General features: G+C 36.8%; 3 protein-coding genes and 3 long non-coding RNA genes across 11 annotated transcripts; 3 read left to right on the forward strand and 3 right to left on the reverse strand.

Annotated features, from left to right (window-relative positions):
- Positions 1-250: 250 nt before the first annotated feature.
- LOC126821059 (sodium-dependent phosphate transporter 1) lies at positions 251-37436 on the forward strand. Its single transcript, XM_056099239.1, has 14 exons — positions 251-373; positions 18156-18469; positions 20297-20496; positions 22564-22665; positions 27484-27624; positions 28334-28419; positions 28724-28820; positions 29882-30001; positions 31057-31140; positions 31574-31614; positions 32093-32189; positions 32843-33065; positions 34041-34226; positions 34822-37436. The coding sequence occupies exons 3-14, from the start codon at positions 20307-20309 to the stop codon at positions 35057-35059; spliced, it is 1605 nt and encodes a 534-aa protein (XP_055955214.1). The 5' UTR covers positions 251-373; positions 18156-18469; positions 20297-20306; the 3' UTR covers positions 35060-37436.
- Positions 37437-42071: 4635 nt separating this feature from the next.
- Positions 42072-55513, reverse strand: LOC126821181 (uncharacterized). Of its 2 annotated transcripts, none has more exons than XR_007680287.1 (3): positions 55421-55513; positions 50042-50446; positions 42072-49035 (listed from the first exon to the last, which is right to left on the reverse strand). It is a non-coding gene; the product is annotated as an uncharacterized LOC126821181 (long non-coding RNA). The 2 variants fall into 2 exon arrangements; XR_007680285.1 differs by having other exon boundaries at positions 55311-55507.
- A 13731-nt stretch (positions 55514-69244) lies between these two features.
- Positions 69245-72319, forward strand: LOC130011596 (uncharacterized). Its single transcript, XR_008786947.1, has 4 exons — positions 69245-69263; positions 70033-70252; positions 71054-71102; positions 72138-72319. It is a non-coding gene; the product is annotated as an uncharacterized LOC130011596 (long non-coding RNA).
- Positions 72320-81151: 8832 nt separating this feature from the next.
- LOC126821028 (myopalladin) lies at positions 81152-215093 on the reverse strand. 2 transcript variants are annotated; one of them, XM_050549285.1, is made up of 5 exons: positions 214910-215093; positions 184768-185052; positions 133326-133565; positions 89224-93945; positions 81152-86288 (listed from the first exon to the last, which is right to left on the reverse strand). In XM_050549285.1, the coding sequence occupies exons 1-4, from the start codon at positions 215025-215027 to the stop codon at positions 89243-89245; spliced, it is 5346 nt and encodes a 1781-aa protein (XP_050405242.1). In that variant the 5' UTR covers positions 215028-215093; the 3' UTR covers positions 81152-86288; positions 89224-89242. The 2 variants fall into 2 exon arrangements, with proteins under 2 accessions (XP_050405242.1, XP_050405253.1); XM_050549296.2 differs by lacking the exons at positions 81152-86288; positions 89224-93945 and adding an exon at positions 109808-110595.
- A 9732-nt stretch (positions 215094-224825) lies between these two features.
- LOC126821177 (uncharacterized) lies at positions 224826-235697 on the reverse strand. 2 transcript variants are annotated; one of them, XR_007680284.2, is made up of 6 exons: positions 235285-235395; positions 232681-232810; positions 231614-231780; positions 229567-229757; positions 226418-226534; positions 224826-225382 (listed from the first exon to the last, which is right to left on the reverse strand). It is a non-coding gene; the product is annotated as an uncharacterized LOC126821177 (long non-coding RNA). The 2 variants fall into 2 exon arrangements; XR_007680282.2 differs by lacking the exon at positions 235285-235395 and adding an exon at positions 235532-235697 and having other exon boundaries at positions 224827-225382.
- A 9875-nt stretch (positions 235698-245572) lies between these two features.
- LOC126821155 (failed axon connections homolog) lies at positions 245573-274249 on the forward strand. Of its 3 annotated transcripts, none has more exons than XR_007680276.2 (6): positions 245573-245795; positions 246890-247019; positions 248388-248584; positions 249359-249549; positions 270819-270935; positions 271468-274249. XR_007680276.2 is itself a non-coding variant. In XM_050549507.2 (6 exons), the coding sequence occupies exons 1-6, from the start codon at positions 264351-264353 to the stop codon at positions 271572-271574; spliced, it is 882 nt and encodes a 293-aa protein (XP_050405464.1). In that variant the 5' UTR covers positions 263840-264350; the 3' UTR covers positions 271575-274249. The 3 variants fall into 3 exon arrangements, 1 of the variants encoding a protein (XP_050405464.1); XR_007680273.2 differs by lacking the exons at positions 270819-270935; positions 271468-274249 and adding exons at positions 251843-251959; positions 253779-257425 and having other exon boundaries at positions 245579-245795; XM_050549507.2 differs by lacking the exons at positions 245573-245795; positions 246890-247019; positions 248388-248584; positions 249359-249549 and adding exons at positions 263840-264484; positions 266218-266347; positions 267074-267270; positions 269459-269655.
- Positions 274250-278661: the final 4412 nt, after the last annotated feature.

A 278661-nucleotide genomic window follows, 5' to 3' on the forward strand; every position in this document is an offset into this window, starting at 1 on the left:
AATCATAGATTTCAAAATAAATGTAGTCGAATAATGTATCATTAAAAATGTCAATGAAACAGCACTAGCCGGTGTTCACAACCGCATGCCTAGAATATGACCGATTTGTACTCTATATTACTAGGCCTACTAGTTTAATATTAAGGCTGAACAATATTGTTTGTTTATCATTAGTTAATAATTTATCTCAATCCATATCCACAATTTGTTTAGCATTTCTCGAACTTTCTATTAAAAACTAATTATTTACAGACTTCCAGCAGCAGACGACGAGAAACCAAAAGATTTGGAAGACACGCATGCGTGAATTGAAAATCACCCGGCAACTGTCTGTATCACGGCTGTACAATTATATGGCGCTCTGCCCGAATAGGTAAGTGCATGCTTATTTTCTGACTGGCAATCTCGCTTTGGTCATTGAAGCTATTATAATATAAGACTATTGAAATATTTAGCGTTTATTTTTAATACATGGATAAATTAGGCTACTCAATGGGTATAACTATAACCGTTTTCTTTTTTCCCGTTATTGCACGTGGGTTATCGGGTATACTATACAATGTATTCAGTTGTACACGAGTGTGAGCACGAGTGATATTGTGGGTTTTGCATGTGTTGTGTGCTTTAATGCGAACCACACGTTTGGATTTCAGCCACGCTATATTTAGACAATAGCGCTGACCGGTATCTCGTGTTCTGTACATTTACATCAGGATAAATTAATTTCTTGTAAAATAAATTTCTGTTCTTTCCGAAAGTTGCCGTGAATGATAATATAATTGTCGCTAGACTATGCCGGATTTGAGCGCAACCGGCGTTCATTGAACTTGCATTTGTCTCGAAAGGGCGATGATGTAACAAAGCGCACATGTGCATATAGAAGAAAGATCGGCTAAATCGCTAATAATTAGTTTGGAAATCTCAACTCTTAGATGTAATTATTTTCAATCTGACGGTTAAAGGTTATTGCTTACGAGAATACCATTCTCAACATTATTATATAATAATGAAATATGGCAGCGGAACTGTTTTGTGTACTACTACTAGTAAATAACAGTAATATTATATAAACAATCTAATGACGTATAGTTACTATTAATAGGTTTCAATAATAACGAACGAGTGCAAGTTTTGAAATGTCGTTCACTGTACATCGTAAAACTATATATGGATCTGATAATCTGTGGTTAAACGCTTTTAATAATGCGATATTTACAATATATTGACCAACCTGTTTATCACCGCAATATTTATCATTTTTTAACATAATTAAAAATATACCGGTCGTTAACCGTATTAAAATGCAAGGTACGACATTTCGTAGAACATAATGACACCAATGTATTATTTACATTATTATCTGATTTATTTATTACCTAGTTACCTAGATCTATTTTAATAATTTTATACCCTGGGTTGAGAGAAAGAGGGAGGAATGGAGAAATAGAGTATTTTTTTTGTAATTTTATGTGTTTTTTTACTCATGAAGGGTGAGTGAGAGAGAGAGCATATTTTTTCAATTTCATAGATATATGTATTTGTTACTTATGAATGGAGAGAGAGAGAGAGAGAGAGAGAGATTACCTAGTCACCTAGATCTGTTTTATAATATATACCCTGGGTTGAGAGAAAGAGAGAGGAATGTAGAGAAAGAATACTTTTTTCAATTTTATAAATAAAATGTGTTTTTTACTCATAAACCCTGTGTGAGAGAGAGAATATTTTTTTTCATTTTCATAGAGAGGGTAATGGGGAAATAGAGTACTTTTTAAAATTTTATAGATAATATTTTTTACTCATGAATGGAGAGAGAGAGAGAGCATATGTTTATAATTTCATAGATAAATGTATTTGTTACTTATGAATGGTTTGTGTGTGTGTGTGTGTGTGTGTGTGAGAGAGAGAGAGAGAGAGAGAGAGAGAGAGAGAGAGAGAGCATATGTTTATAATTTCATAGATAAATGTATTTGTTACTTATGAATGGTGTGTGTGTGTGTGAGAGAGAGAGAGAGAGAGAGAGAGAGAGAGAGAGAATGAATGAGAGTGTGTGAGTTTAGCAGTAAGATGAAGCCTGTATTTTTCAGTTTTATAAATATATTTTCTACATATGAATGATGTTTTAATAAACAACAAAGAGAGATTATGCATTTTTCAATTTTATATGTAGATGTGTGTTTTTTGGGGTTTTTTTTTACTTATTCATGGTGTTTGAAAAAAACACAAATATATATATTTTTAATAAGTTCAGAATTTTAGAAAATAAATGTGTTAATGTTATTTTCCTGTTAGATTTACGAAAAACAAAGTCCTGTGTATACACTGGTGTACATGTAAAATAACCCTTGGCAGTTGGAATTGGATATAAAAGTAGGCTGTGGCCCGCTGTACCGACAAAATTTAGCTCAAAATAAATTTTTGGGCCAACCATAAATATTTTTGGGCAGTGACCAAATAATGAAACATTTTGTACATAGACCGGTTTCGAAATGAAATGAAATGGGTTTAACATCCTGCTGTTCTGCTCCTATACTGGGCTAATGTAGACGGGCATACGCCATCCAATTCCAACTGCCCGAGGATCTTTTACGTGCATTCCAATATATACACGGGACCTCGGTTTTTCGTCTCATCCGAAGGACTAGACAGCTGTCCATGTCAGGCCCTCCGTCCTGCATCACTGACAAGGGGAAACCGTGCTGGAAAATCTGGATGAACTTTCTCGGCCAATGCAGGGATCGAACGCCCGACCTCCAGGCAAGCGAGCCAGCGTCTTACCCACTTAGCCAGATGATCCCCAGACCGGTTTCGAATCCGATTGTTGTGGTAATACATTATGTTTAATTTCACATTTATATAATAATTATTAATTAGGTGTGATGATGAATCAATCCGATTAAAACACAGATCCTAATTCATTTCGTTCTTTATAGTTTAAAATTTCATTTTACTTGACTTTTACTACACTAGAATCTGGAAGAGTTGTTATACATGAATAACCTGCGTTCTGGTTAATGTGAGGGATTAGCCAATGAGACAGTCTGTTGCAGCGAGTTCTTGGTGTGCGATGCACAGAACTGTGGGTATCCCCTTAGAAACTTCAATACTGATTGGTTAACCGAATGTCTGACATCATGGGGTCCAAAGCCGCTTGTATGACCTCTGGTGCGACCTTCCACTACAACTGGTCAGATGTTCATGTAGTAAAGGCCATCTAAAGTATAAAAAAATGAAACTAAATATAGATGTGTATTTTAAACAGATTGGCGATTATAAAGCGCTAAAATGATGCCTCAAAAATTTAATTGCCAACAAATAACAATAATTTCGTCAATTTAAAGATACATTATGTAAGATTTAAACAAAGAGCTAGCCATTCTTGCTGTAATAGTTCAAAAATATATAATGCAATATTAATATATTGAAAATTTCATTCAAATTACTCTTATTGCGAGCAAAGATATAAGCGTTTGATTTGAACGTTTGACAAGATGTGTGCATTAATTGTTACCAAAGTACCGGTTGTTCGAAGCTTAGCCTCACTGCTCCATTTTTAAATTAAATCAAGATATGACTGAACCGTTCTAATCTATTTAATATCAGAGATATCCGATGGCATCGAGAGTTGATTATGGTCTTGTCAGGTTAATAAATTTTAAAATAGTTTATATAGCATTTAAGGCCTAAAGAAAGACCTGTAATAGGCAGATTTAGCTCTTGCTATAATGTATGTTTAAAGGCTCAATACCACTCTTGTTGTAACTGAATAATATGTCCTAATCTTTATTCTGGTCAACAAATTGTACTATTTTACAATATTCCAATTAATTGATGATACAAATTTCATCTTAACACACCTAATTTAAAAAATTGGAAAAATTCAACTAAATGATTTGAAAAGCCTGGCGTAAACCTTTTCAAATGTGACTTGGATTTAAAAATATTTTTGAACCCTTTGGACAAGTAAAATAGGATTTAATGGATAATTTACAAAACAGGTAGGACACTAACACATCTAGTACTTAGAATAAGGCTATTTTTATTTTCTGGAGCTGTCAAGCCAGCAAGAGTGTTATTGTCCCTTTAAGTACATGTATTTACCACATGAAATATATACATCTCCTCAATATTTAAATACATATTTATAACATATTTTGTGACTACGGAGCGCCTTAAGTGCATGATTCCACTCTTATATAATATTTTCGTACATGATTGCACACTATTTCGTTTAATTAAAGGATTTAATATTTCGAAACAAAACAATTATATAAGAGTGCAATTATATAAGAGTGGAAAAGTCCCCTTAAGGGGCTGCATAGTCACAAGTGACTTTGGGAGGTCAAAAAAATTTTGTGTGGGTGGGTTAAATGACACCACAGCTAGAAAATGATTTGATAAAATCAGGACTTGAATTGATATGCACTGAAATTCTGTATAAAAAAGACGTAATAAAAATACACTATTATTAAAAAAAAACTACATGATGACATGTATATATTTACTGTATATACACCAGTTAATGAAATGAAATGAGGTTAAACCTCCTACTGTTCTGCTCCGAACTGGGCTAATGAAGATTGGCACGAGGGAAATTTTGTCCGGACAGCGGCACTACGGCCTACTCTTATATCGAATTTCAACTGCCAAGGGTTCTTTTACGTGCACCCCAATGTGTACACGGGACCTCAGTTTTCTGTCCCATCTGAACAACTAAGCTTGTTTAGTGCGGAAAAGCAAGCTGCTACACCCCAATTTATTTCAGTGCTACTGTTACATTACAGTAGCTTACTGTCACTTTAAGGGACTATCCCGATTTGAACAGAGTCTCAAAAACAAAAATCTGAGTATGTATGAAATTTAAGCACCAAAATATAGAGGAATGGCGTATTTACCTTGTCTCAGAATTTCAGCTCAAAATAATGAGTGGTTTGGACGTGAACGTCAAAACTGCTTCTGCGGACATTTAACCCTTTTAAGATTTCGGGTCAATATTTTTTGGGGGTGACCTGATAATCATTTCCTGTTCCTTGAGTGGTCTATACAATGAATGACCCATGTGTTGTACTTGATAACTAAAGGTAAATTTCACCTACACATTATTTATATAAGATAAAACTCTGGTTTTATCCAGACACCGCATAATACAGCTTGGAACACCGGTCTCCATTTCCAAATGAAGACGGACAGGCTTAAATTGAAAGACGTATTGTTGAGCTAGTTGCCTGGCCATAACGTAGAGGATTTTAAGGGATTTTAACACAAAATTAAGCAGTTTTATTCTCCAAAATATTATCAGGATTGGCCCATTAAGTCATTCTAAAAAAATAATCACAAGTTGTCAATGTCATTGTGCTTGATATCGATAAGAGGATACTTGTCGAAACGTGGTCCTTTTAGAATAAAACCAGTGATTGTTTCTGATAAAAATTGTGCCCTGGGGCCTTCTTGTCAGTGGTGCTGGATGGAGGACCTGGCTAGGCAAGACATTTTGTTGTTCAGATCAGACGGGGAAAAAAAACTGTCTAGTCGCTCTGATGAAACGAAATTTTAACTAAAGATAAAAATCCAAATTTTAGTAGATACTTCAATTTTGATTGGCTAAGCACTAAAATCAATCTAATATTATCCAATAAAATTACTAAAATTTGGATTTTATCTTCGTTAAAATTCCGTGAAACTGGCCCCAGAAATCAAAGTAGCTGCAGGGTGTTAAAACAAATTCTGATGGCCTTCATAACTCAGTTACTTCAAAGCATTTTACACGAACCTTGGCTTTTGACATCATTGAATTTGGTAAGATTATATAAAAGAAGTTTGTTCAAAAGGTTCTTGACCCACCAAATTAAATTAAATTTTCACAACTTGTGTGTTATTGCTTGAAGATTATGTAACCTACAATTTGACAGTTTTGACAGACAAAAAAAAAACTCTTGAAAAATTTGCTTCGAGGGAGATTATTGGTTTTGTTAGCTTTAAGACACCTTAGTATTCGACCATTAAATCTGAAGGTCAACTAGTGTTAAATTAAGTTTTTGTTTATGTTAGATTAACGATGATGCGGCAGACATCTCCAGTAGTTTATGTCATCTTTATTCTCTCGTTTAATGAAACAATTACTGTCGTGACCCTGACACTGTTTATATTAGTCTTTGTAATTTGTGTGTGACAAGGGAATCCAAGGACATTGCTTTGTCCGGAATTTTGTGTCTTTCACTGTTATTAATGTATTGTTATGGTTTAATTAAGATATTGAGGGGGTTACGAGTGCGATTTAGATCATAAAATCTGTCATTGAGTCAAATGGCACGGTTTCAATTCCTTGCATACTGGGCCAAGACAATCCAAGGACATTGTTTTGTCTGGATGCTTGTGTCTTTCACCGTTATTAGTGTATTGTTATTGTTTAATTAAGATATTGAGGAGGTTACGTGTACGCTTTAGATGATAAGGTCTGTCATAAAGTCAAATGGGGCGGTTTCAATTCCCTGCTTATATGTTTAGTAAATCACTGGGCCAAGACAATCCAAGGACATTGCTTTGTCCCGATGCTTATGTTTTTCATGGTTATTAGTATATTCTACTATTGTTTAATTAAGATTTAATTAAGGGGATAAGTGACCAAATGGTTTAACATGTGCGCGATAGATCATAAGGTCTGTCATCGAGTCAGGTGACATTGTTTTACACTCCCCGCTTGTACATGACAAAGATTACTGGTTGCCTGTCTCAATCTCTCTTTGTTATTGTTTTATTAAGATATTAGATGTTGATGTAATCATTAAGATATTACTTGTTGATGTAATCAACCATATGTGATAGATTGGGTTTGAAAGGCAGTATGTTTGTAAGAAGAATCAGCTGACATTCTCATCAGTAGATGCAATACAAACAGTGCATTCCATAATTCATTCTTTAAATACTTGCTAGGTATGTGTAAGACTTTACTGTACACAGATTTCCTGAGAACAGTGATACACATGTATACTGGTGTAGTTCATACCAGTTCTTGTACATGTGGGGGTGGTACCTTATTGTCTTGTACCCTTTCGGTGATTGGTACCCCATAATCTTGTACCCCTTCGATGATAGGTACCTATAATCTTGTACCCCTTTGGGGATGGGTACCCTATATCTTGTACCCCTTTGGTGATGGGAACCCTATCAACTTGTACATGTGGGGGGGTACCCTATAATCTTGTACCCTTTCAGTAATGGGTACCCTGTGGTACCCTACAATCTTGTGCCCCTTTGGTGATCGGAACCCTATCAACTCATTAATGCACATGTGGGGGTGGTACCCTATAATCTTGTGCCCCTTTGGTGATTGGTACCCTATCAACTCATACATGCACACGTGGGCGCGGTACCCTATAATCTTGTGCCCTTTGGTGTTGGGTACCCTATCAACTTAACATGTAAATGTGGGGGTGGTACTCTATAATCTTGTACCCCTTTGTTGATAGGTACCCCATAATATTGTACCCCTTTGGTGATGGGTACCCTATTATCTTGGTACCCTATCATATTGTACCCCATTGGTGATGTATCTTTCTTTTTCAACTTAGGGAGCCAATGTGGCTAAGTGGCTAAGATGCTGGCTCGCTAGTCAGGATGTCGGGGGTTCGATCCATGCATCAGCCGAGGATTTTCCAACGTGGTTTCCCCTTGTCAATGGTACAGGACGGAGGGCCTGACAAGGATAGATGTCTAGTCATTCGGATGAGACAAAAAAAAACTGAGGTCCCGTGTATGTACATTGGCAGGCACCTAAAAGATCCCTTGGGAGTTGAAATTCGATATAAGAGTAGGCCGTAGTGCAGCTGTCCAGGGCAAAATTTCCCTCATAGCACACTGTCTGGTGTATGCCCGTCTTCATTAGCCTAGTCGAAGCAGAACAGTAGGACGTTAATCCCCATTTCATTTCAACTTCCAGTTTATGTCCCTTCAACCTTCTTCAGTGCACATAAATCTTTTTCTAATCTATGTTATATGCATTCTTAATATGATAATAAAAAAAAAGTTATGTTTTGAATTTGATTTATGGCAGAAGTCTGTCTCGGTTGTTGGCCCATGTTGGTAGAATGTTAAAACCCATTTCATTTATTTTATAGGGTTTTCGTCAGTTTATGACGCAGATGAAACAGATAAGAACAGGTGTTTCTCTAACTGAATACATTCCATGACATTAGTAATGGCATAACTCTTGTTTCAATATATTTATTTGTTATGTCATCACTTGTGACACTCCGTTTTCAGTAACTTCTTCACTGATGGTGGACTGATGGAGCTGTACTGTTAGAGGGAATGAGAACACCCCAATTTGATTTATAGTTCTTTGGGAACACTTGTTAAAGAGAGAGAGAAATGGGGTTTAACGTCCGTTCAGCACAAACTAGGTCATATGGGGACTAACATAGGTTCAGTTTTATTTCAATAACTCACTTGAGGTTGGACAGGCGACCCTACTCCTTGTCATGTATAACTGGGGAATCGAAAACACGCCAGTTGACCATTTGGCCATCCACCCCCCCCCCCCCCAACACTTGTTAAAAATTTTCGTCTTATTCCTTGGGGAAAAAATAAATGAAATAAATGAGATTTAACTTCCTACTTTTCTGCTTCGACTGGGCTAATGAAGACGGGCATATGCCATACAGTGTGCTATGAGGGAAATTTTACCTGTGCAGCGGCACTATGGCCTACTCTTATATCGAATTCCAACTGTCCAGTGATCTTTTACGTGCACGCCAAGACCCTGAAGAACCAAAAATCAAATTAATATGGCCTAACTACAGGTATAATGAAAGAGCTACTGTTATGTTATTCAAGTTACCAAGACCCAAATGAACTGAATGAAAATCAAAATGGTTTGTCTTACAGAGCAAAGCATGTAACAGTAGTGATAGTGCAGCTCAAATGTCAGACTTCAAGGTTGTTTCCTGAATATATGGGAGATCGGGTGGCCGAATGGTTAGGACTAGATATTAAGGCCACCTGCAGATTTCGTCACGGTCACAGGACGTAAACAAGGCTAGCTCTAACCCTAATCCTAGACCTAGCCCTTAACCAAACTCTCAAATCTTGTCAACAATCACGTATTAAAGATACTTTCCCAGAAAAGTATTTATCAGGTGGTTATTTCCAATAAAAGTATGTCAAATTTGGTATATATGGAAAGTATAGACACCCAATCTTACTAGAAAAATACTGGATTACCCGAAAAACGTCGATGGGGCAAGCACTGGGCAAAAATGTCAGGGTATCACTAACTGGCAACTCGACTGTTATCTGCAGCTTATTGTGTGCCAGCTTAAGTGAGGGGGCGGTTGTTATTTCTTGATCAAATGGTTAGGCGGTTTTGGAAACATTGAGGGGTGTCATACAAAAGATTCTGCAATTACACGTCGGAAAAAGAAGTTGACAGAAATAATTAAGAATTTACTTAGGCCTCAATATGTATGGTAAATGTACAGTGAGTAATGATAAATACATTCTGAAAAATGGTCCCTCCCACAATGAAGCTAAGTTGACAGACATTGCGTCTAAAAACAGCTTACTTATAGCTATAGGTTTCCCCGGCGAATACAAATTTTTCAGAGGGAATTGAAGCAAATTTTTGATAGATTGGTTACTTTGAATGTTTTTAGTCCAAATATATCATCAAATCACAAAGTTTGTACGCGGGAATGTATCTTTAAGAAAGTAATATTGTTACACACATTTTTTCCTTCTGTTCTTCATATTTTATCGATGAGTTTGACTGTCACATCTCCATATTGGTATCAGATAAATAATGATATACCTCAGCTAACTGTAGGAATTTACATGTTCATGTATTGATTGTCACATTCATTTATTACATGTTAATTTAACCATAACTCTTTTTAAAGTTGTGAGAGAGAGCACAAACTTGGTCATTTCAGACTAACTATGGTTCAATTTTATTTCAATAATTCACTTACGCGTATTTTTAGAAGTGGGAAGAAACCTGAGGACCCGGAGAAAACGCTTGGGGTTAGACAGGCGACTGATCTCCTTGTCACATACAAGCAGGGTTTAATGTACAGTCGACACAAACTAGGTAATTTTGGGACTAACAAGGTGGGGTTAAAGGGACTATCCCGATTAGAACAGAGTCTCAAAAATTAAAGTCCGAGTAAGTATGAAATTTAAGCACCAAAATATATAGGAATGGTGTATTGACCTTGTCTCAAAATTTCAGCTCAAAATATTGAGTGGTTTGGACGTGAACGTCAAAATTGCTTATCCGGACACGTAACCCTTTTAAGATTTCAGGTCAATTTTTTCTTTGCGTGACCTGATAATTGATTCCCGTTTCTTGAGAGGTCTATACAATGAATGACCCATGTGCTGTACTTGATAACGGATGGTAAATTTCACCTACACATTATTTTTATAGAAAAAGGTCTGGTTTTATCCAGACACCATATAATACAGTTTGGGACACCGGTCTCCATTTCTAGATGAAGACTGACAGGTTTAAGTTGTTTGCAAACGTATCACAAATATTGAGTTAGTTACTCGGCCCATAGGTAGAGGGTTTTAAGACATTTTAACACAAAATTAAGCAGTTTTATTCTCAAAAAAATTATCGGGATTGGCCCTTTAAAGTCAACTAAACATTTTGGGACTAACATGGCAGGAGGAAACCATAAGACCCAGAGAAAACCCATGAAGTTAGGAAGGTAACTCTACTCCCTGTCACATACAAGTGTGGTATTGACACCATGCAACTTGATCACATGTTCCCGAAGAACAGAAAATCAGATTGTACAGTCTGGCGTTGATGTGAACATTTTTCAATTTTCATTTTACTGACACATGCACACAAGTTACAATTTTATGGATACACGATTACTGAGTTTAATACTAAGCAACGTTTCTACGAGGATACTCTCATCTTTATCAAGCAAATGATACAGGTATGGGAATAGTAGGCAAATATATACAGAATATGCAACAAAAATAACAATCAAATTAAACACACATATGCAAGAGCTAAATCTGCCTATTGCAGGTCTTTCTTTAGGCCCGAAATGTTATCTAAATTATTAATTAGACATTAATTAACTTATCCAGACCATATTCAACTCTTGATGTCATCACTAGCCTGCGATATTTACTGGATTAGGATCCGATTTGATGCTCAACTTTAATTCATGAATAAATCATGAAATGAATAATTGAGACTATGTTTTATATCGTACCGACTTTAGTAATGATGATCTAGGCTAGTCAGAAAATTCCATCGGTAAATTCTGGGTTCAGAGTGGATCAATTTGACTGAAATTTTCAGCAATTCCCTTTACATTATCTAGTTTTTAACTATTATAGTGAAAACTGCCAGCTCTTTATCTAATCTTCCATAATGTATATTTAAAAAGTCAAATTATTGCAGACTGGTTTATTTAGTCTGGTAACCACATCTCCATCTCCAGTAAAGTTATTAACATGCAGTACACCTGTTGACACAATAACAACTTATGCAACCAATAAAGTTATTGGCATGCCGTACACCTGGTGATGACAAACTGTGCTACCTTATTTTTATAACATTATAATATTTGGGGGGTGGGGAGGTGGATGCTGAAATTCAGAGCAAACATCAAAACGTATTCTATCCGTACTGATGTATGAATGATCACACATTTCCTGAAGAACTGATGGCACTATTAAAACATATATAGAAGTCTACCAGAGGAGTTTAAGCCTAGTCAAAATTACCCACAAGGAAAAGCCAGAATTTTTAATTTGGGCTCCTGTTTGTGGACCGAATGCGGACCTAGAGAATGACCATCATATTTTTCAAATCTGAATTATAATCTCTTTCAGCCCATGGAACTTTGATCTTGTACAAACCAAAACTATGGGGGACCCAGGACATTTGCCCCACATTTCCCATGTACACATTGTGTTTTAATCAGATTGCTTACATCACTGTTCTGATTCATTAAGGGAGAGAGAGAACTGGGTTTTAACGTCCACTCGACACAAACTTGGTCATTTCGGGACTAACATATGGTTTAATTTTATTTCAATAATTCGCTTGCGCGTAAGGGTCTTTAGCAGTGAGAGGAAACCGGAGGACCCGGAGAAAACCCACAAGGTTGGACAGGGGACCCTACTCCTTGTCACGTACAACCGGGGATTCGAAACCACGCCAGTTTACTCAATGACAGGCTTTATGATACAGCATGCACATGCTAACCATTCGGCCATCCAACCCCCCAATTCATTAAGGACTATGAATTAAGAAATAAGGACTAAGAACATTGAATAAACAGCTGTTTGGTCTTCCATAGCTTAGATCACTGGCCTGATTCACACAATTCTGATCTGTACAATCGTCACTGATGTAAACTATTGAATGAAAACTTTATACCAGGATCCAACGGTCAAGTGTAAAAGATAAACAGATTGTTTGATGTAGATACTTGAGCAATTTGACTTGAATGATTTTTAAAATCCTTCACTAAAAATGAATTGATGACTGGCCTGATTCACACGTCGACTCACTGATGATGTTGTTGTTCGTCACTGGTGTTCATTGATAAAAACAATGTCTGAATAAGCCTGTATGTAAACATTGATCACAACAAACTGTGAAATGTTCAAGATTTTTAAAGAGGCACGCATATGAAATTTGCGTTGTGTACAATTAGCTTGATTGATTATATGTATGTACTAGTGAATTATTGAAATAAGATTGAACCATGTGGTAGTCCTGAAATGGCCTAGTTTGTGTGGAGTGAAGTTAAACCTCTCTCTCTCTCTCAATAGTATATTTACAGAGCATGTACCTTTAAAATAGCGTTATTTCTAATAAAATTTCAATATTTACATGGCATGTACCTTTAAAATAACATTATTTCTAATAAAATTTCAATGTTATATTTACATGGCATGTACCATTAAAATAGCGTTATTTCTAATAACATTTCAATGTTATATTTACATGGCATGTACCATTAAACTGGTGTTATTTCTAATAATATTTCAATTTTTCAATGTTATATTTACAGAGCATGTACCTTTAAAATAGCGTTATTTCGATTAATATTTTAATAGTATATTTACATGGCATGTATGTATCTTTAAAATAGCGTTATATTTACATGGCATGTACCTTTAAGATAGCGTTATTTCTAATAACATCTTAATACTATATTTACATAGCATGTACTATTCGTCATGTGGTATCTTCTAATTTTTTTATCTTTGTCAAGTTTTAGTTAATAATTCAGGTTTAAGTATATATATGTGTAACCAGCTCCTGTTAATGCATGGCTCACTAGTGCCTATATTCACCTTTGTTTTGTTTTAGTTAACAACCCTATATACCTAGATCAATATATCAACTTTTCATTATAAATTCTGATTCCATAAGTGATAGAGTTTTAAAGTTAAAAAGGACATCGTCGTTAACGTGGACATTTTGATAATCCGGTATTTGTGCATTGTGTTGTAACAATAAATTTAATATCTTCCAATTTTAAAGTAAGGTAAGTTCTTAAGAAAATGTTTTAGGAAATTAAATTTGATGTTATTATTTTTGGGGGATAAAAGCAAGTTGTTAGTGCATTGTGTTGTAACAATAAATATGAAATCTTTTCTATTCTATTTGAAGTCTTTTTTTTTTTATTTTTAAGAAAATGTATTGAAGGATTAAATTTAAAAATAGATATTTTTTTTTTTATATGAAAGCAAGAGAGAAAATTAAGTTGTTTAGGTGGACATTTCAGTAATTTATGTATTGTCTTGTAAAACTAAATTTGAAATCATTCAATTTTAATTTAAGGCACATTTTTATTTTTTTTATTTATTTATTATTTTTTTTATTTATTTATTATTTTTTTTATTTATTTATTATTATTTTTTTTTTTTTTTTTAAGAAAAAGGGAAATTGAATTTAAAAATAGATTATTTTTATTTTAGCAAGGGAAAATCGTGTTTATTTAAAAATGGATAATACACTCTTAGTCATAAAGTTACAAAAAAAATTTGGTCTTTGACATGAAAATTGATATTCTAGTCATTTGTATGTTGTCTAGGTCTTTTTGTAAAAATTAATAGATCATTTCAAATCTTACACAGTTAAAGATAGGTAAAAAATTTTAGTTATGTCTTTTTGTTTTGAATTAAATTTAAAGCCATTTAAAATTAAAAAATGTTTAAGATAGTAAAGTGCCGTAATTTTTATCCAGATGTATTAATAGATCACATTAAATTGATTTTTGTAGAATCATTTGTGTGACAATTAATTTATAACTTCACATTGATCAATTTAAAAAGATGTTGCAAAGATCATTCAGTGATCTCTTTTTATTTTGAATTGATGGTTTTTACGAGATGTTACATCTGTGGTTAATGCTACAATGTAAATACCAGTACTGGAGACAAAAGCTGATATTGTCAGCTGTCATTCTCTCAAATGTGGCAAGTTAAAACATTTAATTTGGCAGGGTTTTGTACTTGTTTTGATTGGATCCCCATTCCTCAAGAGTGATTTATCTATGCGTAATCTTATATCAGTGTTGAATTAGCAATGTTCCCCTAAAACTTCTTACTTTAATGATATTGTTGTTACCTCACAAAATCTATTATAGTGGTTGATATTTCCCAATAGAATTTATTAAAAGTGTCTAATATTGTTAAGCCAAAATATTATTAAAGTTACTAATATTAACCACAAAATTTATTAAAAGTAGAAGATTGAAATTACTACATAATTTATTAAAAGTAGCTGATATTATTACTGAGATGATTTATTAAAAGTTGCTAATAATTTATTAAAAGTAGCTGATACTATTACCGATATAATTTATTAAAACTTGCTAATATTATTACTGATATAATTTATTAAAAGTAGCTGATATTATTACCAATATAATTTATTCAAAGTTGCTAATAATATTACCGATATAATTTATTAAAAGTTGCTAATAGTATTACTGATATAATTTATTAAAAGTTGCTGATATTATTCCCAATATAATTTATTAAAAGTAGCTGATATTATTACCAATATAATTTATTAAAAGTAGCTGATATTATTCCCGATATAATTTATTAAAAGTAGCTGATATTATTGCTAATAAGTTGCTAATTTTATTCCCGATATAATTTATTAAAAGTTGCTGATATTATTACCGATATAATTCATTAAAAAGTTGCTAATAATTTATTAAAAGTAGCTGATATTATTTCTGATGTAATTTATTAAAAGTAGCTGATATTATTACCGATATAATTTATTAAAACTAGCTGATATTATTCCGGATATAATTTATTAAAAGTTGCTGATAATGTTAAACCAAAAATTTTATTAACCACATAATTTATACTTATATTTTGTCACGTAATTATAATGTACCTTCAATATGTTTTAAAATATTTCTAGTGGAGAAGGTTATACCGCAGAATCTATACTATCTCAATACATGGACAAGTACTGTACCTACTGGAAAAATATGTTGTACCGTAATAAATATTGTTATCCTTACACTAATGCATTTCATTTAGTTTTAATGCTGCCTGACAACTCTGGTTTTTAAAACAGATATTTATTGTATAAATACAGTTAGTGATTGTAATTTTATGTAGGATTCAGAACACCTCTTCTTATTGATAAAATATAATACATACTTATGAAAAAAAACAGCTATAGACTAATAAATAACTGGATAGAGCAATAAACTTTAACATGCTTAAGGAGAAAAGCTACTAATTTATTTTGGGCGACATTTGGAAGAGGAGTATCTCAACGTTATCAAGCTAATAAATAGCTGTTTATTGCTTATTGCTCTATCCAGTTACTTAATGCCTTTAAAATATTATCTTCTTAATAAGTTTTATGGTGAAATGTATGTACAGAATAGGAAACATTCAGGTAATTAACTGGTTTTTGATGTTGCCTGGCAGCACTGATTTTTTTAAGAAGAAATGAAATGAAATAGGGTTTAACATCCTACTGTTCTGCTCCTAAACTGTGCTAATGAAGAAAGGCATTATGCCACACAGTGTGCTATGAGGGAAATTTTGCCTATGGCCTACTCTTATATCAAATTACAACTGCCAAGGGATCTTTTACATGCACGCCAATGTATACACGGGACCTTGGTTTTTCGTTTCATCTGAATGACCAGCTGTCCTTGTCTGGACCTCTGTCCTGCACCACTGACAAGGGGAAACCACATCGGAAAATCCTGATGAACTTTCTCGGCCAATGCAGGGATGATTTTTAAAATGATAAACGTATTAAACACATGTACATGTAGTAACTGCTTTAAATACTCAAGTACAATTCAACAGGATGTAATGCAGGAAGAAACTCTAAATAAATTTAAAGCCTGTAAAGAATAGTATTTGATGCATACATGTGGTGTACACATCGTCAACAAACATGGCTTTAATACCATTAAATATCAAATCTATCAAGTTCTCTTACAAACAAAAGATGTTGGCAGAGATTACTCAAACTTCGCAGAAAATTAGCCATGAGTCGTTGATTTTTTTCAAGATCTGGTGTAGAAAAGTTATTATTATGGCATTAATCAGTTGGTTAAAAGTTGTTTCTGTTGTTATAGCTCTTACGTTAATGGCATTGGACTTTGGATGTTTAGCTCAAGGTCTGGCACTATTACATATAACTGTCTGATGATATTGTAATCAGCTTCAGTCTTTATTGCTGTTGACAGTTCATTATACTGGTGTCTTCTTATTCATAACTTGTAACACTTGATTCAGCTGATTATAGAACCGTATGTACTAGATACAGTAAATAATAATAACTGACAAAATTCAGAACTGTATACTAACTACAGAATTGTGATCAACTATAGAAGTATAAAATCAAAGTCTTGATTATCCATTTTGACATTAAATCATCCATCACAAAATGTATTCAAATCCAGTAAATATCGCAGGCTAGCAATGGCATCAAGATTTGATTATGGTTTGGATAAGTTAATAAATGTCTGATTAATAATTAAGATACCATTTCAGGCCTAAAGAAAGACCTGCAATAGGCAGATTTTAGCTCTTGCATAATGTATGTTTAATTCGTATTAGACTACTTATTATAATTATTAATTAAAAGGACCATAATCCAATATATCATATCAATATTATGATAACCCGTAATTAATTAAACCACAGAAAGATAATTATATGGTCTTGACAGACCATAGTGACAATATTAATTATTTGTTAGAAAATTGTGCATGTGTGGGACTTGCGATGTTCAGTTTTTCATTTAACTGCTTCTAAACCACGGGGGATTGATATGGTACATGGTTGTTGATTATACAGTTTTGTTCAAATAAATTAAACCAATCCCATAAAGACAGTTTCGGGGCACCTTTTTCTCTCAATTCGGTATGTCATAGAACTTTGTGGATATGAATTATTATGGGATTGGTGCTTTCTGTACACAAAAATCCATGTACTTCATACTTCAAGAATAGATCTCTACCCTAAATGACCGCCATATCCAAAAATTAGTATACTATTTTGTAATGCGGTTCTACTCCGTTTTACATCTGTCAAACACACAGATATCAAGTAATCCTTTTCAATTTCATTAAATGGAAACAGAATCAATATTTCCCAAAATTCTCAAAGTATGATTAATGTTTTCGACTAAAATCATCGATTTAGGACTTAAAATGTCGATCAACTAGCTTAGTGTCTGTTCTCAGGCGGAGCTAAGTGTAGACAGACAGACCAAATTTAATATGGGGATTGGTTGCCATTTTAGTCCATTTGGGACTCCAAATGTCAGTCAACTAGCTTAGTGCCTGTTCTCAGGCGGAGCGAACTGTAGACAGACAGCCTAAATTTAGTATGGGGATTGGTTGCCATTTTAGTCCATTTGGGACTCAAAATGTCAGTCAACTAGCTTAGTGCCTGTTCTCCAGCTACGTTTAGTATGGAGATTGGTGGCCAATTTAGTTCATTAGTACTATTGGTAAAGTCTAATTCTGTAGTGCATATGTACGAAAGAAATCATCCAATCTGAATAAACTGATAATATCCTAGCCAATGTTCTATCACTAGAGGTGTGTTCTTGTGCCAGATTCATTACTTATACTAGACGTTATTATTAGCTATATATAGTGTTTGTTTTATTTCAGATAATGAACTAATGTGAAGTGGCATTTGTTACTACAGACAGATAGATTCACACTCAGATTCCTTGTCATCACAACGCAAACCAAGACGAGATTTGTGACTACAGACAGGTTCACACTCAGGGTCCTTGTCAACACAACGCAAACCAAGAAGAGACTTGTTACTACAGATTCACACTCAGGGTCTTTGTCATCACAACGCAAACCAAGAAGAGATTTGTTACTCCGGACAGATAGATTCACACTCAGAGTCCTTGTCAACACAACGCAAACCAAGAAGAGATTTGATTAATTTCAGCGAGAATCAAATTATATAGGTAAGTTTAATTTTTTTTTTTTTTCAAGGTAAATTTAAAACAGTTCAATGGTTATTGAATAAATTTCATGAAATACTGGCTGGTTTAAGTGGGTGCACATTAGACCATTTAGATTATAATGTTATTTTTTTTTTCAATGTAAATTTAAAACATTTTTTAAATTTCTGACTAATGGATCCAATTTTTTGTTTCCATTTGGCCTTATCTGAAATAGTTGCTTGTTGTATACAAAAAACAAAACAAATGGTTTTGAAAAAGGGTAAATTTTAAAAAAAATAATGCAAGTAATTATGTCAACATATCCTTTCCATAAAGTATAACACATCTCTCTCTCTCTCTCTCTCTCTCTCTCTCTCTGTCTCTCTCTCCACCCCACATAATGCGGCTTAAAGCTTGTAGGTGAAAAGGAGTAGAGTTGCCTTGAAATACGACCTTGAATGTTTGGCGCTTATACTTTTTTTTATAGTTTTTTGGAAACAGAATCTTGTTATTATGATACATGTAAATATGCACTTTTGTTAAATGAATAAAATTTTTAAAAAAATGTAAACTTTGGAAACAAGATCTTTTTACTTTAATAATATTAAAGGGACAATAACACTCTTGCTGGCTTGACAGCTCAAGTAAATAAAGAATAGCCTTATTCTAAGTACTAGATGTGTTAGTGTCCTACCTGTTGTGTAAATTATCCATTAAATCCTATTTTACTTGTCCAGAGGGTTCAAAAATATTTTTAAATCCAAGTAACATTTAAAAAGCTTTACGTCAGGCTTTTCAAATCATTTTGTTGATTTTTTCCAATTTTTTAAATTGGGTGTGTTAAGATGAAATTTGTATCATCAATTAATCGGAATATTGTATAATAGTACAATTTGTTGACCAGAATAAAGATTGGGACATATTATTCAGTTACAACAAGAGTGGTATTGAGCCTTTAACATACATTATGCAAGAGTTAAATCTGCCTAGCAGATCTTTCTTTAGACCTGAAATGTTATCTAAATTATTAATTAGACATTAATTAACCTATACAGACCATATCAACTCTCGATGTCATTGCTAGTCTGCAATGTTTATTGGTTTAGGATCCGATCTGCAGTTCAACGCTCATTCATGATTAAATCAAGAAATGGATAATCAAGACTATGTATTGTATTGTACCAACTTTAGTAATGATGATCGAGGCTAGGTCCAAAATTCAATCACTAAATTCTCGGTTCAGAGTGGATCAATTTGACTGAAATTTTTAGAAAATTCCCTTCACACTGTCTAGTTTTTAACTATTATAGTGAGAACTGCCAGCTCTTTATCTAATCTTCCATAATGTATCTTTAATTTAATTCCTTTAATAATGAAACTAATAGCCAACTACACTTATGATGGAATCCTGCATTTTTCAAATGGCTGTTATAAAAAATAGATGTTGAATTTGAACTACTTTTTTGATTTATTTTTATTTTCTACATTGAGGATTTAAATGTACATGTACATCTGAAAATGTGTCTTTATCAATCAAGCTACCTTTCTGATATTTGGGCAGTTATTCACATAATTGACGACACTGATGATTTAAATCTACATGTACTTTGATTAATTTCAGATTTAAACATACATTATGCAAGAGCTAAAATTGGCTATTGCAGGTCTTTCTTTAGGCGTAAAATGTTATCTCAACTATTAGACATAAATTAACTTATCCAGACCATAATCAACTCTTGATGCCATCAGATGCTCCAGAGTTTGACTAGATTAGACCGGTTCGGCCATTTAATGATTTAATTTTAAAATGTACTTTGATAAATGTACATGTATTTTAATTAATTTCAGATTTATAAAAATGTCGATTCCTGAAGAATGGCTGTGGCCAGTTATAGTTGGATTCATCATTGCCTTTGTCCTGGCTTTTGGTATTGGTGCCAATGATGTAGCTAATTCATTCGGTACTAGTGTTGGGTCGAAAGTATTAACATTGTTCCAGGCCTGTGTTTTGGCGACGATATTTGAAATTTTAGGTGCAATTCTAATAGGTAAGTTACATTTACAGATTTTTGTAGAATTGATTTCTGATAGAATATTTAATACCTAATTCAAATTAGGTCTCGGGGGCCCTTCGGAACAAATTTTCATATTTAAGGGTGATGTAGGCGGTGGAGGCAGCAAGTGTAGGGGTTCTTTGGGCTTGCACCCAGGAAACTTTTCAAACTAAGAAACAAATATTTGCAAATTATTGGTGGGTGAGGAGGAGGAGGAGGGGAAGCTGGGGATTTTAAATACGGTACTTGAAGTTTTACTTAATCATTCAGGGCAGTTTTACGTTAAAGACCTACAAACTTTTAATACTTCTTCACTTGTAAGACATGCTTTGACATTTTGGTAAATGGAAATGGGGATTAATGTCCTACTGTTCTGCTCTGACTGGGATAATGGAGACGGCATATTTGTCGAAAAAAGGAAATAAACTGAGCTTACCATCTAGAATCTAATACTCGTAACCAGTTAATAGATTGCCATCCAGAAAGTGTTAAATGCCGTCGTCAAGATTCATCAAAAAACGTCCAGTTTGTGCTACCTGTAGTTTAAGAAACACTGTTTAGTTTTGACATCGGTCGTCTGGTTTATGACCATTTAGTTTCATAAACTAGACGACCAATATCAAAACTAAACTAAATGGTCATAAACTAGACAACCAATGTCAAAACTAAACAGTGTTTCTTAAACTACTTGGTAGCAGAAACTAGGCGGTTTTTTTTTGATGAATCTTTATGGCATTTAATACTTTCTGGATGGCAATCTATTGGATACGTGTATTAGATTCTAGATGGTAGGCTCAGTTTCTTTCCTTTTTTCATCAAATCTGAATGATACCCGGTCCCTAGTGCATTGAGTCAACAGGCGTGATTTTCGATTCCTTGCTTGTATGTGACAAGGAGTAGGATCGCTTGTCAAATATCGTAGGTTTCTTCTGGATCCTCTGGTTTTCTCCCATAGCTAAAGACCCCAAGCAAATTATTAAAATAAAACTGAACAATGTGTTAGTCCCAAAATGACCTGGATTGTGTCAAATGGAGGTTAAACCCCATTTCTCTCTCTCTTGTAATCTTTGGATACTGTGTAAGTTAGTGAATCCAAGGTTCTCCACACCTAGCACCAACTACCTTGAGCCATTATTTGGAGAAAGAAAAAGAAAAAAAAATCTCTTTTTCTCACTTTCTCCAAATGGAATAACTGGCTCAATGGATGCAATTTATATTGACTGCAGCTTTCGTCTGAGAATTGGTCTGGATTAACTTTTAATGAGATAGTGTCAAAATTATTGATTTCTTCGTGAAGCACACCAGGATAAACCACCCTGACATTTATTAATGTCAGAACGACTCAAAACGGATTTAATAAATAACCTGTAGAATATTATAACAGATGGAATATGATGACCTATATAGTTAAAATAGTGGGATGAAACTCATGAAAGCAACATAAGGGAATTTACAGAAATTTTTTCGTGTGGAGGGTTGGGGGGGGGGGGGGAGGTGAGAAGACGTGGTTTCAGTCCAACCTCATGGTTTTTCTCTTGGTCCTCTGGTTTCCTCCCACTGTTAAAAGACCTGTAGTGACTGTAGGTGCAAGCAGATATTGAAATAAAATTGTATCATGTTTGTCCTGATATGACCTTGTTGATTGGACATTAAACTCTACTCTGTTGGATGGCCGATTGGTTAGCACGTGCGCGCTGTATCATACAGTCTGTCATTGAGTCAACTGGCGGGGTTTCGATTCCCCAGCTGTACGTGACAAGGAGTAGGGTCGCCTGTCCCACCTTGTGGGTTTTCCCCTGGTCCTCCGGTTTCCTCCCACTGCTAAAGACCCCTACATGCAAGCGAATTATTGAAATAAAATTAAACCATTTGTTAGTGTCGAAATGACCTTGTTTGTGTCGAGTGGACGTTAAACCCCATTTCTCTCTGTCTTGTTAGATTTGATTGGACATTAAACTCCCCTCTATCCTTCTCTCACTTTCTCTACTCTCTTTAAACAAAGGCAGTAGACAGACAGTCTGGATGATCTTTATTAATTCTTTGTGTATATCTCGTTATTAGGTTCTCGAGTGTCAGACACGATACGGAAGGGAATTATAGATGTTAGTCCATACAATGGTTCTGAGTCGTCGCTTATTATGGGAAATGTAGCAGCATTAGGAGGTAAGTAATGCATGTGTTGTCAGTTTCATCATTTCCTTTATTACAAATCTAATGTGTCTCTTAATTTAAAAGGGAGCAATGATGGCTGGCTGACCAGGAGGTCTATGCTCCCAGTGTTGTCAGTGTAAATTCCTTTTATCTTTAATACAGTCCTAGGACTAACTAGAAATATTAGATACTAGATTGATTTTAATGCTTAGCCAATCAAAATTGAAGTATCTACTAAAATTTGAATTTTATCTTTAGTTAAAATTTTGTGAAATGGCCCAGATTTCTTCAAGTTTAGGAATGTGATCTCAAAGATAATACAAATTTGTTGAAGAGAATCCTGTCATCAACTTCTCAAAGACAATTATTATCTGATTTAGAAGACTGTGGTGTATAAGTGTTATGTCTCTAATGCACATGTACGACTATGGAATGACTTACCTGACAAAATAAAGTGTTCAGAAACAGTTGCTCAATTTCGATCTAGACTTAAGACGCATATATTCACGATGTATTATCCACAGGAGCTATTAACTTACAGTCCTTAGAGCTTGCTCATGGATGGATTAAGCGCTATATAAATGTACATTATTATTATTATTATTAATGGAACTAATATAAACCTCTTTGATTTAGCATTTTAAACATTAAAGATCAATTTATTACTATTGCCAGTTGTAACAATATCTATTTGCCCAACCAGGTTTATGTTGTACTTTTTAAACGAGACAGGTTTTTATAATTAATATGTATTGTATATATATATGGTATATAATATCAATGTGATTAAAACACAGATCCTATTTCCTTTTGTTTATGTCTTTACTACATCAGGATCCGGTAGAGTTTTTATATTACAAGTGTCCTGGTTAAAGTGAGGAATTAGCCAATGAAACAGTCTGTTACTGTGGGTTCTTGGCGTGCGATGCATCGAACTGTGGGTAAACAACTAGAAACGTCAACGCTGATTGATTAATCAATGCCTGACGTAATAGGGTCAAAAGATGCTCGTATGACCCCCCTGACGCGACCTTCCAGTACAACTGGTCAGATCTTCATGTAGTAGAGGCCATTGAAAGTATAAAAAAACGAATCAAAATATAGATCTGTATTTTAATCAGATTGAATATAATATGTATCTTATCATTCTTATATTTTAGAGCATAATTGCAAATATTAAGTTATTTGATACAAATTCAATATTTAGTATAATAAAAGGCTTACCGGGTACTGGCTTTAATAATATTTTATTTCGCATACGATATGAGTATATAATACTGATATAATTTGAAAACAGTATATGAAAAGATCAATCATCACAATGTAATTTATACATTTCAATACAATTAGTACAAATTTAGAGAGAAATGGTGTTTAAAGTCCACTTGATACAACAAACCAGGTCATTTCGGGACTAACATATGGTTCTATTTTATTTCCTTAATTCGCTAGCGCACTCGGGTCTTTAGCAGTGGGTGGAAACCGGAGGACCTGGAGAAAACCCACGAGGTTGGACAGGTGACCCTACTCCTTTCATCTCCATAGTAATGTATACATTTGAATACAATTAGTAAACTGTTTCAATGGCATTTAGTAATTGAACTAGAGTATACAGGTCACAATTCTATGGAATACAATTACTGCTTTTTACTGAGCGAGGCTTCTCTAGTCATTATCAAGCTATGATAAAAAATGAAAATATGACAGGACAATATATACATGTACACCACAATGCTAAGTTAATGATGACAAACCAGGGATGTAACTTAATTACGTGTACCTAATGGTAATCTGATTTAATTGTACGCTAATAAGTAATAATACCAATTAACCTAAAAAATTGACTAATTGATTAATGGATAAGTTGTTGTGGAGTATACACAATGATTAGTGGGTTTTAATAATACAAACGTTGCAAGAAAATGAAAATTGATGAAATGTTATCAACGACCCCTTTCACTGAAATAAATACAAATGGTAAAAGGATAGATTGTTGTGGAGTATTTACAACGATTTGATGAGGTTTTGATAATGACAACATCCCACGAAGATGAGATTTGATTGGTGTTATGACCAAAATAATTGATATGTGGATGTTGATGCGAGTGATTACACTGATATACGAAAAACCCTTAGAACAATGACTGCACAAATGATCAATAGTCCCCTGAAGGCTGACAATTTAAAATATTGAGTGGTACTTCACTGGATGTTATGGTGATGTAGAAAAGCAGGGTTAGAAATATTGAGTGCATTAAATTACAATAACCGCAGGCCTGAAAAGCAGAAATGCCTGAAAAGCAAAAATAGTTGGGAATTATTAGTTGTCATTTTTGCATATTATGATGGTTATTACAAACTTCAAGTTGTTACTGGAATATTGATAAGTATTAAATATGATAAAAAGAAAAAAGTAGAATTATGCTTAGCCTTGATTATGTGATAAGAATATCATACGCCCTGGGAAGGAACAATCCTTGATCTCTGTTCATCGTTGGTTTGTGTCGTCGTATATGAATGGCTTCATGTAATCGGCGCGCTCTCTTGTTGCTTATATTCTTGCATAGTGGTTTTACGTTGGACCATTGGACTCTGTGGCGAGGGTTGGAGTTCAAATGTTCAGCTACAGCTGAGTTGTTGGTTGCTGCTTTCGACTTGTGGTCATCTATCCTTTTATTTAATGGTCGCTTTGTCTCCCCAATGTATGCAATCCCACAATTGCATACTATTTGATAAACACATCCCTTTGGTAGTCGAAACGTCGCTCAGTAAAAAGCAGTAATTGTATTCCATAGAATTGTGACCTGTATACAATTAGTAATATGTACAAATTTCAAAACTATAACTTACAAATTGACATTGACAAATAAATAAATATTTCAATACAATTAGTAATATGGACTTACAAATTTCAAAAGTATTGATCAATCGATCAGTCAATGTTCATTGATAACAACCAATTATTCTGGCTTTAAGAGACTCATACTACTACCCTTTTAAAGCAAAAGTTGGTTTGTTTATAATCTAATTAAAATATAGATCTATATTTCGTTTTGTTTTTTATACTTTTGATGGCCTACACTGCATGTAGATCTAACAAGTTATAGTGGGAGTTCACGTTCTATGACGTCTGGTACCAAGCAAGCGACATTTGACCCGATTACGTCAGTCATTCGATTAACCAATTAGCGACCGCCATGTATTTTTTATCTACTTTTGCTTTGTTTTGATTTCTATTGCCGCTAATGTCTACCCACAGTTCCGCGCAAAAAAGGTCAAACGCTCGATTCGACAGACCATTTGATTGGCTGACCCCTCATTTCAAGCAGAACACGAGTTAAATAACAACGCTTCCAGATCCAAGTGTAGTAAAGAGAAGTAAAATCAAAATTTTGAACTATAAAAACGAAACGAAATTGGATCTGTGTTTTAATCAGATTGGTTTGTTCATAATTGCTAATTGGCTTATGTTAGTTGACAATGGAATACAAAATCGGTTGTTTATCTGTAGTCATAAAATTTTTAACGAAGCCAGATTGTCCTGCTACAAAACAAATCGGTATATAGAATCCAATAAAATCTACAATTCCACTCTTGACTCAAATTAAAAATAAAATATAATCCAATAAATTCAACAATTTTACTTTTGACCCAAATTAACTAATAGAATCCTAGAAAATCAACAATTCTATTTTTGACCCAAATTAACTTATAAAATTCAATAAAACAGACAATGTAAAAAGGTGTAGTTATTTTAATCATACCAGCATGTTACCCTGTCTAATATGTAAGGATTACTAAATATTGATCAGTTGTTAAACACAGCAAATATTGAACCAGGAACTCTCTCCATACACTTTGCATTCTATTTTTGTTAGGTGTGTTGGATGGCCAAATGATTAGCATGTGCCCGTTGTATCACAAAGTCTGTCATTGAGTCAACTGGCGTGGTTTTGATTCCCCAGTTATACATGGCAAGGAGTAGGGTTGCCTGTCCAACCTCGTGGGTTTTCTCTGGGTCTCCCGGTTTTCTCCCACTGCTAAAGACCCCTACATGCAACCGAATTATTGAAATAAAATTGAACCATATGTTAGTCCTGAAATGACCTAATGGAGGTTAAACTCACTCTCTCTCTCTCTCTCTCTCCCCTTATCTCTCTCTCTCTCTCTCTCTCTCTGCTTTTCTGGGGGGCGGGGCAGTTTGAGTACAATGAAGATGAGACTTGGCATACTATGTCCTTTGGACAACTGAACGGTAACTGATGGACTTTGATTTTTTATATGTCAAAATTCCAATGAGACACCAATAAGGTCACAAGACAGAAGTTACTAACTCATGTACAGTGTAGTACGGTTGTATTTCTTATTTTTAGCAGCCCTATCTGGTATTATTATTATTATTATTCGTAATTATTATTTTTACTGACATACGTTTTTGTTTTGATTTTATTATCATTATTAAACATTTATATAGCGCTAGTTTCACCAACAGTGCTCAGAAGCGCTTTACAAAACAATGAACACAATCATATACCTGGTACATGTATATATTATGTATATGGTTGTATAGACAGCTATGCTTATATTTTAGGTACATGTATATGGCTATAGAAAGCTATGATAGCTATGGTTATTTTTGGTTACATGTATATGGCTATAGCTAACTATGGTTATATTTTAGGTACATGTATATGGCTATAGACACTTCAGCTATGGTTATATTTTAGGTACCTGTATATGGCTGTAGGCAGCTATGGTTATATTTAGGGTATATAGTTATATTTTAGGTACATGTGTATGGTTGTGTTGATAACTATTGTTATATTTTAGGTACCTGTATATGGTTATTGACAGCTACAGCTTTACGATTACCTGTATCTGCTACACACAGTATAGTTGGTGCTACTATAGGATTTAGTTTAGTAGCTCAAGGTGTTAGAGGTATTGGTTGGATGAAACTAGGAATGATCAGTAAGTCTTAATCCTCTTATTATCTTCTCTGGGTGGGATGGCCGAATAGTCTAATGCATGCGACCTTGGATCAGAAGGTCTGTTATTGAGCCAAGTGGCGTGGTTTCCATTCCTCGTCTGTCCAACTTCGTAGGTTTTTTCCTGGTCCTCTAATTTCCCCTATGACCTAGTTTGTGTAGAGTGGATCTTAAACCCCATTGTTATATTGTTAGGTCAATAACATCTTTTCTGTCTGATCTTTAACGCGTTTGCAGGGTTGGAAAAACGTGACAGGTACCAATGCAATAAAATATTGATTGACAAAGTCATTTATTGCTGCCTCATTTTCAGGCTTGTTTTAGTCATTCTAGTCATAAAAGATTTCTTGACTTGTGCAAAATTCCCCATGTCACATTGCACTAACCTATAGAAATAAAGGGCTGGGCAAGGACATTGTATAGTCTTTCAGATCGTATAAAAAACAAGGACCCATGTACACGTTGGCATGCATGTAAAAGAACCCTTAGCACTTGGAATTAGATATAAGAGTTTGCTGTAGCACCGCTGTCCAGGCAAAATTTCCCTCTTAGCACACTGAATGGCGTATGCCTCTCTTTATTAGCCCAGTCGGATCAGTGGACGTTAAACCCCCATTTCATTTCATTTTATAAACATAAAATTATGGTATGTTAGTCTCAAGATGAACTAAGTTATTATTTTATGTTTCCAGTTGGTTCATGGTTTATTTCACCATTAATGTCTGGTGTTGTGTCTATGTTAGTATTTATGTTACTCAGGAAATTAGTTCTTAGTAAGGTAAGTACAACTTTCACTTTATACCACTATTTGTATTGTACCAGGAGGGTTTGGGTGGCCAAATGGTTTAATGCATGCGCTATAGATCATAAGGTCTGTCATTGAGTCAAGTGGTGTGGTTTCGATGCCCAGCTTGTACGTGACAATTAAGTAGGCCAGTTTGTACTCCAAAGTTACGAGCGTGCCTATTCACTGTTAGCAGGCCTATTTACTGTGAGCAGGCCTATGCACTTAGAGCAGGCCTAGTCACTGTGAGCATTTTATTTTATGAAGATGTTGTCAATATGTTTATTTATGATTGTAGGAGAAACCTTTAGAACCTGGTTTACGGACATTACCTATATTCTATGGTGTAACGGTTGTTATTAATGCTTTCTCTGTTTTTTACGATGGATCTCAACGTAAGTAACTTTAAATCACCATCATATAATAATGTGAAAGTTTAATCTCTAACTCTAATAAGGGAGGGGGTTGGATGGCCGAAAGTTAGGATGTGCGCGCTGTATCGTAAGGCCTGTTATTGAGTTAACTGGTGTGGTTTCGAATCCCTGGTTGTACGTGACAAGAAATAGGGTCGCCTGTCCAACCTCGTGGGTTTTCTCTGGGTCCTCCGGTTTCCTCCCACTGCTGAAGACCCCTACGCGCAAGCAAATGCATCTAGCGGACGTTAAGCCCCATTTGGAATATCAGTCCAAAAATGGTTGAATTCCGTTCCGTATTTGCAAAGATATGACAAATTGAAAAAATTCATTAGATCTATGCTGCACCTATAAGTATCAAGCTTGTCGCCATCTTTATTTGCCAAGAACCAAATTGATAGGCCTTTTTTTAAAACTCAGATTTTTTTTTAAGCCGGGAGATTATCTAGCTTGGTATTACGATTTTGTTGTCTTGATTGTTAAATGTTAATCAATCTGAGTACATATTGGCGTGGATTAGGCTGGGAAAAATTTGATATTTTCTGAAATATACAAATCATGCTTAGTTACTTTAATTAAAACACTAATTATTTCAACTTCACTTCATGAGTACATTAGAAAACTATAATTCACCTCCAGGTGGATGAAACCACAACAGTTGATTCATGTGGCAGTAGTTTCGATTCCCCCATGGGTTTTCTCCGGGTCAAAGTTAAACCCCATCTCTCTCTCTCTCTCTCTAGTCTCTCTCTCTCTCTCTCTCTCTCTAGTCTCTAGTCTCTCTCTCTCTCTCTCTCTAGTCTCTCTCACTCTAGTCTCTCTCTCTCTAGTCTCTAGTCTCTCTCTCTCTCTCTCTCTCTCTCTCTCTCTCTCCTCTCTCTCTCTCTCTTTCTCTCTCTCTCTAGTCTCTCTCTCTCTCTCTCTAGTCTCCCTCTCTCTCTCCCTAGTCTCTCTCTCTCTCTCTAGTCTCTCTCTCTCTCTCTCTCTAGTCTCTCTCTCTCTCCCTGGAATGTATATACATGATTATGTAATTCTACTTTCAGTTCTGCATTTTCATAAAATTCCCTTATATGGAGTGATGATATTATCATTTGGTCTGGGTATACTTATATGTATACTTGTTAGATTTGTTGTTGTACCATGGCAACGAAAGAGAATTCTCGGTAAGTTGAATGGTTTCTCTAAACCTCAGAGTAAACCAAAATGTTCTCGAGTTCCTTGGGATTTTCCGGAGTGGTTTCTCCTTGTCAGTGGTTCAGGACAGCAGAGGTCCTGGCAAGGTACAAAAAACCTGGTCATGTGTACATGTTGGTGTGCATGTAAAAGAACTCTTGCATTGACCTGGCAACTGAAATAGGAGTACGCTGTGTACATGTTGGCCTGCATGTAAAAGAACATATGCATAGACTTGGCTATCGAAATAGATGTAGGCTGTAGCGCCGCTGTCCAGGAAAAATTTCCCTCATAGCCCGCTGTATGGCATATGCCCGTCTTCATTGGGCCATTGCGCGCAGAAAAGTAGGCCTTTGAACGTCATTTGATTTCAGATTGGATTAAATGCTGTTGACAAATAAATATTTACCTGGTAATACGATGAAAGTTTTCTGGGGGTTTTTTTTACACCTGATATTCTGTAGGCCACAACAATTAGATTTTCTGTTCTTCGGGAAAAAAGGTAAAATAAATTTTGGTTGTTGTGCAGTTCAAAAGATTTTAGTTTCAAATTTTGAAGTTTTGAAATTTTAAACGAAGCATATTTCATTTGATTCAAGTTGCTATTTATTTATCAAGTCCATGAAGAACAGAAAATCACATTGGTTTGGCCTAAATACAGGTATAATGATAGAGCTACTGTTATCAATTAACATGGTTTGGCCTAGATATTAAAATGTATTTACACACAAGAGAAATCATCATAATTGTCTGCGATATCACCTCGGTGGAAGCAGACATTAAATAAAGCTATTTCACAATTATCAGATGTAAAGAGTACTAATAATATTCGACGTTTTTAAAGAGACACTGGCACATTTCTTTAAATAGCTTAAGTCAGAATATCTTTCACATGATACAAGTTATTTATTTATCAAAACCTAAAAAAAAATAAAAAACAGAAAAGAATTTGGGGTGGCCTTAAAAATATGAATTTTGGAATGTAGGTTTTGTTTGCTAAAGGATTAAAATTTGATTTCTTTTGTGTTATTTGGTTAATCAACAGCTGATCTGAAGGTAGTTGATAATCCTGAATCAATAGAAAATGGCTATGTAGCAGCAGAAAATGTAGATATGAATATTGAATCAGGTTTGTATATGATTTAATTCTATCTGGAGACTCTGTTGAATCTTCCAGAATTGAATTCTTCCAATCCCACCAGAATTAAATTCTCCCAATCCAACCAACTATGAACATTCCAGAATTGAATTCTTCCAATCCCACCAAAGTTGAACTTTCCAGAATTGAATTCTTCCCATCCCACCAAAGTTGAACTTTCCAGAATTAAATTCTTCCAATCCCACCAAACATGAACTTTTCGGAATTGAATTATCCCAATCAGTAATGGTCTCCAAAATGACAGATTTTGTGGAAAAGTGGGAAGTACGTTGTTTTTAAAATTATGTTTGGTTGTTTATGGTTATTTTTGTAGTAAATTTCTGTGCATTGTTTTGGTAAGAGGAACTTCTTTTGAGAGTTTAGAATTAAAAATATCTGATTATCATTTTGAACTCTTTTTCAGGTTTATTAAAAAATGATCGTAATCAAAATGAAGATAAAAATGTAAGTAAATATATAATAACTTCTCATTAAGGGACCCCTTATATATGTATGTATAAGCAAACATTTGGACCATGGTTAGCATTTGTCATCACAGCAATTGACCATAATGTCATGTTTTCAATTCCTGCAATTGTTCAGCATTGATGAATAATACATGTTTTCTAGAAGGATACCAGGCTCCGTCTGGGGCCCAGAGCCTGGCAGTCATAACACCAAAACCGGAGGTGGTAGTCCATCGCCACCAGGCCTATGTTACTCGCCGGTCCGAGCTACCTCTATATACCAAATTTCAGCCTCAGGACAGCTGTAGTGTAGCCGCCAAACCCTTAACAGACAGGCAGAGAAACAACAGTCACAAATATTAGTATAGATTTCAGAACATTGACTTTGTACAGAGACATTTTGTGAACCTTATAATTTGAGTCAACTTTAGTATTTATTGTAATTAGATTATAATGTATACTTATATTTTATTTAGGCCAAAAATCAATTAGATACACCCATAGTTAAAAATCAAGGCAGAAGAAAAATTCCTAATCCATTTAAAAAGAAAGTCAAAATCCCAGAAAAGGAAGGTAAGCTAATAAGATATATTTTTAACCAATAATACCTATCATTTGGCCCAAAGGATGGCACGAAAAAACTTTTGATAAACCTAAAGTCTTTACCTTCATTTAGTCGGAAAGCTAAATATGGAGTAGAATAATACCAGGTGAATTGAATCATTACACAATATTCGTACCCAGACGTAGACTTGTCCCTGCTCACTTACGTCTTGCCAATTGTTGAACAAGGCATTCACTGGACCTGGCAAACAGTTAATAAGTCAGTTAGAAAACCATTGTTCTTTTCAGACCATCACCCTAATGTAATAATAAGAATAGTAAGTGCAGGGTGACTGCACCACACACAATACACAAGACAAAGCTACAGACAGGACACAATATACATACAGACATCACAAACAACACACGCACATATCATATAGTGGGAGAACGCTAGATCGGAGACGGTCCTGCACATATGACGTCGTATGTGGATTGTGCGTTAGGGTTGTTTAGGGTAAGACTTGGTCCAGGGTTAGGGATAGGGTTAGTGCTAGCCCTGTTTACATCTCCAGACATTGAGACATCACAAATAACACACGCACATATCAGATCAAGTAGATGTATGCGGGGCCTAGCCTCTGGTTCTGCACATTTTTTAAAAATATTTTCATTTGTTACAGAAACAACAGTCGCAACCATTGTCACAGACATAGATGCAGAAAGTGCACCACTAAAAATAAAAGATATTGAGGCTGATTCACCTGATGTTACTATATCAAATCAAAGCTTGACCCGAGGTCGCGATGAGGTCAAGGACAAACCAGAAGCCGCTAGATTATTTTCATTCCTACAGATTTTAACGGCTATTTTTGGTTCTTTTGCTCATGGTGGAAATGATGTCAGGTAAAATTCTCTTCCGTAAACTTGTAGGCGTGACCACAAATAGTCTCAGTCAAAATGGCTATATGTGGCCGAATGATTAACACATGCTCGCTGGATCAGAATGTCTGTCATTGAGTCATGTGACAAGGAGTAGGGTTGCCTGTCCAACCTTCTGGGTTTTCTCTGGGTCCTCCAGTTTCCTCCCATTGCTAAAGACCCTTGTGTTCAACCACTAAGTTGGCAGAGAAAGTTCATCAGGATTTTCCCGTGCGGTTCCCCCTTGTCAGTGGTGTAGAATGGAGGGTATAGTGAGGGATAATTTGTAGTTGTTCAGATGGGATGGAAAATCAAGGTCACATGTACACGAGACTGAATGTATAAAAAAACATTTGCTTAATGCTGACCAACCAGAGACACCCTTCTCGTCGAAATGTCTGTATTCCACAGAATTGTGACACAGTAACCCAGGTATCATTTAATCTTGTGTATCTAGCACTAATTTCTTTCTCATTTGTTTAATATCAGATCTTTGTTTAAAAATTCGTAAAAATCGTTTAAAATCACCAAAAATCATCTAATTTGTACTTGTGTCCAGTTTAAAGCTGACTGATTAATTTTGATAATGAGTGTCCAATTTACAAGTATTTAATTTCCTGACCACTGTCCAAACATTAATCATTATACATCATTAATCAAATGGGTTGTTTATTTTTCAACAGTGATTGAGAAATTAAACACTTGTAAATTGAACACTCATTATCAAAATTGAATGGTCAGCTTTAAACTGGACACTAGTACAAATTAGAAGATTTATGGTGATTTTAAACGTTTTTTACGAATTTTTAAACAAAAATTTGATATTGAACATATGTGAAAGAAATTAGTGCTAGATACGCAAGATTAAATGTTACCTTGGTTACAGTGTGACCTGTGTAATAGAGTTCTATTACTAAGTGGCATTGAAACAATTTGAAATATTGTTTGTTTTTATTTCAGTAATGCTATTGGTCCAGTAGTAGCTTTATGGATGATCTCTAATGAAGGTACTGTGATGCAGAAAGCTCCCACACCTATCTGGATTCTATTATTTGGAGGTGTTGGTATATCTATTGGTCTGTGTGTATGGGGAAGGAGGGTGATGAAAACTATGGGCGAAGATTTATCTAAAATAACACCATCTAGGTAAGTTTCAGACTTAACCTTTAGCCGGGGGGTAGTGGTTGGGTGCTGAATGGTTTAACGTGTGCTCGTTAGAGCATGAGGTTTGTCATTGAGTCGGGGGGTTGGATGGCCGAATGGTTAGCACGCGCGCGCTGTATCATACGATCTGTCATTGAGTCAACTGCCGTGGTTTCGATTCCCCGGTTGTACGTGGCAAGGAGTAAGGTCGCCTGTCCAACCTCGTGGGTTTTCTCCGGGTCCTCCGGTTTCCTCCCACTGCTAAAGACCCCTACGCGCAAGCGAATTATTGAAACAAAATTGAACCATGTGTTAGTCCGGAGTTATTGAGTCAATTGGTGTGGTTTCGATTCCCCGCTTTCACATGACAAGGAGTAGGGTCTAACCTTCTGGAAATTATTGATATAAAATTGAACCAAATGTAAGTCCCGAAATGACCCTGTTTGTGTCGAGTGGACGCTAAACCCTGGTTTGTGATTTTAAAGAGCTTGGGAGTCAAGTCACGTTGAGTTGTCATAACTCTTATTTACCTAAATGGCTCTATAAGATTACGTAATATGTTGTTCACCTATTATGAGTTCTCATTTTTATCTTTCAGTGGTTTTTGTATTGAGATTGGATCAGCTTTAACTGTTTTGATTGCATCCAATGTCGGCATTCCAATATCCACGACCCATTGCAAAGTTGGATCCATTGTATTTGTTGGACGAGCTCGCTCAAATGAAAATGTTGATTGGTCGTTGTTCAGAAATATCATCGTAGCTTGGCTGGTAACGCTGCCGATCTCGGGAGGATTGAGTGCAGCCATATTTGCTGGATTGCAATTAACTATTTAAATGTAGATCCATTGTTTTGGCTGTTTGTTTTGAAGACATGTATGCTGTTTTGGTTGTTTGTTTTGAAGACATGTATGCTGTTTTGGCTGTTTGTTTTGAAAATATATACAATGTTTTTGGCTGTTTCTTTTGAAAACATGTGTGATGTTTTGGCAGTTGCCTTTGAAAACATATATGCTGTTTTGGCCGCTGCCGTTGACAACGAAGTTTAGTAGACAAACATTAATGAGTAAATGAAATTTCCATGTCAAAAGATGTCAAACAGCCATACAGGAAGTGAAATGAAATGTGATACCAGTGCAGTAAATAATTTACTGCGGTCCTGTGCTTTAAATAAAAACAAAATTCCTTCCATAGAAATGTTCAAGAGTGAAGATAACTGCTTGTGTTTATAAAAATTTTGTTTGTTAGCCGCACAGTGTCCAGCCGCACAGTGTCACGTAAGCTTGAAGAGTTCGCATAAAAACGAAACTAGTAGCTTCGTGAGAGAAATCGGTGACGGCTACTCGCCACTTATAGATTTCCAATTTTGTTTTTGATATAGATAATGGTTGTCAATCAAGCATAATATAATGACATCTGCTTTTGTGGCCATTTTGAATACGATGTACACATAAAATAATTAACCATGAAACTAATGCAGATGGTGGCCTAGAAGTTCATGAGAATCTTAATAAAGCAAAGATTTTTGTATTGTTAAACATCATAATCCTTTGAGATTTTTTAGCTAAATATTTGTCAAAATTGATCAATTTCACTGCCATTTGTTAGATGTAAAATTCTGCCCTAATTAGGATCATGAACTCTATTTATTTCAATAACAAAATTGACAACGATAAATCAAAGAAGTTAACTAAAAAAGAAAAACCCAATAATCTGTGCTAAATATTAATTAATTAACATTAATTAAAATATGAAACTGCTGATCGGGTAAGATAGCCGAAGTGCCTTATTTATTTTTGTTATATAACAAAATAAAAGAATTATATGTATATTAACTGATTTGAGTAAATTTAAATATGTATATAATATATTCAACCATATATCAGCCTTGCTCATGTATTTAAATGATATGAGAGAGAAAGAAACAGGGTTTAACGTCCACTCAACACAAACTAGGTCATTTCGGGACTAATATATGGTTCAATTTTATTTCAATAATTCAGTTGAGCGTAGGGGTCTTTAGCAGTGGGGGGAAACCGGAGAACCCAAAGAAAACTCACCAGGTTGGACAGGCGAGCCTACTCTTTGTCATGTACAACCAGGGAATCGAAACCACGCTAGTTGACTCAATGTCAGACCATATGATACAGCACGCACGTGCTAACCATTCGGCCATCCATCATGTGTTAAGTGGACGCTTATAACTTAAACCCTGGATCCTTTCACTTGATTTGATATCTGTTGTTTATATCTTGAAATGTGTATATATTCTGTCTTGTCCGCAGGCTTATCTTGTATTTAAATGATATTTGTTAAGTGGACGCGTACAACTGGTCCCCCGGATCCATTCACTTGACTTGATATTAGATGTTTATTTTTTGCAATGTCTATATAATTCTGTCTTGTCCGCAGGTTTATCTTGTCGGTTTTGGTTTGTGTGTAGTGCGGTCCTCCTGCACTTACTGTTTAAATTATGCTTAAAGTCGTTTAGAATTGATCTTTCATTATTTTTTTTACACCATTGTTTGTATACATGTATTTAAGTACTGTAATTATACGCAATTCATTTTTCCAGAATAATTCGGTCGTGTTTATCTGTTTGTCTGTCTGTTTGTTCAGGTTCCCACTGTCGTGCGATGCATTACGATAGGATTGTCCACGATCTGGTACATGCAGATACTTTCGGATACGTTTCGATACGATCAACATGATTGCTATGACTGACCTTAATAAGACCTGATGGGATCTTCACGATGAAAATCGTGATAGTGGGAACCTAGCATAGTATTATACTTTTACCCAAAAGTATAATTTTTTTTCAATTATTTGGAGTTATAGAAGTAGATATGTATGGTTATAATGTAGACAAGTTGTTTAGATTGTAGTATACTGGCAGATATTTTATTAGTAATTTAGAATTATTGATTGTTTTGAAATTTTACTAGCAATGAAGTAAAGTAGATTGTTTTGAAATTTTATTAGTATTTCAGTAGGCCTATTATTTCTTGTTTTGAAATTGTACTGGCAATTTGGTAGGCCTATTATTTCTTGTTTTGAAATTGTACTGGCAATTCGATAGGCCTATTATTGATTGTTTAGATATTTTATTAGTAATTCAGTATTGCTTGATTTAAAACTTTACTAGCAAGTCAGTACAACTATAGATTGTTTTGAAATTTTACTAGTAATTAAGTATTAATGATGGAATTGAAATTTTACTAGAAATTAATTATTATTGTTTGTTTTGAAATTTTTACTAGCATTTCAGTATTGTTACAACTTCAGTTTTAATTATTGTTTTGAAATTTATCTAGTAATTCAGTTCAATAGATTAGTTTAAAATTTTACTAGTCATTAAGTATTAATGATGGAATTGAAATTTCACTAGAAATTAATTATTATTGTTTGTTTTGAAATTTTACTAGCATTTCAGTATTGTTACAACTTCAGTTTTAATTATTGTTTTGAAATTTAACTAGTAATTCATTCACTAGATTAGTTTAAAATTTTACTAGTAATTCAGTAGGCCTAATATTGATTGTTTTGAAATGTTAAATATATTTGCCAAACAGATTATTTAATAACCTTGGAACACATGAAAAAACAGCGGCCCACCTGGCTAAATAATATATGAAAAATATTTGAATTTTGCAAAATAAAAACATGGCAAGTCATAGACGCCATACAACCGTAGACATACTAGTCATATACACATTTAGAATGATTCAAACTTAATAAAGAAAAAACAATGTTTTGAACTTACCAGTAGACACCAGTGAATACTTAATTGGAATTGCATGTTTTTTCGCATTTTCTTGGTGTGTCGTTCAAAATTTCGCGGCACACCTAGGAAGATCTCGCGGCACACTGGTTGAGAATCACTGTGCTAGACCATAAGATGGCAGAGATTTAAAAGGATTAAAAATTCTCTCAAGATTTAAAAATTACCTTTTCCGCGATAATAAACAATCTACGCTACATCTTCAAACAGTCATAACTTTCATGATCTATTTTTGAACTATCAGAAATTAATCTAAATCTTACATACTTAGACAACTTGAGATTACTGTAATATGACTTATATATTTCATGTTTTTAAGTTATATTTATATATATATCTTGCCAAAATATCCTTACAAACAGTATTTAATGGGTGAATGAGATTTTTTCCCTAGTAATAATATCATTACTTGAACTAGAAATTCATAGGACATAATTTTATAAAACAAAACAGAGAGAGACAGAGAGAGTTTAACTCCACTCCACACAAACTAGGTCATTTCGAGACTAACACATGGTACAATTTTATTTCAATAATTTGCTTGCGCGTAGGGGTCTTTAGCAGTGGGAGGAAACCAGAGGACCTGGAGAAAATTCATGTGATTGGACTGGCGACCCTACTCCTTGTCACGTACAACCGGGGAATTGAAACCTCGCCGGTTGACTCAATGATAGACCTTATGATACAGCGCGTACATGCTAACCATTCAGCCATCCAACCACCAGCTGGACTAGTCGGTACAGAATAACAATAAGTATTTCATGGTAGGTGCGTATGAAATACAGATCCTGCCATGGCAAAATCAGTCCTAAACACTATATACTCTAGTCTGTATTTTGCTATCCTAAAAATATTCAAGTTAAAATGCTGCCTCGACAGGTTAAAGTTAAACTGCTGCCTTGGCAAAATCAGCCCTAAGCTATATACTCTAGTCTGTATTTTGCTGGCATAAAACATTGAAATTAAAATGCTGCCTTGACAAAATCAGCCTTAAATTCTATACTCTAAAACTACCAGGGCCCTGTTTCTCGAAATCTTAACTAAAGATAAAATCCAAATTTTAGTAGATACTTCAATTTTGATTGGCTAAGCACTAAAATCAATCTAATATTATCCAATCAAATTACTAAAATTTGGATTTTATCTTATTTAAAATTTCGTGAAACAGGCCCCTGGGTATATTAAATAGATTGAAACATATTAAATCACCTGTTGTAGTTTACAGTTTCCAACCATAATATAAATTTTTGCTCAAAATAAGAATTGACACAAAACCCATTACTGTAAAAAAACATATCAAATTCTGATGCAAAAGAAAAAAAGAATTGTCAATGCATAATATTATTTTCATATCATTTAATATTCATTTACAGTTGCTAGATATTATTATACATTTATAGATTATTTCTAGACCCAAGAACCAGTGTCACAAAACATTCTCTGACTTTAAAGATGGGTTCCCGCGTACAAACTGGGTGATTAAGTGGTATATATGGACTAAAAACATATTCAAACTAATTAATTTGTCATAATTATGCTTCAAATCCTTCTCAAACATTGTAATTGCGAAGGAATGCCCAGCTATTAAAATTTGATCAAACCAGGTCATGTTTACGTCACGTCTTGGGAGTCAGAGGAGAATTCATTGCATACATAAGACGATGTTGTCTTTAATCGCTTACTATTTATAACAAATATCGAATCCTAATTAAATTCTCGGATTATCCACTACCCGCGTCTTTTTCCGTCATTTTTATCTCAGAAAATATTGTACGTCTAACTCTTCATAAAGTTTATCAACTTGTACATCATGCGCTCAATGTTCGCTTGTGACCTTTGACATCGTGCGTGCAGAAGTTGCTAATCGTCGGGCTGTTGATTAGGGGAACCCTTACATTTTTGTCCTGTATACGCTCCATGAGTGTTTTTCGGGGAATCCAGTATTTTTCTAGTAAGATTGGATATCTCTACTTTCCATATATACCAAAATTGCCATACTTTTATTGGAAATAACCACCTGATAAATACTTTTCTGGGAACCCATCTTTAAGTTAAGAATTTACTCAACTTTCAATCTCTGTTAATGAGAAATGTCATTGTCTAGAGAAAATCGTGCCAAGACCGATTTATACGGCCTGGGAAAGGTTTAAGAGTCAGATATTTTGACTCCAAAAAATTGGGTCGGTTTGTGTACCCATAAACACAGGTATTTTTATTTTTTTGGCCTTATGGAGTTGATGACATACTATAGTATACATGTAAATTTCAATGATTTGAAAACTAAGGACTTAATATTTGTGAAGTATTCTTATGTTAGGATTTACGTGTATTTATTTTGTATGTTTGGATGTATTTATGAATGTTTTGTAATAAACCCAGCGTATACCATATATAACTATCTAATCATGAATTCTGTACATTCTGATTGCTGCATTATACAAATTTCGGATTTGTTCATTTTATATTATTATTGCTGCATTATACAAATTTGAATTCTGTACATTATGATTGCTGCATTATACAAAATGGAATTTTGTACATTATGATTGTTGCATTATACAAATTTGAAATTTGTACATTTAATGATTGCTGCATTATACAATTTGAATTTTGTACATTTTATGATCCCTGCATACTGCATAATACAAATTTTATGTAGACTGCATTATGATATACAATTTTTAATTTTGTACATTTTATGATTGCTGTATAATACAAATTTTATGTAGACTGCATTATAATTATGATATACAATTTTTAATTTTGTACATTTTATGATATACAAATTTAAATCATGTTAATTTTACGGATACTGCATTGTTAATACCAACTAGAATTCTATGCATTTTATATATACTGCATTATGTTGTATAAATTAGAATACTGTCCTTTTCTGTGTAGTTTATGAATACTGCTTTATGGTATACAAATTTTATGAAAATTACATTAAATAATTTTGAATATTGTACATTTGATTAATTGTGGAATGAATAAATGTGTAATAATGTTTTACTGTATTGTATAAAATGAATAATTGTACATATTCAACCCTATCATTCTTAATAAAATAGATTCCATTCCTTATTTTAATACCATTGTAATTTCTTTTTAGCTTGGTGTTGGCCGAGATATAGTTCCTCAGGATTTCCCAGCGTCGTTTCCCCCTTATCAGTGGTGCAGCTACATGAAGGGCCTGACAAATGCCATTGTTTGGCTCATTTTACCAATTTCCTCAGATCAGCTCACCAACTTAACAATATTCCAGGCAATCTGGCAGCAGGGCCCAGTCTGTGCAGAAAAGTAGGACCTTAAATCTCATGTCATTGTCATTTTAATGAATAAATCTTGCAAGTTCAAATCCCTGTGTAATGGTAAGAGGGGGGGTGGGGGGTGTCGCTCTGGCCGAATAGTCTAATATGTGCGATCATAAGGTCTGTCATTAAGTCAAATGGTTTTTCAATTCTCAGACCCCTCCTGGTGTGGGGTTGGCTGATTGATCTCATTAGATCATAAGGTCTGTCATTAAAGTCAAGTGATGTGATTTCGATCACAGGCATCTACTTGACAATAGGACACAGCTCACCAAATATTCCTGGGCTGTCACCCCGGTTCTCTTTTTCCCTCTTTTGCATGGCAATCTTTGTTGACTTTTTGGTGTAGAATTGAAGAAAAAGGTTTGAATATACATTTTCTGCCAGGTTTTACTGAATATTCATGATTTTGAGGCGGAAGGATACAAGAGTTAAAGAGTTTGGTTAGTTTAAGATGTAGGGTGGAAAATTGCATGTATGTTTGTCTCTACTTTCAGCTTATGTATCTCAAGTTTTTCATGATGAACCTCCTACGTGCTTATGGGCAAGAGAGGTTGCCACATGTTGCTCCATCTGTGGTAGAAAGCGTTCTACCCAACGAAAATTTGGGAAAAAGTTAGAGCTGATCTAAGAGACGAGAATTAACATTAAATCCAAAGGGGAAATCATTGGTGATCTGTGGCCAATAGATCCATGGATCTATACTGACAATAGGCAGAGATATGGGGCTTCATCTGGGTACTCAACTAAAAATAGATTCAATGAAATAATTTTTATTTCATAACAAATAATAATCAAGAAAAAACAAACATAATTACTTTTTTTTTTATAAATTAATACAATAATTTTATACTTGGTAAAATATTCCAATTGTTTTTATTCGTGGACATGTGGTGGTGGATAAAATATATATACACAAATTGCAATTAAATATACATGTATCATGTAACCTCTGACAGAAAATTATGTCGGAAATTGCATGAAATGAAATGGAGTTTAACACCCTACTGTTCTGCTCTGACTGGGCTATGAAGACGAGCCCAGTTCGGAGCAGAACATTAGGACGTTAAACCCCATTTCATTATCCTTATAAATATATACTTAGCCTATTTTAATATTTTTGTTCATACCGTAATTTAGCTCTTGCATAATCTATATTTAAGAACAGAACTAGAAAGACCTATTTGCTATAATATCCAAATTCATGAGTATAATATCGGACTGGTTCCACTGTCTAATTACTAAGAGATGCATTATGTAAGATTTTGATAGAAAGAACTTACAGTTTTCACTAAAATAGTTTAAAAAAAATTATAATGAAAAGGAAATATATTGAAAATTTCAGTCAAATTACTTCATTCTGAGTTGAGTTAACAGTGTAATCTTGTTTGTCATTGCTACATTTGTTACGATAACAAAGTCTCAATTATCTATTTTTGAATTAAATCATTAACTGCCAATCGTATTTAAATCTGTTGAAAATCAAAACCATCCAAAGTACTAGAGAGTTGATTATGGGTCTGGCATGTAAATAAATGTCTAATTAATAATTTATATAACATTTGAGGCCAAATGAAAGATCTGCTATAGGCAGATTTCGCCCTTACATAATGCATCTTTAATGGTTCAACACATTGCGAAATGTGAACCATGTTAATTTCACAAAAATTTTCTATGAAACGTTTAGATTGAAATATTTAAACAGGTACTGCAGGAAAACTGTCCTAAGGAACACAGAAAGAATAAACAGTTCAGGAATGCAGACAAACAGATTAAATATAGAATCTGGGAGAAAAAATGATTAAAGCTTTTAAAGAAGAATGGATTTAAAAGCATGGAATTTTACAAGTAAAGCGATATTCATTGTAGCGATAATTTTATTAAAGCAATATTTTTATAGAAGCGATATTTTTATCAAAGTGATATTTTTATTAAACCGATATTTTTTTAATCAAAATGATATTTTTATCGAGGCGATATTTATAAGCATATTTATGCTTGTTTTCGTATCCTTGTTATAAAATTGTAAACATTGCAAATAAATATGGTTAAACCATTAGTAAACATGAAAAATTACCATACACCTTCACTAATAAAAACTAACTAATAAAAACCACACTACATATTGTAAAACAAGAAATTAAAGGGGATAGTCCACCCATTGCTACATTTTAATAAGTAATCAAAGGACAGGGTCCACCTATTGGTTCATTTTAACAATGATAACATCTACTAGAATCAATTAATAAAAACTGTCTAGATGTATTCATGATGGTATGTGACATATACACGGAAAGTAGAGTTTGGCCTTATTATGAAAACCAACAGACAAAACAATTCGTAGTTGTAGCCACATCTACAAAATTAACACACTTATATATGGATATACTATTTCTGAATTTTATTAAACATTTTTGTTATATATCATCATTTGCTTGATAACGATATCTGTACAGTGGACTCTGTCACATCCGACATCGTACGGGATCGTTACAATATTTCGGATCACACAGCGTGTCGGAATACCAAGCTTTCTCCAAAACCGGAAATACTGTAACTTCGAAAACCGGAAGTATTTTTATATTGTAGCTTCGAATCACCAGAATGCTATTCCCTTTAAAAATGATAAACCTTTCTCTACTTTCAAAATTTTATAACATTAAATAATTAACAATAACAATGCAATTTTGAGTTGGTGTAAAATCGTTTCTTACTGCAGTTTAAATTATCGGCAAACTTCTGTTTAAATTCATCTTTACGCTTTAATATGTCTGACACTGTAGCTCGGCCAATTGAATACTTAACGGCTAATTCCTTCTGCGCAGGTCGTGGAACTTTCTCGAAATCTGTTATAAGTTGCCACTTTACATCTAATGTCAAATCTGTTCAGGCAATCGCGGCAATTTTTATATAATGTCGCGGTATTTGACATGAGTAGCTAAAATCAAATACCAAGCGCACTCTTACAAGAGATTATAAATTGTAAAATAATCAACAAAGAATTTATAACATTATCAAAGTAATCAACACAGATCGGCGCTTGCGAGTTTTAATCTAATCGATAATTGATTGGTGATTGCTTGTTAATCTTTTCTGGCTTCACACCCATTGAGTTTTATTCTCACCGATAATTGGATGCTTCACACCCACTGTTTGAAGTACGGATTATATGGTGTCGATTCAATGGAAATTATGTGACGGGACGGCTGATTGATGTCGGAATCCGGAACATACAGAATCCTAATTTACCAGCGATTTTTTGGCTGAAGTAATAAGGAATTAAATCGGGACATGAAAATAATGTCGGATGTCACAGCAATCCGGAGTGATCAGATATCGGATGTGACAGAGTCCACTGTATGTGTATTGAAATATGGCATGTTAATAAAATTCAAAAGTAGTATATCCATATTAGTGTGTTAATTTTAGTGAAATCTTATAAGGATTACATCTACAAAGATACACCAAATCCATTTCAACACATAAAAAACACATTTTGTTTCCCTTTCCCTTTCAAAGTTACATGTTTTCAAAACACATTTTTAAATAAAACAATTATTTTTATAATCTTATTATTAAGACACATAAAGCTAAATCCATAACTTTTAACTAAAAATGAAATGGGGTTTAACGTCCTACTGTTCTGCTCCAAACTGGGCTAATGAAGACGGACATACGCCATACAGTGTGCTATTAGGGAAATTTTGCCCAAACAGCGACACTATGGCCTACTCTTATATCGAATTCCAACTGCCAAGGGATCTTTTACGTGCACGCCAATGTGTACACAGGACCTCAGTTTTTCATACCATCCGAACGACTAGACAGCTGTCCTTGTCAGGCCCTCAGTCTTGCACCACTGACAAGAGGAAACCACGCCAGAAAATCTGGATGAACTTTCTCGGCCAATGCAGGGATCGAACATGTGACCTCCAGGCTAGTGAGCCAGCGCCACAACTTTAACCACTCTTACCATAATAACACCAATTTCATTTTAAATCAAAAACACAATTTGTGTCCCTTTCAATCTTTTTCAAAACACATTTTTGAATAAACAGTTTTTCTCTTAATAACAACATCAATTTGATCTTGTTTTCAATTAATTTTGTTACTTTATGCACTACAAAAATATATACATTAGTACAAAATATACAATAATAATAAAACCAAAACTGTCAAAAAGAAAACACATTAGCCTATATTGTGGTTTAAGTATTTATCACATCGCATGTGACAGTTTCATGACAGTTTCTTATTTTAACAGAAAAACAGTCCACAAAAACTGTCAAAAAAAAAAAAAAAAAATTATTAATAACAAAGAAAATACATTCTATTGCAAATAAATCAAATTGATAATTTCTTAAATTTTAGTTTAATTGTCAACAATTAATAATTCCTTCTATTTAATATTTACATCTTCTCTTTAAACATATATTATGTATGATTTAGATTAAGAGCTGGTCGTTCGAGCTATAATAGTTCAAAAATAGATAATGTAAAATGAATACATAGAAAATTTCATTCCCTTAATTTATTATTTTTTTTTTACATTTTGTGTGTACTTACATAGTTGTCTTAAAGTTGTTTCTTAATCTTATTCTAACAGAAAGAATAGATGCTAAAAGACCCCCCCCCTACTCGAAATAAAAATTAGTCCCGAAATTATCTAGTTCGTGGACGTTTACAAGAAATATGATTCGAACGATAGACCGATGGTGAAAATTGAAAGAAAGGGGTGATGACAATATACAACCACAATAAAACCTAAGTTTCATAATTGAATGAACGCAAATTAAGTAAGCTTATATAATATAATAGGCATGAATTTTGCGAAAAATATTTTGAAAATAAACTTTGATAACAATACAAACAACAAAAAACAACAAACATATAATTCTATAACTTGAAAATAATACAACAAAATATTAAACTTTTTGAAAAAAAAACATACAATGGACCAACCACAGAATCCTTTCTATCTGGTTTACTCCTTTTAACATTCACTCAAGTTTTATTTACTTCTCGTTAACATTATAAGGCCTCGAAATTCAGATAGAGAGAGAGAAAAATGGGGTTTAACATCCACTCGACACAAACCATGTCATATTGGGACCAATATATAGTTTAATTTTAATTCAATAATTCGCTTATGCATAGGGGTCTTTGGTAGTGATAGGAAGTTAGCCAATGGGAATACTTCATTAAAAAATCTCCATCTCATTCATATGCATTCACGGACCATTCGGATTTGTATTTTTTCCCATAAAGCATCAGGGCTGGGGCCATTATATGGCCAATATAATTAATTACATTAACATTACTTTTTAAATGTAATCATTACAGTTACTTTCTCATTTTTAGCAATGTAATTCATTACCATTACCTATTACACTGAAAGTACATGTACCATAATTAATTACCATTATCCATTTCATTGATAGTAATTAATTACCATTATCCATTTCATTGAGAGTAATTAATTACCATTATCCATTTCATTGATAGTAATTAATTACCATTATCCATTCCATTGATAGTAATTAATTACCATTATCCATTTCATTGATAGTAATTAATTACTATTATCCATTTCATTGATAGTAATTAATTACCATATTACCATTACTTTATGACTATATAAATAAAACCATTTTTTATGTACATTAAGAAGACAACCTTATTTTACTGTCGTGGAGCTAAGGTTGAGCGCTTTTTGTATCAGACTTATTTAAAAATATTGAAAAACTGGTATATTGTGATAAACAAAATTATTGTGTCCCAATATTGATGATAATACATATTCTATATCATCACCTATGACATTCAATTGATAGAATTAAATTCATCAGTAAAAATAACATTATGAAGTACCAGCTGGTCTAGGGTAAATATCCATCATGGCAACTACTGACATTAGCAACAATAATTTGACATCAAGCTGGCGATTTTCGGCCCACCTATTCCAAATTTGCCTTCTTAAGACACACGTATAAATTATCACGTTAATTTCATTTATCCTGATACTTGATAAATTATTATCACAATCTTTTTTTTTTCATTATCACCCAACCCTACGTGAAACACATACAAAATCCTGCTCTAAGAATCTTTCTTCCGTTTATGATCGGAGAGAAATCTTGTTAAAGCATTCATGGTTACAAAGCATATCACAATTTATGTTGCTCAAGAATTTTTCCATAAGGCATTACACAGAGTTGATAATGATTCAGACCTATATGTTTTTAACCCAAGAGAAATCGTATCAAATCATCCCGGGTTATAAACTCGTTTCCGATATCACCCTTTGTGAAAGTGGATGTAAAACTCCAGGAACGAATGAACAACAAATCAAACAAAATAGTTCTATGGAAAACAATTACTTTATCTTTAATCCGAGCTACCATGATTCTCTTGTCGTTTTTCAAGCACAATACTGATATAAAAGAGAGAGCGATAAATTGTGTTTAATGTCCACTCGACACAAACAAGGTCATTTCGGGACTAACATATGGTTCAATTTTATTTCAATAATTCGCTTGCGCGTAGAAGTCTTTAGCAGTGGGAGGAAACCGGAGGACCCCGAGAAAACCTACGAGGTTGGACAGTCGACCCTACTCCTTGTCAAGTACAACTGACAGACCTTATTATGCAGCACTATTCGGCCATCCACCCCCCCCCCTCCCCCAAGTCAGAAAGAAAGTAATGAAATGAAATGGGTTTTATTATCCTAGTGTTCTGCTCTTACTTGGATAATAAAGATGGGCATACGTCACACAGTGTACTTTAATGTAAAATTTGCTCGGGCAGTGGCACTATGTCCGACTCTTATATATCAAATTCCAACTGCCAAGGGATCTTTTGTGTGCACGCCAATGTATACATGGGTCCTCTGTTTCTTGTCCCATCCGTACGACTAGACAGCTGTCTTTGTCAGACTCTTCGTCCTACATCACTGACAAGGGAAACCACCCCGGAAAATCCCAATGAACATTCTTAGCCAATGCAGGGATCGAACACGCAACCTTCTGGTTAGCGTACCGGCATTTTACCCAATTAGCCACCGTGGCTCCCGAGTCAGAAAGAAAGAAATAGATACTATGCACTAAAAATACAGCCATTGTTTTCCACAGAACTCTTGCGTTTATTTTAAGGCATTCAATTACTCAAATTTAATGTGGTTTAAACAGTATAAAGCTCAGATATTCATATCACAATTTACATCTTGGCTTCAACGTCCACAGCTTCTGACTTGACAATAGCTTCTGACTTGACAATAGCTTCTGATTTGACATGAAATTCAAGATGTTTCTTAAGAGCGATACGTTGTTTGAAGCCTTTATTACACTGCTCACACACGAAAGGACGTTCGTCTGTATGAGTCCGAATATGGTCGTCGAGGTGACACTTTTGAGAAAATACTTTATCACAAAAATTGCAATGGTGATTTAGCGCAATTTCGCCATACGACCTGTTCTTGTGTCGTAAAAAATTGTGTTTCTCCCGAAACCGTTTTCCGCAGACTTGGCATTCATAAGGCATGACATCTGTGTGTAGTTTTTGGTGCCGTTTAAAACTAGTGTTAAATTTGAAGGTCTTTTTGCAGATATCACATTCAAAAGGTTTCACATCAACTTCCGTCTCGTGAATTCGGAGATGAGACTTAAGATGGCTGTTTGATTTAAATCCTTTTCCGCAGATTTCACAGGAATAAAGTTTCTCGTCTGAAAAAAAAGATTAAAGGGGCATTAAGTAAAATTACAATGTGATTAAAACACAGATCTTATTTTGTTTCATTTTTGTAGTTCAAAATTTCATTTGACTTGTCTTTACAACACTGGATCTGGAAGAGTTGTTGTATAACCCGCGTTCTAGATAATGTGAGGGATTAGCCAATGAAACGGTCTGTTACGGCGAGTTTTTGGCATGAGGTGCACGGAACTGTGGGTAACCCACTAGAAACCTCAATGCTGATTGGTTAATCAAGTGTCTGATGTCATAGGGTCAAAAGCGCTTGTATAATGCCTGACACAACATTCCACTACAACCGATCAGATCTTCATGTAGTAGAGCTCATCAAAAGTATAAAAAAAACGAAACGAAATATAGATCTGTATTTTAATCAGAGTGGTAAGAAAAGAGTTATATTACATGACTGAACCCCTGTTGCACACTCAGCGTAACTAAAAAACATGGCTGTAGGTCAGGCTGACTGATTGGATTTGTCTATTTTTTTAAATAGTCTTAAAGTGTCATAAGGTAACATTAGATAAAGAGCTGACATTCCTGTTGTAATAGTTAAAAAATAGATAATGTAAAGAGAATATGCCGAAAATTTTGGTCAAGTTGCTTCACTCTGAACCTAGATATCAGCGCTTCAGTTTTAGTCTAGCCTCGACTTTAATTACTACCATTGTTACGATAATAGACAAAGTCTTGATTATCCATTTTTACGGTCATTTCGTCCACCACAAAATGTATTCAAATCGAAGCACACCATGGCATTGAGAATTGACTATGGTCTTGGTAAATTAATTAATGTCTAATCAATAATTTAAGTTATATTTATATAAATGACTTGTAATGACACCTACTCAACATGCTTGTTATTATTGCACAGAAAACCCACCCCACTTGGCCACTTAGCCCCGCCTAAAACACGAGATCAAGCCTTCTATGGAAGATGATATGTTCCCAATTACTAAATACCACTCAAAAGAAAATACATACCTGAATGGACGTGTACTTGATGGACTTGAAGCTGCGATTTGGTTTTAAAACTTTTGTCACATTTATCACAATGAAAGACTTTAACACCAGTATGGACCAATAGATGTTGGTTTAAAGCTGATTGTTGGGCAAACTTCTTCCCACACGCATCGCAGGAATATGGCTTCTCTCCGGTATGCGTTCGGATGTGGCGTGTTAGATCCGATGGACGTAGACAGGCTTTCGGACAATATGGACATCCATACGGCTTCTCCCCACTATGCATTTTCAGGTGAATCTCAAGCTGACTGAAGTAGGGAAATTCCTTTTCACAGATTTTACATTTGGGTTTGAAATCAGCCATTTCTTATTGATATGATATCATAACAAGAAGTTTAGAATAAGGGTCTGCATGTCACAGATGCTCTGAAATAGAAAGAATATTATGTATGTTATCAAATTAAACGTGTCTAAGCCAGGCCCAAAAGATATGTTGCCAGGCAACGAAACATACGCCCACAGCAGCTAAATCGTCTGGGCAGTCAACAAGTGTTGTCTCATATTTTTTACTTTTTTCAGTTATCAAACATTTATAATACACTAAAATCTGATTAAGAGTAACAACTCATGAAGTAATTATCAGAAAACCATTAGAATTTGTTTGTTTTTTATAAAGTTCTGCCCCATGCTAATATTTAGTATACAAAACTTTTAATATCATGGATTTAGCTGTTCAAGTCTTAAACTCTGTGATCAATCTGAAGTCAATCGGATGATAACTTTAGCCTCTAGAGCGTCACAAGATTTTTCAAAGTGATCAAGGGCCATAACTTTGACAGTAATTATCGGAAATCGTTGAAAATCAATAGGATTCTTTGTCTCATGACCTCAGACACTGTGTATAAATTTAAAGTCAATCAGATATTAACTTTAGCCTCTAGAGCATCCACAAGATTTTTTGAAGTGATCAAGGGCCATAACTCTGGCAGTAATTATCTGAAATCACTGAAAATCAATAGGCTTCTTCGTCTCATGACCTTAAACACTGTGTATAAATTTAAAGTCAATCGGATATTAACTTTGGCCTCTAGAGCGTCCACAAGACTTTTTTGAAGTGATCAAGGGCCATAACTCTGGCAGTAATTATCGAAAAACGTTGAAAATCAATAGGATTCTTCATCTCATGACCATAAACACTGTGTATAAATTTAAAGTCAATCGGATATTAACTTTAGCCTCTAGAGCGTCCACAAGATTTTTTGAAGTGATCAAGGGCCATAACCCTGGAGCTTCTTCACCTCATGACCTTAAACACTGTGTATAAATTTAAAGTCAATCGGATATTAACATTAGCTTCTAGAGCGTCCACAAGATTTTTTGAAGTGATCAAGGGCCATAACTTTGGCAGTAATTATCGAAAATCGCTGAAAATCAATAGGCCTTTCGTCTCATGGCCTTAAACACTGTATATCAATTTAAAGTCAATCGGATATTAACTTTAGCCTCTAGAGCTTCCACAAGATTTTTTGAAATGGTCAAAGGCCATTACTTTGGCAGTAATTATCGAAAATCACTGAAAATCAATAGGATTCTTTGTCTCGTCGCTTTAAACACTGTATATAAATTTAAAGTCAATCGGATATTAACTTTAGCCTCTAGAGCGTCCACAGGCAATTGTGGAGGCCGGCCGGCCGGACGGGGGTGACGACAATATACAACCACATTTCAATGCGGGCATATAAAAAGAGAGAGAGAGAGAGAAGTGGGGTTTAACGTCCACTCGACACAAACTAGGTCATTTCGGGACTAACATGTGGTTTAATTTTATTTCAATAATTCGCTTGCGCGTAGGGGAGGAAACCGGAGGACCCGGAGAAAATCCACGAGGTTGGACAGGCGACCCTACTCCTTGTCACGTCAACCGGGGATTCGAAACCACACCAGTTTACTCAATGACAGGCCGTATGATACAGCACGCACGTGCTAACCATTCGGCTATCCAACCCCCCAAAAAGAGAGAGAGAGAGGGTTTAACGTCCATCCGACACAAACTAGGTCATTTCGGGACTAACACATGGTTCAATTTTATTTCAATAATTCGCTTGCGCATAGGGGTCTTTAGCAGTGGGAGTAAACCGGAGGACCTGGAGAAAACCCACGAGGTTGGAGCATATAAAAAGGGTAAATGTCAAATATATCTGTAATGTGTGTGTGTGTCAACCCGAAAAGGTTTAATTAGTCTTTTTGTGTATTACAGATGTAATTAAAGTTTTGGTATTTTAGAGAACCGATTAATCCAGTCAGCTGAGTACGTCCGGTGCAACACAAGTAATCCCCCCCCCCCCCCGAGTTTGATGCACGCAAATCTTCTTTAGATTTGCACGTCAGTTGTGACACAACATTTTTTATCTTACATGCAGTGTCTTTAACCTGTACTGATTGTCATGTCTTCTGTTGTTGATCGGTAACAGATAATATGATAATACCTGGCATGCAAGGTGTTGGCGGTAACAGATAATATGATAATACCTGGCATGCAAGGTGTTGGCGGTAACAGAACAATTTCAAATTTAAAATCAACCTTTTCTATCATTGGGGACAACTACCCAAATGTTAAGTAATGACTCAGTGAACAAGTCAAATTGAGTCATTTATTGACCCAATTGAGATTTTGTGTATGGCTAATGTGTACAGTTGTTGCTACAATTTCGAATTTCAGTGATACTTTTTTTTTAGGGAGAGAGAGAGACAGAGAGATGGGGTTTTAACTCGACACAAACTAGGTCGCATTTTGGGAATATGAATAACATATGATTCAATTTTATTTCAATAATTCGCTTGCGCGAAGGGTCTTTAGTAGTGGGAGGAGGACCTGGAGAAAACCTACGAGGGTGGACAGGAAGCCTTACTACTCCTCACGTATAACTGACGAATCGCAAAACCACGCCAGTTGACTCAATGACAGACCTTATGATGCAGCGCGCACATGCTAACCATTCGGCCATCCAAACCCCCCTGTTCTTTTTTTTAAATTGCATGACAGGCAAAGTATATGTAGCTTTTTTTATCATGGATGGAATTATTACGTTCACACTTGAAGTTGTACACTGGAATTTAGTAAGAATTTTCATTGCACGCGCATGATTGCATCGAAATCGGACATGCCGGTGCTCTGCAGACTGGATTCTATCTAGTAATTAATTAAGTTTTGGTATTTTAGAGAACTGATCAATTATCCCACATGTTATTGTAGTGATAATGTTATAACCTTGCTACATACATGTACAGAATGGCTAGATTACAGTTTATCTCTCAAATGAAAATTACAATCTTCCATTTATAAAAATGGTACGTTTTCATTGTGTGTCAGTGTGCCGCGGCACACCTCCTAAATGTGCTGCGAAATTTTGAATGGCACACTAAGAAAATGTGAAAAACCATGTGATCCCAATTGAGTATCCATTGGTGTCTACTGATAAGCTGTGTTTTTCTTTAATGTAGTTTGGGCTATTCTATACATGTGTCTATAGGAGCTTTTACGCGTGACGTACTTCCGGTGTCTATTTTTAGCCTGGCCTTTTTCTATCCGTATCTTAACATGGTAAATGCTAGGGAAAGCGGGGTTTTCCCTCTTTTTCTCTTTATAGAAAACGTATTCTTTAATGCCACTCTTGTTTTAAGTTGCATGTAGCATTCGTAATAAATTACCGATTTCAAATCATGTCTAAGTTATTATTTTTTTGTTTTAATGACGATATACTGCGTTGTAGCAGACGATATATGTCAAGCTCGCACACGGCCCAGTTGACCGCAGTACGCAAAAGCATTACAAAGATGCACTGCTGTATGAAGCCGATTTATATGTTTTGTTTTAATTTCACTGCAAACAATTAATAGATAACATCTGTTTGGTTGTAAAATGCCATGAAATAGAGCATAAGAGTAAATTATAGAATGGGTAATTAGAGATGGTGACCTGCGGTTCCACAAAAGAATTATTCAAGACGATATTAAAATTTAAGCACGACCGTAGCACATCTAAAAAAAAAAGAGAACAAATAATAATCACGCTGTATAGAATGCACCGAGTCCAGTTACATATTTTCATTCAACAGTTGTTCTCTGAACCAAATACTGAATTAGAAATTGATAAAATGGACACAAATGTATCGTTCTTCTTGGTTGCGGCAAGATAAACTGATCCAATTAAAATTTCAATGAGTGCCAAAAGCTAAGCCAAGACGATTTATGTGACTACAATTAACAGAAAAAAACAGTTTTAAAAAATATTCACAGATTCAACTTGTTCGTCGTTTTCTTCTTTCTGTTATTCATATCCCATCAATCAAGAGGAAAATTTATAAAAATGGCTGAAGTTTTACCCTGTGCACCAAACAACTATTTTATCATTGGTAAGAGCCGTCTAAACGCGGGGAAATTTACAATAGCTATTGGCTAACAGCACGCATGCATAAACAATCTTATTTGCATATTGCATACTATTTATAGTATTATTAGCTGGAATTATTTTCAAGTCGACAGCCTCAAACAAAGACCAACGTAGTACCGTGTTTTGTGTCGAGTACGTAGGGTCGTAGCATGCAGTGCTATCGCAGACGATATATCAACCTCGCAAAGAACTGTCCAGTTGGCAGTTGAATGTAAATAGGATAGACCATTTAAATCTTTTGTGTTAATATGTCCCATAATTAATATATAACATCTATTTGACCGTAAAATGCGTAATAAACTTCACTTAATTCTAGTTCGGGCTATTGAGCACGGATCAGTCATCCACTTGTTTCAATTGCAAACGGCCAATTACGGGTCTGGTAAACTTGCCGTATCTTTCCTATATCGCTTTCTGCCATCGGTCGGTAAACTTTATGCGTATATAGAAATGGCATTCAGTTCCATTTTATGTAAAAGAAGCTTACTGTACGACAGTATTTTCACAAAAAAACACACACTGGCCTATGGGTTTCAGTCTAAGAATAAGGCCAATGTCTGCGCATGACCGAAAATGACGTCAAAATGAAACCCGTAAAAGCTCCTATGAGTATGACTAGTCTCTGTCTATGCCTACGGTTGCATGCCGTCTGACTTACCATGTTTTTATTTTGCAAAATTCAAATATTTTTCATATACATTAAGCCAGGTGTGCCGCTATTTTTTCATGTGTTCCATGGTGTGCCGTGGTGTTGGCAAAAAACGGTAGCATATATATGGCCTTGCTCTTGCCACATGACATGCGCTTTCAGCAATGCAGTTTTGTTTCACTTTCACTTACCCACGTTTATATCGACGTAACAGAACACGGTAAAGCAAAGCTCGGTGCATATTAACTGGTTACGTAGACTAAATAAACAAATGGCAGTTTTTCAACAAACAATTATTTACCCTATAATATATTATTGCGTAGCAATATTGACTGCATGCCACAAATTTGTTTGTGTTTTTAAGTTCAAGGAAGTTAATAGGGGGCAGCCATCGTGTCAACAGTTAACTTCCGGTTGGGTCTGCTTAGATTATGAACGTGGATCATACAAAAGCCTAAAGGGAGACTCACATTTATTTATGCCTAATATTATATTCTAAACGGGTATCAAGAGAGAAATGAGGTTTATCGTCCACTTGACAAAAAACTATTTAGGAACTAACTTGTGTTTCAAATTTATTTCAATAATTCGCTTGTGCGTAGGAGGGGTCTTTAGCAATAGGAAGGAACCGGAGAACCCTACTCCCCGTCACGTAAGGCCTACAAGCGATGAATCGAAGTGACTGACTTCCCCCCCTTTTTTTCTAATTAACCAGATAGCACTGATCTTCTTACCTTTGCAGTTCATGAATTTGTGTAGGCCCCTTTTTGTTTTCAATTTTTTTTTAAAAGTAGCCTATTTAACCCGAACAGTACTCCGATGTTGTTACAACTATAATTAACACTCGTTAAAAGTTGTTATTCATGTGGCGTGACACGGATTAATTAATTATAATTGATCGAACCACTAACCTCAATGACAGACCTTACGATCTAAAGCCCACGCGTTCAACCATTCACGTTTACACCGCGGAGAAAAGGTTTACATCGCGAAGAAAACTTTACACCGCGGAGAAAAGGTTTACATCGCGGAGAAAACTTTATACCGCGGAGAAAAGGTTTACATCGCGAAGAAAACTTTACACCGCGGAGAAGAGGCGGAGGAAAGGGTTTACACCATCATTAAATACAAACATTTTGTCGGGAATTTCATGGTGAATTGTATAAGGAAAACGATGGAGGTAGCGGACCCTGCGGCGATATTTATAATGGATGAAATGAAATGAAATGGGGATTTAAGGTTCCACTATTCTGCCCCGAATGGGCTAATGAAAACGGGCAAATACCATACAGTGTGCTAGGACGGAAATTTTGCCCTGACAGCGGTGTGATAGTTTGAGTTGACTCCTGGTGTGTGTTTTCTCCTGGGCACTTGCGCATGTCCGAAACTGATGTTTGCCTTAACAACTATATCTGCAGTGTGAGTTGGTTCCTGACCACTGGTCAGTACAGGAAAAAATATATCATGTACTTGATTAGAGTTTTGTCATTAATAAAATACTGGTTGACTCGATTAGCTGTTGTTTTAGCGATCAGTAGTTACACGATCAACGGATCTAAGTTGATTGGCTTGAAATTGATACTTCGTTCGTTTTTTTTAGTGATTAGTCGTTCTACACACGTACGATCAGTGGAAACCATACAAATTGATGATTGGCTTGAAATTATCAATTAATTCACCTCCAAAGGAAGATTAAGGCCTTTGATATTTCGTGGGTTCATTTAACACAAATATAAAAGTATGGAATTTCTTATTCCGATTTCTTTAACATAAATATAGATTTATTACACCTGTATTCAAACATGCATGTAGACAGCCCAAATACTAGAGAGAATGTTCGCATTGTGGACGGGTATATATACTAAATAATAATAATAAAGATCGTCAATTTGCATCCTCTCTTAGTGGTAATATTGTAAATATATAATAGTCTATAATATATTGATTTGACCTTAAGAACATCTTAGGGGAAATCCTATCACGAGGAGTCAATGCACACCGCGTCTGTAACGGTGTGAGGTGACTCCTACAACTGCGCATGCGCCAAACGGTAATCACACACCAGGGACCATCTGAAACTGCCACACCGGCGCCACGTTCTACTCTTATACTGCGAATTCTAACTGCCAAGGGATTTTTACGCGCACACCAATGGTCTAAAACAAAACATCAATGTAATGTTAGCGCATATAAAGTGATTTACGTTAAATTCTTAAATTATAATACACTAGGCTTATGTTCGATGGGATATGCGAACAGTCCAAATTGAATGGCAGTCGCTTGCCTTGTCCATTCTACATAGATTGTTTTAATTGTTATTTTGTCGTTTCTGAATCAGCCATTTTGAATTACTACCGCAATGTCTTCTTGAATGTTTTTCTTTGTTCATTACAAATGGTGTTGATAACCTTTATGCTCACACAGTACACGACCTCGTGTACTGGTTTTATATTAACTGCCCATTTTAAATTATTTTGTCGTTTCTGAATCAGCCATTTTGAATTACTTCTACATTGTCTTCTTGGATATGTTTTTCTTTGTTCATTACAAATGGTGTTCATAACCCTTATTCTTACACAGTACACGACATCGTGTTCTAAGTTTAAACTGCCCATTAATTACTCGTTTAATTTCTGTTGTTTATTTTTAGCAATGCACGTGTAGTTTTGTCTTATCGGTTTTGTTTTGTGTTTAGTTGCCGTTCTCCACGTGTACTGGTTTTGAAGGACAATATTGGTGCCAGTCATTATCACATATGTGATAGAGCTGGTTAAACACATTCCAAATATAATTTTAACACAGAGATCATTGCTACGATAGCTGAGTAATACAGGTTTTCTGAATCGGAAGTGACGAACGCCAAAGGAAAACACGAGTCATCTCTCTATATAACTGACTGATGTGACGAGTGATAACAGATACACGGCCGGATTTCTGCTCATATCTAATGTCATTAGATAAGAGAACACGAGAAAATAGAAATAGTCCGTACATTCCCTTGTTTATATTCATTCTATACCTTATAAAAACATGGTAATGCACGGACTTTTCTTTTTTTTTCTTTCGTGTTCACTTATCTAGTGGCAGTCAATTCTTTTTATGAATTGTCAGATATCCTCTCACAATCTCACACAACAACTTTTGGTCTTCGAAGGAGTTATTAGTGAGCAGAAATTCGCCCGTATATCCATTATCACTCGCCACATCAGTCAGTTATATAGAGAGATGACTCGTGTTTTCCTTTGGCGTTCGTCACTTCCGATTCAGGAAACCTGTATTACTCGGCTATCGTAGCAATGATCTCTGTGTTAAAATTATATTTGGAATGTGTTTAACCAGCTCTATCACAAATGTGATAATGACTGGCACCAATATTGTCCTTTAAACTGCCCATTAAATACCATACTCCCCGCAGTGTTTCGTTTGATTAGAGCTAATTCCACTTCTCACTGCTGTAAAGGAGCCAAATTCTTGTTCTAAATTATGACTGGTCAATAGGCCGATTAACAACCAATAGCTAACTGCGTAACAATACCAAACAGAGGTCCCAAAAAGGTTTACATAACGTTAAAGATGGGTTCCCGCGTACAAACAGGGTGATTTAATGGTATATATGGACTAGAATAACATATTCAAACTATTAAATTTGTTATAATTTTGCTTCAAATCCTTCTCAAACATTGTAATTGCGAAGGAATGTCCTGCTATAAAAATTCGATCAAACCAGGTCATGTTTACGTCACGTGACTTACCTCTCTTGGAAGTCAGAGGAGAATTCATTGCATACATAAGACGATATTGTCTTTTATCGCTTACTATTTATTACAAATATCGAATCCTAATTAAATTCTCGGATTATCCACTACCCGCATCTTTTTCCGTCATCTTTATCTCAGAAAGTGTTGTACGTCTTACTCTTCATAAAGTTTATCAAATTGTACATCATGCGCTCAATGTTCGCGTGTGACCTTTGACATCATGCGTGCAGAAATTCCAAATCGTCGGACTGTTGATTAGGGGAACCCTTACATTTTTGTCCTGTATACGCTCCACGAGTGTTTTTTGGGGAATCCAGTATTTTTCTAGTAAAATTGGATATCTCTACTTTCCATATATACCAAAATTACCATACTTTTATTGGAAATAACCACCCGATAAATACTTTTCTGGGAACCTATCTTTAAGTCATGACTCACGATTTTTTATGCCCAATTAACCAGTGCATAGTAGAATATTGCAGAAAAACTAATTGTGTGACAAACGAGGCTATCAGCACAGATATAATGTAAACAATACAGTTTTGAATCGAACAACACTTTCGCCGTTTTTAATACCTTAAATTGCTGTCCAAAGTTTTAGGGAAAGTCCCTGATTAAAAGAAGGGCTGTCATGTTGCCGTGCTTGGGGATAGATTTGATTGAACGGGAAGAATAGACACACTCCCTTAAAAGCGCAAGTATCAGAAGCTAATCCAGCAATGGCCAGAGAGTGATTTCTCGGGCCATTGCTTCAGGAATATGATTAAATACTGGATTTGATAATTTGTTGTTTATTTCTTGCAATGCATGTGTAATTTTGTTTATCTTATCGGTTTTGTTTTGTGTGTAACTTTCCTCCTGCACTTACTATTATATATAGTGCCCCCCTCCCCCACCATGAGACCAAGTAAGCGCCCCCGTGTGACAAAGTCCCCTCAGATCCAGTCCCAAATTGTAAGCTTTTGCTGACTTTTTAGTCTAAAATGGAATAATAAGATTTGAATTTACATTTTCTGTGAGGTTTTGTTAAATTATAGTCGTTCTTTTGAGGAGAGAGGATCAGGAATCAAATAGACTTGAAGTAGGGAAATCACCATGACACCAATAGATTCCTTTGACCAGATCTAGGTAAAAATCGAAACGGTCAATATTTTATCTTCGAAATGTCCAGAAAAATGTTATAGACCAAGAAATGTCATGGATTTAACATGGGTGTCAATGATGAGAAAACAACTAGTCTGATACCAGACAATATAAACCCGAGTTACCTCCCATTAAGCACATTGGAAAACGTTTTAGATCCGTTCACATACTCAGTAGCCGGCTGCCGAACCAGATTAAGATTTTTTAGTCCCATGTGCCAAAGGTTCTTTTAAATAACCTGTACACTGAACCTCGGTTCTTCGTCACACCTAAACGACCAGATGCTGTTATTTCCCAGGCCATGCACCCCTGACAAGGAGAAATCACCCATTTGTGCTTTCAGTATGAGCATTCATCTTGATCTATCAAATTTGTCTAAATTAATATTTGCTTTCAAAAAGTTGTACCGAACTGTCAAAATTGTCGATTTTGGTAAAATTACGTTGCCGACAGGATACTTTATCGGTAATAAATAAAAGACATTTTAAACAAATCAAACAATAAATAATTAATCTAGGACCGAAAAACTGAATTCATTAGCCAATGGCGGCTAACACAAAGTACTGACACAAATAATTTGTTCACATTTTTGCTCAAGTCAGATGACCCTTTAATACTGTGTACAATACCATCAAAATATGTTCACAAATAAAAAAGTGTTTGTCAAAACTTAAATTTTCAAAATTTGGCGCATAATACTTTTGAAGATTAGTCGAAAATCAAAAATAAAAAGTAAGGCAGCTATATGCCTAGCTGTCTCCGGCTATGTCAAAATGAATCATATGTTAAAATCCGATGATTATTGTAAATATTACGACAAAATTTCAAAAAACGACAACTTCGGTGATTTCGGACTGTCAAAGAATGCTCGAAGTAACTTTAATCTCTAAGTCACACCCACTTTCACTTTGAAACCGAAGACATTGTATCGATCCGACAAGTAGTTTCTGAGATACAATCAAATTGAAAAAAAAAGAGATAATAATAACTAGACCTGCAAGCAGCACTGAACTGGCTTTCAGGAAACAAACAGGAAGAGTGTCCTACGATAGCCCATGCATCAAGCTATCCAACGATACATAAATTGTTTTGATCCGGAGACACCCGACGAACAAATCGCGTTTTTCGCAAAAAGTGCCCATTTTATTACGAGTTTTTGTTTCGAAATATCGTATATTTTTTCAATAACTTTGGGTTTACAGATCATTGTCAAGATACTTTCAACATGTGGACTGGATACTTAACTTCCTGTTTCAGAATCATTCATTGAGCAGCTCTTTAAAAAAAAGAGAGAGAAGATTAGAAAAGCATTTTCACAATTTAACGATTTTTCGACCCTTTATATCATTTCGAGGCTTTAACATTTGGATTCACACTCTAGACAACCGAAAGAACCGATAAGTAACAGAAGTTTAAGAAAAGAAATAAAAGTAGTTTTCGAGATAAAAGCGTCAGAATAGATTCCAGAAATGAAAATACCAGATTGAGGCCCCTTTTAAACCACTTATACTATTTCAGTGCTTTTATTTGTGGATGCACACGCTAGACCACCGATAGCACTCTGAATAAGAAAAGTTTAAGAAAAATTGTAGGAGTCGTTTTCGAGAAAAAGGCGTCTCAAAAGGCACCAAAACAAAAGATACTAGATTTTCGGCGTACCATAATTTATTTCGTAGCAATCGAATTCGTATTAATGGGACTATCTAACGACACTTTGGTTGTTTTGGTCCGCTGAAGGAGAAATCAAGGTTTTCGCAAGAGCACCAACTTTTTTACTTTATTTCTTTTTCATTTTTGGGAATTACTTCCGCTATACAAATCATTGTTGGGATAGTTTTAACAACCGGTTTTGTCACTTTAATCCCTTTTTGTTCTTATTCCATTTATTTCAAAGTCAAAGGGCTCTCGATATAGAAAGTTTTAGAAAATTCGCTGCAGCAGTTTTTGAGATAAAGGCGCCCAAAAAGACTAAAAATCAGAAAATACTTGATTTTCGCCGTGACATATTTTGCTTCCTTGTCATCGAATATGTATCAAATATGCATCATACGGTAGTCCACTCATCGGGCCACCCAACGAAACTTTAGTTGGTTTGATCCGGTGATACCCGACGGAGCAATCGTGTTTTTCTCAAAAGCATCCTTTTTTGGCGTTTTTTTTCTTCAAAATATAGGACATTATTTCGATTACTTCCTTTTACGGATCATTGTCGGGATAGTTTTATTTAAAGGCTTTGGCACGTGACTTCATGTTTCAGAAACAACGATTTGGCCGTTTCTTTAAAAAAGATGGACAGAAAAGTTTTAAAAATTCGAAAAATAAAGGGCGATATCTCTGAAATTTATATTACTGGAACCCGGCTGGCTTTAGGTATCCAAAAATGTAGGTCAAGTTTGAAAGTTTTGAATAATAACAAAAATTGTTTCGTTTTGGACGTAAATAGACAGCGACGGAATTTCGAAATTGTCAACTGCTATTTATTAGACCCTGCCGCAAGCTATCCAACCTACGCAATGTGAAACCTTAATAATAATCTTAAAAAAGACAATAGTGTTGCACTGAAGCTACGCAGTTATGCCCTAATCGAGCTATCGAAGATAGGCATACGCTATGCAAAGTGCTATGACAGAAATTGTCTATGGGTAGTGGCATTTCTTCACTGATTTCCAACTGTGAATAGTTATTTTATCTGCACGCCAATGTGTACACAAAAGACTGTGTTTTTGTGCCACCTACACAACTAGACCAGCACTATCGACAGGAAAAAAGCCAATCTGTTTCACAGGCTTCCAATATCTCTGTAAAGATAACTGCTTTCAACATATGACGTCATATCACGCGGCGTCAATGATTGGCTCAATGGCGCGTGCATTGTTTACTTCAGACGTTACTGACTCGAGCAGAATGACGCCTTTTACTCATTTACACTAACTTCAAACGTCTTTATTTATTTTAGAATTTAATTTGTCGGAGGAAAAAATATAATATTTTTGGCTCATTAAGTCGCATCGATGTCATCCTTATCAGTGATTGTAGAGGCCTAGCGAGATTGTGTTTGAAGTCCACTCAAGCCAGACTAGGTCATTTCGGGACTAACATATGGTTCAATTTTATTTCCATAATTCGCTTGCGCGTAGGGGTCTTTAGCAGTGGATGGAAACCGGAGGACCCGGAGAAAACCCACGAGGTTGGACAGGCGACCCTACTCCTTGTCACGTACAACCGGGAAATCGAAATCACGACAGTTGACTCAATGATACAGCGCGCACGTGCTAATCATTCAGCCATCCAACCCCCCGAATAACAAAAAAAAAAACCAAACCAAAAAAACCCAGATCGTTTGTCAACAATTTAATTTCTAGACGCCAAATGACATTTTTGTTTATTTCCAACACATACTAATTAAAACGGAAATAAAAGAATGAGATTTGAATTACGAATAGATATATCCAACCAAATTCATAATTAAACTGTTTATGATTTAAAATGTTCTATAATCAGAATTTAATGAAGTAAACTTTATCAAAAACATCAGGGTATAAGCACAAATTAATAAAATTGCCAATAATACATTCTACAGTAGATATCGCTTGTGTGATAAATTTCATGAATTTGATTGGTCAGTTGAAAGGAATTACTTTTTATTATTTTCAAAGAACATTCATTTTTTTTTTTTATTAAAAGTAACTATTTTTATTTAATTGACCTTGATGGAAACACTGGGTCAATATAAAGGACTTTACAATGGTTGAATTGCTGTCAAAAAAATGTGTATCACTACGGCGTAATGTAATCAGGTTCAGTAAAAGTGAAATCTACAGCAAAGAATTATATTTATTAATTTGTGCACGTAAGAAAGGATTGGGTGGTAAATAAAATAAAATCTCCTACGAGTCTTTTTTGAATCAAGAAATATCAACACTCGTCCATAAAGTAAAAAAAAACTCGGCAGAGCCTCGCATTTTTAACTTTATCGACTTGTGTTGATATTTTTTGATATCCAAAAAAGACTCGTAGAAGATTCTCATCGGCACTTGAAGGGATTAAAATGAAACTTCTTACTACTGCTTGACTATATTTATGTATGGAGATTCTCTATTTAACAAAAAATTCATAAGACAAAACCTGGGGGTTAGATGGCTTAGTGGTTAGCACGTGCGTGCTGTATCATTAAGCCTGTCATTGAATCAACTGGCGTGGTTTCGAATCCCCTGTTGTACGTGACAAGGAGTAGGGTCGCCTGTCCAACCTCGTGGGTTTTCTCCGGGTCCTCCCACTGCTAAAGACCCCTAAGCGCAAGCGAATTATGGAAATAAACTTGACTCAATGACAGATCGTATGATACAGCGCGCGCGTGCTAACCATTCGGCCATCCCCCGCACACCGAAAGGATGTTTGGAAATGAAAAATGAAATTATATGTCTGAAAATAGAATTAATTATACCAGTAAAATGATAGGCTGTGACACGGGTCTCATATGATTATTACTTATTTAAATGGAAATTAAAAACTACTGTCAGATTCTAATCATTAATAATAATACATAAAGTTAATATGAAGTATTTATGTTCTCTGTCCAGAGGCGCAGGAACAGGACAAATACCCCCAAAAATGTTTTTTTTCGCGCAACGTCAAAAATGAAAAAAAAGGAAACGTTTTACTTAAATTTATTTCGTTGGTACTCTGTCAATCCAGAAACCTAGACATCAGGGCCCTGTTTCACGAAATTTTAACTAAAGATAAAATCCAAATTTTAGTAGATACTTCAATTTTGATATGCTAAGCACTTAAATCAATCTAATATTATCCAATCAAATTATTAAAATTTGGATTTTATCTTAGTTAAAATTTCGTGAAACAGGCCCCAGGTTCGGGATGTTTTGTTTCTTAATGGTCGACGTAGGGTTTGTAGCACAAGTCTTCTCTGGAAAGATTTAACATTTTATTCTATCCAGTTGACCCAATCCGCTGCTTTAGAGTAGGAATTTAGGACCAACAGGTATCTAATTTACAGATGTATTGGAAAGAAGCACCTTCTCAACGGCTAAGAACGACCAAGGCCGATTGATCAGAGTGGGCCAATCCTTTCTCCCGTCTAGGTGAATCGTGGGCGAAGCGAAGCAATGACTTGCCTATTGATATAAAAGAAGTTTCATATATACACTTCGAAACATCAAGTGAATTCATAAAATTATACATACCTGTGGTATGATGGCTGTTGTGTTGAACCGATTTTATTTCTCTGTAAACTCATAAAATTTTTATGTCTGAAATTGGTCTCTAGACAGTCTGCCAGTCTATCTGTATCGGATGTCATTAATATAATAAGCCACAGTTAATAAATAAATATGAAACCTATAAATCCAGTAGTGTTCTATTTCAATTCTAGGCACAAGTTAAGTCAAACGGTAACAGAATAAGGGTTAGATCTCAATCTAATTAAAATATAGATCTATATTTCGTTTCGTTTTTTATACTTTCGATGGCCTACACTACATGTAGATCTAACAAGTTATAGTGGGAGTTCACGTTCTATGACGTCAGGTACCAAGCAAGCGACATTTGACCCGATCATGTCAGTCATTCGCTTAACCAATTTTTTATCTACTTTTGCTTTGTTTTCATTTCTATTGCCGCTAATGTCTACCCACATTTCCGCGCAAAAAAGGTCAAACGCTCGATTCGACAGACCATTTGATTGGCTGACCCCTCATTTCAAGCAGAACACGAGTTAAATAACAACGCTTCCAGATCCAAGTGTAGTAAAGACAAGTAAAATCGAAATTTTGAACTATAAAAACGAAACGAAATTGGATCTGTGTTTTAATCAGATTGGGTTAGATCTATTTCATAAGGCCGACTTTAATATTAATCCGTTTGAACGAATTAATATCTCGTTTGAAACGAATTAGTATCTCGTTTGAAACGAATTAGTATCTCGTTTGAACGAATTAGTATCTCGTTTGAACGAATTAATTAATACATTCAAACGAGATCTAATTCGTTCAAACGAGATGATTAATTCGTTAAAACGAGATAATTAATTCGTTCAAACGAGATACTAATTCTTTCAAACGAGACAATTAATTCGTTCAAACGAGATAATTAATGCATTCAAACGAGATACTAATTCGTTCAAACGAGATACTAATTCGTTCAAACGAGATACTAACTCGTTCAAACGAGATACTAACTGGTTCAAACGAGATACTAACTCGTTCAAACGGATTAAAATATTTTTTTTGGCACTAATGGGCCTTCGTAATAAAGTCCATAGTCAGGCATTTTAATTAATATTTGTTGGAAATGAAAAAAGAGTGTCATTTGCTGTCTAGAAATGGAGTTGTTCATAAGGCTTCTGGTTTCTTGTATCTTTAATGCAATGCTAGTAACAGGTAGGAACAAATATATATATTTTTTTCTTCTAAAATTTAATATTGCAAGCTGAGTAATGTATTATCTGCAATATCGTACCCCGCTACAATTAATACACTCTTCGAGGCTTTGTGCAAGCCAACATAACCCCAAATTATCAACAGAAATTACAATTAAAATTTTCAAGCTGAGCAATGTATTTTCTGCAATATTGTGGCGCCGCTACAATAATTGACACTCTACGAGGCTTTGTGCACGCCCACATAGCTCCAAACGCAAAATTATCAACACAAATTAAAATGAGTAATTATGTGACAAATAATGAGGAGTTTGTCACTAAATATTTACCGAGCAGTTTGTCTTGATGGTAGGCGAAATTTCTAATGATGTAGCGGACTCCAGACGATATCTTGCCCCATATCGCGTTGCATTAGCCCCGCCCATCGCTTTCCTTATAAGTATATGCTTACTATAAACACATACGATTAGCATATACATATGGGAATGGACGGCATATATGCAAATTGACGTTTGATCACGTGCGGCGTGATTGTTTCTTGTTTTGACGGCCATTTAGAGAGAGGAAGGACAGTTAAAATGGATATTAAGGTCCGTAACATTATTGATGACAAAACTTACTAACATGAAACCCTTAGAAAAATGACGTAGGTATTGCGACTCCCCTGCGGCAAATGTAAGCCAGTAAACCACGAATACGCACCTTGCGCTACCCAGGCAAATACCTACGATAGATGACGCAAGAGGTTACACGGAATTGTGACTGATGCGTATGTAACAGCTTAAAGTAGCTAAGTCCGTAACCCAATATCATCTACATTGAAAACACGAATTTTTTGGCAATTTTTAAATCAGCATTGGTGTGGTGATTTTAACTGGAAACGATGGGCTTCTGATATCTAATATTTCAGACAAAATAAACATTTTACCATTGGTACACGAATCGTGTACCATAATGCGTTTCAGCGCAATTTGTAACAAGGTGCTCAAAGAATGATGCTAGACATATATTCCACATGTCATATCAAACAGTAATGCCATATTCTTATTTGTAGAGCATGCACAATAAATACTATCGATGTTGACTGGAATAACCAGACGCTAGAAATTGACTTTCGGTTGAGACTTCTGGCGTATATCGCCGAACATAACTGATGACAATATACAGTAAAACAGAAACGATTGAATTATATAAATTGAGTTTATATAAATTCCTATTATATTATTATATGTGTTGCGACCCATGGGTGCCAATTTCTAGCTCCAAAATATTACCGATTTTGCCCCTTTAACATTACATTTTAGGAGAAGAACTACTTTTGTTAACTTACGAAGATAATATCTATAGGCATAACATGATCAACAACACGACGAATAAAATTGCCGAGAAAGGTAAATTGTTCGTTTTATTTTAATAAAGAAAAGAATAATTCTGATTATGATCTGGAATTCAAATCACAATAAAGGGTCAACGAAACTATTGAAAAATAATCTCGATAATCTAAAAGCATGGGTCGTGCTCTTTATTTTATTAAAGTTACAATTTCATATTTTCTAAGAAAGTCAAAACATAATTATTTCTATGTCTTTTGCTCAATAGGTTGTCAACTCCTTCGTCACCAGGTTGTCTATCTTCAGCATCTGGTTGCTGCATGGCGTATGCCTGTTTACATCACCAGGTTGCTGCATGGCGTATGCCTGTCTACATCACCAGGTTGCTGCATGGCGTATGTCTGTCTTCATCACCCGGTTGCTGCAGAATAGAAGGACGTTAAACACCATTTATTCCCCTTACACAGTCATTATATATAATCACTTGTATTAGCATGCTGCGCAGTAGGATAAAAATAAAGTGTGTGATGGTTTATCTTAGGCCTACTAATACTTCCATTTTTATTATCGGTTTGGAAAGTCACCATTTTTAAAATCATTTAAAAAGAACATTGACCTAGTCTGATTTGTTTGCTCATGAAGATTAACGATACATTATGTAAGATTTTAGATAAACAGCTGACTATTCTTGCTATAAAATGTGGGGGGGGGGGTAATGGCTGAATGGTTAGCACGTGCGCGCTGTATCATAAAGTCTGTCATTGAGTCAACTGGTGTGGTTTCGATTCCCCGCTTGTACATTACAAGGAGTAGGGTCGCCTGCCAAACATCGTGGGTTTTCTCCAGGTCCTCCGCCCCCCCCCCCCCACTGCTCTGCTAAAGTTCCCTACGCGCAAGCGAATTATGAAAATAGAATTGAACCATATGTTAGTCCCGAAATGACCTAGTTTGTGTCGAGTGGACGTTAAACCCCATTTCTCTCACTCTCTTGCTATAAAATGGCTGAAAACTAGATAATGTAAAACGAAAATATTCAAACTTTCATTCAAATTATTCATTCTGAACCTATTTGTAGTTTTGCAAGATGTGTGCATAGTAGTAACCAGCGCATTGGTATATTCGAGACTTAGCCTCGCTTTCCCATTTTTAAATTAAGTTTTTAAATGGCCAATCGTTTTAGTTAAAATCTCTAGTATGCGGTGTCATCGAGAGTTGATTATGGTCTTGTTGTATAAATAAATGTCTAATTAATAGTTTATATAACATTTCAGACCCAAAGAAAGACGGGCAAAAGGCAGATTTAACTCTTGCATAATGCATGTTTAGTTTAACATTTGCTCGAAACATGTCAAAATTGGGTCCAGATAAAAAATTGTATGACAAGATAAGAGATACCCTCCATAATCAGAATCTATCTTTAGAAAACAATATCAGGAACATGCATGATTATCTCCACGGAAGAGTATAAAAGCCAACTGGAATTGAAGGCTTACCTCATTGCCTAACAACAGACAATCAGTAAGTATTTCTTATATTATTATTATTATTATTATTACAGCATATTTATAGTGCGCCCTTTCATATAACATGTTCAGGGGCACTTTACAAAGTGACAATGTAATCATAAATAAACAACAAGATTATGGACATGTTAACGATTGTATACAGAGTCAGTTAAAAGCCTGATTAAATAAATGTGTTTTAAGTTGTTTTTTAAAAGAATATAGAGATGTACAACATCTTAAACTAAATTGTATATTAGTCCATAAAACAGGTGCTTGATAACTAAAAGAGCGCTGACAATAAGAGACTATTCCCTCTAATATTATAAAATTTTGTTTAGTTAAAGATACATTATGTAAGATTTAGATAAAGAGCTAGCCATTCTCGCTATAATAATTCGAAAATAGATAATGTAAAATGAATAATTTGAAAATTTCATTCAAATTACTCTATTGCGAGCGAAGATATTAGCCTTTGAAGGTTTGACAAGACGTGTGCAATAATTTCAACCACCGTACTCGTTGTTCGAAGCTAAGTCTCGCTCCTCCATTATTAGCTTAAATCAGAATATTGCTGAACTGTTATAATCTATTCCAATTTTCGAAATTTACTCATCGTAAAATACATACAAAAAAAAAGTGCAAACGATTTTACCCCGCCGTCGTCTAAAACAGCCCAAATATAATCCACATTGACACATTGATCTTTTCAAACTCGAAACCAAACTTCTATAATTTAGAATGGTTATAAATGAATTGAACCACATTAATTATTTTTGTTGTAGAAAGCAACAATGAAAGTTTTTGCTATTCTAACCATTACTCTTGTCTTAACTGGAGCCCACGCGGGCTTCTTGGATGAATTCAAAGCCACTCTTCAGTCCATTGGTGATAACATCAAAAACGTATACGCTGGAGTTAAGCCCCTGCTCAGCAGTGCTGTTGGTAAACTTGTCGGAGAATTAAAAACAACTGGATCTCAGATCTTAGCACAGGGTGCACAAGGTAATTACCTAAAGTCTTCTAATATCTCTGTAAAAGATGACTACTTCAACACGTGACGTCTCATCATGCGGCGTCAATCATTGGCTCAATGGCGCGTGATTTGTTTACATAAGACGTTACTGGTTCGGGCGGAATGGAGTCCTTTACTCATTTTAATACCTGTTTACACTAAATAGGAAATAATTTTTACCTACAAAAACGTCAAACGTCTTTATTTATTTTTCTAATACATCAAAAAAATGTTTTAGAATTTAATTTGTCGGAGGAAAAAAGTTAATATTTCTGGCTCATTAAGTCGCATCGATGTCATCCTTATCAGTGATAGTCGCGGCCTAGCGAATATTCATTGCTGATCAGTGTGAAAACGGATATCATTTCAGCTCATTACAATGTGACACAAGGTTAAATTAAATTTTCCGTTATTACTAATGCGAAATGTCTCTGAACTGAAATAAAATCACATACGTATGTAGGCTTCAATACACAACTAAGGCACCATAAGATTTTCGGGTTAATTCTTATTTTCAGGTTAGTGATGCAGGACAGAGGGCCTGACAAGGACAGCTGTATAGTCCTTCGGATGAGACGAAAAACCGAGGTCCCGTGTATACATTGGAATGCACGTAAAAGATCCCTTGGCAGTTGGAATTCGATATAAGAGTAGGCGACAGTGCCGCTGCCCGGGCAAAATTTCCCTCATAGCACACTGTATGGCGTATGCCCGTCTTCATTAGCCCAGTATAGGATCAGAACAGTAGGACGTTAAACCCCATTTGATTTGATTTCATGTCTTATTTTCAGCTCTTCTCGCTAGTCTTAATGGAGGCAATACCACCACACGTGATGTTGAGTAAGTATGACGAACAACACTATAATTATCATATTCTTCAAGCAATGGCCAGAAAAATCCCTCTCTGGCCATTGCTGGATTGGCTTCTGATACTTGAGCTTTTGAGGGAATTTGTCTATTTTTCCCGTTCAATCAAATCTGTCCCAAGTACAGCAACATGACAACCCTTCGGTTAATCTAGGGTCTTCCCTAAAACTTTGGACAGTGATTTAAGGTATTAAAATGGTGAAAGTATATTTATTGTTCGTCTCCAAACAGTATTGTTTATATTGCATTTGTGTTGTATTTGTCAGGCAATTAGTTTTTTTGCAATATTCTGCTATGCACTGGTTAATTGGGCATAATAACATCGTGAGTCATGACGTAACCTTATATATTTGGTCCAATTTGGAGCTCTGTTTAAAGCGTAATGATATTGTTACGCAGTTAGCTATTCATTGTTAATCGAACTATTGACCAGTCATAATTTGGAATAGAAATTTGCTTCTTTTACATCAGTGTTACGTGGGATAAGCTTTAATCAAACGAAACACTGCGAGGAGTATGCACTATTTATATCTAAAACTAATTCTGCCATCTGAAATGTTACTTGTTTTTAAACACAGTATTGACTGATAAGTTATCGCTAAGGTCAACCTGTTTCTGCAAATTGTCGGGTTGAATTTAACACACATTTAAAACTAATTGCCAAGATATTTTTCGAGCTAGAACACTGATTTCAATTTGCTGCTGTTAGGGTTTTATAATTTTTATGTCAACAGAACACAGTTTTTATGGGATACAATCACTAGTTTTATTCTAAAAGCACGACGTTTCGACAAGTATTCTCTTATCGTTATCGTTATCATTGTGCTTGATAACGATAAGTGGATATTTGTCGAAACGTCGTGCTTTTAGAATAAAAACCGTGTTCTGTTAATGTGTTTACCGATAGCTAAATGCCACTTAAAGATTAATTTTTATGTCCACACAATATAAATTTACTCGACTTTAATGGATTTAGTATTCACCACAGTAGGTTTATATTACTTACAGTCTTTTGGATAAAGTCGGCCAATTCATCAAGAATGGTGAAAGTAGTATTGCAACTCTCTCCCACACCATTGGAAATCTTTTCAACGCTGCCGTTGCCAAGCTCACCGAGTTAGCTGGAAAGCTTGAAAACGCACGACTCTACGGACAACCCGTTAGCAAATACATCAGTGAAATCGAAGAGGTTGTCTGTAAGTAATGACAGAGAATTTTCTTTGTAGCCTTATTGGTTTGTAAATAGCTCTGCATCCATAGAATTGTATCATTGCAACTCTCCAATACTATTGGAAATCTTTTCAACGGTGTCTGTTGCCAAGGTCACCGATTTAGCTGGAAATCTCGGCAACGCACAACTCTTCGGACAATCCATCGGCAAATACATCAGTGAAATCGAAGAAGTTATCTAAAAGTAGGGGGGGGGGGGTCACGGTGGCTAAGTGGGTAAGACGCTGGCTTGCTAGCCTGGAGGTCGGGTGTTCGATCCCTGCATTGGCCGAGAAAGTTCATCCAGATTTTCCGGCGGGGTTCTCCCTTGTCAGTGATGCAGGACGGAGGGCCTGATAAGGACAGCTGTCTAGTCGTTCGGATGGGACGAAAAACCGTTCTCCCGTGTACACATTGACGTGCACGTAAAAGATCCCTTGACAGTTGGAAGTCGATGTAAGAGTAGGCCATAGTGCCGCTGTCCGGGCAAAATTTCCCTCATAGCACACTGTATGGCGTATGCCCGCCTTCATTAGCCCAGTTCGGAGCAGAACAGTAGGACATTAAACCCCATTTCATTTCATTTCATTGATCTGTAAGTAATAAAAGAGTGTTTTCTTTGTAGCCTTGTTGGTGTTTGTGAATAGCTCAGCATCCATAAAGTTTCAGATTTGTATTTTTAATATGATATCAAAACAAAATGTTAAAGATACATTATGGGAGATTAGATAAAGAGCTGGTAGTTCTCACTATAATAGTTAAAAACTAAATAATGTAAAGGGGAATTTGCTAAAAATTTCAGTCAAATTGATCCAACCTGACCGAGTATTTAGCGATTTAATTTTGGGCCTAGCCTCGATCATCATTACTAAAGTCGGTACGCATTAAAACATAGTCTCGATTATCCATTTTTGTAATTAGCGATTGAATTTTAGGCCTAGCCTCAATCATCATTACGGAAGTCGGTACGATAAAAAACATAGTCTCGATTATCCATATTTTGATTTAATCAGAAGCAGCAGATCGGGTTCTAATCCAGTAAACCCCTTCCTAATAACCCGTGCAGTTTGAAATTTGCCTGAATGAATGATTGACACAGACGGACACTTGGTATCGTTGCAACGCGCGTGAACAAAACAAAGCGACTCATGCTGGCGCGGCTCATTCAGATATCATCAGCACAGCGGCTTACCTTATTCGCGGATTTCTTGATTATCCTTACACAATCATTTATTGAATATAATAATCTTCAAGTATATAATCCAATTACGATATCCGGATGTAAGCGATAATCCAAAATAGAAGACATGAATTTAAAACAATGGGGTGGATTGCAGTAACACTGGGTTTCTCGGAGGCAGGAGCGCTCGAATTGTCGACCGCAGTGACGGTAAGACTGCCAGATTTTAGATGCTCTTTTCCTGCCTAAACCTCGCTACAACTTTACTGATCCGATGATCATATATAGTTTTCAGAAATGTCCGAGTCTGGTCCCAATTAGTTTCTCGGCTTCAGGAGGTGAGATGTTTGTTTGTGGACCGTATAATAACTTGACAGTCTAATCTGTTGCAGGCTTGCCGCGCCTTTACATCTCCTAGATGACTAAAATATACTTTGACAGCTTGAAAATTATGTGGACAGACCAGCCGGGGTACCGACAAAAGGCATAGTAACACATTTTGTATAACTAGGAGTCTAATAAACCAGCAAATAGCAAGCGAAAACAGCGTGAGACCTATTGTTTAGATCACCAGTCATCGCCAATTGCATTTTGTCTCGCCAGTGACGCAGTTAGGCACTATAGCTGCCTGGCGAATGGTGAAGTGACTCCACGGGCTTGCTCGCCGCCAACTCCTGCAGATTATCAGCCGATTAGTCTGGCGTGCCGCGGTACCGCGCGTTACGCCTTTAAACCAATAGTCGCCGATTTGTTCGCCTGAACTCTTCCATTAAATCTGTTGTTGACAGAGATGCTGTGCCATCTTTCTCAAATGCCAAGTAGGCGAGGTCGCATTTTCGACTGTGGCCCATACACCTCCTGTATGGTGTCAACAGTCGAGAAAGTGGCCTCGCATGTGGCAGAAGATGCACCAATTGTCAGTGCGGCACATAGAAGAGTATGTACACTGGGGAATGGTGTTTGGAAGTTCATCTCACGGAACCATTCAAGAAACTTGCCGATATTGTTTCGACTTTCCTGGTTTTCATCTGGCATTGATTTCGCCACCATTGCCTTTACAAACTCCACTTCATGACGCAGAAGTGATTGATCAAAGCTTCTGATCAATAGGCAGAGTGCGTACAACTGACCGAGGTCAAGGAAATTCTCGGAGCACGGCAACAGCGCACATACCGACTGAACTAACTTAGTGTTGCTCTCGGAAAAATGCCTTTCAAACTCGTTTGTGAGTGAATCCAGCAGTTGATAATAAACAGAAATGAGTGGCTGCTTTTCTCGGCCGGTAGGACCTATTACGACGAAGGACTCCAAATGTTTTGGGGCTTACCGCATCGTATGTGCTGTCCAATTTATGCCCACATTTTTCGACGAGTTCAACGAATTTCTCATGAGTTCTCATTGTGCGCACATTTTGTATGGTTTCGTTGATAATCTGATACCCTGTCACAATCGAGCACGTCCTGGATTGCAGCATTTTGTCCGCTGGCTTCAGTGCACCGAGAACTTCGTACATGACCAGTCATTCGAATATGAATCGTTCCTAGTTTGTAGTGGTCTAAAATCCAATTGCAGAAACCGACAGATCTGGATGAGTTTTCAATGACGGCCTTCGTCGTTTTGAAATGGCCACTCCAGCGCTGTTCCATTAAACGGGCTAGTGCCGTTCCACCATATTTTTTATACTCAACACGAACTTTCGGTTTAGCGAAACAGTCGTTCAGTAGTTGGCAGACATCGAAAAACTCTTTTACAATGGCGACTTTCTCGCACACATGTACAACCACGAGATGGAGCCGATAATTGTAGCAATGCATATATGGTACGTCATGTTGTACTGCATCCGCTATTCTGCGCTGGACACCGGAATGTTTCCCGGACATAACGGCCGCGCCGTCATGGCATTATGCCAGTATAAACATCAAGTCCAAATCTTTCATTGCCCGCAGAATTTCGCCAGATATGTATTCCGCATCGAATCGCTCCAGTTCAAAAAATCCTAAAAGTTTTTTTGTTGGAAGCCCTTCACCGTCAACGAAATGATCACTACAGTGAGCAGCTCTAACCCAGACGAGTCTCGCGTTTCATCGCACTTTACAGTGAGTTTCACCATCTCTGCCATCATGCTTATGACCTCATTTTGAAATTGAGGCGATGTATATTTTGTGTTTTCAGGAATAGTTTTGCTGATTTCTGCGAATTTCTGATCTGTCAGTAGTGCATTCTACCATTTTCAAGAAGTGTCCTGAATGAAGTCCGCCTTTTTTCTCTTCAGTTCCTCTAAATGGTAGCTCATTTATAGTCAGAAATTTTATTATCTCAAATTGTTTAGTGAGATAATAACGGTTGCGTTCAATTTGATCGGTACATAAGGATTCAAGTGCACCCCACCCCCTCTTTCTCGTATATCTTACGTCCGGTCCACATTGCCAAAGCATGCATGTGGGATTTCGATCCAATATGTTTTGCAAAACCTTTACCAATGTCAGTGGCGATTTCCAATTTCTGAACCCATCATGCGTAAAAACATGATCTTTTTCATTACTAGAAAGATATTTCCGGCACGGACAACAGAAACACGCGTCTTTTTGGACCGAGTAGTCGAGCCAAGAACGATCGGTGTACCACTTACTTTGAAATGAACGAGTCTGTTTCCCAAACGTAGTTTTCGATGGGTTCACTACACGGGACTCGGCTGGCACATCATCGTCAAGATCAGATGGACAAGCCACTTTCGTCTTGGACTGGACATCAGGCGGTGAATCGTTGGAATGAGGTGCTGCTGATCCTGGTGCCGGTGTGGTAGACGACGTAGTCACGTCATCAGAAGACGATGGTCTCTTTCTAATCACAAATGTATCCGTCATCTTGTCTTCGTCGCTATCGAATTCTCAATCTCAAAACGTTCAAAAATGTTCCGCCAGATCTGCCAGTGCAAATGGACATGAGTCGGATGCTAGGCCGGTAGGAGTACGCGAAACGAGAAGAGCCGTGAGTACGTGAGTGTGATGAGCAAGTCCACGTGTTCAGTGACAGTAGACCAACACGCCTCACAGTAGCTATATACAACGCACGTATGGTATCAGGTGATGATGACAGTCAGGCCTCGGTGGGCCATGCTACGAGCCTACGGGTCGCCTACCAATTTGAACACTCCTAAAAAATCATTATTGTCGGCGAAAAATTGGGGGGGGGGGCTAATTCGATTTCTTTTGTGGGGGGGGGGGGTAGCCACCCCTAGGCTAATGGCCCGAGGTTAGTGATGCCATCGAGAGTTGATTATGGTCTGGATAAGTTAGTGAATGTCTAATTAATAATTTAGATAACATTTCAGGTCTAAAGAAAGACCTGCAATTGACAGATTTAGCTTTATGTATGTTTAATTGTGAATGTTTATCTCTTGTAGCAAGCCACAACTTTCTGCAGAGCTCCATCCTTAAACAATTGATAGAACAACCAACTAAATTGTTGTCAAGTGCTGCCCAACATCTAATGGGACACAAAAGAAGTGGAATCAGTGATCTTTTATCCTCTATCGGACAACAATTGGCCTCCACCTTCAAACCAACCATTGATACCCTCAAACTGGTAATCAGATATTATATAATAAAATATAATTTGAGATTCTGTAACAAATCTATCAAAATGCGGACATGCCTTTGTGGAAATATGGTGAAAACAGACCTATAGTCTGGATTCGAGTGCAGTCAAACATGTTGTTACATACGGCAGGGGTCTAAAATGTTGGTATATTTCTAGATGTGAATATAATGCATGTTAATTAAGTAGGTAAAGGATCTTCAATATATGTAACGGATTAAGGAGGTTTAAAGTCTTACTTTTCGGAACCGACCGGGCTATTTTCAATATTACAGCCCATAGAAAAGTTGCTGTAAAAATTTGTTAACTATTTGAACACACAGAATTGGATACATTCGAGACTAAACCTTGCTACAATTTTATTTTTGTCTTGTAGAACATTACCGATTTTGGAACTGCATTGAAAGATTATGGATTAATCACCTTGCCAACCACCACCTTCAAGCCATCATTGATAGATACTGGACTACACTTGCACAACCCATTTCCCACCTTAGGGCCACCCATCTTCATACCACCACTTGAACAAGTGTTTAAAGAACCATTGAAATACACACCATTCACCTTGCCAACCATCACCTTCAAGCCATCATTGATAGATACTGGACTACACTTGCACAACCCATTTCCCACCTTAGGGCCACCCATCTTCATACCACCACAAGTGTTTAAAGAACCATTGAAATACACACCATTCACCTTGCCAACCATCACCTTCAAGCCATCATTGATAGATACTGGACTACACTTGCACAACCCATTTCCCACCTTAGGGCCACCCATCTTCATACCACCACAAGTGTTTAAAGAACCATTGAAATACACACCATTCACCTTGCCAACCATCACCTTCAAGCCATCATTGATAGATACTGGACTACACTTGCACAACCCATTTCCCACCTTAGGGCCACCCATCTTCATACCACCACTTGAACAAGTGTTTAAAGAACCATTGGAAATACTTACGACGCAGTAATGACGGCTTTCACCGGTGCCGTGTTACCATTGAATTTACTTTACTTCCGGTGCCAATGAAACCATTAAATAGATTTCCACAAAAGCATTGCGCATGTGTTTTAAAACGGAAGCAGAATCAACCAAATCTAGCTATATCAATTCCATTTATACACTTGTCACCATGTGTTACATTTGTCAAATAGTGATGGTAACAAAATTAGTTACTAACTTACCGATAAAACACTCGGCAAACCTCAGCAGATTCCAGTACCCTATATCTAGCCTCGGCTGTATGACGAAGTCCGCCATTGGAACTACTTTCAAGTTCCCGGATTACCAATGGCGCTGCCCATGGCGACGCCTTTGTAGAATGATTTAGCATGCAAATATTTCAAAGTCTGAAGCTGTTTTTCTTTTAAGTTTATCCGATTTTTTTCAAACATGAACAACTTTGCACTGAAAATTCTACACACGCATCGAATGACGCAATTTTGATAACTTCTTTTTAAAAGCGGCAAGTTTTCCTAATAAGTAAACCGGTCCCGCCTCGCAATTGTATAGGCCTAGGTACATATCACTTACCGTCATTACAGCCGAGGCTAGATAGAGAGTAACGGAATCAGCCGAGGTTTGCCGAATGACCGAAAACGAAAAAGAAATTAAAAATAAACAACCGAGCCCGATGTTTTGTGCGCCTTTACGGGGCACGCCCTTTCAGTTATATCAGATTTGAAAAAAAAATAATATTTGCTTTCTACAAGTGGTACCGAACTGTCAAAATTGTATTTTTTGCTAAATTTACAGATCTCATTGATCATAAGCTTATTATTGAAAAACTACATCTTTATCGATTTGATAATAATTCACAAATTTTGATTGAATCATATCTTGACTCACGGAAGCAAAAAGTATGTTTAGGATCAATTACCTCCTCAATTACTACAGTCAAATGCGGGGTTCCACAAGGTTCGATCCTGGGTCCTCTCCTATTCCTAATTTTTATAAATGATCTCCCACTCAATATTGAATCAAGTCAGATAGATTTGTTTGCTGATGACAGTACCCTGCATTGTTCACACAAAGATATTTTATCCATCGCCAAAAATCTCCAAAATGATCTCTATTTGGTTGCTGAATGGTGTGAAAACAATGGGATGGTAATCAATCCTTCGAAAACAAAATCAATGCTGATTTCAACAAAACACAAAAGAAATCAGAAAAACCTAACTTTATCTCTCCATGGTGAGAAAATTGAGACGGTTACTACCGCAAAATTACTTGGAATTCAAATTGACCAAGACCTTAATTGGGAAGCACAGATAGCAGATATGTCTAAAAAACTTGCATCAAAAATATTTCTCCTAAATAAGATAAAAGATCATTTACCTTACGAGACAAGAATTTTGTTTTATAACAGTTACATACTACCAATATTTGATTATTGCTCTATTATTTGGGGAAATGCTACCAAAAGTAGATTAGACATTCTTTTAAAATTACAAAAGAGGGCAGCAAGAGCTATTCTTGATGCACCGATTGAAACTCCGTCCACCACTTTATTTACTAAACTCGGTTGGCTTACCCTTACACAGAGGATTCTTTACAATAAAATTGTCTTATCATTCAAAATTATTACATTTAATACTCCACTTTATCTAAATTTCCATTTTATTGAAAAATCTCTTGTTTCCAAAACGGATATCTTGCTCCGTTCACAGACCAGTAAATCTCTTTTTCTTCAAAAATGCAAAACGGAATCCATGAAACGTACTTTTCATTATTCTGCATGTCTTTTATGGAACAATCTGCCTTTTGACATAAAGATGTGTAAAAATGTTGAAAATTTTAAGATTAAACTGAAAACTCATCTATTTTGCACACTGTAGGAACCATAATATTCAACTGATGACATACTTATTATTTTTAACTTGCAACTGCATTCTATTTTATTTTGTGTGTAATTATAGTGTTCTTCCTATATTCTACTTGTATAATGTATATGTTTTGTAGTTTGGGAGTGACTTATCAAACTTCCCACTTTAAAATGCTATTGCATTTCTAATGATTTTAAATTTATCCTGATATTACATGTATATATGTCTTTGTAGTTTAGGAGGGACCTATGGAAGATTAGTTTTTTTTTTTGCAAACTAAATATGTTGCCTCATTAAATAAAGTTTTTATTATTATTATTATTATTATACTTCCCTTGCCGACAGCAAACTTTATCGTTAACAAAACTAGAGCATCGCTAACGGTGAAATATACGTCCACATTCCTGCTTTCATTGAAATATGAAATGGCTGTTATGACAAGAGGCAAAGAAGGCTAGGCGTTGAGTTTGTTTTGCCAAATTTAGAGACTAAATATTAACAAAAACGTGGGTGTAACACCGTCCCAGGGGGAGGGGCATGCACCCAAATAAATTTGAACAAAATCTGTTAATTATAGAGACCTGTAGAGTACTTACAGACAAAAAAGTGGGTGTGGTACCACACCCCTGGGGGTCTGAAAATAAATAGTTGCTATCCTTACAGGAATAAATATGCCTTTTTCCAAGATGACCCAGTCTGAATTCCAGTCAGTAAAAAAAAACACATGGACATGGACCAATGTCAATAGGTACAACCCTATCTGTTAATAATTGCAGCCCATATATCATTTACAGACAGAATATTAACAAAAAAAAAGTAAAAGTGAGTGTGGCACTGCCCAAGGGGGGGGGGAGCAAGCTCTGCCCCTATGGGTCGGGACATGCACTAAAATCAATAGCTGCCTGCCTTAGGCTATAAGGAATATATATGCCATGTTCCAAGACGACCCATTACTAATTGTGACCTGTAGGCAACACACAGACACACAAAGAAAATATGGGCGTGGCTCTGTCCCTGGGGAGGGGGGCGGGCATTCACCAAAAACAATAGGGATCATCCTTAGGGTATAAGGAATTTGCCAGGGCAGCGGCGCTATGGCCTACTCTTACATCGAATTCGAACTGCCAAGGGATCTTTCACGTTTGCTGCTTTATACGGCAGTGGCTCATACATTAATTTATAAAATAAAACAGAAACCCGGATTAAATAGCCCCATTATGTTTTATTTACAAAACGATAGAAGAAAAAAAACGAAATAAAAAAAAGTAACAATGACAAAGGCATGTAATATTACAATAATAATAATATAGCAGACATTAAAGAGACATTTCACCTATAAAACTTGCGAAAATTACAAATGATATTATTGCTTCATACCTTGCGATAAGGCCCACACAAATTTTGGCCCATACCAGAGGCATCAAAGCAATGAAGTTAACAATTTCTGTGGATGGAATCATGCTTTTAAAGGTCTTTAAATATCAGGTAATCTGGTTATATAGACGGCATTACAGAAGGGTTCATGATACCTTTGACGAAGTCCAACTGTCTGCAGGGACAGATAACTTTACTTGGGGGCCCTAGGCCAAACACAACATTGGGCCCGTAAATTATTTAAATGTTGGCATGTTTCAGGCCAAATTTTTATTCACCAGATAGCCAATGGCCTTTCTATGCCCATGGATAAATGCGGCTCTACCAGAATGTATGTTGTATGCATATTATCGAAGCTATCGTTTCATCTTTATGGTTCAAACTAATATAATCCGAAAGAAAACGAAAAACGAATTGAAAACAAATCTAACTTCAATCCGACTGATATTGCATAAGCCATAATTCTGCACAATGAACGATACTATTGGATGAGAGAGAGAGAGAGAGAGAGAGAGAGAGAGAGATGGGGTTTAAAATCCACCCGACACAAGCTAGGTCATTTCGGGACTAACAATGGTTTAATTTTTTATTTCAATAATTCGTTTGCGCGTAGGGTCTTTAACAGTGGGAGGAAACAACCGGAGGACCCGGAGAAAACCCACGAGGTATGGACATCCGACCCTACTCCTTGTCACGTCGTTTCGAGAAGGAAAATACAAAGAGCCACATGGCATTGTCGAACCATGTGCTTCAAAAAGAAAACAATTGGTAACGTAACGGCATTTCCTATTTAACATTCTAAACAAAATGTCCCTTTTAACGTCACTCGGCAAACCTCAGCCGACTCCAGTACCCTACATCTAGCCTCGGCTGTATGACGAAGTCTGCCATTGGAACTACTTTCAAGTGCCTGGGTTACCAACGGTGTTGCCCATGACGACACCTTTAAAGAATGTTTTATCATACAAATATTTCAAAGTCTGGAGCTATTTTTCTTTAAAGTTTATCGGATTTTCTTCAAACAAGGAAAACTTTGCACTGAAAATTCTACACACGCTTCGAACGACGCAATTGCATAGGCGTAAGTACATATCATTTACCGTCATACAGCCTAGGCTAGATGTAGAGTAAAGGAATCTGCCGAGGTTTACCGGATGTTTTAACGTAAAGCCAGTTTGTAGCAAAAGAGATCAGAGAATCATAAAAAAATATATTGATAGAAATAACAACGGTAATTAATTTAACTGCACTCAACTCCTAATCTACAAATTGATCAAATTTGTTTCGATCCATCCGGCGTGATGATTATATTTTTACTGTACGCACTAAAAACAAGAAAATTGTCCTCTGACAAGTGTAGCAGTAGGCTATATATTGGACGATTGCCATTGTCATTTTTGTTTATTTTATTTATTATCTATTATTAAGATAGGTTCAAAATTGCACAACCAGAAATACAAATCAAGAGAACATTTGCTTGATAAAGACCATCCTCCGTAGGTCAGATCTAAATATTAAGGCCACCAGCAGATTCCGTCAAGGTCACGAGATGTAAACAGGATTCGGGCACATGATTGTTGCCAGTGCCGGACTGGGCCCACCTGTCCACCTGTCCGTGACAGGTGGGCCGAAGCTCATTAAAAAAAGTGGACCTAAGCCCATAAAGAAAAAAGAAGAAAAGAGAAGAAAGGAGAGGGGGAGGACAAAAAAGAAAGAACGAAGGAGAGGACAGGATACTTGTGTGGGCCTTGGTCAATGACCTGACAGGTGGGCCTTCGGCACACCAGTCCGGCACTGATTGTTGCCGAGGATTGATTGATATAACGACTATAGAAGCCTAGTCGAAATGTCGCTCAGTAATAAACAGTAACTGTATTCTATAGAATTGTCACCTGTTGTTAAAATAACGAATCTAGAACGAGCGAATTGGTTTGGTGACAAATTGTGACTAACATTTACACTGACGGTGGCGCAGTCGGCGCTTTGATTTGTTCATTACAGTCGAAATGATTTTGATTTGGGGTTGCGTACTTTTGAAACTACTTTAATATTAAATAATTAATAAAATGTAAAGAATCTGCAATGGGTGCAGTTCTCCTTAGAATTTGACAGGGTCCGAGAGTCTTTCGACGCGGGGATCCAGATACAACATATTTTTCAAGGTGTGCACCATCCTCGGTATCTCCAGCGGTGTCGTTCCATTATACTCCACTATACCCTAGGTTTATCCATGGGGATTTTAAAGAATTCAAATTAACAGCCCTTGATCGTAGGTTGATTCTACGAACCAATCAAAATTAAACGTTGCTTGCCAGTAGACAAACAGCAGACCCGTTATTTTAATTAATATATTTACAAGCATGTAACAAAACAAAAAAACATTTTCATAATTTAATCTTAGGCCACAACAATTTGAATATCTAGCCCCAGTTTCACAAAACATTCTCAGACTTAAACATACATTATGCAAGAGCCAAATCTGCCTATTGCAGGCCTTTCTTTAGGCCTGAAATGTTATATAAAACTATTAATTAGGCATAATTTATTAACATGAAAAGACCTTAATCAACTCGCGATGCCATCTTATGTGTCGGATTGTCACGGGATATGAATCCGATCTGCTGCTGAAATCTCATTGATGATTAAATCCAAAAAGTGATTGATAGTAGAGTAAATTTTTAACTGAAGTCTGAGAATGTTTTGTGAACTCGGGGCCAGTTCTTCGGTAATACCTATCAAGGTTTTAGCTATAAAATTCCTTCAGGATTAGTACTAATTTAAAAAAACAACCACTTAGTTGTTCGTCTCAAAAGTTTTTAGTTCCAAATATGTATGTTAAGAAAACATAGTACAGGTGCGTTTGTTCGTTCCTGGAGTTGTACGTCCACTACCAACTAGGGTGATATCGTAGACAAGTGTTTCCTAAGAAACTTGTCAGAGGAAGCCAGAAAATAGGCTTGATCCAGCTTTTTTGGGTAAGACATAATGTCTTTGCAGGGAAGTGCCCAAGGTGAATTTCATCTAAAGGAGAAGCTCGTACACGGGAATTGACTGGGTTATTTATGGATCATGTACCCAAAAAAACTAAGAATTAAATTTATGTGGCCTGAGAGCGAATTTGCACAAACTTAACAGAATATAGTGCAATTATAGGGTTGTCTTCCCTTGCGTGAAGAAATTCTTTTAAATATAATTCTATTTACAAAGACACAAAATATACTTTATACATAACTTACTATTTATGACACAAAATATACTTTATACATAACTTACTATTTAATGATGATAACATTATAGAGTATATTAATATTTTTCAAACCGAAGGAAAATGCAGTAATGTTAAGAAACTCAATCATATTCTTACCCAGTGGTTTTACCAACAGATGGGGTCTAACCGCCATTCGCCTTCTTGCCTCGCTTCCCGCTTTTCTGTTCCTGTGGGCAGTTCGTTTGTTACCGGAATCATCTGATGATGACCGCAACTTAACGATTCTCATTGGAAATAGACGGGGTTCATCCCCCCCCCCTACTCTCTTCCTATCGACATTTTCTTTTTGACCGTAATCATTCGTTGATGACGGCAACTTGGCGAGGCTTGCTGGAAACCACGACAAAAGGGGCATAACCCTGGTACTGAAGGTCGCAGAACAATGTATATAATGAAACCACGGTGTAATTGTTCTAGACGTAGTCGAACCTTTTTTTTAAAAAGCTAATACATCTCTATTTGTTATCATATAATACAGACCTATCTAAATCTGATATTTTTACAATTATCTGTTTAGATTCGTACTCTTCAAAGTTCCATTTACTTAAATAGAGAAATAAAGATGCTTGAGTCCATTTGAGTTATCTCCCCATTTATTCCCAATATCATGAATACGCATGTATGCACAGGCACTTGCAGGGATTAAAATAAAACTTGTTGTAGTATATATAGTCAAGCAGTGGTAAGAATCTTTATTTTAATGCTTGTGTATGTAAGAGAGCAAACTCGATTGTCATGCCATCAGTTAATGCGCAAATTCTTATATATAGGGCCTAACACATATTATTCTTCCATCTCTCAAACAGAGTTGTCTTCCCTTGCAGTCCACACCGCGAGACTTGTGTGGAGAATGATTATTCTTATTAACTTCTTGACTACAATATCAACGCCTTTAAAATTCTAAGGGGAGATAACTCGTAATTAAGACAGTTTGCAATAAATAATTAAATATACAAGCTATTATCATGCCGCTATGAAAGACTATAGGCACTTACGTCTCACTCAAAAATATCATTATTACAAAATATGTACAAAACTTTATAAATAAGCTTAATAAATATGTCACACAAGCTATCACCTTAAATAATGTATCTAGATTTTGTTGTCTACGATACCATATATCAAACAAAAAAATATGCTACTTTTCTATTTTACATGTAGGGCGACCTCTGTCGGGGAATAAATATGTAGGAATTTGCTCTTTAAAATTCGAATATTTGTGTGTTTGTAGCTGTAAAGGAGTTGGCCGCCTACCTGTAGCAGCAATTCCTTCCGGACAGATCCCCGTGGCGCCATTTTGGGCATATGTAAATTCAACAGTCTTAACACTGAATCTAGCCAGCTCACTCACAGCAACATGATCACATCATTGAAGTGCGGTGTGCCAATTTTAAGGATTAGACGATATGGTTTTCTTACACAGAATTTATTCTCCCAAAAATAAAGTTTCCGACACATGTTCCTCAATTGCCAGAACTGAGTAACAGACGAAAAGTGAATAATTGCAATCTGGGACAACAGAGAGACGTGAATGATGCTGATACAATGACGTCAGCCAAAGAAACTATGACATAATATACAGCAACTGATGACAAAACAAAACCAACAAAAATCGAAAGTAGCGAAATTCTTGTTAGCCTGAGCGGGCCGTAAGGTGATGACAATAAAAAGCAGGATCTCTCGTCTTATGTTGCAAACTGAAATACAAAAACGGCACCACATTAAAAAAAAATAAATAATACACAACAATCAATTAAAATATATCCAAACCGGGGAAATATATCTGGTGTCAAAAAACCTTATATATCTCTCGAGATACTTCAAACTCTTTGATAAATCTCAAGTTTAAACGTAGCCGCCATTGTCAGTCAGTTCAATATAGAGATCTGCAATTTCTGGACCCCTCCTGCTGCAAATGATGGCTCCGCAACTGATTGTGCACTTAGACGACAAATGGGCAAGTGGAAAAGTGTAGGCGTTACTAGGGGACTATCCAAAATCGTGATCGAAGATCAGTTGTTGTTCTTAGTGTTTAACGCACGTTCTAACGATGGCGATATCGCAGACAAGTTGTCTAAATGCCCGGAGTGAACCCACGGGGTTGAGAAGGCGCAACTATCTCCAAGCCACATACGCAAACACCAGGGATCAAAACCACGACTGCAAGTCAGAGGTGACCGGCCAGCTAGAGCTCGAAGCGCGATACTCTAGACCACGCGGCCATCACAACCCCCCATTTAATTTGAAGTTTTATAATAAGTAAGATATTTAAATGGCAGTGCGCCTTTGACCCTGTACATTTCAATCAATAAATAATTTGAACAGGTAGGTGACCCATGTCTACGATATCACCAACGAACATATGATCCAATCGTACTCGGCAGGGGCGTGGTGACCCATGGTTTTGCATTAGGAGCGCGATCCCGTCCCTGTCCCCCAAAAAACAATATTTAAATGTGGGGGAGGGGGCCCTCCCTAGTGCCTGGTAATACTGGGCTGTGTGGAACATGCTTGAGTCGATTTGTAGCATATCTGATCCACGGTACACGGTATATGTTTGACACTGGTTAAGCATTATGATTATGATTATATATAATGTTAAAAACCGCATTGAAACCGCTTGATGTTTTGCCATTTGCAAGGGGGTACAAAAACTCAAAGGTGCGCAAAAACCCCAAACCATGACGCAAAGCGCGTCACTGCGTCCCTTTCACTTAACCCCTGGAGGAATATATCAGTTTCTACACTCCTGCAACTGAAAGTTATCGAAAGTGACAATACAATAGTTTTGAAGACAACTGCCATTAAGTGGAGTTGCCACCTTGAAAACTTTTTCAGATAGCAGTCCCCAGACGATAATATTATAATCATATACAGGTCAGAATTCTATGGAATACCTGTTTATTACCCTGGATGGTCAGCATTAACCAAGTATTGTTATTTAAATGTATATATTGTCTTGTTATATTTCATATTACTACTTAATACTCTGGATGGTCAGCATTAACCAAGTGTTGTTATTTAAATGTATATATTGTCTTGTTATATTTCATATTACTACTACTCTAGTTGGTCAGCATGAACCAAGTATTGTTGTGTACATGTATATATTGTCTTGTTATATTTTCATATTTATCAATGCCTGATAACGACTAGAGAAGCCTAGTCGAAACGTCGCTCAGTAATAAGCAGTAATTTTACTCCATAGAATTGTGAACTGTATATTCCAGTTCAATTAATACATTGTGAACTGTATATTCCAGTTCAATTAATACAGGCTTTTGTAACAAAATATATAATCAATATAATAATATGGTCTATATTATTATTGTCTAAGTCAAGACAAGAAGAATGAATTAACCAAGGTGACAATATATAAAGAATCGTTATAGCAGCTAAGGCTATTTATTACATATACATTATGGTATATTAGATAAAGAGCTGGCAGTTCTCACTATAATAGTTAAAAACTAGATAATGTAAAGGGAATTTGCTGAAAATTTCACTCAAACTGCTACACTCTAAGCCAAGAAAACCTTGTTTTAAAATCACTGTAAAATCAGACACGTAAGATGGCACCGAGAGTTGATTATTCTTTTTTCATGTTAATAAATGTCTATTTAATAGTTTATATAACATTTAAGGCGATAGGCAGATTTACCTCTTGCATAAAGCATGTTTAAGTATTCTGGAGCATAGAAGGGTTTCAGAGTTTTTCAATCTTATTAAAATAAAGATCTATATTTCGTTTCGTTTTTTTATACTTTCGATGGCCTACACTATATGAAGATCTGACAAGATATAGCGATAGGTCACGTCAGGGGTCAAAAGACCGACTTATGACCCTATGATGTCAGACATTTGATTAACCAATCAGCATTGATGTTACTAGTGGATTACCCACAGTTCCGTGCAAAACACGCCTAAAGCTCGCCGTGACAGACCATTTCATTGGCTTATCCCTGACACCATTTAGAACACGAGTTAAATAACAACTCTTCCGGATCCAAGTGTAGTAAAGACAAGTAAAACGAAATTTTGAACTATAAAAACGAAACGAAATAGGATCTGTGTTTTAACCAGATTGAGAGTTTTTCTATCCCCGAACTCGAGAAAACTGTTGTATTTCTGTATCCCTTAGAGCAGTTTGTTACAAGTGGGATGTTTACACCAAAATATGCTAATTTCATTTTCACAAAATAGTACATTATCGATATTTGCCTCACTCTTCACTGTACTGAAAAGGTCTTGTATTATAGCCTAAGTCAAGTCAAGAAGGCGGATGGCGAAACAGAGAGAGAGAGAGCGAGAGCGAGAAATGGGGTTTAACGTCCACTCGACACAAACTAGGTCATTTCGGGACTAACATGGTTAATTTTATTTCATTAATTCGCTTGCGCGTAGGGGTATTTAGCAGTGGGAGGAAACCGGAGGACCCGGAGAAAACCCACGAGGATGGACAGGCGACCCTACTCCTTGTCACGTACAACCGGGGATTCGAAACCACACCAGTTGACTCATTGACAGGCCGTATGATACAGCACGCACGTGCTAACCATCCAACACCCCCCCCCCCCCGGGCGGAACAGAGGTGAGAATATACAAATAATGGTATACAAAGTGATGACTTACCTTATAGCAGCAAGCAATATCACTTAAATTTAGCTAAAAACTTCTGAGCTTTCCCAGCAATGTTCAGCCCACCACTGCGACGCGGGGCGACGGGTTCTTTCACTGTTATCTGGTCAAACAGACGTGCTGCTTCCCCAACTGACAGTCTTTTGTAGGATTTTTCATCTTCTTCTCCGTTGTTGCTCCGCGAAGCTTGTTGCTGATTTTTGCCACTAGAGGGCCGTCTAATTTCGCTCATTGATCTACGAAGTACTGGCTTTTGGGAAACGGATTGCGGTTCAGGGGAGGCCGATTTTGCTGGGATATTCCTGAGGTTGAGGGAACAGGCAGCCGCTCTGGATCTACCTGCTTGCTGACCAGGAGGATTTGTGACCGAAGTTTGAATACTTCGTAAACTGCGTGGTTTTAGTTTCACTGGGTTGCTATTGTTTGATGCTATATGAGGTTGAGAAGCTGATAATCTGGAAGACAGTGGATGTTGCAGGTGCGCTACGTTTTGCTGCTGTTGATCTGGGGGGATATTTCTAGTTTGATTTCCATTTCTATTATCTTTAAAGGGGCGAACCACATTAACAGGTGCCTGAACTGTTGATCCCCCTTGGGCAGAAAATGGAGTAATGATCGAATCATCATCTTTCGGAATCACAGGAATACCTTGATCAAATAATTTGGCAATATGTTCAACAGAATTCCTCCGTTTGAGCCTTGGACCCCTGGAATCCTTTCCTCTGGGCAAAGTGGCAGACCCCTCCTCAAATTGGTGATTTTCATTTCCAAGAGACTGTATCTGTGTTAGAAGCTTTTGACCCATGTCTGGATATTGCAGGGCAGCGTCGATATCTTTTGCTGTTTGCTCGTCATCCCGTGGCAGTGGTATTCCAGAATCAAACATCTTGGTCATAAGTTCCACAGAGTTTCGGCGTCTTCTTCTTCGGGGCAGAGTAGCTGCGCCGTCTGGTGACATTTGGTGCTCGACGGGTATTTCTCTGTATGAGGGGGAACTTTGATTTGTCTCAAATAAACTAGGAACGACATCAACTGACACACTTCTATGTAATGATGGTGGATTGTAGTACTGAGGTTGAGCGTGATAAACCATCTGCTGTTGTGCAGGAGAGGACCCTTGAGATGGATAATAGGTAGAGGGGAGTCTATCAACAGATTGGCAGCGCCGAGAACGATCTACTTGAGCTCGGACTCCTTGATCTAAGTATTGATTAATATTTACTGGGCCTCTAACAGAAGACCGAGCAAAGAAAGGTGTGAATGACATGGATGTCTTCCGTCGGTCCTGGGGACTCTCACCTATAGGGGATGTTGGACAAGATGAGTACTGTGTCATCATTCGTTCCACAGAACTAGATCTCTTCGGGGGTGCAGGTGGCTGTCTTCTATTCCAATCGTTACCGCCCGATAAATTTAAAAGGCTCTGAGTTGTATTGACAGGACTGAAAGGTGTGTAAGGTGTCCGATCTGTGTCCACTTGGTTGAAGTTTAAAGACAGGGATGTTTTAGCCCTGGATTGCTTTGGTGGTTCAGCATGGTGTATGGACTGACTTTGAACATAGTCCAACGGGCTTCTTCTGACTGGCGATGGACTTCTGGATGAATTCCTGGACGCAACCAATGATGAAGGAGAGCCCAATGGACTGTTGGATCCCGAAGAACTGTATCGTGAGGCAAACGACTCTGAGTTACTTCTACTTCTACCAGAGGGCGATGGATCTAGAGCTATGGTATTTGTAGAAATCATGGCATGAGAGCCTGGTTTATCGACCATTATGGTACCCTTTGGAAAGTTTGGTTTACCGACTTCCATAACAGACTGTTTCACGTTCTCTTTTGTCAAAATCTCCCTCTGAGTTGCACTGACTGGTATTTGACCAGGTTGAACTTTCTGAGACGGAATAGCAGGTTGTTCCGTAACCAGATGAGTTCTGGTAACATCTGTACCAATTATTTCAGATCTAGCTCCCAAGGGTCCACTCTTATCACTTGTTACTACATCAGTGTTTGTCTCAATCATATGTAGTTTTTCTGTACTAATGGACCTTTTAATTCCAACTTTTGGGTCATGGCTGTGACTTTCGTCCACATGCGACTGTATTTTCTGCTCACTAAACGTTTGTTTCATGCCTTGCATTGGGTCCTTTCCAGAACCAAATGGTTTATGGAATTCTACCGGTTGGGAACTGACAGCTTGTTTTATTAAAACTACAGAATCATCTGGTGGCACAGCAGTTTTAGCCGGTCCTAAACCTCTTAGATCAATTACTGAAGATGGGATGGGTTGCTGAACGATTACCTTTTCAGATGGTCTACTTTTCACAGAGATAATAGGTAAATATCTGACTGGGGAAGGTGTTCCCAATTCTTGCTTCTTAGGAGATTTAGGGCTTGGATCTGTGGGAAGAAGCTGCATGATTGGACTTTTGCCCCTCTCTCTGGGTCTGACTCTTGTATCAGGAGAAACGTCTCTGGAGCGAACTCTGTGAATGGTTACTGGACTTTGATCTCGTCTTCTAGGGGAACCCGATGGTTGTGTATTTCTCGGGTCAATGACCAATTTATTAACAACTGTTAATTCTACAGATTGTTGCCTTTCTATTCGTGGACTTGCAGACCGTGGTACATTGGTATTAGTTACTACTTGGGATGTACTTGCTGCAGGACTCGTGACACCTGAGACACTTGCCGGAACAGGGCTTTGCTGTGTTGTTTTAATAACAGTTGAAACCTTATATTTGGGTCCTGTTGATTCTGGCTCTGATTTTCCTGGAAGTGCCATATTGTGTACTGGTATAATCTTTGGAGACACAGGACTCTCAATAACCGCTGCAGATGTGGCACACGGTGCAGATTGTAGTTTGCTAGATGGTGATGATGGAGATTTAGCTGGCGAAAGAACTTGTTTTTGGCTATCATTAGATATTGATGCTGTGAGCAATGCAGGAGCTTTTGCAGTAACTGGAGATGCTAGCTTCTGATTTGGAGCAACATCAGCTGTTGGTGATGCTTTTGCAGTAACAGGAGAAGCTGCTTTTAAGGATGAGGCTGTTGTTGAGGTTGTAGTCTCTGGCTGTGGGAGCTTTTGATTGGGTATAGCATTGGATGTTGGTGATGTTTTTGTATTTGTACCATGTGGCGATATTTTCAGACTCGTTGGTGCTACAGGAGTTTGTTTAGTCTCGCTTGTTGTTGTAGTTTTGTCAGGCACAACAGTCTTTTGTACTGTTTGCTGCAATTGAGATTGTTTTGTTAGTTTAGTACTGGATGTTTGTTGTTGTGTTTGTTTTGTTTTAGAATCCTTTAATGCTGTTGTTGAAGTTGGGGCAGCAGGGGTATCGGCCTTATATCCATTTTGAGAGTCATTTGTTTGGACAGGCGCCCCTGTGGCATTGATTGTGTTTATTTTTGAAGCTGGAGACGTTTTTGAGTCTTTTGAAGCAGTTGTAGATGTATTTGCAGTAGAACCAGAAGAAGTATTCGATGTAAGGTTCAGCTGACCTGGTTTTGTAGTCACCGTTGATACCGTAGAAGTTATCTTCTGGGATAATGATGACTCAATTTTCTCAGATTTCATTGTTTTGGAGGTTACTGAAGAAGTGGTATTCGGTGTTCCTGCCTGAGTAGTTGGTTCAATTTTGGATTTTTGAACAGTAGATCCATTATTCTCATCTTTACGAACTTCTTTAGTTGGGCTGACTTTGGGTGACAGAGAGATTTCTCGTACTGGAGAACTGCCCGTTAACTTTTCAGAAAGTTTCGAAACACCAAGGGACAGGGACCCTGTAGAAATCTTTTTGCTAGAGGAGTTGCTAGTCTTTGTTGTTTGCTTGATCAACTTCTCCTGAAGGCTCTGAGTTTTGCTTGACACAGATTTTTTGCCATTTTCTTCCTTGGGTGATGGTTCTCGATTATTCAGATTTACTTTATCTGTCAATGTTTTGTTTTCAGTATTGTTATTTTCTTCAGACTTTCCATTCTTGGGTAAATTATTCTGGGTAGTTTGTACTGTGTTTGTGACTGTAGATGCCGTTTTTGTTTCTTGATGACCGTCTGTTTTACCTTGTGGTTTCGTCAATGATTGCTTTGACTCTTCTATTCTGTGAGCTGTTAAAGATCGAGTATTGCTCTTACTGGTGGTTGTAGTAGTGGAACTATTTGTTGTTGTGGTCGACTTCAACTTTGACCCATTTGTGGCTGTTTTGGATTCAGAGGTTTTAAGAATTTTTGAATCGGCAATGGTCGAATTTGTTGTTTTGGTTTCTGTTTTCTCAGACACTGTTGTTGAGGGTTGGGTGGTTTTAATAACAGTCTTCCCATTGTCTGTGTTTGTTGGTATTGCACCATTTAATTTAGTAGTTCTTGTAGTTGTTTTTGTGGTTGTTGCTGTAGTGGTGGTGGTTGTGGTTGTTTTCTTGGATTCTGTTCGATTTGTACTACTTTTTGTTTCAATTTTCTTGGTTGAAGTGGCTGGATTTTTGTTGTTGTTTTGAGATGATGGGCTGGCTGGAGGCTTACCAGGATCTGTTTTTGATGATGAAGCTGATGATTTATTTCCATTTGTATTTTTGGGTTCCTCTCCAAATTTCCCAGTCTTCAGAATGGACTTAACTGGCTTGGATACCTTCTCGTTAACTTTCACTTTCACCTTGATCTTTCCAATCACATTTGGGTCTTCACCATCAGGGCTTGAGGGTGGGCTTTCTGTTGTTTCATCTAAAACAAAAAAAAAAAAAAAAATATGATTAAAGAGAAATAGTGTTTAACATCCACTCAAAAGAAAATAAGTTATTTTGGGACAAACATATGGTTCAATTTTATTTCAATAATCGCTTGTGCATAGAGGTCTTTAGCAGTGGGAAGAAACTTGAGGACCCAGAGAAAATCCACGAGGTTGGACAGGCGACCCTACTTCTTGTCACGTACAACCATGGAATCGAAACCAAGCCAGTTGACTCAGTGACAAACCTTATAATACAACGCGCACGCGGTAATCATTCAGCAATCTACCCTTCACCCCCACCCACAACTTTATGGAATGGACTTCTCTCTGTGGAGAACCTGGGCCCTTATTCACGAAAACTTAAACTAAGTTACAACCCAAATTTTAAGAAATACTGCAACTTCATTGGATATATGCAAATTGATTTTACTGATCAGCCAATCGAATTGCAGTATTTCTTTAAATTTTGATTGTATCTTAGTTTAAGTTTTCGTGAATAAGGGCCCTGTTTAATGACAAAGCCTGGATTTGTTCCTGACACTGAGAATGTCTGTCAAAGGTGCCTGATTTACAGGATTTACAGGCTTGCTGCTGGTAATAGAAATTCAGGTGCCCGATTTACAGGCTTGCTGCTTGTAATAGAAATGCATATGTTAAGACCACTGTATGTTAGTTAAAACTATTATTAAAATTATCTGAACTATCAAAGACATCAAAACATGATATCAGCACACACACAAGGCATGGAATCAGTATGCACATGCAGTTTCATTTTTCAATACCTCTGGTTGTTTTTTTTCATATAAATATTTTTATATTTGGACTCACCTCGATCCTATATGAAATTTTTTCACCATATTGTAGGGTTTTAGCTGAACAAACAACATCAACAACATGATCATCAATGAGAAAGTATATTATATTAATACCAAGCATCTGTCTAACAGATCACCAGTTATCAACAACATGATCATCAATGACAATCTGATTAAAACACAGATTCGATTTCATTTCGTTTTTATAGTTCAAAATTTCATTTTACTTGTCTTTACTACACTAGGATCTGGAAGAGTTGTTATCATTATCGTGTTCTGAATGGTGTGAGGTATTAGCCAATGAAACGGTCTGTTATGGCGAGCTTTAGGCGTGTTTTGCACAGAACTGTGGGTAATCCACTAGTAACATCAATGTGGATTGGTTAATCAAATTTCTGACGTCATAGATCAAACATCGTTTGTATGACCTCTAATGTGACCTATCGCAACAACCGACCACATCTTCATGTAGTGTAGGCCATTGAAAGTATAAAGAAACGAAACGAAATATAGATCTGTATTTTAATCAAATTGCATCAATAATAATAATAATCATCTTATATAGCGCTGGAATTCCAACCAAAAGGCTGCTCATTGGCGCAAATTACAGCGTCATTAAAGTCATTAACAAAATGACTGTCGGAATAGTTCTGTTTTTAAGTTCCTTTTAAAAGATTCTAAAATATTTATAATACAATCCATCTGACAAACAGATTACCAGTTGTCAAAAGTTCATGACACACATGATATGTATGATAAAGGCCGACAAATGGCGACAGACCACAAAGGCTAAATCTATCTGTTAATGCCAGCAGAATTTTTTTCAAGGTCACTGAGATGTAAATAAGGTTTTGGCACTGATTGTTGACGAGATTGTAGGTTAGGGTTAGGGCAAGCATTGGGGCTAGGTCCAGGGTAAGGGTTATGGTTGGGATTAGTGCTGATGTGGGCTCTGTCAAATAGAAGATTATTCTTCGCCCATGAGTACAATGGACCAGGGACTAATTCAAATGAACTATTTTCATTCCATTGTGTGCTTCGTGGACAGATTTCTCTCTGCGATTTTATATATGTTCATAACTGAAATGAAATAAATTTAAATGAAATAAAATGAAATTTAACTTCCTGCTTTTTGCACCGACAATAATTCATTCGCATGTAGGAGTTTGGACAGGTAACCCCATTCCTTGTCACGTACAAGATGGGAGTCAGAACCACACCAATTGACTGAATGCCAGACCTTATGATTCTGCCACCCAACCCTCCCCAACAATAGTGCTGGTGAAGTTATTTGAATGACCTCCCCAGTACAACTAACAATTTTGACTAAATGATGGTACCTTAACTAAGGGAGAGAGAGAGCTCTACTTTTACTTTGTTTGTAACTGTCTGGGGAATCTTTAATATGCCTACAGCATATCTCACGGATTAACATAAAACACCCCACTAAACTGTGATTGACTTGATTTATTACTCCACAAAAAAAATCTCAATATGACAAATCATTCCAATAAAATCACCACTAAAATTATAAAACATTAATCATTGTGATGACATTTCATTTTATGTTACATTAGCACTAGTTTTAACATTATGTTACATACTTTAACACTTTGTCACATATTTTAACAATATTTTACAGGATTTGTCATTATATTACATAATCTAACATAATGTTACAGAAGTTAACATTAACTTAATACTGCCACCGAATTTAACAATATGCTGCATAACTGAACATTCACTGTATTTAACATTATGCTACATATTTTAACATTGTGTGACTGTGTCATTTGATATTGTGTCAAATATTTCAACATTATGTCACATATATTCTAACATTATGTTACATACTCTAACATTATGTTACATACTTTAACATTATGTTACATACTTTAACATTATGTTACTACTTTAACATTATGTTACATACTTTAACATTATGTTACATACTTTAACATTATGTTACATACTTTAACATTATGTTACATAATTTAACATTGTATCACATACTGTAACACAAGTTAACATTTTCTTGCATCTGTTAACCTTATGTTACATAATTCAAAATTGTGTTAATAATCTATCTTTATGTTACATAATCTATCTTTATGTTACATGATTAAACAGTATGTTATCGGGGTTATGGATCCAAAAATGGTCAGAAATGGCAACTACCCCTGGTACACAGTTTTATGCATTAACATAATATTATGTCTGTATGACCATTATTAGGAACAATAACTGATTTGATTACAGATGAGTTGTTGAGGGTAAGCATTATACATCATTTTGTTGTATTGATTTAGCAAGGGTTTCTATATTTAATAGTTAGCTTCAAACCATTGTTGAGAATTGTAGAAAACCATTGTGTTTCTACTGTTGTGTAGTTTAAATGGTCTGTCTAGATTAAATGATGAGTGTTGGGTTTATAACTGAGAGAGAGAAACAGGGCTTAAAGTCCACTCAACACAAACTAGGTCATTTCAGGACTAATAATTTAATTTTTATAAATCGCTGGTTTTAAAGGGGTCCTTAAAGTTACAATTTCATATTTTCTAAGAAAGTCAAAACATAATTATTTCTATGTCTTTTGCTCAATAGGTTGTCAATTCACTATTATACGATCATAGGTGTCATTCTCACACTTAAAACTCATTTACACCAGAAATAATAACACAATTACCTCCCTTGTTTTCTATTCTCCACCATGGAGTAGTTATCTGCAAACGTTTGAATTTGAAGATGAAAATGATATTTTTGCCAATTTCTCAACTGGCAATAGTGAATTATAGGATTAATAGGATTATTCTTTAACAAGGTAGGACTGTTTATAGATATCATCTATTTTAAGGCTTTATTTTAATAAATTTTAAAAATATAACTTAAAAATATGAAATTGCAACTTTAACAGTGGGAGGAAACCGGAGGACCCGCAGAAAACATAAGCATAATCTTATAAAATCTTCTGCATTTTTAAAATGTTATGCATTGTCTCGCTGAACAACATTGTTATGTACAATAACAAATCAGATTATATATTATACATAATTACACAGTATATGTATTTACATATTATAATATACATAAACATAAACAAGAAAAAACTGCATAACTTGTATATAATTAACATAAATTATTCATTATGTACATAATCATATTTGACTTAATCTGAATTATAATCCCTGTTATATATTATTTAATCGGGCTTTTATCTGACTCTGTATACAATCGTTTAAATGTCCATAATCTTGTTGTTTATTTATGATTATATTGTCACTTTGTAAAGTACCCCTGAACATGTTATATGAAAGGGCGCACTATAAATATGTTGTAATATAATGAACTTGGATACAGACCACTTTGTCTAAAAATTGAAATACTCGTGAATTATGGCACACTTTTAATCAAATTATAATATTTATGTTAATATATTTGTTTTATGTTTCAGGAATATATCTAATATGAAAACATTCCATTCAAAGATATTTGCGATCGTGTCTGCCCCCTCCCCTTACCCACACATGGAAATAAAAAGCACGAAAATATCAAATGACTAAAGCCAGACAAATTTCAAATTTCAACCTTAAAACACCACTCAACTCATAACAACATCATTGACTCTCTGATATAATATGCTCCAATAAGTCGACACATACTAAACTTAGGCTGGCTGTCTACAGTTAGCTCTGCTTGAGAACAGACACTAAGCTAGTTGGCCGACATTTAAAGTCCTAGATCAACGATTTTAGTCGAAAACACTAAGTATTTTGAGAAGTATTTATTTTTCTTCCATTTAATGGAATTGAATAGGTTTATTTAGTCTTTGTGTGTATGACAGATGTGAAACAAAGCAGAATCGCATTACAAAACAATATACATGTACTAAGTTTTGGATATGGCGACCATTTAGGGCAGAGATATATTCTCAAAGTATGAAGTTGATGGACATCTGTGAGCAGAATGAAGTCAACACACCAATAATTGTTATAACAAATCGCTTTATAAGTCGACATACGCCTGCCATAATAATTTAAAGCTATGATACATCGTTATAACAAATCGCTTTATTAGGCGACATACCCCAGCCATAATATTTTAAAGCTATGATACATGGAATGATATATATATATGCAAAATAATTTAAAAGCAAGGAAAGGAATGGAGTTAAAAATCATAGGTCATTTTGAGGGTAACTTAAGACACATTTTTACCTAGTAGACACCATAGGTCATTTTGAGGTTAACTTAAACACATTTTTACCTAGTAGACACTGCATGTCATTTCAAGGGTAACAAACACATTTTTACCTAGTAGACACCATAGGTCATTTTGAAGGTAACTTAAACACATTTTTACCTAGTAGACACCATACTGTAATATATAGTCAAGCAGTAGTAAGAACTTTTATTCTAATCCCTTAAGGGACTTGAAGACAGCCCATATCTTATAAGTTTCAGGACCAAATACACCCAAAATCGAAAAATTCTGAACCGAATACAACCCAGTATTAACAGTAATATATAGTCAAGAAGTTGTAAGAACCTTTATTTTTATCCCTTCAAGTGCCTGTGCCAAATACAGCCCATCTTATATGATTCAGAACCAAATACAATCAAAATCTAAAAAATTCCAAACCGAATACAACCCAAATCTTAAAAATTAAGAAACAAATACAGCAGGAAATCTAAAAAAAGTTTCAACTGCATACAGCCCAAATTTAAAAAGTATCAATCGAATACAATCTTATTAAAGCTATAAATAAAAGGAATGACATATAAAATAAACAATTATAACTTTAAATATAAACTTCTAAGATCATTAATAATTCACCATGTGGAAACTCTTAGCATTTCTTTTTATCAAAGAGATTTTTTATTAACGAATGTCAGCCTACTCATTGTATATTGAGGAATTATTATGACGTTAGTATCAATCAATTGTGTTTTGTCCTTGGAGTTAAATTCAATAAAAGCTATTCCATTATCGTACTTTATATCCATCGATAAAAAAAGCACCACGTACAAGTTCGTTATTGGAATGAAATGTGGTTGAACAACCTACTGTTCTGCACCGACTGGGATAATGAAGACGTGCATAGTTTAGAATCTATTTAGAACTTGGGCAATTTCTTTGATATAAAACAAAATAAAATGGGGTTTAACGTCCTACTGTTCTGTACTAACTGGGCTAATGAAGACGGGTATTATACAGTGTGCTATGAGGGAAATTTTGCCCGGACAGCGTCACTACAAGTCTATTCTTATATCGAATTCCAACTGCCAAGGGAGAGAGAGAGAGAAATGGGGTTTAACGTCCACTCGACACAACATAGGTCATTTATGGACTAACCTATGGTTTAATTTTATTTCAATAATTTGCTTGTGCATAGGGGTCTTTAGCAGTGGGAGGAAACCGGAGGACCCGGAGAAAACCCACAAGGTTGGACAGGCGACCCTACTCCTTGTCACGTACAACCGGGGATTCGAAACCACGCCAGTCGACTCAATGACAGACTTTATAATACAGCGTGCGCATGCTAACCATTCAGCCATCCAACCCCCCCAACTGCCAAGGTTTTTTTTACTTGCACCCCAACGTGTACACAGGACCTCTATTTTTCATCCCATCCAAACAACTAGACAGCTGTCATTGTCCTGCACCAGTGACAAGGAAATTTCTCAGCCAACACCTGCAGCAAACCCGAGACCTCCAAGTTAACGAACCAATGTCTTACTCACTGAGCCACTGTGGCTTCCTATATTTTATTGAGGAATGTTAAATCCAGCCAAGGAAATTAACAAGAAAACATATTTTTTTAAAGATATGAAATGTTCAAATAAGGGTATTGATTTTAATTAAATTTGTTGTGTTGATTTAATTTTTTTCTGAGCAAATTTACTACTCTTATATCTAATTCCGACTGCCAAGGGATATCTTACATGCACCTCGGTTTTCCGTCCCATCCGAACAACTAGACAGACTTCCGTCCTGCACCACTGCCAAGGGGATACCATGCAACCTCCAGGCTAGCAAGCCAGCATCTTACCCACTGTAGCTCCATCTTCATTAGCAGTGGGAGGAAACTGGAGAATCAACAGAAAATCCATATTTAACTTATGCTGTCTATCTACAGTAGCTGACCTTCATTTTAAGTGCTATATCAGCGATTTTAGTCGAAAACAATCATTATACCTCAAGTATTTATTCTGCTTCCATTTAATATAATTGAAAATGTTTTAGTCTTTGTGTGTATGGCAGATGTGAAATGGAGTAGAAACACATTACACAACAATTTACTCATTTTTCGATATGGCGGGCATTTATTGCAGAGATCTATTATCAAGGAATGAAGTGGATGGATCTCTGTGTCCAGAACGGAGAAAACCTACAAGACGACCCTACTCCAGATTAGGTACAAGCCTTGGATTGAAACCGTAACATTTTACTCAATGACAGACTTGATGATCTAAAGCAAACCTCAAATTATTTTGGCTCAAAGAGAGAGAAATGGGATTTAACGTCCATTTGTCACAGCCTAGGTCATTTCAGGACTAACAGTTCAATTTTATTTCAATAATTTAGTTGTGCTTTGGGAGTTTTTAGCAGTGGGAGGAAACCAGAGTACCCTGAGAAATCCTACATGGTTAGACAGATGATCCTACTCCTTGTCACATACAAGCAGGGGATTTGAAACCACGCCACTTGACTCAATGACAGACCTTAGGACCCAATAGCTCCAGCTCAAATCAAATTTGTTATTTTTATACAAAAATAATAAATAAATTGTTATTTTTACATCAGTTTCTTTGGTAGCTTGTTTAATATTGTAAATATATATTCCATAATGTTTTACTGAATAAAACAATAAATAAAATACTTTAGAGCTTAACAATAAATAAACATTAATATATATCTAACTAAAATAACCAATCAAATATATCTGATATATAATCAATAACCAATCAAATATAGCTAACTGATATATAATCAATAATCAATCAAATTTAGCTAACTGATCTATAATTAATCAAATATATCTAACTGATATATAATCAATCAAATATATCTAACTGATATAAAATCAATAATCAATCAAATATAGTTAACTAATATATAATCAATAATAAATCAAATATATCTAACTGATATAAAATCAATAATCAATCAAATATAGTTAGCTAATATATAATCAATAATAAATTAAATATAGCTAACTGATATATAATCAATAATCAATCAAATATAGCTAACTGATATATAATCAATCAAATACATAACCAATCAATATGTCTAACCAATCCAGTTTCCTCCCACTGCTAATGACCCCTACCTGCAAGCGAATTATTTAAATAATATTGAACCATATTTTGTGTGGAGTGGACATTAAATCTCTCTTTCTCTCTCTCTCTCAAATTGGTTTAGCCTAAGCTGAACTTTTGCTATGTAACCAAAAATGTTTCAGCAATATAGAGTTCTTGACAAATTGATGAAATTTTCTTTTACAAGAGAAAAACGTCTAGAATGCCCGATGGATGTAAACAGGCTTAATGTAAATGTACAATTCATTGATTATTTAGTTCAGTTGCTGGAGGAGAAGTGACATGTGAAGGCTACCTCTTGGACTAGTTGTCAAACATGTCACAATTCAAATCTCAATTCGAATCTTCAAGTGTCAATAAGTTTTATCAACCGAGATTAATCTGTTGGGTCTTGATTCCTACTAATTGTTAAATGTGCAGAAAAATTTAGAAATTGTATAATAGTTGAAGCCCCCAGTACCTGCAGTATTGTGGTATAATAAACCCATTGTTTATTTTCCATGATATCAATTACTGTAACGAAACATGATTATGGTATATAACATACCCATTGCTTATTTCTATAACATCAATTATATTAATTATACCCATTGTTTATTTGTATAAAAACAATTATATCTTTTGTTACTTCTATAATATCAATTATGCCCATTGTTTATTTCTATAATATTAATTATACCCATTGTTTATTTCTATAAAAACAATTATATCTTTTGTTACTTCTATAATATCAATTATGCCCATTGTTTATTTGTATAATATCAATTATAGCCATTGTTTATTTGTATAATATCAATTATACCCATTGTTTATGTGTATAATATTAATTATACCCATTGTTTATTTCTAGAATATCATTTAAACCTATTGTTTATTTCTATGATATCAATTATACCCATTGTTTATTTGTATAATATTAATTATACCTATTGTTTATTTCTATAAAAACAATTATATCTTTTGTTCCTTCTATAATATCAATTATGCCCATTGTTTATTTGTATAATATCAATTATAGCCATTGTCTATTTGTATAATATCAAATATACCCATTATTTATTTCTATAATATTAATTATACCCATTGTTTATGTCTATAAAAACAATTATATCTTTTGTTACTTCTATAATATCAATTATGCCCATTGTTTATTTGTATAATATTAATTATACCCATTGTTTATTTCTATAATATTAATTATACCCATTGTTTATTTCTAGAATATCATTTAAACCTATTGTTTATTTCTATGATATCAATTATACCCGTTGTTTACTTCTATAATATCAATTATACAATTATACCCATTGTTTACTTCTATAATATCAATTATACCCATTGTTTACTTCTATAATATCAATTATACCCATTGTTTACTTCTATAATATCAATTATACCCATTGTTTATTTCTATGATATCAATTATACCCATTTTTTATTTCTGTGATATCAATTATACCCATTGTTTATTTGTATAATATTAATTATACCCATTGTTTATTTCTATAATATTAATTATACCCATTGTTTATTTCTAGAATATCAATTAAACCTATTGTTTATTTCTATGATATCAATTATACCCGTTGTTTACTTCTATAATATCAATTATACCCATTGTTTACTTCTATAATATCAATTATACCCATTGTTTATTTCTATGATATCAATTATACCCATTGTTTATTTGTATAATATTAATTATACCCATTGTTTATTTCTATAATAACAATTACTGTAAAGAAACATTATTTTTATAGCCAGCTAATTTAAGTTTAGAGTTTTCAAATGTTCCATTTGAGAAATATTGATGTTTGTAATATTCAAAATGTTCTTAAATGACCAAATGATATTACATGTATATGTTGTTAGCATCATACAAAGATTGGATATGGTCTGTTTTTTTTTTTAAAATGAATAATATTAATACCAATATTGTTACTTCAAATAATCCTTCTCCAATTGTCACATGTCCCTTGACTTTCAGTGATGCGAGAAATGGGGTTTAATGTCCACTCGACACAAACTAAGTCATTTTGGGACTACCATACGGTTTAGTTTTATCTCAATAATTTGCTTGTGTGTTGGGGTCTCTAGCAGTGGGAGGAAACCAGAGGAACCGGAGAAAATAAATAATATTAATAACAATTGTCAATATTGGTTTTGAAAGGAATCTTTCTCCAACCTTATAACTGTCAGATGTAAACAGTACTAAAATCTTATCTCCCTTGACTTTCTCAGACAACAATGGATATTAGAGAATGGTTAACATTATTGTTTGTTTATCTTGAAACTAACATATCATCGCTTTCATTGACATTTGAATGGCTAATTGTGGTCCCTGGTCCCTTCATATTACGAAATGAAAATCTGAGTCAACATTTGAATAGCTAATTGTGTAACACAAGGGGGAGAACTATATATAGGGTCCCTATAGTCCCTTCAAACTACGAAACGAAAACTGAACTGAAACAAAGCTAAATTAAAGCCAAACTCAATCGATGGAATATTTTAGCCGAACATCTATGAAAACATTGTTCCAATCAATTTGCTAACCGTCTGCTTTTTCATGCAGCACCAATCAGCGATCAGATACATATCACATGACATTTGTATGTCCTTTTGAAATCTCATGATTTTATGTGACGGTAACAATGACATATGTTAATATATAATACGTCATTGGACGGTAGTGTATTGTTTGAGCTAAAAACATTTGTTCATCTGCGGGACCATTTATGTCGTCTGCTGTGACTTTATGTAGTGCTAGACTTATCGATCGACCTAAAGCATTTGTTTGTCTGTGGGACCATGTTCGGCGTCTGCGGGCACCAAAAACAAAAAAATTTTTTTGATGTTTTTGTTCATCAACATAAATGTTCCATTGTCTACGCTAGGCTTAAGCAAAATGAAACAAAACAAATGAAATGGAAAGAAACCGTAGAAAAAACTACCATAAAAACTTTACCACTAAAAGTTCCTCATTTTAAGGATGAAGGAATAATTATTCGAAATATACAAAGGTAAAGTGAAAAATATGGCTTTGTGGAAAAATGAGTTTCCAGCTTTTTTGGGTGTTTTTATATTTCATACATTTACACAGGTCACAATTCTATGGAATACAATTACTGTTTAGTACTGAGCAACCATTTGACTACCCTTCTCTAGTTTTTATCAAGTAATTATCCAGTAATTCTATAGGATACAATTACTACTTGTTACTGAGCAACCTTTTGACTAGGCTTCTCTAGTATTCATCAAGCAATTCTATAGAATACAATTACTGAGTGAGGTTTGGATTAGGCTTCTCTAGTCATTATCAAGCAATTCTATAGAATACAATTACTGAGTGAGGTTTGGATTAGGCTTCTCTAGTCATTATCAAGTAATTCTATGGAATACAATTACTGAGCGAGGTTTGGATTAGGCTTCTCTAGTCATTATCAAGTAATTCTATGGAATACAATTACTGAGTGAGGTTTGGATTAGGCTTCTCTAGTCATTATCAAGTAATTCTATGGAATACAATTACTGAGTGAGGTTTGGATTAGGCTTCTCTAGTCATTATCAAGCAATTCTATAGAATACAATAAATACTTGTTACTGAGCAAGGTTTGGACTAGGCTTCTCTAGTATTCATCAAGCAATTCTATAGAATACAATTACTGAGCGAGGTTTTGACTAGGCTTCTCTAGTATTCATCAAGCAATTCTATAGAATACAATTACTGAGCGAGGTTTGGATTAGGCTTCTCTAGTCATTATCAAGTAATTCTATGGAATACAATTACTGAGTGAGGTTTGGACTAGGCTTCTCAAGTATTAATCAAGTAATTCTATGCAATACAATTACTATCTATTACTGAGCAAGGTTTGGACTAGGCTTCTCAAGTATTAATCAAGTAATTCTATGGAATACAATTACTACTTATTATTACTGAGCAAGGTTTGGACTAGGCTTCTCAAGTATTAATCAAGTAATTCTATGGAATACAATTACTATCTATTACTGAGCAAGGTTTGGACTAGGCTTCTCAAGTATTAATCAAGTAATTCTATGGAATACAATTACTATCTATTACTGAGCAAGGTTTGGACTAGGCTTCTCAAGTATTAATCAAGTAATTCTATGGAATACAATTACTATCTATTACTGAGCAAGGTTTGGACTAGGCTTCTCAAGTATTAATCAAGTAATTCTATAGAATACAATTACTGCTTATTATTACTGAGTGATGTTTCGACTAGGCTTCTCTAGTTTAAATCAAGCATTGATAAAATATAATGGGATATATGTCCATTATTAACTACAGTAAGTATTGCTTCTCTGGTCTTTATCAAGTAATTCTGTGGAATACTCCAAATACATACACACTGTAATCCGGATATTATTTAAAGGCTCAATACCACTCTTGTTGTAACTGAATAATATGTCCTAATCTTTATTCTGGTCAACAAATTGTACTATTTTACAATATACCAATTAATTGATGATATAAATTTCATCTTAACACACCTAATTTAAAAAATTGGAAAAATAGGATTTAATGGATAATTTACACAACATGTAGGACAATATAACACATCTAGTACTTAGAATAAGGCTATTTTTTATTTTCTGGAGCTGTCAAGCCAGCAAGAGTGTTATTGTCCCTTTAATCTTATATATTTAGCACTAGTTTTTTTTTCACATTCATACAAATTTCGATATCAAATTTTTGTTTGAAATTTCGTAAAAATCATTTAAAATCACCAAAAATCATCTAATTTGTACTTGTGTCCTGTCTTTATCAAGTAATTCTATGTAATACAATTACTGTTTATTGTCTATATCAAACGTTAATAAAACATAATGGATATGCCCATTATTACCTATATCTACCGTAAGTAATGTTTTTATATGTGTATAATTCCCTATCATATTTCTGTCTTCATTAGCCAAGTCGGAGCAGAACAGTAGGACGTTAAACCACCATATCATTTGATTTCTCTATCATATTTGATATGTTATATATCCAGAAGCCTAGTAAAAACATCACTCGGTAAGAAAACCGTCAGTAATTGTATTCCATAGAATTACTGATAAAGACCAAAGAAGCAATACTTACTGTACAGTCAGTAATTGTGTTTTAGGGAACTGTCACCTGTATATTACCAGTTTAATTAATGAAGGCTATTGAAACAATTAAGGATGCTAGTATAATAAGGTGGACAAGTGCCATTTCCCACAATCTGCCAAAAATAGTATTTTTGTATATTTTTAGACCACTAGAACACTAAAACTGACATATTGTGATATGTGGAATCAGAATAATAAAAATGAACAAGATGTTGAGAAAATCTGCACAAAATGGATTTATTTGAAAAAAATCAAATAATCTTATTTAAAAACTATGACACCTGTCCACCTTATTGCAATAGCACCCTCAATTTCAACATTTGTTTTGATCCATTTAATTTTGCTTTGTTTTTCCGAAGTTCAAAGGAACTCAATTGACAATGTTTTAAGTGACTTTAAACTATTTAAAGAAATGTGCCAGTGTCTCTTTAAAAAAGTCAAGGGTATATATTATTAGTACTCTTTACATCTGACAATTGTGATGATTTCTCTTGTGTGTAAATATATTTTTATATCTAGGCCAAACCAATTTAATTTTAAGTTCTTCAGTCTTGATAAACAGAGAGAGAGAGAGAGAAATGGGGTTTAACGTCCACTCGACACAAACTAGGTCATTTCGGGACTAACATATGGTTTAATTTTATTTCAATAATTCGCTTGCGCGTAGGGGTCTTTAGCAGTGGGAGGAAACCAGAGGAACTGGAGAAAACCCACGAGGTTGGACAGGCGACCCTACTCCTTGTCACGTACAACCAGGGATTCGAAACCACGCCAGTCGACTCAATGACAGACTTTATGCATTGAATCACATGAAAAATGTTCTGTTTCAATTTTCTTAATTTGGAAACGAGAACCAAAAGCTTTGGAACAGTTCAACCAAGTACTTTTGGTTTCTAGACTTTTTTCCTGAACAAATAACAAATTAAATCCCAAAGAACAGAAAATTAAGTTGGTGAGGCCTTTGATATTTTCTAGATACATACATTGTATACATATAGCTGTAAATTGTATAATTCTATTATTACAAGTACACAGGAACAAGCCCTGGTTTCACAAAACATTCTCAGACCTAAATTAAGAGTTTATTCAAAATTGTTGGCCTTATTTTAACCAAAATATAGCCCTTTATAACACTTATGTTGTTTTAATGTATCAAATACATCCATACGAAACTATGTACAAAGTTTTCTGTTTCTGGATCAAAGATATTTCTTGTAAACAGTGAATGGGGGCTATACTATATACCGGAAAACACCGAAAAACACCGGACGGAAAACAACCGGAAAACTGCCGGAAAAAAACATTTTATACTGAATACCGGAAAACACCCTAAATAGGTAACCTGGAGAAGGCATATACTATAAACCGGAAACTAACCCTAACCCTAACCCTAACCCAGAGGACCAGGCTCCGGGTTACCTATTTAGTGTGCCAGTCTCCGGGTTACCTATTTAGGGTATTTTCCGGTATTTAGTGTGTTTTCTGGTATTTAGTATTTTTGCGGTATTCAGTATAAAATGGTGTTTTCCGGTAGTTTTCTGGTGTTTTCCGGTAGTTTTCCGGTATATAGTATTGCCGCAGTGAATGATAGTTTCGTAAATTCTTAACTTCAGTTTGAGAAGGCTTTGTGAACTTGGGGCCTGGATGTAGGATCAATATATCATTAAAATATTTTATTTTAAAGATTTTTCTCTTGTCTTCTTTCATATTTCCGTTCAAGTTCCGGCCATTTCAAGAACAAAAACAAACTAGTATGGTTGACCTACTCTGACTGGAACCACATATGTAATATCCAAATACAGCTGTAAGCCATTTATGAGAAAGAAAATACTGTTTGACTGAAATGGTTATTGTGCTTGATAACGATAAGAGGATACTTGTCGAAACGTCGTGCTTTTAGAATAAACCAGTGATTGTTTCCCATAAAAATTGTGTTCTATTAAATTACTGACTAGTTTACGTCCAGTACCTGATTTGTCATTGGCTGGCAAGTTGAATCTCAGAGTTTTAATCCAATCAGAGAGCTTGTTTTAAACATATGCAGTTTTCTTTGGAAAACAGACAAAAAACCCACGACGAAATTTACCACGTCTGGGCAATCTAAAAGAACAGAAAGTCACAAACACATAACGATTGGATGACATCTTAATTACACGTTAGGGTCATTTCCACGTGACCTCTTTCTGATGGCAGAACATGACAATACTCCGTTTAATGACAAAAGGGTCATTTCAATGTGACTTAAATTGTTTCTGACTGTTGTAGAACTCTCCGGATGGCGTGATATGACCATACTCTCTTTAATGTCACAAACACTGAAAACATTTGTATAAAGTATTGTTGCAGGTGTAGCGTATTTAAATATTTAAAACGATGAAGTCTTTGACGGTGATGTGACAATATAGGGCCTAGGCCTACTGATCCACATAATTTAAAACAATGACGTCTTTGATGGTAATGTAGGCCTATACTCTGCGTAATTTCACACACTTAAAACATTTGTAGCCTAGGCCTATTGTAGGCCTATTGCGTAGCATATTTAAATATTTGAAATGACAGTCTCTGAGAAATAAGTATATGGATTCGGCGGCCATTTAGTTGCTGCTTAAATGCACAAACACTGAAACCAGTTGCAAAATGTAATGCGGAGCTATTTCACAAAAAGTCTTGTCCACATAAAATGGCTACTTCTCTATTAGATTTTTAGAAACTGCATAAATAATATGAAGTCCAAAAACTGTTATCACAAATCGTCCACACGACATTCCGAAACACAATGACAGAAATGTAAACACAATTAGCACAAGAACACACTCCCGAAAATGTATTTTCAGAGTTCCCTCTCCAAACATTCTCCCATGCAGAGGACGTCTCCTAGCAACCACTGCTAAATTGGCATTCGTTGTCAAGGTGCATTGTTGAGTGTTGCCATGCGAATGCGTGTCAGTTAATGCTGTACTAGTAGTAGTAGTAGTAGAATTTGCATGCACAATTATTCCGTTACGACATTTTGAAACCAAGTTTGGCACCGAACGGGAAGAATTAATAATCAGAGGTCCGTTGTTAGGGGTCAATGAAAGGTTATTTGGTTTGGTTAATGTTTTAGTAGGGCTAGTCGGTTGATTGTTATTCGGTTCCTCCGCCTTTGATGCATTTATCTCATTTTTCGACTCGGCAGACACGTTACTGCCGTTATTGTTTTTGACAACACTGCTTCGTGGAGTAATTTTTATTTCTTCGTTGTCTTCAATTTCTCCCAGATAAAACTGATTAGTAGAACTACACAATAAGTGCTCCCCAGAGCCTTGGTGAAAAACATCGTCAGGCTGTTGGCCCTCGATAAATCTACCATCACCAAGGTCATCACCCTCCTCACTCAAGCTACAATCTGTAACAAGACGGACAATGGATGAGGCCTTAACTACGTAAATTTGTTAAAGAGATTAACCTAAATGTTATATATATTTTAGCCTAAAAGGCAAAAAGCACACTCTTTCACCTGATGAAGCCTATACTTTCAGCCAAGAAGTGGGATAAATTAGAAGCAGCTCACCCCACCCAACCCCCACACTGATTACAAAATGCAATTTTTGTGTTCCTTATATTTACCATATCCTACTATCGTCAAAGACAAATAAAAAAAAAATGAAATGAAAGAGGTTCAGGGTTTTAATCAAACTGGTTTAAAAAAATAAAAGTATGAAATCAACCTGGAAAGAGTGTATGATTGAGAGGAAAAAAGAAATTGGATTTAATATCCCGATCTGAGTGGGTTAATGAAGATGGGCATACAACATATACTGTTGAAAGAATTAAAAGTATGAAATCATGATTGTGAAATGAAATGGGATGTAACGTCCTGATCCGACTGGGCTAATGAAGACGGGCATACGACATACTGTGTGCACTATGAGGGAAATTTTGCCTGGACAGGGATCTGTTGAGTGCACTCCAATGTGTACACAGGACCTTTGTATGATTGAGATGGGAAATGAAATGAAATGGGGTTCAACGTCAAACTGTACTGCTCCTATTGGGCTAATGAAGATGAGCATATGTCATACAGTGTGCTATGTGGGAAATTTGGCCTGGACATCAGCGTTACAGCCTACTCTTTTATCGAATTCCAATGCCCACAGGATCTGTTACGTGCAACCAATTTGTAGGACCTCAGATTTTGTTTAATTTCTTTCAAAATGAAAAGGGGTTTAACGATCTACATATCTGTACCAACCGGCCTAATGAAGGCAGGCACACATCATACAGAGAGAGAGAGAGAAATGGGGTTTAACGTCCACTCGACACAGACTAGGTCATTTCGGGACTAACATATGGTTTTTAATTTGATTTCAATAATTTGCTTGCGCGTAGGGGTCTTTAGCAGTGGGAGGAAACCGGAGGACCCGGAGAAAACCTATGAGATTGGATAGGCGACCCTACTCCTTGTCACGTACAACCGGGGATTCGAAACCACGCCAGTCGACTCAATGACAGACTTTATGATACAGCGCGCGCACGCTAATCATTCAGCCATCCACCCCCCCCCCCCACACACATCATACAGAATGTTTTGCCCAGACAGTGGGGCTACGGCCTATTCTTCATCAAGTTCCAACGGTTCAGAGTTCTTTTACGTGCACGCCTACATATTTTTGGCCCCATCTAATGGAAACTCTTGAGGAACTTTATTGCCTTTTCTCACTTAGCCACTGTGGGTTAAATCTTGTCAACAATCACGTGCCCTAACCCTATTTACATCTCACGAGCTTGATGAAATCAGCAGGTAGCCTTAATATTAAAACCTTACTGCCAGCATTGCACGCTTCTTTAAAGGTATAAATTTTTAAAAATCAATCCATCATGGTAGAAGAGTTTATTTAGTAATCTTTAATCAATCATTACCATAAATATTTCAAAATCAGTCGTTTCTATCAGACCTAGGAAGCTTTCATCATAATGATGCAGGACGGGTGGCCTGACAAGTACAGCTGTCTAGTCGTTTGAATGGGACAAAAAGCCGAGGTCTTGTGTATACATTGGCGTGCACGTAAAAGATCCCTTGACAGTTGGAATTCGATATAAGAGTAGGCCGTAATGCCACTGCCTGGGCAAAATTTCCCTCATAGCACACTGGATGGCGTATGCCCGTCTTCATTTGCTTATTTCGGAGCAGAACAGTTGGACGTTAAACCCCATTTCATTTCATTTACTTTCATTATAAAATATACATTCTGGTATAATAGATTCTAAATTTGGCTTTATAAATCCTTCGCATAATTTATATCAAAAAGTCATATCTCGTAATCTGAAATATCTGGATGTTTCAAATTCATGTGAGAGTCAAATTCATTATTTGGTGAAAAACAAATTCATCATTAATTGGTGACACTAAAATTCATTAATTGGTGAAACTACAATTCATTAATTGGTGAAACTAAAATTCATTAATTGGTGAAGATCAAATCCATCATTATTTGGAGTAGGTCAAATTTATCATTAGAACATGAAATTCATTATTTGGTGAAAGTCAAATTCATTATTTGGTGCAAGTCAAATTCATTATTTGGTGAAAAGTCAAATTCATTATTTGGTGAAAAGTCAAATTTGGTGAAAGTCAAATTCATTATTGGAGTAGGTTAAATTTATTATAATCATTATAATCGGGTGGATGTCAAATTAATTATTTGGTGAAAAGTCAAATTTGGTGAAAGTCAAATTTGGTGAAAGTCAAATTCATTATTTGGTAGCCACATTTATCATATGAAAAAATAAAATTCATTATTTGGTGAAAGTCAAATTCATTCTTTTTGAGAAAATCAAATTCATTATTTGGTGAAAATCAAATTCATTATTCGGTGAAAATCAACTTATTATTTTGTGAAAATCAAATGTATTATTTAATGGAAATAAATTGTATTATCTGGTGAAAATCAAACTTATTATTGGGTGAAAGTCAAAACTAGAAACTCATCAAAGGGCGAGAGGAACTTTCCATCTGTTCATTGTCCCTGCAGGGCAGATGAAATCTCAAGAATAGACAGACCATAGAAATGAAAATGGTCATGTAAGTCTCAAATTGGTCGACCTATTAGATTAATGAGCACAACCTAAATATTTGATGCTTTAAACATTTAATAATTATAATCTCTCCCGTCGAAGTCAAAACCTAGTAACTCACTTTTTTTATCAAAATTGAGTTAGGACCATATTTGTAGTTACTAGGGTATGTGCTTTCTGTTGTTGTACTAGATATTCTAATCTTTTGATTTTGTAAGCAGTTACACCCATGACACAACCTAGCAACTTCCTTCATTTATCTAGTATGCCACAGAAAAACCTAGTAACTCAATAGCTAAATCAATGGATAAGCTGGGGTTTGATATTCATTCATTACGTTTTCTTTTGTTTTCTCAAAATAAGAAAAACGTGAGTTACTAGGTGTTGCCTTTTGACGGGAGATTTATACTCATATCATGTATTAAACAGGCATTATGGGAGATTAGATAAAGAGTTGACAGTTCTCGCTATAATAGTTAAAACATAGATAACGTAAATAGAATATGCTGAAAATTTCAGTCAATTAGCTTTTGAATTTTAGGCTAGCCTTGATCATCATTACTAAAGCCGGTACGATAAAAAACATAGTCTGGATTATCCATTTTTACGTTTAATTATTTTTCAGAAAATGTATTTGAATCCGCTAAATATCGCCGGCTAGCGATAGCATCAAGAGTTGATTATGGCCTGGATAAGTTAATCAATGTCTAATTAATAATTTAGAAAACATTTCAGACCTAAAGAAAGACCTGCAATAGGCAGATTTAGCTCTTACATAATGCATGTTTGACAATTCTAAATTTCAGCCACAATAATCTATTTTACTGAACATATAATCAATAATTCTAAATTTCTATAGATCATCTCTCCAGTATCAATAATTCTAAATAAAATCTCAAACTTGTTTATTTTTTTTCTAAAAAAAAAAATGTCACGTGATCTGCACAAAACAAAAGAAAAACTGAATCTTATAAAAAAAAAAAGAAAAAAATTGAGTTTTAAATAAAGATGTGTTGTGACAACCGTACAAATTGCAATTTTCTTTATTTCTCGCAGTGTGAAGCGTTTTTGATATCTCGAAGCGAATGTCAAATGGAAACAAAAAAAAAGTAGAAGTCTTTAAATTGTCATAGCTGAATGTCATTCAGTTTCTATTCCTACGTTTTTTTCATGGAGTGATTGTTGTTATTTGAAAAGAGATCATTAAAGTATTTCGATGGAACATAAATCTGTTCTTTCTCAGAGTAAAATGTTTGGTTTAAAAATTCCGAAGAAGTCAAAGTCTTTAAATTGTCTTGGCTGAATGCCATTCAGTTTCTAGGTCTATGTTTTTTCATGGAGTGATAGTTGTAATTTGAAAAGACATCATTTAAGTATTTCGATCGAGTAAACTGTGTTTGGTTTAAAATTTCCGAAGATTTTACTTTTTCTCCATAACTGATGCACAGATCATTGTTTAAGAGATAATTTTCAGTTCAAATTTCTAGTAACATTTTACACTTTTTCTGAAGAAAATCATTAAAGATGAATAATTTCCCTCATAGCACACTGTATGGCGTATACCCGTCTTCATTAGCACAGATCCGAGCAGAAAAGTAGGACATTAAACCTTATTTCATTCATTACGTTTTCCTTTCTTTTCTCAAAATAAGAAAAACGGGAGTTACTAGGTGTTGCCTTTTGACGGGAGATCTATACTCATATCGTGCATTAAAGGGCCCCGGTAACAAATTCGCAAACCCCGCCAAGGGGCCAACCCCGGTAACCCCGCCAATTAGTAACCATAGAAACCCCACCAGGGTTTTGGAATAGTATAAATAAAAACGCCCAACACATGAGTCCAATCAGTCTGAAGAGTTCAATACGAACGAAACTAGTCACATACATTCAGGATAACCAGGTCTCCATAGCCACCTTATCTCTTATCTTATTTCATTCATTCATGATCCACAGCCAAATGAATTCAAAAACCTGTGTCTGATGCATATGGATAAAAGCAAAAATTATCTCACCACCTCTACTCCCAAATTATTTATAAGGAAGAGACAGGCCTATAACATTAGGTATATCCATTAATCTTTCTGTAAAAATATCATTTTTTCTTCCAGAGAGAGTTTAACCGCCACTCGACAAAAACTAGGTCATTTAGGGACTAACATGTGGTTCAATTTTATTTCAATAATTCGCTAGCACGTAGGGGTCTTTATAGCAATTGGAGGAAACCAGAGGACCCAGAGAAAACCCACGAGGTTGGACAGGCGACCCTACGCCTTGTCACGTACAAGCGGGGATTCGAAACCACACCACTTGACTCAATGACAGACCTTGTGATCAAACATTAACCATTCAGCCATCCACCCCCACCCCCCACTATTTCCTCTATAATGTTATTAACCCGTTAAGCGTGACGTTTTTAAAACGTTAACTACCCCCTATTGTGTAATTAATTTGATGAAGTGACGAAGAACTATGTACTATGTTCTAAGAATAGGTTGGAGAAGATACCCCCAAGGCGTTATATTACGCCCTACACACAGTGAGTGGCAGTTGTCCAGGACGTTATATAACGACCTACGCACTTTTATTGAATATAATATAGTTTTAAAAAACTGTGGCCAAAGTTGGCATCTTTCTAAAGTTTTATATTGACTGGGAGAAGGGTGATATAAGCCATTTCCTGTTTCCCAACCCTATTCTTATCGAAGTTGCAATTTCATATTTTTAAGTTATATTTTTAAAATGTATTAAAATAAAGCCCTTAAATAGATGGTATCTATAAACAGTCCTACCTTGTTAAAGAATAATCCTATTAATCCTATAATTCACTATTGCCAGTTGAGAAATTGGCAAAAATATCATTTTCAACTTCAAATTCAAACGTTTAAAGATAGCTATTCCATGGTGGGGAATAAGAAAACAAGGGAGGTAATTGTGTTATTATTTCCGGTGTGAAGATTTTTAAGTGTGAGAAAGATAACCTATGATCGTAAAATAATGAGTTGACAACCTATTGAGCAAAAGATATAGAAATAATTATGTTTTGACTTTCTTAGAAAATATGAAATTGTAACTTGAAATAAAATCTAATTTAAAAAAAAACAATGTTGGTATCTTTAATATATTTCATATTGACTGGGAGAGTCTATTGAATATAAAATAGCTGGCCAAAGTTGGCATCTTTAATAAGTTTTATATTGGCAGGACTGTTTCTGTAATAAATACCGGTATTACACAATCTACGAATCAATAATTGATTACGACAATCTGTCTCATTATCGAGGTATATTAAGTAACAATATTATTTACGATTTAGCTGATTATCCATATTGAACCATTGAAAAGAAATGAAATTGGGTTTCACATCATACTGTTCTGCTCCTACTGGGTTTATGAGGACAGGGCCCAGTTAAACAATGAAATAAAATCGAGTTTTAACGTCAAATTGTTCTGCTCCGACTGGGTTAATAAAGACGGTAAATACATGTATTAACAACCTGTGAATTATTTTTTAGACTGAAATGGGTTTTAACGTACAATTGTTCTGAATCGACCAGCCTAATGAAGACGGCCATATCAATCACTGAAATGGGCTCATTATCCGTAATAAGCTTGATTTAGTTTGAAACATGCTGCCAGATCAACCTATCCATATACAGTAGGGTTCACTGAATATAGGTTTTAACTTAAAGGAGTGGTCCCAGATGGAGCCCTGGATTAAGGGTTAAGGGGGGGCGTAGGGTGGATGGGGGTTTTGGGGGTGATGGGGGGGGGGCTTTCGCTACATCCAGAGACCCCATTATCAAAAGGTTCCCTAAACTGGTTTTAAACAAATTTTTGTACGATAAATAAATATGTCAAATCACCTTTGGTTATTATTACGAATCTAAAATCTTCATAAGTTAATTATTACGGTTGAAAGTAATGAAGGGCCTAACAAGGATGTCTGTCTAGTCGTTTGGATGGGACAAAAAATAGAGGTCCCATGTACACATTGGTGTGCACATAAAAGATCCCTTGGCAGATGGAATTCGATATAAAAATAGGCCTTAGCGTCGCTGTCCGGGCAAAATTTCCCTCATAGCACACTGTATGTGCCCATCTTCTATAGCCCATTCAGAGCAGAACAGAAGGATGTCAAACCTCATTTCATTTCAGCTCACTTCATTTATTTTTGGAAGTGAGGAACCAAAAATAAGGTACATTGTGACAGACCAATTATTTTGTATTCCAGTTTTAAGGATCATCAAAAACTATGAACATTTATAGCCGAACAAATAACCCACATATCTAGGAGGGTGGGATGAACAACATTGTGATTGAAAATGATAATTAAATGTTGTTTTTTTAATATTGAATCATGAATGGAAATATGTCAACATGTTCTGACACTGTTGGTATGGGTGGGTGGGTGGGTGGCATTCGCATGGATGTAAGTGTTGAAATGCTGCAACAATCCCTTATTTGTTGGGTCTTAATAACGCTGCAAAGATACCTAATATCTCCCTCTGTTGTTTTTATATCTTAATCAAAGATACCTAATATCTCCCTCTGTTATTGTTACTTAATCAAAGTAAGAATTTATTTATAAACATCATTTTTCAAACCTCATTAGCAGCCTACCAACTCCACTTATTTTACCTACCAATGACCTTATTATTATGATTTCTGCTAATCTTAGAAACATTATGTCAAAACCTAATAAGACAGTAAATATTATGCTCCTCTTAATAGTCTCAATCAGCCCAGAACAAATTATCTCTGCTTGGACTACAATGAATGTAGTCTCAATCAGCCCAGAACAAATTATCTCTGCTTGGACTACAATGAATGTAGTCTCAATCAGTCCAGAACAAATTATCTCTGCTTGGACTACAATAAATGTTAGTCACTGAGTATACAGTGTCAAAGGTCATAGGTCAAGAGTATAAATGGCCTTCATCTGGAATTTGAAGTTGGGGGGGGGGGGGGGGGTGAATGGCCTAGTGGTCTAGAGTGCTATGCCTTGGCCTCTAGCTGGCCAGTCACCTCTGACTTGCGGCTGTGGTTTCGATCCCTGGTGTGAGTGTATGTGGCTTGGAGATAGGGGTGCCTTCTCAATCTCATGGGTTTACTCCGGATACTCCGGTTTCCTTCCACAGGAAAGACCCCTGCTAAGTTAATAAAAACGAAAAATAAGACTTGTCGGCGCTATCACCTTCGGTGGAAGCGGACGTTAAATAATAAGAACAACAACAACATTTGAAGTTGCATTATATACGTTGTGTAATAATGTGTGTCTAACAAAAGTCTGTGAGAGAAATGGGGTTTAACGTCCACTCAACACAAACTAGGTCATTTCGGGACTAACGTATGGTTTAATTTTATTTCAATATATCACTTGTGCGTAAGCTTCTTTAGCAGTGGGAGGAAACCAGAGGACTCAGAGAAAACCCACAAGGTCGCATAGGTGACCCTACTCCTTGTCACGTATAACCGGGGAATAGACACCACGCCAGTTGACTCAATGACAGATTTTATGATATAGCGTGCACATGCTAACCATTCAGCCACCCAACCCCAGCAAAAGTCTGTGACAGGTGCAGTATGTCCAGGTTTTGAAATAATTAATTCTTCGATCGTTTTCAGTCAGTATATTTACAGTATCTATAAATTGTGAATCTCTCAAATCCAATATAATTCCTTTATCTCTCTATTTAGTTATTTTTTATTATCCGTTGATTGAATTGAACCTATATTATTATTGTTATTATTATTTGTGAATCTCTCAAATCCAATATATTCATTATCTAGTTATCTTTCAATATACGTTAATTGTATAGAATCTATATTATTATTGTTATTATTATTTCCTATAGGATATGAAAACACTGATAAAATTTCATAAATTTTAGTTAATTACTGAGACAACACCAAATACATAGTTAAAATACAGTTAAATAATACTTCGTGATAAGAAATAATACCTGTTGATTGCATTGAGTCTATATTATTATTGTTATTATTATTTCCTATAGGATATGAAAACACTGATAAGATTTCATAAGGTTTAATTAAGTACTAAGATAACCAAATACATAGTTAAAATACAGTTAAATAATACTTCATGATACGAAATAAGTTTCTAAACTTACAAAATTTCAATCTGATTAAGACACAGATCCTATTTCGTTTCGTGTTTATAGTTCAAAATTTCATTTTACTTGTCTTTACTACACTAGGATCTTGAACTGTTGTTGTTAATGTTATTGACGTGTTGTGGATGGTGTGAAGGATTAGCCAATGAAACAGTCTGTTACAGTGAGCTTTATACATGTTTTGCACGGAACTGTGGGTAATCAACCAGTACGTAATATCAATTCTGATTGGTTAATCAAATGTCTGACTTCATAGGGTCAAAAGCCGCTTGTATGACCTCTGACCCGACCTATCGCTACAACATGTAGTGTAGGCCATCGAAAGTATAAAAAAACGAAACAAAATGTAGATTTGTATTTTAATCAGATTGAAAAAATTTGGATCTAGCAACCAAGTACTTTTGATTTTTAAAATGTTAAAGGTCACTGGAAAAGTATCACAAACGGTTCGGGCTATTCTTCGTTTGTAATGTATATTTAACTGTATATAAAGGAATATTGAAATGGATTTCTAATTGGACTTTCAATGTACAGTGACCACCTTCACCAGAATACTTCCCCACAAATGAGCTATATACACCCCCAATCCTAGCTCATCCATATGTATGAAATATTACATGTATCACCTAGGTGCGTATTCAAACGAAGAATAGCCCCGAACTGTTGGTGATAAAAGCTTCATAAATTTTTTAAATAATTTTAATAATGCAAGTCCTTATGTCTTTTCCATAAGGACTAAAATAACGTCACAGATTGTTTATTGTCGGAAAGTTATGACTACTCAAAGAGAATGGCGGAAATTACTAACATTGAAATTCACCTGTTACAGGTAATATTGACATTCAGATTTGTGTTATACTTATAGAAAGGATATGTTGACATAATTACTTTCATTATTTAAAAAAATTTTTAAGCTTTTCCGGTGACCTTTAAGATGTTTCATCTTATTTCTTCAGGAAAAAGACTAATTCAAGAGACTATTTATTTATCAGAAGAACAGAAAATTCAATTAGTTTGGCCTAAGAGTAAAAAAATTTAGCAATTTCTATTAGTTTTAATTAAAATCACAAATACTAAAAAATCTAATCGAATAGCTTTGAAAATGTATTTTAATTTTCATATTTGTTTGGGCAATATCGAAACAAGACCCTGGGGTCCCATGATACCTTTCCTAGCTTAGATATAGTACATAAAGGTTGTGTTCGAGTCAATTTTAAATGTCTGCAACTGCGTCATCAATTTTGTGTTCATTTAAATGAAGTGGTCCGAGACATGTTTTCATCTCTTCTAATTACCGGTAGTCTGAATTGTCTTCAACAGATAAATGTCCATTAAAAACCTTACTGCAAGTCACAAATGAAATGAAATGGTGTTGAACTTTCTACTTTTCAGCACCGAATAGGCTAATGAAATGAAATGAAATGAAATGAAATGGGGTTTAACGTCCTATTGTTCTGCTCCAAACAGGGCTAATGAAGGTGGGCATATGCCATACAGTGTGCTATGAAGGAAATTTTGCCTGGACAGCAGTACTACAGTCTACTCTTATACCGAATTTCAACTGTCAAGGGATCTTTTACATGCATGCCAATGTGTACACAGAACCTCGGTTTTCCGTGCCATCCGAATGATGTCCTGCATCACTGACAAGGGGGAACCATGCATAGCCTAATGAAGATCGGCATACAGGAATTAAATATGAAAAATAATGAGTTGAAGTTATTTTTTATTACGTACAAATTTGAATATTTTATTGACACATTATTTTTAATTGTGGTCTGAAACCGCCTGCTTAAATAACAATTAGAGTTATGCCCCTTTATTTTCAGTAAAAAATGTCAAACAAGAAAAGTTTTGGAATCCCAACACTGCCACACACCATACAGTGTGCTATGAGGGTAATTTTGCCCTGACAGCTCATAAGTGGTATAATATTGTTGAGCGGGTAGGGTGAAAGTTGAAGTCACTGAAATTAGTAGTAAATTTAAGATAAAAATTCCCCCCCTTTTTGGAGACCAGGTGCTATTTATTTTTTTGAGGGAGCAAGGACAAGGGGCTGCACACAAACGGTTAGTATCAAAATAAATAAAATTCATGTGTCACTCCCATTAAATGCACTTTGGAAAATAAGGAGAGTGGATTAAAATGAAAGGAAGGAAATGATGAAGGGAAGGAGGGAGGGAAGGGAGGAAGGAAGGAAGATGAATTAAACAAATAAAGGAGACAAAAAATAAATTCAGAAGAATGAATAGAAATAGAATTAAAAAAAACAAGTTAATAGAATAGTTTACTTATGCAACAACATGCATTATCTTTAATCAAATTAAACAAAGTTTGTTTTCTCTTAATATCAATAAAATATATCATGCTAAAAAAAAAAAGGGAACATTTTGTTTTATTTTTGGTGCCTAGAAGATTAATACAGGCCAAATTACAATAATGCAACAAGTTTCTGGACGATGCACGTTATACAATTATTAAATATACAAATACATAACCAAAATATACATTAATATAAGCTTTTACCAGAAACATTAAAGTTTAAAGTATTAATGTATATTTCAATTTATACCTAAACATTCATTAATATAATGTTTTACAAGAAACATAACAGTTAAAAGTTATATTAATGAATATAATCTTTTAACAGAAACATTATAGTAAAAGTTTATATTAACTTATATTTCAATTTACAAAAAAAATATTCATTAATACAATTTTTCACTAGAAACATTCAAGTTAAAAGTTGTATTAATGTATATTTTAATTTACACAAAAACATTTTCATAATTGCTGAAAGATTCTTTAAAATTTCTTTTAAATAATAATCAATCGGAGACTTAGCTATATCTCAACTGGGGGAGGTGGAGGGGGTCAATTATAACTGTTCTTTAAAGCGGCATTATGGAAGATTAAACAGAGCTATAATAGTTAAAGAATAGATATGGTAATGTAAAGAGAATATGCTGAAAATTTCAGTCAAATTACTTTACTCTGAGCCAAGAAATCCCCCTTTAACACTGTAGCCTTGATTGTCATTGTTACCTTCGTTACGATAATAAACAAAGTCTTGATCATCCGTTTTTACGGTTAATGATGAACAGCCGTTGAATCTTAGATCTGGGTGGGTGGGGGGAGGTCTGGGGCAGAGTATATATATATTTTTCTCCGCCATTCATTGAAATAACGAAATAACGTTGAAACAAACAAATAGGTAACGCATTGACACCGTTTTGGCTCACTCCACTATATACTTATACATGTATCAACCTAAATGAAAAGAAATATTGTCTCAAAGCTTCAGATTTGATCAAATTCTTGTTAATCTCAAAGGCCACCAGTTCTCAAAGCATTCTCAGACTTATGATACAACACGTACGCACTTACCATTCGGCCATCCAACCCCTCCCAAGTTACGAACATGCCCGCGTGTTGTAATTAAGGTATATAACAATAAGGATACATCATAATTTGTAAAACACACCTCAAAAAATATATTAATAGCTGTATAAAACAATAATTCTAGGAATACATTGCGAGGGTGTCTTTTGTTTTGTCATTCTAAATTACATCTATTATACGTGGCTTGTGACTAATATATTATTCCGGAACAGCTCTACGCACAATCCACCATGTTTTTGCAAAATTTAGCCTGATAAGGACTATCTATATAGGTTAATTATGAATTGTCATCAACAGTCATTAACGGAAACAACTATTTAACATGGTATATAGATATTTTATAACCATTTCCTCTACTTTCATTTTCATGGATTTCAATTGTTTAACATGGTATATATAGATATTTTATAACCATTTCCCCTACTTTCGTTTTCAAGTATTTCAACTTTCTGACATACCGGTAGTTAACGAAAGTCTGAGGTTGATAGTGGTCTTTAACCATGTATTATATCATAACCTTGGGAGAATAGGAGCAACAACCACCCTATTATAATGCCTGAGATCTTTCAGATTTTGATATAACCATGTGTGATATAACAAGGTAATGAGAATGGGAACGACAGCAACCAGATTATAATGTCTGAGAGAGAGAGAGAGAGAGAGAGAGAGAGAAATGGGGTTTAACTCCACTCGACACAAACTAGGTCATTTCGGGACTAACATATGGTTTAATTTTATTTCAATAATTTGCTTGCGCGTAGGGGTCTTTAGCAGTGGGAGGAAACCGGAGGACCAGGAGAAAACCCACGAGGTTGGACAGGCGATCCTACTCCTTGTCACGTACAACCGGGGATTCGATACCACGCCAGTTGACTCAATGACAGGCCTTATGATACAGCACGCACGTGCTTATTCGGCCATCCAACCCCCCATAATTTCTGAGATCTTTCTGATTTTGATATTAGTCTATATAACAATATGTGATATAACAACCTAACGAGAATGAGTTGACATCAACCAGATAATAATACCTGAGATCTTTCTGAAATTCAGCTTGAATCAGAGGGATGAGTAACATTTCTGCATGCCTCATACAAACTGTCACCTTTGACCTTTTTGCTCCAGCATGTTTACAGGGCTCACGGTGGCTAAGTGGGTAAGATGCTGGCTCGCTAGCCTGGAGGTCGGATGTTCGATTACTGCATTGGCCGAGAATGTTCATCCATGCAGGACGCAGGGCCTGACAAATACAGCTGTCTAGTCGTTTGGTTGGAACAGAAAACCGAGGTTCCGTGTACACATTGGCGTGGGGGGGTTGGATGGCTGAATGGTTAGCGTGCGCGCGCTGTATCATAAAGTCTGTCATTGAGTCGACTGGCGTGGTTTCGAATCCCCGGTTGTACGTGGCAAGGAGTAGGGTCGCCTGTCCAACCTCGTGGGTTTTCTCCGGGGTCTCCGGTTTCCTCCCACTGCTAAAGACCCCTACGTGCAAGCGAATTATGTAAATAAAAATTAAACCATGTTAGTCCCGAAATGACCTAGTTTGTGTCGAGTGGACGTTAAACCCCATTTCTCTCTCTCTCTCTCACACATTGGCGTGCAAGTAAAAGATCCATTGACAGTTGGATTTCGATATAAGAGTAGGCTGTAGTGCCGCTTTCCAGGCAAAAATAGGCCTCATAGCACAATGTATTGCATATGCTATTCTTTATTAGCCCAGTTCGGAGCCGGGCCCTGTTTCACAAAAACTTAAACTAAAATCATTAAAATAGATTTTAACTAAAATCAAAATGAAATTTTAAATTTTAAGCGTTTCATGAAGATCGATTGTAACTTAAAATGAAATTTTAGTAGATTTTAGTTAAAATTGCTTGCGCTCGCGCATTGCACAATTCCGGTGAGGGAACATAGGGTGTGAGCGTACACGCTTCGGAACTGAAAACTGTTGCCAGGTTGAACTAACCGTTAAAATACCAATGAGGGGGGTTTCATACGTTGTAACAATGTCTGCACATGGTCAGTCAATCGTAGAGAGATGAAATAAATAAGTTTATTGCATGTTTTTTGTTTTGAAATGCATCAGTTGGTTGGCCTTGAACTTGCATGTCGCTTTCGTGACCTTGGCATTTGATTTACTCGCAGGCTTCAATGGAAATAATGCGTATCGATAAACTAAATCACTTGAATTTAGTAGTTTTATGGTATTTTAGATAACAGAAACTACTGAGAAATTGTCACAAACATATGATATTTCTGACTCAAACGATTAATCTAGACTAAAGTATTGTCGATTTTTAAAAGTATTTAATAACTTTTAAATTAATACACGAAATAACCAATGTTCCGGCGATGCCTAGATTTGAAATGTCAGTCCCATGGACCCTTTCAATAATAATTTGAAAATGTCAAAGTGCCACACTCCTTATTGGATAATGCCTATCTATTCCCAATATAAAATGCCCTTGGCTCCTATATAAATCATCATAACCCCAAAGCCATAAATACTTTGCATATGTTTCCGGCGTGGTTCCCCCTTGTCAGTGATGCAGGACGGAGGGCCTGACAAGGACAGCTGTCTAGTCCTTCCAATGAGACGAAAAATCAAGGTCCCGTGTATATATTGGAATGCACGTAAAAGATCCCCTGGCAGTTTGAATTCGATATAAGAGTAGGTGATAGTGCCGATGCCCGGGCAAAATTTCCCTCATAGCACACTGTATGTCATATGCCCGTCTTCATCAGCCCAGTATAGGAGCAGAACAGTAGGACGTTAAACCCCATTTCATTTCATTTTCATTTCATTTACTTTGCATATGGCGTATCTAGTATTATAGGACTGACGGGGTTTCGATTCCCCGGTTGTACGTCCAACCTCTTGGGTTTTCTCCGGGACCTCCGGTGTCCTCCCACTACTAAAGACCCCTACGCCCAAGCGAATTATTCAAATAAAATTGAACTATGTGTTAGTCCCGAAAAGCCCCTCTCTCTCTCTCTCTCTCTCTCTCTCTCTCTCTCTCTCTCATTTTAAACAATTGTAGGCCTACAAAAATATTTTTTTAGACATTAGATATGAAGTGTGTTTAGATTTTTTTAGGGTTTTTTTTTTTTTTTTTGGTGGGGGGGGTGGGGTCTATTAGTTATTTGAATATAATACAATTTATACTTGAATCATGGTAATAGATAAAATAGTATCAAAGAGTTTTGAGGTTTTTTTTGTTCTTGGGGTTTTAATTTGGGGCGTAATCTAATTGCTTCTATTGCCTTACAATAAAATAAACGGGTGGGCCGCAGCTATATTTCCCATGCAATGAAAAAAGGGGGGGAGGTCTATTAGTTATTTGAATATAATACAATTTATACTTGAATCATGGTAATACATAAAATAGTATCAAAGAGTTTTGAGGTTTTTTTTGTTCTTGGGGTTTTAATTTGGGGCGTAATCTAATTGCTTCTATTGCCTTACAATAAAATAAACGGGTGGGCCGCAGCTATATTTCCCATGCAATGAAAAAAAAAATTAATGAAAATTATTTTTGTGAATGATAGTATGTTTAAATTATACAACCCGGGCCATTGGCAATATTATCATTATTCCAAAAATCCATATGTCGCAATAGATCCCACAACATAGCTCTGATCAATGTTTTTTAATGTCGTGATTTTAAGTTTTAGTAAATTTCTAAGTTTAGTAATATATAAGAAATTCTATATCAATACTTTCATCTAAAATCAATTTCAGTCTCTAAGTTTAATTTTCCCAACCTTAAAACATATTAATACTTTCATCTAAAATCAATTCCAATTTCTAAGTTTAGTTTTCCCGGCCATATGAAATATCAATACTTTCATCTAAAATCACTTTTAGACTCTAATTTTAATTTCCCCAGTGATAAGAAATATCAATACTATCATCTAACATCAATTTCAGTTCATGTTTTAATAGTCTTATGAGCGATATAAGTTTAATTTTGTGTTATTGTACAGTAAAATTCATTTTTGAAAAAGAAAAATTGATTTGAAAAGGTAAATGACCCCCCATGGCCCAATCGTAGCTTAACACAATCACCAACTTTATTGTTAGCAAGTCTCAAGCACCACATCCGAAAGACAAAAGTTTTTTTTTACAAAGTCTTCGAAGCTACACAACTGAATGTTTATTTTTATACATTGATTGATAAAATGATACAAATATATCTCGTTAGCCATCGATCAATCAAATCAACCAGTTAATTAATTAATTAATCAATGAAAGTGTCAATAAATGATGAATAGACAAGATCAGTATTGATTTTAATATAAATAGACCTTTAGGCCAGACCAATTCAATTTTCTGTTTGTCAGTTTCTTGATAAATAAATAGCCACTAGTATCACATGAAAGATGTTTTGTTTGAAATATTAAAACTTATAAATTTGGAACCATTTTTGATCAGGCTGCACAGAATCTTATAGTTATAGGAGTTATAGGCCAAACCTGTCTAATTTTTAGTTCTTTCAGGACTTGATGAATAAAGATCCATTTGAGAGAGAGTAAGAAAGAGAGAATGAGAGAAATGGGGTTTAACCTTCCCTCGAAACAAACTAGGTCATTTTGAGACTAACATATGGTTCAATATTATTTCAATAATTCGCTTGCGCATACGGACCTTTAGCAGTGGGCGTAAACCGGAGGACCCAAAGAACACCCACGAGGCGATCCTACTCCTTGTCACGTACAACCAGGGAATCGAAACCACGCCAGTTGACTCATTGACGAACATTATGATAAAGCGCACACATGCTAACCATTCAGCCATCCAACCACCCCAGATCCATATGAATCACGTGAAAGATGTTTTTTAGGAACTTAAAGTTTTTGAACAGCACCATCTTTAACATGATTCAAGAGGCTATTTATTTACCAAGTCAAGAACACAGAGAGAGAGAGAGAGAGAGAAATGGCGTTTAACGTCCACTCAACAAAAAGTAGGTCATTTCGGGACTAACATATGGTTTAATTTTATTTCAATAATCTTTAGCAGTGGGAGGAAACCGAAGGACCCGAAGAAAATCCATGCGGTTGGACAGGCGACCCTACTCCTTGTCACGTACAACCGGGGAATCCAAACCACGCCAGTTGACTCATTGACGGACCTTATGATACAGCGCACACATGCTAACCATTCGGACATCCAACCACCCCAGATCCATTTGAATCACGTGAAAGATGTTTTTAGGAACTAAAAGATTTTGAACAGCACAACTAATTAAGTACTTTCGGTTTTTAAAAAAGTTTTTTTTCCCAAAGAAATAAGAAAAACAATTTTTTACAGGTGTTTTTGAAGAACAGAAGAACAGAAAAAAATCAAGTTGGTATGGCCGAATTGCTGGCTAATTAAGTAATTTGATTTTTAACAAAACATCTTTCATGTGATTCAAGTGGCTATTTATTTATCCTTAAAGAACAGAAAATAAAATTGGTTTGGCCTTGCTGTCTAATTAAGTAAAATAAACACACAGTAATTAGAATTTAATGACGAGCAATTATTATCTAATCAAATTAACCAAAATGTTATTTTCAGGTTGAAAGGGCAGACTGATGACTTTAAGGGGACACTGTTGAAAGTAAAATAAACACACGTTAATTAAAATTTAATGACCAGCAATAATTATCTAATTAAATTAACCAAAACGTTATTTTCAGGTTGAAAGAGCAGACTGATGACTGTAAGGGGACATTGTTGAAAGGGCAGACTGACGACTTTAAGGGGACATTGTTGAAAGGGCAGACTGTTGACCTTAATGGGACTGTTGACTTTAAGGGGACATTGTTGAAAGGGCAGACTGATGACTTTAAGGGAACATTGTTGAAAGGGCAGACTGATGACTTTAAGGGGACATGTTATTAATATTCACTATTATGGACAAACGTTGTGTTAGAGATTTAACTCCTTTAAAAATGTCTGACCTAAGTAAGGCCAACAGTCTGGAAGTATTGATTAATTAAAGAAATATTTTTAAAACTTTATGTGAATGAAATACTATCAGTGAACTGCAGACCGTAAACACGTCAATTATTGATTCCTGGCAAATGCAAGAATCAATAAAATTCCGAAAAACAAATCTATTTCAGACCATCTTAAGCATGAATATTTTACTCATGGAACTAAAAATAAGAACTCAGTAGACAGATGTTTGTCAAAGCGATACAACTGAGTGCTGTTATGTCGAAAACAAAACAATAAGAAATCTAAATAGCATTAAAAATCTATTCTGAGATTCAAGTCATCACTCTTGTAAATAGCTATCAAAACAATGGCTGGGTCTCTTAATAACAGATTTTAAAGATCTACTGAGATGCAGTAAATTAAAGGAGGGGAGTGAGAGAGAGAGAGAGAGAGAGAGAGATAGAGAAAGAGAGAGAGAGAGAGAGAGAGCAACAACCTTATTTCTGGATTAACAGACATGGTTCAATTTTATTCCAATAATTCGCTTGTGTGTAGAGGTCTTTAGCAGTGAGAGGGAACCGGAGTACTCAGAGAAAACCCCACGAGGCTGTAAGAGGCTGTACCTTACTCCTTGTCACATGCCTGTCCTCATGGGATTCGTCCAGGTTTCCTCCCAATGCTAAAGACCACTATATGCTTGCCAATTAGCTAAATTAGATTGTACCATAATAAGTTATACCAAATTAAATTGAATTGATGAGTGAATGTTAAAATCTCTCTCTCTCAGAAACCAGAAACATGAAGGAAATTATTGTATAAATTAAGAGCCACTAGAAGATAATATAATGTTTACACTATATCTATATATGGTAATAAACCCATCCATAAACAATGTCAATATCCCATGACAACCTCAAGGCTATTGAACTCAGGGTAAACTGATTTCATGTTGACAGCCATCAATCAGTTTGTTTACTGTTTAATGATAAGAGATGAGATTGTGATGATCCACATTACTGTGATGTTCTGTTATATTGACATGACTTAATTACACACTCTGACTTTAATAGTTAACTTATTTAATAGTTACTGTAGCTAGCCATAATACACAACAGGGCACCATTTTATAAAACATGCTGGCAAAAATACGCAACAGGGGACTGTTTTATAAAGGCAGTGGCTATTGTTACGAGTCGTAAAAATAGTCCTCAGACTATTGTTACGACGATGCTTTCACAGCCCTCCATCGGTGAAGTTAAAAACTGAATAGTCGTAAATAATAGTACTAACCCTAACCCTTCCCATCTCTTAATTGCTGCCTTCAGTTCTGAAAACGTTGAAAATACTGCTCCTTTTTCAAAGCTGGTGTAGGGGAGATTGGCAGCCATTTTGGAATTCGTTCTAAACTTGGCTCAAACTCGTTGTAACAATAGCCACTTTGTTTTATAAAACCTGCTGGCCAAAATACAGAGTGAGAGGGAGAAATGGGGTTTAACTTCCACTCGACACAAATTAGGTCATTTCGGGACTAACATATGGTTTAATTTTATTTAAATAATTTGCTTGCGCGTAGGGGTCTTTAGCAGTGGGAGGAAACAGGAGGACCTGGAGAAAACCCATGAGGTTGGACAGGTGACCCGACCCTACTCCTTGTCACCTACAACCAGAGATTCAAAACCACGCCAGTTGACTCAATGACAGGCCTTATATGATACAGCGCGCACATGCTAACCATACGGCCATCCAACCCCCCGGCCAAAATACATAACAGAGGACCGTTTTATAAACCTACCTATAGTTAAAACATAAAAGATGGGAGTCGAAACCACGCCACTTGACTCAATGACAGACAGAAAGAGAGATTAATGGGGGTTTAACATCCACTCAACACAAACTAGGTCATTTCAATTTTATTTCAATAATTCACTGGCGCGAAGGAGTCTTTAGTAGTGGGAGAAAACCGGAGGACTCAGAGAAACCCCACAGGTTGGACAGGCGACCCTGCTCATTGTCACTTTGAAACAATGACAGACCTTATGATACAGTGCACATGTCCTAACCATTCGCCCATTCACCCCCCCCCCACCCCCGCATCAATGACAGTCCTTTAATCATCAAATAAATTAATAAAGGCACAACAAGCCAGATCATTCATGAAACTCAAAAGTACAAAATACAAACTATTCTTTTTTATACAATATTTTTGTTTCAGGATATCTGAATGTGATCAGGAAACAGGCTGACATTTTGTACCTTGTGGCAGACATGTTTGTTAAAATATTAATAAAAATAAAATGAAATGAAATGGGGTTTTACGTCCTACTGTTCTGCTCTGACAGGGCAATCGCCATACTGTGTGCTATTAGGGAAATTTTGCATTACGACCTACTCTTACATCGAATTCCCACTGCCAAGGGATCTTTTATGTGCACTCCAATGTGCACAAATGCACCACCGACGAGGTTGAACCACGTCGGAAAATCATGATGAACTTTCTCAGCCAACGAAAGGATCGAACTACGGTTAACGAGCTATCATCTTATCCACTGAACCACTGTGGCTCCCCTCACTTTAAAAGCCTGAAGACTTCATGAAAGTGATCTGTGTATGACAGGCGACATATGAATTGTATAGCTAACATTGACAGTGACAGCTTGCTTAGCTCTAATAAACATATATCAGCCGATTGCCTTCTTGTTAGGTTGATAATGATAATAATAAACACTCAGACTCCCCCAGGTCCCTTCATTTGATCTGATATTTGTTGTTTATTTCTTGCAATGTCTTGTCCATAGGGTCTTGTCTTGTCGGTTTTGTTTTGCATACAGTGCTGTTTTCTTGCAACTGCTAATATATTCTTAAAGATAACTACCAGAAAAGCTGGTTCATTTATTTCTTATGAACATGACAATTAAGGTGACTTATGGCTAAAACAGATCAGTAAACCAGAGAATGTTACCTAATCATAAACTAATTTTATATGTACGTTAATAAGAACAACAGCATTTAAAAAATCACAATTAGTCAGTCATTATAGAGAGAGAGAGAGAGAGAGAGAGAGAGAGAGAGAGAGAGATTTAACCTCCACTCAGCACAAACTAGGTCATTTTGGGACCAATATATGGTTCAATTTTATTTCAATAATTTGTTTGCACGTAAGGGCCTTCAGCAGTGGGAGGAAACCGGAGGACCCGGAGAAAACTCACAAGGTTGGACAGGTGACCCTACTCCTTGTCATGTACAAGCGGTGAATCGAAACCGCGCGACTTGACTCAATGATAGACCTTCTGATCCAATGTGGACATGTTAACAATTCGACCACCCAACCCCCACCCCCCATTAGAATATGAAGATGTATAGGCAGCCACTGGTTTATTCACAGGTCTAAAGTAGTGGGCTATTGGAAATAGAAAATTCATATTGAGTAAAACGTTGTATGTAATCCTGCATTGACTAACACCAATCAGTTCTGTTCGTAGATTCTAGAGCTCCCTCCCCCACCACTAATTAAATTATCCACACTATTTACTATTTTAATCTAAGTAATACATAAATCAATTTTAATCTTCAGGATTTCGAAACCGAACAAATTTAAAGAATCTTTCAACAATTACAACTGTGAAAGAGTCATTGTCATACTCTGAACTAAACCTGACAGACCACCACTTGGTACATGAACCTAATCAGTGGACTGTCTGCTGATGTTTTGGAAACAATCCCATCAGACTAAAATTGTTTCTACAAACATTTAGGACTGGAATAGAATGTAATGAAATACAAATTTTGCTCAGACAGTGGCATCTTTCTTCCAACTCATCTTCGGAAATGAAATGGGGGTTTAATTAACGCCCAACTGTTCTGCTCTGACTGAGCTAAATGAAGACAGGCATACGCCATACAGTGTGCCTTGAGGGAAATTTTGCCTGGACAGCGGCACTACAGCCTACATTTTTATCAAATTCCAACTGCCAGGGGATCTTTTATGTGCACACTAATGTGTACACGGGACCTCAGTTTTTCCCCTCTAATGATTAGACAACTATCCTTGTCAGGCCTTCCGTCCTGCATCACTGACAAGGGGAACTTTCTCTGCCAACATCGGGATCAAAATCTTGACCTCCAGGCTAGCGTCGCCAGCGTCTTACTCACTTAGTCACTGAGGCTTCACTTATCTTCCGAATTCAGGCACCAAGGGATTTTTCAATTTGTGCACAGCATCTTGGTTTATCATTCTATTCTAATGATACACAGGCACTACGCCTAAGTGGATACATTCATAGTTCAAGTGGAGACAATGACCCTTTAAGTAATAACATCCTAATTAATTACATAATTAATAACATAATTAATTACATAATTAATAACATAATTAATATCATAATTAATCACATAATTAATATCATAATTAATTACATAATTAATATCATATTTAATTACATAATTAACATCACAATCATAATTAATTACATCATTAATTACATAATTAACACCACAATTAATTACATAATTAACATCACAATCATAATTAATTACATTATTAATTACATAATTACATATACAGACAAAAACATATATAAACAAAATAAAATAAAGGCTTACCAGAACAACTTCTGACAGCATCTTCAGCAAACGCCCACTCTCCCAAAAACTTTGGCCACGTGTGCCTGGATTTCAGAGTTATTCCAACGTAAAGTTCTGATAAGGGTGAGGGAGGCGCATATCGTGCCTCCTTGGCAGCTCTCTCCTCCTCTTCCACCTTTTCAACTATGGTGGCAAACATCGGTGGGTACGATACTCGACGGCGTTTTTTACCCCTTGATCCTCCTTTCTTGGGTTTTTCTGAAAATGAAAAGAAAATTCAATAAGCGGGGTGTAAGAGAGATAAATGGGGTCATTTCAGGAGTACGATTCTCGACAGCATTTTTTACTCCTTGATCCTCCTTAAAAGGGTTGGTCATGCAGCTGACAGGGGTTTGGGTGGCCCAAATGGTTTAATGTGCTCAGGTTTTCTATTATTAAAGCGAGTAGATGACAGACAATATTGGTTTAACCTGTGATATTGGATGTCGTCCATGACTGACAAGATGGTCACTCCAGGTTTCCATATGTCTGATCCTTGCTTAAAAGACAGGGGTTTGGGGTGCTGAATGGTTTAATGGGTTCAGGTTTCCTTGCATAAATTCTATTAGATGACAGACAGTATTGGTTTAATCTTTGATATTGGATTTCGTCCATGACTGACAGGATGGTCCTTTAGAATAACTCCAGGTTTCCGAATGTCTGATCCTAGCTTAAATTGATGTTTATATCCAACTGATTTGATTTAAAGAGATTCAGTTATTTGTCATTCAGTCAATGACATTTGACCCCAAAACATCACTTGATGACATTGTTGTTCTTGCTGTATAAATCTTGAGTGGCATTTAGTGATTGCGCACATTAAAAAACACAACACAATTTATATGGAAAACAATCACTGGTTTATACACACATATAGCACGACGTTTCGACAAGTATTCTCTTATTGTTATCAAGTTATCAATACTTGTCGAAACGTCGTGGTATATGGAAAACAATTGTCTTTTTTTTTTATGTTCTTGCGTAGTTTCTGTCTTTTGGTCTTTTACTTGAATCGATGTCAAATCAGTAAAGGAAATGAAATGAAATAGGATTTAACGTCCTACTGTTCTGCTCATATACTGGGCTAATGAAGACGGGCATATGCCATACAGTGCGCTATGAGGGAAATTTTGCCCAGGCAGCGGCACTATCGCCTACTCTTATATCGAATTCCAACTGCCAAGGGATCTTTTACGGGCATTCCAATGTATACTACTTACACAGAAATTTCTTTCACAAGATTAAATAATACCTAGGTTACAGTGTTGATTAAATCAGTTTAAGTCAGGTGTGTTTGTTTATTAGTTCAAAAAAATGCAAAATGAATATATTGAAAATTTCATTCAAATTATGGGAGGCATGGCGGCTTAGTTGGTAAGACGCTGGCTCGCTAGCCTGGAGGTCATGTGTTCGATCCCTGCATTGGCCGAGAAAGTTCATCCAGAATTTCCAATGTGGTTTCTATTTTCAGTGGTGCAGAACGGAGGGTCTGACAAGGACAGCTGTCTAGTCGTTGGGATGGGACAAAAAAAAAAACGAGGTCCCGTGTATACATTGGCATTCACATAAAAAATCGATTGGCTGTTGGAATTCGATATAAGAGTAGGCCATAGTGCCGCTGCCCGGGCAAAATTTCACTCATGGCACACTATATGGCATATGTCCATCTTCAATTCATTACCCCAGTATAGGATCAGAACAGTAGGACAGTAAACCCCTTTTCATTTCATTTCATTCAAATTACTTTATTCTGAGTCAAGTTATCACTGTTTTTTAGTTTTGATAAGATGTGTGCACTGATTGTAACAACCATACTGGATGTTTAAAATCATGTAGAGAAAATGAGCAGAACGTCACAGTAAGTGACAGAGAGAGAAAAATGGGGTTTAACGTCCTCTCAACACAAACCAGGTCATTTCGGGACTAACATATGGTTTAATTTTATTTCAATTATTCGCTTGTGCATAGGGGTCTTTAGCAGTGGGAGGAATCAGGAGGACCCGGAGAAAACCCTACTCCTTGTCACGTACAACCGGGGATCGAAACCACGATTGTTGACTCAATGACAGGCCGTATGATACAGCGCGCACATGCTAACCATTCGGCCATCCAACCCCCCTCACAGTAACGTGGATCATCACATGTACAATCTCTACAATGGAAAGTTTGACAATGAAAAGTGTCTAGTTGCTTGGATGGGAGAAAAACCAACATTTTATACACAGTTTTTATAAAACGGTCCTGTGTTGTGTATTATGGCCAGGGCCGTATGTAGGATTTTAAAAGTGTGGGTGCAGCAGAGTGGTGGGGGACGCCAATATAATGTGTGTGTGTGTGTGTCCTTCCCCCCCCCCCCCGAAAATTTTGAAAATTAGGCTGCCACAAACGCGTGGCACCCCATAGCCTTCACATAAGTGATATAAGAAAGTTTGGATCAGGGCAAACGAATCAGGTACCTATTGGCGTGTGGGTGCCATTAAAACAGGCCAACTCATCAGTACCTTAAGAGCAGGGGGGTTGGATGGCTGAAGGGTAAGCGTGCGCGCGCTGTATCATAAAGTCTGCCATTGAGTCGACTGGCGTGGTTTCGAATCACTGGTTGTACGTGACAAGGAGTAGGGTCGCCTGTCCAACCTCGTGGGTTTTCTCCGGGTCCTCCCACTGCTAAAGACCCCTACGCGCAAGCGAATTATTGAAATAAAATTAAACCATATGTTAGTCCCGAAATGACCTAGTTTGTGTCGAGTGGACGTTAAACCCCATTTCTCTCTCTCTCTCTCACCTTAAGAGCATTACTGTGTGATCATAATCAAGTGTATTATTTTATAATTGAAAGGTTGTCAATTATTTTGAGGGGGCACAATTTCTCGGGGCGCCTTATTTTTCTGGGGGTGCAATGTGCCCCCTGCACCCCATCTAGATACGGCCCTGATTATGGCCAGCTACAGTAAGTATTAAATAAGTTAACTATTAAAGTCAGAGTGTGTAATTAAGTCATGTCAATATAACAGAACATCACAGTAATGTGGATCATCACAATCTCATCTCTTGTCATTAAACAGTAAACAAACTGATTGATGGCTGTCAACATGAAATCAGTTTACCCTGAGTTCAATAGCCTTGAGGTTGTCATGGGATATTGACATTGTTTATAGATGGGTTTATTACCATATATAGATATAGTGTAAACATTATATTATCCTCTAGTGGCTCTTAGTTTATACAATAATTTCCTTCATGTTTCTGGTTTCTGAGAGAGAGAGAGAGAGAATTTTAATAATTCGCTTGTGCGTAGGAGTCTTTAGCAGTGGGAGGAAACCAGAGGACCCTGAGAAAACCATGATGGTTGGCCAGGCAACCCTACTCTGTGTCATGTACAAGCGGTGAATCGAAACCATGCGACTTGACTCAATGACAGACCTTTAGATCCAACTTACACATGTTAACCATTCGGCCACCCAAACCCCCTCATTAGAGAGAGAGAGAGATTAGGTCTAACTCCATTCAATTTGGGACTAAGATATTTCAATTTTATTTCAATAATTTATTTGTGCATAGGGGTCTTTAGCAGTGGGAGGATACCAGAGAACCTGGAGAAAACCCACGAGGTTAGACAGGCGACTCTATTCCTTGTCACTTACAAGAAGTTTAAAATCCACTCATCATTGGGACTAACATATTATAGTACAATCTAAGTTAAATAACTGGCAAGCACATAGTGGTCTTTAGCAATGGGAGGAAACCGGGATGAATCCCACGAGGGCAGTAACGTGACAAGGAGTAGGGTCACCTGTCTAACCTTGTGAGTTTTCTCTGGGTTCTCCAGTTTCCTCCCGCTGCTAAAGACCCGTACCCGCAAGCGAATTAATGAAATAAAATTGAACCATATGTTAGTCCCGAAATGACCTAGTTTGTGTTGAATGGACCTTAAACCCCATTTCTCTCCATTTAATATTTGGGAGCTCTATATTTCTGACTACAAAATTCTGCTAGCCAATTCCAAGATGTAAATGACTGTCTGGAGGCCTTCCATTATAATGGCTGAAATTGACAGATTTTGTCGATTAGATTGTTTATTTTGCTAAAAAAAACTGGAATACGTTCAATTTCTGATGAATTAATTGAGTTTGATAGTGGTCCTCACTATGCTCAATAATTTGACAGCGTGTGGTGTCTGCTCTTGTGACCAGCACAAACTTGGCATCCTTTGGAATTACCCAGTTTCAACTTTTCTCCATTTAATTTCTCCATTAATATTTATTCGTCTGACACTCTACACCTTTATCATGATTGTGGGGAGAGAGAGAGGGATGGAGAGAGAAGAAGAGGGAGGGAGAGAGGCAGGGGAGAGAGAGAGAGGGAGGAAGGGAGGGAGAGGAGGGAGAGGGAGGGAGGGGAGAGAAACGAAGAAATTATTCATCTGACACTCTACACATTTTATCATGTGGAGAGAGAGAGAGAGAGAAAGAGAGAGAGGGAGATAGAGAGGAAGGGGAGGAAGAGAGAAAGAAGAAATTATTCATCTGACACTCTACACATTTTATCATGTAGAGAGAGGGAGGGAATGAGAGGAGAGAGGGAGAAAGAGAGAGGTGGAGAGAGAGGGAGGTATTTTGCCTGACAATCTACACCTCTTATCATGATGTGGAGGGGGGAGCGAGTGAGAGAAGGAGAGAAAGAAAGAGAGAGAGGGAGGTATTTTACCTGACAATCTACACCTCTTATCATGATGTGGAGGGGGAAGCGAGTGAGAGAAGGAGAGAAAGAAAGAGAGAGAGGGAGGTATTTTGTCTGACACTCTACACCTTTTATCATAATGTGGGGGGAGGGAGGGAGAGAGAGAAGGAGGAAGCAAGAGAGAGAGAGGGGGAAGGGAGAGAGAATTGAAGAAATTATTGGTCTACACCTTTTATCATGTGAAACACCATGGGCCAGTCATTCGGATGAGTCCAACATCGTAGGTTTTCTCTGAGTCCTTCGGTTTCCTTCCACAAAGACCCCTACACGCAAGCAAAACGTTGAAATAACATTGACCCGTATCTCAAACCTACACACAAGCGAATTGTTGAAATAAAATTGAACCATCTCTCTCTCTCTTTCTCTCTCTCTCAAAGCTCAGTACTATCCCCTTAAATTTGTTTACAGTAAAACTCAAAGCTTTAATAACCATTTGGAAGACATTATTTGTTTTCTGAATCCGATAGCATTCCCAATGTTATCAATCTGTGGCCTCTCATATTAGTAATCAGACATTTGGCTCCAATGTCCCACCTACATCATAATTTCGTTTAGTGGAGAGCAAAATTGATGAACAGTCAATAACACCAAGATCAAAGATCACAGGAATCGCTGAGGTCTATTTTCGTTGGCAGGAATCAATAACGTTTGTCCGTTTTGTTTGTTCCTTCATGTGATTTATAGATTGGACAGGGACGTACATCAATTCTCCATGATTCACACGGTACATTGGCAAGATTTAATAACAGTTTCGAGGAAAATAGAAAAAAATCAAATGGCCGAACTGAAATTATCTCACGGAATCATTGATTAAAATGTGTGTAAAGACGTCTCGGGTTAATTTTAAAATGATCAAATGATTTCGGGTTAATTTGAAATCGCTTACGCTGATTGAATTCAAAACAGGTGTTTTTAAAACAAATTGAAATAAAATCTAGCTTTGCAGAATGCCTAAGAATTCAATATTAAATAATAGCACAAACTGGGGGATGAGTGCCAAAGACTTTTACGTGCAACCTAATTATTGAAATTACCTAGTTTGTGTCAGTGAACCTTAAACCCCATCTCTCTCTCTCTCTCTCTCTCTCTCTCTCTCTCTCTCTGTCTCTCTCTCTCTCTCTCTCTCTCTGTCTCTCCCTCTATCTCTCCACCAATAGGCTAATGAAGACCGGGCCCAATAAAATGGGGTTTTATCTTTAATGTCCTACATTCCCAGGCCAGGAATGTGTATACAGGACCTATTTTTTTGTCTCATCCATCCTTCACAACTCATAAGAGGAAAGTAGCTGCAAGATCCAGAGGAATTTCTGGGCTGACACTGAAAGGGAATCTGAGACCTGGTTAGCGAGCCAGCGCCTTGTTCAATGAGCCACCAAGGTTCCCAGTGTCCTACACACCTAACACCATGGCTACTGTGGACCTAAAGTTCACCGAACCTATAATTACCTCTTTTGGTTTTTCCAACAGCTATAAATATCAGAGTTTATAATTTTCCCACTGCTAACCATCTGAGTTTAAAATATTCCCACAGCAATATCCAAGTTAAAAATATTCCAACAGCTAAATATCTGAGTTTAATTCCCACAGCTAAAAATATTCCAACAGCTAAATATCTGAGTTTAAAATATTCCCACAGCTAAATATCTGAGTTTAATTTAAAATATTCCAACAGCTAAATATCTGAGTTTAATTCCCACAGAAATATCTGAGTTTAATTTAAAATATTTCCACAGCTAAATATCTAAGTTTAAAATATTCCAACAGCTAAATATCTCAGTTTATAATATTCCCACAGCTAAATATTCCCACAGCTAAATATCACAGTTTATAAAATATTCCCACAGCAAAATATCTAAGTTAATACAATACTCCCACAGCGAAAATATCTAAGTTTTATAAAATTTTCCCACAGCTAATTATCTGAATTTATTAGGTACCTGAAATTTGTATCAGGTGTTCTAGAAAAAACAAGAATGCCCTGCCTCATGTAAGACACTCATCACGACTAATAGCTAACTGGAGGAGTAATGGTTTTAATCCTACCTAAGAACAACCCCTGTTTCTGCCTCACTACAGTTTATCTAATCTTATAGTGTATCGTATTTGAATCTGATTAATATTTTTTTATAGATCGGAGGCCATGTTTCTTAGGCCAAATCAATTTAATTTTTAGTTCTTTAGGGTCTTGATAATTAATAGGCGGTGTTAGGTGGCCGAACGGTTAATGCATGCGTGATGGATCATAAGGTCTGTCATTGAATCAAGATCGGTGGCCATGTTTTTTTTTTTTAGGACATATCAATTTAATTTTCAGTTCTTTGGGGGTCTTGATAATTAATAGGGGGGGTGGAGGCCGAATAGTTAAGCAAGAGAGAGAAATGGGGTTTAACGTCCACTCGACACAAACTAGGTCATTTCGGGACTAACATATGGTTTAATTTATTTCAATAATTCGCTTGCGCGTAGGAGTCTTTAGCAGTGGGAGGAAACCGGAGGACCCGAAGAAAACCCACAAGGTTGACCAGGCGACCCTACTCCTTGTCACGTACAACCAGGCATTCGAAACCACGCCAGATGACTCAATGACAGGCTCTCTCTGATTACTAATATCCATTAAATCACGTGAAAGATGTTTCATTTAAAATTTGAAATTTAAAAATTTGGAACTTAAAGTTCTTCAAAAGTGCAGACAAGTACCTTTTGTTTATAAATTAGTTGTTGTCATTTTGGGACAAACATATGATTCAATTTTATTTCAATAATTTGCTTGCGCGTAGAGGTGTTAACATCCACTTGACACAAACTAGGTTCAATTTTATTTTAATAATTCACTTGCGCGTAGGGGTCTTTAGCAGTGGGAGGAAACCGGAGGACCCGAAGCAACCCCACAAGGTTGGACAGGTGAACCACACCTTGTCACGTACAACCAGAAAATTAATCTAATGTGGCCTTCAGGAAATAATGACACTCAATGATTTGTCAAATTTATAATATCTTATCTCGAACAGGCGTCTGAACGAACCATCAGTCATTCAATTAGGGTTATTCTATGTTCGAGCAGTTGGTTCCAAGATTTCCTGAAAGCGCCAGCAAGATAAAAGCCCTGATAATTGAGATTAATTGAGAACGAATGTCCATGTAGTTCCAATCTAATTCTGATATCTTTATCACTATTTAGTTTAATTTGAACTATTAGGTGCAACATGAGATAAACCATGATTATAGTAAGTCATAACATTTGGTCATTTATCAAAAACACTATCAATACCTACTGTGTCTGAGCCACACAGTTTGGGATTCCAAATTTACCAAAACACTATCAAAGAGAAAGAGAGAGAGAGAGAGAGAGAGAGAGAGAGAGAGAGAGAGAGAGAGAGGAATGGGGTTTAACGTCCACTCGATATAAACTAGGTGATTTCGGGACTAACATACGATTTAATTGTATTTCAATAATTCGCTTGCGCGTATGAGTCTTTAGCAGTGGGAGGAAACCGGAGGACTCAGAGAAAACCCACGAGGTTGGACAGGCGACCCTACTCCTTGTCATGTACAACCAGGGATTCAAAACCACGCCAGTTGACTCAATGACAGGCCTTATGATACAGCGTGCACATGCTAACCATTCGGACATCCAACCCCCCCAAAACACTATCGATACCTACGGTATTTGACCTGTGCTTCCAAATTATAAATTTGGCAATCTTTGTTTGGTACAAAAAATTCAAAAGGTTGAACTTATAATGTCATTTGCCAAAAAACACTATCAATATCTATACTGTGTCTGATTCAATCAGTTTGAGGAATCCAAATTTAACCTGTGCTTCCAAAATATAAATTTGGCAGTCATATCTATATATAGAGAGAAAATTTGTTTGATTGTTTGGTATAGAAAACTCAAAAAATTGAACTTATTTACTAATTTACAAAAACACTATCAATACCTATATTGTGTCTGCGATAAATATTTCAGAAATCAAAATTTAACCTGGACCCCAAACTAAAATTTTCCAGTCATCTATAGTTAAATAGAATCATAATACAGTAGAACTTGTATTAAGCAAGCACCCAAGGAAAATTTTAAAATACTTGCTTAATGGAGGTGCTCTTTGACTATAGGTATCTAATATTGCCCCAATCCCTACCACAAAAAATAAAGATACAGATTGCATATATTTTTTTATTCATGTAGTATAACAATAACAATACATCTAGTTGTGAATTCAAAGTAGTCGCGTATACATGTTTGTTTAGTAATACTGGATCTCTGGCCCCCCAATATTTCTTTTACTTTCATCATACTGAATCATAGCGTCTAAAAGCGTTTCAAAATGCCGTGAATTTGAGTATTTCCCACCCCAACTATTTTAGCGATTACGCGACCACTTAATAAAATCTCAGTGCTTTTTGTGCTGACATAAATTAATTACGCTTGGGTGCATTAGGAGCGAACATCAATACTTGCATCGATAAATTTGACCGTCGCTGAATCTTATGCCGAACGAAAATTCTTTACTCAAATCTCGAACATAACTTCTGTAAACTTGTCATTTTGTAGCAACCTTCGATACTACTTTCTACCATTGTGATGCATTCGATAATATTTATCCATTTTTGAGAAGAAAATCGATGAATTAATTTTATTTTATCAAAAAAAAGCACATGAACAAAAAAACATCGTTGATTTTATCGCTGATTTTATCGCTGATTTACAGAGGATGTAACTCTGTATGTAATATTATAGGTGGCACTAAAACGTCTGTTTAACAACAGTGGCAATGGAAAAGAGATACTAGAGTGTCGTTACGCATAAAAACAATGATCAGATTAGTCGTTTAATAAAACAAAAGATTAATAAACAGATAATCCCGGGTTGATTGTTATTTTTACATTTCTTTTTACCTGATCAGTGGGGGTCCAGTTAATTAACTACTACTCACGGGATTAGCGGGAGTGTTAAAAAGAAAGAACGGCAAGATAGTATCATTCAAGAATGGCCGTTGAATGGGCGATGTTTTGTTGATTTTATTAGTAAAATAGTGACTGCTGGCCGCGTTAAGAGGAGTGACCGTTGAAACAGTAGAATTTTTACGGGGGGAATTAATTGTGATGCCCGTTGCACGCGTTGAACAGGTGCATGTTTAGTTGAGGTTAAATTACTTAAAAATCGCTTGGGGGGGAATTTTTGGTGCTCGTTGAAGCAAGTGTTCACTGATTAGGAGTGCACGCCAAAGCAAGTTCTACTGTAGAATGTATAGGAAAAAAACAGTTGAACACATTAACAACAACTACAGTGTCTGAGCCACACAGATTGGAAATCCAAATTCAACTTGTGCCTCTATACTATAAATTTGACTGTCATATACAATCAAACTCAATTACAATCAAAGATATTCTACCTCAATTACAATCAAACTCAATTACAATCAAAGATATTCTACCTCAATTACAAGCAAACATATTCTACCTCAGTTACAAACAATGATATTCTACCTCAATTACAAGCAAAAATATTCTACCTAAATTATAAACAAACATATTCTACCTCAGTTACAAACAATGATATTCTACCTCAGTTACAATCAATCAAAAATACCATGGACCTTATAAGGTCCATGAAAATACTATGTCCCAATATGTCGAACAGTCGATCAGACACCAATTTTAATAGTCCCCTGATTTCTTCGAAACATCCCTGTCAGTGATGCAGGACGGAGGGCCTGACAAGGACAGCTGTCTAGTCCTTCGGATGAGACGAAAAACCGAGGTCCCGTGTATACATTGGAATGCACGTAAAAGATCCCTTGGCAGTTGGAATTCGATATAAGAGTAGGCGATATTTAGTGCCGCTGCCCGGGCAAAATTTCCCTCATAGCACACTGTATGGCATATGCCCGTCTTCATTAGCCCAGGTTAGGAGCAGAACAGTAGGACGTTAAACCCCATTTCATTTCATTTCATTTCATTTCTTCGAAACATATCTGGGACTTTTTCTTTAAGGTATTTTTAAAATTATATCAGATAACAATGAACCTATTTTTTCAGACAATTCCCACAAGATAAATTTATACATTGACACATGATTTAAACAAAGCATTTAATGTCAGAATAGAGATGACAATAAATACATATTGGCTAAAGAAAGAAAAATATAATTCAAGATTTATTTCAGAGCACAATTAAATTGAACTTCAATCCCCAAATGGTGCAACCCAGATAGCATAAAAAGCATTTTAGGATTTTTAAACGTTTAATTTTAAATAAAGGACGAAATAATTTAAGATCAAAATCAATACAATGTACAACCCACAATTGCTAGTCATAAAACAATAAATGGTATCAATTGTTCTAGAAAAAGCATGCATGTCCTGCCTCACACACAACACCAACACCAATAAGTGATATCAGAGGTTCTAGAATCAGTATGCACATTACTTACTTCTACAGCTGGCAAAAATTTAAGCCAAATCTAATAAGTCACTCAGTAGAAGTTATCTCAGGGCAAAGGGTCACCAAAGTATCCCCATTAATTAATAGGAAGGGCATCTTTAATTGATCAAAATTAATTGCTAAAATACATAATCCACTGAACAGCAATAACAAAGATGTTACATTTGAAACCATATGGTGGTGATCTTTAAACCTGTTGGTTATATAACAATGTCCTTGTATCAGCACATGAACAAACAAACTAGATTAGAATTCTGTCTACATCAAGTTGTTGCTAATGTGTCTGGACATTTAGACTTGTATTGACAATCTGTGATATAGATTTTATATAAATGAACTTCTCTTAAAGTCTGATATATGGCTGAAAAGGGCACAAAATAATAGAGAGAGAGAGAGAGAGAGTTTAACATGCACTAGACACAAACTTGATGATTTTGGAACTAACATATGGTCCAGTTGTATTTCTGGTGCATAGGTTTCTAGTTTAATTTCACTTCATGGGAGGTGGCACGAAATGAAGAGAGAGAGAGAGAGAGAGAGAGAGAGAGAAAGAGAGAGAGAGAAAGAGAGTTTAACATCCACTAGACACAAAATATTTTATTTTGGAACTAACATATGGTCCAGTTGTATTTCAGTAACTCTTGTGTGAATGGGTCTAGTTTAGCTTCACTTTAAGTAATGTACATGGCTGAAAAGGCGGGTGGCATAAAATCCAAAGAAGAGAGAGAGAGAGAGAGAGAGAGAGAGAGAGAGAGAGAGAGTTTAACATCCACTAGACACACAATATTTTATTTTGGAACTAACATATGGTCCAGTTGTATTTCAGTAACTCTTGTGTGAAGAGGTCTAGTTTAGCTTCTTTTTAAGTAATGTACATGGCTGAAAAGGGGGAGAGAGAGAGAGAGAGACCTGGTTTTTAATTCCCCCCCCCCCCCCCGCTTCTACATTCCAAGGAATAGGGTTGCCTGTCCAATCTCATGGGTTTTCCACAGGTCCTCCAGTTTCCCCCCCCCCACCCTCCACCTCCACCCCGCTCACACTGCTAAAGACCCCTACCAGCAAGCATATTATTGAAATAAAATTAAACGATTTATTAGATCAGAGATGACGTTTATTATTATAATGTTTATTTCTCTCTCTCTCCATCTTGAAAGTTGTTAATGGCTATAAATAAATCATTGGTACCTCCTACATTAAGATGATCACAATACATTATAATTAGACAGTTCAAATCAATATAAAGTATGTCAATGAAGACAGATCTAAGATCCATGGCTATATAATAGACTATAATCATACTAACGCTGGCTAGTATGTCTATATATATATAAGATCCATGGCGGTATAATAAACCAATACTATAGCAAGAAGTGTCAAGGCTTTATCTAATCTTCCATAACGTATCATTAACTACTGCTTTTAATCAGTATGACAAAGGTCTCAATCTTTGAAATAAGCAATAATCTACAATTTTCTTTCTGGTCTTCCAATTTGGTTTTTTTTGGTGGTTGAATGCACGAATGGTTAGCACCTGCGTGCTAATATGGTCTGTCATTGAGTCAACTTGTGTGGTTTCAATTCCCCGATTGTACATGACAAGGAGTAGGGTTGCCTGTCCAACCTCGTGGGTTTTCTCCGGGTCCTCCTGTTTCCTCCCACTGCGAAAGACCCTATGTGCAAGCGAATTATAGAAATATAATTGAACCATGTGTTAGTCCCAAAATGACCTAGAGAAAACCTATGAGGTTTGACAGGCGACCCTACTCCTTGTCACGTACAACCGGGGATTCGAAACGACGCCAGTTGACTCAATGACAGGCCTTATGATACAGTGTGCACATGCTAACCATTCGGCCATCCAACCTCCCTATATACAACAAGGTTACACGAAGACCTGGGGCTTCTAACGATACTTTGTTCTTGTTTTCCAAGACCCTTGGCCATGGCTGACCTGATGTTACAGGTAAATATAAATAACACAAATTAAAAGAAAGAATAATTAGCTGTAGATAACAATAACATCTGACAGGGCACATAAAGGTTTAATAGCCCTTAGCTTTACTAATGACTGGTTAATCACTAATTATATTATGTCTACCATGGCAAGTCAGACCAGGAACTAATCAGAAGATTATTTATTATTCATACCAAGTCACGATGGCTCAAAGTTGTTTGATCCCAGAGGGTTGTCACGTAAAGGTGTGGGATTGAAGCCAAGCCATTTGACTCAATGACAGAGAGAGAGAGAAAGTGGGAGGAAAACGAAGGACCCTGAGAAAACCCACGAGGTTGGACAGGCGACCCTACTCCTTGTCACGTACAACCGGGGATTCGAAACCACGCCAGTTGACTCAATAACAGGCCTTATGATACAGCGCACACATGCTAACCATCCAGCCATCCAACACCCCAATCAATGACAGACCTTAGGATCTAAAGTATATGTGTTAGACCATACACCGACCTAACACTCCCTCACAAGTTTAAGACTGTATGTGACACTGATTAGGGTAGTCTGCCTGCCTGACTTCATGGGTTTTCTCTGAGTACTCAGATTTCCTACCATTTTTAAAAAATGCAAGCAAATATTTTTAAAATACTTTCCCGCGTACAAACTGTGTGATTTGATGATATATTTGAAATAAAAACATATTCAAGCTAATTATAATCTATTACAAATTTGCTTCAAATCCCTCTTAAAACTTTGTATTTGCGGGGAGATACCTCAAGCTATAAAAAATTTGTTTTTAGAAACCATATTTGTCACTTAACTTGATTGAGTGAGGGATCAATTTTCAGCATGTATTTGTCATTACTTACTGTCTATTTACCATACATATTGAGGCCTAAGTAAATTCTTGCATTATTTTCTGTCAACTTCTTTTTCCGTCATTTAATTGCAGAGTCTGTTATACGTTTACACCCCTGAATATTCCCAAAACTGCCTAACCATTCAATCAAGAAAGAACAACTGCTCCCTTGGTCAAGCTAACATAAAATAAGCCGTCGGACAAGCCGTCAGGTTGCCAGTTAGTAATACCTTGACCTTTTTGCCCAGTAATTTCCCCATGGGTGATTCGGGTAATCCAGTATTTTTCTAGTGAACTTACGTGTCGGGAAGAGCTACAAGATTGCAATTTAGATTACTCCACGACAAATAGTCACAATATATGTATTGATGGACCTTTACCAAAGAGGTCAAATCAATTTGAATAGGGTGGTATATTTATTGATTGTACGTGCAAAGTTTGATCGTCCACAATGATAAAAATAATCCTCTTCTTCTCTACATAACAATAAATGTAAATGAACGGATACAATAGGCGTAATGATACCATCAAAGTCAATCTGGTAATCAACATCAAAATATAGTCCCTCAATCGATTTTCTCTTTTCATCTTTCTAGTTCTTCATGAAAACAAAATGAAACTCCATGGATATGATCTATGAATTGTCTGTAACGAAATTGTTCAGAATGAAATGAAATAGGGTTTACTGTTCAGCTCCGACTGGGCTAATGAAGGCAGGCATATGCCCAGGCAGCGGTGCTATGGCCTACTTTTATCGAATTCCTACTGCCAAGGGATCTTTTACGTGCACGCCAATGTGTACACAAAACCTCTTGTTTTGTTCCATTCGAACGACTAGACAGCAGTCCTTGCCAGGCCCTCCATCCTGCATCACCGACAGAGGGAAACCATGCTGGAAAATCTTGATGAACCTTCTTGGCCAACACTGGGAGCGAACCCGCGACCTCCAGGCCAACACTGGGAGCTAACCCGCGACCTCCAGGTTATCGAGCCAGCGTCTTACTCACTTAGCCACCATGGCTTTAATGAGAACTGACTGAAAATTATATTCTTGCCCATAAACAGCAAAGTACAAGTCTGTTTCAAAAATCCCTGAAGAATGAAAATTTGGAATTTCCAAACATCAATCCAGAAAGAGCAGTCCGAGAGGCACAGCGAGTGAGGCATTGATTGACTCAGGTACAAGAGGTGGTCTGAGGTCCGAAGCTCTAAACTTTGGGAGGGGGGTTGGGGAGGGGAATAATCTAAAGACATAAAAATACTTGATTGCTCTTCACAAAAGCTTTCAGTTCATTTTTATATTTTAAACACAGGACTGGAGTGACTACTAATTTATCAAATTGTATTATGCTTGATGTGCCTCACTGATTGATATCCTGTAAGAATGCAAGTAATCAAATGAAATGAAATGAAATGAAATGGGGTTTAACGTCCTACTGTTCTGCTCCTATGCTGGGCTAATGAAGACGGGCATACGCCATACAGTGTGCTATGAGGGAAATTTTGCCCGGGCAGCGGCACTATCACCTACTCTTATATCGAATTCCAACTGCCAAGGGATCTTTTACGTGCATTCTAATGTATACACGGGACCTCAGTTTTTCGTATCATCCGAAGGACTAGACAGCTGTCCTTGTCAGGCCCTCCGTCCAAGTAATCAAATAATACACTATTTACGGAATAACAACAATTACTATGGTTTATATCACTGCGACCTTTCAGCAAGATTTCACCATGCAGCCGTTATCAAGCATAATAACAAAAGTCGTTATCAAGCATTTAACACAAAAAAAAAAAAAAAAAAAAAAGAAAATGTGAAATCTTGTATCATAGTAATTGTTATTCAATAAAAGTGTGTTATTTGATTATGTTCCAATTACTAAATGCCAATCAAACAATAATTTGCTAGTATTAACAACCATTCCTTTAAGCTTATAACCTAGTTGAAATGTCACAGCGAAATAAACCATAGCAATTGTTATCCATAAATAGCGTGTCACTAAATGCCATTCAAAGAATAAGAATGCAAGTAACTTTTTAAAAAAAATTTGTTAGTATTAACAACGATTCCTTTAAGCTTATAACCTTCAAATACATTAAAGATGGGTTCACAGAAAAGTATTTATCGGGTGGTTATTTCCAATAAAAGTATGGTAATTTTGGTATATATGGAAAGTAGAGATATCCAATCTTACTAGAAAAATACCGGATTCCCGAAAAACACTCATGGAGGGTATACAGGACAAAAATGTAAGGGTTCCCCTAATCAACAGCCCGACGATTAGGAATTTCTGCATGCGTGATGTCAAAGGTCACACGCGAATATTGAGCGCTTGATGTACAAGTTGATAAACTTTATGAAGAGTTAGACGTACAACACTTTCTGAGATAAAAATGGCGGAAAAAGACGCGGGTATTGGATAATCCGAGAATTTAATTAGGGTTCGATATTTGAAATTAATAGTAAGCAATTAAAGACAACATCGTCTTGTGTATACAATGAATTCTCCTCTGACTTCCAAGAGAGGTAAGTCACATGACGTAAACATGACCTGGTTTGATCGAATTTTTATAGCAGGACATTCCTTTGCAATTACAATGTTTGAGAAGGATTTGAAGCAGGGTTATGACAAATTAATTAGTTTGAATATGTTTTTAGTCCATATGTACCATTAAATCACCCAGTTTAGACGCGGGAACCCATCTTTAATAATATCAGCCTGAAGGCCTACAATAAAACCATATATAATCAAATCACTAGACTGTATGAGTTAAATTAATCCAATCAAAATAAAACCTAAATGATAAATCCTTAAATAACACATGTTTAATTGAGCAGAATAATCACATTTCCTTTCATGTCTCAATATAGTGGCTGCACTAAAGGAAGGGAAACTTAAAGGAGCCAAATCACTAATACTTGGGATATAAAAATTGACACAAATGGATTGCAAAGTATATAATAATGTGATATGAATGTATATAAACTGATCTACGTCCAATCGTTTCCGTTTTTACTCTTAATTTCAAATCAGTTATGTTTGACGCAATACGCTAGAAGTCTCAATCAAATGGCAATCTCTAGCATCTGGTTATTCCAGTCTACATCAATAGTATTTATTGCGCATGCTCTCCAAATAAGAATATGACGTCACTGTTCGACATGACTTGTGGAATAATGTCTAGCCTCATTCTTCAAGTCCCTTGTTACAAATGGCACTGAAACGCATTATGGAACACGATTCACATACCAATGGTAAGATGTTTATTTTGTCTTAATTATCGGATATCAGAAGCCCATCTTTTTCCGGTAAGATCACAACATCGATGTTGATTTAAATTGACAAATAATTTGAGTTTTCAATGTCGAAGACTTTAAATGATATTGAGTTAGAGACTTACATGTAGCTACTTTAAAGCGAAGGTGGGAGACTTCTAAGAAAATTAAAACCTCATTATCTCTATATCGGTTGCCTTATAGGTTGTCAGACACTATTATACAATCATAGGAATCATGTCACCACTTAAAATATTAATAATAATTGCTTATCATGCAGATTAACCCTTTAACCGTCAAGATTGTTTTGGGGGTTTCGACTAGGAAAAGCATATAGTTAAGAGAGTGAGAGAGAGAAATGGTGTTAAACGTCCACTTGTCACAGACTAGGTCATTTCAGGACTAACATACGGTTTAATTTTATTTCAATAATTCGCTTACGCGTAGGGGAGTTTAGCAGTGGGAGGAAACCGGAGAACCCGGAGAAAACCCACGAGGTTGGACAGGAAACCCTACTCCTTGTCACGTAAAACCAGGGATTCGAAACCACGCCAGTTGACTCAATGGCAGGCCGTATGATAAAGCGCGCACGTGCTAACCATTTGGCCATCCAACCCCACATATAGTTAAGAATATATGGTGTAACTCTTTAAATTTGATAATAAATCATACAAATGTATATATTTTTGGAATAGCCTCGGCTGTATGAGGAAGTCCGCCACTGGAACTACTTTCAAGCTCCCTGATTACCAATGGCATTGCCCATGACGACGCCTTTGAAAAATGTTTTATCATACAAATATTTCAAAGTCTGAAGCTGTTTTTCTTTCAAGTTTATCCGATTTTCTTCAAACAAGGACAACTTTGCACTGAAAAAGTTTTACACACGCATCGAATGACGCAATTTTGATACCTTCTTTTTAAAAGCGGCGCGTTTTTATAATAAATAAACCAGTGCCACATCGCAATTGTATAGGCGTAGGTACATATCACTTACTGTCATACAGCTGAGGCTAGATGTAGAGTAACGGAATCTGCCAAGGTTTGCCGAGTGTTACTGCAAAATGGCCTCCTGATAAATGTTCCATACGGAATGTCTAACAGTTAAAGGGTTAAAGTGATAGTTTTATATTTTCTAAGAAAGTCAAAACATAATTAGGCTTCAATCAGTATTATAGATATTTGGAAATATTTATTTATGGTGGAGCACCCTATCAAGTCTCAATATAGTGGAATCACTAGAGGAAGGAAAACATAAAACAATAGTTGCATATTTTCTAAGGAAGTCAAATCATAATTAAAGGGACAATAACACTCTTGCTGGCTTGACAGCTCCAGAAAATAAAAAAAATAGCCTTATTCTAAGTACTAGATGTGTTAGTGTCTTACCTGTTGTGTAAATTATCCATTAAATCCTATTTTACTTGTTCAGAGGGTTCAAAAATATTTTAAAATCCATGTCACATTTGAATAGCTTTACGTCAGGCTTTTCAAATCATTTAGTTGAATTTTGCCAATTTTTTAAATTAGGTGTTTTAAGATGAAATTTGTATCGTCAATTAATTGGAATATTGTAAAATAGTACAATTTGTTGACCAGAATAAAGATTGGGACATATTATTCAGTTACAACAAGAGTGGTATTGAGCCTTTAAATTAATAGGTTGTCAAATCATTATTATACAATCATAGGAATCATTCTAGCACTTAAAATTATAATAACAGTAGAAATAATAGGAAAATTATCTCCGCTGTTTACCATATGCTCCATGGAACTGGCAAAGAGAGACAGATGGGGTTTAATCTCCACTCAACACAAACTAGGTCATTTCAGTTCAATTTTAGCAGTGGGAGGAAACCAGAGAAAACCCACGAGGTCGGACCCTACTCCTTGTCATGTACCACTGGGGAATCGAAATCATGCCAGCTGTCATGCGCTAACCATTCGCCCATCTAACGCCCACCTATAAATAGGATTATTACATGTGTTTTAAGGCTTTTTTAAAAACAAATTACCAGTAAACATCCTGACTTTAAAGGAACTAAATCGCTAATATTATGGACCTAGAAATTTACACAAATGGGTCGCACCGCATATAATAATGTAATCTGATTGTATATAAACTGATTTACATTCAATCGTTTCTGTTTTTACTGTAATTTCTAATCAGTTATTTTCGGCAAAATACGTCAGGAGTCTCAATCGATTCGCAATCTCTGGCGTCTGGTTATTCCAGTCTACACCGATAGTATTTATTGGGCATGCTCTCCAGAAAAGAATATGACGTCACCGTTTGACATGACTTCTGAAATATGTCTAGCACGTTCTTCGAGTCCCTTGTTACAAATGGCACTGCAACTCATTATGATACGATTCGTGTACCAATGGTAAAATGTTTATTTTGTCTTAAATATTGGATATCAGAAGACCATCTTTTCCCGGTAAGATCACAACATCAATGTTGATTTAAATTGGCAAACAATTGGTGTTTTCAATTTGGATGATATTGAGTTAGAGACTTAGCTACTTTAAAGAATGCAACCTATCGTTTTAATGTACATACTTGCCAGTCGTAGCTAGTCATCAAGTCCCATGAGTCAATTTTCTCACTTTCTGATCGATGCTAACATTCAATGGGCATCCTCGCTGAAGGAATTCCCACCAGGCATTGCTAGTAAAAACTCAGTTCCATAAGTCCTTATTGATGGAAAGCGAACCGTATTTCAACGTGTTGGGATTAAATTCCATTTCAACGACAAAAACTAACATTTGTCAACACACAAGAACGTAATGAATGTACAGGAAAAAAATACTGTCACATTATTATTATTATTATTTAATACATTTATATAGCGCATCTTTCACCAAAGTGTCCAGATGCACTTAACAATAACAAAGTAAAATACAATTTATAATAAAAAAGAAGTTCCTAAAAAATAAAAAAGTAAAAAGAGAGAGACAATGTAAAAATGATATAAATATTTTTAAAACTACCCATAAAACAATCAAATGTGTAAAATCAGTAAAAAGCGTATTTGAATAAATGAGCTTTCAAGTGCGATTTGAATGTAATGATGGAAGATGATTTCCGAATAAAATAAGGTAATTTATTCCAAAGTAACGGTGCATAGGATGCTAGTCTGGCTCGAGGTTGTACTAACAGTAAATCATCACTACAAGACCTTGTGTTTCTCAACGAAGTGCGGATTTGTATCAATTCGGATAAGTATGGAGGTGCGAAACCATTGAGACATTTGTATGTGATTAACAATATTTTAAAATCAATTCTGAATGATACAGGAAGCCAATGAAGGGTGTAAAGAAATGGAGTTATGTGCTCATGATAACCCACACCAGTAACAAGACGTGCTGCGGAATTTTGCAATTTTTGTAGTTTTGAAAGTAGCTTAACCGGTAGACCAGTTAACAGGGAGTTCAGAAAATCAAGACGTGAAATAACAAGAGATTGAATTTAAGTTCTAGTAGCTTCAACAGATAAATATACTATTCAAAAAAAGTAGGGGATATTTGATTTTGGGGGCATAATATTAAAATATGCAAATGACTACGAAAAAAGTCACTATAGAACCAAAGATTTGCACGACTCTGACTTTGAATGTTACAGTCATTGTGGCATTGAATTCCAGGGTGGAAACATCAGTTTAATTGTTTTAGTGACCAGAAAACAAATTTTGATATGCGTCGGCTTACCCAAAATGAAAGGTTACGTGCCCTTTGCATGCTACAGATCGGCACAACACAGGCGGTTGTGGCGCGGACGATGAATGTTTCTCAGTCTGTCATAAGCAGGCTATGGTCCAGATACCATGATACACAATCTGTACAGGACAGACCACGCTCAGGTCGACCAAGGGCGACAACTCAAGCCCAGGATCGATTTATCCGTACCTTGGCCTTGAGAAATCGTGTCATCACAGCAAATCAGATCAGCGCTCGTCTTCAAACAGACACTGGTGTGAGAGTGAGTGGCCAGACGATTCGGAATCGACTGCATAGGGGTCACCTTCGCGCCCGACGTCCTCGCGTGATCCCTTGTTTGAGAGATCATCACATTCAGGCAAGACGTCGTTGGTGTAGGGATCGTCAACACTGGGATAATCGACGCTGGAGCAATGTGATGTTTTCAGATAAGTCAAGGTTCACTGTTGATTTTTTGGACAGACGTAGGAGGGTGTGGCGTCGTCGAAACGAGCGCTGCCAAGACGTTAACGTCATCAAACATGATCGATTTGGGGGTGGTTCTGTTATGGTGTGGGGAGGCATCACTGTTGCTGGAAGAACGGCTTTACATGTTGTTGCAGGGCGTGTTACAGGCCAGTACTACCGGGACAACATTTTGGCAGTCCATGTTGTGCCGTTCGCACGACGTCATGGCCGCCGTTTCATCTTCCAGGATGACAACGCAAGATGTCACAGGGCCAGGATCGTTACAGGTTACCTCCAACAACAGAACATCACCACATTACCTTGGCCAGCACTGAGTCCCGACCTCTCCCCCATCGAGCATGTCTGGGACATGCTTGGACAGAGGTTACGTCAACGTCAACAACGTCCTGCCAATATCCAAGAACTTGCTGCTGCGTTGCAACAGGAATGGGACAATCTGGACCAAAATGACCTTAGACGTCTCATTAGGAGTATGCCACGTCGGATCAATGCTTGTTTGGCAAACAGAGGAGGATTTACCTGTTACTGACTTGGTTGTGATGCTGTGGTAACTTTGCTGTTTGACCCCAGGTATCATTTTACCCTTATAATGGTCAGTCTGTGCCTTACTTAGTCTAACGATCATTTGGAATAAATCGATGAATGTGAACTTCATTTCATTTTGTCATTTGTTTCTTCGTCAGTTTCATTAGGTGACTTTAATAATAATATCCCCTACTTTTTTTGAATAGTATATATACGTATTCTACTGATATTGCGCAGATTATAAAAGCCATTCTTACAAATATTATTAACATGATTTTCCATTGTAAAAGTGAGTCAAAGATGGCTAATATGTTTCTTGCAGTTAGTGATGGGGATATAACTGTTTTACACACACGAATTGAAGGATCTAATGTATGGTGTCACCTATAAATTATCCCCCCTTATTGCGTCCTTACTGTTGGTAAGTGAACCATACTTCGACGTATCAGGATTAAATTCCATTTCATCGACACAAACCAACATTTGTCAACACACTGGAACGTAATGAATATACAGGAAAACAATGCTGTCCAGTGCAACCTCGTGATCTATAGTGTCACCTATAAATTGTCTCAACTTATCTCTAGCGAGGACGCCTATTAAATGTGATTCTTATTGAGTACAATCTCCAAATCACATTTTAGCAAGGAATTGTTCAATTTGAATTCAATCAATTTCAAACTGGGTAAGAATTTAATAAATTTCACGCAAGATAAATTGTAATTTACATCAATCGGAAGAGAGCCATTCTGGAAATAATTGTGTGGGGAAGTAGTGTCTGAAATGAAATAAGTTGTGATTACCTCCCAATTTCACAAAGAAAATAACTTTACATTTAATAGTTTCTGAGCCACATCTGATTATAATACAGATCTATTTTTCGTTTCGTTTTTTTATACTTTTGATGGCCTACAATACATGAAGATCTGACAAGTTATAGCGATAGGTCATGTCAGAGGTAATACGAGTGCCTTTTGAGCCTATGATGTCAGACATTTGATTAACCAATCAGTATTGATGTTTCTAGTGGATTACTTACAGTTCCATGCAAAACATGCCTAAAGCTCACCGTAACAGACTGTGTCATTGGCTAATCCTTCACATTATCCAGAGCATGTCAATGACAACAACTCTTCCAGATCTGTGTTATATTAATCAGATTGTTTCTGAGTCACATCTTTTTTAAAAAAAAATAATATTTTAATCAATATATTTGTATGAGATTGGGGAACAGACTTAGCCTATGTAACTCTTCTCTCCTCACATTAACATTGACATGGGTTTTAACGTCCTACTGTTCTGCTCCAACTGGGCTAATGAAGATGGAAGATGGAAGACATCAATAGTGGAGCCATTTCTACCCTGCATGGTGTTTATATCAAATTTTAATGTAGCTATCCAAATAATCATTAACTGTCAGATAGTTTTATAGAAGCTAGGAATCTTTCTAATCAATAAATTTCCTCTTATCAGCTGATTTAGTTTTAGATATTTGAAGTTTTCATTGCATTAATATTGACAAATATTTTATTCGATAAGATACAAAAACTGATCAAATACCATTAGTTTTAATATGACATTGAATAATAACGATCAACAAAAACCACTCAGATAACTGCAGGACCGTATACTAGTCAATTGTGATATTGATGTGTAGAGAGAGAAAGAAATGGGGTTTAACGTCCACTCGACACAAACTAGGTCATTTCGGGACTAACATATGGTTTTAATTTTATTTCAATAATTCGCTTGTGCGTAGGGGTCTTTAGCAGTGGGAGGAAACCGGAGGACCCGGAGAAAACCCACGAGGTTGGACAGGCGACCCTACTCCTTGTCACGTACAACCGGGGATTAGAAACCACGCCAGTCGACTCAGAGACAGACTTTATGGTATAGCGCGCGCAGATATTGATGTGTAAGCACTACATTTTTAAAACAATGATTTTTCTTGTGCAATTTTAAATGGGGGGGTTGGATGGCCGAATGGTTAGCATGTGCGCACTGTATCATAAGTTCTGTCAGTGAGCCAATTGGTGTAGTTTCGATTCCCCGGTTGTACGTGTCAAGGAGTAGGGTGGCCTGTCAAACCTCGTGGGTTTTCTCCGGATCCTCCGGTCTCCTCCCACTGCTAAAGACCCCTATGCCCAAGCGAATTACTGAAATAAAATTGAATCGTGTGTTTGTCCCGAAATGACATAGTTTTTGTTGAGTGGACGTTAAGCCCCATTTCTCTCTCTCTTTCTCTATTTTAAATCCTCTGTCAAATATTTATTTAATGGGGGCCTCTCGAAAAAAACAAAGTGTGTAAGATTCATATGCTATTAAACTAAATGGAATATTATGCAAAAACATTAAACATGCATTATGCAAGAGCTAAATCTGCCTATTGTAAGTCTTTCTTTAGGCCTGAAATGTTATATAAGTTATTAATTTGACATAAATTAACTCATCCAAACCATAATCAACAATCAATGTCAACGCTAGCCTGCGATGTATTCAGCGGATTGGAATACATTTTTTGAAAAATAATTGTACGTAAAAATGGATAATCAAGACTTTGTTTATTATCGTACAAACAGTAGTAATGACGTTCAAGGCTAGCGAGAACTGTCAGTTCTTTATTTAATCTTACCTAATGCTCCTTTAAATGGATTTGAATAATTCTCTACATCACTAACAACACCTACTTTCACATTCTATTTTAAATCCTCAGTTAAATTAAAGTAGCTAAGTCTCTAACTCAATATCATCCAAAATCGTCAACAATGAAAACACAAATTATTTGTGAATTTAAATCTACATTGATGTTGTGATCTTACCGGGAAACGATGGGCTTCTGATATCCAATATTTAAGACAAAATAAACATTTTACCATTGGTACACGAATCGTGTACCATAATGAGTTGCAGTACCATTTGTAACAAGGGACTCGAAGAATGAGGCTAGACATATTCCACAAGTCATGTCAAAAGGTGACTTCATATTCTTATCTGGAGAGCATGCACAATAAATACTATCAGTGTAGACTGAAATAACCAGATGTTAGAGATTGTCATTCGATTGAGACGTCTGGCGTATTTCGCCGAAAATAACTGATTTGAAATTAGAGTAAAAACGGAAACGATTGAATGTAAATCAGTTTATATACATTCATACTACATTATTATATGCATTGTGATCCATTTGTGTCTCCCTGCATTGACCGAGAAAGTTCATCCAGATTTTCCGGCGTGGTTCTTCCTTGTCAGTGATGCAGGACGGAGGGCCTGACAAGGAAAGCTGTCTAGTCGTTCGGATGGGACGAAAAACCGAGGTCCTGTGTACACATTGGCGTGCACGTAAAAGATCCCTTGGCAGTTGGAATTCGATATAAGAGTAGGCTGTAGTGCCGCTGTCCGGGCAAAATTTCCCTCATAGCACACTGTATGGCATATGCCCGTCTTCATTAGCCCAGGTTAGGAGCAGAACAGTAGGACGTTAAACCCCATTTCATTTGATTTCATTTCCATTTGTGTCAATTTCTAGGTCCAAAATATTAGCGATTTAGCTCCTTTAATATTTAAATTTAGGCTTGAAATAAAAACTCCTTCAGGGATCAAAGCAAGTAAGTATGCAATTAAATGGAATATTATATAAAAACATTAAATCTCTGACTTAATACAACACTTACTTTCATTTTTTATTTTAATTCGTTTGTTAAAGGAGCTAAATCTCTATTCTTTGGCACCTAGAAATGGACACAAAATGTGTCGCAAGTATATAATAATTTAACTGTAATTTCTAATCAGTTATGTTCCGCGAAGTATTCAAAGAGTCCAAAGTGAATGGCAGTCTTTGGTGTCTGGTTATTCCAGTCTTCACCAGTAGTATTCTCCTGTGGGTTATGTTAAGCATTGTTCATCGAGTCGCTTCATTACAAATGGCACTCAAAAACATTCTGACACGTGATTCGTGTGCTAATTTTATAATGTTCATTTTGTCTTAAATATTGGATATCAGAAGCCCATCTTTTCATGGTAAGATAACATTATCAATGTTGATTTAAATGGGCTATACTATATACCGGAAAACTACCAGAAAACACCATGTTATACTGAATACCGGAAAAACACAAAATACCGGAAAACACACTAAATACCAGAAAACACCCTAAATAGGTTATCTGGGTTACCTATTTAGGGTGTTTTCCGGTATTTAGGGTGTTTTCCGGTATTTAGGGTGTTTTCTGGTATTTAGTGTTTTTCCAGTGTTTTCAGGTATTCAGTATAACATGGTGTTTTCCGGTAGTTTTCCAGTGTTTTCCGATTGTTTTCCTGTGTTTTCTGGTATATAGTATTGCCAATTTAAATTGACCAATAAGTCAAGCTTGCAATGTTGAAGACTGTGGATGATACTGAGTTACTAAGCTCTTTTAAATATTTATATAATGGCTTGCAATATCAATAAACCCTTGAGACACACAAAATAACTAAATATGCAATTAAACGGACTATTATACAAAAAAACATTAAATGGACTGATATGATTCTCGACATACAAATGCCACAGATCGAAGTTAATTTTATATTCCATGTTAATTCCTTCGTTGAATATTCTCGATATAGAAATACCACAGATCTAACTTAATTTTATATTCCATGTTAATTCCATCGTTGAATATTTATACTGGAGGTTTGCAATAATAAATTCTTGAGTTCAAGATGCATTATTGCAGAGTAGATAAAGAGCCTGCAGTTCTCACTATAATAGTTAAAAACTAGAGAATGCAAAGGGAATAATATGCTGAAAATTTCAGTCAAATTGTTCCACTCTCAACCAAGATATTATCGATTGAATTTTAGGCCTAGCCTTGATCATCATTACTAAAGTTGGTACGATAAAAAACATAGTCTCGATTATCCATTTTTGGACTTAATCATCAATGGGTGCTGAGCAGCAGATTGGATTCAAATCCAGTGAAAATCAGACACATAAGATGGCATCTAGAGTTGCTTAAGGTCTTTTCATGTTAATAAATGTCTAATTTATAGTTTATATAACATTTTAGGCCTAAAAAAAGACCTGCAACTTTCATTCGTGTTATATTTGAATTCATATGTTGAAATTTTTAAATTAAGGCTTACAATAAATAACTCCTGAGGTAAATATGCAATAACATGATATATTATACCAAAATATACATAATAGCAGATTTCTCCTTACGACAACACTTTTATTCACGTTCTATTTGAATTCCTACCTCGAATCTTTAAATTTATAAATCAGAAATTGCAAATAAAAAACTCTTGAGGTAAGCAAAAAGTAAAAAAATATGCAATTACATGGCATATTATATCAAAATATACATAAGAATAGCAGAGATCTCGTAAGAAAACATTTTTAGTCATATTCTATTTGAATTCCTACATGGAATTTTTAAATTAGAACTTGCAATAAAATGCTCTTGAGGTAAGCAAAAAAAAAATGCAATTAATATTCACGTTCTATTTGAATTCCTATGTTGAATTTATAACATAGAGCTTGCAATAAAAAAAAACTCTTGAGGTAAGCAAAAAAGTAAATGTAATTACATGGCATTTTATTATATTAAAACAAACATTAAAAGGTTCTTCAAATATAAATGGCACCCACCTACCTGACTGACAACAACATTTTTATTCATATTCTATTTGAAATTAGAGCTTGCAATAAAAAAAAAAACTCTTTGAGGTAAGCAAAAAAGTAAATGTAATTATATTGCATTTTATTATATTAAAACAAACAATAAAAGGTTCTTCACATATAAATGGCACTGACCTACCAGCTGACTGACAACAACATTTTTATTCATATTCTATTTGAAATTAGAGATTGCAATAAAAAAAAACTGTTGAGGTAAGCAGAATAAATATGCAATTACATGGCATATTATTAAACTAAAACAAACATTAAAAGGTTCTTCACATACAAATAGCACTGACCTACTAGCTGACTGAAAACAACATTTTTTATTCATATTCTATTTGAAATTAGAGCTTGCAATAAAAAAAAAAACTCTTGATGTAAGCAAAAAAGTAAATATGCAATAACATGGCATATCAAACCAAAACAAACCTTTAAAGGTTTTTCGTATATATAAATGGCACTGACCTACCTGACAACAACCACTGACAAATCCTTCTACACAAAATATTCACAGTCTAATAATCTTATTTATTTCCATTACTGAGGCATTAGTTGAACACACACACACATACACACATAAATATAACACAAGTAGTCTCACTGTCTTGCTCCGCTCTCTTGGAGGAATTTCAGGCACCAATGGAATCGGTCAATAAAGAAAGAAAGAAAACCTGTGGCAATCCTTCAGATCCTGTGGTTCAATACAATATGTGTTCTATCCAAGCTGTTCAGTATAAGAGTAACTGGGTAATCAAGTTAAAAGCAATCAATCATCCAGTCTTAATTTGATTGCTTGGATCATGCCATGTGAAGAAAGTACACATATTACATGTCCCGAAATAAAAAAGGGATGTGATATTGAATTAGTGAAACTTAATTATGTTTAATTAGATTTCACCGACACCTGTAGACTGCATGTTTTATAATTACTGATGATATGCTTACATGTAAATCATTTAAAGGGACAAATTGCTAAAATTATATTTTATCTCTAAAAATGAAATGAAATGGGGTTTAATGTCTTACTTTTCTGCTCCAACTGGGCTAATGAAATGAAATGAAATGAAATGTGTTTTTATGGCACGTCAGCTCCAACCGGGCTATATTGCGCCAAACATATGCTGGGCTAATGAAGATGGGCTTACGCCGTACAGTGTGCTATGAGTGTAATTTTGCTTGAACAGTGGCGCTACAGCCTCTTATATAGAATTCCAACTGCCAAGGGATCTTTTATGTGTGCGCCAATGTGTACACAGGACCTCGGTTTTGGTCCCATCCGAACGACTAGACAGCTGTACTAGTCAGGCCCTCCGACCTGCACCCTTAACAGAGGGAAACCATGCTGAAGTTAACTCTAGAAATTATGCAAAAATTAAAAAAGTTTAAAACTAAATATGAAAAAAATATAAATTAAAAACTAAAAATAAATATAATCTAAAACTAACGGGACAAAAATGCCGAAACTAATGTATATTTTATATCTCAAAATTATACTAAATGTATATATATCATTTAAACGACCAAAATGCAAAGCGGACACTGTATAACAGACAATTGTTTATAACAGACGATTTTCACCGGTCCCTAATCGACAAATCAAATAGAAAGTCCATTTTTATAACGGACTCTCGAATAAGCAGAACAAAATGATGATATTACTGACTTTCTTCGTGTTTCTGGCGGATTCAAGCAGACCTGCATTACAGACTTTTTCAAATAAGCTCGTTTATTTTGAACATCCATAATATGTGAATACATGTACATACATGACTTTTATTTAAATACATGTATGTTCTGTAGATTCTGCATATGATAAATGTTGTTTTTTCATGGGATGGTGTTTCTTTCTGGTCGGTAATTCAGGGTCGATAACAGATTTTTTGTATAAAGAATATAGGCATACGGGCTCGATGACAGTTAGGGGGGCAGAACCCGAAATGCCCCCCCCCCCCCCCCAGTGTAAAATGGTTTTGAAACTAAAAAACCCCTCTGAATTCCACCCATCCAATCAGACTGTTGCAGCTGCATTCACAAATAATAATCGATACCCAAAAAATGACGCACAAAGTACAGTGGCTCCAGACAAAATGTTTTAATCCATAGTCATCTCAGTACAAAATCGTGGTATTCAATAAAAAGAAAAGTAAAAATATTAGCGCTCGATGACAATTTCAGGGGGAAGAACCCGAAATGCCCGAAAAAATTTCGGGTTTACCGACACCGACGCCGGTCTTCTTCGAGAGGCGAAGCAGCGGAGCTGACCTTATATGGCCCCCCAAGAAAATTTTGGAATATTTGACGGCCGCAACTGCGTTTACCTGCTATTCCAGCACGTAAAATTAGTGTTTTATTAGTTTTCGGACACTTTATTTTGCCATGTAGATGAAATAATTTTTTTTTATCACTTTACCCCCTGCCCGAAAACTCAAATTGCCCCCCTGGCTCGTACGCCTATGATAACGGACAGCGTTTTTAACGGACGATTTCGTTCGGTCACGAGGTGTCCGTTATATGCGAAGTCTACTGTAGACATGTAACATTTTCAGATAATCTTCCACTGACAACATTAAATGGTTTTCCATTAGTTATATAAGATCTCTGTTGGTCTCATAACCAGAGATATACGACAGTCAGACAGTCAAACGTGAAATTAGAATGCTTTGATCAACCACATCAAAGGCAGTCGACAAGTCCATTAATACTAGAAGTACACCATTATACTTGTCAAATGCATTGAGAATGTCATTTTGAACTCTGACGTGTGTGGTCTCTATGCTGTGATACTTGCAATAAACAAAATAAAATGTAATGGAGTTTAATTTAAAGTTCTACTGTTCTGCTCCGACTGGACTAATGAAGACGGGCATACAGAAAACAAGTGTGCTATGAGAGAAATTTTAATCTGACAGCAGCACTACAATCTAATATTATTTCAAATTCCAAATGTCAAGGGATCTTTTATGTGCACGTCAACATGCTAATGTGAAGAAATGAAATGAAATGGGGTTTAATGTCCTACTGTTCTGCTCCGACTGGGCTAATGAAGACGGGCATATGTCATACAGTGTACTATGAGGGAATTTCTGCTTTGGCACTGGCATTATGGACTATTATATTGGATTCCAACTACCAAGGGATCATTTACGTGCTTGCCAATATACACATGGGACCTTGGATTTTCATCCCATCCGAATGACTAGACAGCTGTCTTTGTCAGGCCCTCTGTCCTGTACCACTGACAAGGGGAAACCAGGTTGGAAAATCCTGATGAACTTTCTCGGCCAATGCAGGGATCGAACACCCGACCTCAAGCCTAACGAGCCAGCGTCTTACCCACTTAGCCACTGTGGTTCCATGTTAATGGGAAGAAGAAGAAGACCTATGGACAGCAGCACTACGGTCTACTTTTATTTCAAATTCCAACTGTCAGCAAGGGTCCCTTTATGTGCGAGAGAGAGAGAGAGAAATGGGGTTTAACTTCCACTCGACACAAACTAGGTCATTTCGGGACTAACATACGGTTTATTTTTTTTATTTCAATAATTCGCTTGCGCGTAGGGGTCTTTAGCAGTGGGAGTAAACCGGAGGACCCAGAGAAAACCCACGAGATTGGACAGGTGACCCTACTCCTTGTCACGTACAACCAGGGATTCAAAACCACGCCAGTTGACTCAATGACAGGCTTTCTGATACAGCACGCACGTGCTAACCATTCAGCCATCCAACCCCCTGCCCTTTATGTGCATGCCAATGTGTACACAGAAACTCAATTTTTCATCCCCGTTTTCTCTTATCTAGTGTTCCGTCGTGGTTCCCCCTTGTCAGTGATGCAGGACGGAGGGCCTGACAAGGACAGGTGTCTTGTCCTTCGGACGAGACGAAAAACTGAGGTCCCGTGTATACATTGGAATGCACGTAAAAGATCCCTTGGCAGTTGGAATTCGATATAAGAGTAGGCGATAGTGCCGCTGCCCAGGCAAAATTTCCCTCATAGCACACTGTATGGCGTATGCCCGTCTTCATTAGCCCAGGTTAGGAGCAGAACAGTAGGACGTTAAACCCCATTTCATTTCATTTCTTTTCTCTTATCTAGTGACAGTCAATTATTTTTTTGAATTGTATAATATCCTCCCACAGTCTCATATAAACAACTTTTGGTCATCAAAGGAATTGATCAGTGAGAAAAAATTTGGATGTATCTGTCATCACTGGTCATTTCAGTCAGTTATATAGAAGGATAACTTATGTTTTCCTTTTGCATTTGTCACTTCCGTTTCTTGAAATGTTCATTACGTCGTAGCAATGATCTCTGTGTTAAAATTATATTTGGAACGTGTTTAACCAGCTCTATCACATGTGTGATAATGACTGACACCAATATTGTCCTTCAAACGGGTAATATAGTGTACTAAATGCATTAATTCCTCATTAGGCCAAACCAATTCGATTTTCTGTTTTTCGGGAGCACCTGTTAAAATTCTGCTTCTTATTTCTACAGGAAAAAGACTAATTTAAAACCAAATATTTAAAGATACGTATGGGAGATTAGATAAAGTGCTGGCAGTTCTCACTAGAATAGTTAAAAACTAGATATTGTAAAGGGAATTTGCTGAAAATTTCAGTCAAATTGATCCACTCTGAACCAAGAATTTAGCAATGGAGTTTTCGGCCTAGCCTCGATCATCATTACTAAAGATGGAACGATAAAAAACATAGTCCCGATTATCCATTTCATGATTAAATCATGAATGAAAGTTGAGCAGCAAATCGGATCCTAATCCATTAAATATCACAGACTAGCAATGACATCGAAATTTGATTATGGTCTGGATAAGTTAATTAATATCTAATTAATAATTTAGATAACATTTCAGGCCTAAAGAAAGACCTGAAATAGGCAGATTTAGCTCTTGCATAATGTCTGTTTAAGATTTGAAATTTACAGGTGATTTAAGTGGATATTTATTTATCTAGACCCAAAAAAACTGAAAATAAAATTGATGTGGCGTTATTTTTATATTTCACCACGCAGAAATGCTTCTCGAAATGCTCTTCATTAATCCACCGTTCTTAATGAGATTTTATTGGACAATCATCAAGTACGTAATGGAAAAACTCTAAAACTGTAATTTAGTGCACTTAAATGCAGTGATTTGACATGGAACATCAAAGAAGCATGACATTAATTCCAGATTCCTGTAAATCACCTGATGGATTTCATTTGAATATATTTTGCTAAGAGGAAAGCATGATTTACACCAATCTAATAACATTAAATTTAAAACTTGTTTTTTAAGATGGATATGTGATATGCAGTTTTGCACCATATAAGCTAATGAAATATTGAGAGAGAGAGAGAGAGAGAGAGAGAGAGAGAGAGATGGTTTAACATCCACTGGACACAAACTAGGTCATTTCGGGACTAACATATGATTCAATTTTATTTCAATAATTCATTTGTGCATAGAGGTCTTTAGTAGCGAGAGGAAACCAGAGGACCCGGAGAAAACCCACGAGGTTGGACAGGTGACTGTGCTCCTTGTCGCGTAACCCCAGGGAATCGAAACCACGCCAGTTGATTCAATGATAGACCTTATGATACAACACACACACACTAACCATTCGGCCATCCAACTCCCCCAAAACACTTTTAAAGAATGAAATGTAATTTGCACTATACTGATGACCATGTACATTCTGGTTATTTCAGGTCATGGGAGCCACGGTGGGTCAGTGAGTAAGCTGCTGACTTGTTAATGATGAGGTTTAGGGTTTGCTCCCTGTGTTGGGTGAGAAAGTCCTCAAATGGTCAGTCAGATGAAGGGATTGGAAGACAGACAAGTTGACAGTTGAAAAGGCAGTAGCACTGCTGGTCTAGCAAAATTCATCTCATATGACACTCATGACGGGGTCACGGTGGCTAAGTGAGTAAGACACTGGCTTTCTAGCCTGGAGGTCAGGTGTTCAATCCTTACATTGGCCGAGAAAGTTCATCAAGATTTTCCGGCGTGGTTCCCCCTTGTCAGTAATGCAGGTCGGAGTGCCTGACAAGGACAGCTAGCTAGTCATTTGGATGAGACGAAAAACCGAGGTCCCGTGTACACATTGGCGTGCACGTAAAAGATCCCTTGACATTTAGAATTTGAAATAAGAGTAGGCCATAGTGCCGCTGCCCAGGCAAAATTTCCCTCATAGCACACTGTATGGCGTAAGCCCGTTTTCATTAGCCCAGTTCGGAGCAGAACAGTAGGACATTAAACCCCATTTCATTTCATTTTATATCACACTTATGGCGTAAGTTGGTCTTCATTAGCACAGTGCGTGTTAATAAGTAGGATATTAAAATCTCATTTTGTAGGTTATTGGTGTTATTAGTGTTTGGTGTTATTGTAAAAGGTCTATTAACCTACAACAATTAGTCTGATTAATAATCATTGTTTTCTCTCATCTGTAAACATATTAAATACATTTGTCACAGATATATCAACTTTCACAAATCCTATCACAATATATTATTGTTACAAGACTACAAAATATGTAGAGAGAGAGAGAATCTGCTTAACTTCAACTCATCGAAAATAGCTGCAGTGTTCGGAAGACTATTGCGGCATGAAACTTTTGTCGACCAGCTGTAAAAACTTCTTTTTGAACACCAACTCTGACGATTTTTTAGTTTATATTTAATTCATTCGTTTAACATCCACTCGACACAAACTAGGTCATTTCGAGACTAACATATGGTTCATCTTTATTTCAATAATTTGCTTGCATCTTGGCTATTTTTGCTGTTTCATTATAAGTTTGTGGTCTATTTTGTTTTCCATTTTGAGTGAGGGTGGGTTGAATGGCTGAATAGTTAGCATGTGCGCGCTGTATCATAAAGTCTGTCATTGAGTCAACTGCGGTGGTTTCAATTCCTTAAGTGTACGTGACAAGGAGTAGAGTCACCTGTTCAACCTTGCATGGGTTTTCTCTGGGTCTTCCGGTTTCCTCCCACTGCTAAAGATCCCTATGCGCAAGCGAATTATTGAAATAAAATAAAACCATATGTTAGTCCCGAAATGACCTAGTTTGTGTCGAGTCAAACTTAAACCCCATTTCTCTCTCTCACATGCCCACTTTAAACATCATGGCCATTTTGAAAAATCAATTGCACTCAATTCAATCTTTACTTGTCAATTTTCAACAGCTTGGGTGTAGATGCGTAGGTTTATCAGAAAATGAAAGGTACGTAAAAAGTTGATGACTTAAGGATGAAAATAGACATGTGATGTTAAATGATCTGAATCACATGTGGATTAAAGATTTGGATGGTTGGGCTGGAGCCAAAGATAAAATGTCTGCAGGGGGACCATGAGAAGAAGGTACAATGTGTGTGTGTGAGAGAGAGAGAGAGAGAGAGAGAGAGAGAGAGAGAGGGGGGGGGGTTATATGTACACCATAACAAAAGAGATTCTTGTAGGTGACTAGTCGTACGGATGAGATGAAAAACAGAGGTCCTGTGTATACATTGGCATGCACGTAAAAGATCCCTTGGCAGTTGAGATTCGATATAAGATTAGGCCATAGTGCTGCTGTCTGGGCAAAATTTTCCTCAAAGCCCAGTTGGAGCAGAACAATAGGATGTTAAACCCCATTTCATTTCAGTTTATTTTCAAGATTCTTGTAAACTATATACAATGATGTGAAAACCATTCCACCATTATTGTCAGCTCAACAATATAAGTGACCTGTTAGAATTCATGAATGCATTGAATTGATGGCAAGAACAAAATCTATATTTTATCTAAATTCCACATACAATTGTCTCAACTCTTAGCTTATATGATTTACATACAACAATAAAAACATGGCTGATATTTCTAGCTGGACGTATTTTTATCTTTTTTATGTATTTATTAATACATAAATTCTCAAACTGTTTTTTCTTAGCCATATATGATTTATGTTCTTCAGAATGAAGAAAGAAAAGTGTTTGATATTTTTAGACATTTTTTAAAAAAGATATGTATTTATCAACAATATACTTTAAGTTTAATATATTTAGAAATTTAAAAAAATGTATGTATTTATCTATACAATATACTTTACGAATGTTTAAACTGTTTTTTCTCGGATATATTATGATTTGATGTTCATCAGAATGGAGAAAGAAAAGTGTTTAATTAGACATTTTTTTTTTAAAAAAATGGATGTATTTATCTAAAATATACTTTACGATTTTTTTAAACTGTTTTGTTTCTTGTGATATATGATTTGATTATCTAGACAATTTTTTAACAAAATGTATGTATTTATCTAAAATATACTTTAAGATTTATATTTTTAAACTGTTTTTTTCTGGAGATAAAGGATTTGATGTTTCTCAGAATGAAGAAAGAAAAGTGTTGATTTTTTTACATGAATGTATTTTTTTCTATTATTGACTTAAAGATACATTATGTAAGAGCTAAATACACTCTCTAGACCATCGGATGGCCGAGATTCGACAAATGAATAAAAACTTTTGCAACTCGTGGGTTTTCTCCGGGTCCTCCGGTTTCCTCCCACTGCTAAAGACCCCTACACGCAAGCGAATTATTGAAATAAAATTAAACCATATGTTAGTCCCGAAATGACCTAGTTTGTGTCAAGTGGACGTTAAACCCCATCTCTCTCTCTCTCTCTTTCTCTCTCTCCGGTTATGTGTTAGACACAAAAAAGCTTATTTTGGCTACAGCATTTTCTGATACTGGCAATAGTAGAGAAATGCTAGTATTTTAGATCATCGAGCGGAGAATCATGAACGTTTCATCGTATAAACGAAGACAGTAATTTATTCAGGAACATTACTCACATGAACTCCAAGCCTGTACATGAATTTAATATGGAAAATGTTCAAAAGGTGTACCTATTTGTCGTTATTTTTGTGGTGATCACATACATTAGGATACGACTTTCTCCATAATAAATTATGAAGAATTATTTTTGTTGAAGGCTGGTTATATTAAAGGGAATGGAAGCTTAAAACTGATCTATTTCCTACGGACCCAATTTGACCCAATTCTGGCCGGGTTCAATTCAAAATGGATTTAGAAACGGCTACAAGATTTTAAAATTTAACGATAAAATGAATATCAATCTAAGACCTAGCCTTGGTTGTCAAGTACCGTTGCACGATCATAGACAATATATGCTTCAAATAGTAATAACTTCACTTAGAATAAAGGAATTTGAATGAACATTTATATAGCAAGAACGGATGGCTCTTTATCTAAATCTTACATAATGTATCTTCAACCGATTTTTCTTGAGGAGGATTGGATGGCCGAATGGTTACCACATGCGTGCTGTATCATAAGGTCTGTCATTGAGTCAACTGGCATGGTTTCGATTCCCCGGTTTTACGTGGCAAGGAGTAGGGTCGCCTGTCCAACCTCGTGGGTTTTCTCCAGGTCCTCTGGTTTCCTTCCACTGCTAAAAACCCCTACGCGCAAGCGAATTATTGAAATAAAATTGAACCATATGTTAATCCCAAAATGACCTAGTTTGTGTCGAGTGGATGTTAAACCCTCCCTCTTTCTCTATCTCTGTCTCTCTCTCTCTGTTTTTTTTTGGGACATGTATGATTTGATGTACATGAAAATGAACAAAGAAAAGTGGGCGATATCTTCTTTATCTTTCTATTAACACAGAAGGCCATCATTCACTTTAACATTTATATTTTTCAAACCTTTTTTTTCTTAGCATACACAGTTTCACAATAAAAACATAATAGGTGCTTGATTTTTTTTTTAACTCAATGTATTTCTATTTTTTTTTTTTTTGTAGTTATCTGCCATGAATATAAATATTCCATAACAGAATATATAAAAGACAGGTTGCCAGGCAACGAAACATACGCCCACAGCAGCTATATTGTCTGGGCAGTTAACAAGAGTTGTCACATTTTTTACTTTTTTCGGTAATGAATCATTTATAATACATTAAAATCTGATTAAGAGTAACAACTCATCAAGTAATTATCAGAAAACCATTAGAATTTGTTTGGTTTTTATAAAGTTCTGCCCCATGCTAACGTTTAGTATACGAAACTTTTAACATCATCGATTTAGCTGTTCAAGTCATTAAGATTCTTGAAAATCAATATACTTGTTCGTTTCAAGATCTTAAACACTGTGTATAAATTTAATGTCAATCGGATATTAACTTTAGCCTATAGAGCGTCCACAAGATTTTTCAAAGTGATCAAGGGCCCTAACTCTGGCAAAAATTATCGGAAATCGCTGAAAATCACTAAGCTTCTTCGTCTCATGGTCTTCAACACTGTATATAAATTTAAAGTCAATCGGATATTAACTTTAGCCTCTAGAGCGTCCACAAGAATCTTTTGAAGTGATCAAGGGCCAAAACTCTGGCAGTTATTATCGGAAATCGCTGAAAATCAATAGGCTTCTTCGTCTCATGACCTTAAATACTGTGTATACATTTAAAGTCAATCGGATATTAACTTTAGCCTCTAGAGGGTCCACAAGATTTTTCAAAGTGATCAAGGGTCATAACTCTGGCAGTAATTATCAGAAATCGCTGAAAATAGGCTTCTTCGTCTCATGACCTTATACACTGTGTATAAATTTAAAATCAATCAGATATTAACTTTGACCTCTAGAGCGTCCACAAGATTTTCGGAAGTGATCAAGGGCCATAACTCTGGCAGTAATTATCGAAAATCGTTGAAAATCAATAGGCTTCTTTGTCTCATGACCTTAAACACTGTGTATAAATTTAAAGTTAATCGAATATTAACTTTGACCTCTAGAGCGTCCACAAGATTTTTTGAAGTGATCAAGGGCCATAACTCCAACAGTAATTAATAGGCGTCTTTGTCTCATGACCCTAAACACTGTGTATAAATTTAAAGTCAATCGGATATTAACTTTAGCCTATAGAGCGTTCACAAGCAATTGTGGACGCCGGACTGACGGAAGGACGGGGGCGACAACAATATAGGACCGTATAAAAAGAGAGAAAAGAGAGAGAGAGAGAGTTTAATGTCCACTCGACATAAACCAGATCATTTCGGGACTAACACATGGTTCAATTTTATTTCAATAATTCGCTAGCGTGTTAGGGGTCTTAAGCAGTGGAAACAACAACAACAACAACAACAACAACAACAACAACAACAACAACAACAACAACAACAACAACAACAACAACAACAACAACAACAACATGGAACCATCATTCAAGTATACATTTTGTACATATCCTATTGAAAAATCAACCATTATACTTCTTCATTCTGAGAAACATGAAAATCGCTGTCTGCTGTTAATGACCGTCTTTCAATGCATACAAATAAGGTAGTATTTTTACACAAATGTAGTAGGTACTTCACATATTTTGGCACCAAGTTCAGTCTGAAGTAGACAGATTGATTTTAAGGCCATACCAGTTTCATTTTCTGTTCTTCAGGTTCTTGATATAAATAAACAGCCAACTGAAATCATGTGAAAGATGTTGGCCCATATTTTTGAAAGTACATTTAGATTAGAGCTAATCATAATTTTACAGAGGCGGATTTAAGGGGTGGCGCGAGGGGGCCCCCCCCCCCCTAATTTTCGACAGTGCCCTTTTTTACTGCTGAAAGTGCCCTTTCGCAGACCCAAATATGTCCGTTCCCAACCCGTTGCAGGGATCCCAAATGACTCAAACCATCGATTCAAACACACCAGTCTGGTCTAATTAATGCTTCCACTTTCAAACGAATTCTTGTTGTTTAGCTGACGGTGCCCTAATCCTATAGAGTGACTAAAGACAGACATCTTGTGGAATCGGCGGCGTTTACACTCATGCCCATCACCGACGCGCATGAGTGCAACTTGAAGTAGCATTGTTTCATGTGTGGAAAGTACAAAGTACAAGTTACAAGGCTTAAATAGTGATGTGGCTAGGGAATAGATTCGTCTTTTTTCCCATCATAATGCCTCGCTCGCCTTGACAATTTTCGAGTCGCATGTTCAACTGACTTTTTTGCTCGATTTTAAGGCTCTTTTTCAACGATTTCCGAACGTTTCAGCCAAATAGCTCTTGGAATGGCTACAGATGTAAGGAAATGACGGATAATTTTCTTGCCCCCCCCCCAAAAAAAAATCCCCTCTCAGCGGCGTGCCCTGTCTCCGCGGTCAGTGCCCTCATTTTGAGGCACCTCCCCTTTTCAAAATTCCTAGATCCGCCCCTGTTTCTGACCAGTCATATTTTTAACATACTCAACTTACAGTGTCTGTGTATAATTACATATATTTTTGACTTACGCCAAATCCAAGAAATTTTTGATTCGCAAAGGATGCATATTCCTGAAGCAACTGTAGCAAACCAGAGGACCCAGAGAAAACCCACAAGGTTGGAAAGGCAAACCTACTCATTGTCACGTACAACTGGGGAATCGAAGCCACATCAGTTGACTTGATGAAAGACCTTATGATACGCCATGCATGCACTAACCATTTATTTGGTCATCCAACACCCCTCCACCCTACCCCCCCCCACCCCAAGCATTTCAAATTTACCAACGCTAGCAAAGCCTATATATCAAAACCTGTTTTTTCTATTGCATTAAAAGAGCTTGTTACATTCTTTGTTGCAGTTTCATATGTTCACACAATATTTCCAACAAAGAGATGTAAGAAATGAAAAACAGCCAAGTTCAAAGCGGAGCGAACTCAATAATTGTATTTTAGGTCTTTGAAGCTTGATAATTACAAATATGCTGTTCCTGTTTTTATATAATAAACGATATTATATTGAATATATCTCATGGAATTCTTTGCAATTGGCACTCAGTTGTATGTATAAAAATTGCAAAAGCAGTATCTAAACATCCTATTAAATTCCATCGTAATATGAAATAGACACATTTTATGTTTATATAATAATAAGCCAATCGGGGCGATGCAAACAACTTTATTAAAAATTATAATTACATTTTCATCTTCCAGGTGACCAGCCTACCATTTCATACTCTAATAATTTACTTTGTGAACTCAAGTAGGTCACTTCTGGGAAATGTGACGGATAACAACTACTGAAATTCACTGTCCCAATACCAAACATTTCTACAATACCAAACATTTCATACTCTAATTTACTTTGTGAACTCAAGTAGATCGCTTCTGGGAAATGTGACCTATGATACAGCGCGCACAGGCTAACCATTCGGCCATCCAAACCCCCTTACACTATAATCAGGAATTGGACAAATGATTTGTTACAGTGAATATCTTCAAGTCAAAACACTGACATGATTAGATTGGTTCCATTATATAACCAACCTTGTCAATTATTAAAAGGGTTCACGCAACCTTTTCTTAAAGGGCATGTGAGCAGAAAGGTCATAGATATTAATCAACTCCAATAAAATATTACATTGTATTCACACATTTCATCGATGTTGGTATAGATTCGCGTATTTGGTGGCACTGCAATATGTCATGTGGACTCACGGAGCGGGAGAGATAGGGTTTAACATCCACTCAACACATATTAGGTCCTTTTGGGACTAACATGGTTCAATTTTATTTCAATAATTTGCTTCGGCAGTAAGGGGAGTTGGATGGCCAAATGGTTAGCATGCTCGCTCTGTATCATATGGTCTGTCATTGAGTCAACTTGTGGGGTTTCGATCCCCCAGCAGTACGTGACAAGGAGTAGGGTCGCCTGTTCAACCTCGTGGGTTTTCTCCAGGTCCCCCGGTTTCCTCCCACTGCTAAAGACCCCTAAGCGCAAGCGAATTATTGAAATAAAATTGAACATTGTGTTAGTCCCAAAATGACCTAGTTTGTGTTGAGTGGACGTTAAACCCCATTTCTCTCTCTCTCTCTCGCTTCGGCAGTAGGAGGACCAGAAGAAGGCCCAAGATGTCGGAAAGGTGACCCTAATCCTTGTCACAACTTCAATCAATGACAAGACCTTATGATCTAAATGCATGTGTTAAACCATTACGTCCTAGGCTATTCTACCTATTAGACCCCTCCCAATGCGGTTTCGAATCCCCGGTTGTACGTGACAAGGATAGGGTCACCTGTTCAACCTCGTGGGTTTTCTCCAGGTCCTCTGGTTTCCTCCCACTGCAAAAGACCCCTACGCGCAAGCGAATTATTGAAATAAAATTAAACCATGTGTTGGTCCCGAAATGACCTGGTTTGTGTCAAGTGGACGTTAAACCCCATTTCTCTCTCTCTCTCTCTCCCCTCCCAATGTACCAACGTCATGACAACATGAAGATGAAAGTGTTTTAAACATGAATGAGTAAAATGAAATGAAATGAAATGGGGTTTTACGTCCTACTGTTCTGCTTCGAACTGGGCTAATGAAGACGGACACATTCCATACCGTGTGCAATGAGAGAAATTTTCGCCAGACAGCGGCACTACAATCTTACATCAAATTCCAATGTCAAGGGATCTTTTACGTGTATGTCAATGTGTACACGGGACCTTGTTTTTCTGCCCCATCCGAATGACTAAGACAGCTGTCCTTGTCAGGCCCTCCATCCTGCATCACTGACAAGGGGGGACCACGCCAGAAAATCTAGATGAACTTTCTTGGCTAATGCAGGAAATGAACACCCGACCTCCAGGCTAGCGAGCCAGAGTCTTACCCACTTAGCTACCGTGACCCATGAATGAATAAAACTGAGGATGGCAGATGTTTAAGACTACAGAGTGTATAAGAAAGGATTATAACTTATGAAAGGGTAAAAAAATATTCTACACCTTGGCCAGAGGTCCCCTAGATCTTGCAGCCCAGGGCTTCAGCCTGTCAAGACTCTAGGTAAATCCTGCACTGCATGCAAGCATTAGATTGTAATGAAATATTATAAACTAGAGTTTAACGCTTGCATTGCCGAAAGACCTCTATTAATCCTGCTTAAAGGTGGCCAGTCTCTAACTCAGTATGATCCACTGTCTTCAACATTGCAAACACGACTTATTGGTCAGTTTAAATCAACACTGGTGTTGTTATCTTACCGTGAAATGATTGACTTCTGATATCCAATATTTAACAAGGCTAAACGAACCCCACATCAAAGACTGCCATTCAATTTGAACTCTTTGCATATTTTGCTGAACATAACTGATTAAAAGTTACAGTAAAAACAGAAACGATTGAATGTAAATCAGTTTATATACATTCATAATACATATTATATGTGCTGCGACTAATCTGTGTCCATTTCTAGGTGCCAAAGAATAGCGATTTAGCTCCTTTAAATAATAAGAATTTTTTTATATAAAGTGTTTGAGGGGCCATCTTGTGAAATAATTACTTTTTATACAAACTGATTTTCAATCAATACAGAATAATTCAATGTCAGACAATAATTATCTTAGCTTGAATAACTCAGAAATTGTTTTGTTGTCTCCAGGTCCAATACATACTCCTCGCAGTGTTTCGTTTGATTAGAGCTTATCCCACTTAACACTGCTGTAATGGAAGCAATTTTTTGTTCCAATTCATGACTGGTCCAAATATGTTTACATAACGTTACATCATAACTCACGATTTTATTATGCCCAATTAACCAGCGCATAGCAGAATATTGCAGAAAAACTAATTGCGTGACAAATGAGGCTATCAACCCGGATACAATGTAAACAATACTGTTAGGTGATGAACAATATTTTCACCGTTTTTACATGTAATACCTTAAACCAGATTAAACGAAGGGCTGTCATGTTGCTGTACTTTGGATAGATTTGATTGAACGGGAAGAATAGACACACTCCCTCAAAAGCTCAAGTATCAGAAGCTAATCCAGCAATGGCCAGAGAGGGATTTCTCGGGCCATTGCTTAAGGAATATGGGCCCAATATGGTTTTGGGCAAGATATCCCAGGCAGTGCTTACACACATCAGCCTGGTCTTTGTTTGGTATATTTTGGGTGGATTACTCAGACCAACAATTAGTAGATAGCTTAGTAGTAACGCTGGGTATTGTCACTGCAGTCACAATATTACATCTATTCCAATTCAGGTGCTAAGATACGATTCCTATCACGATTCATAACCAGGTCAATATTTATCAAGAAAATAACAGGATAAATGAATAATTGATATATTTAGGGCCTAAACACCAGGGGCAACCTGAGAGATTACTCTGGACTCAAATAATGCTGGGTATTGCCACTGCAGTCACGATATGATACGTATCCTGATTCAGGTACTATGATACGATCTGTATCAATATTCACATCCAGGTGAATATTTATCAAGAAAACAACAGGATAAATGAAAAATTGCTGATGTTGAAATGAAATGAAATGATGTCTAATGATGTTATGACCACGGACATACGCCATACAGTGCGCTATGAGGGAAATTTTGCCCGGGCAGCAGCACTATGGCCTACTCTTACATCAAATTCCAACTGCATACCAATGTATACATGGGACCTCGGTTTTATGTCCCATCCGAACGACTAGACAGCTGTCCTTGTCAGGGCCTTTGTCCTGCACCACTGACAAGGATAAACCACGTCGGAAAATGCCTATGAACTTTCTCGGCGAATGCAGGGATCGAACTCGCGACCTCCAGGCTATTGAACCAGTGTCTTACCCACTTAGCCACCGTGACCCCCCATCATGTAGGTCTATTTATATTTTTGAAATCCTTTTTATAAAATACATTTTCACACCGACCAACAAGATGGCATTGTATTTTTAGTCGTGTTTGTGATGGGAATAAAAATTGTTTTGCTGTCCCCAGGGCCAATATGGTGGATAACAATGGGTTGTACAGCAAATCTATTGAGAGTTATACGCCCCTGGATATATCATTAGCATCGGAGAATATTTCTTGTCTCCGCTTTAAACACTGTTATTATTTGACATAATTGTCAAGGACTAGATTTTTCTCTGTCATTCCTCATTTTCCATTTTCCCTCAAGACATCCATAAGGCCAAACCAATTTGATTTTCAATTGTGCTGTGTCATATTTGTTTAACTTGTCCAGTAGAGTTTGCCTGTGTTTCATAATATTGTGATGTATATATGAGAGAGAGAGAGAGCTGATGTCTGCATTAAGAGAGAGAGAGAGAGAGAGAGATGGGGTATTAGGTTCAACATTCACTCAACAAAACTAGGTCAATTCTTTTGCTTGCAGGTTTTCCAGAAAAAGAGAAAATCAGAGAGAGTGAGAGGGATCAAGAGAGAGAGAGAGAGAGAGAGAGAGAGAGAGAGAGAGAGTTTAACATCCACTCGAAAAAAAACTAGATTATCTTGGGACTAACATATGGTTCAATTTTATTTCAATAATTCGCATGCATGTAGGGGTCTTTAGCAGTGGGAGGAAACCGGAGGACCCAGAGAAAACTCACGAGGTTGGACATGCAATCCTACTCCTTGTCACATACAACCGGGGAATCGAAACCACACCAGCTGACTCAATGACAGGCTTTATGATACAGCACGCACACGCTAACCATTCAGCCATCCAACCCCGCAATAGAAAATCAACTTGGTGTGACCTAACCATTTATTTGTCCATCTCGTGCTTTTGTGTTTCATGTAGATGATCGATGGTAAACTCCTAGGATAGACTAGGTTCTACAACCGGCTATAACTAGTTGCATGGAATCGAAGCTGTGACAGACTTGAGACAACCGGCGGCAATCAGTAGTTGCTGGAAGCAAGTTGGTCTATGGAAGAAGTCGGCACAATGTTTATTTATAGCAGATGTTGTATCTGGGACTGTCACATGGCTGATCTTGCCGAGAGCCACTGTTGATATGCGCCCAAGAGTAGACTAATCAGTTGCTGCGATAATATTTGGTAAAATGAAATGAAATGAAATTGGGTTCAACGTCCTACTGTTCTGCTCCAACTGGGCTAATGAAAACGGGCATGTGCATTACAGTGTACTATGAGGAAAATTTTTTCCTGGCCGCCAAGGGATCTTTTATGTTGCTGCGATAATATTTGATAAATGAAATGAAATGAAATGGGGTTTAACGTTCTACTGTTCTTCTCCAACTGGGCTAATGAAGACCGGCATATGAAATACAGTGTGCTATGAGGGAAATTTTGCCCAGACAGTGGCACTGCAGCCTACTCTTATATCGAATTCCAACTGTCAAGGGATCTTTTACGGGCATGCCAATGTGTACACAGGAGCTTGTTTTTTTGTCCCATCCAAATGACTAGACAACTGTCCTTGTCAGGCCCTCCGTTATGCATCACTTACACAAGGGGGAATCATGCCTGAACTGGATAAACTTTCTCAGCCAATGCAGGGATCGAACACCCGACCTCCAGACTAGCGAGCCAGCGTCTTACCCACTTAGCCACGTGATCCCCACAGAAACATAAAATATAATCTTGTTAATTTTTAATGCAGACATCAGCTCTCTCTCTTTCTCTCTCTCTCTCTCTCTCTCTCTTATACATTACAATACAATATTATCAAACACAGGCAAACTCTACTGGACAAGATAAACAAACATGACACAGCACAGCTTCTATTAATACATTAAATGATTAAGATGGAATGATATTCTATAACATGATTTGCCAGATTGCCAGCAGTCCAATATACTTAACACAGTGCCACCAGAGGTCATGTGATCTAGGTCAGTGGTGTCTTAAGAATTAGATCAATGGTACCGTGACATCATCATGCCACCAGAGGTCATGTGATCTAGGTCAGAGTGGTGTCTTAAGAATTAGATCAATGGTACCATGACATCATCATGCCACCAGAGGTCATGTAATCTAGGTTAGTGGTGTCTTGAGAATTAAATCAATGGTACCATGACACCATCATGTCAACCAATCTCGTGACAGTCATCATTAAATTTAATGAGAGAGAGCGATGGGGTTTAACGGCCACTCAACACAAACTAGGTCATTTTGGGACCGACATATGGTTCAATTTTATTTCCATAATTCGCTTGTGCGTAAGGGTCTTTAGCAGTGGGAGGTAACCAGAGGGCCCGGAAAGAAAACCCACGAGGTTGGACAGACGACCCTACTCCTTGTCACGTACAACCGGGGAATCGAAACCACGCCATTTGACTCAATGACAGACTTTATGATACAGCATGCACGAGCTAACCATTCAGCCATCCAACTCCTCTTAAATTTAAAGGCGCTAACCCTTTTTGATTCTGGTGAATACAACTTGTTGACTTGATGTATAATTTCTGGAAGTGATGGACAGGGAGCCACGATGGCTTTAACTTCCCTTTAACTTCACTCAACTAGGTAATTCCGTGACTAACATATGGTTCAATGATGGACAGGCCACCCTACTCAATGTCAGGTACAAGTTGGAAATTAAAACCATGCCATTTGACAAACCTTGTGATATAAAATGCAGGTAATAAACCATTCGGCCACGCAATCCTGCCTAGAATAAAAGTATGGTTATAGCCTACTCTTTAACATCTTCAACAGAAGGCTTGATCTCGCTTTAACTATGTACATCTTATCAAAGCCTTCATGTAATACCCTGCATATTTCGGCACTAATTTCAATTGGCTACAGGGGACCTCACAGATTCCTTGATAAAAAATATCATCGCAAAAACCAAGTCTCGCGCTTTCCAGCTAAAATGTCTACCTGTGATAACTGAGTTGCAAAGTTCAAGGTTCGTTTAATGTCAAGGTATCCGTGGAGGTCGCCATGTTTAATTTGAGTGGGTTGGTGTCACGACCTCTCATTGGACAATGCTATTGTTCATGGGTCTGACTGTCTGTGGTAAAAGGAGATAAGTTTGAGAATTTCAGACTAATGTAGCAACTGCTAGATCTTGTAAAACTCACTGTTGTTGCTTCCAGAAAAACGACTCTCAAGAAAATGGAGGGGTCACGGTGGCTAAAGGGGTAAGACGCTGGCTCACTAGCCTGGAGGTCGGGTGTTCGATACCTGCATTGGCCGAGAAAGTTCATATCCAGATTTTCCAGCTGTCTAGTATTTTGGATGGGACGGAAAACCAAGGTCCTGTGTACACATTAGCGTACACGTAAAAGTTGGAATTCAATATAAGAGTAGGCCGTAGTGCCGTTGCCTGGACAAATTTTCCCTCATAGCACACTGTTTGGCGTATGCCAGTCTTCATTAGCTCAGTTCGGAGCAGAACAGTAGGACGTTAAACACCATTTCATTATTTCATTCTCGAGAAAATATTTATTAAATTTCCAACTCCAACTCTGTTATCGTAAACCAACATTCGTTTTAAATCCAGACACGCGCTCAATAAAAAAAAAAACATTAAAAAACCTGATATATGGTTACATTAAGGAAATCAATTCAGTTAATGATACAAGCATGGCAGAAATCTGGAACAATCCATTTAATGGTAAATCAATGATCGCCAGAAAAATATAGCAATAAAAACGGATTCCATGAATGATGTTTATACATACCAAATGGCCAGACAAATCCAGTCTGAAAATATCTGACAATATTTCATTTTTTAAGTGAGGGTGGGAGGGGGGGGGCAATTCATATGATCTGTTATTGAGTCAAGTGGCTTGGTTTTGAATTCCCCGCTTAGGGTATACATAATTAGTGTCGCCTATCCATGCAGTTTGCTCCTATGACTAAAGACTCCCATGCGCAAGAGATTTATTGAAATGAAATTGAACACACATAACTTCACTCATAAAAAAGTAAATTCATTGAAATTTTGATTATATTACTTTTCATTATCTATTTCCGAACTATAGCAAGCTCTTATCTAAATAAGTGGACACTTACGCCTGGCCCCCATATCCATTCACCTGATCTGATGTATGCTGTTTGTTGAGTCTGTATATTGTGTCTTGTACGTAGATTTGTTTCTGTGTGGTGCAGTCCCCCTGCACTTGCACCTTTAAGTAGGTCATTTAAGTAGGTCATTTAACCCCCCATTCAATCTATATAGGGAGTCACAGTGGGCCTGATAAGGACAGCTTCTAGTCGTTCAGATGGGACAAAAAATTGAGGTCCCGTGTACACATTGGTGTGCACGTAAAAGATCCCTTGGCAGTTGGAATTCGATATAAGAGTAGGCCATAGTGCCACTGACCGGGCAAAATTTCCCTCATAGCACCTTGTATGGCGTATGCCTGTCTTCATTAGCCCAGTTCGGAGCAGAACAGTAGAACATTAAACCCCATTTCATTTCATTTCATTTCATTTTAATCCATATAGACTGGTTTCAAATCATATCCTATTTTTTCTCTTAATTTAATTTTCTTAGGTTAGGCCGACTTTTCCATAAAAGAAATAGGAATAATTTGCTGTCCGACCACCTCATTAAAGGCCTGTCCTTGGGGATGCAATAAACAATCCCCCCGGATACCCTGATGCCCCGAAAGCTGGTGAAATTTTCTTAATTGTCGAGAAATTGTCAACCTAAAGCAGACATAATCAATCATTATTACAAGAAATCACCGTTTATAATCAAATAACAAAAGAATTAAAAAACAAAAACAGCACTCAGCAGACCAATAGATCAAAAACAGGCTGTGAATTTATACATATATATACTCCTTTTGTTCATTGAGAGAGAGAGAGAGAGAGAGAGAGAGAGAGAGAGAGAGAGAGAGAGATTAACCTCCACAACACAAACTAGGTCATTTTGGGACTAACTGTATGGCGTATGCCCGTCTTCATTAGTCCAGTTGGAGCCGAACAGTATGACGTTAAACCCCATTTTATTTCATTTCCATTTGTCTTTTTATATAAATTAGTTACTATGAAAGTGTTGACATAAACATATAATTATTGAAGACATTTAAACAATTTTAATTAAAGAAACTTAACAGATCAACCACTTTAGTTGCCAGCATGTCATACATAATTTGACTAACAAATTAATTGCTGTTTGCCACTCATGACTTGCCAAGCTTTAATGAATAATAAAATATAGATTTGAAATTTAAAACAGAATTAAAAAATAATAAAAAAACATATGACCTAGACATTGGTCATACCACTATCCGACTATTTTTCAGACCATTTTATTCTTCCTTTTCTGTTACATGTTGGATGGCTTACTCTTGTTATTATTGATTGGATAGCTTTAAAAAAGAGTTGATCTCTCCGCAAGGTCGTCTGCAAGATTGTGGTAAGCAGTCGAGCAGAAGATGAAAGTATAAATATTTAAAGGAGAATTGACATTCGATCCACTCAGTTAAAGGAGAGCTGTCACATTCTACAGACTAGAACTTTCAATCTAGTTAATGTGTTTTATAGAAATTCAACCTTATATACTGCCTAGTTTGTCCGACTTATATATTTAAGAGAGAGAGAGTCCGACTTATATATTTAAGAGAGAGAGAGAGAGAGAAGAGAGAGAGACAGTGAGAGAGAGAGAGGTTTAACTCCACTCCACACAAAATTGGCCATTTGGGACTAACACATGGTTCAATTTTATTTCAATAATTCGCTTGCACGTAGGGGTCTTTACCAGAGGGAGGAAGCCAGAGGACCCGGAGAAAACCAACGAGTTTGGACAGACGACTCTACTCTACTCTTTGTCACATACAAGCAGGGAATCAATACTATGCCACTTGACTCAATGACAGACATTTTGATCCAATGCGCACACGTTTAGACATTTGGCACCCCCACCCATCCACCCCCGGGGGAATGAAGGTATTTCTTAAAGATGCATTATGTAAGAGCTAAATTTGCCTATTCCAGGCCATTATTCTGGCTTCAGATGTTATATAATTTATTATTTAGACATTTATTAAGATAACAAGTCCATAATAATCAACTCTCTGGGCCACTGGATGGCTCAAATTTTAAGAGTTTAACGATAAAATAAGATAATCGAGAGTCAAGTACAGTTGCTACGATAATAAATAATCTATGTTACATTATTTCAAAACTTCAAACACTCATAACTTCACAGAGAATAACGTAGTTTGACTGAAACTTCTTGTCAATTACCACACATTCTAAATATTCTATTTTCCTGTATTTTTCTAGTACACACTCTAAAGATTCTATGGTAATTTCCTGTATTTTCTAAGAGAAGATGGGTTGCCAGGCAACAAAACAAATGCCCACTGTTGAAATTTATTCATCTCATTAATGTAAACAACATATATAAATTTCAAAACAATTGGATGATAGTCTGTAGAGTGTTCATAAGAAATTGTGGACGGTCGACAGAAAAACTGATGACATTATAGGAACACCTTCCCATGTGGGTGGATCATAAAATGTTAGAAAAAAAAAGAAATAGGTCTTACCTTTGACAAAAAAAATGATATCAAATGAACCTTGCTAAATTAAATTAAGAAATGAAATGATCATAAATGTTTGGGAATGATTCAGAATTTCAAATAATTGTCGAGGCGGGAAGTGTTCTCAGGGTGGCTGTAAATTTGACAGACAATGTATATCTATTGTTTCTATGGTCGACAATTTTTTCACAGTTTCACCCCCCCACCCCCTGTGCCCCCCGCCCCCTAGTTATGGGCCAGAATTTACTGTAAGAAATAAAATGCAAAAAAAAGGGTCTTGTGTAGGATGATGGATGGACGACTATATACAACCACATTTCCTTGTGGATGTATAATAAAATGTAAAGAAAAAAAGAAGATGACAAAGTAATCTGTAGCCAAGATTTGAAGACCACATTTTCTTGTGGGAGTATAATAAAACGTAAAAAAAAAAAAGAAAAAATGTCTGTAGCTTACAGTTGACGACAAACGGACCAATGACAATATAAGACCACATTTTCTTGTGGGAGTATAATAAAATATAAAAAAAAGAAAAGAAAAGGTCTTACGTTTGACAAATAAAAAGAAGGTGCTCGCTGTTTCTCCATCGATGTTTACCGCCTTACATTTATATCCAGCTTCGTCACCCTTACTCACATTTTTAATCGTTAACGTGTAGACCCCACCCTCTTGTTCTTCCACGCGCATACGTGGATGATCCGGATGAATTTGATCGGCATCTTTATACCAGAATAATTGTGGTCGCGGAAATCCTAACACTACACACGTTAACACAGTTTCACCACCTTCGTCTACTGTATCCTCTCCTGATAACCGCTTCGAAAATTCTGGTGCTGAAATGAGATTAAATAAAAGAAATTAGATTATAAAAAAAATCCAAAATGGCTGAAGTGGTGGACAAACTACAGCCCACGGGCCAAATCCAGCCAGCTAGAAATTAGATTATAAAAAAATTTTAAAATGGCTGAAGTGGTGGACAAACTACAGCCCACGGGCCAAATCCAGCCAGCTAGACCCTTCCACTATGTACATCTGAAAATTTATGAGTAATTTTATCTCTAAATGACATAAAAAATAAAAATTGCTTATTGTTGGGCCCAAACTCTAAACAGGCATTACTCTCTGTAGGATCAATAATCTTTGTAGGGCTATTTATAGCTTGCAGCATCACTCAATGACCTAGTTGCCTAATTGACATCACTTGACTTGGGCCTACTTTCATTTTATGTTATTGTTTGATTTGTTGACATACTTTGATTTTTCTCTGAATATAACTACGGAGCCGAGTAAAAAGTGTTTTGTTTCATATTACTTTATTCAATAAAATAACAATTCATAATCCTTGTTAGGCCCTCGCATTGTTTCAAAACTTTGTATTTGGCCCTTCACCCACCACTGGTCGAACTCTTTCCCTAACTATTATTGATGGCCATTGTTATAATGGATGGTCAAATAAAATTCATAAGTCAATCAGAATTAAATTAATGTTGACAAACTTGGAACACAAAAACAATGTGCAGACTGCAGACTTGCTGCAATTATTTGGGTCTGCTGTTATTTTTCATAATAAAAAAAAGGGGATAAGAATGTTTCAGAATCTGTTTTAAAAGAGAAAAGGTCTATTCTTCATAGATCAGGCTTCAGGGGAAACGTTTTTGCATAATACTCCCGTGAAATTTCAGTACAAAATCTAAAAACTCACGACTGACCAAGGAGCCTCAAGGGCGGTATATATGGGGCAAAAGTTGGGGGGGGGGGGTTCCTGCAGAAGTTTTGGAAGTTTGAAGTCAATTTCCTTGCATCTGAGACCATTTCTGAAGAAAATTTACTGTTTTGAATGTACAGGCTCTCTGATACTAGTCTCTCTTGTAAAAGCGCCTCATATGAGGGGAGGGGGTCCAGACCTCTCCCTCCCTTCCTGTTACTCACGCACACACACACACACACACACACGAATTAAACAAGTATATTTTATATATGGAGTATGAGAACAATTGTGAATATCCACGTTGTCGGTACGTTTGTTTGTTAGCTGGGTAATAATAATTTGTAGGAACAGCGATATGCAAACCACTGACTGGCATTGGCTTACGTAATATGCAGACTTCTGGAATTGATATATATTTGGCTATACATGTATTATCGATATATGTTTGTGTATATATACCAGTTATTTGACCTTTAAACGTTGCTAGACTTTCATCACCTCATATTTCACTGATAAACAAAATACGCCATTTCCCCAGCCATTTTGCTTCCAATATAGCCTACCTTCGTGCTTTTTGGCGCCAATTTGGATTGCACGCGCCTTAACTTCATCGGAAAATATTTTAATAAAGATGTGAAGAAAGAGACACTGAATGTAGTAGATAATAAATAACTTTCATTTTGGGAATAAGGACATATTTTTTTTTGAATTTGGAGGCCCTCATGGCCTCATTATTAAAATTAGCGCAAAAATCAAGGGAAATTTAAAGATACATTATGTAAGATTTAGATAAAGAGCTCTAGCCATTCTTGCTATAATAGGCCGCATCACTGCTGTCCGACGGTGTGCCATGAGTGAAAATTAAAGATGCATTATATATGTAAGATTTAGATAAAGAGCACGTAAGAGATTTCTTGACAGTTCGAGAAAATCGAGGCCCCATTCTCGCTATAATAGTTCGAAAATATATAATGTAAAATGAATAATTCGAAAATTTCATTCAAATTACTCTATTGCGAGTGAAGATATTAGCCTTTGAAGGTTTGACAAGACGTGTGCAATAATTTCAACCACCGCACCGGTTGTTCGGAGCTAAGTCTCACTCCTCCATTTTTAGCTTGAATCAAAATATGGCTGAACTGTTCTAATCTATTTAATATCGGAGAAATCCGATACCATCGAGAGTTCATTATGGCCTGGATAAGTTAATTAATGTCTAATTAATAATTTAGATAACATTTCAGGCTAGCAATGCCATCAAGAGTTCATTATGGTCTGGATAAGTTAATTAATGTCTAATTAATAATTTAGATAACATTTCAGGCCTATAGAAAGACCTGCAATAGACAGATTTAGCTCTTGCATAATGTATGTTTAACCTACGCCGTTTGTGTGAAATTAACTAACCAAGAGGTCCCGTTTTCGATTGAGGTGTTGGCCGAGAAACTTTATCGAGAGTTTCAACGGATTTGGAGGTTAATGATTTAATTAATTGTAGCAATGACAATCGAGGCTCCGCTATTCTTCAAACAGCCCTAACGTCGCTCAAATTGATGTATTTGTAAGAAATTTTCAAGATATTCACTTTCCATTACCTAGTTTTTAACTGTTATAGCGAGAAATGTCAACTCTTTATTTAATCTTCCATATTGCACCTTTAATCTAAAGGAAAAAAAGACGAATTAAACCCCATTCCATTAATTTCACTTTTGTGATTTTCAACTGCCCAGGGATGTTAATGCCAACGTAAACAGTTAAATAAATCAATGAATGAACACCTGTCTGTTTAATGGGTTAGAGAAAATGGCTGCCAAATATTATGAAAACAAAAACCACGGTAGTCATGTTAGGTTGGCGTAGATTGGTATCTGTTATAAACGGTACCATGTGTTTTGTTTTATCCTACGTAATTTATAGATATTACGGTTAGTATATCACTGTATCACTGTACGGCTGCATGCACAACAACCTGGATGCAGGGCCGTATTTAGCGGGGGTGCAGGGGGTACATTGCACCCCAAGAAAAATAAGGCGCCCCGAGAAATTGCGCCCCCAACCCATCCAAAAAACAATAATTATTTGACAATCTTTCAATTATTAAATAATACACTTGATTGTGATCACACGGTGAAGCTCTTAAGGCACTGATCAGTCGATTGGTTTTAAAGGCGCCCACACCCTAATGGGTTCGTTTGCCCTGATCGAAACTTTCTTATATCACAAAAAACAATAATTATTTGACAATCTTTCAATTATAAAATAATACACTTGATTGTGATCACACGGTTATGCTCTTAAGGCACTGATCAGTCGATTGGTTTTAAGGGCGCCCACACCCTAATGGGTTCGTTTGCCCTGATCGAAACTTTCTTATATCACATACGTGGAGGCTATGGCGCCTCACCACTCTGCTGCACCCCCACTTTTAAAATCCTACATACGGCCAAGTCTGGATGTACGTAGAACAGTACGTAGTTCGGTGTAGATTGGTGGTATCTATCATAAAACGGCAATCACATGTTTGCTTTGTTCTACTGTAGTTAGAAATGAAATGAAATGAAATGGGGTTTAACGTCCTACTGTTCTGCTCCGAACTGGGCTAATGAAGACGGCCATACGCCATACAGTGTGCTATGAGGGTAGTTTTGCCCGGACAACGGAACTACGGCCTACTCTTATATCGAATTCCAATTGTCAAGGGATCTTTTATGTGCACGCCAATGTATACACGGGACCTCGATTTTTCGTCCCATCCGAACGACTAGACAGCTGTTCTTGTCAGGCCCTCCGTCCTGCAAAATGACAAGGAGGAAGCACGCCAGAAAATCTGGATGAACTTTCTCGGCCAATGCAGGGATCGAACACCCGACCTCCAGGCTAGCGAGCCAGCGTCTAACTTACCCACTTCGCCACCGCGCGTTAGATCATGAAGCCTATAATTAGTGACAGGGAGTTCGGTCACCTGTCCAACATCATGACTTTTCTACGGATCCTCCGTTTTCTCCCCACCATGGACCATGTACTATAAGGTCAATGTCCCCACTATTAAATTAAATTAAAGACTACTACGCACAAGCAAGCGAATAATTAAAATAAAATTGAACCATATGTTAGTCCCAAAATAAAATTGAACCATATGTGTTAGTCCCAAAATGAAATTGAACTATATTATTATTTTGGTCTCTCTCTCTCCCTCCCTCTCTCTCTCTCTCTCTCTCTCTCTCTCTCAACGGCTAGCACGCGTTTGTTTTGCTCTACTCTTGTTAGACGTATATATTATGGGTGTTACATCTCAGCAACCTTGACGAAAATTGAGCTGACCTTAACAAATAGATGTAGCCGTACAGATGCATGCACAAGAAGAAGGGTGTAGAACTACTTACTGTACGGTACACCTGTTGTGGTTTGTACTCGTGACCTCTTGTAAACAACCCAGTGAATCAGAGAAAATATCAATAGTAATTATTCTTACTGGTACATATTACTATAGAGACCGAACGTACATCAATAGTAGTTATTATTACTTTTACATAGAGACTGAACGTAGCTTCGTAACTTATACTAACATAAATGCTTCTATCACAAATTTGATCTTCTTTGATTGGCATTTAGTACTTGAACATATTACCACAAGGTAGAATTTTATGGATACACAATAACTGAGTTTAAGACTAAGCGACGTTTCGACGAGGATACTCTCATCTTTATCAAGCAAATGACACAGATATGTGAATAGTGGACCAATATATACAGAATGAGAGATAGATAGATAGAGAGAATTAAAATAAAACCAAGTACGAACAATCCAAACCATAAGACAGAATTCGAAGTCCTAAAAAACGTTATAGGCAAAATAGTGTATTCAAGCAAAATAGTGTAATCAGCGAATGGACTGCTCCTCGTGTACAAAATACACGACAAACAGTGGTAACAGGTGTCCAGAGAGAGATATTTAACGTCCACGCGACACAAACTAGGTCATTTCGGTACTAACATATGGTTCAATTATATTTCAATAATTCGCTTGCGCGTAGGGGTGTTTAGCAGTGGGAGGAAACCGGAGGACTCGGAGAAAACCCACGAGGATGGACACATTTTAGAGATTAAACCCGGATTCAAGAATTATGTTTGGTATCGTGAACATAATCTATATATTCCGATCTAAAGAGGTTGTAATGGTAGCCGGAACCAATGACGTCAGATTTCATCATTTCTGTACCCGAATTCCAAAAATTTTATCCGGGGGGGGGGGGATTCCCCGGCGGAGTATGAGAACAGCACCCCCCCCCCCCACACACACACATAACATTGTCCCCCTGATCCTCGGACGTACATATTGCAACATCCCTGGTTATATGCCTGTGACATTTTTTGTAAACACCTGCCCAAAGAAAATCCTTAGAACCACCCACTACTGTGGCTCGAGTCAAAGGCGAAAGTTATCCGTAGCATGGATTCAGTAGATATTTTCCTTAGAATTCTACAGGGTGACCATGTCATGGTGCTCCAATGGTGTTTTGTCGTAGTTTAGTGTCATGGCAAATGACAGATTATAATAAACTTACCATTAATAACAGATCAAGTCTGAATAATATCTGTCAAAATGTCTTAAACAATTACATGTATAATAACAATCTAAATGAAATAAATGTCGCATCTGTAACAAATCCTCTCCAAAATGCCAGTCTTGTAGATCCTAATAGCAAAAATGAATTGTTCTGCTCCTATACTAGGGCGACCTTCGGATGTAGACTATGGTTGCGACTAAAGTCCGAACTATCCCGACCGTGCTTTATCTTATGGTATGGGTGGTCACGACCACGGATTGAAATACAGTACGAAAATCCGTGCAACCGAAGGTCGGTCGCCCAGGCTAATGAAAACAGGCGTACGACATGCAGTGTGCTATGAGGGAAGTTTTGAGTTTTGCCGGGCAGCGGCAATATGGCCTACTCTTATATCGAATTCCAACTGCCAATGGGTCTTTTACGTGAACGCCAATGGGACCTCGGTTTTTCGTCACATCCGAACGACTAGACAGTTGTCCTTGCCAGGCCATCCATCCTGTACCACTGACAAGGGGAAACCACGTCGTAAAATGCTGATGAACTTCCTCGGCCAATGTTTGGATCGAACACAAGACCCCCAGGATAGCTAGCCAAAGTCTTACACACTTAGCCACCGTGGCTCCTTAATAGCAAAAGGAATAGGTAATGAGTTGTTGCTAATAATATAAGACGTTACCAAGCAACGAAACATACGCTAAGTCGTCCAACTGTATTCACGGGACCAGGGGTTTTCGTCCCATTCGAAAGACTAGACGTTTGTACTTATTAGGAGGTCCCGGTATGGGGACCACGCTGGGCAATCTCGAAGAACTTTTTCAACCAACCCAGGAGTTTAGTAATACCTAAATCTACTTGTTAAGGCCAGCTCAATTTTTGTCAAGGCCACTGAGATGTAAAAAGGTTAGGGGACGTGATTGTTGGCGAGATTATCGTCTAGGGTTAAGGTAAGCATTTGGGCTAGGTCCAGGGTTAGGGTTGGAATTAGCGCTAGCCCTGTTTACATCTCGTGACCTATGGCCAAAAATTGAGCTGGCCTCATCATTTAGCACTAACGGTAATAGGGACTAGAATTATTTTCAACTTGACACACCCCAAGATAAATCAGCCTAGTTAAACACCGGTTAATACTCGTCAAATATGGCTGTCACATGACAAGAATTCAAATCCCCGAATTAAAACATAAACAGTGTCTGATCTTTCAAGTTTATTTACCCAGAGAGGTCATCGAGTTCTCCCTTCTGGATCGTGTTCGATTGAAAATGAAGTTGACACCAATCGAGGGCGTATCTTAGAAAATGTTGATAAATGAGACAGATTTGTTAACCCTAACCCTGTAGTTTCGGTAGTGTTTAAGCTTGTTGTCTTGGAGATCGGTGTATCTAGAAGACATATTTCGGGGACCACTAGGGCTTGAGAAAAGAAAAGAAATTATATAGCATTTTGTGTATTGGTTTTTAAATGTGATACTATAAAAAAATCATAGCTATGGAAAATAATCAGAAATGTCCGAAATAGAATGTCTTGAAAATTTGAGAGAGAGAGAGAGAGAGAGAGAGAGAGAGAGAGTGTGTGTGTTTATCATAGCTTATAATGCACGCAACTTAGGAAGCAGTGTTTCCACAAAAAAAATCGAATGTTTGTTTTCATTGCAGTTGACCAGAAAAGTGCCCCCCCCCCCAGCAACATTACACCCCTGCATGTCGCATAATAGAACCAAGTGCCAATCAATCCTATTTACCGCACCGGGGCAGAAGTTTATGACGACGACTTTATTTTGCGCGAACTAGTCTTAAATGTTTAAATGGTTTGAAGTATGAGGCTTTTAAGGACCTGTTAAATGTTCATTAGGAAATCTAAGAGTGGTGATACCTACATTAAAAGTTAACAAGTTTAAAGGGTGTCTAGTCGATTTGGATGAATAAGTGATCAAAACACGCATCCCCTCATATCGGTGGAGTATATAACTAAGATTAAATGAAATGAAATGGGGTTTAACGCCCTACTGTTCTGCTCCTAACCTGGGCTAATGAAGACGGGCATACGCCATACAGTGTGCTATGAGGGAAATTTTGCCCGGACAGCGGCACTGCCGCCTACTCTTATATCGATTTCCAACTGCCAAGGGATCTTTTACGTGCATTCCAATGTATACACGGGACTTCGGTTTTTCGTCTCATCCGAAGGACTAGACAGCTGCCCTTCTCAGGCCCGCCGTCTTGCATCACTGACAAGGAGGAACCACGCCGGAAAATCTGGATGAACTTTCTCGGCCAATGCAGGGATCGAACACCCGACCTCCAGGCTAGCGAGCCAGCGTCTTACCCACTTAGCCACGTGATCCCCGACTAAGATTAAAGATATAAGGTCCACCTTAAAGTAGCTAAGTCTCTAACTCAATGTCATCCAAAGTCTTCGACGTTGAAAACACGATTTTTTTGTCAATTTAAAACAACATTGATGTTGTGATCTCACTGGGAAAAGATGGGCTTCTGATATCCAATATTCAAGACAAAATAAACATTTTACCATTGGTACACGAATCGTGTACCATAATGCGTTTTAGCGCCATTTGTAACAAGGGACTCGAAGAACGAGGCTAGACATATTCCACAAGTCATGTCAAACGGTGACGCCATAATTTTATCTGGAGAGCATGTCCAATAAACATTATCGGTGTAGACTGGAATAACCAGACGCTAGAGCTTTCCATACGATTGACACTACTGGCGTATTTCGCCGAACATAAATAATTTGGAATGAGAGTAAAAACGGAAACGATTGAATGTAAATCAGTTTATATACATTCATATTACATTATTATATGCGCTGCGACCCATTTGTGTCAATTTCAAGGTCCCGAATATTAGCGATTTAGCTCCTTTAAATAGAAAGTCACTCGGAGTTTGTCGGACTAGTAGCCCCTTGACAGTGGGGGTGATGGCGGTGGTGGGTGGGGTCGGGGTGGTTTTAGTGCGCATACGCTAGCTGCGTTACTGCATTAAATACCCTTCTGTTTCCAACCGGTCAAGTTATATCACCAACTATTTCTAACAAATCCGAGAACCAAAAAAAACTGTGCCTTTATTGTACGTAATATATTATATAGCTTAATCACCCACACTTTGATTCGACTTTGCAAGTGTTGCCTCAGGAAATTTAGAGGACTATTACTTTTATTCGACACTACTTTTTGATCAATCAAAATCCACGAAATTACCATTTTAAGCTAGATTGTACGAATAAAGCTCACATCACCCACACTATGAATCGTCTTCCAAGAACTGAATTTAGTGCACTATTACTCTCATTCGACAACACTTTTCGATCGATCAGAGAGAGAGAGAGAGAGAGAGATGGGGTTTAACGTCCACTCGATACAGACTAGGCCATTTCGGGACTAACATATGGTTTAATTTTATTTACATAATTCTCTTGCGCGTAGGGGTCTTTAGCAATGGGAGGAAACCGGAGGACCCGGAGAAAACCCACGAGGTTGGACAGGCAACCCTACTCCTTGTCACGTACAACCTGGGACGATCAATCAGACCCACAAATTTACCATTTTGGGCTAGAACGTACGAATATAGCTTATGAATCGTCTTTGCAAGAACTGAATTCTTAATAATAATTAAAACATAGATATGACGTCACCCTTTGATGTTTTTAACCATTATATAGGAGAATGTATGCGTTTCTTAAACAATCGTCTATTATTTATAAAACTGTCCATTATTTTCTATAAATAATGGACAGTTTTATAAATAATACACGATTGTTTAAGAAAATACCAATAATAGACACGTATCTGAAAAATGAACATGTATTTTGGGATAATTTATTCTCTGAACAAATTAAATTACAGAACATGAAATTACTTTAAAACCTCATAGTTACCGAAATGTCGCATGACCGAATGTTGATTTCACGTGTTTGTCTACATAAAGAATTCCACTTAAATCCGTCCGTTATATGTCACTTATCCGTTTAATAGTACGTTCGGCACTAGATCGATGATACGTTTTTATACGCCCACATTTTCACATCTTCTTTGTGGACACTCTACAGGTCATAACTTGAAATATAGGTATATATCCCAAAGATCTCGGTTCCTTTCGATATTGGCTTGTATGGGACCGTAACTTCGTGGAGTACACACTAGAGGTCACAAGTATTAGCCCATTTTGGTGAAACTGAACATGTGTGTTTATAATCCAAAGATATCGATTCCTTGCGATATTGGCGTATCGGACCGTAACTCCTTGGATTATGACCCCGGATTGAACAAAAAAAAAACGTGTTTTGAGCCTGTGGAACCTATGCAGGTCACAATTTTTATCCGATTATAAAAATCTTTCAAATATATCACCATTACACCATAATGACAGTTGAGTTTGAATTTCGTGAATTGGTTTGTGCCTTTGATCCTGGGTCCTGTCACTTATATCAGAGTATATATTAAATTTTAAATCAAAATTGGGACGGCTAGTACCCTCCATATTAACCACAGTATTAAGAAAATTATCAATATCTAAATCATTCTCGTGAGCAGCCTTTCCATCACAACTTTTGCGGCTATTATCCCCCACATCAAGAACATCACAATTTTTACGGCTATTATCTTCCATATCGAGTACATGACCAATGTAATCGGTATCCAAATACTTATCACATAACATATTCTCATTATTAATATTTGTTTTCGACTGTGTTGTAAACATGTCGTCTCCATGTAGAATATTTTGGACTGTCTGTGTATGCTTGCATTGTATGACTGGAGTGTTTTGTCACATGCATTCATGAGCATGTGCATGTTGTTTTAAGAATATATCCATTATTTTATGGCTTGTTGTTTGAGAAAACTATCCATTATTTGCATCTCTATGGTGCTATGTTTTAAGTTTGATAATAGCCTCAGACTGTCCATTATGTAAATACAAAGAAAAACTTCGGGGCTAACGCCCCTCAGTTGTTATTTCTATTTACATAATGGACAGTCTTCGGCCATTATCCATCACATACATCGTTACGTAGTAACCGCGATTTTGGAGACTGTGTCATAGTCTTAGCTAATCCTTAGTCGGCCGGTCTATTCACGGACACCTGACTAACAATAAATAGCATGTATATCAGCGGCAATACTATATACCGGAAAACACCGGGAAAACACCGGACTGAGGATTAGGCAAGAGCATGATGACACAGTCTCCAAAATCGTGGTTATTACTGATATACGGGCTATACTATATACCGAAAAACACCGGAAAGCACTGGATAACAACCGGAAAACACAGGGAAACACCATGTTATACTGAATACCGGAAAACACCGGGAAAACACTAAATACCGGAAAACACACTAAATAGGAAAATACCCTAAATAGGTAACCCCGGAGACTGGCACCCTAAATAGGTAACCGGTAGCCTGGTCCTCTGTGTGCCTGGGTTAGGGTTAGGGTTAGTTTCCGGTTTATAATATAGCCCTTCTCCGGCTTACCTATTTAGGGTGGTTTCCGGTATTTAGTGTGTTTTTCGGTATTTAATGTTTTTCCGGTATTCAGTATAACATGGTGTTTCCCTGTGTTTTCCGGTTGTTATCCAGTGTTTTCGGTGTTTTCAGGTGTTTTTCGGTATATAGTATAGCCCGTATATCAGTAATAACCACGATTTTGGAGACTGTGTCATCATGCTCTTGCATAATCCTCAGTCGGCCGTTCTATTCACGGGCATCTGACTAACAATAAATAGCACGTATATCAGTAGTAACCGCGATTTTGGAGACTGTGTCATGCTCTTGCCTTATCCTCAGTCGGCCCTTCTATTCACAGACATCTGACTAATAATACATTGCATGTGTATCATTAGACGTGTAATTTGCCAGACTTCCAGGCCAGCTAATCCTATTACTGGTATCTTGCCAGCTATTATTATATATTACTGTTACTATAGTCAAACAGTGGTTGCATTCCTCATTGAACGATAAATTAAATGAAATGAAATGGGGTTTAACGTCCTAATGTTCTGTACGCTGTATCATAAGGTCTGTCATTGAGTCAACTGGTGCGGTTTTGATTCCCCGGTTGTACGTGACAAGGAGTAGGGTCGCCTTTCCAACCTCGTGGGTTTTCTCCGGGACATTCCATTATTAAAGACCCCTACGCGCATGCGAATTATTGAAATAAAATTGAACCTTATGTTGGTCCCGAAATGACCTGGTTTGTGTCGAGTGGACGTTAAACCCCCCTCTCTCTCCATCTGTGTGTGTGAGAGTGAATGGGGATGCTCGATTCACAGTCCAGAACGTCCCGAATTGACAGAATTGCAATCGAGTAACGCGGAATTCAGTTCTGTCACAGTTCCGTCAGTCCCGACAAGGGAGATGGTAAACTGTTTCAATGGCATTTAGTAATTGAACTAGAGTATACAGGTCACAATTCTATGGAATACAATTACTGCTTTTTACTGAGCGACGTTTCGACTAGGCTTCTCTAGTCATTATCAAGCTATGATAAAAATGAAAATATGACAGGACAATATATACATATAATGCTGACAAATCAGGGATGTAACTTAATTACGTGTACCTAATGGTAATCTGATTTAATTGTACGCTAATAAGTAATAATACCAATTAACCTAAAAAATTGACTAATTGATAAATGGATAAGTTGTTGTGGAGTATACACAGTGATTAGTGGGTTTTAATAATACAAACGTTGCAAGAGAATGAAAATTGATGAAATGTTATCAACGAACCCTTTCACTGAAATAAATACAAATGATAAAAGAATAGATTGTTGTGGAGTATTTACAACGATTTGATGAGGTTTTGATAATGACAACATCCCACAAAGATGAGATTTGATTGGTGTTATGACCAAAATAATTGATATTTGGATGTTGATGCGAGTGATTACACTGATATACGAAAAACCCTTAGAACAATGACTGCACAAATGATCAATAGTCCCCTGAAGGCTGACAATTTAAAATATTGAGTGGTACTTCACTGGATGTTATAGTGATGTAGGAAAGCAGGGTTAGAAATATTGAGTGCATTAAACTACAATAACCGCAGGCCTGAAAAGCAAAAATGCCTGAAAAGCAAAAAAAAAAAAGGGGGATGGTGTCAGTAGAATCGTGACGTAATTAAACACAACGAATACGTTTCGGCTGCATGGTTGGTTGAGATATTTACTTATTCAGTCGACGCATGCGTTGTAGTTCGAAATCCACCTTTTCACTCGATTGTTACTATTTTTATGATTGTGAGAATTCAATTCCGGAACGTTCAATCGAGTACCCCCTGTGTCTCTCTCTCCGACTGGGCTAATGAATACGGGACATACGTATGAAGCAACATGGCTTGAAACAACAGTTTATTATTTATATCTTGAGGTATGGCCCAGCGAATACAAAGTTTTAAGATGAATTTGAAGCAAAATTTGATAGATTAATTAATTTGAATATCTTTTTAGTCCATATATATCATTAAATCACACAGTTTGTACGCGGGGAAAGCATCTTTAATCTCTAAGTCTCATTTATCCAAAGCTGGTCAAAGCGCAAGGCAATTTAACGAAATATTTGATAGATTAATTAATTTGAATATGTTTTTGTCCAAATATATCATCCCAAATCACACAGTTTGTACGCGGGGAAAGTATCTTTAATCTTGAAGTCTCATTTACCCAAAGCTGGTCAAATCAGAAGGCAATTTAGCGAAAGCGAGAATCTATTAAGAATTCTCAAGGTCTTTCATCAGTTCCGGGTAATTTTTAATATAAATTTATTGGATGTACGTGTAGAACTAGCCACATTACTTCACATTCAATGATATTATATTGATCGAGGAGTACAATTACTTCTTGAACAGACAAGTTGAACGGATATTGCCGAATGTCTTACACGAAGATTAAAGGAGGCAAGTCTCTGACACAATATCTTCCATAGTCTTCAACATTGCAAACAAGAATTATTGGTTAATTTAAATCAATATTGATGTTCTTATCTTACCGTAAATAATTGGGCTTCTGATATCCGATATTTAATTTCAATCGCGTGCCAGAATGCTTTCGAGCGCCATTTGTAATGAAGTCGGGAGTCGCGGCGGCTCGACATTGCAAGCACGACTTATTGGTCAATTTAAATCAACACTGATTTTGTTATCTTACCGTAATTAATTGGGCTTCTAATATCCGATATTTAATGCTTTCGATGGCCATTTCTAATGAAGCAACTTGATGAACGAGACTAAACATACCACATAGGAGAATACTACCGGTGTAGACTGGAATAACCGAACGCCAAAGACTGCCATTCAATTTGGACTCTGCGCGTATTTCGCCGAACATAACTGATTATAAATTACAGTAAAAACAGAACCGATTGAATGTACATCAGTTTATATACATTTACAATACATTATTACCTGCATTGCGACCCATTTGTGTCCATTCTAGGTGCCAAAGAATAGCGATTTAGCTCCTTTAGAATAAGGTCGTGTTTGAAGAAAACTGTGCCGAAAGAAAATGAGGATAATGATACTTGGCGATAGGGATTCCTTAATTCCCCGCGTTTTTTTTAGGTCCTTTAAAACTATGCCGAAGTGGTGTCTGCGATTCTCCTAAAACGGCGAATGGCGAACGCCAAATAAATAGGGATAATGCTATACTTAATGATCGAGATTCCTTTATTCCCCGCGTTTTTTTTTTATTCTGCTGTAAAAATTAGAACTACCGGAAAATTAGAAGAGAACTCAGAGATTAAATTATCTTGAAATCTAATTTTGGCCGAAAAACTGCAAATAACTGCGCAGAATTATTAACACATAGTCATAGAAGCGAATATTTAATGAATTAAGTAAATAAAAGACATGTCTTTAAATAGCATTTAAAATATACGCCTTCTCGTATTATCAGCACATGGCATTTCTTCGTATCGTTGTGAATTTCTCGGTAGTTCTAGTTTTTATAGTAAAAAAAAAAAAAAAAAAAAAAAATACGCGGGAAATAAAGGTGTCCCGATCATCAAGTCGCATTATCGAACTTTTTTGGGGCGTTCAACATTCGCCGTTTTTGGAGAATTACAGCCACCGATACTGAAGCCTGGATTCCGTTGGTGTTACTGATAATTAATTTTCTAATAGAGTGAAAATGTTCCTTGAAAACACATGTTCATGTCGTTCGCATTTCTTTACCAATGTTGACAAGAGAATTAATTGGACTTGCAAACGTCAAAACATTCAGATTAAAATTGACATTTGTTAATTTCCAATATGTTGTTCGCCAAGAATATTGACATTTTCATTTTCATCGCATTTATCTCCATCTATTCTCTTTCAACTTTCAATCAATCTACTGCGGTTCTCAAGTCGTGACGATGAATTAAAAAAAACTTGTACGGGTCAATAAGTCAATCTACTCTCACTCGAGCATAAGTTAAGATGGCGGCATAACAATGGCCGGTGTCATCTTCTTTCGTAACCGTGGAAACACCTATTCCGCAGTAAATGCTACCATAGACCTTATGTATTATAAGGTCCATGATGCTACGTAAAATGGAATTAACGCCTGGTTGTTTAGAAAACAGTATGGCTGACCCGATAAATGGATTATAAACACATATATCAAGCTATAATAATTAAACATGCATTATGCAAGAGCTAAATCTGCCTATCGCAGGTCTTTCTTTAGGCCTGAAATCTTATCTAAAATATTAGTTAGACATTAATTAACTTATCCAGACCATAATCAATTCTCGATGTCAAGGCTAGCCTTCGATATCGACTGGATTAGAATCCTATATACTGCAAACGCTCATTGATAATTAAATCAAAACATTGGATAATCGAGACTATGCTTTTTAACGTACTAACTTTAGTAATAATGATGGACCAATTTGACTGAAATTTTCAACAAATTACCTTTACATTATCTAGTTTTTAACTATTATAGCGAGAACTTCCAGCTCTTTATCTAATCTCCCATAATGTATGTTTAATAATGAAAATAAATCCACCTGAGACTTTCCTTGGGATAAATTATCTGAAGAAATAAAATGATTCACGATCTGAAGGATATAAGTCCGACCGTAATTGTGTAATTTTAAAAATACAAATAAACAACCATCATAGTTTTGTGGAAATCTCCGAAAATTCGGGTGACAAAGAATATTTTCAGGCAAATAGCCTCAGCCCCCCCCCCCACCGAGATTGGCACCCTACGCCTATGGTCATGGGTCTAGTCCCATCCGCGGGACTAGACGCTGTCCTTGTCAGGCCAACATGTGTAGATTGTTTGTCCCATCCGCGGGACTAGACACTGTCCTTGTCAGGCCATATGTCCTGCACAACTGGCAAGAGGTAACCAAGCTGGCAAATCCCGGGGCTCTCTTCCTCTGCCAACATCGGACTCAGTCTCAGGTACGTCAGGCAGGCAGCATTTTACTCACTGCCGTAGATCCTACGCAAAACAAAGACCCCATTTATTTTCCTTGTTGGTCATTACTCTATTTATACAGATTCTGGGGTCACGGTGGCTAAGTCGGTAAGACGCTGGCTCGCTGGCCTGGAGGTTGTGTGTTCGATCACTGCATTGGCCGAGAAAGTTCATCCAGATTTTCCGGCGTGGTTCCGCCTTGTCAGTGATATAGGACGGAGGGCCTGACAAGGACAGCTGTCTAGTAATTCGGATGAGACAGAAACCGAGGTCCCGTGTACACATTGGCGTGCACGTAAAAGATCCCTTGACAGTTGGAATTCGATATAAGAGTAGGCCGTAGTGCCGCTGTCCGGGCAAAATTTCCCTCATAGCACACTGTTTGGCGTATGCCCGTCTTCATTAGCCCAGTTCGGAGCAAAACAGTAGGACGTTAAACCCCATTTCATTTCATTTCATTTATATAGATTCTTCTAATAGCTTTTTATTTGTTTGTATTATTCATATCGATATCATATTTATTTTGACTTTATTTATACCTATGCCTATCTTTATTTTAATGTTTTTATATATATATTCATCTTATATATAAATAATTATTTTATTGTAAAGCGCCTTTGCATTTTTCATATCAACATCATATTTATTTCGACTTTTTATAGACATATGCTTATCTTTATTTTATTACTTTATCTTATGTTCGATGTAAAGTTTAATTTTAAATTTTATATTTTATACTAATAATCATTTTACTGTAAAGCGAGAGAGGGAAACTAGGTCTTTTCGGGACTAACATATGGTTTAATTTTATTTCAATAATTCGCTTGCACGTAGGGGTCTTTAGTATTGAAGGGAAACCGGAGGACCCGGAGAAAACCTACGAGGTTGGAGAGGCGACCCTACGCCTTTTCACGTACAACCGGGGAACTATAAGTTTATAAAGCGTCTTTGAACATTTTATGAAAAGGGTGTTGTATAAATAATAACAAATAATAATGTACCCCCATGTATAAATATATTAATATCTAATTTGCCAAAATATAACGGGGTTCTTTATCTTTCTTGTCTGGGTTGGGATCTTCAGAATTAATTAATCTGACTTAAATTATTAATGTATACAGATATGACGTAAAAGAAATTGGTGGTCTTCGTCACACCCATTGAAATATATTAGAAAAGCATCTCTATGTAGATTATTTCGATCTTAATAACATATTTGTGCATATTTCTGAGCATTTCGACAAGGCTTTCTTTCTATATTTCCCATGTAATCAGGGGGTTGGAGAGAGAGAGAGAGAGAGAGAGAGAGAGAGAGAGAGATGGGGTTTAACGTCCACTCGACACAAACTAAGTCATTTCGCGACTAACATATGGTTTAATTTTATTTCATAATTCGCTTGCGCGTAGGGGTCTTTAGCAGTGGGAGGAAACCGGAGGACCCGGAGAAAACCCACGAGGTTGGACAGGCAACCCTACTCCTTGTCACGTACAACCGGGGATTCGAAACCACGCCAGTTGACTCAATGACAGGCCTTATGATACAGCGCGCGCACGTGCTAACCATTCGGCCATCCAAAGCCCCTAATCAGGGGGTTGGATGGCCGAGTGGTTAACGCGTCCGTGTTGCATCATAAGTCAAGTGACGTGGTTTCGATTCCCCGCTCATACACTAATTAATGAAATAAAATGAACTATATGTTAGTCCCGAAATGAACTAGTTTGTGTCGAGTGGACACTCAATAGACACAATATCGCATTAGGGATGGTCTGGTGACAGAGCAGCCCCATCGCCCTACCCCCTGTATTCGCCCCTTGCCCCTCCACTAGATTCGGCCTTCAATATACAGGTTAACACGCAACATACATAAATATACTTGATCAACGACAGGAAACCATGACCTGGAGTTCGTGTCTATAAATACATGTACTACATATCTTTATCTAGAGGAAACAAACTGGAAGTTCGTGTCTATAAAATACTACATATCTATATCTAGAGGAAAGCAACCTGGAAATGGTCCTTGTCTTTCATCCGATTACTAATACTCATGGTACATGTCACATGTTTCTCTACTAATAGTACAAGAGGACTGCACCACACACAATCAAAACACACAAGACAAACATGCGGACACACAGAGATATCACGCAATGACAACAAACGAACATATCAAATCAAGTGAATGGATCCTGGAGCCAGTCGTAAGCTTTACTGCACTCTACAGTCAGAGGAAAAGAGAGGGGGTGGCGGGGACTGCATGGTCTAGGGATGCAGGTTTTAGATATCAAGGTCCTCTATTGGTCTAAACCCGTTTACTTTACGTGTTGGGGGGTTGGATGGCTGAATGGTTAGCGTGCGCGCGCTGTATCATAAAGTCTGTCATTGAGTCGACTGGTGTGGTTTCGAATCCCCGGTTGTACGTGACAAGGAGTAGGGTTGCCTGTCCAACCTCGTGGGTTTTCTCCGGGTCCTCCGGTTTCCTCCCACTGCTAAAGACCCCTACGCGCAAGCGAATTATGAAATAAAATTAAACCATATGTTAGTCGCGAAATTGACTTAGTTTGTGTCGAGTGGACGTTAAACCCCATTTCTCTCTCTCTCTCTCTCACTTTACGTGTTAAGCAGTCGGGTCGCTTTCCTGATCTCAGCAGATTTCTCCGTGTACTCTATTTTCCTCCCATCCACTTCTTAAGATCCTGGCACGGAATCTTATTATCAGAGAATACCCTCTCTCTCCCTCTCTCTCTCTCTCTCTCTCTCTCTCATTAAGGAGGCACTGGGAAGACTACTAGTTTTTACTGTATATGGTTTGACTGTATAGCCTTTAATCTAGAAATATTGCACCTTTAATCATATCCGATTATTTTAGAAAATATACTTTTGGACAGATATGTCGTTCTTTCTTTCTGTTACAATATGTACCCCTGCCTACAAGTCTGAGCGAAGAACCGTCATCGGGTATCCATGTAACTGTTTGACCCATATCCGTAATTAGAACGATTCCCAGATATAGAGGTATATGATTCCAACTGAATTTTGTGAAATCAATATGGGCATTACTTTAGTAAGAATAAATCGATTTTAATAGCTTTTGGACAGCTACACAATCTGGTTAAAACACAGATCCTATTTCGTTTCGTTTTTTATAGTTCAAAATTTCGTTTTACTTGTCTTTACTACACGGGGATCTGGAAGAATTGTTACATTACCGGTGTTTTAGTTGAAGCGAGGGATAAGCCAATGAAACAGTCTGTTACGGCGACTTCTTGGCTTGGCATGCACGGAACAGTGGGTTAACCACTAGAAACGCCAACGGTGATTGATTAATCAATGTCTGACGTCACAGGGTCAAAAGCCGCTCGTGCGATGCGTAACCATATGATTGTCCCTATTAAGTCCACCGTCTGGTACCGGCCAGTACCATTGCTACGACTGACCTCAATGCACGAGGATCACCACGAATACTCCACGATTAAAACCACGATTCCAATCGTTGCACGAATCGTGGTAGTAAGAACCTAGCTTTAGTACAGGTGATATAGTATAGATATTTTTGTTATTCAAATTAATTGTTTTAAATTTAATATGGCAGTTAGAAGTATCTCTCATCTTTATTATTATCCTACAACGTGACCACAGTTCAGTAGGCCACATTATTTTACATAATATAGTATACGTATATCACTTATGTTACACAATTTATTAAATAATACCTATGAAATGTTAAGGTCAATCTTTGTACATCTATCTATAATCCCCTTGACATGATTATCTTCGTTCCAAGTAAACTTCTGAATTGATGATAAGGTTTGCTTTATATACGATCGAAGACATACGGTCAGTATTCTTACTGCACCAGTCTTCAATAAACGTTTAAACCTTCATCAGAGTATATAATTTATTTGGAACTTTATATTATTTTTAGATCCCCCAGAATATCCAGAATATACTGTGAGAACGTGAAAGATCCGCTAACTACTGAGCTACACCCCAAATTACCTAAAGTAAATTAACTAATTATTTAGCAAACGGAGCACGTTCTCACAGGTACTCGTGGGTATGTTCATAACGATTTCAATTCTGATGTATTCTATGGACAATCAACATCGAATAACCCCACATTTGAAATATCTCTGGAACTGACTGACCCATATCCATAATTTTAACGATTCCAAGATATATAGGTACATGATTCCAGCTGAATTTTGTAACATTAATACTGTAATACTTATGGTCATAACTTAAGTAAGAATTAATCGATTTTAATAGCTTTTGGACACCTACACAGTGATGTTCGGTCGGCAAATGTACTCTTGGGTATATTTTCAATTCTAATGTATTATTAATCTAGGTCTCGAACAGCCTTTGGGATATCCCTGGAACTTTTTGATCTACATCCGTATTTAGAACGGTTTAACGTCCACTCGACAAAAACTAGGTCATTTCGGGACTAACATACTGTTTGATTTTATTCCAATAATTCGCTTGCCCGTACGGGTCTTTAGCAGTGGGAGGAAACCGGAGGATCCGGAGATACCCACGAGTTTGGACAGGCGACCCTACTCCTTGTCACGTACAACCGGGGATTCGGAACTAAGCAAGTTGACTCAATGACAGACCTTATGATACAGTACGCACGCGCTAACCATTCGGCCATCCACCCCCCTCAACAACTACACGAGGCTACTGCTATGTTATCTAGAAAACCATCGTCGAATAACCTTTTGGATATCCCTGGAACTTTTTCACCCATATCCGTAATTCGATTTCAGTGTGATGAACCATTCATCCACTCTGTATTATCCGGGAAACCACCAACGAATAGCCCAATTGTTTGGGTATCCCTGGAACTCTTTGACCCATATCCGTATTTAGAACGGCTTTAAAGAACACGATGCATCTGGAAAACCATCGTCGAATAACTCTTGGGATATCCCTGGAAACATCTGACCCAAATCCGCATTTAGAATGATTTCAATACACTACAGTGATGTTCCATTCTCTCACTCTGTAGGTCTGCTGTATTATGGGGAAACAACAATCGAATAGACCCACCTTTGGGATATCCTGGGAACTCGGTAATTAGAACAGTTTCAGTAGATCGTGCTGCATAATTCATCAAAACCATGTTATATCTGTTGGAAATGGTACTGTGTTATCTAGAAACCAATCGTCGAATAACTTTGGGATCTCTTTATGACCCAAATTCGCAATTATCACGGATTGACATCCGGTTTTGTAGAACCCCGTACAAAGAATTTACGTGCATATATTAGAACTTTTAAACTTTTAATTCGTTTATAATTCTACACGATGCTGTATCTGTTGAAAACGGTGCTGTATTATTTAGAAAACCATCGTCGAATAACTTTTGTTTTGTGATCTCTTTGACCCATATCCGCGATTATCACGGTTTCAGTACACTGTGCTACATCATTCAACCAGTCTGTCTATGATATATCGGTATAAATCCTGCTGTATTGTGTGTTTATCTTGGCACCAATAATGGTAAATAGATAGTGTCTATAGAATTATGTTTAACCAGGTTATCAGATATTGGATATACAACAGATGAGTAAACAAAGGGGCTGGTGAAGATTGACTACGGTCTTGTTTATCCAGGTTATCCGATATTCAATATACACCAGATAAGTAAAAGACTTCAGGTCACATCATTTTTAATTTTTTTTCTTCGTCAACACTATTCTGTGTCCTATTTCTTGTCGAATAAATAACAGTTTGCGAAGACGATTTGTATTAAAATGCGGTTAACGTCCTACTGTTCTGCTCCGACTGGGCTAATGAAGACGGGCATACACCATACAGTGTTCTATGAGGGAAATTTTGCCCGGACAGCGGCACTACGGCCTACTCTTATATCGAATTCCAACTGCCTAGTGATCTTTAAGTGCACGTCAATGTGTACACAGGGCCTCGGTTTTTCGTTCCATACGAACGACTAGACGACTGTCCTTGTCAAGGCCCCCCGTCCTGCATCACTGACAAGGGAGAACCACGCCGGAAAATCTGGATGAACTTTCTCGGCTAATGCAGGGACCGAATACCCGACCGCCAGGCTAGCGAGCCAGTGTCTTGCCCACTGAGCAACCGCGACTCCCCATACTAATTTTGAGATATGGCGGCCATGCAGGGCAAAGATCTATACTCGAAGTAGTCTCTATCATCCAGAAAAATATTCTACGAATGTTGAAGACTAGGAGGTCTGGGTGACCGAGACTATATTCGAAGTAGATAGCTCTCTGTACGGTACGTGCAGAATGCTCATTCACCGGACAATTATTTCTCTGTAGTAATACGTGATAAACAAATCACCCTGTCATTTTGACTTGACAGAGAATTTGCATTACGGTTCCCTGGGATTAACCATAAGCTGGGTACTCTTTTACAGTTATGCAAATTATTCTGTTGTCTGGGATTATTTAATGGACCTGGATGAGCTTGGTTGTCAGAAACAGGAAGTAGTCTTGAAACGGATGGAGTGGAATCCTGGGACCACTCTGACCTGATAATCGGGTGCTATTTCCGTAATCGAGAATGAGAAAATAATTTATTCCTGAAGCATATCTGCATTTGGTCTGGTTTCTGACAAGTAACAAGAAAAGTCAATTCATTGTAATTCAGTTTCTCGCCATTTAATTTTTTACATGCAAGATTGCTGTTGGGACGAATGCGGAATCACGCAACGCTGATAAGAATGCTACGTGGAGAGAGAGAGAGAGAGAAAGAGAGAGAGAGGTGGAGGGGAGAGGGGGGGGGGCTAACACAATAATTGGCTTGCCCGTAGGTTTGGGGAACCCCCTGGAAATCTACGAGGCTAGGCAACAAATCCTTCTCCATGTCACGTACTTAGCTTGCGATCGAAACCACACCAATCCACCTTAAGATCTAAAGCGCACGCGCCATACCTTTCGGCCACCTGACCCTTTTAAAAGCCAAAGCATGACCACCAGGTGAATACCAACCAATCAGTTTTATTTCATAACTACGGGACTATTTACCCATGGACAATCCACCGAAAGGGATCGAGGGGAGTTCAACTTGTTCAAGAAAAAATAAATATATGCTGCCCCTTGTACGACATCCGTGGATAAACCAGGTTGTTTTAAAGGCGTTATAGTCAGATATTATTACGTCATAACACAAGATCATTATATACATGGGGATGATAATCCATGAATTAATTAACAAGCCATGTTTGTCCATTGCCACAAGGTGGTTGGATGTCGAATCGATTAACATGTCATTGGTAGGACGATTTCGATTTCCGGCTTGTACGTGACGAGGTCGGTTGCCTTTCCAACCTCGTGGGTTTTCTCCAGGTCCTCCAGTTTCCCTTCACTACTAAAGACCCCTAAGCGCAAGCGATTTATTGAAATAAAATTGAACCATCGAAGTGACCTAGTCTGTATTCATCTCTCTCTCCCTCTCTCTCTCTCTCTCTCTCTCTCTCTCTCTCTCTATTGCTACATATCCAGTAAACAAAAGAAAAGTCAAAGCACTAAACGGAATGTCATGACATTACCGCGCCTACAGCCAAAAGTATTTATATAGGAATTTACCCTATACTACCAAAGAGAATATCGCCTGGATGATCGTGATGAAGAATGCATGGGGTTGTTAAGAGGAAAGAGGAGGCTGGATGACAGTGATGTATAATTAGAGTATAAATCCCAGCCACATGTTTACTGGCGTAGTATTACATAACAGAGAACCGGTGTTTCTAATATTGGAAGAATTCACAACTAAAAATAAACACAAGCCTTATTACATCTAAACCTGTGTATTAATACAATCGTAAAAGTTCAATTACCATGGTGATAAAATGAAACGGGGTTTAACGTCCTACTGTTCGGCCAGGCTAATGAATATACGGCATACGATTTTTGCTTTTTGTTTGCTTGCATTTTTTCTCTCTCTATTTTTTTTTATGTTACGTATATAATTTGGTTTCTGGGGAGTTGGATGACCGAATGGTTAGAGCTTGCGCGATGTATCATAAGGTCTGTCATTGGGTCAACTGGCGTGACTTCGATTCCCTGCTTGTACGTGACAAGGAGTAGGATCGCCTGTCCAACCTCGTTGGTTTTCTTCTCGTCCCCCGGTTTCCGCCCACTGCTAAAGACCCCTACGGACAGCCGAATTAATGAAATAAAATTGAACCATCTGTCAGTCCCGAAATGACATAGTTTGTATCGAGTATCGGGATTAGCCAATGAAACCATTTGTTACGGCGACTTCTGATTGATTAATCAATGTCTGACGTCATATAGATCTGTATTTTAATCAGATTGGCAGCGATCACGACCTGATGATTATATTCAGTGTCTCTTGCATGATTCACAATTACGTTTGTTCTATTTTCTACTTGTTTTTTCTATTTTCTGTTTGAACATTTATGGTTGTGCACATCACTGATGTCAAGTCATATCCCACGTGTATCACGAACACGAACTAATGTATATATACTAAATAACAATTTTTGCTTATTACGTGTTTTTTCCATTATTTTTTTTCCTTATATCTTCTGCTTCTTTGTTTTCTGCTTTGTGCATTGTTTTATATACTGACTATCATGCTGTTGCTGAACGTAACCATATCCCGAAGGGTGTCACGCCCTTATCCACAATACATTTAATAATGTATAGTACATGATTCACAATCACTTTTATCTTCCTCCTCTTGTTTTAAGATAATATAAGATTTTTTTTTATTGTATCGAAACATCCATTGAGGACAGCATACAATATAAACATATGTACATGTCACAAATAACAATACCGGTAAGTGATATTGGGCACCCCCCCCCCCCAAAAAAAAAAAAATACAAAAAAACCCCAACAACCCCCCCCCCCCCCCCAAAAAAAAACCCAAACCAACAACAAAAAAACAAAACAAACCCAGGTGAATTTTCAAGAATGAAACAAAAGCAAGATCTGATTATGAAACCGTTTTTTGTATTTTCTATCAGTTATGCATACGTAGTGTTTCTAGCATGATTCCCATTTTTTGCTTATTACATTCTTGTTTCATGGACTATTGTTGATTTTTTCTGTCTTTTAATTCTTTTTTCCGTTTTATATATCATGCTTTTGCTAAACATAACCATCCACGTAGTAGTCTCGGTCACCCAGAACCTCCTAGATTTCAACATACGGAGGGTCTGGGACCGTTGTCAATATTTGACTTAAAGCCCATTGCCCATGCGTAACCGGGAGTTTGGTTTTTAATGTGGTTGATTATCCAGTATCTTTGACCAAGTCGAATAAGAATATGCGCCCCGTCCCATAATAAATCCCACAATTCTTGCATTAATATAAACAAACATGAATCGTGACGACGAATTAGGATTAATTTTAAAAGCATAGATATGACCCATGAAGAGAGAGATTTTACAATAAAAAAATTAAGAGTGTTGGATGCTGAACTGGCTTGCAATCAAATGGATTGTTTGAAATGACATTCTTAAATTAATTTCATGGGCGTAAACATCTTGTTTTAAGAGGAGTTACCTCCCTTAGACGTTGTTTATGATAATGCAAAAGACCGGATGATCTAGCGCAATGGACTATTATTCTCAAATGTGGACAACGCATCCAGACTAATATTCGTAGAATATTTTTCTGGATGATAGAGACCATACACGTAGCTACTGTCTTGTACACACGTCCTATCTTATCCACAGGAGCAAGACGGAAGACGTCAGTAGTGGAACCACTTCTACACCCAGAGATATCCCAACCTAATACATACATTTATTTATCCAGACCATAATCAACTCTCGATGGTATCGGATTTCTCCGATATTAAATAGATTAGAACAGTTCAGCCATATTTTGATTTAAGCTAAATATTAAGGAGCGAGACTTAGCTTCGAACAACCAGTACGGTGGTTGAAATTATTGCACACGTCTTGTCAAACCATCAAAGGCCAATATCTTCGCTCGCAATGGAGTAATTTTTACATTATCTATTTTCGAACTATTATAGCAAGAATGGTCAGCTCTTTATCTAAATCTTACATAATGTATCTTTAACAATGTCTGTTTAATAATAATGTCTCATTATGTTCTTGTTTCATGAAATTTGGTTTTAAGTTTTTCTATCTTGTTTTTCTGTTGTTTTTTTTACATTGTTTTATATATCATTATCATGTTTTTACTAAACGTTACCACGAATGATTCACAATTAGGTCTGTTCTACTTGTTTCATGGAATTCTTTTTGTTTGTTTTTCTGTTTTGAGCATCATTTATGTTGTATACCGCCTGTTGTAGGCGTTTTGATACAATAATAATATACATAGTCTCTGGTATTGCCGTTATTATTATTCTCAGATAAGATATTGTCGTCTGTGGCCAGCGTGTATACTTGATGATGCATTTAGAGTTACACACACGGATATTTTCAAAGAAATGGCGTCCCATCTATGATGTCAAAGATATCAGATTGTTGTAAACGCATTGCCATCATAAAATAACACATAGAACTAATCTTTCTTTGATGATGTGAAAGCAGAAATTCCAAAAACGAAAGTAGAGGGGGGGGGGGGGATTTAAAAATGGTATCGAATATCACAGTGAAATGATTTGTCCCAGTATATTAATGACAGTTGATAACTACCTACTGCAGAAGCAGATGTAAAACATCAACCAATCAGTCATCTGGCTGGATTTGTTTACCCCTTTACCTGGGTTGTGTGATGGATTTCGTCTATTGATAGGATGACCCACCATAAATAAATATCTCCATATATCTCGACAATTTCGCCACAAACTTTATATATATGCCAAGCCTCAAATCAGTTTCACACAATTATAGTCACTAAATAAACGATCATGTTGTACTTAATAAGCTATGACCATTAATCATCTATAAATAATAGACTGAAAACTGGTTCCATGTGTCGTCCATAACATCCAGACACTTTTGAGTAAAAGATAGTTTACGTGCCCTTGTTTTGAAATTAGTCTCGCTTAACCAGTCTATCGACCATTCTACGTCTGATTGACAGGTCGGGATAATCAAGACTACTTTTTTACGAAACATAACAGAAAGCTAGAACAAGAAATTGAATTTAGAAATGAGCACGTTAGCTAGCTCAACAATTGTTTTAAGAACCTTGTAAAAGTAAAATGAAACTACTGCTAGTATCATGTTCCTGTCTAACCCGAGTGTTTCAGAGATATTATTTGTACTAAACCAAAAGATGCCGCTCTTAACGGTACAGTTAATGATAAAGCGATTTAAAAAATGAAACGAACGTAATTTCTAAATCTGCTGTAATAACCAAGAAGCTTAATTTTACTGCTATTCAAAATCGTCAACAATAATTTTTTTACGGCTGTAATAGTTGATAGATTTGTAGAGAATTGCACGTGCCATGGCTATTTATAGTATCATACTGTCAGAAAGTTGGCCCCGACACGGCGAATGTGCACGCTTCAGTGGTAGTCTCGAACTATCAGCTATTGACTGTATTTCTGTAGGTGCATGGGTCACTATTGACTACAAATTAATGAAATGACATGGGGTTTAACATCCTATTTTTCTGCACGTGCTGGTCTAATGAAGGCGCGGGCGAGGTGAATTAATAGTTCTAATGTCTTATAACTGTGTTAAAAAAGAAAGAACAATACGAGAGACTAAGACAGATCACGTAACGTCTGATTGTTATTTTTCATGTAATGTTATGTAATGAAATGAAATGGGGTTTAACGTCCTACTGTTCAGCACTTGCTAGGCTATAATTAATGAAGAAGAGCATACGCCATACAGTGTGGGCCTATGAGGGAAATTGAGCCACCAGTACTGCTCCCGCGACATACTGCAGACCAAAGAACATTAACACCAACACACTGGGGTTCAGTCCAAAATATTGATGATTATTTGGCATGTAAGGTTATATACTATTACGTGTATGTTAATGGGCGTTATCGTGTAATAAACAACTGATCTTATCATCCAAGTAGCCAATACACGTATTAACTTTCATAAAGATTCGATTTCTACAACCCGCTATAAAAATAGTTATGTCTGAGCACAGCCAATGGGATATAGTCTGTCAAAACAATAACAAGGCATATTTCCAAAACACGCGCATGCCTCAATCAAATCAAACAGTTTGGTATCTATAACACTCGATCTCAATATTATTTTCAAGGTCAGAATCATAGCGAGTCTATGAAAACATCTATGATCTAAATTATTTAGTGCACAAGTGAAATGAGAGAGAGAGAAAAGAGAGAAAGAGAGGGGGGGGGGGGGGTAACACTCCACTCGAGACAAACTATAGGTCATTTCGGGACTAACATATGGTTCAATTTTATTTCAACAATTCGCTGGGCGTAGGGGTCTTTAGCAGTAGGAGGAAACCGTAGGACCCGGAGAAAACCCTCGAGGTTGGACAGGCGACAAGTGAAACGAAAATTAATAGCTATATCTAAACCTTTCAAATAAATAAGGAAATATCCCACCACTGTGTATATCAGTATCAACAAAACTGTAAACATTCTACGTAGACCTTGTATATAAATGAAATGGGGTTTAACGTCCTACTGTTCTGCTCAAACTGGACTAATGAAGATGGGCATACACCATATACAGTGCGCTATGAGAGAAATTTTACCCGGACAGCGGCACTATGGCCTATTCTTATATCGAATTCCAAATGCCAAGGGATCTTTTACGTGCATGCCAATGTGAACACGGGACCTCGGTTTTTCGTCCCATCCGAACGACTAGACAGCTGTCCTCGTCAGTCCTACAAACTGTAAACATTCTACGTAGACCTTGTATATAAACCTTCTGTATATTATATTCATCATCATTTGTTTGAAAACGTTGAGAGGACCCTCAACAAAACGTAGCTTTAATTAAAATAGTAATTGCGTTCCACAATTATGTTTTTGTGTTTATTACGTTTGTCAATTGCTAAATACCACCCAAAGAAGACTGCGTAGACATTTATTGCCAATTTTTAATATATTCAAGCGAATACATTTCATATTTTGAAATAAAATCCGCACCGTGTCTAACACTATAGGAAATCTATAGGTTTAATAAAATAAGAATGATGCAATCATAACATAGGCTCTAATTGCTTCTTCCGCAAGGAGTGGGATCGCCTGTCCAACCTCGTGGGTTTCTTCTGGGTCCCCCGGTTTCCTCCCACAGCTAAAGACTCCTATGCGTAAGCGAACTAATGAAATAAAATTGAACTGTATGTTAGTCCCGAAATGACCTAGTTTGTGTCGAGTGGACGTTACTCTCTCTCTCTCTCTCTCTCTCTCTCTCTCTCTCATTGCTTCTTTAAGAATTGCCTTCCGCACTGCGCCTCAAAGTATTTTGTCAGTGTAACCTTTATAATTGATTCTAACGCAGTTCAGAAATTCAATAAATATTCGAAAAATGGCTAGCATTCTATTACTATTGAGGTGTAAATCAACATTGCCGAACTTCTATCCTTCATAATATTGTAATTCGATCTCTAAGCAACCAAGAGTATTTTTATCGAATCTTGTAAACTATAGAGAAACCATGCCGGAGTTTTACAACCGTAAACTTATTAATATTTCATGATATTATTACTCAGCAACCAAGAGCATTTTTTATCGAATCTTTGTAAAATGGAGCAGAAGATCTCCCGAGATCGAAGTTGAATGTTACTGTAACCCTTGAGATAATAAGGCTAGACTTGTAGGCTGTGTCGAAGATAAGAAAAAGTTCACTTGAGATTTCGAGTGAGTAGGATATAATTTAGGAAAAACTTCGCGTGCTTTACGTTAGCTGTCTTATCACGGGGACTATGTTAAGACATTTGTAACTAGCATTCATAACACATAAATTCTTACAGCTCTACACCTACGAGAGGTGCGTATCCTAGAGAGCTAATACTCTCAAATAGTGCTAAGTACAGTGTATACGTGATGGGGGAAGGGTGATAGGAGCTTGATGCCTTACCTTGATTTAGCGATTTAGTCCTCGAAAAAGTTAGCGGTTTGCGTTCCACACGTGCTAAAAGTTCGTCTATATCCAATTCATCTAACTCCTCTTCTGATAATCCACCCAAGTCGGCCATTTTAAGCGAAAGTCACATTTGGGCCGAAAAGTTCTGCTTCGGTTTCTGTACTCGCTAAATTGTCGGCTATTTTTGGAAATCTGTGGGCTGAGCCCCGTTCATCCAGACACTTCAGTACATAGATATAAGAAAGTGTATACCTACGTATATAGATATCATTTTACTTATGTCTATTCTATCTTGTTGATGGATGGAAGCCATGTGGGTTTTCCCCCTTCAGCTGAGTATCAATCATTTCCGACTTTTATTATATTTAATCCTACTCAAATGACAAATGGGGTTAAATTCCGTGTATGAATTTTAGACACAAGACGCGCCCTTTTTATTGTTTTTTTAGTCATCAAGTATTTTTCGATATGTTCATAAAATTATTTTATTTATTAAAACATTTAGTATATCATTTGCTATGTAAGGCCTTACTTAAGCATTATTAATATAATTTAATATACTTTTAGAAACCTCTGTAAACTTTATTCTATGTTCTTTGATGTTTATTATTGTATTGTAATTTGTATTGTGTATGCTTACCATACTCGTGTATATACCATGCAGTTGTGTAATAAAGCATTATTATATTATTATAATATAGCTTATATATGGTTAAGTAGAAATGCAATAAGGAGTGTTTAATTCCATTTCTGCAAACATGGGGTACAAACTTTTCCGACGTGGGGGTTGGATGTCCGAATGGTTAGTGCGTGCGCGCTGTATCATGAGGTCTATCATTAAGTTAACTGACGTGGTTTCGATTCACCGGTTGTACGCGACAGGGAGTAGGGTCGCCTGTCCAACCCCGTGGGTTTTCTCCGGGTCCTCCGGTTTCCTCTCACTACTACAGACCCCTATGCGCAAGAGAATTATTGAAATACACTTGAACCATGTGTTAGTTCCGAAATATACCAGTTTGTGTCGAGTGGGCGTTTATATTATATAGGGCCTATCATATTTTAATCTGAAAAAATGATGAATGAGGTTAAATTTCGTGTATGAATTTATTGTTTCTTTAGCATCATTATACTTGGATATATTCACAAAAATAAACATTTACTATAGCCCATAATTATGTACGTAGCGATATGGGATTCAACAATTTCCGACTTTTATCTCATTTTAATCCTGCACAAATGACAAATGAGGTTAAAGTAGCTAAGTCTCTCACTCAATACCATTCAAAGTCCTCAACATTGAAAATACGAATTATTTGCCAATTTAAATCAACATTGATGTTGTGATCTTACCGAGGAAAGATGGGCTTCTGATATTCAACATTTAAGACAAAATAAACATTTTACCATTGTTACACGAATCGTGTACCATAATGCGTTTCAGTGCAATTTGTAACAAGGGACTCGAAGAAGGCGGCTAGACATATTCCACAAGTCATGTCAAGTGGTGACGGCATATTCTTATCTGGAGAGCATGCGCAATAAATACTATCGGTGTAGACTGGAATAACAGACGTATAGAGATTGTCATTCGATTGAGACTTCTGGCGTATCTCACAGAACATAACGGAATATAAAAACGGAAGCGATTGAATGTAAATCAGATTATATACATTCATATTACATTATTATATGCGTTGCGACCCATTTGTGTCAATTTCTAGGTCCCAAATATTAGCGATTTAGCTCCTTTAAACTTCGTCTATTAATTTTAGACAGAATACGCCCTTTCGTTACTGTTTATAATCACAAAATTATTTTACTCATTACAACATTTAGTATCGGCCTATAACTAAGTAGAAATATAATACAAAGTCTTTCATTCCTTTTTTTACTTGCATGGGAGGCATTTTTTTTCGACTTTTATCATATTTTAATCCTGCTCAAATAACAAATGCGGTTAAATGTCGTTTATGATCTTAAGGCAGAAGACTCCCTTTTTATTGTTTGTTTATTATCGGCGTACTTCTATATCTTTATTCAACTGGCGTGGTTTCGAATCCCCGGTTTTACGTGACAAGGAGTAGGATCGCCTGTCCAACCTCGTGGGTTTTCTCCGGGTCCTCCGGTTTCCTCCCACTGCTAAAGACCCCTACGCGCAAGCGAATTATTGAAATAAAATTAAAACCATATGTTAGTCCCGAAATGACCTAGTTTGTGTCGAGTAGACGTTAAACCCCATCTCTCTCTCTCTCTCTCTCTCTCTCTCTTTATATATATATATATCTTTACAAAATTGTTTAAGATATTAAAACAGAAGCGATATAATAATTTCATATTTTATTCCGGAACGAATGACAAATGGGATTAAATTTCGTTTATGAATTTTAGACAGAAAACTCCCTGTTTTTCGATATATTCACAAAATTAGTTTACTTATTAAAACATTTAGTATATAGCCTGCATGTATATAATAAGGAGTCTTTTATTCTATTTCTACTTGCATGGTTAGTCGTTTGGATGGGACGAAAAGCCGAGGTCCCGTGTACACATTGTCGTGCACATAAAAGAATCCTTGACAGCTGTAATTCGAAATGAAAGTAGGCCGTAGCGCGCTTGTCTGGGCAAAATTTCCCTCATGGCGCATTAAAGGCTCAATACCACTCTTGTTGTAACTGAATAATATGTCCCAATCTTTATTCTGGTCAACAAATTGTACTACATGTATTTTACAATATTCCAATTAATTGATGATACAAATTTGATCTTAACACACCTAATTTAAAAAAATAGAAAAATTCAACTAAATGATTTGAAAAGCCTGACGTAAAGCTTTTCAAATGTGACTTGGATTTAAAAATATTTTTGAACCCTCTGGACAAGTAAAAAAGGATTTAATGGATAATTTACACAACAGGTAGGACACTAACACATCTAGTACTTAGAATAAGGCTTTTTTTTATTTTCTGGACCTGTCAAGCCAGCAAGAGTGTTATTGCCCCATTTAACTCTCTACTGTTCTGCCCCGACTGGGCTAATGAAGACAGGCATACGCCATACAGTGAGCTAACAGGGGAATTTTGTCCAGACAGCGCCACTACGACCTACTCTTATATCGTATCACAACTTTCAAGGGATGTGAAAGCCGAATGTAATATTAATTAATAGTTAATTTAACCATAACTTAATTAAATTTCGCTCTTAATCTAACTTGTTACCCCATTCTTGGCTAGAATACCTACAAAATTAAATTAATTTCCCCTGCAAATTGAAAGAAAATATCGGATATAAAATTAAGTAATTAAAATTGAGTAGGTTATTATTAATGTACTACTTAAAATTGAAGATTTACTGAAAAAAAGAAACACAATTTTTAGAATTTTGGAGATCTAATAACTGTATTCAATGACGTCATTTTAATTGTTTTCAATCACGTCCGCGTTATGAGTATATAATAGCCTATATAATGCTGTGGTTATAATTTTTCATTTTCATAAAAACTTTTCACTGATAGCGTGAGTACATCTTAGCACTTTAGTTTCTTTTTGCTTTCTTTTTTCTTTATTATTAAGTTAATTTATGTCGTTATTAACCGCATTATAATTGAATTCTAGTTTTGTATTATGCAATGTTTTTTAGTTTTCATATGTAATCTAAAAGGCGGCACAAATTGTTTTGTTTTGTTAATTTAATCTGTCAATTTCAATGAATTTATAGAACCACAAAATCAGCGGACAAAAAGCGCACTTATACATACATTATGCAAGAGCTAAATATGTCTATTGCAGGTCTTTCTTTAGGCCTGAAATGTTATCTAAATTATTAATTAGACATTAATTAACTTATCCAGACTATAATCAACTTTAGATGGCATCGCTAGCCTGCGATCTTAAGTGGATTGTGATCCGATTTACTGCATAACTTTCCTTCTCGATTAAACGATTAACTGGATAATCGAGACTATGCTGTTTAACGTACTGTCTTTAGTAATGATGATCGAGGCTAGGCAGAAATTTCATTCGCTTAGTTCTCGGTTCATAGTGGATCAGTTTGAATGAAATTTACAGCAAATTGCCTTGACGTTACCTAGTTTTTAATTATTATAGTGAGAACTGCCAACTCGCTATCTAATCTCCCATAATGTATCTTTAATTGATGCGACAACATTAGCATAATGTGTGATAGGCAGCTGAATACGATTAGAGTTTTAAAGGGACATTATGGGAGATTAGTGTTGACAGTTCTCGCTATAGTTAAAACAAAAAATAGATAACGTAAATAGAATATGCTGAAAATTTCAGTCAAATTGCACCACTCTGAACCGAGATATTAGCTTTTTAATTTTAGGCTAGCCTCGATCATAATTATTAGAGTCGGTGAGATAAAAACAAAGTCTCGATTATCAACTTTCACGTTTAATTACTTAAAAAAAAAAATGTATTTCAATACGCTAAATATCGCAGGGTAGCGATGGCATCGAGAGTTAATTATGGTCTGGATAGGTTAAATTAATAATTTAAAACATTCCAGACATAAAGAAAGACCTGCTATATGCAGATTTAGCTCTTGCATAATGTATGTTTAATCTGTTATACAGGCGTTAGGCATAGATTAATAAATATCATAAAATATCTGTGTAATATACATAGAAGGTGTGTTTCTATTATACCGTAATCTTCTTTTAGAGGCATTTGATAACTGGATAGAGCAATAAACTATAAGACATACTTATGGAAGAACAATTACTGATTTATTTATGCGACGTGCTTGAAAACGTTGAGAGAATACTTTTTGAAAAGTCGCCATAAACATGCATTATGCAAGAGCAAAATCTGCTTATTACAAATCTTTCTTTAGGCCTGAAATGTTATCTAAATTATCAATTAGACATTAATTAACTTATCCAGACCATAATAAACTCTCGATGTCAGGGCTAGCCTTCGATGTTGGCTGGATTAGATTCCTATATGCCGCTTAACGGCCATTGATAATTAAATCAAAACAGTGGATAATTGAGACTATGCTGTTTATATTAATGATTTTAGTAATGATGACCGAGACTATGGGAAAATTTCACCCGCTTCGTTCTCGGCTCATAGTGGATCAATTTGACTGAAATTTTCAGCAATTTACCTTTTTAACTAATGTATCTTTAATAAATCAGCAATTGTTCTTCCATGTTTTATAGTTTATTATTATATTCTAATGATTATTTGATTAATTTGAAAACGCGTTCTGTGGAAACTGAAAGCGATAGGGCTAATATCGCCATATAAATTAATTTGAAACCCTTCGGTTTACGTCATTTACTTATGACGTTATGGTGGCCGACGAAGAATTTTTAAGGCCGAATTCCTTGCCCTAGTTGACCAAAACTAGCTCAGAAATATTAGATTGTCATTGTTATGGGAAGCATTATATGTGGTCCATAACATGAAAATAGTGTGTAGTCATAGGCGCACGGACCGGATTTCGGAACTTCATTTTGCTGGATGGAATATGTTTCCTTTTATAAGCTTATCCACTAAAATTTTCTTTTTTTCATCACTTGGCCACTGCTCGTACCTCTATTAATTACAGTTTTGTTTTGTTTTATACCTGGCTCAGAGAATCACGTGATTGCCGCAGGCAAACTGATATGATAATATCAGACTAAAGCCTGTTTTCCATGTACACCCGCGTTTTCGCGCGCGTCTCCGTCGGTGCGCATTAGACCGACTTTTTCGACGGCGAAAACGGGCCTAATTTTTTTTATGTATATCAGTATTTTCACACCTTCTGGTATTTTCGTCTATAACGGTCAAGTTTCGCAAACGGCCCTCTTGGTTGAACTGCCGACGCTCCATACTAAACGTACCCTGTCTGTCTACAATTAGCTCCACTTGAGAACAGACACTAAGTTAGTTGACCGACATCTTAACTCCTAAATCGACGATTTTAGTCGAAAACACTAAATATATTTTGAGAATTTTGAGAAGTCTTATTCCGCTTCCATTTAATTGAATGAAAGATGTTTATTTAATTTGTGTGTGGATGACGATGTGAAATGGAATGGAACCGAGTCACAAAATAGTATACTAATTTTTGGATATGGCGGCCATTCAGAGCAAGGATATATTCTCGAAATAGATTATAGTTATCTGTGGGCAAAGGGCCTATGACCCACCTGAGGCCTTGATCCACCTCCGTGGGGTGGGGGTGCTGGATGGCCAAATGGTTAGCACGTGCGCTCTGTATCGTAAGGTCTTTCTTTGAGTCAACTGGCGTGGTTTCGAATCCATGGTTGATGTCAACCTCGTGGGTTTTCTCCAAGTCCTTGGGTTTCCTCCCACTGCTAAATACCCCCTTTGCACAAGCGAATTATTGAAATAAAATTAAACCATAATCCATGTTAGTCCCGAAATGACCTAGTTTGTGTCGAGTGGAGATTAAACTCCATTTCTCTCCCTTTCTCTCGTGTTCCGCCTCTGGGGACCACGGTGGCTAAGTGGGTAAGACGCTGGCTCGCTAGCCTGGAGGTCGGGTGTTCGATCCCTGCATTGGCCGAGAATGTTCATCCAGATTTTCCTGCGTGGTTCCCCCTTGTCAGTGATGCAGGACGGGGGGCCTGACAAAGGGCAGCTGTCTAGTCGTTCGGATGGGACGAAAAACCGAGGTCCCGTGTACACATTCGCGTGCACACAAAAGATTCCTTGACAGTTGGAATTAGATATAAGAGTAGGCCGTAGTGCCGCTGGCCGTAGTGCCAGTGTATGGCGTATGCCCGTCTTCATTAGCCCAGTCGGAGCAGAACAGTAAGACGTTAAACCCCATTTCATTTCATTTCATTTGTTCAGCCTCTGCTTATAAGATGCAGAATGTGGGCACTTATTTTGTACGTGACGAGGTCAATGAATCGTATCTTAAATTTCTTCTAGAATTTTAAAGGTTATTCAATGTGTGCTTTTTAAATTCTTGACAATTAAACCCCAAATGCTTTCTCATTTAACATAATATCCTTTCAGCATCGACCTTTACACAAAAACTCCATTAATGTTGTCACTGGACTTTGTTTTAAGCATTATTGATATCTCCATTGGGTATTGATTGATAAAATTGAATTCGCCATTTCTTTTTTTTTGTACAGTGAATTATCTACGAACGATATTAAACAAAAATATCGCATTTATAAAGAGTGGAAGCTTGTTCCAGAAAGCCATGGGGATCACGTGGCTAAGTGGGTAAGACGCTGGCTCGCTAGCCTGGAGGTCGGGTGTTCGATCCCTGCATTGGCCGAGAAAGTTCATCCAGATTTTCCGGCGTGGTTCCCCCTTGTCAGTGATGCAGGACGGAGGGGCTGACAAGGACAACTGTCTAGTCCTTCGGATGACACGAAAAACCGAGGTCCCGTGTATACATTGGAATGCACGTAAAAGATCCCTTGGCAGTTGGAATTCGATATAAGAGTAGGCGATAGTGCCGCTGTCCGAGCAAATTTTCCTCATAGCACACTATACGTATGCCCGTCTTCATTAGCCCAGTTCGGAGCAGAACAGTAGGACGTTAAACCCCATTTCATTTCATTTCCAGTAAGCCATATTGTTTCACTCTTGAAAACCATCCGGGTTTGATTTTTGTTTTCTACGCAGTTCTAGAAAAAGTCATCTTTCGTTCAATCGTATTCTGAAAAATCCCGTTCTGTAGAGCGTATTATAATTTTAATCATAAAACGGAAAAATAAAGCATTTTATATACCAAGGCGCGACCCCATGTTCCTGGCCTGGGGCGTGTCTAAATATCTAATATTCTGAATCCTTCCCAAATATTTATGATAGTTTTTGTTCTTGCGGAATACGCCAGCTCTCAACAAAAGATAGCCATTAATACACAAGAGATCAAGTTTCCCGGACTGAAAAAAAAAAATATAAAAAAACCCATGCAGATTACCTAAGATTAATTAAATAATGGTGTTGTCTTTTATTTCTCCTTTTTTTTTACCGCTAATGTAATGGGGTTTCAATTTACACCAATTAAATGTGTCCATTGCTGCCCTGTCCAATCTCGTGGGTTTTCTCCGGGTCCTCCGGTTTCCTCCCACTGCTAAAGACCCCTACGCGCAAGCGAATTATTGAAATAAAATTGAACCATATGTTAATCCCGAAATGACCTAGTTTGTGTCGAGTGGACGTTAAACCCCATTTCTCTCCCATTGCTGCCAAATCATGCGTTCTTTACAAATTCAGTCTAAGGGAGATAACTAAGAAGAAAGTTCATTTTGTTTTGGATTCAGACTAGTAATTCTCTCTAAATTGTTTTTAACATTCCGTTGATTTGATTCTTCACAACTACAAGGACTAAGAGCCCCACATCTAACAATAATATCTGATAAAAATATCAGCTGCCTCCACCCCTAGTTGGTGAGTTGAGTGTAATATTGATTGACCATATAAATAAAGCTATTAAAGCTATAATGGACGACTTTCAAGTTGCCCCCAGCTCTAAGTGCACTATGTGCACAGAGAGAGAGAGAGAGAGAGAGAGAGAGAAATGGGGTTTAACGTTCACTCGACACAAACTAGGTCATTTCGTGACTAGCATATGGTTTAATTTTATTTCAATAATTCGCTTGCGCGTAGGGGTCTTTAGCAGTGGGAGGAAACCGGAGGACCCGGAGAAACCCCACGAGGGTTGGACAGGCGACCCTACTCCTTGTCACGTGCACTATGTGCAATTTTGGTTGTATAACCACATAAATAAGGCTATAATGGACCACTTTCAAGTTGCTGTAAAATGGTAAACTTGTTTGCGGCCGTATAATTATTTTCAATTTTCTTGTAGAGGATTTTGTCTCTCCCAAAATCTGGAATTCAAATGGTCGCAGAGTCCATGAGTGAAATTACGGCTTGAAGGTCACATAAATAAAGCTATCTTGTGATTACTTTCTAGTTGCCGTACTCACAGGCTGTAATGGCTACCTAATTTACAATTTGTTTAAATACAAGTCTCGAAGTTTATTTATGTTTTAACAATTCCTACGATATATAAACTTGGTTCAATACAAATAACCAAATTTTATACCGGTACAGCAAGAAATGCAACCTCTACAAACGTGTACCTGTCGCCATATTACTCCTCGCAGTGTTTCGTTCAGGCCATTGATTCGAGAATATGTGGTGCCACACCCCCTGAAAGAGCAGTTTCGGTCTTAATAATAGAATACATGTATGCTCATGGTTTTTCCAATTCTGTATATAAGAAAACAAAATAAAAGAAAAAATATGTATTTTAAAAGGATTTCATACAAGAAAAAAAACCTGCAGAAAAACCCCATTGTATTATCTTATATAGAGGTAGAGATTTTGGCGTGAGGTGCTCGGAACAGTGGGTAATCCATTAGAAACATCAATGCTGATTGGTTAATCAAATGTTTGACGGCATAGGGTCAAAAGCCGCTTGTATGGATTATGAATCTTTTGTAAATGGAAATGGAGTTTAACATTCTTCTGTTTTGCATCGGTGGAGCTAATGAAGAAAGATAGACACAATGTAGTGTGCTATGAAGGAAATTTTGCGGGACAGCCGCGCTACAGCCTTCCTGTTGTATTCAATGGCTTGGAGACGTACTGCTTTTGTCCAGAATGACGTCACAACTGTAATGACGCCACTACTTGGCAACCACCATTTTTGTAAAAAAAAAAATAATTGAAAAAATGTCGGAACCTATGATTAATTTTGTCGTTATTGGTGATGATTGTTTTGATAATCTGGATACACAGTGTCTACAGAACTCAGTGACCATTTAATTTGTTCTTATTTTGAAATTTGCATGTAGTTATAAAATTAAAACAGAATTCAATGACTATTGAATACCGCTCGTGGAATACTTGAATACTTGCGCAGGGATACAATCTCGTGAACCGTAGAATAACCCAAGCGGTATTCAATGAAGTACCGGATCGGGGGGGGGGGGGCAAAGTGGGACAAATGTCCCGGGCCCCCCACATTTAGGGCCCCCCCCACAAGTAAATGAAAACATCATAAGATAAAGAGTCTGTTTAAAATAATCAAATTGTCAACGAATTCTAAACGTCAATGAAATCGCTGCCTAAATTGTCTCAGATGCACTGAAATTAATCCTAATTTAAACAAAAAAATTCCTGGAGGAAAACACCCCAGGCACTCAAGGGGGTGGAGTACATACTAGTACGATCCGCGGTCAGTACGACCAATTTGAACAAACAACAATGGGGCCCCCGCACAGTTGGTATGTCCTGGGCCCCCCACAAGGTTAATCCGGCACTGATTCAATGACTTGATCTTTATATCGTAGTTCCCCTCAAGAACAATCTATGACTACATTGTTGTGGTCTGTATCCATAATCCATTAACGAGTAGCCTCCCTTGTACCACCATGTGTAATACATTCATCCCAATCTTTCCAATATAATTCCTTCATCCGAAGGCAGTAGTTCTTTAAATTGAGATATTTTTCTAAAAAGAAATAAATAACAGATATGAATTATTTTATTTTTGTATTTTAAGATGTAGCCTTGTTTGTCCAGTACCGTTGCTACGATAATAAATAAACTTTTCAACATCTTTCAACACTCATATAACTTCCTCAGAATAATGAATTTGTATGAAATTTTCAATATATTCATTTTTCATTAGGCCTTATCTATTTTTGAATTTTTATAGCAAGAACGTTTCAGCTCTTTACCTAAATCTAACATAGTTTATCTTTAATATTTTAAGATATGTAAATGAAATGAAAATAAATGAAATGAAATGGGGTTTATAACGTCCTATTGTTCTGCTCCGACTGGGGTAATGAAGACGGGCATACGCCATACAGTGTGCTATGAGACCTATGAGACCTATGAGATTAAAATACATATCTATATTTCGTTTCGTTTTTTTTTTATACTTTCGAAGGCCTCAACTAAATGAAGATCTGATCAGTTGTAGTGGAAGGTCGCGTCAAGGGTCGTACGAGCGGCTTTTGACCCTATTAGACATTAATTAATCCATCAGCGTTGACGTTTCTAGTGGTTTACCCACAGTTCCGTGCATGACACGCCAAGAAGTCGCCGTAACAGACCGTTTCATTGGCTTATCCCTCACTTCAACCAAAATGCCGGTAATATACCATCTCTTCCAGATCCTACTGTAGTAAAGACAAGTAAACTGAAATTTTGAACTATAAAAAACGAAACGACATAGGATCTGTGTTTTAATCAGATTGTACAATGTGCTATGAGGGCAATTTTGCCCGCCACGGCCTACTCTTATATCGAATTCCAGCTGCCAAGATATCTTTCACGTGCACGTCAGTGCATACTCAGGACCCCCGTTTTTCATACGAACCGAACGACTTGCACCATTGGCAAGGGGAAACCACACCAGAGAATCCTAATAATCTTTCTCGGTCAACAGCGGAAGCGATCCTGTGACCGTCAGACCAGCAAGCCAGCGTCTGACTCACTTAGCCATCGTGGCTTCCTCAAGACATATAACTATATTTACCATTTATCCATTTTTCACACGGTTGTTGAGGACTGTGCCACAAAATTTGTGCTAATATACCAAATGCTATACAATCTATTTCTGTAGGCTTACTTCCCATCATAAAATCTTTTTTACCTAGAAATATATTTTATAATGTCTTTAATCTCTTGCAATCTGATTAAAATAATTTGTTTGTTTTTTTTAAATTAAACTTTTGATGGCCTCCACTACATGAAGATCCGACTGGTTGTAGTAGGAGGTAGCAGCAGGAGTCATACGAGCGGCTTTTGATCCTATGACATCAGCCATTTGATTAACCAATCAGCCTTGGCGTTTCTTGTGGGATATTCACAATCCCGTGCACCGCATGCCGCATGGTCATATTTATATCACAAAGATCTTGGTTTCTTTCGATAATAGCGCTTAGTCGAACGTAACTTCCTGGATTATGACCCCTGATTATCCCAAGAATCGCATTTTTAGCTTGTTGACCTGCTAGAATTCACAATTTGTATTCAATTTTTAAAAGGTTTAAATATATCACCATTACATCAATGAAGGTTGAGTTCGAATTTCATAAAAATCTGACCGAAACTGCCGGACAAAAATATCCGCTAATCGTACGCAAATAGTGTAAAAATGTGTAATACCAAGGTTGTGGACATTTAGAAGTTACAACTTTTATCCGATTTTGATGGAACTTAAAATGTATGTTTATAATTCAAAGATCTTGTTTCCTTTCGATATTTGCGCATATCAGACTGTAACTTCGTTGTCACTCTTAGAAGTCACAACTTTTATCACATTTTGAAGAAACTTATAATGTATGCTTATAATCTAAAAATCTTGGTTCCGTTCGATATTTGCGCATATCTGACTTTAACTAATTACTGGATTAGCTTGTAGACCCTCTGGAGGTCACAATTTTTATCCGACGTTAGAAAAAAGTTTAAATGTATCGCCGTTACATCGTAATGACAGTTGAGTTCGAAATTTCGTGAAAATCGGACCAACACTACCTGACAAAATGGCAGCTCCTTGTACGCAAATAGTGTAAAAGTATGTAATACCACATACTTCCCGCAGTATGAAGGAAAATATTTCTGTTCCAAATTATGACTAGTCAATAGTCTGATTAACAACCAACACCTAACTGGGTAACAAAAACTCAAGTATCAGCAATCCAGCAACCCAGAATATGGTAATACCATGGCTGTGGACCCTCTAGAAGTCAGATTTTGATGAAACTTATATGTTTATGTACCAAAGATATTGGTTTCTTTCGCTATTTGTTCATTTTGCTATGACCACAACTTCCTGGATTGTGTCCCCTGATTTATCCGATTTTAAAATCCGTTTAAATATATCACCATTACATCATAATGATAACTGAGTTTGCATTTCGTAAAAATCAGATCGAAACTGTCCAACAAAAATAACTACCCCTTTTATGTAGAGGTCACAATTTTTATTTGATTTTGATGAAACTTAAAATATGTTTATATCCCGAAGATCTAGGTTCCTGTAGATATACACGCATATCGGACCGTAACTTTCTGGATTATGGACCTTGATTGTACGAAAGACAGGTTGCCAGGCAACGAGACATACGTCCACAGCAGCTAAATCTTCAAGTCAGTCAACAAGAGTTGTCGCATATTTTTAATTTTGTCGGTAATGAAACATTTATAATACACTAAAATATAATTAAGAGTAACAATTCATTAAGTAATTATCAGAAAATCATTAGAATTTGCTTGGACGGCGCTAACATCATGGATTTAGCTGTTGCAAGTTATCAAAAAATCCTCGAAAATCAATACACTTGTTCATCTCATGAACTTAAACGACAATATATAGACGTAAACACGGTGAATACATATAAAATCAATCAGATGATAACTATTGTTTCTAAAGCATCCACAAGATTTTTCAAAGTGATCAAGGGCCATAACTCTGGCAGTAATTTTCGGAAATCGTTGACAATCAATAGCTTTTTTTATACGCCCACATTTAAATGTGGTCGTATATTGTCGTCGCCCCCGTCCGCCCGTCCGTCCGTCCGTCGGTCCGGCGTCCACAATTGCTCGTGGACGATCTAGAGGCTAAAGTTAATATCCGATTGACTTTAAATTTATACACAGTGTTTAAGATCATGAGACGAAGAAGCCTATTGATTTTCAGCGATTTCCGATAATTACTGCCAGAGTTATGCCCTTGATCACTTCCAAAAATCTTGTGGACGCTCTAGAGGCCAAAGTTAATATCCGATTGATCTTAAATTTATACACAGTGTTTAAGGTCATGAGACGAAGAAGCCTATTGATTGTCAGCGATTTCCGATAATTACTTCTAGAGTTATGGCCCTTGATCACTTCAAAAAATCTCGTGGACGCTCTAGAGGCCAAAGTTAATATCCGATTGACTTTAAATTAATACACAGTGTTTAAGGTCATGAGACGAAGAAGCCTATTGATTTTTAGCAATTTCCAATAATTACTGCCAGAGTTATGGCCCTTGATCACTTCAAAAAATTTTGTGGACGCTCTAGAGGCAAAAGTTAATATCCGATTGATCTTAAATTTATACACAGTGTTTAAGATCTTGAGAGGAACAAGTATATTGATTTTCAATGAATTTTTATGACTTGGAACAGCTAAATCCATGATATTAAAAGTTTTGTATACAAAACGTTAGCATGGGGTAGAAGTTTATAAAAACCAAACAAATTCTAATGGTTTTCTCAGTTGTTGCTCTTAATCAGATTTTAGTGTATTATAAATGTTTCATTACAGAAAAAAGGAAAATATGCGACAACTCTTGTTGACTGCCCGGACGATTTAGCTGCTGTGGGCGTATGTTTCGTTGCCCGGCAACCTATCTTTGTCTGATGATAAACACTGTGTATAAAGTCAATCGGATATTAACTTTAGGTCTTTAGCGCGTTCACAAGATATTTCAAAGTGATCAAGGACCATAACTCTGGCAGTAATTATCAGAAATTAAAAGGATTATCCATCTGATGACCTTAAACTTGTGTATAAATTTAAAGTCAATCGGATATTAACTTTAGTCTCTAGAGCGTCAACAAAATTTTTCAAAGTGATCAAGGGCCATATCTTTTGCAGTAATTATCGGAAATCGTTGAAATAGTGTTCAATACTCACTTAGAAAATCAGACAAGGCTTTCATGTTATCTTCCAAAATGTGTTCAACTTCTGACTGAGTTTGTCTACCAATACCAACCACCCGGGCTTTCCTGGAAGCAGATAGTCCAGCCAATTTACGTTGAAGCCAATTGACACCTGTCCAACTATTGTCTGTATAGCCATAAACCCATCTAGATAGTGCTACACACCTACATAAGTACAAATATGTTAAAAGCAAATGAAATGGGGTTTAACGTCCTACTGTTTTGCACTGACAGGGCTAGTGAAGACAGGAATCTGCCATACGGTGTGCTATGAGGGTAATCTTGTCTGGATAGTGGCACTATTCTTATATCGAATTTCAACTGTCAAGCGTTCTTTTACAACAGTGGTCCACAACCTTTTTTTGTCGACGGCACACCTTGGAACACATGAAAGAATAGCGGCACACCTGGCTAAATATATATGAAAAATATTTGAATTTTGTAAAATAAAAATATGGTAAGTCAGACAACATACAACCGTAGACAGAGACTAGCCATAGACACACAGAATGACTCAAACTAAATAAAGGAAAACACAGCTATGAACTTATAAGTAGACACCAGTGAATACTCAATTGGGATCATGTGGTTTTTCGCATTTTCGTAGTGTGCGTTCAAAATTTACGGACACACCAACCAATGTGCACAACGTATGACGTTAAAGATACTTTCCCGCGTTCAAACTTTGTGATTTGATGCTATACTTGGACTAAAAACAGATCCTCACGTGACATTTCCGATGATGACGTAGTATGATGCATTGAATTCATTCTTTATTATGACAGCGAGGTGGACAGACATGTTCTTGTTACATTAAACGGTAATAGATTTTATTTTTACTTGAAGATACCATGGTGGTATTATTGATTTTGGCTTAGGTAGCCAATTGCCTCGGTGGCATATTGATTTTGGCTTAGGTAGCCAATTGCCTTGGTGGCATATTGATTTTGGCTTAGGTAGCCAAAAGCCTTGGTGCCATATTGGTTTTAGCTTAGGTAGCCAATAGCCTTGGAAATAGGAAAGCCTTGGTGGCGCGAAATTATTTGTGCAGCAGAAAAAGTAAGTTAAGGTGGATAAATTTATTGGTGAATGTTATTTGTAGCAATATTATCTTAGATCGACGCAATTTCTAATTTCTGCTGCATCATACTTGTCATATTGATGCTGGAGACCTAGAATTAACATTGCAACATATGGAGGGGGTGGATGGCTGAATGGTTAGGGCGTGCGCGTTGCATCAAAAGGTCTGTCACTGTGTCAACTGACGTGGTTTCGATTCCCTTGTTGTCCGTGACAAGGAGTAGGGTCGCCTGTCCAACCACGTGGGGTTTATCCGGTTTCCTCCCACTGCTAAAGACCCCTACACACAAGCGAATTATTGAAATAAAATTGAACCATATGTTAGTCCCGAAATGACCTAGTTTGTGTCGAGTGGACGTTAAACCCCATTTATCTCTCCCTCTCTGTGTAAATTCAAAGGACCTTACTGTAAAAGCTCTGGATTTAACTTTTCATTTATATTACAGATCATTAAACATAAATTGCAGGTCTTTCTTTAGGCCTGAAATGTTATCTAAATTATTAATTAGACATTAATTAACTTATCCAGACCATAATCAACACTCGATGGCATCGCTAGCCTGCGATATTTACTGGATTAGGTTCCGATTTCCTGTTCGACTTCCATTCATAATTTAATCAAGAAATGGATAATCGAGACTATGTTTTTTTTTTATCCTACCGACTTTAGTAATGATGATCGAGGCTAGGCGACTCTAAAATTTCGGTTCAGAGTGGATCAATTTGATTGAAATTTTCAGCAAATTCTCTTTACATTATCTAGTTTATAGTGAGAACTGCCAGCTCTTTATCTAATCTTCCATAATGTATCTTTAATATTATTTGTATTTCTGATACGTGTGATGACCATTATAGTAATGATGCATGTTGTGCGTGAGATAAAACACCCAGTAAAACTTCTCATAGCTAACAAATTATATACTATAGAGGACCGACCGTACCATGTAAGATTTTCCTCTATCATTATTTGAAAGGCTCTGCATATAGCTTTTTCTTCATCTGTTAAAATTCTGTCTACATTAGTGTATAACGGCCTTTGAAAATATTGGACAACCTCGCCATTATATTCAGTCCAAGGTAAATAGCCTTCCTTAAGATCTTTACCACACTAAAATTAAAGCAATAAATCAGGCACTGAGTTCACCAAGCATTCTCAGGCTTAAGTTAAGAATTTACTCAACTTTCAATCACTGTTTATGATCCAGAAACACAAAACTTTGCACATAGTTTCTAATTGATATATTTGGTACATTAAAACAACAGAACTTTTAGAAAGGGCTATATTTTATTTAGTTAAAATAAGGTGAACAGTTTTGAGTAAATTCTTAACTTAAATCTGAGAATGCTTTGTGGACTCGACGCCTGATATAATGAAATGAAATATGGGAATCATGTACTGTCAACTGTCAAATTTCCTTAACAGGAACCTGCAACCCCCCTCCAGCAAAAATTCCTGGATCCATCTACTCTTATAACGAATTCCAACTATCAAGGGTTCTTTTACGTGCACGTCAATGTGTACACTGGACCTTCATTTGCCGTCCCATCCGAACGACTGTCATTGAGTTAAATGGCATGGTTTCCACTCCTTTCTCGTGGGTTTTCTCTGGGTATTCTGGTTTCCTCCCACTACTAAAGAATTAAAATGAAATGAAATGGGGTTTAACGTCCTACTGTTTTGCTCCGAACTGGGCTAATGAAGACGGACATACGCCATACAGTGTGCTATGAGGGAAATTTTACCCGGACAGCGGCACTACGGCCTACTCTAATATCGAATTCCAACTGTCAAGGGATCGTTTACGTGCAAGCCGATGTGTACACGGGACCTCGGTTTTTCGTCCCATCCGAACGACTAGACAGGTGTCCTTGTCAGCCCCTCCGTCCTGCATCACTGACACCCTAAAGCACAAGCGAATTATTGAAATGGAGTAAAACCAAGTGTTAGATCCGAAATGGCCTAGTTTGTGTCGAGTAAATAATAAAATCCATTTCTCTCGGAAATTACCTTATATGGTATTTTATTTATCCTCAGGTAAGTTTCAATTTTAAGACAAAAACCACATAGACTTGGACAGTAGGGTCCTCTCCCGAAACCATGAACAATCACAACATCTTTAGGGAAATCATTTTTTCGTCTGAAAAGCAAAATAAAAATATATAATTTCCTGCATTTAATTTATTTAATTTTTTTGTGTTCACATTGAATACTGATTTTACTATTCAGATATTTTACACTCATTATACAAGAATTATTTAAAGATAGAGAGAGAGAGAAATGGGGTTTAACGTCCACTCGACACAACTAGGTCATTTCGGGACTAACATATGGTTTAATTTCATTTCAATAATTCGCTTGCGCATAGGGGTCTTTAACAGTGGGAGGGAATCGGAGGCCCCGGAGAAAACCCACGAGGTTGGACAGGCGACCCTACTCCTTGTCACGTACAACCGGGGATTCGAAACCCCGCCAGTCGACTCAATGACATACTTTATGATACAGCGCGCGCACGCTAACCATTCAGCCCCCCCCCCTCCCGAATTATTTAAAGATACATTATGGGAGATTAGATAAAGAGCTGGTAGTTCTCACTATTAAAGTTAAAAACTAGATTCATCATCACTAAAGTCGGTAGGATAAAAAAAAAACAGTGTCTCATTTATCCATTTTATGATTTAATGATGAATGGAAGTCGAACAGCAAATCGGAACCTAATCCAAAAACCATCGCAGGCTAGCGATTCCATCGAGAGTTGATTATGGTCTGGATATGTTAATTAATGTCTAATTAATAATTTAGATAACATTTAAGACTTAAAGAAAGACCTGTTATCATTGACGTGTTCTAGATGGTGTGAGGGATTAGCCAATGAAACAGTCTGTTACGGCGAGCTTTTGGCGTGAGGTGCACGGAACTGTGAGAAATCCACTAGAAACATTAGTGCTGATTGGTTAATAAAATGTCTGACGTCATAGGGTCAGAAGCCGCTCCTTTGATAGAGTTTACAGAGCTGTCTGTATCAATGAATTAAAGAGTGGTGGGCGAGTGTTTAATGTCAAACTACTGATCTTAATTCGAAATTCCAGTTATCGTGTCAGACATCACCGGTGTGATAGTTTGAGTTGACTCCTGGTGTGTGTTTTCTCCTGGGCACTTGCGCATGTCCGAAACTGATGTTTGCCTTAACAACGAAACTATATCTACTTCCTGCGGTGCGAGTTGGTTCCTGGTCAGTGCAGGAAAAAGTATAGCATGTACTTGATTAGAGTTTTGTCATTAATAAACATACTTGTTATCGTGATTAGCTGTTGTTTTAGTGATGAGTAGTTACACGATCAACGGATCTAAGTTGATTGGCTTGAAATTGATAGGCTACTTCTATCGTTCGTGATTTGTTGCCTTATTTGTTTTTTTTAGTGATTAGTCGTTCTCTACACACGTACGATCAGTGGAAACCATACAAATTGATGATTGGCTTGAAATTATCAATTAATTCACCTCCAAAGGAAGATTAAGGCCTTCGATATTTCGTGGCTTCATTTATCACAAATATAAAAGTATGGAATTTCTTATTCCGATTTCTTTAACATAAATATAGATTTATTATACCATCCCATACATTCAAACATGCATGTAGACAGCCCAAATACAAGAGAGAATGTTCGCATATTGGACGGGTATATATACTAAATAATAATAATAAAGATCGTCAATTTGCATCCTCTCGTGGTGGTAATACTGTAAATTATAATAGTCTATATATTGATTTGACCGTAAGAAAATCTTAGGGGAAATCCTATCACGAGGAGTCAATGCACACCGCGACTGTAACGGTGTGAGTTGACTCCTACAACTGCGCATGCGCCAAACGGTAATCACACTCCAGGAACCATCTGAAACTGCCACACCGGGAAGTAATACATAACACACTTTATATTTTGAGCAAAGAAATGTGTCGCCGTCAGACAATAACTTAGTTACTTAAAATAGACTAGGCCCTACTTTCAATTTATTTTATTTATCGAAGACTCGGATTAGCCTTCAGTGATTTCACTGAAATCATGGTCATCTAGCGAATTCCTAATTGTATACTGATTTGATTATCTCTTATTGAATGCAGAGTGCTTATTGTATGGTTAGTTCTAAATGATACGGCCAGCTCAATTTTCTGTCATAGGTCTCGAGATGTAAACAGGGCTAGCGCTAATCCCAACCCTAACACCAACCCACAATCTCGCCAACAATCACGTGCCTTAGCCTTATTTACATCTCAGCGACCTTAACAAAAATTGAGCTGGCCTTAAGAAATAGATTTAGCCCTTATGGTATGGTAGCTTATTGTATGCCAGATTGATCTCGGCAAATGTGGGCGTATAAAAAAACCAAAAGAAAAGGACTTTGCCCCTGCGATTGTGCAATCTACAGTTAAACACCACCATCTAAATATGTATAAAATTCAATCAAGTTTTCTATTCATGTTTCATCTAAACAAGCCTCTTTCAACGAAACCCACAATAATTCTTGTATTTGGTCACTAGACTAAAGATTTCCCCATTGTCTTTATTTTAATGTTACATGCAATTTTCGACCCTACATTTCAACTTAACCAACCTCTCAAATTTTGTATCCTTCCGCCTCAAAATCATGAATATTCACCAAAACCTGACAGAAAATGTATTTTCAAAAACTTTTCTTCCATTCTACACCAAAACGCCACGAAAAATCAACATGCAAAAGGGGGGAAAAGGGATAGAGAGAGACAGACTAAATATAACTTTGGCCCTTGTGTCGTCTGCAAAATATTGAGTTATTTCCCCTTAACATTAATTTAAAGCCAGGTTTTATGTGCTTTACTTACCTTTTTCCAGTTAATTTCTTACACATGACAAAGTACGTTAGGGCTGAACCAGCCAAGAACGCGAAAGCAATTTCTAAATAGTTATGAATAAATTCTTTGAACTCTTCCGAAAAATACTCCATGTTAGCAACCGTGTTTGTTCAACCATAGTTCAACTGACTCGGTGACTGTGTGTCACAAGGGCTAGATTTAATTATTACGAAATACTCAAATAGATCACAAGCTGGACTTTATTTCGTATTTGACCATGACCTTAATGAAACCTGTAAATTTGACACCAGTGGGTGGACTAACATAGTTCAATATTATTTCAATAATTCGCTTGTGCGTAGGGATCACGGTGGCTAAGTGATCACGCTAGCCTGGAGGTCGGGTGTTCGATCCCTGCATTGGCCGAGAAAGTTCATCCAGATTTTCTGGGGTGGTTCTCCCTTAAAATTGTCAGTGATGCAGGACGGAGGGCCTGATAAGGACAGTTGTCTAGTCGTCCTGATGGGGCGAAAAACCGAGGTCCGTGCAGGTAAAAGATCCCTTGACAGTTTGAATTCGATATAAGAGTAAGCTGTAGTGCCGCTGCCCGGGCAAAATTGCCCGTCTTTATTAGCACAGTGCATTTCGCATGCGCGTAGGGGTCTTTAGCAGTGGGAGGAAACCAGAAGACCCAGAGAAAACCCACGAGGTTGGACAGGTGACCCTACACCTTGTCACGCACAATTGAGGAACGCGGCAATAGGCCTACATAACATAAACCTGAACAGATATGCATCATTCATGAACAGGATGTTTGATTGTGTTATTTTATTGGGGGAGGGGGATCACGTGGCTAAGTGGGTAATACGCTGGCTCGCTAGCCTGGAGGTCGGGTGTTCGATCCCTGCATTGGCCGAGAAAGTGAATCCCGATTTTCCGGCGTGGTTTCCCTTTTGTCAGTGATGTAGGACGGAGGGCCTGACAAGGACAGCTGTGTAACCTACACATTGGAGTGCACGTAAAAGATCCTCGGCAGTTGGAAGTCGATATAAGAGTAGGTCGTAGCGCCGCTGCCCGGGCAAAAATTTCCCTCATAGCACACTGCATGGCGTATGCCCGTCTTCATTAGCCCAGTTTAGGAGCAGAACAGTAGGACGTTAAACCCCATTTCATTTCATTTCATTTCATTGGGGGGAAAGTGAGATAAAAGGGATTCTGTGGCATAAATAGCAACTACAACAATTAGTAGACTGAGCTTATAATATAGCATATCTTTCCAATATTGGAAGAGACTGTGGTTCATCAATCTGATTAAAACACAGATCCTATTTCGTTTCGTTTTTATAGTTCAAAATTTCGTTTTACTTGTCTTTACTACATGTAGTGGAGGCCATCGAAAGTATAAAAAACAAAACGAAATATAGATCTGTAATATCGATGAGATATTGGGGTAAAAGAAAACTTTTTTTTAAATTAAAACCTTATTTATCTGCTTGGGTCAATTGCAAAATTTAATAACAAATCATGGTTTATCAACTTGGTTGATCAATGAGAACTTGGTGTAGGCCTAAACTAAACCCAGTTGGAATTCAATATAACAGTAGGCCGTAGCGCCGAAAGATTTCCCTCATAGTACACTTAACGGCGTATTGCCGTCTTCTTTTGGGGGGGCACGTGGCTAAGTGGGTAAGACGCTGGCTCGCTAGCCTGGAGGTCGGGTGTTCGATCCCTGCATTGGCCGTGAAAGTTCATCCAGATTTTCCGGCGTGGTTCCCCCCTTGTCAGTGATGCAGGACGGAGGGCCTGGCAAGGACAGCTGTCTAGTCTTTCGGATGATACGAAAAACCGAGGTCCCGTGTATACATTGGAATACACGTAAAATATCCCTTGGCAGTTGGAATTCGATATACGAGTAGGCGATAGTGCTGCTGCCTGAGAAAAATTTCCCTCATAGCAGACTGTAAGGCGTATGCCCGTCTTCATTAGCCCAGTTTAGGAGCAGAACAGTAGGACGTTAAACCCCATTTCATTTCATTTCATTTCTCTCATGTTCCTGAAGCAACGACTGCGAGTTTTACAACATCTAGACATTGCTTGTTTACTTCAGAGAAATTGTTTACTTCCCGAACTTATAGCTATGTAATATAAAGACCCGTGAGGAGTAGCGTCCAATCAGACGTTGTGACATCGCAACATCCACGGAAACCTTAACATTCAATGAACCTTGAACTTTGCAACTCGATTATCACAGGTAGACATTTTAGCTTCAAAGCGCGAGACTTGGTATTCGCGACGATCGAGGAATCTGATAGGCTCACAAGCTGCGCTTGTACCCAATCGAAATTAGTGCCAAAATATGCAGGGTATTACGTGAAGGCCTTGATAAGATGTACGTAGTTAAAGCGAGATCAAGCCTTCTATTGAAGATGCCCCCCTCTCCGAGTCCCCACACAAAACAAAACAGTTATCCAAGAGGCTCCTATAATGGCTATATAGTTATTTACGGATGTAAAGGGCTATAAAAAGATAATCAACATCATCACATTTCCACCCAATTTAAGACACTGAAGATCCAAAATTCCCGCCCATGTTATATTTGCTCCTGTACCGCCTGATGGGTTAAGAGTAGGGAGTGAGGCGCGGGGATGGAGAGGGCGGGTCACCATGTCCTAATGACCGCTGTATCATGTGTGTCAATTGGAAAACTATACACAAAATTATATACAACGAATGGTTTTGAAAAATTTATTGATTGATGTGAATCAGATCATTTTCCTGTTAAGATAAAATAAAATATGTATTGTAGAATATGAACTCTGTAATTCTTATAATATTATGGCATTAGAATTGATCTTGCTCAACAGGTATACATAGGTATTCGTCTACCTCATATAATATTCTAACAGCCTATGAAGAAAGCTAAAAACTATCAGCATGGTCCAAACTCTATCACAGTGATGCTTTCCAATTTAAACACTGGTCACAATATTGTCTAGTATAATCGTTAAGATACATCAAATAGTTATTTTTTATTTCTTTAATATGTTTGTTTAACCCTAAAAACAATAACAGTAAGGGGGGGGGGGGGTATTTGACCATCAAGAAAACATTTACATGCACGAGTGGTATTACTGGAATTGTAATAATGCGCAGGGTTAGGGTTAGGGGAACAATTGTCCTGTAAGCTACAAGAGTATGATGGAAAGTAGACGAATGCTAAGATATAAAAATGCTAGGACATTTAAATAACTGTTGATAAAACAATGGTAATAAAAAAACTATTATCTATTTCTTACATTCATTATTTTGTTAACTCAATTGTATTCGGTAGGAGATAATGACCCAATGCCTGTAAATAAATAGAGATCACATCAACATGAAGTTTCTAGATATCAATAATTTAAAGCTAGACTTCCGGTATAAAACTAAATTTTTATACAATTTTTAAAATAATATCTGGCATTACTAGATTATTTCCTGATTCCAATCGAATAGTCTACAAATCAAGTAAAATGACCATTCCTGCTCCTATTCCTACTTGATTATTGGACGCAAAGACATCGACTGCTCTACTACATTACAATATTGAAAACAAGTATGGCGGCTGTTACGGCGACTGTTTAGGGCGTCAACATTTTTCATTTAATCATTTCTGTTGTTTTGTAATCGGAGTTCAGTTTTTAAACCCCATTCCATTCCATTTCAAATTGTTACGATGCACCAGGTAATGTGTATTATTATTAGACTGCCGATTAGAGAGAGAGAGAGAGAGAAATGGGGTTTAACGTTCACACGACACAAATTAGGTCAGTTCGGGACTAACATATGGTTTAATTTTATTTCAATAATTCGCTTGCGCGTAGGGGTCTTTAGCAGTGGGAGGAAACCGGAGGACCCGGAGAAAACCCACGAGGTTGGACAGGCGACACTTCTCCTTGTCACGTACAACCGGGGATTCGGAACCACGCCAGTCGACTCAATGACAGACTTTATGATACAGCGCGCGCACGCTAACCATTCAGCCATCCAACCCCCGCTCTGCTGATTAGAAGTAGGTATGGTCAGATATCCGTGGACCGCTGTTATTATTGAAGTAACGAACTTACCATCAAAATCATATGCAGAGAAACGACCTTTTAATTCACTGATATCATATTTTCCGTCTCCATATGTATCGTATACATTAAATATAGCTTCGGCTTCAACATTTTTCAATCCGGATTTCTGTATAGTCTCCGCCAGAGTAACTTCACTGTTACCTTAAAAAAGAGAGACAAAGAGAGAAATGGAGTTTAACGTCCACTCGACACAAACTAAGTCATTTCGGGACTAACATATGGTTCTATTTTATTTCCATAATTCGCTTGCGCGTATGGGTCTTTAGCAGTGGGAAGAAGCCCGGAGAAATCCCACGAGGTTGGACAGTAACCATTCGGCAATCCCCCCCCCCCACCGTGTATCATATATTATTCCCGAAATGACCTAGTTTGTGTCGACAGGACGTTAAACCACCCTCTCTTTGTTAGTCCCAAAAGGACATCATATATTAACACCGTTTTATCGGGTTGGAATGTTGAACATTAACCAAACATGCTTCTGAGGTAATCGGTCACGTGGGGACCTGGATGGGATGATAAACTCAAATTTCTGCGTCATTAAAGTCACTGTGTTTACCTTAGAAAGAACCCCCAATTATTTCAACTAGAAATAGTACATACCATCCAAATCATACGCTTTGAAAAAAGCTTCAAATTCAGGTATACCAATTTCTTGTCATTATTGAAGTCCAAATCAGAAAATGACTGACCAAAACTGCAACTACAATAGAATATGTATTGATATTAACTTCCTTAAATAAAAACAATGTGGTAAAAAAAACAGTTATTAAATTTTCATCTATTTTTGATATTATTAGAGATTACTAGGGGGATCACGTGGCTAAGAGGGTAAGACGCTGGCTCGCTAACCTGGAGGTCGGGTGTTCGATCCCTGCATTGGCCGAGGAGGTTCATCCAGATTTTCCGGCGTGGTTTCCCCTTGTCAGTGATGCAGGACGGAGGGCCTGACAAGGACAGCTGTGTAGTCGTTCGGATGGGACGAAAAACCGAGGTCCCGTGTACACATTGGCGTGCACGTAAAAGATCCCTTGGCAGTTGGAATTCGATATAAGAGTAGGCCGTAGCGCCGCTGCCCGGGCAAAATTTCCCTCATAGCACACTGCATGGCGTATGCCCGTCTTCATTAGCCCCGGTTAGGAGCAGAATAGTAGGACGTCAAACCCCATTTCATTTCATTTAGAGATTACTAACAGTTGTAAAATAGTGACAGTCTCCGGTAGTGACGTCAGTGACTAATGCTAAACGTTAGCTTGGTCATGATCAGCCATTTATTGATTTAAATTTAAATGGATGACTGTTCAAATCCAAGCTGTATCCAAGCCATCCGATGGTCTACAAAGTTGATTTTGAGCTTAGCGTGTAAATAAAGGTCTAATTAATAATTTCTATAACATCTGAAGCCTAAAGAAAGACTTGCAATAAGCAGATTTAGCTCTAGCATAATGTATGTTAAAACTAAAAAAGATAACCTATTAACCCATTAAAGTAACTGTGTTCCATAAAATTGTGTCTAGTTAGCCTGTCAGTAATATTTTGTTAATTTTTTTCTGCCACTTATCAGAGTGAATCGCATGTAGGTACCCAAAATAGTCTGGAGGCTCAGCGCGGGGGGTGTCCATCAAATGGGCACAAAACCAGACCCAACTTTTCAAGAGTAAAATTTTGCGTAGAACGCAAAAGTGAGATCGGCTAACCTTTCCAGGTCATAAGCCTCCATGTCCGCATTTTTATTCACAAATTGGAAACAAGTATGGCTTTCGGGAGTTAACTTTCTTTTATTTAATTATTTTGGTATTTTTGTAACCGGAGTTCAGCTTTAAAGATAGGATGACAAGAAATATGTTGAAATTAAATGTAATTGAATTAAGTAAATCAGAATGTATTTTTCTTGGCCCAAATACACATCTGAAAGATACAAGTTCAAATGATGTGGTTGTACGAAATGTAATACTTGTACCATGAGACATTGTGAAGGACTTAGGTGTCCTCTTATAATAGGGTCGATTTAAGCATGGACAGTCACATTAGTGAAATTTGTCGAAAATGTTATCTTCAGTCCATATATAAGACACTTGATTAGCCAGGAAGTACCTGCTACATTTGTATGTTCTAGTGCCAATATTAAAATAAAATCAACTTGTACAAAATACCGCAGCTCGAAATGATACCAGATCATCAAAATACTCTTATATTACACCTTTTCTGAAATCACTCAAAAGGCTGCCAATAAATGAAAGAATCATCTTCTTTGACGTATCAGTGTGTGAATGGCTTAGCTCAAATATATTTATCTAACCTTATGCAAATACAAGTTCCCTCGCGTAATCTCCGACCTCACACCTCCATCATCTGTAGCCCAAGGCGGAGACCGTTAAATCATGTCAAATTCTGCCTTGTTTTAAAGGAATACTTAAACCCCATCTTGTTATCAGGATAAAATAAATTAATTTAATTGTATCCGCAGTGAACATGCCTCTGTGTATGGAGTACGTGCGCTGTATAAATGTACATATTATTATTATTCGCCAGGCCGAAGTTAGGTTTGTATTCCAGCATCCAAGATGACGGCTGAAATCAACTGTTTATTTTCCCATATTTTCCCAGTTATCCGAAAGAAACTACAATAGCATATTCCTGAAGGAACATGACAGCCCTTCATCTAATCTGGGTCTTACCTAAACCTTTAGACAGTGGTTTAAAGTATTAAAAACGGTAAAAGTATTGTTCGTCTCCAAACAGTATTGTTTACATTGTAGCAGTTTTGATAGCCTCGTTTGTCACGCAATTAGTTTTTCTGCAATATTCTTCTATTCACTGGTTAATTGGGCGTAATAAATTTCGTGAATCATGATGTAACATTATGTAAACATATTTGGAGCCCTGTTTAAAGCCAAATGATATTGTTACGCAGTTAGGTATTGGTTATTAATCAGACTATTGACCAGTCATAATTTGGATCAGAAATTTGATCTTCTGAATGGGCAGTACATGTACCGATATCCAGGCCCGCAACTAGCGAGGGTGGGGGTGGTGGGGCATATCAGGATATAGTGGTAGCTATCTTCACAGTTGTGTCCACGGGGACAAGTGGGAAGTGTGTTATCCGTTAATTAATTGTCTCAGAAATTTATGAGCATTCAAACTTCAGATATAAATGCTGGGAACCTGAAATCAATAGTTTACAGACCATAATAACACCCGACCCAACACGCCTTCAGCTAAAAAAAGTAAGTAAAGGTACTATTTGTATCCCTCTACTTACAGGCCCCCACTCCCCAAGCAAAAATGTTTTTTTGACAATACCCACACAACAGCATTTATAAAATACACCCAACCCTCCTTTTTTTCTGATTTCGTAAATAACACCCGACAATAAATCCCCACACAGCCACATTCATTAAATACACCCAACTCTCCTTTTTTCTGCTATTGAATCCCACGTCCACAACTCGACATGATGTCCCTTTAATTATGATAAAAAGTCTACGTGTTCACTGACTGTGACTCATCTTTTGATCTAGTAGTAAATAAAAAGGTATCATTGATACGTTATTCAAATCGCTAAAAACGCAATTTTTCGTACAATCAGGGGCCATAATCCATGAAGTTATGGTCCGATACATGCCAATATCGAAAGGAACCGAGATCTTAGTGAGATAAAGCTATATTTCAAGTTTGTGCATTATTTAATGATAAACTTGCAGAATAAAGATATTCATTTGTTCGTTTTTACAGCCCATACAAAAATTTGGTGTGGCCTTGTCTCAGGGGGTGGGACATTCAATCCCCGCGCCCTTCATACTTATTCCTTATACCCTAAAGATGACCTCTATTATTTTTAGTGCATGTCCGACCCCCTGAGACAGAGCCACACCAAATTTTTGTGCGTGTTTCTCCTACAGGGCGCAATTCTTAACAGATCCTTTTGAAGCTTTGCATACCTATTCCTTATACCCTAAGGATGACCCCTATTGATTTTTTTGGTGATTGCCTGGACCCCAGGATCAGCGCCTCACCCATTTTTTCTTTGTGTATCTGAGTGTTGCCTACAGGTCAGGATTCTTAATGGGTCGTCTTGAAACTTGGAATATGTATTTCTTATAGCCCAAAGACGACAACTGCATGTCCCGACACACAGGGGCAGAGCCACGCACAATTTTTGTGTTTACCGTATACAGGCCGCAATTCTGAATGGATCAGCTTGGAACTTAGCATATTATATTCCTTATGGCATAAGGGCGGCAACTATTGATTTTGGGCGCGGGAGGACCAGACATGAGCTTCTAGATAAGAGGAAAAGTCAGTCTCTCCTAGCAAAACTCTGTAACCTCGATATATATAATTATTGATTCGTATAATAACATGCGATATACTCCCAACTTGGTAGGGGATAAATATAACTGGAAATATTTAGTGGTGGTGATGAGCATGGGATGGAGTGAGTGTGTGTCTGTGTGTGTGTGTGGGGGGGGGGGGGGCGCTCCGTCACTGCAGCTTTGGATGGGCTGTAAAAACGAACAGATGAATAGAATATCTTTATTCTGCAAGTTTGTCATTAAATAATGCACAAAATTAAACAGCTTAAAACATCGGTTGACCCGTGTTCGATTGTATTATCGAATGTATTATTTCGAGCGCTCGACTTAGTATCTCGAGCGCTCGACTCAATTATCTCGAGCGCTCAACTTAATTATCTCGAGCGCTCGACTTTGTATCTCGAGCGCTCGACTTAATATCTCGAGCGCTCGAGAGATATATTTTTTTTTTAGCGTGTCCTATTAAATTCTGTCACCGTACATTTTCTTTTTCGTCAGATGATTTTATTTTTTCCAAACAATGACTGATTTAGTATGTATTATCAATAGTATAGTAATGGTACAAAAGCCCATGCCTTACCCCATCATTTAGTATTTTTTATTTTTAATTGATAAATTCCACGTTAAAATCTGATTTACGGCAAAATGTATAGTTCGCTTCAAAACATCTTATGGCGTCAGCCGATATATTATAATGAGAATGTGCACTTTTAAGAATAAAATTAATGTTGTACCCTTGTGAATTTATTTTATATAAAAACGCCAACAATGTTTTAGACAAAATATAATGTTATGTTGTTAATGTTTTCGTCGAATTTGCTTGTAAACAAAGCGCATACTGATAGTGGAAATAAAAGACCACAAGTGCTTCTGGGTGTAGCAAGATGGCGGACGGTGGCTTTAAGCTACGTCATTTGTTGATTGCGTCATAGCTATCCAGTCCAGTGTTGCCAGCTGGATCGGTCGAATAGGTCGCTAGCCCGTAGCCGAATAGGTCGCCAATTTGTGTTCGGTCGTCCTAGCCCTAATGTTTACCTTAACCCAGTGGTTCTCAACCTTTTTTTGCCAAAGGCACACCTTGGAACACATGACAAAATAGCGGCACACCACATGGCTAAATAGGCCTATATATGAAAAATATATGAATTTTGCAAAATAAAAACATGGCAAGTCAGACGGCATACACGGCCGTAGACAGGGACTAGTCATCGACACATAATATAGAATGACTCTTAACTAAATAAAGAAAAACGCAGCTATGGACTTATCAGTAGACACCAGTGAAATACTCAATTGGGATCATGTGGTTTTTCGCATTTAAATCTTTTTTGTGTGCCGTTCAAAATTCCGTGGCACACTTAGGAAGATCTCGCGGCACACCTGTGTTGAGAATCACTGCCTTAACCCTAACACAGTGACAATGTGACAATCTCGCCAGCAACAAGCCTATGATCACGTCAGCGGAATAACTGACGAAAATCGAGCTGGCCTTAACAAATAGATTTAGCGCTTTTATCTCACTTTCCCCAATGAAATAACACAATCAAAGATCCTGTTCATGCATGATTCAATTTTGTTCAGGTTTACGTATACATGTAATATATAGCGCAATTGTCAAGTCTTCCGCCCACGGCTCAGGTGACAACTTTACAGGTTCAATCAAGGTCAAGGTCAAATAGGAAATAACCTGCTTGTAACACACAGTCGAACAAATACGTTTGCTAAAATGAAGTATTCTTTGGAAGAAGTCAAAGAATTGATTCATTCTCATGATCCAAATAACTATTTAGCAATTGCTGGGGGAGTCCTAGCTGCTTCAGCCCTAACGTATGGCCTGTGTAAGAAAATAATTGGAAAAAGGTAAGTAGAGCACTTTTATACCCTGGCCTTAAATTTATGTTAAGGGGGAATAACTCAATATTATGCAGACGACACTCACTCAAACACAGGAATTATTATGGGTTTCGTTGACAATGAAAGAATCATTTTGAAATGAATATAAAAAAATTCATCGGATTTATAAATATTTAGATGGTGTCCACTTTATTTATAAATATTTAGATGGTGTGGGGGGGGGGGCAAAGTCCTTCCTTTTGAATTTGATAGAGAGAGACAAATGGGGTTTAATGTCCACTCGACACAAACAAGGTCATTTCAGGACTAACACATGGTTCAATTTTATTTCACTAATTCGCTTGCGCGTAGTGGTCTTCAGGAGTGGGAAGAAACTGGAGGACCCGATCGAAGCAAACCCACGAAGTTGGACAGGCATCCCTACTCCTTGTCACACTTACAACCGGGGAATTGAAACCACGCCAGTTGACTCAATGACAGAACTTATGGAGTAGCGGGCACACGCTAACCATTCAGCCATCCAACCCTCCTTGGATTTAATAGGCCGTAGGTTGGATTCGATATAGTAATTGCCCCGTGCATGTAGGCCAAGACTGCAGACAGTAGTAGGGTAACAATCAGGGACAGATTTTAAGCTTGTGGCCGGCCCCTAACAGAAAGTATCACTGGGGACCTAATAACATCAACGGTGAAATGGGAGCATATGAATAGCGTTGCCTATAAGTATTCACTTGAGAATATTTGAATACCGAATATTTGAATGCCAGTAATGACTTGAGAATATTTGAATATTGGTATTCACTTGAGAATATTTGAATACCGTTAATGGCTCAAGAATACTTGAATACTGGTAATGACTCAAGAATACTCGAATATGACTCGAGATATGTGAATAATAATTCAAAAATATTTGAATACCGGTAGGCCTACCAATAATGACTAAAGAATATTTGAATAGCCTACCGGTACTGGTAATGACTCAAGAATATTTGAATAATAATGCAAAAATATGAATACCTGTACCGCCAATGACTACAGAGTATTGGAACAAGTAAAAACAGTAAATTAGTTTCAGGAAAGAATTTTATTTTGCCTTTCAGAAGAAAAAAAGTTATCCCTAAGGATGTTGTGATTGTTCATGGTTGTGGGAGAGGACCCTACTGTCCAAGTCTATCTCCCTTCTGTCTTAAAGTTGAAACTTACTTGAGGATGACTAGAATACCATATCAGGTAATTTCCGAGAGAAATGGGTTTTATTGTTCACTCGACACAAACTACCGGTAGGTCATTTCGGGACTAACACATGGTTCACCTCCATTTCAATAAATTGCTTGCGTGTATGGGTCTTTAACAGTGGGAGGAAACTGGAGGACAAGGAGAAAACCCAAGAAGTACCCCTTGTTATGTATAAGAGAGGAGTCAAACCCACGCCACTTGACTCAATGACAGCGTATACGTTTATTAGTTTGAATGAACCGAAAAATCGAGGTTCAGTGTACACAATGGCATGTACATAAAAGATCGCTTGACAGTTGGAATTCAATAAGAGTAGGCAAATTTTCCTCATAGCACACTGTCTTCAGTTTCCCAGCTGGAGCAGAAGAATAGGACATTAAAGCTACGTTCCCAGAAAAGTATTTATCGGGTGGTTATTTCCAATAAAAGTATGGCAGTTTTGGTATACAGTAGAATCTGTATGAGCAGCCACTCCTATTCAGCGACATCTCCTTTTAAGCGGTCACGATAAATTCCCCCCGTAGAAATTCTGTTGTTTCATCTCTTTATTCAACGGTCATTCCTCTAACGCGGCCAGCGGTCACTATTTTACTAATAAATTCAACAAAACATCGCTTCCAATGCATCCAAGCGTAATATTTAATTTATGTCGGCACAAAAAGCAACGAGATTTTATTAAAAGGCCACTCCCGTTAAGCGGTCAGTTGTGAAAATTCCCTTGGGTGGCTGCTTAATGCAGATTCTACTGTATATGGAAAGTACGCTCGTAGAGATATCCAATTTTACTAGAAAAATACTGGATTCCCTGAAAAACACTCATGGAGTGCATACAGGACAAAAATGTAAGGGTTTCCCTATTCGACAGCTCGACGATTAGGATTGTCTGCTCGCTTGACGTTTAAGGTTTTCATGCGGAGATTGAGCGCTTGATGTACAGGTTGATAAACTTTATGAAGAGTTAGGCGTACAACACTTTCTGAGATAAAATTCACAGAAAAAGACGTTGGCAGTTGATAATCCGAGAATTTAATTAGGTTTTGATATATATGATAAATGGATAGCAACATCGTCTTGTGTATGCAATGAATTCCCCTCTGACTTCGCACCCGTTGCCAGGTAGTTCGTCAGCGAATTCACATGACACAAACCTGACCTCTTTTAATAGATTTTTATATAGCAGGGTATTTGCTCGCGTAAACAGTGTTTTGAGAAGGATTTGAAGCAAAATTTTGATAGATTAATTAGTTTGAATATGTTTTTAGACAAAATACATCATCAAATCACCCAGTTTGTGCACAGGAACGTATCTTTAATCCCCATTTCATTTCATTTTAATCAGATTCTTGATTGATTTAATTTCAGAGTGATAAAGATCTTGAGATGTCATCTAAAGGCAAGATACCATGGATTGAATATAATGGAGAAGTTGTTAACGATTCTTCTTTCATCATCCAATATTTTAACAAGAAGTTAGACATCGATGTTGACAAAGATTTAACGGACAAAGAACGAGCTATATCCAGAGCCTTTCAAAAATTAATAGAAGAAAACCTTTTATGGTAAGGTCGGCCCTTTTAAGTATAAAATTTGCTTACTATGAGAAGTGTTACTGGGTGGTTTATCTCACGCACAATAATGTCAACATCAATCATTATTATAAAACTCATTGAGGGGGTTGGGTGGCCAAATGGTAAACATGTGCACGTTGTATCAGAAGATCTGTCATTGAGTCAACTGGCGTGATTTCGATTCCCAGCTTGTACGTGACAAGGAGTAGGCTTGCCTGTCCAACCTCGTGGGTTTTCTCCTAGTCCTCCAGTTTCCTCCCACTGCTAAAGACCCCTACGCATAATTGAATTATTGAAATAAAATTGAACCATATGTTAACCCATTTGTGTCAATTTCTAGGTTCCAAATATTAGCGATTTAGCTCCTTTAACTCAAAATCAATTCAAGCTTACAAGGGAGACATTCTATGAAAAAAATTAATATGCCCTCGGCTCACCCACCAGATTCAGTGGACCATCCATTTTTTTTCAGGCAATGTATTTCCGTTTTTCAGGCACAAACATTGGAGAATGAGACCCCCCCCCCCTTCTCCACACTCGCTCACACCGAACTGAGATGGTCCCCTATAATGCCTATGACAGATTTTAACGTCATAGATTGGTGTGCACGTAAAAGATCCCTTGATAGCTGCAATTCGATATTAGAATAGGCTATCACACCACTATCTCTCATAGCACACTACATGGCGTATGCCTGTCTTCATTAGCCTAGTTGGAGCAGGACATTAAACCCCCATTTCATTTCACGTATTTGTACTTATCCAGGTGTTTAGCGCTGTCTAGATGGGTTTATGGTTATACAGATAACCGCTGGATAGGTTTCGGATGGCTTATACCTAAACTTATTCGACGAACTCTTGCCAAGAATGCCTGGGCAGCTGGTATTGGTAGACACACCCAATCAGAAGTCGAACACATTTTTGACGATGACATGAAAGCCTTATCTGATTATCTAAGTGAGTATTGATCACTATTTATTTATATTTTTCAAACATTCTGATTAAAATACAGATCTATATTTCGTTTCATTTTTCTTTATTCTTTCGATGGCCTATACTATATAATAAAGATCTGACAGGTTGTAGCGGTAGGTCGTATCAGAGGTCATACGAGCGACTTTTTACCCTATGACATCCGACATTTAATTAACCAATCATCATTGATGTTTCTAATGGATTACTCATGCAAAAAATGCCTAAAGCTTGCCGTAACAGACGGTTTCATTGGCTAATACCTAACACCATCCAGAACACGTCAATGATAACAACTCTTCCAGATCCTAGTGTAGTAAAGACAAGTAAAACTAAATAGGATCTGTGTTTTAATCAGATTGATTTTCAAACCATTTTGTATCAAATCAAGTCATGTAGTAGCTTAAAGTAGCTATTGTGTCTCTAACTCAATATCATCCAAAATCTTCAACATTGAAAACACGATTTATTTCTCAAATTAAATTAACATTCATGTTGTGATCTTACCGGAAAAAGATGGGCTTTTGATATCCAATATTTAAGACAAAATAAACATTTTACCATTGGTACACGAATCGTGTACCATAATGCGCTTCAGCCCCAGTTGTATCAAGAGACTCGAGGGACGAGGCTAGACACATTGCACCAAATCAAACTGCGTATGTAGACTGGAATAACCAGACGCTAGAAATTTGCACTCACTTGAGACTCCTGGCTTATTTCGCCGAACATAACTGATTTGAAATTGGAGTAAATACGGAAACCATTGAATGTAAATCAGTTTATATACATTCATACTACAGTATTATATGTGTTGCGACCTACTTTTGTCAATTTCCAGGTCCCAAATGTTAGTGATTTAGCTCCTTTAAGTCAACATGAATACAAGCTTTCAAGGGAGACAATCCATGAAAAAATGAATAGCTCCAAACACCCAAAACCGACTGGGCATTTAGCGATTGAGCACATTTGTACTTGAAAACGATAAGAGAATACTTGTCGAAACATCATGCTAAATGTGTATAAACTAGTGATTGTTTTACATATAAATTGTGTTGTGTTTTTTTAATGGACTTATGAAGATGGCCATACGGCACACATTGTGCTGCGAGGAAAATTTTGACCAGACAGGGGCGCTATGACTACCCTTATATCCAATTCCAACTGTCAATGGTTATTTTATGTGCACACCAATGTGTACATGTGACCTCATTTTTAGCCTCTCCAAAGGACCTGCCAGGCACCTCATCCTAGGGAAACCAAGCCGGAAAATCACAAGGAACTTATTGGACAACACCAGGATCAAACCCAAGACATCCTGGTTAGCAAGCCAGGGCTTACTGACTGATCCATCGCGACTGACTATTGTCTATAACAACTATAAACTAATTATTCAGACTAGGGTCAATAGCCGATTGTACATGTATAACCCCTCTGATACGACGGGTGGTTGGATGGCTGAATGGTTAGCGTGCGCGCGCTGTATCATAAAGTCTGTCATTGAGTCGACTGGCGTGGTTTCAAATCCCCGGTTGTACGTGACAAGGAGTAGGGTCGCCTGTCCAACCTCGTGGGTTTTCTCCGGGTCCTCCGGTTTCCTCCGACTGCTAAAGACCCCTATGCGCAAGCGAATTATTGAAATAAAATTAAACCATATGTTAGTCCCGAAATGACCTAGTTTGTGTCGAGTGGACGTTAAATCCCATTTCTCTCTCTCTCTCTCTCTCTCTCTCTCTCTCTGATACGACCCCCCCTCCACCCGGTTGTACAACCTCTGACGGGACCTTTTACTATAACCGATTAGATCTTCATGTAGTGGAGGCCATCAAAAGTACAGTCTGATTAAAATACAGATCTATATTTCGTTTCGTTTTTTTATAACTTTGATGGCCTACACTTCATGAAGATCTGACCAGTTATAGTAAAAGGTTGCATCAGAGGTTGTACGAATGACTTTTGACCATATGACGTTAGACATTGATTAATCAATCAGCATTGACGTTTCTAGTGGTTTACCCACAGTCCTGTGCATCACACACCAAGAAATCGCCATAACAGATGGTTTCATTGGCTAATCCCTCACACTATCCAGAATGCAGGTTATATAACAACTCATATCCTAGTGTAGTAAAGAAAAGTAAAACAAAATTTTGAACTTTAAAAAAACGAAATGAAATAGGATCTGTGTTTTAATCAGATTGTCGAAAGTATAAAAAAATGAAATGAAATATAGATCTGTATTTTAATGAGATTGCAAGAGACTAAAATCTATTTCTAGGTAGTAAAGATTTTATGATGGGTAGTGAGCCTACAGAAATAGATTGTACAGCATTTGGTATGTTAGCACAAATTTTGTGGCACAGTCCTCAACAGCCGTGTGAAACGTGGATAAAAGGTAAATATAGTTTATATATCTTGAAATATTAAATGGGGGTTGGATGGCCGAATGGTTGGCATGTGCGCGCTGTATCATAAAGTCTGTCACTGAGTCAACCGGTGTGGTTTCTATTCTCCGATTGTACATGACAAGAAGTAGGGTTGCCTGTACGTGACAAGGAGTAGGGTCGCCTGCCCAACCTTGTGGGTTTTCTTTAGGTCCTCGAGTTTCCTCCCACTGCTAAAGACCCCTACACACAAGCAAATTACTGAAATAAAAGAACTGAAAACCATGACACAACACTCATCATTGATTCCCTCTCACTTAGTCCCTGATGTGGGATAGCCTAGTGTCTGTATTTTAAGTGTTAATGGTGTTGGGCAAATAATTATATAGATATAGCCCTCAGACTAATATCTCACTCTAGACCATTAAACATGTCAACATTTACATGTATATATATTTGGGAGACCACCGATGAGTTTGTAATTTGGAAACCCACTGATGAGTTTGTAATTTGGGAGCCCACTGATGAGTTTGTAACTTGGGAGCCTACTGACGAGTTTGTAACTTGAGAGCCACTGATTAGTTTGTAACTTGAGAGCCCACTGATGAGTTTGTAACTTGGGAGCCTACTGACGAGTTTGTAACTTGAGAGCCCACTGATGAGTTTGTAACTTGGGAGCCTACTGACGAGTTTGTAACTTGAGAGCCCACTGATGAGTTTGTAACTTGGGAGCCTACTGACGAGTTTGTAACTTGAGAGCCCACTGATGAGTTTGTAACTTGGGAGCCTACTGATGAGTTTGTAACTTGAGAGCCCACTGATGAGTTTGTAACTTGGGAGCCTACTGACGAGTTTGTAACTTGAGAGTCCACTGATTAGTTTGTAACTTGAGAGCCCACTGATTAGTTGGTAATTTGGGAGTCCACTGATTAGTTTGTAATTTGGGAGCCCACTGATTAATTTGTAATTTGGGAGCCCACTGATTAATTTGTAATTTGGGAGTCCACTGATTAATTTGTAATTTGGGAGTCCACTGATTAGTTTGTAATACGGGAGCCCACTGATTCATTTGTTGTTCGGGAGCCCACTGATGAGTTTGTTGTTCGGGAGCCCACTGATGAGTTTGTAACTTGGGAGCCTACTGATGTGTTTGTAACTTGGGAGTCCACTGATTAATTTTTTATTTGGGAGTCCACTGATTAGTTTGTAGTACAGGAGCCCATTGATTCGTTTGTAATTTGGGAGCCCACTGATTAGTTTGTAATGTGGGAGCCCACTGATTAGTTTGTAATTAGTTTGTAACTTGAGAATCCACTGATTAGTTTGTAACTTGGGAGTCCATGGATTAGTTTGTAACTTGAGAGGCCACTGATTAGTTTGTAACTTGAGAGGCCACTGATTAGTTTGTAACTTGGGAGTCCATGGATTAGTTTGTAACTTGAGAATCCACTGATTAGTTTGTAACTTGAGAGGCCACTGATTAGTTTGTAACTTGGGAGTCCATGGATTAGTTTGTAACTTGAGAGGCCACTGATTAGTTTGTAACTTGGGAGTCCATGGATTAGTTTGTAACTTGAGAGGCCACTGATTAGTTTGTAACTTGGGAGTCCATGGATTAGTTTGTAACTTGAGAGCCCACTGATAAGTTGGTAATTTGGGAGTCCACTGATTAGTTTGTAATTTGGGAGCCCACTGATTAGTTTGTAATTTGGGAGCCCACTGACAGGTAAATCCAACCTTCACAGGTATCATTCCTAATTTTCTCTTTGCACTCATATTGCCTTGATACAAAAATAAAATAATTCATATCTGTTATTTATTTCTTTTTAGAAAAATATCCCAATTTACAGGAGTACTGTATTCGGATGAAAGATTTATTTTGGGAAGATTGGGATGAATGTATTACGCATGGTGGTACAAGGGAGGCTACTCATTAATGGATATTGGATACAGACCACAGTAATGTAGTTATGTTATAGATTGTTCTTCAGGAACAAAAATATAAAGTGCTAGTATGTTAAATTTGTCTGAAATTGGGGACTGTCAATACTATTTCGGTTGCAGCAATAAAACAATTGGTTCATATATTTAAAGATTCTTATTGGATTTTCAACTAGTGTGGTCTGAGCCCTGATGTGGACTAACAACGAAAGTGTGATAGTAATATATAATACACTTTAGATTAAATAATTTATCCAAATAATGTTCATAAGATTTATCAGAGAATTTATTGACAGTCTCCATTTTAGGATAGTGTGCTTTAGTTTAGATAATATAACCAAATAATGTTATTAAGATTTATCAGAGAGTTTGTAGTAGAAATAAAATGTGTTCTTTTTAATGGGTATTAATTTGTAGTATTTATAGATTAAGTGATACATAAAACTTGCTCATAATCGTGGAATGGATTTTATTTTGCCAGAATTTATGTATGATGTTTTTTTGTTGTTGTTGAATGGTCAGATAAAATGATTCTAAAACAGGTTATCATTAAATTTCAAATTCTAACATTTTCATTGCTCAAGAACATCTACACTGCTTCTATTGTTCATTTACCTGTTGGAATAATATTTACCTTTCTGCTTTATTAATATAACAGCTTATTGTCCTTATAAATTAGTTTTCGTCATTTTCTTTTTATCTTTTGTATTTTATAAGGACAATTTGGCTGAATTTTAGGTTCAGAAAAAATTTGGCTTAATTTTAGGTTCAGAAAAAATTTCGTAAAAGTGTAGAGTGAAATCTGAAATTAAAATTTATTCTGCATTTGAACAGAAAATACGCAATGAAAACTTAAAACTGAGTCTTACGAAATTAACTTACTACATATTGTCTTGACATTTACGTCTCTTAATTATGATTTTATGGTGCTTAGCTTAGAAACTGCTGGATTAAATCATGCACCGCTCCTAAATATCTTTGAAAACTTGTTACATTGAAAAATCTGTGATCGAAATCTCTCAATCAACTGATTATACCAAGTTGCAGGACGACAACTTTTGGTTATCGTTCGTTTCAAGTAGCTACTGTTAGAAGGTGGAACTCATTACCTATTAATCTTATTATCGTTATTCAAGGAACTTTTAAAAACTCATCTGTTTTAAACAAGTTATAACTATTAAACATGCATTATGCAAGAGCTAAATCTGCCTATTGCAGGTCTTTCTTTAGGCCTGAAATGTTTTCTAAAGTATTAATTAGACATTAATTAACTTTTCCAGGCCTTAATCAACTCTCGATGGCATCAGATTTCTCCGATATTAAATAGATTAGAATGGTTCAGCGATACTTTGATTTAATCAAATATGGAGGACCGAGACTTAACTTCGATCAACCAGTACAGTGGTTGAAATTATTGCACACGTTTGACAAACCTTCAAAGGCTAATATCTTTGCTTGCAATAGAGTAATTTGAATGAAATTTTCAAATTATTCATTTTACATCATCTACTTTCAAACTATTATAGCAAGAATGGCTAGTTCTTTATCTAAATCTTACATAATGTATCTTTAACTGAGAGCTAAAGATTTTATGTAGATATATTTTGTCAAGCGCTACGAACACAATTTTTATACGTCACCCCTGTCCGCCCATAAACATAACTTTCTGGATTATTGCCCCTGATTGTACAAAAAATCATATTTGTTTTCAGCTTGTTCTCTATCCATCTCTTCAAAATGTGGGCGTATCCTGGCTGACAGCTGCTGGTTGAGGAGTTTGGCTTTATAGAAATACTATAATATCAAATATTTTGAGCAGCATTTTAACACATAAATGTTACGGTTTTAAATTAAAAATGACAAATTGACATAAAGAACTGTATATTATCAAATATCGATTTAAATTATTGTCATATATATACAATCTCTCAAACAGAGTTGTCTTCCCTTGCAGTCCACATTATGTGACTAATGCTGGATAATGAGACTTGTGGTGGATTTGGATCGATCATGATACCCAAAAATCACCATGCTTTGTAGATTATTATTCAAACATTTGAATACTGATTTAACAGAAATATAATTGTAAACATATGGATTTAACAGAAATATATTTGTAAACATATGGAAACAGGTTATTCACAAGTATCTATAATAATGTGACTGTCATTTGTTTGTCTGTCTGTTCAGGGTTGTCGGCTACTAGGGCTGTTCCGAGGCTAAAGTTTAGTGTATAGAGATAGCTCGGACCGGGTAGTAACATAGACCAGGTGGCATTGGCCTACTGCTCAGAGTTACGGGCACAACCTGGGCAGCACCCGGTTATCCGCTATTATTTCATAGATTAAAGATTTGATGCGTCATTTAGCGCTAAATGAATCCCATGTAAATTACAATATTATAAAAGTTGAATCTCTAAATAAGAATATCAGTCCAAAAATAGTTCAATTTCATTCAGTTTTTACAAAGTTATGACTGATTGAAATTTCATTGATTTATACTGCTTGAGCAGTATTGGTACGGAAAACCTGGCCCCGATGTTCACAATTACCTAGCATCTGGTAGTTTTGTTTTGTTTTCTTAATTAAATGTTAAATTATTAATCTGAGTACATATTTAATATGGATCAGGGGTGTGCTGGCTCCAAAGGGGCCCGGGAGGACTGGTCCCGAAGGGGCCCATCGTTCGCCGAAGGCGCGCCGCTGGTAGGGGGGTCTTTGGGGGCTCTCCCCCCCAGAAAATTTTTGAAATTTGACGACGGGAAAACCGTATTGCAAGCACTTCTGGGAGAAATCTAGGTATCATATTTTCCAAATTTATGCTGCTATTTTGACTATAAGACATACTACTGTACTACACAAGACACTCATGACAGGTCTGCTTAATATAATGCTAATACAATGTATTTCTATCCAAATAATAAATTGCATCTTATACATATCGAAGCATGAATACATGTATCAAAGACCATTTCACCTTAAGGTGACAGACATTTGCATGTCAGCATAATATATTTTACTAATCGTTGTGTATGTATGATTTTTCGCGTGCGCACTCTCAATTTTTTGAGGGGATTCTGCGTGAAAATTAGAGCTCTCAGGGGGGCCGCTTATACGGGTGGACTTATTGTTTAATGGGGGCCTGGGAGGACACCGTCCTCCTAAACTCCCTGCCAGCACGCCCCTGATATAGATTAAGCTAGGAAATTGCATAATGCATGTTTAATTAAATGTTAAATAATTTATCTGAGTACATATTAATCATGGATTAAGCCATGAGAAATTTGACATTTTAGTGAAAATTTAATTGACCATCAAGCCTTCAATAATATCTTATGATATAATTTTTATACATTTTGTTTATTTCTTTGAAAGCTAATTGCTTTGAATGTAAGATTTAAAAATGGTATGTGATCTTTTGAATTAGGTTTTGATATCTATGCCTTTATATGATATATATATACAATGATACATAGGATCTTTCTATTGTTTTTTGTTATATGAAATCCTTTTATAAATAAATATATATTTTTCTTCTTTTATTTCTTTTACTTTCGATGGCCTACACTACATGAAGATCTGACAAGTTGTACTCGAAGGTCGTGTCAGGGGTCTTACGAGTGGCTTTTGACCCTATGGCGTCGGATATTGATTAATCAATCAGCGTTGACCTTTCTAGTAGTTTACCCACAGTTCCGTGCATGCCGGTAATATAACAACTCTTCCAGATTCTAGTGTAGTAAGGACAAGTAGAACGAAATTTTGAACTATAAAAAACGAAATGAAATAGGATCTGTGTTTTGATCAGATTGTTTTCCTATATACAGAATTGTAAAAAAACCATCAGCATATCCTGTTATTTAGACTGAAACTGCTCTTTAAGGGTGTGTGGCACCTACAGGTTTGTAGAGGTTAGATTTCTTACTGTGCATGGGAGCCACGGTGGCTCAGTGGTAGGATGTTGGCTCGCTAACCTGCAGGTCCCATGTTTGATTCTTGCGTTTGCCGAGAAACTTCATCAGGATTATCCAACGTGGTTCCCTCTTGTCAGTGGTTTAGGACGGTGGGCCTGCCAAGGGACAATGTATAGTCGTTCGGATGGGATGAAAGTACACATTGGCATGCATGTAAAAGAACCCTCAACAGTTGGAATTCGAAATAAGAGTTGGCTATAGCACCGCTGTCCGGACAAAATTTCCCTCATAGCACACTGCATGGCATATGCCCATCTTTATTAGCCCAGTAGGGGCAGAACATGAAAATTAGACAGCGGCAAACAATTTTTTCATTTTATAGCTTTATTTATATGGTTATTCAACCAATATTATACTCAATGCTACAAGGGGTGGAGCTCTTAGTCTTTGAAGTTATAAAGATTAAAATCATCGGAATATTAAAAACTATATAGAGAGAATTAGTAGTCTGATTCCAAAACAAATTGAACTCTCTTCTTAGTTTTCTCCCTTAGACTGCATTTGTAAAACATGCATGATTTAGCCGCAATGGAAACTTTTATTTAGTGTAATTAAATCTCATTACATTACAAGACATATTTCATTATCAGTAGCGGAAGAAAAATCGTATCTAATAAATCTGCATGTTTACGGGGTTTTTTTTCAGTACGATAAACTTTATCCCGATGAACTGTCTTGACAAATGCAGGGATCGAACATTTGATCTGTTGAGGTTCACTAGCCAACGCCCCACTTACTGAGACACCGTAACTTCCGTGATAAAATGAAATAATGGATTGGATTTTATCAATCAATGCCTATAAATGGAGATATCAATAATGCTTAAAACAAAGCCCAGTGACAACATTAATGGAGGTTTTATGTAAAGGTCCATGTTGGAACGATATGTTAAGAGAACGCATATATGCGGATTTAATTGTCAAAAATTTAAAAAGCACACAGTGGCTCTGAAATTTTGTCATAAATCCAAGAAACATTCAGTATTCACTGATTTTGTCACGAGAAAATCAGGCGTATTTCTACATCTAGGAAGCAAAGGAGAGCCAAAGCTCGGGTGGCCGTTTACCATGTACGCGTTTTCGCGGGCGAAAAAAATCGGTCTAATTGTACAGTTACATGTAACCGGCGAAGACGCGCTCGCAAATGGGCTTTAGACTGGAATTACCATATATCATCAGTGTATCTGCGCCAACCAAGTGATGCCCAGAGACAAGTATCAAATAAAAATAAAAATGTAATCAATAGAACTTCTAAATTCATATCTCTTCAAAGAAGAGAAATAGAATATAGTTCAAATTTGTAACATTTTTGGGTCAGATTGTTGTCTGGGCCTTAAGGCAACTACACACAGTCTATGGGGTAATCCGCTTCTGATCTTAAAGGGCAATATTGGTGTCAGTCATTATCACATATGTGATAGAATTCGTTAAACACGTTCCCAATACAATTTAAACACAGAGATCAATGCTACGATAGGTGCGTAATGAAGGTTTCTACAAAAGGAAGTGACGAACACAAAAGGAAAACACGTGTTACCCTTCTATAATATGACTGACTGAAGTTACGAGTGATAACAGATACACGAACGAATTTCTGCTCAGTAATAATTTCTTCGACGACCAAAAGTTGTTATGTGAGACTCTGGGAGAATATTTGACAATTCAAAAAAGAAATTGAATGTCACTAGATAAGAGAACACGAGAAAAATAGAAATAGTCCGTACATCTACTTGTTTTTATTTATTCTATATAATATACTTAATAAAAACATGGTAATGCACGGACCTTTTCTATATTTTTTGACAGTCAATTTCTGTTTTGAATTGTCAGATATCCTCTCACAGTCTCAAAGGATTAAATTAACAAAAAAGTTATGATCACGATGCGATTTGCGCCGCCATTTAGTTTTTACATGAAAATGCCGAAATATCGCATAATCCAAATAATACACTAGAATTCAACTAAAATATGAAATCAACGTAGAGATATAAGGACATAAATTAAGAAAAAATAACACAAAATAAAAAGCAAAAAGGACAATGCTAAGATGTACTCACGCTATCAGTAAACTTTTTTTTATGAAAATGAAAAATTATAACCACAGCATTATACTATATACTTATAACGCGGACGTGATTGAAAACAATTAAAATGACGTCATTGAATACAGTTATTTGATCTACAAAATTCTAAAAATTGTGTTTCTTTTTTTCAGTAAATCTTCAATTTTAAGTAGTACATTAATAATAACCTACTCAATTTTAATTACTTAATTTTATATCCGATATTTTCTTTCAATTTGCAGGGGAAATTAATTTAATTTTGTAGGTATTCTAGCCAAGAATGGGGTAACAAGTTAGATTAAGAGCGAAATTTTAAAAAAGTTATGGTTAATGTGTAGGATAAAGCACAAGACTGAGATGCTGGGGAAAGAAAGACTGAAGAAAATAACTCGAGAAAAAGAAAAATCGAGACGGATAGGCCAAGGTCTTTCTTTTAAGGTTTTTTTTATACGCCCACATTTTGATGTGGACATATTATGCCGTCGCCACTGTCCGTTCGGACGTCGATCCGTGCGTCCACAATTTGTTTGTGGACACTCTACTGGTTACAACTATTATCCAATTTTGATGAAACTTGAAATATTGGTCTATCTTCCAAAGATCTCGATATTGGCATGTGACCCCTTTAACAATAAGTGTAGGAGGACCGCACTACACGCAAAACAAAAATCTACAAGATAAACCTGCGGACAAGACAGAAAATAGACAAATATCAAATCAAGTGAAGGTTACAATTATTATCGGATTTAAAAAAAAACGTTCGAATATATCACCGTTACACCGTAAATTTGGTTAAGTTTCAATTTCGTGAAAATCGAACTAAAACTGCCGGACAAAATGGCCGCCCCTCGTACGTAAATAGTGTAAACATCTTGTATATTAAGGTTGTGATCCGATTTTGATTAAACTTGACATGCATGTTTGTATCCCAAAGGCGACATGATACGGTCCAGGATGATGATGTCATCACTCACCTTGCTACTGCATTAAGTGTCCGTGATTTACATGATGAAGTCTCTAAAACGTGTCCCGACGGTACGCCAGTATCTTGTATCCAGTTGCTAAGGTTACAATTTTGGCCACGACTGCCATTAGCAAAAACTGCAAGCCACTACACTGGAAATCTAAAGGTAAAGTTCATGATTCAAGCACGCTAGTTCCGAGCACACCATTTAGATGCCCACTATGCATCGGCTCTTTTCAGATATGAAATAGAATTGGCGATGAAATTCAGGGACCATGTATCATTTGTAAGTCTCGATGATAAACACACTATCATAATAGGAGAACCTGGCTGTTCAGTTGCTTCGGTTGAAAGGGGAAAAGGTGTCATAGTGACCATGGGAAAGAAATTTGTTGTGTCTGATCATAAATTCACCCGTCTGAGCCTCACCACTAGTGTGTCTCTGGTGATTGACGTCCCAGAAACAATTGAAGAAAGTTTCCACAGGGGCAGAGTATTTGTAGTTTTGAAAGAAAATGCTTTCCAGCCATTATCGCCTATCCGTCATATGAATGACTGAACTGAAGCAACTGTTAACTCAAATCGGACCGGTTAAGCCCATTCTGTCTATGACTATGTACACTGATGGTGGACTAGATCACGGTCTCACATATCTCTCAGTCCAAATGTCACTTTTAGCTATCTTCTTGGACGCCACCACAACACAGCTGGAAAAATCCAGTTGAGAGAATTATGAGTGTCCTTAAAGGAGCTAAATCGCTAACATTTGGGACCTAGAAATTCACAAAAGTGGGTCGCAAGGCATATAATACTGTAATATGAATGTATATAAACTGATTTACATTTAATGGTTTCCGTTTTTACTCCAATTTCAAATTAGTTATGTTCGGCGAAATAAGTCAGCAATCTCAATCGAGTGCAAATTTCTAGCGTCTAGTTATTCTAGTCTACATAACTCCATTTGATTTGGTGGAATGTGTCTAGCCTCGTCCCTCGAGTCTCTCAATACAACTGGGGCTGAAGCGCATTATGGTACACGATACCAATGTTAAACAAATTATTTTATCTTAAATATCGGATATCAGAGGCTCATCTTTTCCCGGTAAGTTTACATCATCAATGTTGATTTAAATTGACCAATAATTTAATTTCTGGCAGTTATTTTAAGTCTGCTCAAATGAAATTTCAGTTTGTGAATTCGTTTTCTAACCCCACAAAAGATAAAACAGTGATGTTCTAATCATGTACCGTAATTAAAATGTTTAACCTTCATTTTAATTCGCAATCATGTATTAGTGTGGTGCTAAAGTCTATTCAAAAACCTTTTTGTTTATGATTTTCTAGTTAGAAACGACAGAACAGTACCTTCCTTCGGCCAGTTCTAGAAACGACAGAACAGTACCTTCCTTCGGCCAGTTCTAGAAACGACAGAACAGTACCTTCCTTCGGCCAGTTCTAGAAACGACAGAACAGTACCTTCCTTCGGCCAGTTCTAGAAACGACAGAACAGTACCTTCCTTCGGCCAGTTCTGCTATAGAGAAAAGACATAAATGTCCCTTCAATCCAACATCCCAAACTGCCAAGAATGTTGGAACACCCATTCAGTGTCAGGACTGCGGAAAATGGCGTTGTCCCCACTCACAGAAAAAGTTACCAAAGAGAGAGAGAGAGAGAGAAATGGGGTTTAACGTCCACTCGACACAAACTAGGTCATTTCGGGACTAACATATGGTTTAATTTTATTTACATAATTCGCTTGCGCGTAGGGGTCTTTAGCAGTGGGAGGAAACCGGAGGCCCCGGAGAAAACCCACGAGGTTGGAGTTACCAAAGAAACAGCGTGATGAACTTGAGGCTCTTTTGGAAACGTTGCTATACAGCTGTGGTAGTACCTGCTGTTGATGGCGACGAGGACAATAATGTTATCCAACTAAGCTGTTAGGGCCGATTTAGCATGTACGTCAGATATAATCACGTGGCTAAGTGGGTAGACGCTAGCTCGCTAGCCTGGAGGTCGGGTGTTCGATCCCTGCATTGGCCGAGAAAGTTCATCCAGATTTTCCGGCGTGGTTCTCCCTTGTCAGTGATGCAGGACGGAGGGGCTGACAAGAAAAGCTGTTTAGTCGTTCGGATGGGACGAAAAACCGAGGCGTGCACGTAAAAGATCCCTTGGCAGTTGGAATTCGATATAAGAGTAGGCCGTAGTGCCGCTGTCCGGGCAAAATTTTCCTCATAGCACACTGTATGGCGTATGCCCGTCTTCATTAGCCCAGGTTAGGAGCAGAAAAGTAGGACGTTAAACTCCATTTCATTTCATTTCATTTTGAATATTCTTATTACTCGGCAGGATATGAATTCATTTGTATTCATTGTGTGTGGTGGAGAAGACAGTTTAATTCAGAAAGCGGGTTACTACCCCCAGTGTCAGGAATGTGCTCGTTCGAAAAAAAGCCATTCCAAAACGAGAAAAAAGAAGGATTTGAATTCCTCGCAAACTAGTCCTACAGTTTTATATGAAGATTGAATGCAAAATAATAAAAGCTTTATTCCTGAAGTATTGTGTTTTCAATATATTCATTTAAGAAAAACAAACAAAAAAAACCCTCCCTCCCACATTTTTGAAAAAAAAGGACGATGATCAACTAATTTTTTTTAAGTGGCCTTTATAGTCTAGATTCGAAAAGTTAAAGATACATTATGGGAGATTTTTATAGAGAGTTGGCCATTCTTGCTATAACAGTTCAAAAGTAGATGATGAAAGAAGAATATATTGAAAAATTCAGTCAAATTACTTTATTCTGAACATAGTTATCATCGTTGTAATATTTGCCTAGAAATGGTAACGAATTGTGTCTTCACCTTCGCTGATCGTTTGATTGACAGGCGTTAACTCCACCTACATATCTCGATTATCAAGTAACCTTTTCGCTTTACAGCGGCCTCGCTAAGTACACTCTATCATTTAGCCTCGATCTAACTGACGTATTTTCATCAGGTTACCCCTTATTTGATTTAATCGATTAGTGAAATCCTATTTAAATCCGAGCTGTAGCCGAGCCATCCGTGGGTCTACAGAGTTGATTTTGGTCTTGTTGTTTAAATAAAGATCTAATTTATAATTTCTATAACATCTGAAGCCTAAATTAAGACTTGCAATAATCAGATTTAGCTCTTGCATAATGCATGTTTAAAGGAAATACGCAATTTGTTATTAAATTTTACGAGTGACAAAAGCAGCTAAATAAGGTTTTAATAAAACCATTCTAACGATATTTCTCATCGATCAACCAAATAAGTCTCTTCCAAATGATGCATGATTCAATTCGGTTCGGGTTTACGTCACGTGTTTGTCAAGTCTTCCGCCCACATAGGTGACAAGTTTACAGGTTTCATCAAGGTCAAATAGGAAATAATCCGCTTGTAATATAATGTAACACACAGTGAACAAACACGGTTGCTAAAATGAAGTATTCTTTGGAAGAAGTCAAAGAATTGATTCATTCTCATGATCCAAATAACTATTTAGCAATTGCTGGGGGAGTCCTAGCAGCTTCAGCCCTAACGTATGGCCTGTATAAGAAAATAACTGGAAACAGGTAAAGCATTTTTATACATTAATGTTAAGGGGAAATAACTCAATATTATGCAGACGACACACGATTCGGTCAAACGCAGGAATTATTATGGGTTTCGTTGACAATGAAAGAATAATTTTCAAATGAATATAACAAATTCATCGGATTTATAAATATTTAGATGGAGTCTACCTGCGGGCTAACTAACAACAAACTTTTGAGGAGCAATTAAGTTCCATTTGAATCATTTATATTTAATTGCGGAGACAAATTCTATCTTTTGAATTTTATACTATAGAGAGAAATGTAATTTAACGGCCATTTGACACAAACAAGATCATTTCTGGACTAACACATGATTCAATTTTATTTCACTCATTCGCTTGCACGTAGGGGTCTTTAGCAGTGGGACTGGGAGGAAACCGGAGGATCCGAAGCAAACCCACGAGGTTGGACAGGTGACCCTACCCCTTGTCACGTACAACCAGGGAATTGAAACCACGCCAGTTGACTCAATGACAGACCTTATGATGCAGCGACACGTCATTTGGCTATCCAACCCCCCTTGAATTTAATAGGCCCTACTTATTAGGTTTAATTCGATATAGTAATGCCCCAATCATGTAGGCCAAGACTGCAGATAGTAGTAGGGTAGGCCTAACAATCAGGGACAGATTTTAAGCTTGTGGCCAGCCCCTAACAAAAAGTGCCACTGGGGCACGCACTAATTATTTCAACGGTGGAATCGGAGCATATGAATACCATTGTCTACAGTTATTCACTTGAGAATATTTGAATACCGGTAATGACTGGAGAATGTTTGAATACCGTTAATGACTCAAGAATATTTGAATACCGGTAATGACGTGAGAATATTTGAATACCGGTAATGACTTGAGAATATTTGAATACCAGTAATGACACGAGAATATTTGAATACCGGTAATGACTCAAGAATATTGGAATACTGTACCAGTAATAATGACTCAAGAATATTTGAATAGCGGTAATAACTCGAGAATATTTGAATACCGGTATATAATGACTGGAGAATGTTTGAATACCAGTAAGGCGGTAATGACTGGAGAATGTTTGAATACCGGCAATGCCTCAAGAATATTTGAATACTGGTAATGACTCAATAATATTTGAAAACCGGTAATGACTCAAGAATATTGGAATACGGTACCAGTGAAGACTCGAGAATATTTGAATACCGGTAATAACTCGAGAATATTTGAATACTGGTAATGACTAGAGAATGTTTGAATACCAGTAAGGCGGTAATGACCGGAAAATGTTTGAATACCGGTAATGACTCAAGAATATTTGAATACTGGTAATGACTCGAGAATGTTTGAATACTTGTGTAATGACTCGAGAATGCTTGAATACCAGTAATGACTCGAGAATATTTGAATACAAGTAAGGCGGTAATGACTGGAGAATGTTTGAATACCGGTAATGACTCAAGAATATTTGAGTACCGGTAATGACTCAAGAATGTTTGAATACTTGTAATGACTCGAGAATGCTTGAATACCATTCATGACTCGAGAATATTTGAATACAAGTAATGACTCAAGAATATTTGAATACCAGTAATGACTCAAGAATACTTGAATATGACTTGATATATTTGAATAATAATTCAAAAAATATATGAATACCTGTAACGACAATGACTACAGAGTATTTGAACAAGTAAAAACAGTAAATTTAGTTTCAGGAAATAATTTTATTTTGCGTTTCAGAAGAAAAAAAGTTATCCCTAAGGATGTTGTGATTGTTCATGGTTGTAGGAGAGGACCCTACTGTCCAAGTGTATCTCCATTTTGTCTGAAAGTTGAAACTTACTTGAGGATGAACAGAATACCATATCAGGTAATTTCCGAGAGGAATGGGTTTTATTGTTCGTTCAACACAAACTACTAGTAGGTAATTTCAGGTGTAACACATGGTTCAATAATTCGCTTGCGTGTAGGGGGTCTTCAACAGTGGGAGGAAACTAGAGGACAAGGAGAAATCCCACGAGGTTGGACAGGCGACCGTACTCCTTGTCACGTATAAGAGAGGAGTTGAAACCACGCCACTTGACTCAATGACAGTGTACATGTTTATTGGTTTGGATGAGCCGAAAAATCAAGGTCCAATGTACCCATTGGTGTGCACGTAAAAGAACCCTTGACAGTTGGAATTCGATATAAGAATAGGCTGTAACGCCACTGTCCGGGCATATTTGCCTAATAGCACACTGTTTTCATTAGCCCAGTCGGAGGAGTAGGGAGAGAGAAATGGGGTTTAACATCCACTCAACACAAACTGGGTCATTTTGGGACTAACATGGTTCAATTTTATTTCAATAATTCGATTGTGCATAGGGATCTTTAGCCATGGGAAGAGGACCTGGATAAAACCCACGAGTTTGGACAGGTGACCCAACTCCTTGTCACGTACAACTGGGGAATCGAAACCATGCCAGTTGACTAAATGATGGACCTTATGATACAACGCGCATGAGCTAACCATTTGGCCATCCGTCCCCCCCTCCGAAAAGTAGGACCTTAAATCCCATCCCATTTCATTATAGATTGATTATTTTAATTTTAGAGTGATAAAGATATTGAGCTGTCATCTAAAGGCAAGATACCATGGATTGAATATAATGGAGAAGTTGTCAACGATTCTTCTTTCATCATCCAATATTTTAACAAGAAGTTAGACATCGATGTTGACAGAGATTTAACGGACAAAGAACGAGCTATATCCAGAGCCTTTCAAAAATTAATAGAAGAAAACCTTTTTTGGTAAGGACAGTCCTTTTATGTATAAAATTTACTTACTATGAGAGTGTTACTGGGTGGTTTATCTCATGTACAATAATGTCAACATCCATCATTACTGTAAAACTCATTGGGGGGGAGGGGGCGGGCGAATGGTAAACGGGTGCATGTTGTATCAGAAGGTCTGTCATTGGGTCAATTTCCCACTTGTGCGTGACAAGGAGTAGGCATGCCTGTCCAGCCTCATGGGTTTTCTCCCTGTCCTCTGGTTTCCTCCCACTGCTAAAGACCCCTACACACAATAGAATTATTGAAAGAAAATTGAACCATATGTTAATCGTGAAATGACCTATATTGTGTTAAGTGGACGTTAAACCTCATTCTCTCTCTCACATTATAAGATGTGCTGCGACTAGTGCTCCTACGGTTAGGACTTTTTGTTATTCGAATAGCCGTAGCTATTAACCGGTTAGTAACCGTTAACCGTATTGTATCAATTTTAAACATAAAACAGAGCTTGTCAGGAGCTACGAGTCATTACTCGTGCGCACGCTATACTCGCGTTATAAAAGGCATTACACGCGCAAAAAATTCAGGAATTTTTTCAGACATGTACAATTCTTTAATGAAAATGTACACTATCTAAGGCCGTAGCCTGGTTAATTGGTTCATTTGAAACATTTTTTTAATTCAATATAACGATAATATACAAAACAATACTCAATTTCCCTTCGTACGTGACAGACGGCGATAATATTACGAATACACAATGTTACTAAGAATAGAATAAAGTAAATTAGAAGGCGTCTATTGATTGGACAATAAAGAAATAATTCCTCGCTTGCAAGTAGAATTTTTATGATTGGTTAATTTAACTGAAAACCAAAGTAGAATTCATTCGAGAAATTACGAGATATGAAACGTGTTCAATGCCGTAACGAATCTAGTACAATGTCATTTTCTAGCCTTTATGATTATATTTTGAATGGTGGTTACGTTTTGAAGTAAATAATAAACAAGGTAGAATATAGTTAGAAATGCCGAGAAGTATTTAGATTGGATTAACAATAGCAAAAGTCGAACAAGGTCCGTTGACTTTGCCGTATGACTACGACGAGTGCTATTAATAGTATCATTGTTTAGCAGTCGACATCGTTGGACGACTGTTACATTCTAAAATTTTCAAACATCAAATACAAAATTACAACGGGCAAGTTTTGTTATAAAGAGGAATATAATCAGACACAACTCTATGTAATGGGGGACATCTCCGAATAACCGTACCGTTGAATTCAAACCGTTTAACCGTCCAGTTCTAACCGTTTACGGCTATCCGACTAGTCGTAGGAGCACTAGCTGCGACCCATTTGTGTCAATTTGTAGGTCTCAAAAATTAGCAATTTAGCTCCTTTAAGTCAAAATCAATAAAAGCTTACAAGGGAGACATTCTATGAAAAAAATGAATATGCCCTCATCCCCCCCCCCCCCGATTCAGTGGACCGTCCCCATTTTTCAGGCAATGTATTTCCGTTTTTCGGGCTCAATCATTATAGAATGAGCCCCCCTCCCCCCCCCCCCCCCACACACACACCAATCTGATTAAAACACAGATCCTATTTCATTTCGTTTTTATAGTTCAAAATTTCGTTTTACTTGTCTTTACTACACTAGGGTCTGGAAGAGTTGTTATCATTGACGTGTTCTGAATGATGTGAGCTATTAGCCAATGAAACGGTCTGTTATGGCGAGCTTTAGGCATGTTTTACACGGAACTGTGGGTAATCCATTAGTAACATAAATGCCGATTGGTTAATCTAATGTCTGACATCATAGGGTCAAGAGCCGCTCGTATGACCTCTGATTCGACCTATTGCTACAACCGGTCAGATCTTCATGTAGTGTAGGCCATCGAAAGTATAAAAAACGAAACGAAATATAGATCTGTATTTTAATCAGATTGGCACACACACCCAGCTAAGATGGCCGCCTATAATGTCTATGACAGGGTTTAACATCATACATTGGTGTGCATGTAAAAGATCCCTTGATAGCTGCAATTCGATATTAGAATAGGCTGTTGCACCACTATCCAGGCAAAATTTCCCTCATAGCACACTACATGACGTATGCCCGTCTTCATTAGCCCAGTCGGAGCAGAACAGTAGGACGTTAAACCGCATTTCATTTCAAATATTTCTACTTATGTACTTAGGTGTTTTGCGCTGTCTAGATATGTTTATGGTTATACAGATAACCGTTGGATGGGTTTCGGATGGCGAATATATATACCTATACTTATTAAACGAAATACTGTCAAGAATGCCTGGGCAGCTGGTGTTGGTAGACACACCCAATCAGAAGTTGAACAGATTTTTGACGATGACATGAAAGCCTTGTCTGATTTTCTAAGTGAGTATTGATCACTATATATTTATATTTTTCAAATCATTTTGTATCAAGTCATTTAGTCTAGCTTAAAGTAGCGAAGTCTCTAACTCCATATCATCCAAAACCTTCGGCAATGAAAACACTAATTATTTGTCAATTCTCATCAACATTGGTGTTGTGATCTTACCGGAAGAAGATGGGCTTCTGATATCCAATATTTAAGACAAAATAAACATTTTACGATTGGTACACGAATCGTGTACCATTATGCGTTTCAGCGCAATTTGTAACAAGCGACTCGAAAAACGAGGTTAGACATATTCATGTCAAACGGTGACGACATATTCTTATTCTTATGCAAGAGCTAAATCTGCCTATATTGTAAGTCTTTATTTAGGCTTTAGATGTTATAGAAATTATTAATTAGACATTTATTTACACAACAAGCTCAAAATCAACTTTGTAGACCCACAGATGGCTTGGATACAGTTTGGATTTAAACAGTCGTCCGTTTAAAATTAAATCAATAAATGGCAGACCAAGCTAACGTTTACCGTTAGTCGCTGATGTCACTTCCGGAAACTGGTGATGAAAGGCCTGCCAAACGAGGCTACCATAGCCATTGAGCATGTTACTTGATAATTGAGAATATGTGGGTGGAGTTATCGTCTGTCAATCAAACGATCGGCAATTCTCATAGACCGTGCATACACATATGAAGCCTATTTCTAGTCCAAACTTCCAACAGTGACAATTCCGTTCAGAATAAAGTAATTTCACTGAAATTTTCAACATTTTCGATGGCCTACACTTCATGAAGATCTGACTGGTTTAGTAAAAGGTCGGGTCAGAGGTCATACGAATGACTTTTTACCCCATGATATCAGACATTGATTAATCAATCAGCATTGACGTTTCTAGTGGTTTACCCACAGTTCCGTGCATCACACGCCAAGAAATCGCCATAACTGATGGTTTCATTGGCTAATCCCTCACACCACCCAGAAAGCAGATTATATAACAACTCATCCAGATCCTAGTGTAGTACAGAAAAGTAAAACCATATTTTGAACTTTAAAAAAACGAAACGAAATAGGATCTGTGTTTTAATCAGATTGTCGAAAGTATAAAAAAATGAAATGAAATATAGATCTGCATTTTAAGAGACTAAAATCTATTTCTAGGTAGTAAAGATTTTATGATGGGAAGTGAACCTACAGAAATAGATTGTACAGCATTTGGTATGTTAGCACAATTTTTGTGGCACAGTCCTCAACAGCCGTGTGAAACGTGGATAAAAGGTAAATATAGTTTATATATCTTGAAATATTAAATGGGGTTTGGATGGTCGAATGGTTAGCACATGCATGCTGTATTATAAAGTCTGTCATTGAGTCAACCGGTGTGGTTTCAAATCCCCAGGGGTCACACCTGTCCAACCTTATGGGTTTTCTCCGGACCCCCCTGTTTCCTGTGATTGAAAGCTGGTAATTTTTTAACTTTAGTCTGAAAATGCTTTGTGAACTCAGGGCCTGAATTCAAAGTAAAAGCATTTCTGGAATAATTTAAAATTTTAAAGTAAAAACATTGAAAAATCATTTTCCACAAACTACAAGGGTTAATTGAACCAGTATTTCTGTTTTAACTGCTTATTGGCTGATTAGTTTGTAATTTGGAAGCCCACTGATGAGTTTGTAATTCAGGAGCCCACTGATCATGATTAGTTTGTGACAGGTAAATCTGACCTTCACAAGTATCATTCCTAATTTTCTGTTTGCACTCATATTGCCTTGATACAAAAATAAAATAATTCATATTTTTTTCTTTTTTTAGAAAAATATCCCAATTTACAGGAGTACTGTATTCGAATGAAAGATTTATTTTGGGAAGATTGGGATGAATGTATAACACATGGTGGTACAAGGGAGGCTACTCGTTAATGGATAATGGATACAGACCACAATAATATAATCATAGATTGTTCTTCAGGAACAAAAATATAAAGTGATAGACTATTAAATATGTCTGAAATTGGGGACTGTCAATACTATTTCAGCTGCAACAATAAAATATTTGGTTCATATATATAAAGATTCTTATTGGATTTTCGACTAGTGTGTAGACTATCGATGAAATTGTACCTTGTCATTTGGTTCATATATATAAAGATTCTTATTGGATTTTCGACTAGTGTGTTCTGAGTCCTGATGCGTAGACTATCGATGAAATTGTATCTTGTCATTCAGGGCGGGGTCGGGTCACACAGTGGCAAAGTGAGTAAGACGCTGGCTCGCTAGCTGGAGGTCACGTGTTCGATCCCTGCATTGGCCGAGAAAGTACGTCCAGATTTTCCAACCTGGTTTTCCCTTGTCAGTGATGCAGGACGGAGGGCCTGACAAGGACAGCTGTCTAGTCATTAGGATGGGACGAAAAACTGAGGCTCCACGTACACATTGGCATGCACGTAAAAGATCCCTTGACAGTTGGAATATGATATAAGATTAGGCCCCTGGGCTATAGTATGGTGTATGCCCATCTTCATTTCATTTCAGTCATTCAGATAGGATGAAAATCAGACTTGATAAATGAAATGAATTGAAATTGAGTTTAACATCCTACTGTTGTGCACCGACTAGGCTAATGAAGACAAACACCATGTAATGTGCTATGAGGGACATTTAGCCCAGGCATCAGCACTACAGTCATTCGTAAATCAAATAGATTTATCATAGAATTTATTGACAGTCTCCATTTTAAGATAGTAATTATATTATATAGTATGCTTTAGTTTAGATAATATAACCAAATAATGTTCTTGAGATTTATCCGAGAGTTTGTAGTAGAAATAAATGTTCTTTTAATGGGTATTAATTTGTAGTATTTATAGATAAACATACATTATGCAAGAGCTAAATCTGATTATTGCAAGTCTTTATTTAGGCTTCAGATGTCATAGAAATTAAAAATTAGATCTTTATTTACACAACAAGCACAAAATCAACTCTGTAGACCCACGGATGGCTTGGATTCAGCTTGGATTTAAACGGGATTTCGTTGACTGATTTAATTTTAAATGGCGTTGTGAGCGGAGTTTAACCGTTACGAGGCTAAATGATAGAGTGTACAAAGCGAGGCCGCTGTTGAGCGATGCCTTAACAAATGACATCTGAACTATTTAAAGTGCAATAAACTAAATACAGATAATGACAAATTATACAATTCCTGGAGACCGTGAGATGACTAATACAGACGGACAGGTCTTCTGTCTTAATAATATCAATAAAAATATTTTTATTTCCCCAATAGGCACAACGCCACTGGTGTATACCTATAGATTTATCATAATTATATTATAATATTATATATGTCCTATATTCAATTGATTTAATGCATGCCCAAAATACATGTAAGAATGAAAATTTACCCTCTCACTCATTTTGTCCAATTGTTATAAAAATCCAAAAAGGTAAAACACAAATTCGGATATGATGACAGCAGACAAAAGAGAGCAGAGATTATGTAGGTGGAGTTAACGCCTATCAATCAAACGATCGGCCATACTAAGAATCGGTGAAGATGGAATTCAATCCCATTTCTAGTCAAAAATTACACTGGTGATAACTATGTTCAGAATAAAGTAATTTGACTGAAATTTTCAATATATTCTTCTATCATCATCTATTTTTGAACTATTATAGCAAGAATGGCTAACTCCTTATAAAAATCTCCCATAATGTATCTTTAAGTTAAACATAAAACTTGCTCATGATCGTAGAATGGATTTTATTTTGACAGAATTTATGTATGATGTTTTTTTTGTTGTTGAATGGTCAGATAAAAAGATACTAACACGGGTTATCATTATAAAATTTCAAATTCTAACATTTTCATTGCTCAAGAACATCTACACTGTTTCGATTGTTCATTTACCTGTTGGAATTATATTTACCTTTCTGCTTTATTAATATAACAGCTTATTGTCCTTATAAATTAGCTTTCGTCATTTTTTTTTTATCTTTTGTATTTTATAAGGACAATTTTGCTGAATTTTAGTTTCAGAAAATATTTTGCTGAATTTTAGTTTCAGAAAATTTTTTGCTGAATTTTAGTTTCAGAATTTTTTTTAGATGAAAGTAACAGATTTTGCACAGATTGTTGACATGTGTTTCCATTGTTAGACTTGAGTCTAAAAAGACGCCAAGATTTTTAACCTTATCTTGAGTTATTATTTCAGAGTCAGCTATAATTAATGTTGATAAATCAAGTTTTTGTAGATTATCTTAAGGGAGATTACCTAGCGTTGGTTTTGTTTTCATTAAATAATTAATCTGAGTACATATTAATTGTGGATTAAGCTGTGATAAGTTGGACATTTTAGTGAAAATGCAATTGGCGCATCAAGCCTTCAATAATATCTTATGATATAATTTTTATACATTTTGTTTATTTCTGTGAAAGATAATGTATCATTTAAATGGTATGTGATCTTTTGAATTATGTTTTGAAATCTACGCCTTTATATAATATATAATATATACAATGATATATAGGATCTTTCTATTGTTTTTTGTTATATGAAGTCCTTTTATAAATAAATTTATATATTTTTTTCTTCTTTTATTTGTTTTCCTATCAATCTGATTAAAGTACAGATCTATATTTAGTTTCATTTTTTTATACTTTTAATGGTGTACACTACATGAAGATCCGACAAGTTGTACTCAAAGGTCGTGTTAGGGGCCGTAGCGGCTTTTGACCCTATGACATCAGACATTGATTAATCAATCAGTGTTGACGTTTCTAGTGATTTACCCACAGTTCCGTGCATGGCACGCCAAGAAATCACTGTAACAGACCGTTTCATTGGTTTATCCATCACTTCAACCAAAATACCGGTAATATAACAACTTATCCAGATCCTAGTGTAGTAAAGACAAGTAAAATGAAATTTTGAACGATAAAAAACGAAACGAAATAGGATCTGTGTTTTAATCAGATTGTTTTCCTATATACAGAATTGTAAAAAACCATCAGCATATCCTATTATATAGACTGAAACTGCTCTTTCAGAGGGTGTGGCACCTACACGTTTGTAGAGGTTAGATTTCTTACTGTGCATGGGAGCCACGGTGGCTCAGTGGTAGGATGTTGGCTCGCTAACCTGCAGGTCCCATGTTCGATTCTTGCATTTGCCGAGAAAGTTCATCAGGATTATCCAACGTGGTTCCCTCTTGTCAGTGGTGTAGGACGGTGGGCCTGCCAAGGGACAATGTATAGTCGTTCGGATGGGATGAAAGTACACATTGGCATGCATGCATCGGAATATTAAAAACTATTTAGAGAGAATTAGTAGTCTGATTCCAAAACAAATTGAACTCTCTTCTTAGTTTTCTCCCTTAGGCTGCATTTGTAAAACATGCATGATTTAGCCGCAATGGAAACTTTTATTTAGTGTAATTAAATCTCATTACATTACAAGACATATTTCATTATCAGTAGCGGAAGAAAAATCGTATCTAATAAATCTGCATGTTTACGGTTTTTTTTTTTCAGTACGAGAAACTTTATCCCGATGAACTGTCTTGACAAATGCAGGGATCGAACATTTGATCTGTTGAGGTTCACTAGCCAACGCCCCACTTACTGAGACACCGTAACTTCCGTGATAAAATGAAATAATGGATTGGATTTTATCAATCAATGCCTATAAATGGAGATATCAATAATGCTTAAAACAAAGCCCAGTGACAACATTAATGGAGGTTTTATGTAAAGGTCCATGTTGGAACGATATGTTAAGAGAACGCATATATGCGGATTTAATTGTCAAAAATTTAAAAAGCACACAGTGGCTCTGACATTTTGTCATAAATCCAAGAAACATTCAGTATTCACTGATTTTGTCACGAGAAAATCAGGCGTATTTCTACATCTAGGAAGCAAAGGAGAGCCAAAACTCGGGTGGCCGTTTACCATGTACGCGTTTTCGCGGGCGAAAAAAATCGGTCTAATTGTACAGTTACATGTAACCGGCGAAGACGCGCTCGCAAATGGGCTTTAGACTGGAATTACCATATATCATCAGTGTATCTGCGCCAACCAAGTGATGCCCAGAGACAAGTATCAAATAAAAATAAAAATGTAATCAATAGAACTTCTAAATTCATATCTCTTCAAAGAAGAGAAGTAGAATATAGTTCAAATTTGTAACATTTTGGGTCAGATTGTTGTCTGGGCCTTAAGGCAACTACACACAGTCTATGGGGTAATCCGCTTCTGATCTTAAAGGGCAATATTGGTGTCAGTCATTATCACATATGTGATAGAATTCGTTAAACACGTTCCCAATACAATTTAAACACAGAGATCAATATGCTACGATAGGTGCGTAATGAAGGTTTCTACAAAAGGAAGTGACGAACACAAAAGGAAAACACGTGCTACCCTTCTATAATATGACTGACTGAAGTTACGAGTGATAACAGATACACGAGCGAATTTCTGCTCAGTAATAATTTCTTCGACGACCAAAAGTTGTTATGTGAGACTCTAGGAGAATATTTGACAATTCAAAAAAGAAATTGAATGTCACTAGATAAGAGAACACGAGAAAAATAGAAATAGTCCGTACATCTACTTGTTTTTATTTATTCTATATAATATACTTAATAAAAACATGGTAATGCACGGACCTTTTCTATATTTTTTGACAGTCAATTTCTGTTTTGAATTGTCAGATATCCTCTCACAGTCTCAAAGGATTAAATTAACAAAAAAGTTATGATCACGATGCGATTTGCGCCGCCATTTAGTTTTTACATGAAAATGCCGAAATATCGCATAATCCAAATAATACACTAGAATTCAACTAAAATATGAAATCAACGTAGAGATATAAGGACATAAATTAAGAAAAAATAACACAAAATAAAAAGCAAAAAGAACAATGCTAAGATGTACTCACGCTATCAGTAAACTTTTTTTTATGAAAATGAAAAATTATAACCACAGCATTATACTATATACTTATAACGCGGACGTGATTGAAAACAATTAAAATGACGTCATTGAATACAGTTATTTGATCTACAAAATTCTAAAAATTGTGTTTCTTTTTTTCAGTAAATCTTCAATTTTAAGTAGTACATTAATAATAACCTACTCAATTTTAATTACTTAATTTTATATCCCATATTTTCTTTCAATTTGCAGGGGAAATTAATTTAATTTTGTAGGTATTCTAGCCAAGAATGGGGTAACAAATTAGATTAAGAGCGAAATTTTAAAAAAGTTATGGTTAATGTGTAGGATAAAGCACGAGACTGAGATTCTGGGAAAAGAAAGACTGAAGAAAATAACTCCGGAAAAAGAAAAAGCGAGACGGATAGGCCAAGGTCTTTCTTTTAAGGTTTTTTTTATACGCCCACATTTTGATGTGGACATATTATGCCGTCGCCACTGTCCGTTCGGACGTCGATCCGTGCGTCCACAATTTGTTTGTGGACACTCTACTGGTTACAACTTTTATCCAATTTTGATGAAACTTGAAATATTGGTCTATCTTCCAAAGATCTCGATATTGGCATGTGACCCCTTTAACAATAAGTGTAGGAGGACCGCACTACACGCAAAACACAAATCTACAAGATAAACCTGCGGACAAGACAGAAAATAGACAAATATCAAATCAAGTGAAGGTTACAATTATTATCGGATTTAAAAAAAAACGTTCGAATATATCACCGTTACACCGTAAATTTGGTTAAGTTTCAATTTCGTGAAAATCGAACTAAAACTGTCGGACAAAATGGCCGCCCCTCGTACGTAAATAGTGTAAACATCTTGTATATTAAGGTTGTGATCCGATTTTGATTAAACTTGACATGCATGTTTGTATCCCAAAGGCGACATGATATGGTCCAGGATGATGATGTCATCACTCACCTTGCTACTGCATTAAGTGTCCGTGATTTACATGATGAAGTCTCTAAAACGTGTCCCGACGGTACGCCAGTTTCTTGTATCCAGTTGCTAAGGTTACAATTTTGGCCACGACTGCCATTAGCAAAAACTGCAAGCCACTACACTGGAAATCTAAAGGTAAAGTTCATGATTCAAGCACGCTAGTTCCTAGCACACCATTTAGATGCCCACTATGCATCGGCTCTTTTCAGATATGAAATAGAATTGGCGATGAAATTCAGGGACCATGTATCATTTGTAAGTTTCGATGATAAACACACTATCAAGAAAGGAGAACCTGGCTGTACAGTTGCTTCGGTTGAAAGGGGAAAAGGTGTCATAGTGACCATGGGAAAGAAATTTGTTGTGTCTGGTCATGAATTCACCCGTCTGAGCCTCACCACTAGTGTGTCTCTGGTGATTGACGTCCCAGAAACAATTGAAGAAAGTTTCCACAGGGGCAGAGTATTTGTAGTTTTCAAAGAAAATGCTTTCCAGCCATTATCGCCTATCCGTCATATGAATGACTGAACTGAAGCAACTGTTAACTCAAATCGGACCGGTTAAGCCCATTCTGTCTATGACTATGTACACTGATGGTGGACCAGATCACCGTCTCACATATCTCTCAGTCCAAATGTCACTTTTAGCTATCTTCTTGGACTTGGATTTGGACTTTCTATGTGCTGTCCCAACGCCACCACAACACAGCTGGAAAAATCCAGTTGAGAGAATTATGAGTGTCCTTAAAGGAGCTAAATCGCTAACATTTGGGACCTAGAAATTCACAAAAGTGGGTCGCAACGCATATAATACTGTAATATGAATGTATATAAACTGATTTACATTTAATGGTTTCCGTTTTTACTCCAATTTCAAATCAGTTATGTTCGGCGAAATAAGTCTTAAATATTCACTTGCTTGTTTCGTGTTTTGAAAATAACAGACTGTATTATCTTTTTCATTTCAGATTGATGATTTATTGAGTGTTAACGATCGCACCAAGCAACACATAAGAGGCAAAGACAAATTCAAGGCCTGTCTTGAGAGTCACTGTAAAGTACG

Source organism: Patella vulgata, chromosome 1 (assembly GCF_932274485.2).
Source record: "Patella vulgata chromosome 1, xgPatVulg1.2, whole genome shotgun sequence".
Classification (NCBI taxonomy): Eukaryota; Metazoa; Mollusca; class Gastropoda; family Patellidae; genus Patella; species Patella vulgata.

What these genes read in the sequence shown, in the direction of transcription:
- LOC126821059 (XM_056099239.1), top strand. Translation starts at nt 20,307, where the DNA reads ATGTCGATTCCTGAAGAATGGCTGTGGCCAGTTATAGTTGGATTCATC. An exon ending in GGAAATTAGTTCTTAGTAAG is followed by an intron (nt 28,420 to 28,723) that starts GTAAGTACAACT and finishes TTATGATTGTAG; the next exon opens with GAGAAACCTTTAGAACCTGG. An exon ending in TTTTTACGATGGATCTCAAC is followed by an intron (nt 28,821 to 29,881) that starts GTAAGTAACTTT and finishes TTCTACTTTCAG; the next exon opens with TTCTGCATTTTCATAAAATT.
- LOC126821028 (XM_050549285.1), bottom strand. Translation starts at nt 215,027, where the DNA reads ATGGCCGACTTGGGTGGATTATCAGAAGAGGAGTTAGATGAATTGGAT. An exon ending in GACTAAATCGCTAAATCAAG is followed by an intron (nt 185,053 to 214,909) that starts GTAAGGCATCAA and finishes ATCTCATTTCAG; the next exon opens with CACCAGAATTTTCGAAGCGG. An exon ending in TGCTGTCAGAAGTTGTTCTG is followed by an intron (nt 93,946 to 133,325) that starts GTAAGCCTTTAT and finishes TTTTTGTTTTAG; the next exon opens with ATGAAACAACAGAAAGCCCA.
- LOC126821155 (XM_050549507.2), top strand. Translation starts at nt 264,351, where the DNA reads ATGAAGTATTCTTTGGAAGAAGTCAAAGAATTGATTCATTCTCATGAT. An exon ending in AAGAAAATAACTGGAAACAG is followed by an intron (nt 264,485 to 266,217) that starts GTAAAGCATTTT and finishes TTTGCGTTTCAG; the next exon opens with AAGAAAAAAAGTTATCCCTA. An exon ending in GTGTGAAACGTGGATAAAAG is followed by an intron (nt 270,936 to 271,467) that starts GTAAATATAGTT and finishes TTCTTTTTTTAG; the next exon opens with AAAAATATCCCAATTTACAG.